General features: G+C 35.4%; 23 protein-coding genes and 1 long non-coding RNA gene across 50 annotated transcripts; 12 read left to right on the top strand and 12 right to left on the bottom strand.

The window, feature by feature from the left end:
* Positions 1-1,732: 1,732 nt before the first annotated feature.
* LOC143464679 (SH3 domain-containing kinase-binding protein 1-like) lies at positions 1,733-20,243 on the bottom strand. Of its 3 annotated transcripts, XM_076962604.1 has the most exons (18): positions 20,092-20,243; positions 19,467-19,618; positions 17,164-17,218; positions 13,638-13,735; positions 12,707-12,871; positions 11,492-11,608; positions 8,208-8,422; positions 7,838-7,907; positions 7,341-7,407; positions 6,811-6,887; positions 6,592-6,652; positions 6,406-6,515; positions 5,697-6,221; positions 5,328-5,345; positions 4,559-4,657; positions 3,996-4,180; positions 3,509-3,572; positions 1,733-3,373 (listed from the first exon to the last, which is right to left on the bottom strand). In XM_076962604.1, exons 1-18 carry the CDS (start codon positions 20,111-20,113, stop codon positions 3,338-3,340), a joined length of 2,136 nt encoding a protein of 711 aa, XP_076818719.1. In that variant the 5' UTR covers positions 20,114-20,243; the 3' UTR covers positions 1,733-3,337. The 3 variants fall into 3 exon arrangements, with proteins under 3 accessions (XP_076818719.1, XP_076818720.1, XP_076818721.1); XM_076962605.1 differs by lacking the exon at positions 5,328-5,345; XM_076962606.1 differs by lacking the exons at positions 5,328-5,345; positions 5,697-6,221.
* Positions 20,244-28,371: 8,128 nt separating this feature from the next.
* On the bottom strand, positions 28,372-31,976 carry LOC143465937 (TIP41-like protein). Its single transcript, XM_076964472.1, has 6 exons — positions 31,723-31,976; positions 31,443-31,622; positions 30,323-30,422; positions 29,660-29,791; positions 29,215-29,373; positions 28,372-29,089 (listed from the first exon to the last, which is right to left on the bottom strand). Exons 1-6 carry the CDS (start codon positions 31,839-31,841, stop codon positions 28,907-28,909), a joined length of 873 nt encoding a protein of 290 aa, XP_076820587.1. The 5' UTR covers positions 31,842-31,976; the 3' UTR covers positions 28,372-28,906.
* Positions 31,977-36,497: 4,521 nt separating this feature from the next.
* LOC143465919 (uncharacterized) lies at positions 36,498-45,568 on the top strand. The gene is made up of 15 exons (XM_076964444.1): positions 36,498-36,782; positions 36,910-37,082; positions 37,186-37,296; positions 37,368-37,943; positions 38,094-38,283; positions 38,419-38,499; positions 38,624-38,770; positions 38,913-39,050; positions 39,511-39,574; positions 39,707-39,887; positions 40,138-40,294; positions 40,423-40,496; positions 40,796-40,989; positions 41,126-41,266; positions 44,693-45,568. The coding sequence occupies exons 1-15, from the start codon at positions 36,575-36,577 to the stop codon at positions 44,907-44,909; spliced, it is 2,652 nt and encodes an 883-aa protein (XP_076820559.1). The 5' UTR covers positions 36,498-36,574; the 3' UTR covers positions 44,910-45,568.
* A 1,557-nt stretch (positions 45,569-47,125) lies between these two features.
* Positions 47,126-52,202, top strand: LOC143464510 (arylsulfatase G-like). The gene is made up of 10 exons (XM_076962306.1): positions 47,126-47,737; positions 48,038-48,199; positions 48,815-48,945; positions 49,029-49,216; positions 49,487-49,645; positions 49,974-50,166; positions 50,409-50,576; positions 50,719-50,998; positions 51,099-51,320; positions 51,539-52,202. Exons 2-10 carry the CDS (start codon positions 48,068-48,070, stop codon positions 51,689-51,691), a joined length of 1,626 nt encoding a protein of 541 aa, XP_076818421.1. The 5' UTR covers positions 47,126-47,737; positions 48,038-48,067; the 3' UTR covers positions 51,692-52,202.
* A 1,377-nt stretch (positions 52,203-53,579) lies between these two features.
* LOC143464511 (transmembrane protein 87A-like) lies at positions 53,580-66,581 on the top strand. 6 transcript variants are annotated; one of them, XM_076962312.1, is made up of 6 exons: positions 57,355-57,449; positions 58,897-59,026; positions 59,459-59,575; positions 61,149-61,237; positions 61,665-61,767; positions 61,890-62,279. In XM_076962312.1, exons 1-6 carry the CDS (start codon positions 57,439-57,441, stop codon positions 61,938-61,940), a joined length of 501 nt encoding a protein of 166 aa, XP_076818427.1. In that variant the 5' UTR covers positions 57,355-57,438; the 3' UTR covers positions 61,941-62,279. The 6 variants fall into 6 exon arrangements, with proteins under 6 accessions (XP_076818426.1, XP_076818424.1, XP_076818427.1 ...); XM_076962310.1 differs by lacking the exons at positions 58,897-59,026; positions 59,459-59,575; positions 61,665-61,767; positions 61,890-62,279 and adding exons at positions 64,234-64,526; positions 64,741-66,581 and having other exon boundaries at positions 57,378-57,449; XM_076962308.1 differs by lacking the exons at positions 57,355-57,449; positions 61,665-61,767; positions 61,890-62,279 and adding exons at positions 64,234-64,526; positions 64,741-66,581 and having other exon boundaries at positions 58,400-59,575.
* A 3,742-nt stretch (positions 66,582-70,323) lies between these two features.
* Positions 70,324-73,540, top strand: LOC143466069 (transmembrane protein 87A-like). The gene is made up of 2 exons (XM_076964671.1): positions 70,324-71,453; positions 71,795-73,540. The coding sequence occupies exons 1-2, from the start codon at positions 71,218-71,220 to the stop codon at positions 72,915-72,917; spliced, it is 1,359 nt and encodes a 452-aa protein (XP_076820786.1). The 5' UTR covers positions 70,324-71,217; the 3' UTR covers positions 72,918-73,540.
* An 8,266-nt stretch (positions 73,541-81,806) lies between these two features.
* Positions 81,807-92,728, top strand: LOC143465665 (frizzled-4-like). Its single transcript, XM_076964072.1, has 9 exons — positions 81,807-82,569; positions 82,657-82,848; positions 83,440-83,575; positions 83,962-84,073; positions 89,223-89,329; positions 89,507-89,655; positions 91,082-91,219; positions 91,319-91,410; positions 91,583-92,728. The coding sequence occupies exons 1-9, from the start codon at positions 81,956-81,958 to the stop codon at positions 91,990-91,992; spliced, it is 1,950 nt and encodes a 649-aa protein (XP_076820187.1). The 5' UTR covers positions 81,807-81,955; the 3' UTR covers positions 91,993-92,728.
* A 15,172-nt stretch (positions 92,729-107,900) lies between these two features.
* Positions 107,901-118,001, top strand: LOC143464446 (baculoviral IAP repeat-containing protein 7-like). 3 transcript variants are annotated; one of them, XM_076962213.1, is made up of 12 exons: positions 107,901-108,250; positions 108,402-110,108; positions 110,690-110,856; positions 111,914-111,942; positions 112,190-112,479; positions 112,596-112,651; positions 112,842-113,095; positions 113,365-113,539; positions 114,805-114,911; positions 115,178-115,266; positions 115,363-115,464; positions 115,657-118,001. In XM_076962213.1, exons 2-12 carry the CDS (start codon positions 109,655-109,657, stop codon positions 115,854-115,856), a joined length of 1,923 nt encoding a protein of 640 aa, XP_076818328.1. In that variant the 5' UTR covers positions 107,901-108,250; positions 108,402-109,654; the 3' UTR covers positions 115,857-118,001. The 3 variants fall into 3 exon arrangements, with proteins under 3 accessions (XP_076818328.1, XP_076818326.1, XP_076818329.1); XM_076962211.1 differs by having other exon boundaries at positions 107,901-108,557; positions 108,627-110,108; XM_076962214.1 differs by lacking the exons at positions 107,901-108,250; positions 115,363-115,464 and having other exon boundaries at positions 108,618-110,108.
* A 423-nt stretch (positions 118,002-118,424) lies between these two features.
* On the bottom strand, positions 118,425-126,706 carry LOC143464449 (transmembrane protein 181-like). Of its 4 annotated transcripts, XM_076962219.1 has the most exons (16): positions 126,480-126,706; positions 123,642-123,745; positions 123,329-123,402; positions 123,069-123,159; positions 122,571-122,815; positions 122,266-122,346; positions 122,028-122,127; positions 121,848-121,915; positions 121,599-121,756; positions 121,292-121,349; positions 120,895-121,049; positions 120,470-120,552; positions 120,130-120,219; positions 119,721-119,746; positions 119,310-119,376; positions 118,425-119,124 (listed from the first exon to the last, which is right to left on the bottom strand). In XM_076962219.1, exons 1-15 carry the CDS (start codon positions 126,686-126,688, stop codon positions 119,338-119,340), a joined length of 1,581 nt encoding a protein of 526 aa, XP_076818334.1. In that variant the 5' UTR covers positions 126,689-126,706; the 3' UTR covers positions 118,425-119,124; positions 119,310-119,337. The 4 variants fall into 4 exon arrangements, with proteins under 4 accessions (XP_076818334.1, XP_076818333.1, XP_076818336.1 ...); XM_076962218.1 differs by lacking the exon at positions 119,721-119,746; XM_076962221.1 differs by lacking the exons at positions 119,721-119,746; positions 126,480-126,706 and adding an exon at positions 125,507-125,766.
* Positions 126,707-131,457: 4,751 nt separating this feature from the next.
* LOC143464467 (uncharacterized) lies at positions 131,458-132,711 on the top strand. Its single transcript, XM_076962247.1, has 3 exons — positions 131,458-131,595; positions 131,762-131,856; positions 132,402-132,711. The coding sequence occupies exons 1-3, from the start codon at positions 131,496-131,498 to the stop codon at positions 132,618-132,620; spliced, it is 414 nt and encodes a 137-aa protein (XP_076818362.1). The 5' UTR covers positions 131,458-131,495; the 3' UTR covers positions 132,621-132,711.
* On the bottom strand, positions 132,696-138,662 carry LOC143464447 (uncharacterized). Of its 2 annotated transcripts, XM_076962215.1 has the most exons (5): positions 138,147-138,662; positions 137,924-138,033; positions 134,897-135,078; positions 134,642-134,796; positions 132,696-134,321 (listed from the first exon to the last, which is right to left on the bottom strand). In XM_076962215.1, the coding sequence occupies exons 1-5, from the start codon at positions 138,292-138,294 to the stop codon at positions 133,078-133,080; spliced, it is 1,839 nt and encodes a 612-aa protein (XP_076818330.1). In that variant the 5' UTR covers positions 138,295-138,662; the 3' UTR covers positions 132,696-133,077. The 2 variants fall into 2 exon arrangements, with proteins under 2 accessions (XP_076818330.1, XP_076818331.1); XM_076962216.1 differs by lacking the exons at positions 137,924-138,033; positions 138,147-138,662 and adding an exon at positions 137,415-137,889.
* Positions 138,663-139,158: 496 nt separating this feature from the next.
* LOC143464465 (large ribosomal subunit protein eL24-like) lies at positions 139,159-142,963 on the top strand. Its single transcript, XM_076962246.1, has 4 exons — positions 139,159-139,296; positions 139,554-139,740; positions 141,696-141,832; positions 142,806-142,963. The coding sequence occupies exons 1-4, from the start codon at positions 139,292-139,294 to the stop codon at positions 142,933-142,935; spliced, it is 459 nt and encodes a 152-aa protein (XP_076818361.1). The 5' UTR covers positions 139,159-139,291; the 3' UTR covers positions 142,936-142,963.
* Positions 142,964-143,729: 766 nt separating this feature from the next.
* On the bottom strand, positions 143,730-148,863 carry LOC143464439 (RAD50-interacting protein 1-like). 2 transcript variants are annotated; one of them, XM_076962196.1, is made up of 17 exons: positions 148,721-148,863; positions 148,337-148,578; positions 148,049-148,228; positions 147,746-147,922; positions 147,209-147,285; positions 146,897-147,033; positions 146,593-146,685; positions 146,372-146,476; positions 146,062-146,191; positions 145,827-145,974; positions 145,587-145,677; positions 145,240-145,344; positions 144,999-145,100; positions 144,699-144,856; positions 144,346-144,526; positions 144,114-144,232; positions 143,730-144,052 (listed from the first exon to the last, which is right to left on the bottom strand). In XM_076962196.1, the coding sequence occupies exons 1-17, from the start codon at positions 148,847-148,849 to the stop codon at positions 143,839-143,841; spliced, it is 2,388 nt and encodes a 795-aa protein (XP_076818311.1). In that variant the 5' UTR covers positions 148,850-148,863; the 3' UTR covers positions 143,730-143,838. The 2 variants fall into 2 exon arrangements, with proteins under 2 accessions (XP_076818311.1, XP_076818312.1); XM_076962197.1 differs by having other exon boundaries at positions 144,699-144,853.
* A 15-nt stretch (positions 148,864-148,878) lies between these two features.
* Positions 148,879-150,941, bottom strand: LOC143464452 (mitochondrial inner membrane protein OXA1L-like). Its single transcript, XM_076962223.1, has 5 exons — positions 150,471-150,941; positions 150,222-150,336; positions 149,900-150,134; positions 149,596-149,761; positions 148,879-149,403 (listed from the first exon to the last, which is right to left on the bottom strand). Exons 1-5 carry the CDS (start codon positions 150,939-150,941, stop codon positions 149,149-149,151), a joined length of 1,242 nt encoding a protein of 413 aa, XP_076818338.1. The 3' UTR covers positions 148,879-149,148.
* Positions 150,942-150,981: 40 nt separating this feature from the next.
* On the bottom strand, positions 150,982-153,455 carry LOC143464453 (uncharacterized). The gene is made up of 7 exons (XM_076962224.1): positions 152,961-153,455; positions 152,757-152,837; positions 152,531-152,623; positions 152,267-152,442; positions 152,094-152,206; positions 151,891-152,004; positions 150,982-151,792 (listed from the first exon to the last, which is right to left on the bottom strand). The coding sequence occupies exons 1-7, from the start codon at positions 153,364-153,366 to the stop codon at positions 151,663-151,665; spliced, it is 1,113 nt and encodes a 370-aa protein (XP_076818339.1). The 5' UTR covers positions 153,367-153,455; the 3' UTR covers positions 150,982-151,662.
* LOC143464451 (microspherule protein 1-like) lies at positions 153,405-155,915 on the bottom strand. The gene is made up of 2 exons (XM_076962222.1): positions 155,520-155,915; positions 153,405-155,126 (listed from the first exon to the last, which is right to left on the bottom strand). Exon 2 carries the CDS (start codon positions 155,115-155,117, stop codon positions 153,780-153,782), a length of 1,338 nt encoding a protein of 445 aa, XP_076818337.1. The 5' UTR covers positions 155,118-155,126; positions 155,520-155,915; the 3' UTR covers positions 153,405-153,779.
* A 4,924-nt stretch (positions 155,916-160,839) lies between these two features.
* Positions 160,840-166,773, bottom strand: LOC143464448 (mRNA-capping enzyme-like). Its single transcript, XM_076962217.1, has 14 exons — positions 166,218-166,773; positions 165,908-165,970; positions 165,071-165,235; positions 164,693-164,847; positions 164,345-164,403; positions 164,080-164,195; positions 163,805-163,973; positions 163,506-163,646; positions 163,213-163,391; positions 162,964-163,033; positions 162,730-162,897; positions 161,810-161,933; positions 161,204-161,293; positions 160,840-161,109 (listed from the first exon to the last, which is right to left on the bottom strand). Exons 1-14 carry the CDS (start codon positions 166,421-166,423, stop codon positions 161,015-161,017), a joined length of 1,800 nt encoding a protein of 599 aa, XP_076818332.1. The 5' UTR covers positions 166,424-166,773; the 3' UTR covers positions 160,840-161,014.
* Positions 166,774-171,250: 4,477 nt separating this feature from the next.
* On the bottom strand, positions 171,251-185,280 carry LOC143464455 (uncharacterized). 4 transcript variants are annotated; one of them, XM_076962228.1, is made up of 6 exons: positions 183,162-185,280; positions 177,717-177,843; positions 176,439-176,491; positions 174,632-174,749; positions 171,870-172,521; positions 171,251-171,687 (listed from the first exon to the last, which is right to left on the bottom strand). In XM_076962228.1, exons 5-6 carry the CDS (start codon positions 172,517-172,519, stop codon positions 171,492-171,494), a joined length of 846 nt encoding a protein of 281 aa, XP_076818343.1. In that variant the 5' UTR covers positions 172,520-172,521; positions 174,632-174,749; positions 176,439-176,491; positions 177,717-177,843; positions 183,162-185,280; the 3' UTR covers positions 171,251-171,491. The 4 variants fall into 4 exon arrangements, with proteins under 4 accessions (XP_076818343.1, XP_076818342.1, XP_076818344.1 ...); XM_076962227.1 differs by lacking the exon at positions 174,632-174,749 and having other exon boundaries at positions 171,252-171,687; XM_076962229.1 differs by lacking the exons at positions 174,632-174,749; positions 177,717-177,843 and having other exon boundaries at positions 171,252-171,687.
* On the top strand, positions 179,436-181,440 carry LOC143464454 (epidermal retinol dehydrogenase 2-like). Its single transcript, XM_076962226.1, has 7 exons — positions 179,436-179,652; positions 179,753-179,931; positions 180,101-180,232; positions 180,390-180,502; positions 180,640-180,771; positions 180,926-181,042; positions 181,172-181,440. Exons 1-7 carry the CDS (start codon positions 179,451-179,453, stop codon positions 181,263-181,265), a joined length of 969 nt encoding a protein of 322 aa, XP_076818341.1. The 5' UTR covers positions 179,436-179,450; the 3' UTR covers positions 181,266-181,440.
* Positions 185,281-185,421: 141 nt separating the features above from the next.
* Positions 185,422-209,851, bottom strand: LOC143464437 (baculoviral IAP repeat-containing protein 2-like). Of its 2 annotated transcripts, none has more exons than XM_076962189.1 (20): positions 209,530-209,851; positions 206,762-206,974; positions 206,038-206,203; positions 204,082-204,598; positions 203,636-203,805; positions 197,071-197,111; positions 196,676-196,965; positions 195,035-195,117; positions 194,813-194,906; positions 194,629-194,699; positions 194,354-194,436; positions 192,689-192,874; positions 192,496-192,610; positions 192,091-192,344; positions 189,771-189,942; positions 188,685-188,797; positions 188,429-188,580; positions 188,285-188,350; positions 187,859-187,921; positions 185,422-187,096 (listed from the first exon to the last, which is right to left on the bottom strand). In XM_076962189.1, exons 2-20 carry the CDS (start codon positions 206,824-206,826, stop codon positions 186,897-186,899), a joined length of 2,901 nt encoding a protein of 966 aa, XP_076818304.1. In that variant the 5' UTR covers positions 206,827-206,974; positions 209,530-209,851; the 3' UTR covers positions 185,422-186,896. The 2 variants fall into 2 exon arrangements, with proteins under 2 accessions (XP_076818304.1, XP_076818305.1); XM_076962190.1 differs by lacking the exon at positions 209,530-209,851 and adding an exon at positions 207,776-208,022.
* Positions 209,852-221,004: 11,153 nt separating this feature from the next.
* Positions 221,005-235,686, top strand: LOC143464468 (uncharacterized). 7 transcript variants are annotated; one of them, XR_013118508.1, is made up of 6 exons: positions 223,108-223,314; positions 230,878-231,075; positions 231,243-231,288; positions 231,513-231,588; positions 231,812-233,705; positions 233,845-235,686. It is a non-coding gene; the product is annotated as an uncharacterized LOC143464468 (long non-coding RNA). The 7 variants fall into 7 exon arrangements; XR_013118506.1 differs by having other exon boundaries at positions 231,483-231,588; XR_013118505.1 differs by having other exon boundaries at positions 230,878-231,288; positions 231,483-231,588; positions 231,812-231,933; positions 232,005-233,705.
* A 75-nt stretch (positions 235,687-235,761) lies between these two features.
* On the bottom strand, positions 235,762-254,140 carry LOC143464445 (E3 ubiquitin-protein ligase XIAP-like). Of its 3 annotated transcripts, none has more exons than XM_076962208.1 (14): positions 253,999-254,140; positions 250,447-250,999; positions 249,693-249,862; positions 248,175-248,215; positions 247,779-248,068; positions 246,296-246,366; positions 246,083-246,179; positions 245,877-245,947; positions 245,503-245,585; positions 243,141-243,326; positions 242,939-243,053; positions 242,080-242,192; positions 241,823-241,971; positions 235,762-237,531 (listed from the first exon to the last, which is right to left on the bottom strand). In XM_076962208.1, exons 2-14 carry the CDS (start codon positions 250,946-250,948, stop codon positions 237,254-237,256), a joined length of 2,166 nt encoding a protein of 721 aa, XP_076818323.1. In that variant the 5' UTR covers positions 250,949-250,999; positions 253,999-254,140; the 3' UTR covers positions 235,762-237,253. The 3 variants fall into 3 exon arrangements, with proteins under 3 accessions (XP_076818323.1, XP_076818324.1, XP_076818325.1); XM_076962209.1 differs by having other exon boundaries at positions 241,823-241,956; XM_076962210.1 differs by lacking the exon at positions 241,823-241,971 and having other exon boundaries at positions 236,801-237,531.
* Positions 254,141-262,524: 8,384 nt separating this feature from the next.
* On the top strand, positions 262,525-263,246 carry LOC143466179 (protein FAM200C-like). The gene is made up of 2 exons (XM_076964816.1): positions 262,525-262,619; positions 262,748-263,246. The coding sequence occupies exons 1-2, from the start codon at positions 262,525-262,527 to the stop codon at positions 263,244-263,246; spliced, it is 594 nt and encodes a 197-aa protein (XP_076820931.1).
* Positions 263,247-263,285: 39 nt separating this feature from the next.
* Positions 263,286-264,124, top strand: LOC143466178 (zinc finger BED domain-containing protein 5-like). The gene is made up of 3 exons (XM_076964815.1): positions 263,286-263,434; positions 263,546-263,812; positions 263,872-264,124. Exons 1-3 carry the CDS (start codon positions 263,286-263,288, stop codon positions 264,122-264,124), a joined length of 669 nt encoding a protein of 222 aa, XP_076820930.1.
* Positions 264,125-283,259: the final 19,135 nt, after the last annotated feature.

The raw sequence follows: 283,259 nt of genomic DNA, 5'->3' as shown, positions 1-283,259 counted from the left end.
CGATGCTACAGTTTTAGCGTATCTGCGAAAATAGTGGCACGTACGCTTGTGAGCCAGTGGCGCGTGATTTTCTTAACAAATAGTACATGATTAGGGCCGAAAGTGATTTAACTTTCTTGCTGGAACTATAAAACGCAGACAACAACTAACAACAATAATTTCACACATAAATGCATTTGTTTGCTCTATTTTGGTCTCTAAATGTTTCATGGGTTTCTTGAATTTAAAATTGCCAAAGGAACTTCGATTTTATTGTAACAACCGCTACTTCTTCAAAAGGTATCACAAATGCAAAGTCTACGTCATCCAATGGTATATCAAAAATCAAAGCTTTATACTTCCGTTAAGATGCAAGATAACTGCATCTCCTTGGTTGTAGTTAGCGAGTGACAGGAGCGTCCAGTCACTATAACAGGTGCTTTATTGCGAAGCAGGAAGTGAAGAGCAATGGTGAAACTTCATTCCGACGTCTGTATAACGTTTTTCCTCATTTCTTTTTGTGCCCGATGCATTGTATGCTTTATGTACATTGTGCACTATTGTCTGGGTGGTGGGTGCAGCGCACAATGTGCTGTTAACGCATTTTGCACATAGATCACAAAATGCATAAAGAGCACATAGACAGCATTGTAGGCTTCATAGCGCAAAACTTTAATGCACCCTTCATTTAATCAATATAAAAATCTAAAATACCCTTCACATCAAACTCATTCTGAAAACCTTTTAAAAAATTTTTTAGCCCTTCGAGCTTAAACTATGAGCAAATGTAAATGGTGTGAACCAAGTAGCAACTCTCCACGTCCACGCGGCTTACGTATTTTTTTTCAAGTTCTTATATCACAAATTCATCGGTTTATTCGGGAATATTGCTGCTTAAGTTTGAGCGGACTTCGTTTTTTTATGCAACCATCCGGTTTCCACTTGGATGAGCTTGTAGGCCTACTAGGCGTTAACATTGTTTACGAAACGTCTGATGATCATGCTGCAGTCAACTGTATTGGCTGTTTTATTCATGCGACGATTCAAAATACAATGTACCATTGCACTGAATAGTGATTGTAGCAAAAGAAAAAACTAATTACGTTAAATTCCTTTACTGGAAAGTGTACTAGCTTTCTACTGATTCGGATGTCAAACAAATTTTCGGGTTCAGGTTAAATATTTAAGGCTCGTTATGACTGAGACCGATTGCAAACCATTGCTTTTATCGCATTTGCATTCTGCTACGGTATTAGAAATTACTTACCAGTTACCACTGGTAGAGGTATCAGTGTTGGCTAATTGCTAAACATCTAGCTATTCTATAAACTTTGAAATGATTCTTATTCGGTGCTAAGATTTGATTGCACACTTAGCTTCCGGCTTGCCAATCTTCGATTTGAAATATAAGTTAAGTCGCTCAACAAAATTGTTTGTTTAATAGCTTGTTGTTTAATTGCGGTTGTAGTGTAATGCTAGGTTGGATAGCGAACTGCTAGCATGAGGGAGTTTACACTTTCACCCACGTCAGGTGCTTTGTCACTCAGTTTATTCTCGCATTTAGCATTACCTGCAATGGAAGTCAAAAGCTTACAACAGACTTGGAAAACGCACCTTCGAAAGGGTGGTCAATTATCGATTTATCGCACTAATGTAACTTATCATTAGATCGAAAAATGTACAACATATTTCCAACAGAAGACCTACAATAGTCTACATCAATACATAACAACCCGCCGAATAAAACATCCAGTTTTCGAGCCGAACCTTCAATGTAATGCCCAGCATCTGCATGCAAAGAAATATGATATTGTGCTTAAGAGATATATTAAGTAGCGTATACGTGTTCAGCAATGATTCTTTGCCATTGAGACAGCGGTATGCTGCAGAATACAAAAATACAAGCACGAAGCTAAAAATCACAATAAATCATAATGGATATCTCTGCATAAACGCAATTGATCACAATGCCGCTATAATGAAATGTATGCGCGCAACGTTACCCATTACAAACGATAACAAGACTATTTATAGATTAATTATTGAAAAAACACTCAATACTAGAAACTCATTTTTGCTAACATTGTTAAAAAGGGCCATCAAACCAACCAGCGGCGTGAGAAGAATTACATCAATCTGTCTATCAGAATAGACAAGGCAATTTTCAACAAAAAATAACATAACTGTACAAAAGTGTAGCGAAGAGTGAGTTACTGTTCTACGTTTGAATACTTCAGTACAATTAGTGGAAAAATATTAAAAGCAGCAAACTAAAACCAACACTTCCCAAATACACGGCCGTACATTCTCACCTTACATATGAACGCGCGAATGGTCGTATATTACTGCTATAATAATAATTAATAAGGTATTTTTTATCAAGTCAAGCAACACATGTAAGTGCAGGCCGTTGGCCAGCAAACCACTTTCTTTCAATTATAAGATATTTATTCTTTTCGAAGCTTTAGTTATAAAAGGCTACGACGCCGATGCAAAAAATGTTTTGAGTTTGCTACCAATGGTATATTACTAACGTAGATTAAAGCCTTAATGATTCACATACATTACATCAAACCATTTTAAGATAGCAGTAATACGACAACTATCATAGTGTCATTCATACAAAACACATCAGTAAAAAGAAACTGGTTAACATAAACCAAAATGGTTAGTAAATTAGAAAAGCAACAGATTAATTGTACTAAATGGAGTAAATGAACTGATTTTATCTTAACTGTGATTACAGTGTATGACTATTTTAGGAATGTATTAAGGTCACTGCATACCAGAGATATTCAATATACCATGACCTTGTATATATTCGCTGACAGAATGTGAAAAACGTAGTCAAGATCTAAGTAAATGAGAGCGTATTAATCGTGCGAGTAAATGCATAGGAAACCTATCGGCATGTAGAGATAAACGGTTTGAAACTCAAGCCTTATGGTACAACAACATGAACGCATCCTTTTTCATCAAACCGCGAATTACAATTAATTATCAAAAGTAAAAGCAAACTGGACAAACGCTGAAGTTTAAGACAATGAACACAAGAGAATGGTAAAGGACCATTATGCGTAAATGTCGTGTGCTTAAATTGCGCATTTAAAAGTGATGCTCGGGCCTCTGCGGGAAAGCTAACCAAAAAAGCAAACAAAATGTTCGCAAAAAATGCGTAAAAACGAAACTATCGTTAAGTGCTACACTGTACTGGTTCATTTCCGAATACTGCTGTTAAACTAGGTCCATCAAAATCAAGGCATGCGCTTCTCACTAAAGTTGCTGCGTAAAATGTTCAAAGACGTCGCGGTTTGTAAAACTAGTTGTTGTTTTCGTGTCGCCTATCTTCGTACATTCGTTAACCGACTTGTTTACGCAGCTGGGCCACTTCATCCTGCAATTAAACATAATTAGAATAGCAAAATCAAAGCTGTTCCCAAACCGGTACCACCCAGTTTTGGTCAACGATGCCGGTATTCTAAAGTAGCAATTTATGGTGAATGGTTGAAGTTTGAAAAGCACAGCTTGCCTGCAGGAAAAATCTTTGCTTTCGTTCTTCTTCCAGTTCCTTGGTGAGACGATTTATCTCTTTTCTGTAAAAAAAAATTAATATAAAATGTAAATGAAAAAAAATGTATGCATCGTTGAGTGGTTAACAGAGACAAGTGATCCAAAACGGTGGTTCGTTTAATGATCCCAGGGGAGTTACGATGTTCTAACACATTTTCCTGATTGTGCTTTTAAAGTAGCCTACCCCACAAAAAAAGTATATAACTCCTTCAAGTACACGTCACGAACCATACAATATGTTTCTGTCCAATAGTTTATAAATCATCACTTGTTGTAATTACAGTAACTCTATGAAAGAACTGTGATTTGCATTAAATTGTTGTTGAAAATACGTCATATAATTCTGGAAACAGGATTAATGTGTCGCTAGTTTAAAAAGTTTAGGAACCACTGGGTTAAAAAATAACATATCGCTTATAATCAGTAACATAGGTTTGAATCCTTGCCTGTGTTCGTCTTGTACATTAGTTATCAGATCTTTCAAAGCTTTCAGTTCATCTTTCATCGCGTCTGGATGGGGATGTGGAATGGGTTTTGCTCCGGGCAAAGCTGGTTTTGCCTTGGGAGGTGGTGGTTTTGGTTTTACTGCAGCCATTGGCTTCCTGACTGTAGGTTCGGCAGGTTTAGGAGGCTGAAACAAAAAAAAATAGTACAGAAAAGAATGGTAAACTGAAAAGGAAGATGGAAAATTCCTATATAGCGAGGCTGTATAGGAGAAACACAAGCTGATGCAAATTAATGCCAGGAGTAACATCATATCATAGACATGTAGTATCCATTACAAAGTTAAAATCTGGCACATTAGAACCACCACATGGACACTGTAACTCGTTTTAGGTAAGTGACATTAAATTAAAACTATGCTCAATGTTATATATTATATGTTATATTTTTGAAGCTTGGTTATCCTGCCTTATAGTCGCTTATTAAGTAACTTGACAAAGTTAGAAGAACACTGATGTCCTCATATGTGTGGACAGTAATAGGCAATCTTTAATCATTACTTTACCTGTAAAGCGACCGCAGGTCTGGTTGGAACCTTCTTAGGTTCAGAGGCAACATGTGGTTCAGTTTTAACTTCGTTAACGGGTTCAGCTGCAGCACTTGCCTGAAGGTTAATGTTGATAACTTAAGTTAATACATGTTACTTATAGAAAAAAATAAGAAGTACCGATAATTTTTCTAAGTTTCTAAATGGTAAACTCAATGGTAAATTTCAAATGAGAAAAACTAAAAAAGCAACAGATGTTTAAGTTATGCAACATAAAGTGTTTAAGCTCATAAAAGGATAATCTATCATCAAACCTGACCAACAAGAAGGAAACATGCTGGTATTTACAATAAACATTAAAGGTTTATTGTTCAACATTACAAGCTGCGCTTGTTACATGAAGATTATTAAAAAAATATAAACCTGTTCAATTGGTAAAGACAATTATAGTCCCGAAAACTTTAACAAAACAGTAAATCTTCATCAATTTGTAAATTGCAAAACATAATCAAACATAGATAACACATGAACACCCAAAAAATTACTCACTGCTGCTCATACTTGCAGAATAACCAACCAATTTCATTCCTAATTAGTCTAAATTATTCATCATCAAACATTATACACTTCACAAACATATCCAACCATGCAATAACATCTACTTCATAACCAGCTAGTCAGTACTTAAATGTAAGAGTAATGCACAAATTAAATGGAGTTCGGTATTTTTAAATTCAACACAAAAACTGTTGTTCATGCATAATTTGTTTATAACTTATCTACTTACAAATTTACGGACTGATCTCTGGAACAGTAAAGTGTATATTATAGTCTATAACTTCTGCAGTTAAACTTCCCTTTCATTTGTTTTCATAAAATAATTTTTTTCTTTAATACAATTCATTTACTGTGAAATTTTATAATGTGTATTGATTGGTTGATGATTGTGTATTTGTTTTGATCTACCATCTAAAAAGATTTGATTAAATAATTACTTTGTTTAGATATATTCATAACTAATGGTCTAAAACTTCAATTAGATGATACGTAATGTGAAATCAACAGCATTGATGTGCTCAGGCAGTGATATTCTTACTCAGAATGACTACCACCTACCCCTCAATGGTGAAACAGTTATTTTATTAGTGCACCTTACCAGAACATCAGATTCACTCTTGCTTTTCATGGATTTTTTCAAAACCCAAGGCTTGTCTTCAACGGGTTTGTCTGGACTGGGAGGCCTAGGAGGAGTGAAATTAGCGGCAAGTTGAGTGCTTGGCTTTGGTGATGTAATCTGAAGAGCAGGCTTTGCTGCAGCAAACGGTGCAGACTTTTCTCCTGTTGGGGAGGATTTTTTGGTACTACGAAGATTTGACAACCAAGGAGGAGTTTCGTTTACATTTGTTGGATTTTCATCCTTATTTGGGGAAAGAGCAAGAGGAGCACTCCCTGGCTTCTTAAGAGAGTTTCGATTTTTCAAATTCTTCAACCAGCTGGGAGGTTGGCCACCCTCAGAACCTGCAGTTGGAGAAGGCATGACCTGGATGCCAGGTCGTTTAGGTTCCTTTTTAGGAGCAGGCTCTTTATCAGGTTCAACTGAAGGAGGTGATTCTGATTCTTGTTCTTCTTCTGCATCAGCAGGATCAGGAACACTGGTGACTTCCTCCGAAGCTTCTTTTGCCTAGTTATAACGTTGTAGTAACAAGCACTTGCAAAACTAAATAATAAACCATTAAAACAATGAAAATTAAGACGAAATCGCATAAGCCGTAACTTGACTTGCAAGCATAAGTCTTAAACAAAAAGTATGAAGTTAAGCAAAAACTCGGCAATCCAACATGCGCAGGCACATCATAAGCTCTCACTCTTTCTCTTCGTCCAGCACTATCTGGTTTTCGTCTATTCTTTGGTCCACTTGCACGCTTGTAATGTGTCAGTTTAGAATCAGTGGCTGAGTCGGAGGTAGAGAGCAAACCTACAGTACAGAAAATTATGATGCAGTACAAATTTAATCGAAATAGCACATTGTGAAAGAATTCAAGTCCTAATACCTGTATCGTTTATTACTGGCACACTGCTTTCGGCTGAAGGTTTACTGACTGCTGGAGGGATCTTAAACAAAATAAACATTATAACTTGTGAAAAACTTAAAAGGTCTTTAACAACGTCTGTCTTTACAATAAAATACACATATACATATACAGTATATTTTCCCAATTTGGCGTTCAGTTTTCAACTCAAATGTAATTACAAGCTATTCTTGTACTTACTTGCGGTGCAGGTCTTTTGAGTGAATGAGCTAATTTAATAGCTGGAGTAGTAGCAACTTTGTCTTTTGTGTTTGCCTCTAAACAAATTTAAAATATACTACTTAATTTACATTACTAACATTATCCAACATCATTGATGTCTGGCTCTTTTAATCAATATTCTAAATTTCTATATCAAATCAGGTGAGGTGTCAGTTGCGATAACATTGTTTACCAGTATGAATTTTTTATCACTTTATACTGAATTGTTAGGTTTAATTAATCTAGTTTACCCAATATTTGAGATTTACTCTATTACCACTACAAAATTCCATCCTAGAAATTTTTAATTCCAAACATAACTCTAAACTGATTGAATAGGTTTTAACTGGCAGATAATACAATTAAGTTTTCACAAATCTATCAGCCATTATTAGGCGTACTGTTAATAAAAACTGCGTCTGTGCAAGCAGAATCATCAATTTCCTATGCACTTTAGTTTAAACTGACTAATAGTAACTAATCAATTTTCAATAACATCACCAACCAACCTCCTTCAGTTTTTGTAACTGGTTTGATAGACGGCTTTGCCTGCTTAGACTCTTTGTGTTGGGGTTTCTAGCAAAAAGAATAACTTGCAAGCATTTCACAGTTTGCTTCATGTAAATATTTGAAATAAGATGCATAATAAATCTACGTCTTGAAACCTTTGAAAAATTTCTCACTTTTGAAACAGCTTCACAATTTCCTACAGCAATCCTTAACTATGCTTTATATTGTAAGAGCCGGTCTTACACAACAAAGTATGCATCAATTGTTAAGAAATGTTGGCGCTGATAAAATGAGTGCTTAAAATTGAACAGCCCTATAACAACCTACAGAAGCACTTAAGCCTCTTCACACCAGTGAAAAGTGCATTATTTCAACACAAGGCACTCACACGTAACTTCACACTCTTCTTCCACCGAGCAATTTTATATGTAAACAATACCACAATAACATACAAACTTACTTTAACATTAAACTATACTTGTTTTAATCAAAATACCTCTTCTGTTTCATCATCCACATTTGGAAGCATGGCAACAAAATTATCAGGAAACATACCATGGCGTTTCCTGCAAATAAGCCAGTTCATGAAAATATGTGTGTTATTTGACCAAGTAGTTCACAGCAATATTTGCACTCTCATAAAATGCTTATTCTTTTTAAAATAAAATTACATGATGAGTAGCTAACAGTTGGGTGTATGGAACCAATAGCCAATATTTACAAAAAGTAATAAACGTTTTCAAAGTGTCCTTTTTTAGACATACCATTAGCGGTGTGGACAATACTTAAATTAACAGACATGATGCTTAACTGAACATGGACAGCGACTGTTATGTTAGTGATAAGGAATAGTTGCAAACATTTACCTGCCATTGTCATCAACTACCTCCCCCTCCCACCAGCCAGCATCTTCACAGCTCTTGTTAGTCACAACTATGATGTCGCCTTTGACCAGTGAAAGTTCATCTTCGGTTTGGGCTTCATAGTCAAATGTGGCACGGCAACGTTCAATTACAAGTTTTGGCTTTTTCTGTGAAGCCGGTGGTGGAGGTGGTTTCTCGATCTTCTCTTTAGCACCCGCCTGAAAACGCAAGTAGTGATGACTACTTGATATTGTATCAAGATTCTAAATTTTGTGGAATTTGAACTTTCTGTGAATTTTGCAACCAATTACTACAATTCACGGCCTTTTGCAGAGACAGCACCATCTATTAATGAGCAATTTCAATTAAAAAAAAAAAAAAATGTGATACATTGAAGATCATAATTTTGTTTCTTACGTAGAGCAGTCACAATAAATTTTTCATGTTTTATACATGTAACCCGGAGTATATAAATGCACAAGTAAACAGATTATCAAATCTAAACTTATAAGGTGACAAAGCCAACAAGTCAAGTAAAGTAAGGATGCTTCATTTTAAGTAATTGATTTATTCCGAAAATTAGTCTCAAGTGTTTTCAAAGTACATACTTAAACATTATCAGTTTCATGGAGACAGCATAACAATGTTTTACATCATAGATTTTCAGTGCTTCATTTGGCATTAATGGGACATGAAAATGATAGTCAGCACACATGTTATGTTAGTACAGGATATGTGGTTAGCTGCAAAAGAGTTTTATGTACTGGTACACCACTATACATCATTAAATACCATGTGCAAAGTGAAACAGAAAGTCCCAGTGTCCCCAATGACCTAAACCACTCCGCAGTGTTATAAACTTGAAACTTTAGGACCAACCACAAAACCATACTTTGATAAAAGGTTGGATGTTTGCACATACAGATGCTGTATGGTACGTCTAATTGCTTATCCCTGAAAGATGCAATGTCATGGCCTATCTGCAACAGTGTTGCTTTTTAAAGATCTATTAAGAATAATACATAACACGACAAAATGATAACTAGTGAAAAAATTAACAGTTGTGAGAAAAAGAAACAAGAAGCTGCGGCATGGTAAACTAGGAAGTGCTGAAAAGTCCACTGGAAGTTTAAAAAATCAAGCCCGCTTATAATACATTCCGCCAATAATCACTACATTGTCACATGTCATGGCAAAACCTTTCAAGCGTTTGTTAAAATTGTGATGTAACAACAGAAGAATTGTTCAATTGCAAAGAGCAAGACATCGGGTTCAGCTATGTCTTATCTCCTTACGATATGTCCCAGTATAGTGAAGTTCTACACACTTAGCATGCTCTGTTTTATAAAAACAAACAGGCTTTAATTTAGCTTTGAAATTTTGGCTACACTAGTATAATAGTTTGAACAAGCTTTTCATGAGTCACAAAATGGTATTTAACAACCCATCTGAGGTCAGAACGGGTGCTGCAATAAACATGACAAAATTAGTTTTATCGTGAACCGCTTTATAAGGTGAACTCAATATGGTGCCAAAGGCGGCAAGTTACGAACTTCTGGACTAATGAAACGAGTATGTAAAATGTGTATGCCTTTTGGCTTGTTTCATGAAGAGGAATCTAGAGGAGAAACAATGGGTTCCAAATGGAATTGCAACCTTTTTGTATTTGAACTGAATTTCACCAAAATCTGTCACAAAGGTAAGGTATCCACTATTTAACCTTAAAAGAACTTTAAAATATTTGCTTTTGTGTTATAATATTTCAGCCTTCTTTATTGCCCATAAAAAACAATTTCACAAACTAGCATTGGGCTCACTGGTTGAAAAACTCACTGGTCAAAGGTTACTGTTCTTTTTATGACATTTTCCAGTAACAGTTAATTGGAAACTCTAACACAACTACTTTCTAATAAGGGTGCTAGCCCTAGCCGGTGTCTTTAAGCTTTTGGGCCATGCATATTATAAGGCAACAAGTAACTACAGCATTCTGGCTATCCAAGTAACCCCTGTCAAACCCAACCATTTAAATAAATCAACCTGTAAACCTTACTAAACAAAAATATGAACCTAAATCCTAATTTAATTCTAAGCACATGTTAGTACTAGAATTTTGAGAGGTCCTGTGTGGATATAAATATTTACAATAGTTACAATGATGTTTGCTTATTTATCTTAAGTTCCTTATTGATTGGGAAATTCCTAATCAATTACATACATATGATACTGTCTAGATCCCAACTCCAAGCAACCACTGTTTTCTTATCATAGGCAGAAATCAATAATAATATGTATAATGGCATATTCTACGAAATGAACAAATAAGAACTTCAATTAATCACTAATATCCAAACAGACTAATGGAACCAGCTTAAAAACTCAATTTAGCTTCACACATGTATAACAGGCATTTGGAAAATAAACATTAAATGGATGTTACAATCAATAGACAATGCTAATGGCCAAAGGAAATCATCAATTGAGTTTTAGACAAAGACATAGTTATTCAAATGCTTGCGCTGAATATTGTTGCATTAATTATAGTTGAGCAACACTCAAATGACTGATATTACTGCACTGGACAAAAATTAGGCTGGTGTTGGAAGGTATATAAACCATCTGCACAAAATTGCTGGTTTACACAGAATTAATTTTTAAAGAACCTCATGAACCTCACCTCAACAACACACATACAGAGCAATAATATCAACATTTATATAGTACCCTTTTTCCGATAAAAAACAACTCTAAGGCGCTTTAGAAACACCAACAAAATGGCAAATGCAGCTTTGTTATGGCAAAGCTTTATCATTTATAAAGTGTATGCCTATACCGTGCAAACTCATATGCACGAAATCTTGAAACTCGTAAGTTAGATACCTTTAGAACTAAATGGTCCTGACTATAAGCCTATATATTAAAAGTAATCATATCAACTAGCTGGATGACTCAAACTTTGAACAAGTCAAAGTATTTAACTAAGGTCCATTCAAGCTCAAGTTTATGAGCTTCCAGTTTATATTGTACAGTGCCATATTATTTCATGGTACCGGTATAAACAGTATATCATTCATTCAGTTGCTTTGTATGATGATTTCCTTGTTTGAAAATTAACGCTTCACACATTAAAATGAATCTCTCTCATGGTCCTACCAATATGATTAAAACTAATATTTACCAGAATGGAATCTCTGCTACATTTACTGCTAATACACATATACATTTCAGGACAGCTACAAATACAGGGGCACAAACGACACAAAACTAAAGCACATACTATGGGAACATACGTGAGGTTTTGTAGGTTGGTTCTTGTCCATTTTTGAATCATCAGGCTCGTTAAATGATGATGGTTTTAGTTTTATTGGGCCTTCAGTGAAAATATTGCCGAAACCAACACCTTTTACCTATGTAAAAAATAAAAAAATATTTGAGCCCAGTGTTTTATTAATGGAGGCCGTCACTTTTTAATGGAGGTCATTTTTAAGAATTACAGATGGTATCCTAAGTAAGTTACTAAAAGCACGTATGCTATTTCATTTATCACGTTTCATCACATCCTCGATTGTTTTTCCTAAATCATTTGATTAAATAAACAAATGAGTTTAGTTTGAAGACCTGGACTAAACAATAATTAACTGATTGCCTTCAAAAAGTAATTGTTGGAAAATCTGTTATCAGAAACTAACCATATGAAAACAGCCAACCGTTACCTAATTATAATTTCAGCTTAATTTACCACTACAAAACATTCCTTTTCAAGATACAACAGAAAGCCTACACATAAACAGTTGCTTTATCAACTAAAATTTGATGAAGAGTCACACCATTAAAAATTAAATTAACAATGTTAAATTACTTGCAACTTACTAACAATGTCATCAGTAATAAAACTGCCTTGTTAGAATTGATTATGCTTTATTGAGCTAGTATGTAAGATTTTTAAGAAACACATAATTAATACAAATTAAAATATACAACGTAAATGCATATTACATATACCTACCAATGTTTCATGTTACCATACCTATGCCATTAGTAATTACATAGGCCAATATATAATTGCATATAACCTATGTCATCACTTGGTTATACTATTGCCTAGTAAGATTAGGCTAAGCTATATATAGACTACATGTTACAATAACCCAGTTGCTACAACATAATGCCACCCACAGTTCTGGAATTACAGTATAACATATCCAATACTTGACTACAATTGGTAGAAATAACCAAGAAAAAATTATAAACTTTCTACAATCTTTAAACAATTTTTATAAGACAATATCCAAGCCATCTCTACTTTTAGTTATGTGTATACATATCTATTATATATATAAATATAAAAATAACTTGTCATTTGCTGCATGGTTGAATTTGAAATATTAGGAAATAATGCAAAGAATATTCTACTACAATAACTACTGGTTGCAACTTGGTAGATAACCTAGCTACAAGCATAAGATTTTGTTATTATTTTCTATTTAAGTACATCAGCCATTTACTTTTTTAGAACCAGTTTCCTTGACAGGCTCCTCATTTCTGTCAGGGTCATCAGCGGTGTCATGATTCATGGCAGAAGAAGTGTCACCGGTATAAAGTTCAGCAAAGTTAGTAGGAAACACACCCTCGCGTCCTTTAAGAGAGCCCGTTGCCCAGCCCTTCTCTTCCTATTGGAATAAAAAACAATTTGAAGGCGCTTTGATGCAAGTTGCTCTTTAGTAGAACAGCAACAGTGAGTGTCATTACTAGAGCAAAAATCAATTATTAGCATGTCATTAAGCAAGTAATGCCAATAAACAAATATGTACATAAACCAAATAAGTAACTCCAAAGTGAACACAAGTGCACATTAGAAAAATTGGTTACAAAACATCTTGTATAACATTGAAACACCATCACACCTGTAACTTGCAATCATTTAGTTTTAAAATCAATGGATATTTAAAAAAAAAACTAATATCACATAATGTACATAACAGTATGATCAGTATTCACAAATAGTACAAACAATATGCCGGAACGTGCCGAGAAAAACTGTTTTCAAAATTAAACTAACGGTTCTTGGGTATCAAACATTCCAATATTGATAAATCCTGAATCCTTTTCCCTTTATACTACTAAATTAAATGACAATACCAGCATGTTATCAATATGTTGTTCCATTTGGACATTAAAAAAAACACAATGACTTAAAAACTTGATTTTTAATGAATGTGTATATCAGAGGTGGCCAAATCGCAAGGTCTTTTATTGGTGGCTATTGAAGCAGACAAATGTAAAAACCAAGCACAACACGTGTTGGTCGGTACTTGCTACGGATTGAAGGTTTCATACCATGTCAAACGAACAACTGCCATCTTACTTGAACTATTAAAAACTTTGTAAAAACAAAGAAGCGCAGCCCATGCCAACACTTAAGTTACCAAAACTTACATCATGCAAGACGTCAATGATATCTCCAACTGCCAGGTCCAATTCATCGTCATTTTGTCGTTCATAGGGAAAGCTTGCTCTCATTTGACGTAATATATCTACAATTCATTAAAGAAAACATCTAAGATATTCATCACATTTCATAACCCCAGAAGTTTCTGTAACGATCGTGAAGAAGAACATTACCCAAGCAATTCATACAAAAATAACAATTACATACTAGATTAATAGTATAACCATATATTTTTAGCTCATAAGGGAAATTACAATACACCTTTCTAGGGTACGGTATATACCTACAGTACATTACATTACTTTTGATTTACACTTTGTATTTTTTATATACATATACTGTGTTTATAAATATACTAAAATCTTTCAGAAGTTTACTATTTCTATACAATTACGAAATTCTTCTCTTTATATAGAACAGCAACATACGATACTCATAAGGTTGGCACTCAAAAGTAAAAAACATAAAGCATATTTACTGTATATATATATATTACTAAGTTAAGCCATAAGTGTTTAAGATTGCTTAGTATAATAACAGCTATCTAAAATCACAGTCCGCTTACTTTTTGTCTCATTTCTGCCTTTTATAGACTATTCACTGAATTAATGGTATTACCGTAGTCTTTACAAATTCTTGATTTGATTTTAATCAAACCATCGTAGGTTAAACTTACTGCTGCATTAATCTCATGCAAGCAAACCTGGTTATCAACACTTGACATAACAATGAATGTGTTAAGGGGCTGTAGGCCCATCCAAAGCCCTACCTAAAACAATGCAAAGTACCATTTTTCAATTTGAATTTGCTTCTAAACAAGCCCGGTCACCTCGCTGAGTTTTTGTATCCGCCGAGATGTAGGACAAAAGGACTTAATGCAGTATTTTGAGAAAATTCTCGTATCTGGAATTCTCACACCAAATGCTTCAACTTTTTAACAACTTTTTTCCTTGTATTTTTCCAAAAAATCAGCCAAAAAGCCTTAACTTTGAACCAACACAAAACGTCAACTTTAGCCTGAATCTACACTCCGCACAAGCCATAACAACAGCAAACCTTCACAATTTAAGGTCACGTGCGCACTGGACCGGAACCATTGATACTTTTTCTATAGTGACGTCTTGCATGCGACCTTCGTCACAATCGCCGTGTTGCCGTTTTAAAACTGCTCAAAATGGTACTACAGGCCCTTCAGCATATGTACAGGTACAGGTTATATGTGAAAATTTTTTGTGAAGTCTGTATTGCCTTACCATACCAAAGTTACTTTATGGATGATATATATATCTACACAGGCATCCAGGCAGGATAGCGACTGTCAAAACAGCGACTGTCATAATGGCGACTTCATAATAGCGACGTAATCAAGTGAGCGACATTCCAAACAGCGATTGTTTAATGCCGACCGCATTAAAACAGCGACTGTTATGATAGCGACTTAACTAGGCTTTCCATTTTTCCAAATTTTTTTGTTGTTTATCATGTGACTATGGATAGTCCAAATAAAATGTTGTTTTAAAGTCCCTTTTGGTTTCAATCTTTCACTACGCAGTATTTGCCTGTTTCTGCGTGCATACGTGTGTAGAGAGGTGTGGGGGGTGGAAGTGCGTGTGCGCGTAAGCCTTGGATTTAATAAAAGAAGTGAGGTCGCTGTTGTGGCAGTCACTGTTTTAAATGAATCGCTGTCGTGTAGTCGCTCTATTGACAGTCGCTGTTTTAAATGAATCGCTGTCGTGTGGTCGCTTTATTGATAGTCGCTGTTCTGACAGTCGCTATTTGGAACCCGAGCCATCTACACACCACCAACAAAGTAAGAGACAAGTGCAAACACAAGCTTACTTTACAACCAAAGAAGAGTTGTCAGTAAGTATACCAGACAGTATATACCAAAGAAAGAATTTTTTAATAGTATGTTGTGAACTTGTGATTGAGCAATTATTGCCAAAATGTGTTTGCAAAAAATTCCAAAATGAAAAATCGATGTGTATAATGTGTATAAATGTAAAGTACCAATAGGATGTTCTATGTAAAAGACAAAAAAGGTATCAGTAGTATAGCTTGGTTTCAGCTAACTTATAGTGATATATACCGGTGAAGGCGGATAAAAAGCTACAACTCATTCATTTCAGCCTTAGATGTTGTTGCTATCATTAGACTAGTAGCCTAGTGGCCAGTACGAAACTATTTTTTGCTGATGGGTACTAATACTTCACTAGTATGTGTACTGTCACCTGTGACATTTCAATGCTGTAAATAAGCACCAACTGCAACTAATAGCCTTCCTGCGTGGTCGTATTCCATCCAAAATAGGTTACCTATCATATCACTCACTACTACTGGTAGTTCAGTACCATACTTGATGCAACACCAGAAATCAAGCATGTTTATTTCATATTGCAAAGTCCTAATCGTTGCCACCTCTGACCTCCAACGATGATATTACATTTATAACTGTTGTTTTGTCAAAAGCTAAGATTGTGATAGGCTAATGGCCCACAGCCAGCTAGAATGACTACTACTGCGTGCCTAATTTGGCATTTATACATTCACCTATAAGTTTAAATATCGTAAATATCCATCGATATTTGTGGCAATTGCCAGGACAAGTAAAGAGTTTAAAAATTTTGTGCTATTAAGGATAGCAATGGATATTTCAGTTGTCATTAGTGGTGGATCCAGAGAATGATAGCAGGATTTCATGACACCCTATTCTGAGCTAACCATACTTTTCCATTTAAGAAATCAAAGATATGATATAAATATATACAACTTGCCAAACCATGTTCTCCACAGATCTAGTGCAAAGACGCATACTTAGACAAAATTTCAGCATCAGCTTGGAATGTGACTTACCGGTAATCGCATATTTAGGCCATAGCAACGAGCACATACAAATCTCACAAAAACAGATAAAACAGCTCCAAATACGTTAATTATTCTCATCAAACTGAATGATGTTTCTAATAAATCAATTATATTAAACGGAAATGTTATCAATAACTGGTATTACATGAACAATTAACACATCTCCTTTGACTTATTATTGAACAAACTCCTATTTGCTAATTCACAATGCTTTTATTTTATGGGTTTGTTTGAAAATGCCTTTAATTATTACGACTTTCATGAGTTTGGCCAGGTATACATTAAAGCAAGTTTTTGGTTTACCAATCAACCCTTTAATTGAGGAGTAGAATTGCTGTCGTGAATTAATGCATCTATGTCTATGCAAGTGTCGCAAGCATAGTTTGCTTACACATAGCAAAATAGGGTGCAACTTACACTAAACTGGAAGTTGAGAATTTACAATAGAGCAAAGAAAAAAAATATTGATATCGAAAAATTCAAAATCTTTTCCTTGAAACAACTAACTACAAAAAGAAACTTGTCAAAACTTTATGTATGCATTTCTTTTTAAAGTTATATATACTTAGCAAATTTAACAAAAAATAGTTGATTTTGCCTACCAGAGCATAGTGCAAAGTTTAATATCATAAGCTTATAAAAACTAACCTTTCTTTCTCTTACTTTGAGTTGGTTTTGCAGCGGCTGAAGTATCATCAATTAACTATGATCAAAAATAAATTATATGAAGAAGATTGGCACTATAGTCTTCTAAACAAGTGAAATCTAATCTGTCAAAGATTACACTGGTCAACAAATTTTTTTTTATTTTTTGTTGCATGAGATTTTTTAACTGATTCTACACAATCTTGGGATGCTGATTTCAAATCTGCAATCAGTTTTTTTATGCATGCTCTAGTTTTCATGCAATCGAAAATTCAAATTTTTTCGTTTCTGGCTCATATTTAGTGTGCGCTGTCTGTATGGTACAATACCAGTGTTTCAGATAGAAGCTTTCAGCTCTTTTAAGTTGTAGCCTACTGCTGTTTAAGGGCGTTTGAAGAAGCTAAGCAGTTTGATTATAGTGAGGTATTGCGGACAGATGCTGTAGGATAGGTTATAAGCTCTATTTTACACTCGTAAATGCAAAAATAAACCTGATTCATTTTGTTATATCAGTATTCTGTACACGCTTTTTTCGTCAAAGATGAAATATAACATCGCTCGTGAAGCCTGCCTACTGAGCTTACTTTGGCATCCATCTTGGCGATCAAGATAAGAAATGCCATAACTGCGAACAAATGCTCAGAGACTGAACAAAAGGAAAGCGGAAGAGTCTGCCTTTTTGCATTCCAATGGTGTGGCGTGAACCCCAAGATCACATGACTGACTGCTACTTTTGCATGGTAAATATAAAAGGTGTTGGCAGGAAGAGCCGACAAATGCTTTCTTATCCAGGCATACCATCAGCTATAACTTACGACCTGTTCCGCACTCTGATAGATTCCCTCCTCCAGTCTTTAGTGGTTTTACATTTTCTGAAGATGAGGAAACTGAATCGGAAAGGGAACAGGTTATGGAAATGGAGTATAAAAGAACAGATACAGAATCTAAACACTCTTCTGGTCAAACCAGAGTAGCTGTTCAGCAGTTTAATCAATCAGAACTGAATGACTTAGTACGTGATTTAGATTTGTCCAAGCAAGAAGCTCAGCTCTTAGCCTCCAGACTCAAGGAAAAGCAGGTTCTAGATTAATCTGTAAAGGTTTCCTTTTTTCGAAAAAGAGAAGAACTCTTTCTTCCCTATTTTTCAGAGGAAAATATGCTGGTATATTGCAACGATATACCTGGTCTTCTCGAACAACTGGGTATCTCCTCGTATGATCCAGAACAATGGCGATTGTTTTTGGACAGTTCCAAGCGCAGCATCAAGTGTGTCCTTTTACACAATGGAAATGTTTATGAAGCTGTTCCAGTTGGTCACTCCACTGTCTTAAAGAAACGGCATGATGACATCAGAATTGTTATGGATTTGCTCAGATAACATGAGCACAACTGGATCATTTGTGTTAACCTCAAAATGGTTAGTTTTCTGCTAGGTCAGCAAAAAGGATACACTAAATTTCTATGTTATCTATGCATGTGGGACAGCAGAGCACGTGAAAAACATTGGACACAGAAGGAGCGGCCCTTACGTGAAACATTTCAAGTTGGCATGCCAAATGTAAGACACAACCCAATCGTAAGCAGAGATAAAATTGTTTTTCCGCCCCTGCACATCAAACTAGGTCTCATAACACAGTTTGTTAGAGTTCTAAATCCTGACAACGAGTCCGTTCCTTTCATCATCTTCTTTACACTTTCCCTGCTTTATCAAATGATAAAATTAAAGCAGCAAACTCAAAAAACGTACAAACGCAGAAGTTATTGGATTGCCATCATTCTTTTCAATGTCATTTTGCAAAAAAAAATCGCTTATTACATGTATTTTACCAGCAAAAGTGTTCTTTGTTACATTTTTTCAAACATTTGGTGCCTAATTGTCTGTAAATACAAAGTGGTAACACAGTAATTTCTATTACCTATTTTACCTATTTTTGTTTTGAGGTTGGTTATTCGACTATAAGCAAGAACGTCATTTGACAAATCATGTAATTTTCAGAAAATTTGAATTGAGTAAATAAAAAATCTCAATTTTCAAAAAATCTAGACCTTGCAGAAAAAAACTAAGGTCAGATTCGGATTCAGCGCCCCCAAATTAGGTAAGAACAAGTGTTGGTAGCAATGCAACAAAAATTTTGTTGACCAGTGTTATTGTACAAAAAATTTCTACACACAGTATCACCAAAAGGAAGTCATGGTAATTTACAAATTTTGGTTTCATTTTCATTATTACTTAAACAACACCCAGTGACATAAAGCATTTATTAATGTCTGAAAGTCAATAGCAAAACCATAAGCTAGGGAAGCACCTTAACAAAATTATCAGGAAAAACTCCAGTTTTTCCATTTAGCGATCCCTCACACCAGCCTTCTTCAACAAGTCTAAGATTTGCCAAAACATCACCAACTCGAAGGGTCAATTCATCCTTTGCTTCAGCATCATAGTCAAAGGACACAACAGCTGTATTAATGGAAGTCCAATTATAGTGGTATTGCATACATAACGGAAGTATTGAATCCTTATCAGATACACTGTCAATTCAATTTATCAATTATCATACTATTAATTCAATTGGCAAATTATATCAACTTACATAATTGCACAGTTATCAAATTTTGAACTGCAATTGAACTTTTATAAAATAGAAAACAGTCTCCAAGACACTAGAGTCTATACAGATCAAACAAATAAACCAAATAAGAAAATTTGCTGGTGCATAGTGATTCTTAAAACGACATTACAAATAATGTTACATGAGTGTAGAATTCCAAAAATAAAGTAAACAAATAGAAAATTTAATGCTTGCAAAACGTTACAACTCAATACAACTCAAATTAAATTCTGTAGGTCAGGTCTACATTCATTAGCAGATGCACAGTTGCCAGGGTACACAGTAGTGTAACAGATGTAAAGTAATGAAAATATTAACCCACCCTTTTTCTTTGATATGTCCATCTGCAGCAGCCTTACATCCACTAATTAATAGCCAGTTGTGTTGTGGCGGTTGTATCGATATGCATTACAATTCTAACAAACACACAATATGATATCGACACCCTTAACCTTGGAAAAATGAAATGTTTGGCAAGGCCGTTCATGGTCACAAACTACTAAACTATCACAAAATCAAACGTCTAGTGGTGAATGTTTCTGAGGAGCCATAGTGGAAAGTGTAGCATCTGCGTGTGCGAGGTTCATGAACATGCACGCCAAACTTTGTATCTTCATGCCAATTTACGATTAACAAACAGAAAAAGAAAATTTTATTTTCACTATTCAAATAAAAAGAAATCACACAAATTAACAGTTGCTTGGCATGGGGTAGCGAAAGACCTTGTGGCCATTGAAGTCTGCCACCCCAAATTCTATGACAAATCGACCAAAAAAAGGTTATCCTATGTGCAAAAAATGAATGGAATAATATAAATACATAAAACAAATGTTAAAAGAACATTCACTTCAGCAGCACTTCCCTGCAGCAATTCAGAGCTCAAATGCTTAGAGAAGCATTTGTTTGATTTATTTTTTTCAACTTATTTGATAATTCATTTTCAAAATTGGCAACTCTAAACATTAGGCTCTATTTTCCTTTTCCTGTATTAGTACGGGGCAAAAATAGGTGTCTAGTGCAGAAGTGCACAACCAAATGACGTCACAATTTGAGTAGCTGGGGTCTAGTAGATAAGCCTACAAATGTATCCTGTGGTTGTGCACTTGTATAATAGCAGAGGTGGGCAGTCGGTACTTTGAAAGTACCGTCGGTAACGGTACTTGGCAACAAATATACCGACCGTTCCGGTATTCAGTACTATTTTTAAAAAGTAGTTCGGTACTTTTTCGGTACTCGGTGCCGGTACTTTTTGTGCAAAAGATGCTGCTGCAATGTTTGCCGCAATTATGCCCCCGGTAAAGGTTACTCCAGGTCAAAACATATGTGACGTTAATCGCTTGCAATTTTAGTTGACATTTTTAGATTAAAAACGATCAACAGATGCTAAAATTAGTATTAAGGATTAATTAACATGTATTTTTGAAAAGATACCAAACTTACTTAAATGCTAAAACTTCCTTGCTAAAACTAAAACTGCTAAAAAAAACTGCTAAAACTTACTTGATTGGTACTTGCTAATATTTTGAAATTATCACGTGAAAAGTACCGAGTACCGGCACCAACCGAAATTTCTTGAAAAAGTAATTCGGTGCAGTGTTTCGGTACTTTTCGGTGATAATTCGGTATCGTTATCGGTACTGAAAAAGTATCGCGGTACAGTAATCCGGTACCGGTACTATAGGCTAGTATTGCCCACCTATGTATACTAGTCTAGACCAATAATTCAATACGCTGGTACATACTGACATGCCGTCACCAAACGGGTATAGCTGTATAGTGATACTAATAGGCTTATTTACTGTATATCGGTAGACCTGTATCGTATGCTTTTTCAACAGTGGTTTACTGGTTTGGCCGTTTCGGTAGCCTATAGCCTGGGCCTATACAACGGCTACAAGACTTACTTTTTTCTCCAATTTAATGTGATGTTTATAACATAACAGCCTATGACACAAACATAAGTTTGATAATAAGCATTTTTCAAGAATGAAAATTCGCGCCGTTCTTATCATTATCACAATTCACAATACGCAATAAGAAATCGATCGCCTCAAATCTCCAGGAAATTTCAGCCTCAGAGGTTAAGTTCCGTTCTCATTTTGTCAAAATCCAAGAAGTTGATTGTTTGTAAAAACATAGATATCTCATTAATACTGTAATATGTAATGTCTACAACAACTGCAATATATATACTGTAAAGATGTATACCTTTTAAATTATTCCATTCCAATTGATTTATAATAAATCCTAGACAGGGCCGCAATGGATTGTATATGCCAACTTATTGCAAATAGCACAAAACGAGCAAATATTTTCATGGTTTATTTTCAAAACCTGACATGCTTGAGACTTTTGCATTAGTATATCGTCAAAGAAAATTGGAATATACATTAGGCAAGAATTACAGAATATTAAAAAGATAAAGTGTTAACAATCAAGCTTAAGTTTGCCAAGAATACATGCATTTTAAGTTTTAACAAAATGGATATACTAGGCCTACTCCTTGCTCCTTACGCCAGTGCAATCATATCGTTGGTGCAATGATGTAGTAAAGTGCAACGAAAGAATTTACGCTATAAGTATGTGTTGATGAGCTGTTCCTGATCCACGAATGTGGCTAACTTGGTATTATTTTGTTGGCAAATAGCATGTGCCGAAACATAGACATCACTTGACGCAGAGAAACGTCTCAAAAGAGCATCTGTACTCTGTACGCCTCCTGTCTAAAAGACGACTGGATCGAAATACTGTACAAACAGGGAACTGTAGTGTCTGTACGATGTTTATATTAGCGTCACCATGTGTTATGTTGGAAACACTGCGATCATGTTGCGAGTTGACATTGGCAAATAAAGTCATTCTTTTGATCGTGTAAACGAGGGAATGTTACACTGGCGACGAGGATAATATCTTAAGATAGGCTAAAAGGAAAGAGTAGCCTGCCCAAAGAGATAGAGTTAAATAAGTTCGATCTGACTACATTCGATTGTGAGAGTCCTAGTGCTAGTTCTCGCTGGCCTAAATGGAAAAGGTCGTTTGAAGTGTACGCGGAAGCCAAAGGTTACCGGTCTTGAAATTGGCGGGGTGAAAGTTGAACTGATTATTGATTCAGGAGCATCTTGCAATGTGATCAATCATACTGTAGCGGCCGTTGGGTGTTTTGTTTTTTTTTGTCGCTGGATGGCGCTCTCACAATGCTCCCAGCACTTCGCCATATATTCTGGTGACCCCGACGTGATATACGTGAATATATGGCGAAGTCTAACGTCTGGTGCGTTGTTGTTGTTGATCTGTTGCTGACTGCTGTTTCAGAAGGCTGCTACTCAGTTGTCTGTTACCTTCGCTCATATATTAAAGGAAAACAAGCACGACCTTCTTACTTCAAGTCTTTAATCGAACTGATGTCCTGCGCTCAGACAGTGCAAAACGAAAAAGGGGTTGGTAAAACGAACTAACAGTGCTTAATAAACATGTGCTGGGAGCATTGTGAGAGCGCCATCCAGCGACAAAACAAACAAAACACCCAACGGCCGCTACAATACATTGTGGAAACATTTGAAATCGAGATCTATAAAATGTAAGAGCTTCTTTACTGACAGAAAAATTTACGCTTATGGCAGTGATAAACCCTTTAAGGTGATTTGTGCTTTTCAAGCTGGTGTGAACATTCCTGGAAAAACTCTACCTGCTGTAGAATTCCTGGTAATTGAAGGAAACGGAGAAACTCTTCTTGGAAAGCATACTGCAACAGATCTCAGCATTCTCTCAATTAAAGCAGATATTAACTGTATCTCAACTGAGCAGTTACTACAGAAGTATGATTCCTGTTTTGAAGGGATTGGAAAGCTGAGAGATTTCCAGTAAAAGATTCCCATTGACAAAAATGTCACTCCTGTCTGTCAACCTCTACGTCGTGTCCCTTACCACATTTGTGACCGTTTAACGAAGAAGCAGGAGGAACTGAAATCCCTTGATATCATTGAAAAGTTTAGTGGATTTACACTCTGGTTTCACCAGTAATTGTTGTGCCAAAATCATATGAAGACATTAACCTTTGTGTGGATATGCAGCAAGCGAATGAAGCTGTAAAACGGGAAAGGCACCCAATACCAACCATTGATGAAGTCTTACAAGACATGAACCAATGTCAAATGTTTAGTAAACTGGATATCAAATGGGCTTATCATCAAATCAAATAGGGAAATAACAACATTTGTCACTCATTAAGGCTTATTTCGCCATAAAAGGCTCATTTTTGGTGTGAGTTGTGCACCTGAAATGTATCAATGTGTGATGCAACAGACTCTGCAAGGATACAGAGGAGTGCAAAATATCCTGGGTGACATCATTGTGTACGGAAGATGTAAAGAGGAGCATGATGAAAGACTGAAGGAGGTCCTGGCGGGATTACAAGAAGGTGGACTTACCCTGATTCGAAAGAAGTGCCAGTTCAACATGTCAGAACTTACCTTTATGGGACATGTGCTGTCAACCAAAGGAATTTGTCCAGACAACGTCAAGGTAAAGGCTGTGGCTGATGCGAGACCACCGAAGAATGCAAACAAGGTGAGGAGCTTCTTGGGTCTTGTTAATTACAACGGACAATTTATACCAAATTTTGCCTCTATAGCAGAACCATTACGCAGGCTAACTCGAAAAGGAGCTAGATTTGTGTGGGGAGTTGCACAAGACAAATCATTTAATGAGCTTAAAAATAAACTTTGTAATGCAAAGGTCTTGGCATATTTTGACAAAAACTGTAAAACACAAGTAATGGCAGATGCCAGCCCTTTTGGACTTGCTAGAGTGCATATACAAGAGCAACAGGGACAAAATCGTATGATAAGTTATGCTAATTGAACACTGTCCCAAATAGAACAGAAATATTCACAGACCGAGAAGGAAGCTTTGGCTTTGGTATGAGCATGTTAAAGGTTCCATGCGTACCTATATGTTTCGGACTTTCAATTGGTAATGGACCATAAACCGCTTGAATTTTTATTCTCTCCACGTTCTAAACCCAGTGCGAGAATAGAACAATGCGTTCTCAGGCTGCAATCTTATACATACCACGTACGTCACATACCTGGTGTGAAGAATATTGCTGATGCACTATCTCGATTGCTAGATGAGGACAATAGTAGCAACGGGGGACTAGAGATCAACGAATATCTCAAGTTTCTTGCTGTCGAATCAACTCCTATCTCATTGAGAACAAGGGAGATTGAACAAGCCTCAGGAGCTGACCCAGAAATGCAGTCACTGACTGAAGCAGTTCTTGGAAATGACTGGACCAGGGAGGAATGCAAGCTGTGCCTACCTATTCGGAATGAGCTGACAAATATTGGACATGTCATTCTTTGTGGAACAAGAATATACCAAAAAGTTTGCGTAAACGTTTGCTGGAACTTGCACATGAAGGACACCCAGGCATAGTCGTTATGAAACGTCGACTACGAGAGAAGGTATGGTGGCCTGGTATTGATAAAGAAAGTGAGAGGTTTTGTAAATCGTGTTACGGTTGCCAACTTGTTTCAAAACCAGCTAGTCCTGCACCAATAAGTAGTACTAAATCACCATCAGGCCCCTCGCAACACTTAGCAGTTGATTTAATGGGACCATTACCTTCGGGAGATTGTATTTTTGTAGTTGTTGATAATTATTATAGTCGGTATTTTTAAGTGGATGTTATGAAATCAATTACTTCGGCAAAAATAATTGCTAGTCTTGAAAAAATGTTTACTACCCATGGTTTACCCCTGTCAATTATGTCTGACAATGGCCCTCAGTTTATTATAAGTGGTCAGTTTAAAAGTTATCTTAATGAGCAGGGCATTCAACATCGTAAAGTCACGCCAATATAGCCCCAAGCAAATGGGGAAGTTAAACGCCACAATAGATCATTACTTAAATGCCTAAAGATTGCCTAGGCCGAAGGTAAGGACTGGAAAAATGAGATTAATACTTATTTATTGATGTATCGTTCTACTGCTCATAGTATTACTGGAGCTAGTCCAGCTGAATTGTTGTTTAAGTGTAAAATACATACCAAGTTACTTGAATTTGATTTATCGTGTTTTGAGGATTTACGATTTGCTCGTGATCATGATGCAGAATTTAAGCAAAAGGGGAGGACCATGCAGATTTAAGACGGTCTGCTGGGCATAGTGATGTTAATAAACCTGGGGACATTGTGTTACTTAAACAAAATGTGCATGATAAATTAATTATCTACTACATTCCATAAAGAACCTTTTGTTGCGGTAGAAAAACATGGAAACAGTGTTGTAGTTGATAATGTTGGAGTGCAGTATAAACGTAATGTGTCGCATGTAAAGAAATTTAATGCTGATAATGATGCAATTGATTGTGATAAGGTGGAAACGCCGGAAACTCAAACCAGTGGTAAAATTACAAGTCGTGAAGTTACTAAACCCTCAAGAAACCGGGGTGTTATGATGATTTTGTACAATGTGTTTTTTCAATACGACTTGGGTATGAAAATCCTTAATGATCCTGTTTTATGCACAGTGAATGTTATATTGCAGTATGCAGTACGATGTTTACATTGGCGCCACCATGTGTTTATTGATGTGTTATGTTGGAAACACTGCGATCATGTTGCGAGTTGACATTGGCAAATAAAGTCATTCTTTTGGAGCGTGTAAACGAGGGAATGTTACAGGAATAAAGAGCAAAAACACAATAATTCTTTGGGCAAATAAACGTGGTGTCCTGTCATTATCTAGCGGAGCGGACTGGGTAGTGAACCTTGCAGTAGATAGGTTGGCCTCGTTGGTTGTGTCAAAGGTCTACCAGCTTACCCATTGTGCATTACAAGGGTTTGGTTGGATGTTTCTTGATTTTGCTTCATTGCTTGCTCAATAACATTGTTAAAGTTTGTCGTTCGAGTATGCTCAGTTTTGATTAAATATTTTGGTGAGTAGTACTGTATTGAACTACTAACGTTTGGTACGGAGTTGTCTTCATCTTAGTGGTCTTCTACCTACTTGCTTAAGTTGATATTTTACAAATAAGATAAGGACCCGTTTGGTTTGGGGCGGAATGCGCCACGTTTTGGACATTTTCTTTTCAAGTTTTCGTTTTCCTCAATTTACATTCTTGCATTGATTACTTGTCTTTATATACCCTTGTGTTTCCAACTTTGTTGACTGCCGAATACCTTACTCTGCAATAGGTTTGTAAATTTTGATTTATTCATTCATTTAATTTTTTATCTTTTATATGGGGGGATGAATAACTGTGCTGACACAAGTGGTCGCAAACATATTAGTAGTTACGACAATAATATCTACAAATTTGACGGGCAAAAATGTGCATTACGGACCAATAAGAGAATGTATAAAACTTATTAGCGTCAGCACGGCCACCAAACCCAAATTACAAAACACATAACTTAAACGCATTTAGTATAAAACAAAAGTTACGCTAATAGTTTGGCGGGACATAAGCGTGGTGTCACCGTCAAGATGGAACCGACCTGTGTGTCTGGATGGAAGAAGAAAATTCTAATTATAATGAACTCCATCTATGGGACCGGAGACCAGTTCAGATGGCCTTACTCCGTAAGAATCTTTTACACAGGTCAGTTGTGAGAGGAAGTAGAAGATGGTCAGCTATGTCACTCATGTTCAGCCAGATGGTTTGATCAGTTTGTTTGAATATACATCTACAGGAATGTAAGTGCCAGGAAAAGATGAACACATCTGATGCCCGGTTTAATCTTGAAAATCCATTTTTCATGGTTGGGTCTTCTTTGCCAGGGTGTGGATGAGTCACTTTTTTCAATCCAAAATCTTTCTGTTTGTGTTCTAAAAAACTATGTTTACAACACAGTAGATAGTACTAGACTTTGACTTATCAGTTTTTCATTTGTTGACTGTTCTGCTGAGCATGTGCAATGCCCAGATGAACTTGTAACCTTCAACAATATGTGGAGTCAGATATAGCCTTCGTTATTTATGGCATCTTCATCTTTCAGCAACGCAGACGGTCGCAGGCTTAGACGCTACTAGCTTTGGTGTTTTAAAGTATAGAGGAATTTCGAACAAATCTTCAGGAACTTTTTTCACAATACCATAGACCTAAGTTCAATTTGTAAGGGCCGACGCATTGTCTGTCTACTCTCAGATTTCAACTTTTCATGAAATCAGACCACATAACTTTGTGAGAGTCGAAATAGATTTGTTAATCCTATGAGATTAATAGAAAAGTAACCATACGGCGATATTTATAACTATATAAATTGGAGATATTGACAATGGTTGTAGTATGGATGAAAACATCGGATTAATAAATATGTTTTCTACTGTCTTGTTTTCTTAATTATTAGCTTTACCTTCAGTATGGTACAGTACATCATCTAGCTCTAACATTACGTGTTTAATCCAAGTTTTCCTTAAATAATGCGTTGCTTAGAAACAATTTCATTACCGTTTCCGTCGCTGACATCATAAAACCAAAATTGCTGATGTATTACTTCGTGTCAACTGACATAGGCGTCGTGTACCACTGGCTAAGAACCATGCGTGTAAAAACTAACAACTTTAAAGTCACGATCAAGTAAAATGCGTACACTGTACACCCGTACATCAAATTTATTTGCCTCCCAACACATAAGAAATATGTCGGTTTGTTATAAATTATGTAAAAAAATAGAATAGAAGAAACAGTTGCTTCGCTTGCAACGATTAAAGTTATTAGTGTGATCGATGGGAAGCAAACATGAATGCTCTAAATCAGTGGTTCCCAACTGGGGGTACTCGTACCCCTTGGGAGTACGAGATTGAACATCAAGGGGTACGAAGATCCTTGAGCTATATACGAATTGAGCCATAAAAGCAATTTAATTTAGCAATATATATATATGAAAAATTCCATCAGAATTTTTTTGGGGGTACGAAGAATGCTCTGACCTGACAAAGGGGTACGAGCAGCAAAAAAGGTTGGGAACCACTGCTCTAAATAAACGGAAGAATAACACAAACGGCTTCAATAACCAGCAGCTTAAAAATAGCTCAATGGCACAGGTTGCAGCATGTCAGGAATTACTTTTTGGGGTGCAGTCAATCATAAGCGCACTTTGTGCAGTGGGCAGAATTATCATGCTGTTGAAACTAACTGCCGCTTGCTGAAGTATCTGTTGGTAAAGCAGTATGCATATACTTAGAGTTGGATTCTCTAGAATCTAACGATTGTTTATCTGTATTTCCAAACACAACTTTCTCGAATATTTCTTGCTTGAGGTCTAAAATTTGATCCATTGCATTTGCATCTGTCAATACTGCAGGCGATATGTGCTAAAATGTATGGAAAAGAGTATTGATGCAGAATGCAGGTTATGATACATTGTATGGTTAGGATACAATGAATATCTTTCTGACACAATAAAAAAGGTTTACATAAGAAATAACGATGTTTTTACCCTCATTTCTTTAATGACCTTTTCTTTTTCAGTATATTCCCTAATTAAATGATTAGTTCCAAATTCGTGATACCATCTTGTGTCATGTATTCTTGATAGAACCCCATCCACACGAAGATAAAATCGCATCAGCAAGAAGAAGCAAGATGGCATTACCCTCTGTGAATTAACAAATATATTTTGCAACGCTGCAAAGAAAAGAGGCTGCAAATAATTAAAACATACTATTACCTGGAATCTAGAAAATAGACAATGGGTTTAAACCTGATCGATCATTTTATGAGCATTTTATGATGGTTGATATTTGAAGCATTATAAGCACTTGCATCATGATCATGAAGTTAACTTTGGTAACTTGAACTATTGCCGAGTTTAGCTTGCAGAAACACTTTCCTGGTAATGCATCAAATGTTTCACGTACCAATAACTCTATACATTGACTTACTATTTTGACTGTCAGTTGGGCGCAACCATTATCGGCTAATTCATCTTCAAATAGGGTCATTTCTTCAAAGTATAAAATTTTTTCTTTCATTTTCAATCGCTGAACATTAATGCGTTCAGTGGTTTCTAGCACCTGCAGGAAAAAATTAAATCAAATAACTGATCAAAATATTGAGTTTTTCAGAAGCATTCCGTTGTAGCAAAATGTTTTAATCTTGGTCTGCTCTAGTAGGTCTTCTCCAACTATGGGTTGCAAGCCTGCATTTGGGGTCGTGAAACAAATTCAACTTCTACAAATTGAATTGTTTTTTTTCATAATTTTTGTTAATTTTATATTTGCTTAACTGTTTCCATTACGCAGTTCTTTTATTACTTACTGTTACTTTTTTGTGGATTGTGTGCATTTGTATGATTTGGCCATAGACAAAAATGCCACTTGAGATTTGTGATAGAACGATTATTGCTTTAATATCATTAACCTATAAGCTACCCACCAAAGATTTGCATTAAAATTTCTTTTCTAAAATGAGGTCACAGAACAAAAAAGTTTGACAAGCCCTGTAATACAGGAATTCCCTAAGCTTTCACAGAATACTGCATGGATATGTTAAGTCAAACAAAAATCATTTTATGATACAATAAGTATAGTTTATACTGTACTTACCTTGACGATATTTTGTGGATCATTCACAGTACCTTTATAATCAGTGGTGAAAGTCCAGTCAAATGGTTTTACTGTTTCCTTGATAAATTCATTATTTTTTCTATAACAGAATAGACTAGCTTTAATATTTTCCACACAAACTAAGGCAGCTAAAATTTTTAATATTAATATTTTCCACAAGCTAAAACAGTGCTCCACAGCCTTCTTTCACTTGTGATACACTAATCAACTTTCAAAATGTGGTGGCACACCTCAGTTAAAAAAGTATCCCTAATCATATAGGGCAGGGGTCGGCAGCCACCAGGCCATGGCCTAGTGCCTATTCATGAGAAAGTTTTACTGGGCCGCGCAGAAAAAATGCATTAGTAGCACAGAAAGAATGTTTTATAAGCATGGGGCCCGTTGCCAACAAGATTCAAGTGAACAACCTTAATCATCCTAATTGGTTCTGTAGTCGTAACAATGGATATTGTTTTTCGATAATGTGTTGTCTAGTTTTGTAATAGCAGCTTTTTGAGACAGTGAGGATTCATGTCATGGGACTGTTGAATTGTAATAAATTTGTATGTCCCAAACATTTGTTATTTTATTGAAAACCGATCCACAAAATAATGCCTGATGTAAGCCGGTCCGTAGTGCGAAAAAGGGTACCGACCCCTGATATAAGGAATACAAAAAACACATTGTTTTTTGTTTCAATGAGATATTTGTGCTTACTTTAATGAGCAAAATCTCCAAATGTTTGGCCTAGCGCTCAAAAGATATAAGTTATTGTTTGTAACTATTTTGAGTTGTTATCGATCACACCATGTGCTGGCTTACTCCGCTAAAGAAAGAAATAGCTTTACCAACAGGAGATATGCAGGTTGTGCAAGAAAAGTTACTCAAATCAAGATGTGAGTTTTCACTGAAAGGCGTGTTTTATCCAGATTTGTCAATCACACCGTTTTGCATTGAAGGTGATAAAATACCTTCTTTATTAAAAAGTAAGCTACAACCAGTTATACTTTGACACACCTGGCATCGTCTTGTTACACACTGGTTGTGGAGCACTATCCTAGAATAAACACACATAAAATAACTCTTTGATATTCATCTTGTTGTCATATAAATACTGAACCTGCTTTCATTCCATTCCTTGGCTACAGCAACTTTCATGAGGTCATGCTTATTGTCAACTCTTTGAAGGGAATCTGTAGCATTAAATTCTATCTGGAAGCCTTGGGCATGTGTAATCTGAAGTTTATTGTGGCCAAAAGTCATTTCTGGTATTTGTGGTATCTCAAGGTTTTTGCACAATCTGTAAATAACATAAAGTGACTTAAGGTTCCGAGGTATATGTCGTTAAACAAAAAAATGATATATCTTTGAAGTTTTCAAAAAAATGCCCTTTAACTCACGCTTCCACTTCTTGAGAATTAAGTATATGATTTTTGTGAGCAATAAACTTCCATTGACCCAAAGTAAACGGTTCACATATTTCACCAACATGGGCTGCAGTACTTGCCAATAAGGCCATTTGGTTCAAACAACGATAATTTAATCAGCAGAAGTATGCAGATTTATCACTAAAATTTTCAAAATATTGCAATTTCTGAATAAGCAGACTGTCAATCAAATATTTTACAATAAAAATATTTGGCCCAAAAGTAGAACATACTCCAATACCATCGGTAGTACATATATAAACGATGTGTCCGTATAATGTACAGCTACAATTCGTAATTAAAACGAACTCCCTATTACTAATCATTAAACATTCTATTAAACATTAATAACTCTTCACAAGCTAAACACTATCCATAACCAAGATAAAGTTCTGGTCTCTACTGATGCCTGAAAACACACAAGCCCATTTACCCTACAGAACACAATTGGAGCATGAGTGTGTTTCCCACGTATCATAAACATGAGAGATTTCCCAATTTGCACGTTTTTGGAAAAAAGCTACTCTCTGCTATAAGGATACTGCAACAAAATACCATTACCACAACATATCTCAAGCAGCTTTGTTAACTTTTCACAGAAGTCAAAAGCAGGATGTTTTTCTAACTTTTTTATTTAGGAGGAAGGCTATAAAGTCACTAGGTATTTAACACTGGTCGCATTATTTCAAGCACAGCGCTCTATCCACTCGGCTACCAAGCTGACAAAATATATGAACTAAAGCTGACTAAACCCTAGACTAGAGCTCTCCGCTTGCTTGGCTCAAGCATACATATCTTTTCCATTGCATGTCGATGTCACGTTTGCTGGTTTGTGTTAGGGAATGCCCCGTAACCTCTGACAACGCAAACGCAGGATGTCTTTCTAAGGGGTTGCGAACTTTCAGCAACTTGTTAGCTTACAGCTAGTGAGCTATACAGCTATATATTATACGTTAAGAACGTTTTATTTTGTTCAGCTTTTAACCTAGTTAGCCTGATTTTTATCATTTTACTAAGCTCAATCTTACCGTAAGGGTAAACTATAAAATAACAGCAGTATAAACGAAATCTGTAAAAACTTGAAAGGTTCCGGTACCATAGCAGCCTACATTAACGGGTTGTAACAAGATTGACATAATTCGTAATTTTTTATGCTCTACACAGTAAATAAAAAAATGTAAACGGTACAATAGCATTGGCCTTTTAAAAATTTTAGCAGCCGTTTTGTCTGCAGATGCAAGCATGAAAATAATAGCAGCCTAAAATCAGTGATTTAATTCAACCAACTCTCAACTTGGCACAATCTTTGGTACGGCTTAATTAGGGGCGCCGGAAGAGGGGGCTGGGCAAAGGCGTGCATTGCCCCTTGCATTTTTTACAACCACAAAGGCACAGGGAGGCATAATGTACAATTTATGATTTGAAAACAGCAATAAAACAGGCTGTTGGTAATACAATTACACAGTAATTGTGCAATACAATTACTGTGTAATCATAAAAAAGATGAAGTTTCTACATCACTCGATCTTGTAGCTTGGTATTTTGTGTGAAATTTCTGCCTATTCATTATTTGTGCCCCTAAAAACTAATGATTTGTCTATGCATTGATACATAGCCTACATATATTGATATGTGCAAAAACACTGATAAAAAAATCAATCATATTTCTTTTGTAATAGAATGCCATGAATCCGAGACGTTACAATTTGCAACTAAAATAACATTCGAATTGTGCCTTGTTTGGAATTTGGCCCCCATCCTGTCAAAAATAATTCTGGCGCCTGTAAGTTTGATAGATTTTCATTAACATTTTATCAGTATAATATCAAAATGTTTTAGTTTGAAAAATGTTTTGAATGTATTTTGAGAAGCAATCTAACGATGCTGTTTTTGTGCTTTAAAACAAACTGTTTTTTTGATTTTCGGTCCTACTTGAAAAGAGATTGAAATTGTATAAACATGATTAAATTTTTATTTATAAATTCAAAAATTAAAAAGTCATAAAAATTTTCAAAAAAACCATATTTTGTGATATCTTCACTGATGAATAACAATCATAATTGTGATACAAGCTTTAGTTTTAAACCATCAGCTTATTTTAAAATTCTTCCACTGTAATAGTGAAAAAATGGGGTCGATTTATTTTAAATAGAAAGATTTTTCATAGCATTGTCTTCCAGTTTGCATTGAAGTTAATGCACTTCCAGAGAATGCTATGTAATAAAGAAAATTATATGTAGCTTTTACACATAACCAGAGCTTAATGATATGATAAATGGTGTAATTGAGGCTGGGTTCCTATTGGATCGATAGAAAGCATTGTAGGCATGAAAAGCTGGGATTTTATTTATGTTAATGTGTAATGTTGAGTGAATCGTGGCTTTTGTATGTTTCTTTCTATAATGAAAGCAATGAGCGGTTTAACCTCCATGATGAGTGTTAGTTTGAAGTTTGTTGTGCAAGCATCTGTGCATGTTTTACCTTATGAAGCAGCTCTTATTTGTTTGACAGAATGTCGGCTTGGTGGCCGAGTGATTAGAGCACTGGTTTTCCAAAGTTCCGTGTTTGATACCCAGTGGTGACACCGTTGTAATGAACTTGGACCAGGTATTCACGATGTTTGCTCATGTTCAGTGAACCTGGTAAACAGTTCAAAATTTGGACAATTCAATACAAAAAATCAAAAAACAAATAAAAAGTATGGGGCAATCAAAATTTGCACAAAGAAAAGCTCGATATCCAGGTCTTGAGCGATAGGGAATCTTCGCCGGATTTAGGTGGTGCAAAGAGTCCTTTGCACGACTTTCCTCATAGAGGATATAGATTAACATATTACACCATACTCTATATACCACATACAGTATACAAAGGAAATCTCTAAATACTGCAAGAGGACTAAGAGAATTAGGGGAACTTGAAATGTCTATGGTATACGGCTTGCTTAGTTGTCTTAATTCTTGTAGTCCTCTCGCGGTATTGCAGTTCATATATAAGTGGTGGTGCAAATGCCACAGTCAATCAGTCATGGTACTTAAGTACTCATTTCAAAGTAATTAGAATATTACCAGGAGATGGTATTCCTGTTACCATGTTGAGGTGTTTGCCATGGTGACCTTACAAGGAAAACTTCCTGCATGGATTTATATGTCTGATGCTTTATTAGTTTAATGTGATCCATGAGCCAGTATGTGGTAGTGTATCAATATCAATATTTTTTTATTCAGATCAAGTATACTAGTGAAGGTGTTAGCTAATTATGTAACCCTTATCATCTGCCCTTTTTAACATTCCTTATGTCATGTAATTTTTATTAGTATGTCACATACCTGCAGAAATGGATGATGTCATTTCTGACTAAATATACAGTATTTGTGTATCTAAATATACTTTTCTGTAACATTTGTTTGACCGATTCAATAATTGTTACTACCTTTATTTTAATAAATATATTTATTTAGTTTTAAAATTATAATTTCTAGTCAGCGACAATACTTTCTGAAGTTAAGAATCAACAAAATACAACAATACATTTATTTGTAGGACGTCGTTTTCCCCAAAATTAGGGTTTGATTACCCTTTTAAAATAATTCAATTGCTTTCTCCAATTCTCTAAAACCTTGCTGTCTTCCTTTTTTGCTTCCAGTTATGCAGTTTGTGCTTGATTATCTGGTTCGAAGACATTTGAATTTGAGGTCTTCCTTTTGAGCTGCTGACTTTCCTTTCCAACTTCTTCAACCATAATAAATATCCCTTTTTCTCCACTTTAGTTGGTTTCGCCTCTATGAAATTTCCACAGTTTCCGTCTCCTTTTAAATTTATTTTTAACCCACAATTCATCTTAACTTTTCCATTTTCTTTACCTTATTTTTTCCTCCAGTTTCAATGTCAAGACTTCAAACTCATAGGCAAATATTGTGACTAGTCAGATGCATGTCTTATAAAAACAAGACCTTTCAGCTGATCGTGCATGTTATTTGCAAGCAACACATCCTATAACTCTCTAAACTTAGTCCATCCTGCTTCACACCCATGACTCACTTAAATAAGAATCAACAAATAAAACTTAATATTTGTAATATGATTTGTGCCTAATAAGTCTTAAAGTTTCTGCCTAAAATGAGTGCATATATATAAGGTTTCCTTATTTGAATCATTAGCAATAATTTAATGAAGAAAGTATATTCAGTACAAAGCATAGGTTCTTATTTAACAATTCTGAACGCATTTTTTGCTTTCAACTAAAATTTTATATTTGATGAATATTTATATGAAAAAAGCTTAGGTTGAAATAGATTTCTCAGTTACAACAACCAAAATGTATGCATTATAATTCTGAATATGTCTCATAATTACTTCTGTTGTTTAGCATGTAAACAAAAATTGATTATTCCTTTTCTTGGACATGGAATGTTAAGTGAAGTAACAACGTGCCAATTGAAAAGACATATACTTTAATGAGTGTCAAGTTACAGCTTTACTAGGTGACCCTAACTTGAATTGGGTTCTTTAGCATGTACTACTGTACTGAAATGTTTGCTTTCTTTATTGAAATATACTGTACCTCTTTACACTCAAATAATAATAGAATTGAATTGGTAATTGAACAAAATTGTAAACAATTTCTGCATCTGCATTTTAGAACATTTGGAAATTGTAGTTTCAATGAAAATTATTACTCATGAGACATAATTGAACTAGTTAAATGTTCCTAAGTTAATATGTATATAATTTATAATTAGGACCTTATTTTTAGTACATAGGACTGGTAGTAGATATGCGCCTTATTTTATAATACATATGCGATAACTGCTGCAAAGCTGCCAGAATGGACATCGAATTTGATGATGATGGATGGACTGCCATTCACCACTGTGTTGCTGCTGATCGAGAGCTTTTGATGTCCATTGAAAAGTATGTTACTACCAATGAGGAATATCTTGAAGTTGAAACCAAAGATAAGTTTATGCGAACGCCTCTGCTGCTCGCAGTTGAAAAGAATAAAACAAAAAGTGTTGAAAAACTTATACAGTTAGGTATGTGATGAAATTAAATTTATTTGTTGTTTGTCCAGGCAGCTTAGATTATGAATATTGTCATCGACAACTTGCAGTTCGCAATTATAATAAGTAATTCACCAGTAATTTTGTTTTAATTATCCAGGTGCCAGAGTGAATGCAATCGATAATTTGAATCATGGAATTGTTGAAATATGTGCCATGACTGAGAATCTTGAGTTGCTGCACCATTTTATAGAAATGAATCATGCAGATTTAGACGTTTGGAAGCGTATTATAAAATTTTTATCAGCAGATACAGACAATGAGGCAGAAAAGGTAAAAATTGGAATGGGTTTATGGGTGAAATAAATTATGTATTACCAGAAAAATATTTTGAAAATGTTCAAGTCAAAAACTTTTTTTCTGTTGAAACCTGCAGGCAGCTTTAATCCTAGGCCGGCTGACAAAAGATTCTGAAAGTGAAATCAAATGTGATAATCCACACTGGGAACCCTTTGTAAAAACTGGAGGAATATCTGCCATTGTCAAAGTACGGTAGCACTGATCCATCATACAAGCTATTTCTATTTTTATCACAATCGCATAACTTTTGTCTTATAGGTTTGTAAATCATCATGCGGTGACAATGTCAAATCTTTAAACGTTGGTATATTGAACAACATCATTCCTTACACTTCTGTGCCTGATCAATTTTCAAAGGCTGGTGGTATAAAAGTGTTGTTGTCATTAATTAATCGTGGGCTAAAAGGTGCCTATACCCCAGCATTGAATACCATCAGAGAAATAACAGCATCATCGGGTGAACTGGCGGCACAGGTCAACGATGCTGGCTTTGCACAGATTTGTGTAAAAATTTTGAACAAGCCTGACAAAGTGCCAGTGGATGCTCTTGCAAATGCCGTTCTCACTGCTGGAAACATAGCATCAGTTTCTAAGTCTTTGCAGAATGCTCTCAGTGGTACACCAGGGATGTTTGAAGCTTTGCACAGCCTGTTTGAACACCCTCAATTTCAAACTTGTGTACAACTGCTGATGGCTCTCACAAAAACTATTGGCAAAATTGTGGAAAATAATGCTGAAAATCAAACTATGTGCATTGACGCTGGTGGTGCTTCTCCACTGATAATGGTGTCAAGGGCAAATAAATACAGAGATTTGCAAACAACTGCCATAAATGTAGGAATCCCAAGTATTAATTGAATATTTTGATTTGTAATGTAGTGTTGTGTAGAATTTTCTTTGTCTTTATGTTTTGTACATTAAACTATTAACTTTCCTTGTAATTTTTCTCATAGTTTTAATGTTACTCTATAATTTTATTGTTAGGCTCTCTATCTTTTGTCTCTTAACAATGTTCATGCCACCAAAAGGATTTTGGATGAAGGGGCTGTTATGCCATTAATGCAAATACTCAAGAAAAGCAGAGCCTTATCTCTTCAGGAAGCAATATCACTTACTCTTTGGTCATTGGCTGGCAACGATATTAACGAGAAAAGATTCATGGCTTCCCAAATGGGTACAGCATAAAGTAAACGTTCAATGGCCTGTGGTTTTTAGCATAATGTGAAGTACATGTGAGAGAACTTTTGTTATTTTTATCTTCAAATTTTACCACTAATGATTCAAAGAAAATAATCAACATTTCTTTCAGGGGTAAATATGCTTATTGAGTTCCTCGGAGTTGCAGGTTCATCAGCAGACAATTTAAATTCTATTGGCGCAGCTGGACTGGGTACACTTCTTTGCAATTCTTTATAATTAAACTAAAATTTTGTCAAAACAGTATTTTGTTGATTTCTAGGAAAAGGCGTTTAAAGGTGTGAATATTTCTTAAATATTAAGATTTTATGTTATAGGTGTGTTAGCCCAAGGAGCCCATAACAAACAAAAAGAAATTGCTGATTCAAACGGAATTCAGCCATTAGTGCGTCAACTTAGATCGTCCAATACGAATGTGGTTACATCGGTCATACAAACTTTACGACATCTCTGTATTGGAATTGGTACAAATTTATTCAACATGTTGTAAAGAAATTAATCGTTCATGTTTATTAATTAGTAAATCCCTTTATTTAACTGTGTTTGCATTAATATTTATTCTTATAATCACAAGACAGACCTCACATATGTTCCTTTATTGTTTAGGTTTTGTGACTAATACCCAAAATCAAACTGTCATTGCTCAATCACGAGGTCTGAAATTTCTTGTGGCATTAATGGCACATTCTAAAGCTGAGCTGATCCAGGTTGAATCAGCTATCACACTTGGTGCTATTGCATTAGGTACGCAATCAGTGCTTAAGTAAAGTTGTTTTTTTACCATGAGTAAATACAGATGTACCATAATTCAGACCATATATCAATAGTTTTATACCAGTAGAAAAGGAACGTAGTTAGCAATTCTTTGTTTTTAAGCAATACAGGCCAGTTTAACCGTTATTTTAGTTTTAACTTTCTTCAATTTATTGGCTGAATTAACCAAGCCAGAGTATTGCACGTATTTCGCAGGAAAATTTAGACTGACAGTACATGAGGTTTGTTACACCAATGGAAGTTTGTGAAGAATAAAAGTGAAAGGTTTAGGTCAGAAGCATAATGACTTGAGGTTATAACAGCAATCGAATTTAAAGCACCGAAACCTATTTACATTTTTTTAGTTTTTACTGGCATTAAGCATGTGTTTCCCGTAATTTTGTTTATAGTGTATTGCTTTAATATTGTATTTACTTGCATTTTTATCCAGGGCATCAAGAAAACATTGCAAGCCTTCGTGAAAACCCTGACTTTAGCTTTCTTCACATGATAAAGTGCGCATTGCGATCAAACCATTACCTTTGCCGTTATAGTTGTAATCGTCAAACATAAAATGTACATGTAATTCATCTGACTTTGACATGTTGTCGTAAGAAATCTAATCAACTTTTGCCAAATTTTTACAGACTACTCTACTCCAATAATGACAAAGTTAAAGTACTAGCCAGTACAGCATTGGCAATCTTCTCATTCAACAGTGTTCCACAACAGAAAGAAATTGCAGACTGTGGAAGTGTCAGATGGTATAACTTTGCTCCCTTTTTAGAATCTAAAGATGACATAGCAGCAATTAATACAGCTTTTCAGGTCGGTAATGTACATTGGGACTGAAAATTTTAATTATATTTACCAACAATGATTTGAAAATTTTTTATCTTCAAACCGATCAAATTCTTTTCATGACTTAAACTCAAAATACTTTTTTACCACTTCACTTATGGTTACCAGCTACCATTCACTTCCCAATAGATGGATATTTTTGTTGCTTCTGTGATTGTTCTGATATTTGGAACCAAAACTTCTGTTTTGACTAAATAAAATTATGATTTATTATCAGGTAGTTGTTTTGTCACGTGTGATACCCGACAAAGAACCAGCAATTTCGTCAGCAGAAGGTATAAAGGTGCTCGTTGATCGTTTGGAAAAAACAACTAACGATGCTACAAGAGCCTTAGCAGCTGATTGCATTGCAAGACTTGCGCATACTAGAGCAGGTTCTGGCCCATAGAATCAATTTTTTTGATTAAGTGTACTTAGTACTGTACAGTAAAAGTTTGGGTAATGATCATTTTTTTATTTAATTTAAGTAAATACATTATTGAAAATCAATTTTTCTTGAAAGGAGTTCCATCAGCTATGGTATCAATTAAGGTTGTTCAACACTTATGCAATCTTCTCAAACTTCAGAATGAACAGGTTAGTACTTTCCAGTTTCATTGCCACTTTTTGCCATTAAAGAATGTATTACAGAAGTATGAAAGGTTTTTCATATTTTTTTGCTAAATTGGATGAAAAAGGAAATAAATAACTAGCACATAGAACTAGAACAATACGAACTTCTTTATGTAAAAGGATTCAAAAGAGGTTGTTTTTCTTAAACACAAAAAGAATATGTGTACCCTTTTAAAAGTTCTTCTTAACTAAGAAATATATTACCTGCAGATAAAGTGTTAAATAACTTAGTATATAAAATACACTACATGTTTTTGGAGCAGGTTCGAGGAACAGCTGCTATAGCCTTAGGTTACCTAAGTTTTGACCACGCTGCAGAGAGGGAATTGCTGCATATATGCAGAGATGAGCCTCAACTGATACATGCAATAAAATATTACACAAAGAACCACAAGCTATCGCCAGCTTTTCTGGAGGGATGGAAACATTGTATGCATGTTGGCTTACCAGGAAAGATGTTAGTATTTTTACACCATTTACCATCAATATTTGCAAACTCATTTTATTTACTTACATTTTATGCTATAGATCAGAAGAAAATTTTAGGTTTTATAGATTTTTGTTTCAATAATAATTATAATTAATTCAAACAGAGAGGGAGTTTCAGAGTATGTACATGGGTTAAGTCAAAAGATAGCAAATACTTTCATGAAACCTCCCAAGGAGCTAAATACAGCTCTTCAAACGCTGACTGAAGAACCTGGAACTTCAAGATCGCACAGTCATCATCAAAGGTGATGATCATACTTCTAAGTCCTGAGTACCGGTGTAGCGGCCGTTGGGGGGCTTTTTAGTTTGTCGCTGGTTAGCGCCCTCGGGATGCTCCCGGCACGTGTTGATTTCCGCACTGTACGTTCGTTTACAAATATTTCCGACTACAACTTTGAAGAAATGTCCTACCTACAACCCATGCAAGGTAACTTTTCTACTTTACAGCATATTCAGGGCCGTGCCCAGGTTTCTTCTTCGCCGCACGCCCCGTCCTGCAGCAATGTTCCTTGCGATTTAGCTTTTGGCGTGTCTGAGCCACCTCAGTCGGAAAGTGTTGATAATACTTTAATTGACTTCTGAGTTGATTCCCTGCTCGATTTGCCGCGAAATTTAACTCACCGTCCGACACCATGTCGCTCTGTCCAGTTTTCAGCAACCAACCCGTTTCTTCCAGACGTTCAATCGACACCACTTAGCCATTCTTTGGAAACCAAAGCCGTAAAACTCCCGCCTTTCTGGCCAAGCCGCGCTAACCTATGGTTTGAGTTGGTAGAAACTCAACTTAGAAGGGCTAACATTTCATCCAATAACGATAAATTTGATCACGTGGTTTTAGCACTTCCAGCACACGCTGGACGTGTCGCCAGCGTCCTTTGCAGTCCATCATCATCTTACGATGACTTAAAAGCCGCATTGCTCAATAAGTTTGGACCGAGTTTGAATGAACGTTTGAGCGCTCTTTTGGACAGCAAGACCTTTCAAGGCAAAAAGCCGAGTGACACTTTAGAACACATGAAATCACTCTTAGTCTCGTACAGTTTAGACGATGAGATGGCGTATAATCTCTTGCGCAAGTTGTTCTTGGACAGTTTGGATTATCAAGCGCAAATAATATTAAAAATCGATCCAGAAAGCCAGAAACAAACTTGCGCTTAAGGCGGACGAGATCATGGCTATTACAAAACCAGTCGCCAAAGTGTCATCAATGAACTATTCGAAACAAAATTGGATGAGCTTACCAAGCAACTACACAAACTAGAACAGCATGTGCGACCTTCAGCCTCAACCACGCCCATTCAGCGCCACAATTCTCCAAAGCACCACGAGGTTCGCACATGGAAGATAACCAACGTGACAGTTTTCATGGTCCTCGACAACCTGGCCCAGTCAGTTTCGGTCGCCGTTTCAACAGGGAATACTCTGGTCACGAGCAGGACTCCGATTTTCATGGGTTGTGTTTCTACCATTCTAGGTTTGGTCATCGAGCCTTTAACTGCAAGCCACCTTGCAACTGGAATAGCCGTCAAAATGCTACAAAAAATGCCTAGGCCGGTGTTGTTGCGTCGTCCACAATCACGGCGGATCCATCAGTACAACAAGACTTGACCACAATTCAACCAATAGTAATCTGTTTTTTGCCACCGATCCCACTTCCAAAGTCGAGTATTTAATCGACACAGGTTGTCAGTTTACTTTGTTCCCTTTATCTTTTACCTGTTATGCTAATGCGCAACAAACTGGTTTTCTTTCCACCTTGAATAATTAAATAGCCGCATCCAGAATTATGGTTACAAATCCATTGACGTCTGTCTTCATGAGTTCACTTGCAAGTTTCAATTTACTTTCGCTTTAGCGGACATCCCTTATCCGATTCTCGGTGCGGATTTCTTGAAACGTTTTAACTTGTTGGTTGACGTCGGCGGCAAGCGTCTGGTTAAACTTGACGAGGCCAGGCAAAGTACTTTCGACGCCAAAGAAGGTTCACCTTTTTCAGCGCACCATCTGATGAGATTTTGGCTAAATTTCGCAGCGTCTACCCAGAGGTATTTGATGCGTCTTTACGGTCACGTGTAATCAAACACAACGTGCAGCATAAAATCGAGACGACCGGACCCCCGGTCCATTCCCCTGCGAGGCGCTTATCTCCCGAGAAACTTCGCGTAGCTAAAGAGGAGCTTGTTAAAATGATCAATCAAGGCATCATTGAACCCAGCAACTCCACATGGTCTAGTCTCATGCACCTGGTTAAAAAAACAAACGGTGGTGTGAGAATTTTAGGTGATTTTCGTAATCTCAACCTTGTCACCAAGTTTGACCGTTACAAAATACCGAACCTGCGAGATTTCACAAGTGAGTTACACGATGCAACAATCTTCTCTAAGTGTGACTTATTAAAGGCATTCTTTCAAATCCCCATTGCCCCCGAAGATAAAGAAAAGACAGCTTTCCTTTGTCCTTTTGATTTATACCAGTATACAAGAATGCCACTGGGTCTCAAATGTTCTGCTCAAAGCTTTCAACGATTTATGGATTCAATTGCAAGAGATCTAAAATTTTGTTTCGTTTACCTTGATGACGTCTTAGTGTTTTCTCGTAATCACGAGGAACATTTGCAACATCTACACATATTATTTAAACGTTTATCTGCTCATGGCGTTGCTGTTAATCCCGAAAAGTGTCAGTTGGCTGTCGACTCGCTCTCATTTCTGGGTCACAGTGTGAGCGCAGAAGGAATTCTCCCACTAGAGTCAAAAGTTCAAGCAATTATTGAATTTGAAAAACCGACTGTCGTTCGCCAGTTAAAGCGTTTCCTTGGTATGGTCACGTTCTACAGACGTTTCTTAAAAAATAGCGCCGAAACGTTACGCCCTTTGAACAAATTGTTGGTACCGACGAGCAATAGCACCAGATCGATCGTTTGGTCCAAGTCCACGACAGAGGCGTTCAACAAAATCAAAGGGCAGTTAACACAAGTCGTTGCCTTGGCACATCCGGTTCCGGATGCACCTACCCAGATTGCTTCCGACGCCTCTGCTGTCGCTTGTGGCGTGGTTCTGCAGCAGGAGATTGAAGGTTGTTGGAAACCGTTGGCATTTTTTTCCAAACCGTTCACAGACGCACAAATCAAATACAGTGTGTTTGACAAAGAGTTGTGCGCATGTTATCTCGCGGTGCAACATTTTCGATATTTCATCGAAGGACGTGAGTTTTCGTTATTAATTGACCACAGGCCAATTGTTGACGCAATCAAGACTCGCACAACCGAAGCCTCACCTCGGCAAGAACGATACTTCTCTTACATCTCAGAATTCACCAATGATATACGTTATATACCAGGCTCGAAAAGAACACGACCTTCTTAATTCAAGGCTTTACTCGAACTGATGTCCTGCGCGCAGACAGTGCAAAAACGAATGGGCGGTTAACGAACGTACAGTGCGGAAATCAACACGTGCTGGGAGCATCCCGAGGGCGCCAACCAGCGACAAACTAAAAAGCCCCCCCACGGCCGCTACACCGGTACAATTATCACTGTAAAACTTAAATTTGAATTACGACTAAGTGATAGGTTTTCATAACATGGTTTAAATTGAAATATCAAAGCAATAATCTCGTTTAGCCTATATAAAAAATATGTTAAAGACTCATGCTCATGATTTGTATTGTAGTTCACGAGCCTCTCAGCTATTGGCAACAATACACGATGATATGTCTCAAATTCAGGCTCGTTCTATGCATTCATCGAGAATAACCCGCCATTCAAGAAATACCATACCAAGTTCACAAAACCTAATAGGGTCTCGATCACCTTTGTCTCAAGACCCTGGCCCTAGTATCAGTCAACAGTCTCTTGTATCTTCTGTAGAAATTACAACTGCCCCTTGAAAAGTATTGCTGAATGGAACATTTGAAATTAAGAGAAAAAACATTTTTGTAAATAAAAACATCAGAATGTGTTCCGTTATTATGAAGACTTGTTAAACTGACGTATATGATAATTAGGTATCATGTAAAATAGGAGATTTATAAAAATACTGCTTTTCGTTGAACTTTATGTTGTCGTAGCCTATCTACAGACATTGATAAAGTTATTTTAACGGTCCCTGAAAATGTATTGTACTAAGCGAATATTTTTGTGTTAAATGTTTTGCATGTAGGTTTACTGTGATACCGGTATATATTTTTTAAATTTTAAACACTTTTTGATATGTTTAAGTGTAAATAACTACGATTTTTAGTTCTCTGTTTTTGCTTTTTTTAACTTTACTTAGATTGGGAACTTTTTGCTAACCATTGCCTTTGTTATAGTACTGTTACCTACCATGTGTTTTCTGGGTGAATCCCTGAAAGACCTGCACTTTAATAAGATAAACTTCCTGTAAGTTTTATTTACATTCTGCCTTCATTTAAAATTCATTGCCAAATTTCATGTAACCAAATTGCTTTTTTGTTGGTTATTTCATTATTACCTTCCATAAATAGGCTACAATTACCAACACCTGTTGCTGTGATTTTATGCTATGCATAAAAATTTTTTGACTGGTTTTTATGTTTCTTTTGGTTCTAAAGAAAACAAATGCCACAGAGCTTATTTTGTTTTAGTGAAGAGCAGTTAGAGATCATAGTACTATACACAGCTTTACTGGTTAGTACAGGAAAACACGTCATAAAGAAATAAACGTAAAAGCGATATGTAGCGCAGCCGTTGTAGCGTAGAAAACGTTTGACAAAAAATTGTTTGCAGGCAGTTAAGAGAAGCGAGATGTTACGACATTTGACAGGAAATTTATATTTTTCCAATAAATGCAAACATATGGTTACTGAAGTCACATAATTCTATTCAATATTTTGTTTCACTGTTGATTTGCAATTCTTTATATCTCTGTGGCGGCAAGCACCACGCTTTGCACATTTTCCTTTAAGTTTCCTTTTTCTTTATTTTACATTCTTTCATTGATTATATTTCTATACATACGCTTGCCTTTCAGCTTTGTTCAGTACATTACTTGAAATTACGTTTATGAGTTTGCAAATAAAATTTTATCAGTTTTTATTTGTAAGCCAACATGCTTCTGTGAGAAGTAACTTAGTTGTACTTCCCGAGAAGAACATGAAACTTAATAAGAAGTCAGATGAAGCCTCATCGACATCCAGTTTGGCCACACCTTTATTCGTCATACCTTTATGAATTCTAATTTAAACTCAAATAAAAATCGATGGAGTTCTTGGCCCTGGTTTTATATTTTTCCACCCAGTAGTCTCCCAAAAAGTACATTTTAATTGTCTGTTAAATTGAACAAATAATTGAAATAAATTAAAAGTTGTAACTTAAGAGCTGACTGGAGGCAAACTACAGATAAGAGTTGCCACTAAAGATAACTTGGAAGAACCAAAAGTTAATGTTACTAAACGATATAGATTTGGAAGGTTATATTACGTTGTTGTGCGTTGGCTTCAGCCTACTACTAAAAGGGCTGTTTCGGAATTAAGTGACATTTTTGTGGCAAACTTTTTCACGTATTCTTTAAACTAAATATTAATCTTAGAGTAGGGTTGCCATACCGTCCGGAAAATTCCGGACATGTCCGGAATGTAGGGTTAAATTTTGCGTCCGGGAGGAATTTTAAAAAATGCTCAAATGTCCGGAATTTTATGATGGGCGTTTTGGGGGAATTAGAATTGCGGGAATAATCCTGTAAATCAGGGGTGTCCAACACGTGGCACGCGACGTGTCTGACCTAGACCCTAGCCTAGAGATCACCATAGCCTAACCCTAGCCTAGAGATCACCAGAGGTCAAATCAGAAATAGCCCAATAGCCTATTGAATTCACGACACTATGTTCAAAAATCCACTCCGGTATACAATGGATAGGCAAAGCATTGCTACTGTGACGTCATATTGACAGACAATGTGTTCATACCTCATTTTTAAAACCCGCTAGTGGGCACTAAAGAGTGTCCGGATTTTAGGCCACGAAAATATGGTAACCCTATTAGAGTGTATTGATTTTGTATAGGGGTATTCCCCTAATTACCACCAACAAACACAGCACTCGAGCAAAACATCTTTTCTTCCGTTTTCTGAGTGGGGTGTTGTGGTTATCGTATCGTTTATTTTTCGCCACTGACTGTGGAGATGAAAAAGATGGTGTTAACCTAGAGCAGGGGTTGGCAACCCCTGGCACGTGATGATGAGGTGGTTTTCGTGAAACCTTTTATTTTCATAAAAACTTTTGATGAATTAATGACTGTCACATTGTAGGCTATCTGTATTTTACAATGGATTGACACAGTTTGACTATTTATCATTTTTGCAAATTACAAAATGTTTAACAGACAATTTGCAATTTGTTTTACTCAGTGTATAGCATGGTGATTTTTGAAAACGAAAAAGCACAGTACCTCTTACCTAGGCTTACCATAATTTTGTGGCTTAAAAGCGGGACGCTTTCGACATATGACGTCACAATAACATTTTTATCGAATACAATGAAATAAATAACAAACAAGATCCTGAATTCTTCTTCAAGAAGTACCGGTACGCTACACAGCATAAACAATAATAAGAACATGCTAATGTTCGTGTATGGCTTCTATGCGGTAGGCCTATGCTGGCTGACTGAATGCCAAACCGGGACGTTTGGCTAATAAATCGGGACGCCGGGACAAGACGTTAAAAAGGGGGACAGTCCCGGCTAAAACGGGACGTATGGTAAGCCTACTCTTACCGTTGTTTTTAATATTAGGCTATAGTTTTGTTACCTATTTAATTGTAGATTAATTTTAATGTAATTAAATTAATTGGAAATTATTTTGTTTCTAATTAATTGCAAAATACAGGAAAAATTTGTGTGCCTGTTGTAGTAGTACTTTTCCTGCATTACCATACTAATTTAACAACCTTAACAAATATCACATGACAACTTTGTTGTACTTGAACCCTGACTGTCCGTAATGCCTATCATTTATGTGCTGGAAATAAATAAAAAAATTAATATGTTTTGTTTGTCAGCTGTACTTCTGCAGAGCTATTTACATATGAATGCGTACAATGACATACAAAGTAACATATTTGTTGATCACAATGTCTGTTTTGATTGCTTTTCCCTTGCTGCATATGTGTGGTTTTGTTTCATTGGATCCATGGAGTGAAGTCATTCCATTTTTCTTTGGGGTAAGTGCTATCAATCATTTAGTAATTAATTTTGATTTAACACTATTTGATATCAGGAATTGTCTAGCAAAGTGTTACTGTACTGCAGATAATTTGACAGATTGTGCTAAGTATGGTCATTTACGATATGGGTCATCAAACTAGTGGGCCTGGCACCTGGGTTGTATCTGGCCTGTGGTCTCGATATTTATCTAATCACACTGCAGGCTGCAGCATAGTTTTGTGTCATGTAAAAGTGTACCGGTAATTTGGCTACGTTTTTATTCTGCTAGCAGAGGCAATATGATAATGATTAAAAGAGAAAACACAGTCACTCTTCAATTAAAAACAAATCACTTCACATATTTTACTTTTGAACCTTACATAGAAAACTGTTGCTCACCCTTGATTTATTGTAGGACCCTTGATTTATGATGGGAATGCCTCATGCAAAGTTAGGGAGTATTATAATATTTCTGTTAGTTTTTGTATGTAATTCTAATATCTAATATCTCTAATTTTTTGTGTCTTTATTTTAATCAGACAGTGTAGGCTAACTGATTTTGAGTGATAAACGGAGTAATTTTAGTGCCTATCAGTATATACTCATTAACAATTTACTTTCTGGGCATTTAGAAATCCAACCATCGCCCCAACTTTGTTGTATTTTTTGCGGATGACATTGGCTGGGGTGATTTTGGAGCAAACTGGACACCAAACAAAGATGCTACTCCAAATCTAAATCAAATGGCCAGAGAAGGTTTAAGGTGGTAAAATTGTGTAAAACTCATAAATACGTTCATAAATATCAATCATTATACATGAACGTTTTTGTGCATGACTTCTGCAGATTGACCGACTTCCATGCTGGTGCATCTGTATGCACACCTTCTCGTGCATCATTACTAACAGGAAGGCTAGGTTTACGCACAGGAGTAATTCATAACTTTGACCCAGAATCCTTAGGGGGATTACCTTTGAATGAAACTACACTTGCTGAAGTTTTGAAAGGAAATGGTTATACCACAGGAATGATAGGTATTTGACAGATGATAGATGATTTCTCAGCCCTAATTAGTATCACTTTCGTATTTGACACTGGTTGTATAATGCACATGATTATGCTATGCTGCAGCATGTACTGGTACTGTCTTTCTCTCTGTTTTTTCTTGCACATCAGTTAATGAAAAGTCGATTTGAAACTAATTTTATTTAAACTTTATCTAGAGACTTGAAACAAATCATTTCATGCACCAAGAAAATTTCTAAAAAATAAGACATTTTATTGTAACAACGGAATTTATGTAGGTAAATGGCACCTAGGTATAACTGAGAAATATCACCCACGGTCTAGAGGATTTGATTACTACTATGGGTTGCCATACAGCAATGATATGGGTTGTGTTGATGTTTTTACCTACAATCTTCCTCCAAGTATAAATTGTCCAAAGAATACATCTACTGATGGTATTGTGGCATTATAAATTGTGCATTTGTAAATTTAGCATTATTAATTGTACATACTCCAATAAATAAACTAATATCAAACATGTAACAGAAGAATCTATTGGCATCTTAGTCATGCGTAGAGTGTTACTTTATAGTAGAATTCTATTCGCTAAGCTGCATTGTTGGTCAGTTTGATTTGTGCCATGTAATTAATGCTAAATCAGAAGAATAAATGGCTAGAGGCAATGCAAGTGTTAACTTGCAGTAAAAGTAATATAACTATTTGTAAAGAATTTCTCCAGTAAATGTTATCATATATGAATGTTAAAAGAATTTTATTTTTTAGCTTATTTTAAAGCTGCACTCCCTCTTTATGAAAACTACGACATTGTAGAACAGCCAGCAGATCTTATTCAGCTTGGTGATCACTATGCAGCAAAGGCAACTGAGTTTGTTGACAAAGCAGCTAAGTCAGGCAAACCTTTTTTACTGTATGTTGCATTTGCCCACATGCATTGCCCATTGTCTCATGCTGAAAGGTACAGTTTACCAACTTTGATTGTCGTTGTTTGCCTTATTACAGTTATTGGCTGTTGGTATCTAAATTAAATTTGGCATCTTAATTTGGCAAAAGTAACATGGACTCAGTTTTTTTGGAGTGTAATAATTTTATCATTTCCTACTATTTTTTAATTTTGCTTTTGTTTTCATATTTTCATAATATCTTGTTGTGTAAAAGTATATCCTGTTCTTTCAAAACAGTTTTGTTCCTGCTTGACAGGTTCACCAATGCAACCAGCTTACAGACTGTGTATGCAGACACGCTCTATGAAATGGACAATGTTATTGGAAGAGTATTGAAATCATTAAAAACCAACAACCTCTATGACAATACCTTAACTTGGTTTACAGGAGATAATGGTCCTTGGAGTGAAAAGTGTCAGTACAGGTCAGCAGGACAAAATATTTTTACTTTGCAGTTTGTGGACAGTGTATACTTTGTGTATATTACACAGAGTTCTACTGCAATGAATGTCTGTTGTTCGGCAAGGTTTTCATTCTGTTATTTCTTTACCAATATTGTATTCCAGTGGGAGTCAAGGTCCATTTTCAGGTACATGGCAATTTGAAAAATATGGGGGAGGTTCTACAGCCAAGGCAACGACCTGGGAGGCAGGTCACAGGGAACCTACTGTAGTTGTTTGGCCAAATAAAATTGCTCCCAATCAAACAAGCAGTGCATTGACATCAAACCTCGACATATTTCCGACACTTCTATCACTTGCTGGTGCTACACTACCAAACTATCGACATTTTGATGGAATGGATCTGACATTACTCTTTGAAGGAAAAACTGATAAGGCACATGAGGTGATCCTACCTATTGTGAAACAATATAATTACCTTGCTTTGCCTATCCTTTCAAATTCTGACCATAAGATTGTCTTCTATTTGACTGAAACTTGTTCAGGTATTATTTCATCCAAACAGCGGCGATACTTTTCCATTTGGAGAAATAGACACTGTAAGACTGGGAAATTACAAAGTTTTATGGAAGACTGGAGGGTCTTTTGCTAACTGTGGAGGAGTTCGAGCTCCTCAGGTTGCACACAATCCTCCCATTGTGTTTGATTTAGAGGAAGATCCTGCTGAAAGCACTCCACTCAATGATAGTTTTTCCAAGTTGCAACAAGTACAAGTTTTTTTAGTTACAACTAACGTATGATGTGGATTGTGCAATTTTAATTATTGATGGTGACATTACCATAGTATGATGAAGTTAAAGTTAGGTTATGTAAAGAAGCTTTTGTAAATAAGTTAATATCAGTACCAGTAACTAAGAGTCATAATGGTAGTCGTGAAGGACCTAAAAATATCTGTGGGCTTGAACTGCTTAAACAATTTTTCTAGATAATTACTGATGCTGCTCTTGCTCGTGAAAAGCTATTAGATGATATAAAAAATGATAATACATCCATTCCTGATTACTCAAAATCCAAATCAGCTGTTCCATGTTGTGATCGTTCTGTATTCTACTGCAGATGCAAAAAAGATGAAGCATAAAATTTTATATTAAGTAAAAATTATTTTCATTCATTAAAAGTTTTTATCGGTGTAACTCCCAGGAAACTAGTATGCAATGATGAACAATGAGCCTATATTTAAGTATATTATATAGATAGTGTCATAAATAATGCAATGTTATATTTTGTGATTGTACATATTTTATTACATTTTAATAAACAAGGCACATGTCACGGACATACACAATTCCTTTTTTGTGCAAATGAATCTTTGTGGTAACTTGACATATTTTGCTTCATAAAATAAAGAGTGTCCAGTGATGTTTCGTTTGAAGCATAGCAAACTTACATACGCGTAAATTTCAATTTTTCATAGTATATTGACAAATGCCAGCGAATAACTTTCTGTTTATAGAGTACCACTTCATATGTAACTTTGTAATGTTTGTGCAATTAATGCGGCAATTAATTAATTAGGTCGTTTATGTATGTTTTGTGTGTGTAAAATACATGCTATGCAAAAGCAATTACAGTTTAATTTGTCATTTTAATTTGATAGTGAGACTTTTGAACCTGCTAGCCCAGTAGCGTGGAACTTTTCTGAATATGTAAATATGCTGTGAATTTTCTCATTGAAACTGCTAGGTTTATTCAGGTTTTGTAGAAACTTAACTAACTGCTGGAATGCCATAAATCTTGTTTCATTGTGAAATACGACTACATCTAAAACTTTGAATTTTTCGTGTTTAAGCAAGTATATTCATAAGCGCAATGACAACAAATTTATCTTTGACGCCTGGCAAAATGGAAGTGATCAGACCAAAGATATACCAGTTAGAAAATCCGCTGGTATTTTTTCTCATATCTTTTCCTTGAATGTCTGATCAATTTTGAAACAATGTGAGCAGAAATCAAAAAACAAGCTCGATCCCATTGCAGTTGTGGGATTCAGCTGGCTCGTGAGAACTGGTTGTTAACAAACGTATGTATAGGCCTATGTCAATGTATATATCGGCCCCGGGTCTATATGGCACGCTGCTAGTGAGAGAACCAGATATTAAAATATTTGAATCCCACCACTGAGACCAATACATAATTCATATACGAAATAGAGCTTGATAATAGAAAATTTTGTGTTGGTTTAAAAGACGTGCAAACTAATGGTGACATTTAATGTTTTTCAAAGAAGTGAGTACAGTAGCATGTTTCAGAATCTCACGCCAACAATTTTTACAGATGTTTGTGTAGTTTTTTGTCTACAACACGGTAAGAGAAGATTGATACTGCCTCTAGTGTCAATTGAATAAATATTGTTATTACCTTTAATAAATGTTAGAAAATATAGGGGGTAGAAGATTACTCAAGTGTTTGTGCATAACCAAATTGGTTTCCAGAGACTTTAAGTTATTTATTGTCCACATGTTCAAATCAACAGTCGAGAGTGAATTTGGTTGGAAGAGATATGCTTGCCTAAGCTAGGATTACCATATTTGATACTGCACGATCCCTGACAAATTTACCTCAGTTGCATTGACCAACTTTAGAATACCATATTACGTATTACCAAAGTACATTACCGCCATTGCTTTTTTTGTGAAAGAAGGATAAATACGAAACAGCAAAGAAATACACTACTCTCCCTCATACCAATCGTACTTTTCCAAAGATCTGATTATTTTCAACAAACTTTTGTTGAACTTCCAAAACACATAAAATTCTCAACAAGACATGCTTTGTACTGAAGTGTTACAATTCCTTTCATTCTCTCATCTTATCTTCTTATCATCGTTGGTCATCTTATCTCTTTCTTAAAAATCTTAAGTCTTATCTTAAAAGGCAGTAAACAACTTACGTCATAAACGAGTTGAAGACAGATTTAAAGCAGACAGTTTTGACGATCTGAGAATGTTAACGACCTACAAAAAGTTGGAAAAAAGGTGGCAACCTAGAAAAACTTGGACTAAAATACAATTTTAAAAAATCCCGAACTTTTAAGTACAATTCAGCATTTCTCCCTGACGCAGATTTAAACATTAAATTCCCTGGCCTGTCAGGGAAAATCCTGACGTATGGCAACCCTAGCCTAAGCTCATTCTGTTGAATGTATCGCATACCTTTTGTCTACAATTTATTAAAGTAATTTGCCCATGATACTACACAGAAATGCAGTATCGTAAATGTGATTCTATCTGGGGTAGCAGACTTCGATGACCGAAAGGTTTTTTGCCGACCCACGCTAAGCAACTGTTAATTTTTGTAAAGCTATGTTATTCATTTATTTATTTGAATGGAGAATTAAATTCTTTCTCTCAGACTATGATACAAACTAAGTAGACTATTTTTATTTAAGTATCGCTTGGTTTTCATCACTGCACCTGTATTTCTTTTGATTTTCTGCAGCACAGTTGCAATATGATATTTCCAACCCAGGTTATCGTATGTATTCCGAGAAATTTTACTCAAGCTACATGTTCGATTTCTTGTATATTTACTGTTAAAGCATGTGAAGGCATTGGATTGGATTGTTTGGGCTTGGTTTAAAAAATCATACGCTGTGATTTTTTAATATTTAGAGTTGATTTGTTGTCAATTAGCCCGTTGTTTACTTCTGAGCTCTGACATTTCAGAGTTTGCAATTTTAGTCAATTCGTTAAGGCATTTGCCATGTATATATGATGCTATAGTGCCATCTGCATGTACATAATGGTCTCCATATGATTCGGGCATCTAGTAAAATCATTAACACAGATAAAAAAGTAACGGGCCTAAGATGGAGCCTTGTGGAACAACGTGTTGCAGGTTGCATATATTAGATGACAAGGTGTGGTCGAATTGAACAATTTGTTTTCGATTGTATAAGTAGCTTTTGAAACACTTGAGCACTGGTCCTCTTACAACGTATTGTTCTTGCTTAAAAAGTAAAATATTATGATCGATAGTATCAAATGCTTCAGATAAATCCAAAAATATTCCAAGTGTGCAGGGTAATTTTTTTAAATGCGTTTGTGATTTTAGTGGTAAGTAAAGTTATGGCCAAAGATGTTGTATAGTTTTTTCTAAACCCAAATTGAAAATCGTAGAAAAAGTTTTAATATTAAAAAAGTTAGTCATACATTATTTTTTCCAGAATTTTAGACAAAGAAGAAAATAGATTAACTGATCTATAAAATGTTTGCCTTGTTGGCTTTTGCATTCTTAAATAGGAGAAGTACGTTAGAAGTCTTGCATGTATTCATGAATTTATCTTTTGACAATGATAAGTATAAAACATTGGCTATAGCATGAGCAGAACATTGTCAGGACGCTGTTTTGAGACTTTTAATGATACTGTATTTCGTTCAACCCAGCACTTGATTTTAGTTTCATTTTTTCAATAATAATAGGTTTGATTTCCAGGGGCAATTGTGGTTGATACTAGAGATATACCGATTCCAATATTAAACATCGGAAAACCGATATATCGGCCGCTTTACCAAAGCATCGGCATCGATTCTTTTTGCCGATGCATAGGTTGATGTTTTATATAACCTTTGACTTTTTTAAGGAACTGCGTTTCCACCTTTTATTAGCTTTCTTAACAAAGAACGTAACTCGTATCAAAATGAAATTTCTTAAACTTCAAACGAAAAAGTATTACCGTATAAACCGCTTTATAAGATAACCTTGAACTAGATAACCATGTGTCAAATAACGAATTATAACAACCGGTCTTATTTTGTCTTTCTAACTTGGCTTTTTAAGACGTGGTAATTTAAAAAGGTTTTAAGTCTTTATGCTACGCAGTGTCATCGCTTTAGTCTGGTAGTTTTATACATGTCACAGTGTTCCATTACCGCTATTCATTACATTGTGTTCGCCTTTTTCCTGAAGTCTTTCGTGAAATGACAATGCAGCACGCTTTGTTGCCAATACGAGCAGCTGAGACGCTTTGTTTGGTGAAAATTGCCTCCGAGACATTGTTTATATTAAAGCGATCGTTTAGATACGCCAATTTTACAAGACTAAGTAACAGGTAGGTGATCCGAAACACCATCATTGTTGATGGCCCGAACGTGTGAAATTGCGTGTGGTTGCATTCCTGTGTGAGTGTGTGTTTGCAATTCCATGTGGGTGCAATCCCGTTTGGGTGCAATCATTATGGAACCATCAACCAGTATTCCGTTCTTCACTTGTATGTTGTATCAGTTAATCCAGACATTCTACCAGAGTAGGAGCATAGCGGAGTAGGCTACTATGACAGTATGAATATGATTGTACCAAAGATCATAAAAATTTCTTGAAAAAGATGTAGGTTTATTTTTGTTATGTGGGTCATGTACAATTGTGCAATAAGGTAATTGACTTAAATGTAACCCTAGTCAATACATTTAACTAACTACGCGCTAAGCCTACTTCACTGTCTTTCCTAATTTAGTATAGGCTGTAGCCTATATTTTTTGCTATACAGCCAGATATGCTTTTTTCTTTGGGTGATTTTCAGACTAATTTTGCATCAATGCAGTGGAAATCTGCATGGATAACATTAATTTTAGGAAATTGACACTAAAAGTAGAAAATCAGGAAACCTTGGACATATTTCCAACTCTAATTTCAGGAAATCAAGGAAACCCAATAATGCACACAAAACCTATGAGATCGAGGAAACATGTCAGCTAGAAACCTATAATGTAAGAAATCGCTTTTAACTTGCAAAGGAAGCTAGGAAATTTAGAAAACGTGTCAGCTAGGAAAATACAACATAGAAAATTGTTTTACCTTGCGAGGAAACGTAGGAGACCTCACAGGAGATCATTTTTATCTTGCAAGGAAACATAGGAAATCGAGGTAACGTGTCAGCTAGGAACCTATAATGTAAGAAATATTATAATTACTTCGTATATATGTGGAATAACATACAGAATGAAAGGGTTTTACCAATTGATGCTTCTGTAGTTTCGAAAGCAATGTCTACTCATTTTAAAAATATGACATGTTCATAGCTATATATGGCTGTTTAGTTGACTCCGCAAAGTAAGGTTTCCTATATTATAGGACTAGCTGACACGTTTCATTGATTTCCTATGTTTCCTTGCAAGTAAAAACGATCTCCTATATTATAAGATCGTAGCTGATGCGTTTCTTCGATTTCTTACATTTTTTGCAAGTTAAAAACAATTTTCTATATTATAGTTTCCTAGCTGACACGTTTTGCTGATTTCCTAAGTTTTGTTCACACTATTATTGGGTTTCCTTGATTTCATGAAATTACTGTAGAGTTGGAAATATTTCCTAGGTTTCCTGATTTCCTCTTTTCTAAAATTAGTGTTACCCGTGAAAATCTAACAATTTTGCCACACTTTTCGCTATAGGGTTATCTTCATGCGTTTTCTAATTTCTCAAATAATGTCACTGTATAATGTATGATTTGATTATTTTATGAAAAAATTTAATTTTTATATTATTTGTTATAAGAATTGAACAACAAAGCCAAGTTTCAAACCAGAACCACTTAGTTGCACCATGACAAGCTAAATAAAATTTTATTTGATATACTTATTAGATACCTAGTGCATTTAGTTAGATAGGCCAACTAAAGTTAGTTGTATACTTTCGTTATATGATGTAAGCTTCTAGGCTTTGCTGCTTCTCGTTTGCTGTTTTGTGAACATAATTTGTTATGTTTTTGCTATAACAAGGTTGGTACAAATTTTTCATTTTATAGGGAAGTTGCAAAGTTTTTTAGGGTTATCCTAAGTCTGAGGTGTTTTGTCTTAATATTTTATTTTATATCAGGGCTGCAAAGCGATAATGGATGATTGGTAAGGGATTCGTAATGTGTACTAAATTATTTGTTTGTATAGACAGTTTGTAGATCTTGCTGAAACATCATTATGCTCAAAGTAATGTTTTTTTATGGAACACATAACTTACACAATCTTCAAACCAAAATTTATGGTTTTTTTAACCTAACTCTAACCCTAATTGCACTCTAAATAGTTTTATATCACTATTTGTACATCCTTTATGATAACCTAACTGCATAATTTCCTATCTCTAACAACAGGTTGTTGAGCTGTGTGTTCTACCAGCATTTCTGGTGAAACAGTCTCTTTATTATGTGTACATATACAGATCAGACTAGGGTTGGGATTTCGAGACCAAATTAAACAATTCCAATCAAGATTTTTACTCCACCATCCCAAGATTTTTTGGGATTAAAACAGTTGAAAAAAGTAAACACATAATCGGCAATTGTTTATTTGTTTCTCGTAATAATTATTGACGCATAAGCAGAAGCGCATCAAGAGTGTTATCATTGAGGCAACTTACATTTTGATCTTTTGTGTATTTTTGCTGTTCAAAAAGTATTTCCAAACTCCATATTATCTCTTGGAACTGTGATCTACGAAATTTGTCATTTTGAGCTAAAATTTTGTTTTTTGGTAAGAGTTTCCACTAATTTCTATTTTAGAAAAGCAGTACGAATAGCATAAAATAGGTTTGACTACAAGGCCAATTAATGTACTGTACATTGCACGAATACTGCTCAGTGGATACATGTTGTGATTGTTCAAAGCATTGTTACGCGACATTTGTTAATTGATAATAATACAACACTGTAATGTCATTGTTAAAAGGCAGCAAGTAGGCTTTTATTTTAAAATAGATCCACAAAGTGAGCACAATTGCCCTGCCTTGAAATTCATAAAACACTCTTGAAATCCTGGGATTATAATAAAATTGATAAAAAAAGGTTTAAAAACCCAAGATTTCGAGAGAGGGATTTTCTGGGCGCACAACTCTAGATCAGACTGCATTTTTGTAAATTTGGTTAACTGTGCTTCAACTGGGCAAAACTATTAATTCATTCTGATTTTTAAACACCTTGTCTGTGCAACGCACAAAGGGTAAAGTATGATACAAAATTCAGCTATAGTGTTATCCAGACTTGGTTTGTTAAGCATCAGCATTGATAATAATAATTAACCAGTCATATGTTAACGATGCATGTGATATAGCTGTGTGCCGTTTTGCATAAGTTTTGTAAAATTTTCATGTGACCCTGTTGTAATTAGCCTCGAAGCGTCATTGTACTGATCTCAAAATCTGCTTTTTACCAAGTTTTTAATTTTGTATGTGCTCAAGCAATAAATTAATAATTATAAACTTTATATATGCCAACGCTTTGTTGAATCCTTGATAGTTTCTGTTGTGATTAAGAATGTTTTGATTGCTTAAATGATGAAACTGCAATATTTCTTAAAGGGATGTTACACCTATATTAAAAGAAGTGGAAGAAGTGATTTTAGAAAGAAGAAAGCAGAAAAGAAAAGCCAAGCAAAAAATTTTCTCCTATGTCCACAGCAGCATGAAAACACTTCATTTCTCAAACAAGGTTGTGAGATAAAAAGCAAGAATAGTAAAAATATTGTTAGCATCGTATATTTGGTAGCAGCAGTGTTGAAAGCAGTTTTGGCCACTATAATGTAAACTTGAAGTAGATAAATTCAGCCAAACTGTTTGCTTAAACCAAGTATTTCAGTTGTCAAAAGCCAAACTTATAATCTGCTCATTTATGTTGCTTTGAAATATTATGGCCAAAGTGTCAGTAAGCTCTTTTTTATTTGCAACATAGAAGTCGATGAGTATAGTGAAGGTTGTGGAGGAATATACTGGGGAAATAGCCACTCAGTTATTGTTAAAATGTTTATTATAATATAATGAATTAACACACAGTTTGTAAGCTTTTGCTATAATGTAAACGATTTAAACATAGCATATCTGGTGAGCTGAAGAAACTTAGAGGTGACTAAATTTTCAAGCTTAGGTTGATATCGAAGACAGAAAAAAAGTTCGTGGAATATTTCATGAAAAATTCAGCCAAATTACCAGTGCTTGGCAAAGTGAATTGCAAAAGCTGCAAAACTGTGCAAAGTTGCTTCAGGTGCTTTAGTTGATCAGTTTTCAAATAAATCTAATCAATCATAGGCGCTGGCTTCTGGAAACTGTTGGGGGTGCGGTAAGGTAGAAAGTCATCAAGTTGACAGCGCCATTGCAATAACTTATGTTGCTCTTGCCCAGGGCCGGATTTACCAATAGGCTAGGCAGGCTGAAGCCTAGGGCCTCGAAATTCAATTTCGAAGTTTGGAATTGATGCTGATTTAATTGCTTTAGAGCAGGGGTCGGCAACCTATTGCTAGTCACGGGCCAAATGTCGAGTGTACAACTCTTTGGCGGGCCGGAATTTTCATTAATACTATAATTCATACTCACTTCAGTATATTACGCTACATTGCTGCAATCTCAATCATACCAATCACAAAAAGAGCAAAATATATGTTTTCACACTTCAACAACACAGCATTATAAAAAAGTTTAGGTTAAAGCTTGTCTGCATCTCTCTTTGTATCTATAACGACTAGTCTACTCTACAGACAATCTCGTACTTAGTACGAGATACTAGTCTACTGCCTTCGCACCAGTTTTATGGTGTAACAATAGACTAGTACGACATACTTATGGCGTAACAATACCACAATTTTTTCAAACAGTGCTAACACTGCAGTTTGAAACTCAATAAGAAACGGCGGGCCGTTATCTTGTGATAACTAATTAATATGCCTTGGGCCAGACGATTTTGCATGGCGGGCCGTGGGTTGCCGACCCTTGCTTTAGAGAATCCATTTTCTATTCATAACTACTTAGAGCATTTTGACACCTTTAGTATACCATTTTCTACCGAAGAGATACCAAAATTAAGAACATGCAGATAGTATTGGTTGCTTTCTCCTATTGTGCACTGTTTAAGGTGGTATTCGTCTTTCGTTTCCTAGTCGTCCTTATTTTTGAGTTGAGACCGATGGCAACCCTGGGTATAGGCCTCACAAATGGAATAGGCTAGGGCCTCTCATGGTCTAAATTCGGCCCTGCTCTTGCCACATTTTGTTTATACAGTATTTTTATGTTAATATTTTATACCCTGGCCAAGACATGGATAAGATATGTTATAAGTGTGACATAAAGTACAGTAACTGCTTTTAGACCTGTGCCTTAATTTCCCTAAAAGTGGAATATGGAGATCTGTCCTGTTCGTTTTATGTTTAAGCATACTTCCGTTTTGGCAAAGGCTGCCGCACCTTCCAAGCCCAAAATTAATGGTGCAGCACACCTCCGCACCCCCACTTTTGGCGCCTGTGTAATGAATATTTATAGATCTGTGTGAAATTGTAGTATTGGTCGAAGATGTTGAAATTGCAGTTATCCTTCCATATTGATATAAAACTTGAGCTGTTCTTTAGTATGCTGACTCATTGTATATGTAAATACTGATACTAACATATAAAAAGTAAATAGATTTTTCTATTAGTTATTATAGTTCACTGTAAATAGACAAAAGTCGATTCTAATCTATGTGTGGCTGAATAGACGTTTTTACTTCATTTATTGGGCAGCAGAAATGTTGTGTATAAAATGTTATAATGCCACTTTATGATGTATGGTACTACCTATATCTTTAGGATGAAGCCAATAATCTACACTCTGATAAGCCTACCCATTTGAAAAGGAAGTCTAAGGTTTCGAAACTTAACCAGTGTTTTCAGGCAAGGTAATCTTAGAGTTTTCTTTTCCGGCACTATCCTGATTTACAAACATTTATTAATAGAAACAGTATTTGTTCCAGTTTTTAAATATTTGCGGCGCATGAATGCATGGCATTTGCATAATAACACTTTACGAAACTCATCAAAATTATAGCGAAAGCAGATTTGTTATTTGACGGTTTTTAAAGAAAAAAATATCTTGTTGGTATAACCTGTGGGTGATACACTGCAAAAGACATTTGAATTATAGACTTACAAACAATTTGAGAGAAATAAACAAACAATCTTTTTAACGAATATTCTTTATAAGTTTCACAGTGCTTGTATTCCTACAATTGAATAACATACTGCAGTAATGTACAGTACATGTATATTAGGACAAGCTTAATCCAATTGCTATTTTAACATCCAGTTAAACGTTGTTGAGTACAGTGTTGCCACAGTTGAAAAGCTCCATTTACAGCAAGTGAAGGACAGCAAATCAATTCACAACAAGACAGTAAAGAAATTGTCTCAAAAATATTTGGAAAATGTTGTGAGTTAAAAGATACTGCAGTGGCTAAATCCGTACTTCTAAGGTGTACAATCACATTCCAAAATTTAAAAAAAAAATCTTTATATAAACAGATTAGCTTAGCATTATTTCTTATATTGCAGCAAGAGAGAGAAATGGCCAGAATGAAAGTATGTCTGAGAAGCCTGCTTTAATGACAGTTTGTAGATGCCTGGTACATCCGTAACTGTTATAGTTACTTGCATATTCTGAAGTTATATTGCAAATGTTTAAAAGTGACTAAGAGAAAGTTATTTATCATATAATGCAGTTCTAAACGGTTTTCACTATTTTATTGTTGTAAAAATGTATACAAAATAAAAACTTGGGATGGCCAACTGTTTATTAGCAAATTACAATACTTTACGAGCTATTAATTAATCGCAACATTTGTGCCTACCTTTGCACATAATAGTGATCACAGAACTTTTTGTTTTTCCCGCAGTTGCATGTTCAGTTGTTTTGGAAATTAAATACAAATTCAGTTTTTTTAAGTTTGAATGTTGCAGCATATCTTGCGCTAAATCTTCAGATATTTGTTGACTGTTATTTATGGGTTTCATTATGCAGAATCATTTGTCAAGGTAAAGTGCAACTTTAAGTTGATCTAGTGCTGGTAGGTTCCAGCCATAACATTTGTTTCATGTGGCAGTTGATGTTTGTGAAGTAAATAATTAAGGTTTTATAAGTTAACCTTGCCTAGATTTTGAGTACCGTATTTAATCACTTTACTTTGGATATATGCAAACGTACTAAGCCAGAACGAGACGGGCTCAATCTAGATTGGGTTAGGGTTTGGTCGATAACGTAATGCAATAGCGGCAACTTTAATCCATTTTTTCGTTCTTGATCAAAAATCGTTTTCAAACACAATCTAAACCACAATAACTGCAATACAAATTGAGGAAGAAAAGAAGTTATCGAACAACGATTTCCTTTTGCTCAATCTTTCTAAATTGGTCTGGTATGTGGCAACCACTTTGGAGCAGCAAACTTCTTTCGCAAAAGCAGTGCACTCGTTAACATGCTGGCCATACATTACAACTTGGTATTTATGGGTAACGAAACGAGCACATAACCATTAACTTGGTAGATATGGTGTGTCAAAGAACCTTTCTTCAATATTATTCCCGTATAGGAATTAGGAACAAGTTGAAAGCAAAAATCGTTTGATTTGTAACGATGGCTCGCAAATTTAGATAATGTACACTGCACAGTAATTAAAGACGTTTTTGTTGTACGAGATGCATTGAAGTTTGAATCTCGGCAGTGCAGTAGCAGTTTAAGCTGAGAACTGATGCATACACCTTCTGAAATTGAGACAACTTGGTCTGTCTCAATTTCAGAAGACCACCTGAAATTGAAAAACTGAGAATTTCCTTGTTTTTCAAATATCCTATAAATGTTGAGGGGATTATAACTAATTTGTACAAAAGTATGGGAATAAACATGTTTTTATTATAGTCACTCCTCCTTGTATCAGTGTCAGACATTCCATTCAACATATTATGCACTGCAGAGTGCAGAAATAACCTGACTTTTGTACAAGTTGTGAAATTTTGAGTTAAACAAATTTATCTGAAAAAGACAAAGGAAATTTAACCTCAAACTACCTAAATTGATTAGAGGACCTGATTACGTTTGCTATTTTCTGTTGACTTTGTTTCACTTTGTCAAGCTTCATGCGTAAAAGCCAAAGTTTTTTGACACGCTTAGACTACATAGCATCTTGACAATTTGCTGAAAAGGTTTCAAACTCAAAACGCTTCATTAAACGATAGCGGGTTACCGTTCGTATATGTATTAAGGCATCGTGGTCATATAAAGGTACATTGAGCGTCCTCATGCCCACTTTCTTTAGGCTAATCTTCTAATTAGACTACGCGAGATATTTAATAATTTACACAAGCAAAGTTTGGAAAAAGGTGATCTTCCTGACGAGTCGTCTCTGTCAGTGACTCAGTATCAACATAAACTGCTGGATATTAAAAGTTTTGTTCCGTTTTGAAACAAGGATGCCTTTCCCTTTCGATTTTGTTTATTGTCTTACCACTCGGGTTACAACCACGATTTCTTTGTTTTTTTTAATGCAACAGCTTGGTGCATGGCGTCTTGGCAAGAATGAGAAAACCCGCTGGCACATTTTAATGCGCGTCATGATAATCTGGACAGGTGTTCGCTTGGCGTCTGGGGCCAGATAGGTGAATTAGGTCTTGACAGTCAACGTGTTAAGACGACGTTTACATGAAAAAATGATGAATGCGAAATAATAAATGGATTAAATGTCAACACTCATCAACGTAGCTGGAATTTAGCTAGTTTAAAATCGTTTTGTATCACTATATACTCCGGAAACTGCAAGCCTTTTCTAAAATACTTTAAGCTTGTAAACTTCGATACTATTTCATATACGACGACCCCGCAGTGAACGTATTTCTATTAACACAGATGGTAAGGAACTAAAGGCTAATGATGGACTGCAAAGGTTAATGGACCCATTTCCCCATGGATTTTATGATTATATTTATAAACCTATTGGTTGCTATGGTGACTGCTGTACGGGTACCACAACCTGGTATAATCCACGACCGCGTCAGCTCGGAAGATGCGCTTTATTTCATTAAGCCCCTTTATGCTGGCACAGCGTTTCGACTTAAAGTAGCCAACCACCAGCCATGCGAAGTGAGAAATTCGTCGTTTACGTTTAGATGGGAAATCAAAGGGTCGTCTTGCTTTGGACAGTAAGTTTCCATTTGTTGTTACAGTTATGTTGAACTCTTAAAACGGATATAGAAGGCTATACGTAACGTTTTCCTTTTGGGTTTTACTTGCATACAAGAAAAGGCCACCTGCATATTTGTTTGTAGACTAACATGCATTTTACAACTATAGTAAAGTTGCTCTTTAGAATTTTTGTTTTGTAATCAATCATCTTTTTATCCTAATGTTTTATAGACTGCATTGGCTTAACTCGGATGCAGGACGTCAAGACGTATTCAATTACTGGAAAGATGAATCTATGTTTTCAATCGCCAATTACAATGATTCCCATCAAGGCGACGTCATATCCTGCGGAGAGTCTGTGAGCCTGCACTTTCAGGATTCATGGAAACATAGCGCGAACAGCGACAACTGGCAGCATGGCGACGGTCTGATGCCCGAAGATCATATCAAAAATAATGAAGATGGTGGACAACTGATCGCTGTTGCTCCCAGTTATGGCGCCTATTTCATTCTAATAACTGTTCGTCAGAGCTACCCATCGGATATCGACGTTGTATTGTCAATGAAAGGAAAATATGGGTATTTGTCAACGGAAGCGGTACCAGCATTGTACTTACATGCAGTTATGATTGCATTTTATGCGATATGCTTGTTGTGGGCGATAGCGGATGTTTCAAGAAAACTGACCAATGAAGTACACCATTACTTAGTCGTAATGACCGTCCTTTTAATTACTTACAACGCTCTGTGTTACGCCAATTATAGTTACGTGCGAGACGTTGGTTTTAGCAGCGCAAGTCTCAATTTGATATCACTCATGTTACAGTCCGCCAGTTATGGTTTCATGCGATTATTCATTTTGTTTCTTTGCGGGGGATTTGGAGAAACGTTGCTTGAAGTTCATCCTAATCCTAAAACAAAACCATTTCTCTTTGCTTTTGCATTTTTTGTTTTATACTTCACATATTCGTGTGCTCAGCTTTACAATGGCACGATTTATTTGGTGCAAATTTTTGTGATACTGCTTTGTGTAGCAGATGCTGTCATTTTGTATCATGCAGGTGTATTTTATATGCAAACTAAACAACGCCTCAAAAGTCAGAATGTATCATCGTTCAATGCCAAATTCTATAAATTTACAAATCTGCTTAAATTTCTTTTCATTCTTTGCATCGTTACTATTACAGTTGTTGTCTGGTCCACTGCCACTGACTGTTCATACGACTGGTACTTCACAAGTGTTTTCGCCTACCACTGGGCTCTTTTTCAGTTGATCTTTGTTGTTGGTATCAGCATAATATACAGATCAAAACGTGTTGCTTTCTTCAAACTTGTAGAGCCATTTTTTGAGTAAATCGTCCAATGTTGTTTTTGTGTTTATCGTATAAGTAAATATCTCGTAATACGGGATCGGTTTATATAGAGAAAACCTTTCATTAGAGCAGTTTTGGCTAATGTACAGTAAATGAAAATTAAAAGGCCATAAAATCGAAACCTGTATAATATTTCTTTTACACACCCACCTTTGTGGTCAAAACAGCGCTCATCGTTTAAGGGGGAAATTCATTTTCGAGGGTGCTCTATTAAGCGGTATCTACCGTATTTGAACGTGTTACATATATTTGTTTAAAAGACTTGTTTACTATTTATTGAACGTTTCTTTTTCGTTTACCGTGTTTATGCAGTAGCCTACGGTACTGTTAAAATCCTTCATGCAGTTTTCAAGTGTGTTTTGGTATGAACATTATTCTGTTTAAGTTATTCGTTGTTTCATGTTTTACTACATTGGACTTCGCTTGGAGAGATTTCACGCTGCTAGTGTTATGTTATAGATGTCACAGTTTGTCTTATAAAATATATACAGCATAAAAAATTGGTATTTGCCAGGTATAAGTTGTATACTTTGAAGCTTAATCTTTTGAACTTTATCGCAGCGCTTGTCACTATCCGCCATATAATACATATTACAAAACATCTTTAATTGCATGTTAAAGTTTATTGAAATCTAATTGCCAATTTTGTTGTTACTTTATAACGTTTGGATGCTGCAATAAAGGTAGATTTTTCAGATAGATGTAATTTGTCGTTGGCATTATACCGAAACATCCGTATAACTTAAAGGAAACCTGAAATTTAAAGCTGACTTCAAATTGTTGTAAAAATGTAAATTAGGAGAGATTTTGAATGTATTTTCCATTAGCAAAGGCTTTGCGTTCCATTGAAAGGTTGCTTGAGAGTTAATATCTCATCAGGCGCACAGACGTTGTTAAGACACCCGTTTATCTACGTCCGAGCGACTTGTTTTTGCAACCGTTGGTACTTGGGGTTGGTCCGCCAAAAAGTTGTTTTAAACTTTTTATCCTTCAGTTGTAAATTGTTTAGACTTTAGAAAAGTTTAGAGCAATCTCGTAACAAAATAAGTTTCAACGTATTTAGTTACTGACATGGGCAACGTGCAAATTAATAGAAGTCAGGGGCTTTACACCGAAATAAGTATAAATACTTGATGAATATTAAAATGCTATAGTACACACTACACAGTGCTGTATTTGGATGTCGCAATCAAAATAGGAACCTAGGATGCTATATGTCATGTTAAATGCCCTTAAACATAAAAAAGTAAAAATTTCAAATAACGGTTTGCTTGGTGCATAAAAGTCCAACCCTAAAGTCTCTCAAGCGTTCCAAACCAGTATAATCCAATGCAGAGACGGAGATGTGAGATAGTTTCATGAGTCCTGAAAGCACTTTGACAGGGTTTCTCAAAACTCTGAAGTGAGGTATCATACCACCGACAAAGTTTTGTCAAAAAACAACGGACAGATCTAGATTATATTATTATTTATATCCACATAGCCTACAGTATATAATATACAACATATATTTATAAATGAAGAGCCCAATTCTAAAACCTTTTAGAGGCCTGGCTGTTTGGCGGATGATTACTCTCGCTTCAATTATTTATTTTCGCCGAGCGATTAATCGTTCCCCTTAAGCCAGGGGTATCAAACTCAATCGCACCAGGGGTCAAAACTCCAAACTTATTTAACGCCGCGGGCCGTAAGGATAAAACTTAATTGAATGTTTTGTGACACGAGTACATGAATTGCAACAGGCAGCAAAACAACACCAAATTTTTGAGGTTTTTGACGATTTTTGACTGGGCTATTTTTAATTATTGTTCTCTTTCGTCATTATGTTTCATTCATCTCCTTGCAAAAGCATTAAAAAATTAACAAACAATAAAGAAAAAAGCATCCCAGATTACAAGCGTTAGAATAAACGTATTTATTCTATCGCATGGCGGGGTAACTGCTGTGCTGCTGTATTGTACGATTTATTATAATCTTGTTTCTTGCTTGAAAAAAGTAAGTTATACTGTACAATGATCTCGCGGGCCGGAAATAGTTCAATGTATAAAATAACATTGCGGGCTAAGTTTTATTGTAAAGCGGGCCAGGAGTTTGACACGTATGCCTTAAGGCTTAAGCGGACGTGGTCGATAGCTTCAAGAGAGCGATATGAAAATACTAGTGTGCTTATTTTTGTCTTATTTTTAGGGCAGAGGTTCCTACTTTAGTATACCATTTTGTACCAAAGAGATACCAAAACGAAACGATACACACTTGACAAAGTTGCTCACCAGACGCCGAATATGAGGGAGATTCACCACCTGTCTGCCAAAATTTTCACGGCCAGGCCTGCCTTTGCAGAACATCTCTGTCAAGCTTATTTTTTGCGTTTTTTGAGTAGGGCTTTATCTAGGTCTAGGCTACAAACTAATTCGTTTTTTGAGTAATGACTGTTATACAGAGTTCGTCGGAATATGTTAGGTGCTATACAGTATACAACATTCAAAGGTCGAAGCGCATTAAATGATTCATAGGCCGTCATGGTTAGCAAAAGTGAAAACGTCCGAACCACTTTCGTTTGGTTCCAAACGAACTCTTTAATAGGAATTTTCTTAGTGAATCTCAAAATGGTTATACCAACTATAGCCAAACTAAAACCTGTAATTTCACCTCAAACCATAAAAACGTTGACGTATTTGTAACCTAAATTTTTCAATTCAATTCACTTTAAAGTTTTTCGTATCAAAAAAACAAAGTTTTAACAAAATCTTGGAAATTCTTTATAAACAACTTAATTTTCGCGGTTTAACTTATATTTTAACTCTTTAGCTGCAGCAATTAACAGCCTCATATGTCATTTGGATGACAAATGGTTTATTTACCTTAATTCTAGATGCTTAGCCGTTAATAGCTTATAATATGTCATTCGGATGATATATGATTTACTTACCAAAACAATTGGATTCATACGTTCTTGCTTCTAAATAAATAGCTCATTTCATTCAAATTCACGTCCCCAACAACATGATGACGAACCAGTTTTACTGTTTTAGGGCTAGTAATTAATCACAACATTTTGGCATTAATAAAACCTCGTGTCAAGTTGGAAAAAAAATAGATTCGTGCGAGAATACCGGTAGTAATACCAGGTTTTGAATATATCTGTAAATCCGAATCTGCCTCATTTTCAACTTAAAAAATAACTAATGACGAGCAAACGAACTATACGTTGACCCATTGTTAATCACGTTCTTGGTGAATTAAAGAAATCTGCTTTTTGCTTGTCTATACAAAATCACTAAAAGTATTTGCAAACATTCCACTCCCTAAATATTAATCGATCGGTTAAACTGATGTAAGACTAAATGTTTTGGGAAGAATACGTTGTTTTTGGGTCAATTTGAGACGCAAAGCATTTATAAACATCTGGTATCATTAATTACCTGATCAGAGATTGCCGGTTAAACTTTAAGTACGTATAACGCAATATCAAGTCAATTAATACTACAGGTTATATTCCTTACTGACCGATTTGCCAATGGGGCCCCCTGATTCAATTTTAATCTTAATTCGCCTCTGCTTTGGACAATTTATCAGTTGCAAGACTGAAAAGACAATTTAGCAAAAATGTTTTTCTCAATAAACTTTTATTTTCTGCAAGTGCCATCGTGGGTTTATACTTATTTTATACATCGTATTTTAGGAATGAAAGTGGATTCGTAGTTGTCTATATTGTCTCCCCTTATATTTCGTTAAATAAATTTTTTGTAAAAATGATGTCAATTTTCTATGTTTTATTGGTCAACAAAGAGCCGTTCTACTCATAAAAGAAGCTCAACGTGTTTATGTAAATCAAAGAAAATAATTACATAGAAATGCAGAGAAATGTAGTAGGCCTGTACGATGTCACGTACTATTACGCTAACACAGATGAGTGCGAAGTGGGCCATATCAAATTCTGAAGCTAACATCCATGGAGTATCTTTGCAAAGCTACTACTGTACAAGCTAATATGCAAATGCATATATACCATCATGCAAAGAAATACATTACTTATTTCAAGCACTACTTCACTTTTTGTATTTACCGTACTATACTTTTATTGTTAGTAGTGCAGGTTTACATCTTTTATTGAACATAGTTTTATTGATAATGGTAGGAGTTTTTTGTATTTTGCACATCAAAAATTGAGGACAATATTAGCAGTTTTTCGCCTACACCGGTAAAACTGCTAAAATTTAACAGTAAGCATATAAATAAAGCTTAAAGCCGAGCAAAATGCCTACTAAGTAAACATAGCATTGGGAGCGTAAAAACGTTTAACGGTTCAATAGGTTTGTAAAACATTTCATTGTGATTTCATAAAGTTAAATTTCAAATTTAACATGGATTTAGAACACGAGGGATTTTAGAACATTTTTGGACTTGCGCAGTACTGTGCTGTTTCGTTGTGGAAAGGAAAAAATTATGTGTGCACGCACAGTTGGTAAGTTATCAGTAGATGGTAGCCATATTCGTCACTGTACTTCGGGAGTGTGAGTGACAAGCACTTCCGAAAGGTGCAGCAGGTCAAAGAGAGACGGGTAAGATTTTCCGGTACCGGTACTGTGGATCGGCCAATGGATTTGGTCAGTATCGTATAACGTATAGTCGTATACATAGCACAGGTACGTACGGTACCATACCATAACTCCCAACGAAAGAAAGCTTCAAACATAGGACTCTTTCAGTGAATTCAGAACAGTCGTTTGTTGAACTCTTTTTAGCTCGGCCAACTAAGATCTTTGCAGAGAGCGAAAACGCCTGTAGGTTTCATTTGCAGTAGATGTGGCCGAGCCCAGTGCGACACAACTATTGCTTTCAAGTAACCTCGATATAATTCGGTAGTACTATAGTAGGTTATCCTTCACGTTGGCATGTTGGTATTTCTGAAAGATGAAGAATGCAGAAGCATAATTTAGCTTAAGTTGAATCGGTTTTAACACAAAAAATGTAGCAGTTTATAAGATGATGTTTACCAATGCAGTACATAATTAAATGAAAAATAATGAGTGGATTAATCATTAAACTGTCAACGAGTTATTGGAAATTTTGACGGGTTATAAAATCGTTTTGCTAACATGCTAAACTTGTGGTACTGTGGTGAATTGCAGTGTAGCCTATTTATGGCACGAAAGCACGTCTTGAGCTAACTAACTAAAAACTTCCAAACTTTTCTAAAATATTGTTAAGTAAACTATGGTACTGGTATTATTTTATAAAATTACGCGATGCACAGCGAACATATTCCAGCACTTAATTTATCGCAGGTGATAGGGAACTGACGTACTGCAAACAGTGAAACACTCATAGCGTCATGGATTTTATGGTTATATTTATTAGCCTATTGATTGCTATGGTGACTGCTGTACGGGTACCACAACCTGGTATAATCCAAGACCGCGTCAGCTCGGAAGATGCGCTTTATTTCATTAAGCCCCTTTATGCTGGCACAGCGTTTCGACTTAAAGTAACCAACCACCAGCCATGCGAAGTGAGAAATTCGTCGTTTACGTTTCGATGGGAAATCAAAGGGTCGTCTTGCTTTGGACGGTAGGTTTCCAATTTTTATCCCATTTGAATTAAACTCTTGAAGTATAAAATAACTTTCTTGCTTCCGGATTTGTTAAAACATTCACAAAAATGAAAAACCCTGTCTGCTATTCCTTGCATACCTGTAAACTAACATTCAATTTAGGACCACTGTAAAGTCGTACTGTAATAAAATCAACGGGGATATTGGTCCAGGAATAAAATTAATATCGTTAATATTTTAGTCAAACCGGTAGCAATTCAAAAACACATTTCACTAATAGATGTTTTCATCCTATTTTGACTATGTTCTGCTTTGATGTTCAAAATGTCGTCTGATATTTTTACTCTTTTGTTTATAGACTGCATTGGCTTAACTCGGATGCAGGACGCCAAGACGTATTCAATTACTGGAAAGATGAATCTATGTTTTCAATCGCCAATTACAATGATTCCCATCAAGGCGACGTCATATCCTGCGGAGAGTCTGTGAGCCTGCACTTTCAGGATTCATGGAAACATAGCGCGAACAGCGACAACTGGCAGCATGGCGACGGTCTGATGCCCGAAGATCATATGGAAAATAATGAAGATGGTGGACAACTGATCGCTGTTGCTCCCAGTTATGGCGCCTATTTCATTCTAATAACTGTTCGTCAGAGCTACCCATCGGATATCGACGTTGTATTGTCAATGAAAGGAAAATATGGGTATTTGTCAACGGAAGCGGTACCAGCATTGTACTTACATGCAGTTATGATTGCATTTTATGCGATATGCTTGTTGTGGGCGATAGCGGATGTTTCAAGAAAACTGACCAATGAAGTACACCATTACTTAGTCGTAATGACCGTCCTTTTAATTACTTATAACGCTCTGTGTTACGCCAATTATAGTTATGTGCGATACGTTGGTTTTAGCAGCACAAGTCTCAATTTGATATCACTCATGTTACAGTCCGCCAGTTATGGTTTCATGCGATTATTCATTTTGTTTCTTTGCGGGGGGTTTGGAGAAACATTTCTTGAAGTTCATCCTAATCCTAAAACAAAACCATTTCTCTTAGCTTTTGCATTTTTTGTTTTCTACCTCTCTTATTCGTGTGCTCAGCTTTACAATGGCACGATTTATTTGGTGCAAATTTTTGTGATACTGCTTTGTGTAGCAGATGCTGTCATTTTGTATCATGCAGGTGTATTTTATATGCAAACTAAACAACGCCTCAAAAGTCAGAATGTACCATCGTTCAAGGCCAAATTCTATAAATTTACAAATCTGCTTAAATTTCTTTTCATCCTTTGCATCGTTATTATTACAGTTGTTATCTGGTCCACTGCCACTGACTGTTCATACGACTGGTACTTCACAAGTGTTTTCGCCTGCCACTGGGCTCTTTTTCAGTTGATATTTGTAGTTGGCATCGGTATAATATACAGATCAAAAAGTGGTGTGTCCCCCAAACGTTTAGAGTTATTTTTTAAGTAAGTCGTCTAATGTTGTTTTTATATTTCTTGTGTATTCGAACATGTTAGTTTGGAAGACTTGTTTACTGTTTGTTTTCTTATATTACATGGTACTCTCTTTATAATATTTCGTGCAGTTTTGAAGTGTTTTTTGAACACTTTGTGCGTAATTCACATTTTGTTTCATTGAATTTTGTTTGGTCGTATTTGAGTCTGCTAATGTGAATTGTGATGTTAGATCGTAGATAACATGACTTTCTTTCTTGTAAACGAATATTCTGAATAGAATTTTGGTCTTGCCATGTATGGTTTGGACTTTGATGTTTGATCTTTGCACATTTAAAAACTAAATCACAACATTTGTCACAAGGGTCTGTAATACATATCACAGACCTTTTTGTACCCACAATTGCTTGTTTATATTTATTGGAATACAAATTAGAAAGGAATTGAATTAAATTAAATTTGAATTAAAGTTTGAAGACGCCTACTACAGTGAGCCTATATTTCAAGTTAATTAACTTTTCTGTTGTCGTATAGTTAATTAGTTGTGCATTGGGCGTATCTTCGAGTGCTGTTCATTGATTTGTTAGTACGTTTTGTTTGCCGTATTTTCGATTACCATCACGATAATTAAAACCTAATTTGGACTGTTGCAATGTGCTTCTTAGAAAATGGTCCATATAGCTTTGTAAAGAATATGTTGTAAGGGTTCATGACCCAAGAAAGGTTAAACAATGCGTTAACTCACTCGGGTTAGCCTCATCAATGCAATGATGCTTGCTTGCCCTGATGAAGTTAACCCGAATGGGTTAACGAAACATTGTCTGAAATAAATTTCTGTGTCTCACCAGTTTGTGCCTTATATTTAATAGCCTACTGTAATCCCTGGTGGCAAACACAGTATTTTTAAAACATTGTACGTTTTGGATGTGATGTGGACAATTTGTACCACTTTTGGACTTGACACTCATACTCATAAAAACTTTAAAAATGCACGAAAAGTATTAGTTTTTCAAAATTTTAGACGTATTAAACAGAGAAGCGTAATTTTTGACATGATATTATTTTTACTTAATTTAGTCTTGCTAATTGAAAACCAAGAAATATTGCATTAGCTTATAAATATGACCGTTTAGGCGCATGCAGTAAATATAAATCTAAAGTTAGTTAGTTTGTAAACGACGTGATCGTTTTAACTAGATCCTGTTGAAAGTACCGTAAAAGCGAAGCAAACTTGAGAACAGCAATTGTGTAAATTGTTCAAATAAAACTATTCCTTTACATGACTCTAACTTATGAATGATGGCGTAACCTTGTAGACTAACTTTTTATGATTCAAAAGTAGCAACAAATCAGCCTACTTTCTAGGTATAATTATTGAAAACAGTAGTCCTATATTCTTTACTATAATACACTACCTCCCTAATGCTTTAGCTTGCTTTGTCAGGTGTAATTAATAACTAACAAGTTGGCAAAAATACATTTCAAAATAATTAAGCTTAAAGATGTGCTAGGTCATGCAATAATACTGCAAATTAAGAAATGCTTCGCCACCGAAATTCCATCTTCAAAAAAACTATATTGCACGACATGACGTAACAAAAAGTAAAACATATTTTACCCAAAGTTACTGTACAGTACTGGTAAACCGAATAAGAGATGAATAGCAGAAATACAGGTAAAAAAATAAATGTACAGTAGTATACGTATATAGTAAATTTGAAACTAAGTACAGGTAGTAAGTTCTTTGAGGCGTCCAATAAAGCCAGCATATACTTTTTGAGGCCGTTTCGAGCAAATATGCGAGCTATACCACGTTTTTTCTCAATTTGCAATATAAGCGGTTGTTGTAAATTAATTTACGGATAACCAGATAATATACGTATAGTCTATTAACTCTAAATCATTCATGCTATCTCTCGATAAGCTAAAATTTTCCGCTATAAATTTATGGCTTTTCACAAGACAAATATCATTTCTGCGGCCGATAAAACCCTATTATAGCGTACCGCTGGGGGTTGACCCGGTTTCGCCCACGAAAACTGCTTTGGGGCAACGCTGACAGCTTTAAGGCATATATAGCGCTGTTGAAGTAAAACCTTTTTTGATAAAATGTGTGAAATCTTTGGTGGCTTGGGCCTGATTACCAGGTCAGTGGTGTAAATACGGATACTGGAATGCCAATAAAAACAAGAGCCGAATTTGCTGCAGAACATCAGTCAAGAATGCAGCCAAGCGACACAAGTCAGATCTATAGTATATAATTTAAATAACGACTTACGATGTAACATTACCTTAACAAGAGAATGCTTGGAAAAGAACATTGAAGTAAAGTAATAGTAACACGTAAAATCTTACAACGAATGAAAGCAGATAAGCGAACCTGGCAACTGAGGCAAATATAAGTCTTACAGACTTACACAAGACGTTTATTATAATTATGTGGCCACCTCGTTTGTGAACTAAACACACTTTTGGCAATTGATTGCTTTATGATAGCGTGTGTGTCCTAATATCTGCTTCACAAACAAGATTACGTCTGTCGGGGTATAAGTTTCAATCATGTTGTCTAGAAATCAATATTTCTTTCGGACAACTTCTCACTTATAGATCAGTGCAATGTCTCCTTGTATGAAGTTACGCTACCGATCCGGCCATTTTTGTCAACGAGCAATAGTCGGCAGGATCTCCAGGGTTCATCTTATGACTTTCCATACCACTTTCTCTAGAACTCGTCTGAAAGGAGAGAACGTTAGCAACGACGGCGTTCCTTGTATGGTCTTTGTTATAGAACGGGGATCTCGGCTCAAATGGCGGATCTCGATCCGGATCCGGATCTTTTCAACTTTTTGTTTATATCTTCCAATGTAGTTGCAGCTGTAGCACACTTCACTTTTGACTTTTACAAAGTTATTAATATGTTGTAGGCCCTACAATGTAGGGTACATTCACATAAATTAAAGCACCACAAAAATTAAATCATGTCCTATATGTTTACTATTCGTATTTAGTTGATCATCATGTTGTCAGGTTTGGCTGTGGTGGATCATGGCAGAAAACATTTGAACACCATTGGTATAGAATTCATTAAAAGCAAATGGCATAGAAGGCAATTGTAAAAGTAGATGGTCTGGCGCCGTCCGTGGACTGCATCCTTACTTGTCTGGGACTGAGAATTTTTCCTACTTTAGCCAGCAATATTCTTATTATTTCATCAGAGAGGTTTGAAAATTTGTACAGTATGTTAGGCTTATTTAGAAATTGCCTAATCGAACATATATAGTAAATGGTTTGGCTTCAATGGTCTTTCGATAAATCTACGCAAGGTGTTAATGAATGTGATTATGAACAGCTGAGTCTTAGATCAGTTTATTGTGCACCCACCGTTTATAACGTTAAACTGGTAAATAATAAAGATAACCCCATACCCATACTTCACGGTTGGTCAAATTATGACCAAATAAACCATCACAAGCATGTTGCTATGGAGGCAAATGGCGGCTCATGCTCGCTAAAAGTCTTGCAGTGGAGAGATCAACCATTACTTACACTGTTGTACACCAGCAGACAGCGGTTGATGCGTTCCGTTTGTAGCATGAAATGCATTTGTTCAGTATTTAGCGTGCGACAGCTCGCCTGAAAACATCTATAACCATTCATAATCGTCCATCGTACTATAGCCATGCCCAAATGATCAACTTCTTGGTGATAATTATGAATGCTTAAGGACGTTACAAGATGATAAAATGGAAAATTGCAGAATGCTTTGCTTTAAAAAGAATCAAAACAGTTATCAGTTTGAATTCTTTCAACATTTAGAGTTCTATTAAGTGGTTGTGGATCAGGTTTTAGTATAGCCTAATGTACCGTATTTTCAAAATAATCTTTCGTGCAGTTTAACCGTTTTTTTAGCCTATTCTGAGTGCTATAGTGTGCGTACTGTATTGGATTGGATTTCTCCTAATGGTGGTATTTTGCGGAAAATAGTATGCTATATAACTTTACCACGTAGAAGTGTTGAATGCAAACAGACATGTAAGATGTTGAAGTAAGTTTCCCTGTTAGCCAGGAGGCCGTTTAATTAAAATTCTCCATAGAATTAAACAAACAAAACCGCTCAGAACACCAATTTTAATATTATTGCCTATTTAAAGCAAGAATAAAATAAAATGGAAAACAAATATATGTTAAAAAAATCATTTTTTATAATTCCACTGCAGTTCACTAGTACGCTCACGTAACGTGATCAATAATCTTCCAACAAATTAAACCAAGATCCAAAATTAGTCTAAATTCCGCGCCCTAGCTTAAGAGCTTTATACCTTGAAAATGTCACGTGTGAATCATAAATATCACAATGTAAATATGCTTGGTATTGTTTCGATGCCTTCGTGCGCTATTGTTCGTCGCAGTAAAAAGAATTCATCAGATATTGGTTGGAGAGAGAGAACAAATAAAGAATCATTTTGCGAATAATTTGATCAGGAAAACAGCGGTTATAAAGTTATTTTAAAAATTAACTCAGTTCATTGTAACCGGCTCTCGTTGGACATGAGTTTTAGGAACATTACAGGAAACAGATTGTGTTTTCAGAAGAGAAGTAGTTATCCGCTAAATGGCAGTATCATGACAGCATAACAAAATATTAAATGTTTTTGAACAGTGTCTCGACGAATGAATATATTACAACATTTATTATAAATCGTAATGACAGTTGGGCAACAATGTCGAGATAACATTTGTTCCTTATCGTTGACGTCACAATTACTTGTTAATTTATCAAGCAGCGAAGGTCGGAAATTAGTTTTCTGTTTCTTCTTCTGTGTGCCCAGAGCAAATAATGGCCAGTGATCTGTGTTTGCTTTCCTTTAGGTTTGAGTAGCTATTACCCATTAGGTTATGCTGCCAGGGTCAGATAATCCGCGGTAAATATACAGACTAATTTCACGAGCGTATATTTTTGTGGTATCTTATAGGAGGGGAGAATAATTTTGTACTTTTGTAAGAGCTTTTAGTTATTTACGTAAAACGGTGAGAGACAGATGTTGGCAATAAGAAAATTTGGGGATGAAAAGGCTTAAAATATTTCTTCTTGCAGCAAGAACAAGAAGGGATTCCAGCCAATTGCCAAATCTACGTGGAACTGGTTAAAGACGCTGTTTGTATGTTGGCCTTTTTTTCGCCTTACGTTAAGTACGCTGCATGTATTTAATATAAGGGCTTTCAAACTTAATTTATAAATTTACAGTAAAGAAATCCAGCTTGCGGTTTTGAGGCAAAACCTATATTTGACTTCCAGAGCGAGTTTTCTGGTTGGATTATGAAATGGGCGATGTAAGTTATTATTCAACGTCTGAAATTTCGCTGGGATACGTAGAGCACTATCTTTATTTATACATCCATTGCTCAGCGTTCGGAAGTCGGGGTTACGAAGTTAACTCCTCCGTTTTATGACATCATAAGATTGACAGGTGCTTATGATGTGTACACAAGTAAAAGTTAGCCTGAAAATATAACTGACTATATAACATTCGCTATAGTTTCCACTATCTCTTGGCCATAGTTTTTAAGATTGTTCGAGTGGACTATAACAACTGTTCCAAAGTTGTCTTGAAGATGTGCGCGATGATTATAATGATGCTTAAAACAAGAGAGGACTTAAAAATTCTTATCGCGGTAGTTGGTGGATCTGATAATTTTACTGAAATGTTATAAATCAAATGCTAAAGATTTTTTAAAAATTTGCTCGTAATCACGAATTGTTGTTAATTTGGATGTTGTATATCGGCATCGTAAGTGCTTGGGTTAGAGAAAGCTGGTGTGGTATTTATTACCGAAAAGAACGTCTGAACAGTTTTGAAGTTTTGTTAAGAACGTTAACAATATGACTTCTAATAAAGTCTGCTGGTGTTTTTTTTTGCATGCTGAGTAAAAGGATGTCGTAGCAACAGTACCGAGTTTTCGTGCTGAAGTTCAGGCTGCTTTTGGGCTCATGAACTGTGGTATGCTTGGATTACCCTAATGTAAAATATTTTGCGCTTCGTTTCGCCTCTCTGTAATTTCTGCCTGCACGAAGCACACACATTCGCCAAAAAAGAAACCAAAGCCTGGATTTTCTCAAGTAAAAATTATCTACATAATAAGTGCCTGTGACCAGTGAGCTGTGTCTATGTCAGAATCGCCTGACCACTGTGCTGGAATCATTAAGGATGACTTATTTGAGCAATAGGGGGTTAAACTTTAAAGTCAGTCAATGTGACTAATATTCACACAGTGAATAAAGTTAAAATTTCTCAGCCCATAGTTCAATAAATATTACTCCCATTACCATCTGAGAACCTGTTAGTATTCGAATAACTATTGTTAATGTAGGCTATAAGGAACTGTTGGTTAGAAGAAGAGGTATCGGTATACCCACAGCCAATTATAATTATATATCTTGGTTAAAAACTGAATTTAACGATGGAAAAACTCGCCAAAGACCGTTTCACACAATCCACAAAGTCTTATGCTGTTGACGTATGTTATTGTCGCTAACCTTGAGGTTAATAGTAAACATTTCTTCACTTGTTTTACAAGACGCAAATGCGATAGTGGCAATAAGCGGTTCGTTTCATCTGGGTTTTGTCTTTGGAATTCCTTCCGTCACCTTTAATTCCTATTGCCTCACACTTAAGGTCGCTTAGCTTGCATATGGACTTAAAAGCGGTACTTTCTGGCATATTCTTTCATCTTGCATGCTAATACGTAGACCAGGATTTTCTTTGATCTCTCTGGCCAGTCGAGTGGAAATACTAAGCTAAAAACGTGTGTTGCTTGTTAAAAGGCATTCATTGTTGGTGAAAGTGCAGTGGACTATGTTTTTTGTGGCTACAGGTTACCGGGTTACATCCACTTAGTATTTTCGGAAGGAAATTCGACGCTCAATGCGACCTGATGGAATTAATTATAAAAGGCGGTAATTGTTGCCAGCATGCTAAAATGCGTAATGTTGTTTGCTATGACATAATAATGGTAGTCATCGACTTGTGGAAGTCTCTGTTTACAAGACATTTGCTGTAGAGGCACAGCTATATAAATGATAGTTTATGAAAGCTGTTCACATTTTTTAGTCTTTTGTGTCAGGTCGGAGTATAGCTTTAGTTAGTTAGGTTGTTACCGGCACAGCAAAATATTTTAAACATTTTAATGGTGTTTGTGGTGACACACGGAGCCACATGTATCCTGCGTGCTAAACCTTCGCTTGTACCTGCATGGTGAGTAAACATGAAGACACTATAATGACTCTCGTTGTAATATATGTGTCGTCACACTTGAATAGAAGAATGACAATTGCCCTGCTGCATCATGAACGCTTAAATGATTTTGATATCTCTTGGGAGACCCAGGTGGTGCTTTCTATTTTCCTGTTATTGTGAAAAAGCTGGGAGATTTTGACGTCCTTTTTGATGACAAAAGCAAAATACTTATTTCTAATAGCGCGGATTTGCAGTGTGACACGGTTGAACACGACGGGTGTTCGACGGATCGTTGCTGGAATAGCGCTGGTGTGTTTCCCTAAAACGTTTTGTTTTTGTTGTGGAAAAAGCATGAGAAATTTTTTCTTCCAAACCCTTGCCTTTTCTGCTAATGGCATTAAACGTTTTTCCCGTAATCTCGTTTGCTATTTTGTTGGCGACATCAGTGCAGTTCTGATTTGATTAAAGCATGAAAGTTTCGCAGCGCCGCGCGTTTGGCTGCTATTAAAGTCGTTAAATTTCGCAGTCCAGGTATCGTACAATAAGGGTTTTGCTACAAATGGCTATATAGTCTTTTATCTTTATTTTATTAGCGAACCAGACTCTCAGCAGGATTATGATGAGTATTAAGGCAACCTTTATTATTTTTTATCAAGTAAAGATGAAAACGAACCGTGCAATGCTCTAAAAAGTTTAATTGATAGACCAAGTTAATCTCTTTAACAGAAAGCCGCTTACTAGCTGTGTCGATCATAAGTAACTTTATTTCGCAAATGTTTACGGAAATTATATTTCCAGAAAGTTTTTCCTTAATATCGCTATAAGAAAAACTGTTTTCAACGGGATAATTATGTTGTGGTTTGTTCTGTAGTTATTGCATGTTGAGAATGGAAGAATGGTGTAACTCGCGTATGCTGTGAGTTTGTATGGTAAAGTATCCAGAAAGTGGATAAGGCTCGTGAACATACAAAGACATACACGTGTTTACGCTTATGGTGGCATATTTGTCGCACGCATGGCATGCACTTGTGCCATGCTTTTGGCCAAAAGCCCCACTTAGAAAACGGCTATTCTGAAAAGTGCTTGTTGACTTTTTGTCCTTATCAGTTGGCCTTCTTCACAGTCTGAGGTCTGGAGGTATAGGCCATTTCTGTCTGGAACTATGAAATCCCACTCCTTTGTCTTGAGCAGTAACTCTACGCAATGCAATATGCCGCACCGATGAGGCATTGTTCGCGGTAATTACCTGCTGCCACGGATAAACAATGTTATTGTTTTGGTCAGGTGCATGATAAGGTGACCCGACAAATGGCGACAGTTTTTCTTTTTGTTTTGCGTCGTCAAAAAAAGATTGCGAAGAACTAGACGTTTCTGTATAACTTATCAGACGACTGATTGCAAGCGAGTACACAGACCGACTTTTGTTTTGAACATTGTACTCTGGTACTTATCCATTAAGGTTTAGTCTGTCCGAGATGGAGGCTATAACTAAATAGCTTTTTACTATAACAAAATTCTCGTTACTGTGAAGAAGTATAAAGAGCAGTCGCCAAAAAAGAAATGAAGCCTGTACGTTGCAAGGAAGAAGGTAGATTAATTATTTGCTGAGGTTATTACATTTTGAGGAAACGAAGTAGTACAGCTTTTATTATTTAATGTGATTTACAGATATGATGTACAGTATTTTAACACTTACGAATATTTGAATGCTTCTGAAAAGTTGTAGTTTGCACGTTCGTTTGGTATCCAAGTAGAGCATTCATTTGGAATACAAAAAAAAGACATTACAATCAGTGTGGCCCGTTGACTTGCTGAAACAATGTCTTACATTTTAAACACCAATATGTTTACTTCGGGGTTGTATCGAAAAATGTGCCAGATTTATGTCTTCCTAATCGCCGCGCAATTAACATTTGGAACTCGAGGTTTTGATTATGGGCAGTCTAACTTGCCTGGAAAGAGACATGTGTCCAGTTTTTCTCCGTCCCAGCCTATGTTTGGAGGCAGTCGCCGTTGTGAGAAATTAAAAATCAAACAGTGCTACGGAACTGGCTACAATTATACACAAGTGTCACCGGAGTATGAAAGACAAATTGACGCCGAATTGGACCTGAATTCGTATCAGCCATTGATACAGTACAATTGCTCTTCCCAACTGTTGTTTTTCTTGTGTGTCGTTCACGCCCCGATGTGTAATGAGACTGTGTCTGAGCCCATTGGGCCCTGTGAAACCATGTGCCGTGCAGTGGAAAAAAGCTGTCGACCTTTCATGGAATCGTTTGGTCTTTCCTGGCCCAAAGCCTTAAACTGTTCCAAGTTTCCACCTCATAATACTCCAGAAACCATGTGCATGGAAGGGGAAAAGGAAGACACCCCCGCCGTTATTCGACCACCGAAACCGCCGTTAGAACCTCCCTCCTACAGCCATTGCGCGTAAGTAATAAATCTTTGTGATAAGAGTTGTCATGCAACCCACAGTTATGCTTTACACTTTTGACTGACCACATTGTTTGATTTCAGGGAACCACAAATAACATTGAAGCAAGCAGAACAAAAAGAATCTTGCGCTTGGAAGTGTGGTTACCAGCAAGGAATGTTTTCCCCTGGGGACAAAGATTTTGCGGATTTGTGGATGGCGGTTTGGTCAGGACTTTGCTTCCTCAGCACCACTTTCACAGTCCTTACTTTTTTGATCGATGCATCAAGGTTTAGGTAAGTGGATAACAGTAATTGTCAACCTTTAGCCTGTGGTTTTTGAAGCATACAGGGTCCGTTTATATTCTCAGTTTTATAGAAATAAAACGAAGTAATATTGACGGATTGTTCCTTGTTTGGAAACTCGAGTCACAATAAACATGAAAAAAATGCTCTTGTGTTGCAACCAAGTGATTTTAATCAAACCTATACTTGGTATTTTTATTCTGTTTATGGATTCTTCATACGCATTTTAAAATACAAAATACTAGCAAAAGTATAGTTGGTGTCCAACTTCCTTTGACAATGGAGTGCATTGTTCATTCCTTTGTTATCTATAGCAAAAATGAATCGTCACGTTTTGCGCGTTTTGCTTCTTCTCCATACGTAATCCGCTTCAATCCTGAGTGAATTGAGTTGTAATTGGATTGTTTGAAGGATTTTGTCGCCAACCCAAAGCCTGTTTGAACTAATTTAAATCTCCATTTTCTGAAATACAAGTAGGCTAAAAAGAATTTTGAAAAGCGATTTTCCACAAAACAGACTCATAAATGTAAAAACATGTTCAGGAAGTATATTATAGTATATTACAAACCGAATTTTTTGCAGGTACCCTGAGAGACCGATCATATTCTTAGCAATGTGCTATAACATCTATTGCATATCCTACATCCTTCGTCTGTTGGTGGGCAGGGATAATATTTCCTGCGAAAGGAACGACGAAGGAGACATGTTTCTTATCCAGGTTAGAAGTTGATTTTATTTTAAAAGTCTCGGCACTTTTGATCAGCATGGCAAAGAATGCCAATAGTATTGAAAGTATTTTTAAAGACACGGTAAATGTTGACTTTCTTTACGCATATGCATCATACAATGACAACCAATGTATGTATTTCGCAAGCAATGTAACAGCAGAAACAAAACAGTTTACAACATTTCGTCATTTCAAGATATTATTGAGAGTTTAGCTAATATAGTTTCATGATATTAAATTTATAAATATGGGTGAATTCCAACTATTTTTGTGGAAATTGCATGAATACGATTCTTATACTATGTAATGCCCGGAATTATTTCGGTTTTCAATAAAAGCAGAAAATTCTTGAAAATATTAAAATGGTCATTTTCTAGAACGGTCTCTCCAATACAGGATGTGCCATCATCTTCCTTCTTTCATATTTCTTCGGAATGGCGAGCTGCTTGTGGTGGGTCATTCTCACCCTCACCTGGTTTCTGGCGGCAGGTGAGTTTTATTTGAATCTCTACGCAGTTTGATAATTTCTTGTGACACGTTATTACTAATGTGCAAGTGGAAGAAAATTTTTGTTACGTGTTCATATGGTCAACGCAAACTTAGCCGGGATTTGCTTTGTTTTAGCAAAGCTTTCCTTACTCATAAATAATACGCCATGGTGGATGAATCTGATTCATATGGTGGACATTCTTCTCTGTAGGGAGCTGAGCGCTTTTGTTTGTGCGCTAAAGATTTTCTTTTTACTCCTCGGTGGGTGGGTGTGCAACTGTGCACTTAAAGCTGCTTAAAAAGCGTGAAGAATCTCAGCTTTCTTAACAGTTTACTTGCGGCTTTCAATCGTTTGTTTTTGTGGCGGTTTTTTATTCGTTCATTACAGATTGGATAATTTTCCTGGTTTGCTTCCCATTTTCGTTTGAGTCCTTATGACACTTTGTGAATTGGAATCAAATAGGGCATTGGTATCTGCTGCCAAATTCAAATAGTGTTTTGTTTTGAAAAGAAACAATCGCGAATGATTCTCAAATGACGTAATAAAATATCTCCTACTAGAAATATAGCACAACAAAATATGACAACAAGCAGTCATCCGTATCTATGCTAGACTCTGCCAAGAAATATTTGGGTCCGTAAAAAGTTTGATTAGATCCCTTCTGATTCATAACAGGCTATTTCATCTCGTTACTGGTAATCTCCAAAAACTCTCTTTCCCCCATTTCCTGTCTATTACATCATGCTTACGTCTTTTCAGTTGCCAGATTGAGGCTTCTGCTTTGATCTTTTCCTTTGGTCACGTGATTTAGATTTAACCAATTTATCGCAAACGCTCATTGGGAAAGCCTGGAATGGCCTAAGCGTTTTTAAAGTGATCTCATATGCCTTTCATCTGCGGTTTATAATGTGGGTCTTATTCCCCGGCAATTTTGCTTGTTATTTTTTTAAGACGCCTTATTCCTTCGTGCTGCCGCGTTGCAATAACCAGATGCCAAGGTCCTCCTCAAAGCGTTGCTTGCTCGTGAAAACCGAAGCTTAATACGGGTTCAACTGAGTTTATCTGCTGGAAGAGAATTTAGAAATTTAATTTGTGCTATTTCATTGTAATCGTGATGAGAGAGAATTGCTCTTTGTCGAGGAAAGTAAATTCATGAAATACGCGGTGGGATCAAAGCGGATTTTTTACTTAAACAAGGTAATGAAGGTCGTAATATTTTCTGATCAACAGTTCATAATAGAGGTGGGAGAAATTTTCTGAGTGATTGGAATATGATTATGTAGTCGCGATGATTACGTAGTCTGCCACTTTTAGTGGCCTTTATATTCGGATGCTTTCCCTTCACTGTGCCATGAGAAAATGCAATAATTTGGGGCATTTTTCAGAAGTACTATTTTTAATGTCCGTCTGAGGTGTTTGATTTAAATCTAAACAAACAAACGATGACGTGTCAAGAGGTACTTTAAATTTCTGGCGACGTTTTAGCCTACATTGAGATCCTTTTATCTTCTATTTTCATATATTAAAAGGAATTTGCATTAAATGACTGGAATTTGAAACCTCCATTTTGAGGCACAGTCGACTTGTAGTCTCCCTTGTCAAAATATCAAAAGATTATACCTAAGTTGTTTACAGAAACAAAGATTGATCGCAGTTGTAGAAAATGTAATTGTTTGCTGGACATTCTTTCAAGAGATTCATTTTGGTCGGTTTATTCGTATGATCGATAAAAGTAGTAAAAACACCCACAAAAGATGTTTTAAACTGAAAAAGGTCTTAACATGGGCGTTTTTGAGGAAAAAGCGGTTGTTTTTGAACTGTTAAGAACGATGACTCCTGCATGGCGGCGAGTCTGACTCGTATTTCGGGTCATCGTTAATCCAACGCGTGCTCAAGCATCCGCAGAATGCCTTCGACCGCTAAAAGCCAAGTGCTCTCGGGCCGTCTCGAATCCCGCTGAAGAATTCCTTGCGAGCTCTTGATCTAATTTTAAAGCCTTTCAAGTAAACTTATACCAGACCATGATAAGCAGGTTGATCTTCGTGATAAACTTTGGGGATCTATTTTTAAACTTATTTCGGCGGAATTGTGATAGGCTAGCTAGCCGCAAAGAAAATGAAACGGAAGGGTATGTTGCGAACCAAATGACCATATAGGGCTAAACAAAGCCTTTGAAATTGTTTACCTATACTAACAGCATGTACATTATACATGTATGACAGCTAACTATAGCTATGTTGTACAGGTAAAAACTTTTAAGTTTATTTTAACCGTCGCCAGTGATTGGACCCTGAATAAACCTTGCTATCGGAAGGTGTCAGGGCTTGGTTTCATTATGATAAGGGCGGAACATGTTTCTTTATCTTAACTAGTAAAAACGGCCCCAACATATTCCCTTGTTTGCTCGCTTGAATCGTGTGTGCTAACATGTCATAGTTGTTTGATCACGTCGTAACGAACCCGCAACACTGATCATGAATCACCTCGCAAACGGCTCCGCACTTTGTACCGTTAGGCGCTCAACAGCCTGACATTGTTCTGTTAATTTGCCATCGCCCCCAAACTTTGTTTAGCATATCAGCGTACTAAGTTTTTCAGAGAGCTTTTCGCTTTGTTTGTAACGGTCAGCCAACCACGTTAACTTTTTGCTTCAGCGTTCCCTCCATGTAGGAAAAATATTCGTGGGTCGCCAAAAAGTTGGATTGAGGTATTTGTTTGGCAACCAAACATTCCCCATCTGAGACTCTAAATTGCTAAAATAAATAGTATAACTGGAAAGTATGTTTAGAAACGAAACCGTAATGCCTTTATGTGTTTAACGAACGTTATCAACATCATTTATCAAAAAAATGGTAAAAACATATCTTAACTCGGCTGCGCATAAAAGTACTATAACTTAAATGGGGGTATTTTTCTTTAAGAAAGGGCAACGTTTACAGATGACCATATATAAGTGTGCTTTTTACCTAAGCCCTTAGGTATTTCCTAATGCCCAGTTTTGCCATGCCACCCTCAATGCTATACTTAAAAGCAAATCAAGCGTTATCAAAGTTTAGTCGAAAACAAGTGGCATTAGGATATCGATTTCGGCGATTTTGACAGAGTGCTTCACCTTGTCAAACTTGGAAATGGACGCTGGTGTATAATGCTTTCATTTCGAAGCCGTCTTCATTTCCTGATACGAATGGTAAATCGGCCATACACGTTTGCAGTTTATTGTAGTCATCATGCCATATTGTTTCATGTTAAACGAAGGGTGAAAGGTTGGTTTACAGGAGTTGTTTCTTTTAAGTATTTTTCGAGGGTTTAGAATGAAAGCGGAAACACCAGATTAGACGAAGTCCGTGTCCAATGCCATGAAGAATTTCACGTTTTTCCCGCGTTCGCCATTTTAGAACTTTTGACGTTTGCTTAAAATTTTTCACCATGACGGTGGAAATTACCCTCTTGCAAAGTAAATGATTCGCAAATAAGATAGATTAATTATGTTAATAAGGCACATATTTAGCCTATATTCCGGCTGCTGCTGATCTTACGGTTGATTCTTTTAACAAATCTGTCACAGTGATTTATTTAATTGTCTTCGCTTCGGACAGGTTGAGGCACAACATGCAAATACGACGTCTTCGAGTGGCTTGCTGTAACGGACCGTTTACGTTTGGTCTTTGTCCAAGTAATTGGTCCTTCTGCTTTTTGGTTTTATTTGGAAACAGATTGACAACTCGTTGCGGTGGCAATGAGCTGAAGGGATATCTCATGTTTTCTTGGTGTATTTCGGTTTGTTAAAGCTTGAACGTCAACAACCTTGGTATCACTTTACAACACATCGATTTAAATATTGTGCTTCATTGCGTCCAGCAATTTGTTTTGCAGAATTCTAGACACTGCCCAAGACTATAGTTGCAATCGCAGTCAAGTACCGTAGCATTTGGTCTTTATTGTCAACATTATTGTAATGCAAAACAAGATTTTGCAAAATGTTATTTTTTTCACTTATGAGTATATACACAAATTCTGTTTGTTTTACCTTTCCCGTATTCTTGCTTTTGTTTGTTACATCATTCTGCTCAGCGTTAGAGCGACAAATGTTTTTTCTTCTTAATAGCGTCCATTTGGTGCTGGTTAATAAATGTTTGTGAAGACGCTTTTCTTGTTTCGTTTGCTTAACTAAATGGCGAGCAAATATGTCATAAATTTACCGTTCGATGAACGTAGGTTATCCTGTTGAAATTTAGCAATGGTGTCTATGGGATCGTGCGTGCTCCAATGTGTTGCAGTCCGTATGATTTATGATCGCAAACTCACTCTACAAGGACGCTCCTTTGCTTCGCACTTAATCTTCCTTACACTCACAAATATCGACGCAGAGCCTGATAATCTCGCTAAATAAATGAAACGAATCGTTATGATATGAATCCAACCGCTCTGTTTACTCCGCCTAACCCCGCTATCAATTGGTCTCTGTTATCAAAATCGGAAAGTGGATAATTTATGCTTGGCCTGCTCCGAATGATTTTTTATGCTTGATCTCTGATCGGCGTTAATTGTAAATGTGACGTGAAGGTTAAATCATTAAACTTTAGACCCCTCTTCTTTACACATTAACTTGTTGAATAAACAGACAATGTGGCCCCAAAAAAACAGGTGCAAGGCAATGCTATGTTTTTCCTTCATTTATCACACTTCATTTGCAATAAATTATGTTTGAATACGCTTAAAAACTGTCTTTACTAAAATACTTTTGTGGCATTCAGGTTATTAACACGTTTTTTCTTGGACAGGTTCTGCTGGTTTTGACTTCGTTACTGATACTTGATAACCGTAATTCAGCCAGACTTGCATTTTCAATTCTCAGATATTTGATACTTGGCCCTGTCACACTTTAGTGCTGCCATTTTTCAATGTAATGCATCCTTACATCCCCCGCACTTTAGTTTGCAGAATAACGGGTGTATTGTGTGTCATTAATGCAGGTGTTGTTTTGGTGGTGACGTGAAACCGAATGTCCCTGAGACACGCGCTGTTTTTGTGTGATTTTGTTTCTTGAAATTTAAGCTACGTTTATGCAACATAATTTTCTAGATCATCTTGCATCATTTGCAAAGACGGCAAAATATTTCTAACAAGTTTTTTAAAAATTTATTTTAGGCATGAAATGGTCTCACGAAGCTATAGAAATGCACAGTTCATATTTTCACTTGGTGGCGTGGTCAATTCCTTCTATCAAAATAGTGATCATCCTTATAATGCGACAGGTAATAAAATCTATGCTAATTCCTAATAAGAAAAGTTAGAACTACTTGCAGCCTAAGTTTCATTATTTTCTGTGAGTCATGACTTTAACCCACTTTACTGGAATTATTTTCACGCTTGCATGCAAAGGGCGTTGGTTAAGCCGTGCAGGCATAATTTAAACTGATAATATCTTCCAGGTCGACGGCGATGAGTTAACCGGATTGTGCTACGTGGGCAACCAAGATACCAACGCATTGACTGGCTTCGTCCTTGCCCCATTATTCACCTATTTAGTCATCGGAACGTCTTTTCTATTTGCTGGGTTTGTCAGCCTTTTCAGAATCAAGTAAGCTTTCTTTTTTTCACAAAATCGAAGCGTTTATCATACTTATAGCCAAAGTAACATTTACGCGGAAAGAATTTCTTTGACGTAATGCTGTCAAAATGTTGCGGCCGGTTTGCTTAACTGCGGTTTTGGATCTTTTGGAAACATTTTAGTTTCTTCTGGGGTATAGTGGGTAGTAGTTTCTTAATGTATTCAGGCAGGAAACGGTACGTCATCGAAGAGCATTAGTCTTAACCTTCAAAACCAAGGAATTTTACGGGTTAGTAACAGAGGAATAACAACAATGTCTTGCCAAAGCACCAGAACAACAAATGATCGACCCAAATTTCAGCTTGACTGATAACAAAATTGGAACAATGTTACCGCACCTAAACCATTACACCCCACTCGAGTTGTTGAACCCAAGCTTGTAGGTTGTTGCTTTTTGTGCGGTAGGTAAGGATACGCTTGACTAAACAATCTAAAAGGTCAAAACAAGAATGCAGGTTGTCGACATTTTAGAGTCATGTTTTCTTTCTAAACCATTTAATGTAGGTCCTCTGGAGACCTTTCGAACATTCCTGTCTTGTTTGGAAAATAAGCAAAATATCGACTGATTTGCAACTTTGGCAAGGCTGGGTCCCTTAAAGTACAAGTACAGTGGAACGAACTGATCTCGCAACTTATCTACGAACTCTCGCAATATTCGATTTGCGCAATTAGTAAAAGCAAAATAAATAGCACCTCATGAGGTTAACTTTGAGTTAATTAAAGTCATTTGTATGTTATAGTTGTAGGGATTGTTAGGCACAACAAATATACTCTTAAACATAATGGAATTTCCCAAAACACCATTTCCCGATTTCCATTGAATTGAAGTAGTATTCAACCTTGCTTAGCATATAGTGGGTGCATGTTCTAATCATACTTGTATATACATTTGCTGAAGTTTGGGTACAGTGTAGGGAGAAATCATGCTACGCGTCACCTGTGAAATAGAAACTTGGGCTTTTAAACGCTATTGCACTTGGCCAAATTAAGGTTAACTATACATTATTTTTTGCAGCAAGTTAGGAAAAGGTCGCATACTTGGGGTAACTTAATGCTTGACTAAACCCGGTATGTCATCACCTTCCTTAAGAATTACGTAAGATGGGGTGTATCATAGCGTGTTAGCAGTAAAAACATATTTACACCACACGACGAACCTATGTGGAAAAGGAAAAAGTTTCTACTTGTTCAAATGCACTTTAAACGATTGTGCTCATTAATCTTTTAAAAAGCGTATTCTGTTTAACTATGCCAGGTTCAGTTTTGTTTGATTTAAAACTTATGTTGACCATAATTTAAGCTCTATATAAATGTATTGATCATGTAAAAAATGTGTTACATTTAACGTTAGCGTTTATAAACATAAAAAACCTTTTAATGTGTATTATTTATAAAGGACGTACATGAAGAGGGAAGGAAGTAAGACGGACAAATTGCAACGACTTATGTTGAAAATTGGAATATTTTCTGTCCTCTACATCGTGCCTGCCTCCATAGTGATTGGTTGCTATTTTTACGAGCACTCGAACAGGAGGTAAGCGGTCCGCTATTGGTCAAACTGCGATATTCACCAGTTGCTGTCAAAATATTAGCATTGTAGGGCGGCATGCTTTTAACTTCTGTTTTATTGCAGACTGTGGTCTACCAACGCTACGAGAGTGCATCCCAGCACGTCAATATACTTGTTGCGTATTTTGATGCAGCTTATTATCGGAGTTTTTACAGGTAACAACGTTTTATCCAAACCCAGTTAACTCAAATTAAATGCTGGTTATTTCAGCTTCTACCATTTAATATTATTAAACTCGACCTTTATATTACATAGTTGTTGCAAGTTTTAATTTGGAGTAAAGAAGGTTCCAGATCGCTGGTGATAGTTGATTGTTTGTTTTTTCAGGATGTTGGGTGTGGTCGAAGAAGACAATGCAGACCTGGAAAACGTGTTCGCAATCGATGCTTGTTCTTACACCGTCGTCAGAGTATTCCAAAAAGATTTATGAAGAGCACCATCAGAAGGACATCAACAGACAAAATCGTGCCTTGGTTAAGCAAGGGCCACAACGCAATGTGAAACGAAGCAGTAACAAACACGAGGAAGTGATTCACGTTCCACAAGCGCTAATGCCAGTGTTTACGAGGGCACACGCCAGCAACAACGTAACTGTTTATCCTGCTCATTACAGCACAATGACAGGTCGGAGTCAAGGACTAAACGATGGATTCCAGGTGCCTAAAACGGGTGAGATTCTGCATCAGCCCCTTCTAAACGGCGAACACAGTCGCATCGAGGGATACGTCATTTCTTAAATGCTGGTTTTTCCTGAATATCTTGGTATCGGCGCCACATTTTCCAGACGTCGCCCTCTTTTATTTCACGCCTGGGTTGGATGCGAAAGGTAGTAGCCCTTCCCGGCAGGCACTTGGCTAGTCGTTGATCGAAAGACAGCCCACAATTTTTCAATACACATCTTCACCAACTAATTTTTATATTAACTGTCCAGCAGTCTTGTGACAGTATATTTGTCGCAAGCTTGCAACGTTATACCACCTCTTTTTTATACCATATATGCTTGACACTAAACTGCAAAAGTTCAATGCATCGGCCAACCTGGGTCTTTTGGCAAAGCGTAATCGATATTTATGAATCGATATATCCATGACCCAAGCATTATGTATGCAGTATAACTTCAATTACATCGCGTCCGTAATTATTTTTATAACATTTGATTTCATCGTATTTTTAGCTAAAATGCGTCTTTTTTGGCTAATTTTATGTTAGTGCTTTCCCATTTTCTTCATTTTACTTTTATCGCGTTTCATTTGCGTTTTAAATCCTTTTGATTTATGTTTCTATGCAAGATTTTGAGTTTTTTCAAAATAAGAGATATATAATTGCATAATTGTGTTTTAATCGCTAACCACGGTATTGCACCCATATGGGCATAATTTGCTATGTGGTCACTCTTTTTTAATCGATTTAGTCGTCATAACCTTATAGGACTGATTACAATTTATTATCAAAAATAAAAGCCTTTGGAGTGACCATGTACATGTAAATTTCACATAGATGCGATTTCGCACGTGTGCAATTCCCAGGGAAGCGTTTTAAGAAACGTAGTCAATTATGGTTACTTACATTAATTTGGGCATCTTCATTGTTATATAAATAAAAGTGTCGTTTGTTTGTGAAGAGTTTCTTGAGTAGGTTAATTTACATAAGTATGCTGTTGCCTACCTATAAAGGGAAAACGACAAAACTTGTTTCTATGTGTTATAAATTAAGAGTATAATGGTGTATAATTTACTCTTATATACTATATAACTTCCGCGTCCAACTGCTATATAAGCTAATCACATACCTGTAATTTGTTATAGAAACCTACTGGAGTATAGTCATAACTTTCATCTATTAATAATAAGAGTATATTTAAGTAGGTGTTTGCCACGTTCCTGAGACCAGCTTAGGTAATGTCCTGACCAATAGCAAAAACTGATGCAATATTGTTTTGTGTTACATATCTCACTTTGTGCTCTTCCACTTTATCTATCAAAGTTTGCTCTATACATGTCATTTACCACTGAGTTTTAGGGATAACCAAAGTTCCATTGAACCGCAGGTCTAATCAATCTAGCATTTCCTAATTAAGTTATAGGCCTGATGAACATTACCTATATGGATACCTATATTCACATCAAAAAAGATATTGCGTGCGGTTAAATAAGCACGTCAGTATTTGTACCGACTTATGGAATTTTATTAAACCATTTCATATAAAGTATACTTATGCATATTTTACCACTTCGATGAAATCTTGAAAAGCAAACACACTTGCCTATGAACCATTTGGGTTTAAAAGTCTTTCCCAAGTTGTTGGCCTTCCTTAAACTAACCTACAGGTATATAACTTACTTGCTACTATAGTAATTAGGTTCATGATAGGAAGTTTGACCTTTAATCGCTTATATTTAATTGTTTGTTTATTTATATATTATTTAATATATTAACATGCAGAATTGTTTTATGATCTTACTTTGCAGTCTATCGTAAATATGATCGTGCTTTCTCAGAAAATGGCAGACAAAGCAGGAAGAAATCTAACAAAAGATAAAGTTCCGCTGGCTCAAAACGCTTGTTGTCTTTACAGCTTCTTTAGAAGACCGGTGATGGTTAAGTAACAAGCACGTGTTTTGTTACTTGCGAGACATCTTGATTTCAATTGTTTTTTTGGTTTTTATGTTAAATATGTATTTATGTTTGTAATTTGTAGATTGTTGGCGGTAACTGATTTGTTGTTTGGTGTTTCTGTCGTCACGTGTTTTGATTTTATCCATTTTTGTGTATTGTTCTGCATTGCACGCACTGTACATTTTTAGCACTCCCTGTAGCACATGCTTTAGTAAGTTTAATTGCTTCGCCTTTGGCCGCATAGCGTAATCCTTAATTACCGTATAGGAATTCCACACCGTTTAATTACTTACGTCACTAATTTTATTACGCACGTTCCTTTACCCTAAATATCATGACATTTGGCAGTATCGGTGGTGAGTATTGGCGAAACAATAGCGTTAATTCATGAAGATTTTTTCCGTTGCGAAATTTGTCGCAGTAACTTCATAAGTACTTTTTTACTTAGATTTGTGATTTTATTTAATCTTGTATCTCAGCACCCCATTCGTGTGTTTTTATATCTTTCATAATACCAACACTCACGTATCACTGACTTTGGTGTGACGGTTTGCAGTAAGCGAGGCTAAAAACCTGGCTTAAACACCTGTATTTTATGTAAGGGTTACAAATGTGTAACTGCAAGCTCCACGCCTTTGGAGCTTTTTTAAGTTTGCCTTTACTCGCTAAATTTTCATTCGTTTTGTTAATTGCTATATCTTGTTATTATTTTTGCATTTCAAATTATTATTATGATTACTATTACGTTTAAGTTCAGTATCAGTCTTAGTTTGTAGAGCCGTAAATAATGTTTTTACTTCTTGATATTGGATGGTAGATGTCCGAAGAAAGTATGTTTTCGCCGAAACGGTAAACGTCGGAGTCGTCGAAAGCAGTGCGAGACTCTCGTGCACTCTTTCCCACAACTATATGATCGCCGTGATGCCTGTTACTGTTAGTAGTTAGAGTTATAGCTGTCTGCCAAGACCCCTCCCAGAAAGCTCCCCACGCTTTACAGGAGCATATGCCTGAGAAGTCCCGACGCTAAATTCGCAAACGTCTACAACCACAGGTGCTTACGTTCTTTATTTTTCCTTTCCAATATTTATTCTATTTGGCTGAATAGAATTTTATTCCCTGCAAGTCCACTGTGCAAACGTCGCACCGTTCAGAAAACGGAAATTGCGTTGTCGTACTAAAACTGCTTATACGCGTGCACGTCGCGAAACACTTTGCAAAAAGAGCGATATTGTGATTAAATCAAAGGTGGTAGAGTTCATTTTTTGCGTGTAAATTCAAATCGTAACGGGGAAATGTAAAAAATTGAAATAACGCCGCGTAGATTACATGTCATTAGGTGAGCTACATCTCCCTTTTTGTAAAAATTATTGAGGCATGCTAGAAAGCTAATAAAAAATAATTATGCATGTGCAAAGTGATTGTAGACTATACTAAACGCGGCGTTTTAAAACACCTTGGATCTTGAATATAGTCTTGCAAGATATTTGATCAAAAGTTGCATAAGGCATTCTAAACAACAAATTACCAGCATTTTAACTGTACTAATTACCAAATCATAATGTTGTCAAGTACAGTGACCTTTCTACAGAAAAACGATTAAGATGTTTTCTGCTTTCTCATTGGCTAACGGCAAGATGTTGCGATCTAGTCGCAAGACCACTCTTGCTCCAATTTCTGCTGCGCGCGTCTCTAATTGTTGTACTGTATTTATTAGTTTCTTTATTTTCACTCCCGCACCTCAATACATAAGTATGTTTACGGTTCGGTGATCGTCTATGAGGTTGTAACATAATCTCTATCAGGTATTCTAAGACAGGGCTTCTCAAACTATGGGTCGCGACCCCAAATGGGGTCGCGTAATGAAATTTTGGGGTCGTAATTTTAGTCTAGTGCCGGTAGGTTGTAGTCTTGCCATGATGTCAATCTGAAGTGGCCAAGTTTTTCAAAAAATCACATGGAAATGACTGCATTTTAGGGCCGTTATGTAAGCGGTCTTTGATGACTTTACAACCAGCCCGGTCTGTGCACATGGAAAAAGGCTATTAAATATTTTTATTGTCATGTTAATAGGCTATCCATTTCCAAGAAATGTGTTTTTGACGGATTGACCGCAACCGTTGGTGTGAAATGTCGAACGATAAAATATAACCAATCGTAACAATTGATGCATTGTTACGCTATCATTGCTGTAACGTGCTGACCAAAAGTAACCTTACCGCTCGCATTACGATTTCAGAGTAGCCTAGTATAGTATAGTATATAGTAGTATAGTAGTATATAGTATAGTATAGTATAGTATAGTAACTAGTTTCTGAAGGAACCTAGGCTAAAGTTTAAAGCAGTTACAAGATTAATTTCGTATGGATCAGTGGTTAGGCTTCGTAGATTCATGTGGAAACAATGGAAGCACAAAGAAAACAATAGATAAGTCAAAAAGAAAAAGAAAATATAATGACTCATTTTTGCAATAATGGATTTACTTGTAGTTATGAAGATGGAATAGATATATTAATATATAATATACAGGGGTGCTCAAAATAATATTTATATTTATTCCACTTTTTCTTTTCTCGAAATAGATTATTTCCATTGAAGCTTTTATTGAAATAAATAATTTACATCGAAGCTTTCAAAGAATAAATAATTCGTTCAGTGTTTGACAATAAATTATTCTTCACTAAACAAATTATTTTCTGCAACATGATTTATTCATCGTCGTCATTACCAACTACATTCATTATCTTGTTGACCTCACTGACTCCCCACAGTTGTTTGTTTGCATGTAGAAACAATGGCGACTCAAAGTTAGAAGGAGTGAGTCGTTTTGATGACATGGTTAACTTAAATTAACTTAATACCGTAACTTAAGTAAAATGAATTATTTTGAAGCTAGCCGAATAAATAATTCTGAAAGAAAAGAATGAAAAATAAATAATTCTGATCGAAAAAACAGAAAAATAAATTATTCTCGAGGAATTATTTAAATATATTTAAATAAAATATATTTTTGAGCAGGTCTGTATAATATATATTATATTAATAAATTATTGATATCCTAATTAACCCTAGTCTTAATAGACAAAAGAACTAACCCCGTTTTAATGTCATTAACGTGAATGTCCCCATAATGGGGTCGCATAGAAATATCTTTTTCAAAATGGGGTCGCAGAACAAAAAAGTTTGAGAAGCCCTGTTCTAAGAGACATTGCGGAGAGAATACGTAGAGTTAATTATAAGTGATATTTATCTTTAACTGATAAGATTGAGGTGTTTCTAAACTGGACAAGCGTCACGCAACCTTTTCTGAAAACTATAACATTGGAGTCAGTTTTGATTAGATAAGAGCTAACTGAATATAGTGCCTGTACTAAATGATTCCGTTATGCTTAGCTTTATTAAACGTAAAATCATTCATCTGAAATAATAGAATAAGGATAAGCAAAACAACACAACCTTACAGCTCAAAAGATGTTCGTTTGTCACAGTGCAAACCGTGAAGTAGTTGTAGTCTACAACGAAGAAATGCCCGAAGCAGAAACAAAACACAAGAAATAATTAAGATAAAACGAGGCGAGTTAACAAAGGAATTTTCCTTACAGTGCCAGTATAAGTTCAGCTAATATTTCACAGTACTATAGTGACAGATCCGCAATCTCACTTACTACTGTCACTTACCCGGTGGTTGCAGTACTTACATGACAACGGCTCGGTAGCCGAGTTGTTCGAGCGCTGGCATGTGGTACATGGCATGTGTACAGCAAACATGTCTTGTGTTCCGTGCTCAATATCCGGTGGCGTCAAACCGTTGTAATGCCCTAGCCCTTGGACAAGGTATTAACGACTCAGTTTGAGAATGAAGATTCCGATATCATTACTGGGATTTCATTGGCAGTCATTGGGTTTGCTTTCCAATGGAGACAGCAATGTAGCAGTTTGTTTCCATATTGAAAAGCAGACCCTGTGAATGTGCAATATACGTCAATCTTCCCTTTTTCGTTAACGTAGCTTATTTGCAGTTGGAATGTAAAATTACTACATAAAACTTTTTTTCCGAGTGGAAAGTAAACAAGGCAATAATTGATTTGACGAGATTGATTGTCAGACAACAAGACAAACAAACTTAATATTTGTTACATTTTTCGCTTTCAGACCCAAACTTTATATAACTATGTGTAGATTTTAGCAAACTGAGTAGTTGTCGAGCGTTCAGCTAGCGATCTTCAACTAATCTACAGCGTTACATGCAGAACTCCTTGCACTTCAATATATGCTTATTAGGTTCTAGCGGTCTAGCCTATACAATTGTAAAAGGTAGGGAAATGTTTACCTGATGAAACAGAAAATGCAGCGTGCTTTGCAAACTCAGTTCAATGAAGCAAAGGCTAAAACTATGGCTAAAACTGCTGTGAAAATGGAGTTAGAGCGGCACATAAAGTGATTCAACGTTTGGTAAAGATGTAGACTGATATATCTCGTGGCAAGCAGTATTATCTACCACGTAGCGGTATCTGAAGGAATCTGTATAATTTGCGTGATTTTTATGTTAATGCAGGAGGTTTGAAAACAGAATCGGGATGAATGAATGATATGGAAAATCTAACTGATGATCTTACTAACTTTCCGTTATCTGATCTGATCATTCTGACTTTGATAAAAAAAAGGCAGAAATACTGAAAGAAATCTTACAGTACAACGTTGTGGTTTTTAACGTTGGAAACGCAACGTTTAACGTTGGCTTCCTGGAATTATAACCTTGCACAGTTTTGCATGCCGCAATTATTACTAATCTGCTACATAATATATACTGTATTTGCTTTATTTACAATCAAAGTTGTTTTCGTATTAAAAAAACTTTACCCTCGGACATGTAATTGAAATTTGCCATCCAAAAAAACCTGCTCCGCTTAAATGAATGAATAAATGAATCCATTTTGCCGTTTGCATTAGCTTAACTGTCACACTTACATACAGACTATCGAAAAATATTAAGTCATTACTCATTAGGTGTACATTCATTCATTTGTGACTATACTAGCCTAGCTAACACCTATAAACAACACGTTTTTGAATTTATCTAAAAAATCGCCCATAAAGAGTCTCTTATCAGTTATCGCCAATTAACCGGTTCTTCCACATGCCGACTGCTGTATTTTTTGTTACTGAGCGAAATGACAATAGAATTTCGTTGACGTGTAGGACTATGCTTCGATGCTATAAATCTTATCTCAAGGGGTGATAAATTGCCAGTTATTTACTCTACCATCAAAGACTTGCTTATTGCCAGATAAATAGGCTACATAATAATTTTTAAGTTGCTTTATTAGAACACTATACGACAGACTATAACTGTCCGACATAATGGCGTGGCCAATGCAACACTACATGCTGCCCTTAAATTGGTACAATAAGAAGAGTGTGTAATACCACGATGTATAGCTTTAATCGCAAAATTCGGTTTTATTTTACACGAATTGCCCCGAGTTTTGTTTAGTTTAGTTCAATGTAACGGTCAAGAACTTTGGATGCTGGTCGGCCATGATAGAGAACTCCTTATTTCACGACTGGATTATCGGCAGCTAATAAAAACATGTCCCTTTGGGCTTTGACCTAAGCCAGAACTAAAAATTACGTAAATTTTCTTTGATCGTTCAGTGACCAAAATGCCAAATGCTAATACTTTGGCTCAAACCAAAAATGAGCAATGACTTTTACAAAACAATGCAATTTTGAAATTTTTTGGTTTATTTTTACTTTTGTAAAACTTCAAAATAAAGTTATAGTCTCTAATCTAAGACTGTGGTAACCTACGCTAAAGCTTATAAAAATCTGTTCTAAAAATTATAAAAATCTGTTCAACTCACGGACGATTCAAACCAGGATCAGAGTTTTATGTACGTCGGTACTTTAAGCGGTTCTTAGGTTAAAATGTCTTGTGTTTGATAATTGTCTATTGGTTGTATTGTCTTGGGTTAGTGGAGTTTAACCGTCTTGGTTAAACTCCACTAACCCAAGGTGGAACCGTACGCCACTGATTCACCAAGTGTTAAATATAGGCTAGGTTGGTTGAAGTAACGATTACCGTGAAGCATGTTTCATTAAAGCTGATTTCATAAATAATAGGCTACTATTTCTTGTTTTGCAGTTATGGGGATGGCGATGTGGATTGTTTTAGGTACGCCTAAAGCCAAAGGCTTCAGTCTTTCTTTTAAAACTCTTTGACTATTTTATTTTTTGACTCCGTTGTTTATGCTATCTCGGATTGTTTCTTTAAGTCAGCACAACGTTTATAAAGTCTAAATTCTTATATCTTTCCAAATATAGTCGTAATCACATCTGAAATAATTTCATATCCATTTAAAAATCCGAATAGAGATAATTACTTGAATTGAATGATCAATAAGTGAGAAAGGAAAAGAGAGAGAGGTCCTTTGAACAAAGCCTTAGTTTTTATATCGCTATTCTCAACTAATCAGGGAAAGAGACATCGTTATTCACGTCATGCTACGTGTACATCGTATTGTATAGTAATAACTAAAATGTAACATATTCTACATCACCGAAATTCTTTACCACAAGTACCATCTAACTTCATACACTCTAAATATCTGACGCTACTTAAAAACACTCACGTACTGTGTCAAATTTGTCGGTTTAGGAATTAAATGTTTGAATGACATGATTAGCCAAGGCTAGTACAGCTTTCTAAATATTACATTTCATCTAACTGGAGAACACACAATGGCTTCTTAAAATGCCAATTATATAAATTATTACAATTCACTATTACAATCGCCATAAAGTACTGTATTCAGTTAACAAAATGGACAGCAAATTCAGGTTTTACCACCCTGGCCAACTTAACTGAAACTGAGGTTAACTGACAATATAATCTTGTCATAGATTTTGACGAGCCGTTTTGGAAGCTGTTCATCTCTTGGTTCTTGTAGTAGTTTAGTTTTCAAAACTTGTACATTTCCTCTGATCTGCTTTGGAGATCGTTGCACACGAACGAGCGGCGCATTGTACCTGTAGCGGCATTGGCGGTATTTTTTAATACCATTACACCATTTCTTGCAAATGTGTTTTCTAGTTATTGATTTAAGTTTATGAATTTGTTTTTTGATAAACATTTCAACTGTCGTTTAATATTTGGAAACTTGCTCTGAATAACTTCGTGTGAACACTCCTTTTAGTACGTTCCCAGGTTGTTTTCCAGCATCTATGCTAATGAGAAGTCTTTATTGGAAATGCCCGCTTCTTAACCTTAACACTGATTAATTATTATTTGCCAATGTCTCAATGTGTCAGCTTTAGCTATACATATTTTACACTCTCAAAACATTGTGTCGCTCGCTGCACCTACTACGACTTGCTGCATTTTTCATATCGAACATTTTAACTCCCCATCGCTTTCACGTTATATAAGCTCGCACTTCTACCAGCGAGCAGAGAGAGAGATAACTGAGTGAACCATCGAAATCAACAGATGAATTGTCAAAGCTAGTCATGGTGATTGCAACTCAACAGACTTCTTATAAGCAGTAGTATTACTTATGTTTTTGGTTATTTTTATTATTGAGAAAGTTTACAGCACCTATAATAAAAAGCTTTTGTTGTACGGCAAGCTATTTCTGTTGTAGCCTAATATTAAAACTTTTCGACTGACAAAAGGTTAGAGTATTCTAACCGCACGCAACAATAGAGTCAGATAATTCAAAAGGTAATTTAAGTTAAAATAGGTCAAAAGCAGTTCTTCATAACTACAAGAAAGCGCATTTGGGTGCTCGCAATATCGACTTGCCAAGATGACATATTCTTCCAACAAATATCATCAAAAAACTAAAACTTGTAAAAAAAATAACTTGTGAATATAGACAAATTTATGGTTTATCAATTGAACTCTGATGTCCAAAGTGTCTCTCAAAGCAGTCCTGATTGATAGGACCTAAGCAAACAAACTTCATGTCAGTGTGGTTTAGCAAATAAGTAACTAAACCGATCATAGAAGAGACAAGTATTTCAATGCCAGTATATTTTGGGTTAGCAATATTTTTTTGGCATCTCCAGCAGCTTTCCATTGATGAAAATATTCGAAAAAGTTTGATTACCATGTGAGCCTTGCATCATTTATATCTTTAAATGGAAGGTAGTCATCATTTTTTCGACCCTGATTGCCACTGCGGCCATTACAGATAACAAAAAATTTATTTCACAAGCTAATATACTTTACTGTTGCTAGCATACTTTACTATTATGTCTTTATAGTTGAATTGTCCGTGGGTTGAATTTATAGACTACTGTTAAAATCAGGTCTTTTTTTTACAACTATAACAATTCCCCCTTCAAAGTGTAATAAATGTGACCTGAGAATATTTTAAAATTAGTAGACCATAACGTGATTCTTAGTCCGCCCAAAATTGTTCTGTCGTTGGCTCTTGCGTAATGTAGCCTAACGACTTGGTACTCTCGTAAGATGGTCTGGTAGGATTGTGGAAAAGTTCTGATCCTGCTAATTGGTGGAAAATGACGTTACAATAAGTTTGCGTCAAACGCAGTGCGAAAATGATCAATATATTTATGACGTTGTTCTGCTTTCAAGTCAAACTTTGCCTGAGGACACCGGTAGCTTAATACAGGTCTAGGCCTAGTATACAAGTGCACAACCACAGGATGCCTTTGTATACTAGACCCCAGCAGCTCAAATTTAAACTTAATTTAAATTCAAATTTAAATTTAAACCATTTGTTTAGATGCATCAGTTTGTGGTGTTTTGTATTGTAGCACCAACATTACCTTAAACTATACAAACAAATACGTAATCCGAACGGTGAAGTGACCCCAGTCTTACACATCATGAGGTTTTCAAAGTTCAAGAGAGAGTCAATCACAATGGGCTGGTGACGAGATTTAGCAAACATGCAAAAACAGAATTGAAAATAACGAAGTAAGATTTACTAACATTTCAGTGAAGTCAAAAATGGCAAACAGTAATTTGGTAGGGTGGGGTGTTACGTACAATTTGCTATTGATGTGATTTTAGAGTCGTACCCCGCTCATTCAAATTAGTAGGCGCTCAGCCTCGTGTTCATATGGAAAATTATGGTATTTATATAGACTTGGGCATGATGGAGAAACTTTCGTTAATGGTTTAATATTGGTTTTATATTGGTATTTTACCTACTTGAATAAGGTTTTCTATGGTTTGGTCTGATTATTTTGTGCGACATTAAAGGTTTAACCAGATATCATACCGTGTGCTGGTCTGTCGTTCAGGTAGTCTGATCTTTATCTGTTTATCCCGTCATCCAAGCTTTGTCGTACCTGTCAGCCTAGAAGAACCGCCATTTGACGAAGATCCAGCGAGTATTGCCCAAATCATTAATTTTTGGGAAGGTTGTTAGACTTCCCTAGTAGTGCTGTAAGTTCTTTGCTACATGGGGTGGGGTGAAATGAGTTGTGTGGGAAAACAAGTATATTTTGAGAAAAAGACTGTTTGTCATATTGTTCTAAATTCAACACTGGTTTTAGGGTAAATCTATGTTTTCTTAAATTCTACAACATCAACTCCACATCTGTTGTAGCAAGTGAAACAGCTGTTAAAACATGCCCTCAATAACTCCTAAAAAATACATTTCAAAACCTTCAAAAATTTGTTAGTGCTAATTTTTTTGTTTAAACTGAAACTTCTTCCTATTTTTCCTTTATGATTGCTGTATGAATAGAAGTTTTAATTATTTTTCTTTAAAAACTGTACCATGAAAAAAATGTGTTTTTCTAAAATGTGGTGAAATGAATGTATTTTGAAAATGGTGTGGGGTGAAATAGGCATTTTTAATAAACCTTACCAGTGAGCTGGGATAAGTTTGATAAACTATTTTTGTCAAAGACACAACAATAGTAGTCAATGAGGGTGGTGACCAAGGATCTGTTAGATGCAAAGACAAAGCACCAACCTTTCATGCAATAATACCAACATAATCAACTGTATTAGTAAATCAGCTACTGGTACTCACAGGATAATCTTCCCTACTTACTGCAGTTAGCGACGCCTTGCCTGTTAGATTGCTTATTACCCAATTTTTTAATCATTTAGATTTTGATTATATAAAGGCTTCCTTACTAGGTAAACTTTGTGTTCTATTAGACTTTTTAGTTACATTAGTATGTCGTGTCACTATGTGAGGAAGACTAAAACCAAATACACAAGAGAAGAACTAGAAGTAACAGCAGCAAGAGTAAAAGCTGGTGAATCGTACTATTTAGTGACAAAAACCAGCAATGTTCCTTATGAAACTTTGAGGCGAAATGTAACAAGAGTTCCTAAGCGCCATGGCTCTGGAGGGCAGCATGTGTTGTCTGCAAGTGAGAAAGAATTTATTGTTGTCACAATAATTGCTGTCGCTCAAGGTGATTTTCTAATGGACAGATGTGATATAAAACAGTTGATAAAGGAATGTTTAGACGAAAAGGAAGTTGAAACCAGATTTACAAACAACATGCCAGGAAGAGAGTGGATGTTAAGTTACAAGAAAAGGCATAGCAAAAAGTTGTCTAGAAACAAGCCAAAAATTCTAAGAAAAGCAAGACGAAAAGGATTAACAGCAGAAGTTGTCACCTTGTTTTTTGAACTTTTTACACGAGTCCTGAAAGAATATGGAACTGATGATGTAAGTAGAATATTTAACTTAAATGACTCAGGTTTAAACACTGACCCAAGAAGTCACAAAACGTTTTTTTAAAAAGGAGTCTAGAATTAAACACCAATGTGTGGCAAGATGACATTTACTGTCTTGTTTGCGCTTCTGCAACTGGTCAATACTTTCCACCTTCCATTCTGCACAAAGGGAAAAATCTCTATGGCAAGTGGATGCTAGGCGGTCCACCTAATACTTGCTTGGTGGATAGTAACGTGTTCGAAAGTTGGCTGAAAAATATTTTTGTCAATGGATCGAGCAACATGGCATTAAGAAACATGTGTCTTGCTATTAGGTGGTCACAACAGCCACATTACCTTTCAGGCATCTAGAATATGCATTGAAAATGGTATTATCTTGATATGCATTCCACCACACACAAGCCATGCGTTACAGCCATTAGATGTTGTTTGTTTCGACCATTGAAAGCTGCTTGGAAAGAAGTGTTCAAAAGATAGTTTCAAGAATCAAAATTGCAAAGTGTAACAAAAACTGAATTTCATACATTGCTTGGTTTACTTTATGAAAATTTACAACCAAGCTGGGCACTAGGTGAATTTCGTGATAGTGGATTACACCCAATAGATAAAGGGAAGGTTCTTCCAAAGTGAGTAGGGTCTTTATCAGACATGGAAGCTGGCACTGCATCACATATAAGATGCCTCACTGCTGCAGTGAAAACTGTGATTATGCCAGAGGTTTCACCTTCTACTTCACATGCTATGAATAACAGCAAATTAAAGAGAAGGCATGTTTAGGCCAAAATAGGTGAAGTGCTCACAAGTGAAGAAAGTATGGAAAGACTGAGGAAGGAATGTGAAGAAAGAAACTGCAATTTAAAAGCCAAAAGAGAAAAGACTTTAATTTGCCATGAAATCTCGTGTGTAGGTGATAGGTCACACCTGTGTATTAGTTTCTCCCTGCTTTTTTGCTTGAAAAATTTAAACTAAACTAATTTCTTCCATATTTGAACTTGTCCAACAAATAAAGCAAACATATTTATGCGCTAACATGTATTAAAATGCCTGTGGTTAACAGTAAAAACTGCTTCAAGTAACTGAAACATTTTTTTTGGATAACTGACACAATAACTATAAATACCTTCACAGCAAACAGCGACCTTCACAGCAAAGGAGTAGGAAAAACCAGTGCTTTTTGGTGAATGTAGGATTGCAAGAACCAAAGATGGTGTTTTCTTTCTCTTTGCTCGAAAGCGGGCCTTCTTTGTAAAAGTGAACGATTTTTTGTCACATGGGGTCGTATTGATGGTTTATGTAAGGGAAGATTGCTAACTCAGAATTAAAAATGTTTATTAATGTAGAAAAAACTTTTTTATTATATATTTGACCAAAATCTTTTTAATTGTAATGATAAACATTACAATGATAAACATGACATTTGCACACAGCTTTTTCATATAAAAGCAAGTGACAATCAAATGCACCATATAAGTAGGTTTATATTCAATGGAAAATTGTGTTGATTGTCTGTGTGATATTCTTTACTAATGTTTCAGTTTCATGTACTTGATTTGAAACGTACCTTACACAGGTAGAAATAATCAACATTATCTGAAGATGTTTACCTGTTTTATTTTTAGATTTGTGACACTCTTTAGCTATGAGCCATGAATATGTTGCACCCCAAGCTTGGTGCTCAAAATTTTGTATAAAAAAATACCGTATACATGAGGTTTTGGGATACTTACTAATCGAAAAATATGGTCTCCATAAAAGCCCAATCCTGAAAGTTGTTGCTGTAGAAACATAATGAAGCTAAAGCTAAGCTCCTAAAAAAGCTTTGAAATTAACGGCTTAAAATTTGTTTTCCGTTCTTTAGTTACTTATTCAATGATTTTTATAACTAGGAATAAGTAAAAGCATAGGTAACTACATAACAGGTTGTTAACTTCATACATGAATGAGTACTGTTAATACATGAATATAATCAAGGAACTTGTAACCAATTTCATCCCGGTTCCAAATTAAAAATCAAAGATTTTCCTCTCCTCTTCCTTTGCTTTTGTTTTCTGATTCTTTCTTATTCCTTCAGCGATTTCTTTATTTTCATGGATAGTTAACGAGATGATGATATAAATTATGCAAAATGGCGGACTTATGCCAAGGTGATGTTAGCTACACTGTAACACCAGACGTTTGGATAATTAGGCCTTGAAGTAAGAATAGACTCTAGGACACTGTAAGAAACGAGGTGATGAAAGGCGAGTGTATAGAAATATGCTTTCACTTTATTAATATTACATTAGCAGATTTTTCAGTGTTTAATTCTTTTTCTTTTACAAGAGCACGTTGCAAGTTGTCATCGCAAGATGTCCTTTTGAGATAACACAACTTCATTGTTTTACGATTGTATCGCATAATGTTAGAATGAAATTGTCATGTTTTACCAATATTCTGGTTGGCCGCCAATAAAAACAAAGACATACACATCATGCGAGAAGAAAAAAACTGTGGCATTAGTGGGCGCTAGACACCTACACCATACATAGAAATGTCAGAATGCCACTACGATTTTTATTATTTGTACGCTTTTTATTGGTTACTGTAACCGAAGGTCGTGTGACCGCAAGGTCACTCACTAACCATGCTGTTTTTCTAGCCTTCTGAGCCATTCCACTGTTGACATTTCACAGACAGCCATGTGTGTATTGAGCAAGTTCAGTCGTCAAATACATGCTCTAGAGCAGTGATGACGAACATGCAGCCCGCAAAACAATTTTTGCGGCCCCCAAATCGGTTTGACAATCGCTCTTGCTTGGCGAAGCATTCCAGCGAGACCAGCAGTCTTGAACTTTCTTTGTCCTGCTTCTAATCTTTGCACAATGCGATGTGAAAAGAAAATTGGTTCGTCACTGCTCTGGAATCTAACCTACTATTATGAGTTTGACAGTTTTGAGGCAATTAAATACTGCTGCCTGTGAAGAATAGCTTTTGACAAATAAGTGATAGCCTGTTATTAGAAGTAGTTTATTAAACTTCTATTATACTGTAAACAACCAAGAAACCCTCAAAACGAACAAGATAGCATTTTATATTAAAAACAATGGTAACCTTGTGAATGTACCATTCCCAGGCTGTCATTGGACAAAGATGTTTTGGAACTGTATATTGCGTGTTACATGTGCTAGGTTATAGATCGCATCAATTTTTGCTTCTGCATGACTTCATGTTTCCTCAAATTCCAGAGTTTGTGCGCACACCCAGGTTTGGCAGCAGTGAGTGCTTAATGTAGTTGTGCACATTTGCACTAGACACCAAATTTGTTGTGGATTTAGAGATGGGCAAAATTTTACTGCAATTTTTTCAAAATCGTTCTAGATTAAATCAAATCTAAAATTCCAAATTCTGCTCTAAATTATGTTTTCTCGTAATATAACAAAAACTAGCAATGAAACAACCTTACTGGATGTGAATAAAAAATGCTACCACACATTTAAAGTTTTCCACTTCTCATGCAAATTTGAAACGTAACAAACTTGGTAGCTTATCTGGTATATCTATATCTTCTCATCTGATATATGGCTAGTTAGCTAATACATCAGTTATAATAGAATCTGAATGACACAATTTTACAAATGACGGAGAAAAATGCATGGTGGAGGGTTACAACAGCTGTGTGTGCGTGCACAAAATCGAAATCAGTTATAATTGTTCTTGGTGATAAGGTAGGCTCTAAAACTTTTAATTCTGACAAAAGTTTGTTGTAACTGTCTTCAGTTTTTTTGGCCATTAAAACATAAACAAGTGGTAAAATGTCACCATTCATGATACCATGAGTGTATAGTTGACTAAATAAAGGGGGTACTGTTTTGAAAGGCCCATCTGCATACCAGTTACTTGCACTGGATAAGACATGCAGATTTCTCCGAGACGAAAATAAAATAATCCTGTCTGATCCACCGTCACTGTTGAACAGAAGAAAGGATTGATTGGAATGATTTACCCTATATGCAGGAGGGATGCTTAACTCAAGTAAGCACACTGGATTTGCAGGAACTTTTTCTGCTACATTTCTAGCATTTCGTGTATATTCCTTTTTAGGTACTGAGGTGTTGGTAGCTGACAAGCAAGTGCTTAGGATACTCCAATGTACACATTTGTTGCAATACAATGTGTTGATTTTTGAGTTGTGATTGCTTTTTTCTTTAGTTACTCTAATCACTTTAGCAACTTCAATATGAGCAATATCGTCTGCATGCTTGTATTCTCCAACACGTTTCGTAATAGTCTTCATTTGTATGAAGTTTTGCATGGCACTTTCTTGTATAAAGCTGGTCACCTTTCCAAGTAGTTTCTTTGTTACCTGTTCGCTCTCTCACAAATAGATGGCTATTATAAATAAGATTTTTGTTATTTTTATGCTTAAAACGTACTGCAGAGGCATCTTGAAGAGTTTGAAGAAGAAGAAATTTCTATTCCTATATAGGGAATATCAACAAGCCGGCTATTTATGAGATACTTATGCTAAGCAGGTCAATTCAACGATGAAATTACCGACGATGTGATAGATTGCGATGTAATTACAATCCATGAAAATGAACGAGATGTAATTACTATACAATAAAATTACCGGACACCATTTTCTTGCTAATTATGCAACGTAACAGTGATAATTGTGCCACATATTATATACTCCGTTCACCTACTGACATTGACTTTAATGTTAATCAAATCAATGATAATGAATTCAATTTTTTTGTCATTCTGTGTCTAACTGTATCAATACTGGTGTGGTTAAACGGTACTGTAGCGGCTTGGATTATTGTGACCATTCAGATATTATGACCAAAATGGTCTGGTCTCCAGATGTTCATAATAAGTTACTAATGACGTCATTTGAACAGGCTATTATAAAATGACAAAATGTGAGTGCAACCTTGGACACCCTTAAATTGTTATTGAAGTTTGGCTTGTGTACTTCTGATAGTGCTTACTGTACTAGTTTTTGTGATGAAAACTTTCTTTTTTTATTTATTTAACAACATGTATCATTTATTTCGCTGTTTAGGGATATCTTTACAGTTTACACCTTTATTTCACTGTAGAGAAGTTTTTACATTTATATTGTCATGTCAGCTAACATAGCTTACACTGCAGTTGTGAAAGAGATAGTTCATCCTGTCACGTTTGCCATAGATAATGCCGGTGTTTGGCTACGAGAACTACTTGAAGTTTTGATTAGCGACAATTGCTCCTTCGCTTGCATCACTGACAGACTCCTAGACTTTCAGAAAAATATTCATTTCCAATGCAAAAGCTGTTTTAAGGAGTCTAACATTTCTGATGAAACTGATGTAATGGTACTTACAAAAGTCGGGATTTACCTGGCTTACTTCACATCAATTGCTACAACCAACAAAATTGTGGGCAATCTTCAAAATATTAAACTATTGGCTTGTGTGAGCGTGTTTTTGAGCCCTCGAAATCGTACAATTTGCAAGCTTTTATGCACAGATAGAGGTTTAGATTGGTTTGCAACAAAAACTAACATTGTAAAGGGTGCTGTGAAACGTCTTTCTAGAGGTGAGTTAATATTAGGACTGGGAAAATCTGGCCTTAGCAACTAATGATTTTGTTAGCCATTAGCTGAAACACGGAGAGAATAAGGAAGGAGCAAAATTTTTGATTATCCATTGACTCACGGAAATTTGCTTCTCTGTTAATCATTTTAATGTTTGAATACTTTGTTTTCCTGTTTGTGGTCTGGCACCACATAAGTTTCTAATACAACTCTTTTCATCACATGTCTTAATAATGAGTAGTAGTTCTGCCCGCGATTAATATAATGTAACATGACAATTAGCAAGTATGGCAGCTAACCGCTAACAAAATTGGCTAGTTTCCCAGCTCTGGTTAATATTATTGGATATAGCTGTTTAATAAAACTTATTTTATTTATGTGTTTCTTTAGTATAATAATTAACTTTTCATATCATTTAACATTAATAATTTATCGCATAGATTTGCAACTAATCTTTCAATATAGTGCTGTTAATAAAATAACAACTGCTTATGTTCAGGTATCATTAACAGCAACAACTTATTTGAGTTTCCATAAATTTTTCGTTGCTTTGTTGTTTTTACTATCTTTAAATATGGTGTAGAAAATCCAAAAGAGATGAAGCATATCTATTTGATGCTTTGCGCTCTAGAACTTGAAGATGTTCGACTTCAAAAAGCAGTTGAAAGGTGTCTTTTTTCTTCTCTGCCTGTTTTTGCAAATATTTGTCATTATGTAGAAGAAGCATATTGGAACACAATGCCTTGTCAGGTATGAAGGTCTACACGACTTTTTACATTGTAAGTTTTTTTATATAAACTGAGATGTTTTTTGAACTTAAAGTCTTTTTTGTAACCTTAATCATATCACACCATAACTTAAATTAACTGATTACACAGTGCAAGTGGTAACTCCAAATTTATTCAAGCCTCGCTGTTAGAGAAGTCGGAAGGTTGACCTAGATAGGCATTGAATTGATTATTTGTAAGCTTCATTGTATAAATGTATATATTGTAGTAAGACAAGTAAACTATAGAGTAAGAGAAATTTTTGTGTATCAGTTGATTCACATAAAGTGAAATTTTAAGCTGTTGTTAGATGAATTTAGTGTCTCTGTGTTGAAATAGCTTAAGTCAGCTTATAATAAGATAGTCTTGTAATCTACAAATTTCAAGTTAAAGAAACTTGTTTTCATTTCAAATTTTTTCACTGTTATTTATCCTTTATTGCTTGCGCTTACTTTCATTTTGTTAGTTCTACTTCTACTATATATGTTCGCATTGTCCGGTATATAAAGTGAACTGTAGTTCAAGATCTCTTAGATATTAGTTTCAAGTAGATAACGCAGTGGACATTGCATGATTAACCAAGGACAAGTTTACTTATTAGACCACAACTTCAAGTATCTGAGGATCGAGAATCAGAGCAAACTGTCATGTCTGTGAAACTGCTACAAAATAGAACCAGATGAGGGCACTAGTCAAAAGAATTGAATTGCACGTCAAATTTTAATTTGTTGGATGATTAAAAATGCAGGTTTATTTAGATGTGTAATTACTCAAGGGTGAATGTTGATGTTTTTGCACCAAACAACATAATTATATATATGTAGTTAATTTCAAGGCTACCAATTGTTGAGAAGGAATAGTTAGAGATATAAGAGTCAAAATTTAAACAGACTTATAGTTAATTTCTAGTTTAAATTGTATTATGCCTTGGTAAAAAATGCATGTATCGGTGAGTATCGTAAGCCACTTTGCAGCTTGGCCATTTTCAGTTTTGGTTAACTATTTAGTTTTGTGTTTCTAATAGCTAACTTTTTTGATAGAATACTGCTGGGACGGGAGCTAACCAGAGGTAATTTTTTATTAAAACTATTGCAATTTCTTACAAATGATGCATAACATTAGATTGTCCTAACGTAACAGTGAACATAAATACAATCAGTTATAAAAATAATGTGTACTGAGCTACTGGTTGCTATTAGGCAACTCTGGTTTAATACAGAATTATTTATTTCTGCCAACGTTTTAGGAACCTTTACAGTCCAACTTCATCATTGCTTTAATTATGTTTATTTAAGTAAACAATGTTTGTAATGTAGGACACGTGATCCACCAGGACAATGCAGTGTTTACATTCCACCTGGAAATCCTATGAAAGAATCATACAGATTGGCCACTTTTATACAGTTTCCACGCACATCAGCAGCAAATCCCCATGACCTTGCTAAAATTGGCTTCTATTACACTGGATACAAGGATAGAGTGAAGTGCTTTAGTTGTGGTTTGTGTGTGGAGAACTGGATGCATGGAGATGATGTCCAATCACCGAGGTGGCACAAAGATGATTGCCAGAGGATGAGAGGAGAAGAGTGTGGAAATATTCCTATTGGTATATTGATAGTAGTGAAGTTACCTTTCCGTGAATTTAATTATTAAATTTTCATGTCTTACACAACTGTTTCCTGCAATAATGGTTGTTTCATTGCTCTCATGGTATTTTTCCAGCTGATGTTATGGCTCAGTTTGCCAGTCAAGGTGGACAAACAGAAGGGACTCGAATTGTGAGGAATTACAAAATTTATTCTTTAAAGTTTAATTACATTTTCCACCTTTCACACATTATCTGCAATCCATGTAATTTATATTATCGGTTGACTTGAAAAACTGGTATCAAAGTATGTAGTAATCATTCAGAGCGAGACAAAGTATATTTTCCCCAGTCAGTTATTATACTTGTTTATATTTTGACAGGTAGAATTGCAGAATTCTTTTCCATGTCTTTGTCCTGTCAGTCCACACATGAGAAATGAAGATTCTAGATTTGAAACATTTGATCACCGATGGCCACAAAGCCGAGTGAGAGCAACACCAAGACAAATAGCTAAGGCAGGATTTTTCTTTCTTGGAGAACGAGACAGAGTGAAATGCTGGTACTGCAATGGAGGTCTGCAAAACTGGGACCCAGATGATGAGCCATGGTCTGAACATGCCAAGTGGTTTCCAACGTGAGGATGAATTAATAGCTTAACTTTTTTATCGAAACCATGAGGTCTATAGCAGTTTGAAGCTTTTATACATATATATATTGTCATAGTCGTGTACTAGTAGTAGTATAATATTTGATATGATATCTTATTTTTCACTTATCAATATAATAAATGTAGAGTGATTTACATTTAAAAGTAAAACATTCATATGGAAAATTGGGTAGTTGCAGTTAGATTGAATGAGAATGTAATGGTGTTAGGAAATTGTACATTTCAGTTATTCTCAGATGTGAATTTTTGCTGCAACGTAAAGGACCAGATTTTGTGCATCGAATGGTGTCCTTGTTTCCAAACCTTCCACGACCTGTTTTACGTGGACCATTTGATGTACCACCATCTCGTCCATCTGACAGCAGAGGCCGTGATGAACTACAATGTTTGTCGTCAGTCATAGATCCACAAGTCAGTTTCTGTTAGTTCATTACTCACTCCATCTATTATTTTTGTCATATCCATTAATCCATACAATCAGATGTTTTTATTGTATTAACAAGCAAAACAAGCTTTGTTGTGCAAAATGTAGTCATTCGGTCATTTTTGTTATCATACAAATGATACAATACGTCTTCAGCATGTGCTCTCAAAATTTTCCTTTTTTAGGCACATTGTTTTGAAAAATGCAACACATTTGCTTTGTTAGCAAGTGCAACACATTATACTTGCATCCGCAACTGTATGCTTACAAAACTTGAAATTCACTAAACTCTGCTTCAAAAATGATACAAAATTTTGATTCACAAATTTACATTTAGCTGCTTGCTTGCCATTTTTCAGCCAATCTGGTCACTTTCAGCTAAAAATCAGCGCTGTATGATATCTGCTTTACTTTAGTTAAAGGCGTTGCAAATTTAATAAATATAATAAAAACAAGTTAATAACGACAATCAGCTTCAAAACTTTCGTTTATTAAATAAAATTTCAAGCAATCAAAGAGATTTAATGCATCAAGTCACCTTTTTTCCGATAGACCACCTTTCCAAGAGTGGAGTGAGCATTAGTACTCTCAATTTAGTCTTTCTAAAAGTTTGTCATTCCATCAGCTTTTTTAAGTTTTGCTCATACTAGTTGCACCCTATACTTTTTGGTAAATATTTTGAACAAACTAATGCAACTTATGGTTGAATATGGTGTTTAGGTACAGACACAGTAATTTCCGGTTAAGTACACAACTTAAATTCGTGCAGCTTGTGTAAACATATCTTATAGATGTGTACTTGGCAATTTTGTACACAATTATTTGGTCTGTTGTATTTAATGACAGTACTTGAAAATTAAAATGTTTTCATAACAATTACACTGACCGTATGTTGATTTACATACTATAGTACATTTCAGATAAGAAAGATTTTGGTGTACAGTTTTTTGTTTGAATGACGTCAGGTAAAGTCAAAGCAAAAGGGATTTCAGTCGTCTTTAATTACCGTTTGGTGTGTTTTGATGCTCATAACTAGTAAATTCTTGGTAAAGTTGAATCCATAATTTTTGTGTTTTTTCCATGGATGCAAACTTAACCGAGTGTATACTTAAGGTTACTGTAAGGTTAATACACTAGTGTCAAAACTTATTAATATGTAAGTACAGTAGTTCTGTATTGTAGGTTATTTTTTATTTCTGCCTGCAAGCTTATCCATTTCATCAACCATTGTTCACTGTATTTGCAACGTCAGGTTAAGTCTGTATGTAGTCAGTTAAATGAAGCAATGAAATCTACTACGGTTGAAAATGCAAAAGTAATGGGATTTGATTACCGTAAGATTCGTCGTTTGATCAAAAGGTATCAAAATGTTGCATAGTTAAAGCTAAACTTGCTTTTGATAGTCATTTAAATCTAACAAAAATTTCAAACCAATGCTTTCCATAAAGAAGCATTGGAACCTATGTAGTTAAAACTTACAAAATTGATGGAAATACATAAACACTTACATTTAAGTTTTGTGGGAGGCGTTCAAAGTTGTGTTGTTCAATTTCTTAGCATTTAATTTTTGAAACTTGATTTTATAAACTTGACTATTTGACCACACATTCACTGCAATTTTTCAGGCGATTAGAAAACCACATTGGGTTGTATTCTTCAGTGGAAAGTTTGGTTGAAGATCTCATCCAATATCCACCATGTCATCATTCTGGAAGTAATAATACTCTACCGAATGACAACACATCAAATTACTTAATCTAGTTTTATTATATTTATTAGCAATTATGCTAGTGGCATGAAAATTTTACAGGCAATGCCAAAACAATACAAAATAACCATAAAGTGCAATCTCTTAAACTGAACGGGGCAAGGAACAAACTGGATGAGAAAGAAAACGCTGCAACTTTGCTAGGTATGTTACTACCTAATTTTTTTACACTCCACAGTCATGATAATACATTTCTGTGTTGACCTGGTCTACTTAACGTTTTAATGTATTGGTAATGCAGCTGAACTGTACTGACCTTGCATTACAGTGTCACTCATCTGCGATCATAAGGTGTGGTCATTATTATGTTTTACGTTTTCTGTATATTCTTTACAGGTACCACTGTATCAGTGGAAGCTCATATTCAACAATTGCAAGAAGAAAGAAAATGCAAGATTTGCTTGGATCAAATTGCTGATGTGGTTTTTGTTCCATGCGGTCATCTTTGTAGTTGCACTGAATGCACCAAAGCTCTCAGAAAATGTCCAATATGCAGAATGAAGATTGAAAAATATATCCACACTTACTTTTCGTAAGATTTAGATGTGCATATTTTCTTCCCTTGTAAATTTCCCTCAATGCAAGGCTTTTCAAACTTTTTTAACACGATGCATTTTTTTAATTTTGGATGCTCACGACCCAACTTTTTGCTAAACTGTCACAAATTATGATGGACTGTAATTAACTGCAATTGCTCAAACACTCAGAAAATGTAACTTAGTCCTCAGCTCTATATAACTTGAAATGACAATACACAACACCATAATATGTTGCAAATAAAAACCGACCGTTAATGCGTAATCTAACGACATATCCTACCAGCTTGCTGAAGCTAAACCTTTTTTAAATGCACCATTCTTCAAGGAAGTGCATATTATTCCTTTGGTGTTTCGTGATGAAATGTAATATGACACAAGAAACGCTCAAATGTCACAGATTGTTTAACAATAGTTATGCCTTTGCTGGTTGATGACTGCAGACTACAAAACGTTTATGTGCAATTTCAAGCAAGCTACTTCAAAAACAAAACCAATTAGTCATGCAAGAAATGCCTGGTGACCCAAATTTTCTGTTTAAATCAATGAAAAAATTTGGTTAATAGTCATGATGAAACCATATGGTGTAATTAGGCAATTTTTCCATTTAAGTCTAAAACATTGTACAATGTACATATATGTTGTTTAAGACGGTCCTATAAGCTTGAACGTTAAACATCCACTAATAATAATTAACACAGTTATCTTTAACCTGTATAGTTAGTATATGTGCTATAGGTTTGTTGCAGTTATGTGAAATCACTATTTTGTAAATATTTTTTTGGGGGGACATGGTAGAAGTTATTCTGCATAAATGCGTTTTTAAAGATATTTCGACACTGTGTGTGCTACACTGGCAGCAGTAATACAGCATGCAGTTTACAGCAGTATTGGTTTCTTACCATATCATCACCTGAATCGGAGTACAGTAATTACACAATTTATGTCATGGACTTGCCTCATTTTAGAGTATTGCTATTGTTTGTAAAAGTGTTGTTATGGTGCACCATTGATAGTGACTATGTTTAGGGCCATATTCCATGATTGGTATCGTAATCTTTATCCATAGTTTTTTATTTGTACTTATTCTCAGCGATGATTTCTCACCTCTAACTCAAAGTATCATGTTAATCTGCACACTGCCTAGATGTAGCTCGCAATCTCTTGTTCATGAGTATATATATTTATCTACTCTACATGATGAGCTGCCGGTGCAAAATCGTTAAATCAATCTTTTTTTTTATAATTGGCCACAATTACATATTATGCAGAATTAGGTTACTCATGAAATAGACCTGACTAAAGTGGTATGTATATTTTCAAAATATGTCTTTATCTCAGTTGTTAAAAAATGGTGCCTCAGTTAAACTACCTGTTGAGTTTTGAGCGTTAGTGTTGTCTCTTTAGTAATTCCTTGTATTTCTTTTGAGTCTGAGTATTAAATCGTTTTAGTATTACCTTACTCTATTGCCTTTACCCCTGTATAGCACACATAGTGTCTCCACCGGGATATGGGACAATTGTGTTAAATTAAATGAAAGTAAGATCACACATTGTGAATTTTTCTAACTGGGAACTGTTTCACTAATAACATAAAGTTTTTCTCCCTTATACTACCCTTGTAACCAATGTTTTTGTATGTCTATTGTATATACTTGCTTCATGCTTGATGGATTCATGATATTTATCATCAAACTGAAGAACGTCTTCACACCTTAAACTTGGCGCTGATTCCTCGTTTCCAAGCCCTTTTTAACTAGCTTGTGCGGAATTGTATGTTGTAGTTTTTAGTGCCTGTTGGTTCTGTGAAGTATTTGCCTGTCACAAATTGTATTCGAAACGTTTTTGCTCTCTTCATTATCAAAGATGTTGTGCATTGGTTACTGTTGTCATTACTGAAGATGATTTTCTGTCTTTTGATACTGTGTGTTTTTTGAAGTTTTTTACAGATAAACCTTGTTTCTTCAATTTTTAACACAAGGAATATACTGCCTTAAATTTTTGCTGCTAAGTTTTTATCGTAAACTGCATAGGTACTAATTTTGTTTATAACTGAAAAGTTTTGCCAATAATTTAATGCTTCCTTTAACTTTGCAGTATGATGTGATCTTACTTGATATTGTAAATACAACAGGCTGTACAGTTGCTTTTGATTATTTTATATTCATTGATTTACTGTTGTTCTTTAAGTACCACTGTTAAAACAGTATGATCTGCAAAACATAAGAAAACTACTATTTACATTGAATGCATGCAATTAAAAGTAATGGTTCTTCCATAATGGTTTTGGAATATTTATTCTCAAAAAGAAGAGTATCAATAGCGTGATTGCGAATGCCAAAAAACTTCCATATTTTATACGGGATCAAGACTGGTCGTTTTACGTAGCTAAGTGCTGAAAAATAGCATCTGCTATTGTAACGTTCACCATACTGACCACTAGATAAGGAGTTATATAACCAACCTTTAATACCTTACAAGATCTTTTCCTTCACACATCTTTGCTTTTTTCAATTACATCTACTGTATGTTCCTAAATAATTTTTGAAAAAAGACGACACAAAAATGTCATGCCATTGCACCTCTATTAATCAAACATTGCTTCCAATTCATTGGGAACATATTCAGAAGAAAGGATGACTGAAAATATGCAAGTGCAAACATTTTACATACAAGTACACAAAAAATGTAGCGTCACAAACATAGAACCTGTGCAATTTATGATAAACTGATTTCTTTTAAGTGCTAGAAATGTTTGCTTCAATTCAACACAAATACCCAAGTGGTTAAAATACAATAAAACCAATACCTTGAATGATAGAACAACCCTGAAGCATAGAAATACGAAGCAGTCACAAAAACTACTCTGGCAACAATTGCACTGGATAAGTATCACATTTCATACAACAAAAAGCAATTTTGCATTGTCACCACAACAAAGTAGTTCAGTTCAAAAAGTCATGATCTTTTTACACATAGCAAATGTATTGGCTTTAAAAAAAGTATATTTGCACCAGCTACACATTTAATCCATCAATGTATATTGCACAATATTTACATGGGAAACAAACATGATCTTCAAATCTACCTACGTTGGCAAATAAATTAACATGAAATAGAAGTACACTAACCCTCCACAAAGCTACGCCCCACACTGCTATGGTTAAACCAAATAAGCTCTAGCTAGAACACTCCACTACCACTGTTTTAGTCGGAGTCAAAATGAGCTTTCCCACTGCCAGCAAAAGGTGTCTCTTCAGTGTCACTTCTAAAAAAAGAATGATATGATATGTAAACTACATAAAAATGCTAGGCAACCTAACCAAGACACCGTTAGGTATTGAAATTCAGGTAGACAATAGTTAAGGTATTCACAACTACAATTCAACGTATGTCATCAAATTAGATAAACTAATTTTCCTATAAATGTAAGAGTTATGACTAGTAACTTACCCATAGATCACCTCCTCATCAGATTCATTCAACAAGGTGAATCCTGTGTCGGCTCGGAAGACAGGGTCTAAGAAACATTAACATTTGTCAAAGGTCAATGAAATTACTGTCAACTATGACTTCGATCACTGAAACCGAAATACCAACTACTACGTCCTATATTCAAAGGCCACAAAATTCTATAGTATTTGCAGGGGTAAACTACACCATACAGAGCTATCAGGCACAATATGTTATAAACATGCAAGAAAAATAAAAAATCATCAGGTAGTGTTAATTCACCATTTGTAAATCATTTTATTTTAGTTGTTTGACAAGTTAGCTGATTTCATATGACTATACTGTATATCTATTGCAGTGTTTTGCTGTATATTACACCGATAGCCAAAAAGCCCATAGATGCCAACTTACTCCTAAAATGGCAGTCTGTTCGTTTTCTAAAAATATTTTCACATGATTTGTTACGCTTTATTGCAAAACATAGCTGGCACAGTATATAAAAGAAAAAAACTATCATTTAGGGTAAGATAAGTAATCTAGAATAACTGCTCAAAAGCTATTAAAACAGTTCAAGACGCACTACATCCTGGCATGCTCAAAATAAGCTCAGATATTACACATAAAAACGTTGCATAACTGACATAAATGTTAATCAAAATTTTTTTGTTGTAAAACATTTTTGAAACTTTCGGCAATAAATGATTTTTACGAAAAGTGAATAAGCAATACATGTCTCAAGCAGATTATTTCATATGCATATGTAATGTATATTAAGCTAGTTGTGTAAAATTCACTTAGGAAGCAAAATCAATTTACTTACCAATTATAACGTTATTGGAAGGAGAGTAAACAAACGCCATGGTGTATATATAGAAGTTAAGAAGGGAATAAAAGCATACAAATTCTGAAGGTAAACTGGAGTTAAGGAATCCAGAAGAACAAAATTATAAATGTTGTTATCAAAAAATAGAAAGAAATATAGTCTCATGTTTATAATAGATTTATGGCATTGCTTTCATATATTCAGGTTTAGTTTTTTGTTTAGTTTCTTTCTATGCGAAGTGTTTAATTAGAAAACATACCCAATTTTACAGCTTCCTAAAGCAACATAAAATACGGTATATTTTAGTCATAAAAATGTTTGTCCTTGAAAAGGATATAGTTTTGATATTTTGTTGAGATATCAGCTACAAAGTTGTCCTGTAGAACACTTGTTCCAAACCTCAGAAACACAAAGGCAATACTGAAATCAGAAATATATTGTTAAGACCATCACAACCACAAAAACTGAAAACAAAATAAGATAATAAATCTACTAATTTCCATAGAGACCAATAGCTTACACAATATGAATTTTCAATTCTACCTTCGGTATTTATTTATCCTGCCTATAAGCATTTACTTTGTATCTAAACACTGAATGGAAACCTAGGCTATTGATTTAATTAATCAACTGATAGTTACACATAATTTATTATGTAATGTGATGTTCTGATACACAGCTTTTGTACTAAAATGTCGATGAACACTAACAATTGCACAGTATCATAATTCTTGATTATTACTGCAATATGAGAAAACCAACCTGACAGCAAGGACACAAACAGTGATTGCCGTGAGAAATTTTAGCCTCAAATTAGCATAAGGTTTAGCATGCAGCTCAGTGCAAGCTCTAATGACCAAAAAGCCCAGGTAGAGAAGGTAAACTCCGCCCATGATAAAGAAAAACACCTTCATTCCCTTGAAAACAATCAACAAATATTTAGCAGAGATGCAATTCTGACAATATACTACCAACTGAACCCTAGCAATGGCAACCATTTTTATAGCAATGAAGCACTACACAGTACTGATGCTTACTTCAGAACAATTAATTATGGTATAATGGCAAAGTGAAATCTTAACAATGCATAAAATTGCCTATTCAACAAACTCTAGATGTTCTTAAATGCCTATCATTCTATAAGGAACATATGACTCACGGTAAAATTTTTTGTGTCTGCTTTATATTGGTATGAGGGATCAAGCAATTCATTGTACCTAAACATAAATATGTATATATTTAATCAGACTAAAAAACACACATTGAAGAAAATATTGAAAACATTATAACAAAACATCGTGAGTATATAAAACAGCCGTCATGACAAATCATATGAATTTGTGGTTATTTACATAATGTTGGAGTATTGAGCATGTTCATTTGCAGCCACATAATAATACCATTATCATATTTTATTATACTATCAGTAGTATGGTATAAATACGTATCTCAGACATAATACTTACTGCTGCCATGACCCAAGTGTTACAGCTGCCAACCACAATAAACCACAAATAAGTAACTTTGGAAGATAAAAGGAAAATAACGGGCGCTTCTCCGATGTATTCTGAATACCATGATAAACGCATAACCAGAACATCAACAAAGCGCAGAGAAAAGTTGCCTAGATGGAAAACGTTTTTATCCGTTAAACAAATTTTAGCTAGGCTTACAAATTATATACATCACTGTCAGACTCATACAATGCAAAATACCTGAAAAATTGCATCAACCATGCCTGGTATCCAACTGTTAACAAGAAAACTCAAAGGGAAAATAGGATCTAAAAAACGTAAAAATGTATGTTAATTCCTATATATGTTGTTAATCCTTTACAAATATATATATAAATGTCTGAAATACCATTTAAGCATGTTTGATGTAATTCGCCTTACCATTATACAAAAGCAGCAAAGGTAAAAGTATTGACAACCATTTTTGTTCAATTGTCCAATTTCTCAGGTGATAGTGCCTCAAGAAATGAGCAAATATACACTAAAGTTTTTGCAATGGTGTTAATAGTTTTTCGTATTTATAGCATTCTAACCTTTACATACTACACATCTTCAAAACATCAACTAAATTAAAGCCAAAAGGTCACAATATGATAGAAAATTTGAATAAACTGCATACCGTGACCAAAAAGGTTGCCACCAAAAATGAAAATCGGAACCAAATTTCAATTTGAGTAAAAACAGGATTATAGGATTTTATCTGTAAAAATTTAAAAATTTTAAAAACTTAACAAACGTTTATAAAAATGTTGCAAGCAAATAAGCAACTAGTACACCAGTCATTACTGTACGCAACCGACCTTATTCTATCTAATCTTCCTAATACCATTATGCAGCATTTTGTAAAAAAAATAGCTAGAACTTAACAAAAGTGATCTTTAATAAACAATATTATCAACTACACAACAAGTTAAGATTTCTTACATCAAACGATACGTCATCAATAGGATAATTTGAGGTGTCCAAGCCAATAAAAATGATCTTCACTCGAAAACGAGAGTATTCTGGATAACCAAGATGCAAAACAACAACAGGATCACACCAGCCATCTCCTTGACATGATAAAGTTCTCGTGTGGGTGTGGTTACTCAAGCCAGCATCACTTGAACCATCATCTCCCAAACCAAATAGTAGAACTTCCATCTGGAAGACTTGGACATAGCTTGCACCTACATAAAATAAATACAAATATCATCACATGAGTTACATTGAAAACATTTTTTTAAACACATTAGGGCATTGCAAAAACACCTTCCATTCCAACGCTTCCAGTTTTTGCATTTGGTGTTAGAAAGGTCTGCAACCACAAAATTTGGCTGGAACCAGAAGGTCAAAGGAAGTTGTTGATTACATACATATTCCAATATTTGTTTTTTAAATGAACCTATAACCAAAATGCATCATAACATTGGGCCCCTTTACCTGATGGATTCTTGATGTGAATATTTCCAAAAAGCCATATCTGTTGATGGTACTTCGTAACCGCCGGTGAAGCAAAATCAAAAGGTCCTTTCTGCATGTAGAAAACAGTGACACAAATATTTAATACAAGAACTGCAATATATATATATATATATATTCAAGTGACGCAAGCTCCTATAAATGACTACTCTATGAAATATAAACATACACAAATACATCTTTGATATTATTATTATTTTAAATATAAAGCATGCACTTACTGAAATGGAATATGATGAATCAAGCTGATCAAATTTGGAAGAGTTCACAGTAGTGGTAATAATAATGGCAGGACCTGGAAACGCAAAAACAATAATAAAGTGTGTTAGAGTATGTAATAACTGTTCAGTCAAAAAACTTAAAGTTTATGACAGCTGCCGAAATCTCATTTTGTTATAAGATACTCCAACAACATAGGTTGTTTTTTACAAGCACACTGAAAATAAGAAGAGATATCAACAAAATATAAGGGTCTGAACCAGACCGCAGTAACAAACGTATGACACTTTGCATAACAATTAACTGTAAAAGTACCTGCTAATCCAGCTAAGGTTGTCAGAAGAAAGGAAACAATAAAAGAAATGAAAACCAGAGCAAAATGCCTCTTGGATAGAGAATATAATCGCATTTGTATCAACCTAAAATATAACAGTTTTATATATATGTTGTATTTAATTTCAAATGCTTGTATTACTATTAAAAGCATCAAACTCCTTAAGTTAACAACAAAAAATGTAAAATAACCCTGAGTGGGATTGTCTAACAGCAAAAATGAAACTTACGATTCCATGGTAACTTCTCCTTTTGTGTTTTGACACACAAATTGAGTAAATTATAAACAGATTTAAACTTTAAAGTAAATTTTACATTAAAAAGTCATATTACACCTATGTGTGTTGTACCCAAAATCAAACACATATATCTGGAAAAGTAATAATCTAAAAAAATCAAAAAATCTTATATATATACTATGAAAGAACAGTAAATATAGTAACTTAAAAGTAAGTAGTAAGAGCTAAAACAACTTGACCTAAAACTAAGCATGAGTTGCCAGTAAATATACTGGACAAACAATTTTTTAATAATATTTAGTGTTTAAGCAATAATTGCTAAACCTTTGAAATTAATTACAACATGGGTCTTGGCAATTATAATGTAACCACGTGAAATCAATGTGTCTGGTCCTGGTATTTGGATCAAGGATGATAGGACATGTGAGAAGCAAGAAGTTTTTTACATTATAATAGTACAGTTTTTAACGGACTTCAGTGTATAACAGGAATATCTTGCATTGGCTACGTCTAACCTACTGACTACAGTACAGTTTGTGCATATATAGTGGAGAAGGTAAATTCTAAGCTACAACTCACTGATCTTCGTGTTGGCTGCTAGTGCAAAACTACAGTAGTAATACTGTTTTTGTCTTATGTTTCACTCACAAAAATACTGTACGCTAACAGAAAAAAATCAATCAACCAACGAAAATGTGTTAGCTAGCCTGCCATTGTTTAAATTCAAACGCCAGTCATAATGCAAGTTGATTTCAGATCGTGACTTTATAATTGGCACCACTTCATAATCCATATATAGTGCATATCCACTGTGCATATCTACAAAATTTTATTAAAAAGTTCTTTGTCGGATATACTTTCTGACGACTTGCCCCTCACGTTAGAGTCAATGCAGTTTTGGTATGGTATGATAATGTTTATCCTCGAACTGAGGAAAGTCTTTGCATGACATAAGCACGGTGATGATTCCTCATCAATCAAGCCCTGATTACCAAGCTAGCCTTTGTGCAAGTTCCGATTATCACACATTTTCAATTTTTATTTTTTGATTTTCTTTATAGCATTGCCCAAATTTAGAACTGCCCACTACGTCCACTGAGCAGGAGTAAGTATCATTAATGCCTTGCCCAATGGCACTACACTGACAAGGCGCCACTGGGTATCGAGCACAGAACCGGAGTCGCATTTAATGCAGTGCTTGAGCCACTTAGCTACCGAGCCGATATATTAGAATAAAAGCTTTGGCAAGCTTCACATTTCTTTTTAGACTATCACAGTCATTTGTAAAAGTAAAAATCCATAAAAAATGATCAACTTGGCAGTTCTTGCTAGCTAACACATTGTTTTAATTGACAATTCATGTCCATGCTTCTGTGCTCCCCCTATGACCTACCTACCAAAATGCAGGAAAAGGCAGTTTTTAAGAAGACATTGTACTTGCAAACCAATCAAAATAAATATTATGGCAACTGCGCACAAGATTTATCAGGAGTGAGTAGTAAAAGGAACTTTAAATGCAGTACCTTCATTTATTAAAAATGAAATAGAGATAAACGGTTATGTTTCTTTCTGAAGCTGCGTTTAACGTTTATATGTGAATCAACTTACCTTCCAATACAACTGACAACTGCCAATCTGGCCAGGCCCAACTTGAGTAATAATATTTAAGTTGCTTGCATCTGTCTTTGAGTTTTGAAGACCGCGTTAAGCTTAAGCATGTATTTTTGATACATTTATTTTCTTTTTTAAGTAACACATAAATTCTACGGGGGTTTAATACACAAGTGCACAACCACAGGATGTTTTTGTATACCAGACCCCAGTTACTGAAACGTTGACATCATCTGGTTATGAATTTCTACTGCATACTAGACCCCATAAACCGACATATAGCAGGTGCAGCAGTACTTATACTGCGAATTTATTTGCAACTAAACAGCTGGTACTCTACGTCTTCTGGTCTAAACATCGGGAATTCCCCATTCTCACAACTACAGTAGATAATATAATAATTATTATTTTTGGAAAAATATTCAAATTTGTAATAATGTAAAATTATTTAAAAGTTCTGGAACTATAAAAAAAATAACATTCTAAACCTGATACTTTTTGTGTAATAGGATTATTCCAGAGCAGGTGTATTACTGGTTTCTCTTGGCATCTAGTTATAGTACAATGCTTTGAAATGTCAAGCTAAATTTGCCATCCACCGCAATACTTCATTTAGGTGAAATAAGACATAGGCCTATTACATTTGAATTGCGATTGTTTATTTAGAGCAGATAAGTATTGATGGTGTAGCATAGGCATCACTTTTATGAACATTTTTTAATGGTATCTATCGAGGCTATCGTTTTACCTAAACAATGTCTATCTAATCAATTGCGTTGCTACCTATTTTTTGTATCCTTACTAAAGTGAGACGAAATCACGCAATTAAGCAACGGCGATTGATTTTTTTTTTTGGAAATGTGCGATGTCTATAATCACAAAGCTAGCATATTAAATAAATAATTTTCAGACAAATGAATAGGCCTAACATCTATAGAGTCTAGACGAACTTTTAATAATCGGATCTCACCTTCCTTTTGGTCTGTGACCAAGTCGATCCATCACCGCACTTTCGGGAACCAAGTAATCTTGAAAATACTGGAAAACTTTTTTGAGCAATGTGTTCACTTCGAGCAAGGTATGTTTGTAATCCACAAGCCTTTCATATAACGAAGGAAGCGCAAGGTAAATTTCGTCGTCGCTACAATCCAGGTTACCATTTTCTATTACCACCGACATTGATTGTGAACAACTCAACTAGCTAACTATAACACAAAGCGATTGATTTGTTCAGCTTCATGGGTAAGAAAATAGTCTGCAAGGTTAGAGGCTACACTAAAATTGCTATCTAAGCAGGCCTACTGTCTATCTATATTTGGCATAGGCTACATAAACGAAAGTATTCGTATGTGCTTCGCCCAGCCTAATCCATGTCTCAGAATGATGTATACGCTTTGATTTACGTTTTAATTGCATTGCAAGTAAGTTACGTACTTTCATCTTTGATGTGGAAAAACCTCCAGTAAGCCTACTCAATATAAAAGATGGAATTAGTCGATTTTCACTGAAAACATAGTAACCTTCTGTGGTTGTATTTGCACTTTATTGATTGTTCGGTGTGACGCAGCCGATCAATTATTTATTACACATGGACCTACTCACTACAAAACAGAGCTCAAGAATTGATGGTTTTGACGTATTGTTCACGAGATTTTAAATTGGCAATTTCTACCAAAATTTTCCGCTTTTGAATATTTCTTTAAAGCACTACGCAACAAAGCTTGACATTTTTCGTTGCCAAGCTATGTTTGATAAAGTTTAAATTTATGTAATCGTGGAAAGTTACAAGGGTTTAACCCAAGACTATTACAGAGTTTCTGCTATTACAACTATTACACGGAATTTTGATTGACTTTGACCAGTTCGTCTCGTTTAAACGACTTTTTTTTCGGACTCAATTTTTTCTGCTTATTTATATTGATGTAGCCTAAGTCCCAGTGTCATGCCAAATTTGACTTGGGCATTGTGCGGTAAAGATATCGCATGATTCAGCATAAGTTTAGCATTCAAGAAATCTTGTTTTCCTTGTAATTCTTAAGTTTTGTTGTTTTTTTTCTTCTAAGTTAAATTTGTAAATTTTGCAAGTTTCCCTTGAACCCTACGCAATCTCTAACTTTTTTGAGCGGAAAACTTGGGCTGGTTTGTGATGACATCTTTACGTCATTTGGCATGACACTTGTGAAGCGAACAGTTGGGTTTGCGGACCCGGCCGATTGTTTTTCAGTGACAAATGTTGGCTTGTCAATGTCTTGGCAATAGCTTAGCTAACGAGAACAATAATTTTACTTTTAAGTTATGCTTCATGTTGCTGCGGAGCTAAAGGCTCATTGGGATGCTGATGAAAACAAAAACGGTTCGGTTTTAAAACCGAACGATCAACTTGTTGAGCTGACAGTTGAATTTTATCTAATAAGGATTTTATCCTTGCTACTGGAATTCAATTTTTAAACTTGAAATTGCGAAATCGGCTAGCATTAGTACCGTTGCTTTGTTCTTCCTTTTATGAATCTGCTCACAACTGAAAACTTGTGCTTTCGGTGAAGAAACGTTTGTCTGTCATCGGTAATCTGCTTAGTGAAAAAGTTTTCAAAGTGACTATTTTACAGTATAGGTAGGTCACGCAGCTTGTTGTTAAAGAAGAGCAGTTAGGTCCTAACCGTTAGAAGAATGGGTATGCAATAGTTGATCTTAGATATTGGTTTTATTTGAGTTAGATTTACGCAAATCGACTATCAATACACAAAAATGTGATGAATGCGGGATAGGAGACGGCCAACTGTGTGGCGTTTGCTGTCACAGTATACGTTCGTTTTCATAGACAAACAAATTCAACTACCCAGAAAATTCAGCATTCTACATTTCACATTTTCTGGACTCAAAAAAGGTAATAGGCTTATTGCATTAGGCCTAACTACAAGCATAACTATATTGCAGTTTTATAAACCCACTATAACTTTCACCAACAAAAATGTTCTTTGGGCATAGCAACAAAAGCATTATAATGCCTGTTATTTTGCCATGGTAACATTATACAAGCTTATTGTTTTAGATTTATTGAGCCTTTGATATTTGTACATGGAATTGTGTTCTTGGGAACGTTGAGGTATGCCATTTTAAAATATGATATTTATTGTCATGCGTTATGTGCACCTGACGGCCCTGACACCGTGCCCTCACGCTGGCCACAGACAAGGGATACTGATCCCTAGGATGGTGTTTCTTTTGGTGGGTTTCTATTTTAGCCAATCATGTGCACTTCCGCAAGTATGTCCTCTTTATTCCCCCTTTTTTCGTTCTTATTATTGATTTTCTGTGGTTTTGTTATGGTGTGTGTATGTTTTTTTTGTTTTGTTTCAGTTAAAAATCATTTTTGTCAATGTAAGCATTTATTGGGTTTAGTGGCCATCGTAATAGCACCACTGTACACTGTATAATTAACACCTGGCGCGCTTTAAGCTTCCGGGCTTTGCCATTTTTTTCAGTTTGTTGATTGTCCGCCATATGGCGCATTGCAGTGGCCAAAGTGTAAATTTAGGCCACTAAAAAAATTGTAACTTATATGCTTGTAATTACCAAATACTAATTCATAAACAGCTAGTTGTTAAATTTACAAACTATGCAGATATTGTTCATGCACAACGCATTTATCCTATAGCGTAAGTTAAATTGTGTGAAAAATTAAATACCTAAATGTTTCCTAGTTGAACACTAAACTTGTTTGGCTATATGTTAATACTGTAAATTTTTCCCAACATTTTGTTACAAGAACCTTCTTATAACGTGTCAGTATTATCAAAATATATACGGTATATATCTACTGTAGATTGACAGTTTAGAAATTTAGATGGATACAAGAACACATGCCTAGTGCCCACATGGGCACAAACAGATGCTTAGCAATGCCGTTGTTGGAATGTAATCGATAAAAGCACAAAAAATCAGATTTTTTGTGGAATACCTTTTAACCTTTGTATTAATTCTACTTGCTCCCTTTATCAAAAAGTGAGTCGATAAGTGTGATTTGCAAACAATAGACTTCATTAAAAGTCGTAGGCCCGGGCCAATTGGTACGCCTGACCCCTCCTCCACACTGGCTTGCAAATGCTAATTACAACTGGCTTGAGTATTTTTGTCCCCACTGTGCTTTTGACAAAAAAAAGCAAACAGAGTAACTATTTCAACGGAAGTAGGTCCCGCAGCCTGCTGTTAAAGAGAGGCAGTTAGGCTACTGTAGTTTAGGAGAAAGGGCATGCCAAAAGTTGAATTTAATTATTTCAGGTTTTAATGGTGTTAGATTTAGAACAGAAGGTACATTTAGGTTACTATGTTAAAACGTCTCAGTTAGGTTAACAAGAAACTGTGAAAAATGGCTTCAAACGCATAAATATTTCCAGTGAAATAGTGGCAGCCCAGGGTTGTCATACCGTCCTTATTTCTGTGATTTGTCCTTATTTTCAAGGTTCACCCGTTACGATTCAACCCGCGGACGATTCAACCCACTGACCTTTCACGTACTTTCACATGGCTTAGGCTTTTACCAAGTTACTTTGTAGCCAATTGTAAGCTTAATATTGGACAGTCTAGAGCAGGGGTGGCCAAACTGCGGCTCTCGAGCCGCATGCGGCTCTTTGAGCCTTTGATTGCGGCTCTTTAATGAATTAGCATTGTTGAATTAGACATGCATTTTCCCGGTCTAGAAGAGTTGTTTGATCAGATTATGAAACAATGCGTTCTATCACACGTAGTAACAATGGACTCATCGTTAGTAATAATCAAATTACACTCCAAAAAGTACATTATTGTACAGAAGTGTGCGAACTTGTACACTGTAGTTAAGTAAACTGTCAGATTGAATCTGTACGTCAGGGCTGACCTAGTTTTAAGTCTTGGTTACTGTTATACTAATAATTGCAACAAGAGTTAGTTGGTGAAGCCCAGGTGGAGACTCATAGTATCACCACACAGCACTAGTGGTTATCAATGGTTACACTTCGTTGTGAGTGAACAAATTCGTGTTTTTTATTGTGTTTGTGTTGTGGCCCTTTTAAAACTGGAATTTGTTATATGCGGCTCGAGCATGAAGCAGGTCTGGCCACCCCTGGTCTAGAGTCTAGACTGTAGGGCGTCTAGGCCATCCTGAATAGGCCTGTACATCGTGGTTAACGGTTATGGTACCTTTGCAATCGTACCGTATTAACCTAAGCCATAAGTACGTGAAAGGTCCGTGGGTTGAATCGTCCGTGGGTTGAAAGGTCCGTGGGTTGAATCGTCCGCGGGTTGAATCGTCCGCGGGTTGAATCGTCCGGGGGTTGAATCATCCGCGGGTTGAATCATCCGGGGTTGAATCGTCCTAGGTTGAATGGTCCTAGGTTGAATCGTCCGCAGGTTGAATCATCCGGGGTTGAATCGTCCGTGGGTTGAATCGTTCGACCACCCTTTGTCTTAGAAAATATTTGTTGTCCGTATTTCTAAGAAACGTCCTTATTTTCACTTGCGTCCTTATTTTTGTCTTACTTTTAGGGCAGAGATTCCGATTTTGGGCATTTCGATCCCTTAATTAGTACGCCATTTTGGACCAAAGAGAGACCAAACTTAAGAACATGCAAATATCGTATTCTTTTTTTCAAAAACTTTGATCGCTTTCTCCTGGTTTGCAGTATTGTTTCGACTAAAAATACAAACACAACGTAGTATTCTTCTTTTGTTTCCTGGTCGTTCTTATTTTCATGTCCAGACCTCATTTGTTATATGTGTATCTCACTTTGACCAGTCCTGGTTTATTAGTTTCAAGGGACGCTTTGGTAGACAAGTTTAGGTGCAAGTTATATTTTAAAACTAAAGGGAATCCTAGAAATAAAAAAACAAAGAAATATTTGTGATGTCATAACTGATCGAAAGCGACGTTGTTATTGCATATGACCGTTTAGTCCTAGCGGTTAAATATATAGATGCAATTCTAAAATATTTCTTATTTTGTAAGCAAACAATGAGTTCCACGATGGGAAGTGTTAATAACGTAGGCAGAAAGCGCAAGAAGGGTGCGGAAACTTGTTATGGGACCACCAATCTCCAACTGCGCCAGATGGGTAACTTATAAGCCAAGACTTATAAAGCTAGCCTAGAGAAAGTAAAGAGTTAATACTGCGCGTCACTAACTTTTGTAACTTGTTGCCTATAGGCCTAGTTTTTACAAGTAGTCGTTAATACTATTAACGTTAATTTATTCTGACTCTGTCAAAAACGCCTGTGTAGGTGAAACGCTAAAATCTAGGATTGGCTACGAAGTTCGGGCGTTCTGCCTCAATATCGAAAACCTTGTCCAAAACCAGGAGAGGGGATTTTATGAGGTAAGAACAGGAACAGTGTTATTGTTTGATAAGACCGGCATGTATTGTGTGCGATTGCATTTGCTCTCTGCAAAAACTGCAATCATTGGAGTTTTTATTTTCTACAAACACTCTTTTTTTCTCACAAGTGGTACAAATTTATGTATAGCTTATTTAACAGCGTAACAGGTGTGGCATTCATTCATTGTACTGTAATCATTTCTATATTATGTTCCCTGCTATTCCTCTTTCTTCATGGAATTAATATGAGCACTCGACTCTCACTGTCAGCAGAAGTAGTTTACGGATCTGGTAACTGATTTATTATAATTGGATCCTAGACATGTAGGCCTATTTCGCCTTAGCGGCATTTTCAGTATCGCGAGCATGTGTAGCAACACATTGGATGGTCAAGAAGAGAAGCTCCTGACTTAGGCGATTTTAGTTACGTTATGCTGCTATAATTTGCAAGCTAGGCTATTAATGCTAGTTATTATGTGTAGTTTTAAAGTTTATAGTCGACTTACTGGATAATTCGCGTCGGTAACACTACAAAACGTTAACAGATTTGTGGCGCCTCACCACCCCAAACAGTACCACAGCAAGCAGGTACATCAAAGCCGGAATTTGAAAGAGCTACTTACAGCAACTTTCCTGATAGCATTGATGCTACAGAGGAGTTCTCGTCAATCCCCGATGAAACACAAATCGATTTGTTGCTGCATAAGTTAATGCACTTGACATTGACCATAAACAACTGTCTTATTGTTAGAGGATACATCTAAGAACTCTGCAATACCATCTCGGTCTACTAGGGACACTGGTAGACAAACCTTGCTGATTTTCAGTAGCAGGCATCATTTTATCATAAAAATTTATTCTTCACCATTGCATTTTCATCAGTTATTAAAGAAAATCAAACGAATGAAATGAAAGGGTTTGAAATTTTTGTAAGTTTAACATTGCTGTTTATGAAGTGACATAATTACTGCTTTTCAGACAGCTCAAGTTTATAAAAACAGACTGAATAATGTATGTAACTTTGAACATTGGAAAACAGACCTTCCTTGCTTGAAAATAGGTGAAAGGTATTTAAAAACGATCATTTAAAACAAGGTTGGCAGCCATAAAGATTTCGACCTGACCAACGTTACAAGATTACATACATATTCAACCACTAGTAATTGTGAAATCTGTAGAGATCTTGCTAATGTACACTAAAGATGCCATTACTCAAAGTTTTTACTCCAATTTTTCAATTAATGCATTTTCTTCAATCCCATTTTGCGAATTCACTCCCAAAGAGTGATTATTATTCAAGATATCACCAGCACAAGATTTAGACGCTGGTTCACTAGTAGCTGGTGTTTGCAACATAACTTGTGTAGTTAACGTTGCATTTGATTTGCTGTCGAGCTCTTGCCGTGAAGAGCATGTATGCTGAACATTACCTCCATTCCAATCTATGGATACTGCAGATTGCTTTGTTGATGGCATTGTACCAGGTCTGTGAGGTTTTTCATCTGGCATTGAGAGAGACTCCGCAGGGGCATTATTGCAATAATCAGACAACACTTGGGCCTTTGGTGCTTGCATACCATCTAAGGGACTAGTTTGATTGGCGGTCACTTGCTCATTGATCAAATTGAAGACATTTTGGTTCAACTCTTTAGAAGAATCAGATGTTGGTGATATGACTATAGCGGCAGTCTTCGTATTACAACTTTTCTTTGAGGTATAAGCCAATATTTCCCCATCTAGATCACCATCATCTTCTGTAGTATCATTTCTGTGGTTGTTATGAACTGGATTAACTACAGATATATGGGCTTTGATGTTATCACTATCCTCTTCGGAGTCCGAGTGAATGGATACGACCTCTTGCTGCTCTTCTTCCACTTCAACTGCCTCTTCGCTACCAGATTCTGTGTAGTCCAGGTTAGTCCTATCATCCCATGCGTCACAAGAAGTTTGGTCTTTATTCCAAGAGCCTGTATCGTCGTCCATGTAATCTAATTTCTCTTCAGTTGGAGTCCCTGGGGAACGATCGGTGACGTACTCAGGCTGAAGGGAGTCTGCTACAGGTGTGCCCGGAGAGCTTACCAAATTTTCTGTAATATCTGAGTACTCGTTAGGTTGTAAATCAATGACATCATCATTGCTGGCATAACCTTCCTGGTGTTGAAGAGAATAACTACTCTCATGACCTCTTCTATTTTCATCATCTTTGATATCGTAATCCTCTTCAGAGTCACTCCTACTTGGACTAGCAGTTTCGTGCATATCATAATCTGCTTCGCGTTTCAAGTGAGGCTCAATTTTATCATGACCCTTTTGGTCATACAACATTCTTTCATATCTGACAGTGAGCTGTTTGTAATCCTCACATTCACGCTTTGTGGCAGCAAGCTGCTGCTGGAGAACCTGGATGGTGCTCTCCATTCCTTCAACTTCCTCGTCCAGTTGAATGACAAATTCATTTAACTCTAAAAACGAAATTACATGAAACGAATACACTATAATAGAAATAGATTTATGTGTTTCAAAGCTTCCAAAATTTCCAATAACAAAGGCCTATTCTCTTGAAGGTCAGGAATTATGTTTTAAACAGATGAATGTAATTATATTTCAATTTAGTAAAAAAACCATTTACTTTTAAATTTTGAATTAAGTTTCGAAATTTGAAGAAATTGGGCTGTGGGATTTTCATTCATGATGATAAGTACAATAATATTAGTTAAAAATCAATCAGCACAATCACTTTGCTTTTGTTGTATCACATCATTTTAAAAGTTTAATACATTACCATCCTGGCTGGTTTTAAGTTCCTCACTATACTTTTTTTGCAAAGCGAGTTCTGCCTCCAGCTTAGCTGTTTTACCCTGTGAAAGTTGTCTGCCCAGATCTTGATTTTCAGCAATCAAAGTCCGGCATCGTGAGATAAGCTTTTTGCCATTTTGGCTAAGTTTTACATGCACAGTAAAAATTATTTCGTTAGACTTTAACTTAAGAGTCTTTTCAAAAATAAATCTTCATTTATCCTAAAAAATATGTTGCATACCTGTCTGGTGTAAACTTCCAAGCACTGAGCTCACTCTGTGCTTGTTCCAGCTTGTCTTTGGTTTGCTGCAGCTCTTCTCGCATCTTTCCAAAAATTAGGTTAACACCAGGATCAAGGTTAGCTTGTCTAAGACTGATAATGGCTGCATCCTCTTGAGCTTTTCTAATGTGGCTGATCTGTGCCTGTGATGTTACAAAAAACACATTACAAGCCGCATTTAATACCATGAAGGGTTTGCCAAAAGTTTGTGGTCTTCGCAATTTGAGGAAATATCTTTTTGGTACGAGCTATAGGTCGATTCTAAAATTTATACCGACTTTGAAACAAACAAAAAATGTGATTCTGATACAGTTCAAATATTAAAAAATATAACATTCTAATGACAGATAAGATGGGTTTAATGCACTTTTTCCCCTATAAACTAATTCATAGGAAAGGTGACTAAGAAAAAATAATGATGTATTTTGGTCTTATAACAATTCCCAGCTGCAATTGAGAAGTTAAGACAAAGGTATACTTAAACAAGTATGAAAAAAAGAACTGTTTCAAGAAATCGAAAACCTCATAACAATCCTAAAAATGCCCAAACCTCGAGTAATCGAACCATGACAGTAGTATTGTACCGATAGGGATATACAACATACAATATATTAAACTCAAGGGCAAATGCAATTCTGAAGTATTGTAACCTTAATATAAAAATGTCATATATGGTTACTTTATTCAATCATATTTCAACGAAAAACTCATGTAATAGCCAGAAAAACTTTGTTAAACAATTAACAAATTAAAAAATTTTTGTTTCCCTAAAGTTTTTAAATGTTAGAACATGCCATTATTTCCTGGATATTTCCAATAAAACATAGTAACTACTGTATAATTTGTGTGGAGAAGTACAATATAGCAGAAGCTTTTGATGTCAAAATGATCTTTTAGGAAGTAAAAAATTCCATGTTAACAATGTCTTTCTGTTAAGTGTGTTGGTTAAAGCATGGGTGGACAATGATAACTCTGTTTATTTTATACATTAAGACATACTTCATACAACTATTACATTTAAATTTTAATGTTGATGCTTTGTGTTTATGGCATTTCCCAATAGAAAATAAAAACTTTGGTACTGAAATATACAACACTGAGTTTAAAACTTGACTTTAACTAATTAGCATCATTTCCTTGGTAGAAGGTCTTAGTATAACAACCCTGGTTTGTACAAGGAATAAACCAATTCAACCAAATTCCTTTAATTGTTACTTATTCATTATTGATATAGAATATACTGTATATTATTAATTTTAGGCAAAACAACTTTTTGTTCTTAAGAATAGGATAGAAATTTAGCAGCTGGTAACCAGACACAATCTTCCAGTTGTACAGTAGTATATACAGTACCACATTTTTTTTGGAACAAAATGACAATAACATTATTCAAAGACAAATCATCGATCACCACAAGCATATTTCCATACATTAAGTCAGCAGTTCACAATTTGAACGCGACCCAAATCTGAGTTAAGTGAACATCTCACGAAACAATGCCTAAAACTGCGTACTTTAACATGAAAAAATAATGATTGTATGGATGATTTTGGCTAAGTTCTAAGTTCACTAAGTTAATTATTCATCAAGTTGCTAAGTTCATTTTCAAGACAGCAATCTACTCTTTTTTAAAGTATCTATGCTACAGACACAGACAAGCAGTGGTAGTGTGGTTCACTCACCACTCACGGTTTGTATCGCCTCCGTGCGACCAATATTTTGACCCTTAGTTGGGTTGTGGCATTTAAATACATATAAATTAACTAACAGTTAATCATTATATTACAATACTTTCAAATATGCAGTATGTATCGGTAAATATAAATACAAAAAATTACTTAATCAGTAATAATTTAAAAAGCATAAAGCAGTTAAACATAAATATCCTACATGGTGATCCTACAATCAATATAAATATATGGCACACAATCTATATATACATATTTTTATTATACATATATACATATTATCTATATATATATTCAACGCAAATTGTTATATACAACGATGTAAAAAACTACTACACCAAAGACAAGTTACATGAACTTTTATCATATTATGCCAGTCTATAACGATCCATACATTAATTATACATAAACATAATTTTATGTAGTCCATAATGGTTCCCATTCTACTGGTTCCGCACTCCAGGTCAGGAAACTTGTTCAATGGAAATTTATGTTTATGATATTAAACAATCTGACATCATGCTCCTAGGTAAACTGAATTGTTATTCTCTTTCCAAAAAAAATGGAGCTGCTCGAGCCCACTTTAGAGAAACTGTAGCTGGCAACCACTGTTGCCACTATCACATCCAAAAATATCATTTGAAGTTGAACATTTTTTTCATTTTACCCATTTTGGCCTAAGGATCACTAATTTTATTTAGTGTTAAAACAAAAGTAGGTAACTTCACACCTGTAGTTTGCTTTAAAACAGGGGTAGGTATGTCAACTAAAAACAAGCAATAACAGCTTACCAATAATAAGTGGTTTGCTGGTCATCTGTTTCAGTTGTAATATACAAACTTAAGCATTCAAATTTAGATAGGTATAAATTATCCATATTACAGAACAGTTTGGATAAAATACTAACAGAGTTTTGTGACAAGATTGCAGACATCCATCAAATATAAATAACATTTTCCGCAAAATCCCCTGACAAAATTTCAACCAACATGAGATGGTTTATCAATAAAAGTTAAAAATCATTTATTTTTAATGCATCGTATATACAAATACTGAAACAAGGTTTATTGTGACAATGTTCCTCAACATTTCATAAACCGCAAGTAACCGCATCATAAACAATTTCTCTATTTATAATTCATCTGAGTTTTGCAAATACAATACAATAGTCATTTTCATTCACATTTACCAATCGATTCAGACAAGCACAGTGTACTTTCATATTCCTCGACCATTTAACACGTGCTTCAATGCAGTTGCAGTCAAGAAAATGCTACGGGAAGTGAAGGTCCACACTTACCACATATTCGTGCACTTCTTGTTCTTTATTGGCAAGACGCATCACTAAAATATTTTCACGACGACTGGATTCTGAAACATGGTTTTTGTCCTTTTCTTCAGTATCTTCATCTGTAATTAAGTAGACAGCTTAATTATTGACAAAATGCTTGAAAGATGACTGCCATGAATCCCAATCAAAGGCCAAGTCGCGAGGCGAGTCAACCAATAAGAGAATGGAATACCTCCTTGGCATGATACTTTAGCCTCTAGTTGCTCTATGTATTCTTGCTGCTTCCGAAAACTCACGACCAACTCATCCTTGCTTAGATCTGCTAATTCATTTTGGGAAAATCTAGTTCTCTTTGAAGGTGGAGGACTATGTTCGCCCATTTTTTGGGCAAGTTGTACTTTTTCAGTAACTAGGAATTGCTCTTACAAAAACAGAGTCTAAAATAATATGAAAGGTGTTTTGCTCATCTTTCTTAGATGTTTAAGATAAAGAAGTTAAAGTTGAGAGCATGGAAAGAGTTTTAGGCAAATACAGAATGCAAACAACTTTCAACTTTAAAAATTTCAGATGGAATCGGAATCAGATCGAAAGCTTCATCCAAACCGCCAGGTTAACATACAAATAAAAACATATCTATAGGCCTATATATATAAGATTCTCAGTAAAATGTAATTATAAACAGAATGACCCTATCCTTTAACTCAACAAAGCTTTTAAGCTTGGTAAACCTAATTAGCCTAGCTGAAAAATACAAAATAAGTTGTAAAAATAAGTGCGAAAACTTATCCAAAAATTAATCGAATCGAAAAATTAAAATTAACTTCTTGTGTATACCAGCAAATATACAACTTCGAAGTAGCCTAATCCTTTCCCCGCGATTCAGCCTATATCGTTTGTAACCACACAATGCTTCGTTGGAAAATTATTCATCACTAATGGGCAGTATTTTGTCGCGCCCAGTATAATGACGTCATAATTGCTTTGAAATGCAAAAATTTTCTTTAATCGTCATTTTTTGTAAAGCATTGTATAAATATTTTTACAATGTTTTAAATCTAGTAATAAAAACTGGTAAGACTGTAATTTGTTAAAGTTCTTTAAACTTGTTTTGTTAAACACAAAACAATGATCCTCCAAAGTAAAATTTTAAATACAAAATTTATTTATTTTAAAAAAGTTGGTTTTAAAGTTGAAATTTAATTAAATTTTGTTTTTACCTAATACTTTTCTTGATTTTTAGTGGTGTAATGAAAATAGAAAACCAAAGAATCATTCTGACCTAAATTCTTCAACAACCAACACAAACACAACATTTCGCTTTGGGATCCTATGTTTAGACTCAGAACAGTCAGTTCTTTTTGACGCAGCTCTAGGAGGATGAGGTAGGAGCTAATATGGGAAATGACTATATAGATTAAAAATCGAAATAAATCGGCAAAAGTTTTCCAAATACATTTGCTCTATGTATTTTTGTGACAAGGTTGGAAATCTTTTTGACCGAGTTAATTTAATTTGTGTTTTTAAACAATACAGTATGGTGAAAAATGTCCTTGAAAAATAGCCTATACCGGGCAATAGTTTTAAGCTGTACGTTAACTCAGTGTTAATGGAATAGCTAAAATTTCAATTTTTTTTGTAGAACGGAATTGTGCCAGTTTAGTGGGTTAAAAATATACCCAGGACATGGGAAAAGGTACGCCAGAATAGATGGCAAATGCTTCAACCTTCTATCAGCAAAATGCGAAGCCCTTCTTCTGGCCAAGAAAAATCCCAGGAAAATCTGTTGGACCGTTCTTTACAGACGAAAATATAAAAAAGGCATACAGGCAAGTGAAACTATCAATTCTGGATAGCGATTTTCATTTCGCCAAACTGTAAAGTATTGCAGATTTCGACAAAACATCATGCTTGCAAAGACGCAGATTTTGGTGTAGTGGCGTCCACCGTAGCATTAATTCTTTATTTATTATAAATTGGCTTTCCAACAACCAAATTCTTTGATTGTTTATTGTAAATTAGCATGCACGTTAATGAATCTTGTGTGTGCTGCTGCCACACCTTCCACTATGGTCATTTTGTAATAAATCCATTAGCCTGATTATTTTGAGTAAATAGGCCTAGGCTACTACCAACTACTGTCGGTTTCGTTAAAAAATCGAGATTGAATTTCTTTGGTTTCTCCTACACTTTCTTCATGCGGGAATGTAAAAGCAAAAGAGACGCTGTTCTTGTTTTCCTGACAGGAAAGTACGGCAGTTTTCAACAAGATATTGTTTCTGCAAAGACGTAAATTTTATTTGATGGCTTGCACTGTAGCCCCAATATATTTATTACAATTTAGCTTTCAATCAACCAGTTTTCTTTATTATAAATCAGTGTAAAGATGAAAAAGTTTGGCCTGCACATTCAGGTTCCTTGTGCATAAAGGTGCCCTACTTTCCACTAAGGATTTTTAACCCAAATTGGCTTAATGGCAGTGCTAGTTATCAATAAATAATTAACAATTTATCACCGTCATTATTTCCAAGCATGTTTTAAGCCATCTAGCTTTTGGCGATTTTGTCTTGCATTAGCACATGTTGTTAACAATAATAACTAATTTGCACTGATTTGTTGTCACCGCGCCAATGATAATAATAAAATGGTTGAATGGTCAATTGAAACTCAGAAGTTTTCACACAACATTGTTTCATTCTTGATTACAAAAACTTTGCAACTTCACATTAGGGCACATGGTGAAGCCCAATGCATTATGTCATCTGTGTGATGCGTATGCTGAAGTGTGGCAAAGCCAATTCACGTCTGGCGTAATTATGGCAATTGTAAGTTCACTTTGCACGTGTAGACAAAAAAAACGTACACTGTCAGCGTAACTCACCGTGGTGCTGAAGGCTCGATTACATTGTGTGTGGCACGTTAGTTTTATCAAGTCCAGTGCACAACCATGTCATATTTAATCCTTGTTACCCAAATTGTGACATATTTTCTATGATATCAACTTAGCTATAAATGTTGAAATGTGCAAAATACAAAATTGTATTTTTGGTAATAAGTTTTATGTTTTGTACTGGGCTGTAAAGTTTAGCCTTTATGGGGAACGCATTCTTACATAAAAAAAATTAGCAAGCAAATTCATCTAGGTAAAGTCTGCTGCTTTTTAGCAAATAGAGTAAGTTTATTTGAATCCAAATTCAGTGCAGGTGTTTTATTACTTAACTTTGATGTTTTATTGTGAATACTACTCATATTTATGAAAATTAATCTTGAATTTTATGTGCAAAATTGAAACTTTGCAGTTGGTGAATTTTCTACTATTTAAAAAAAATCTGATACATACTGTGCAATTGAAAATTATTTTGGAACATCAAAAATATAATGTTTTCAAACTCTAATCTGATTGAATGGTACATGACAAATAATGATTTACCGTGAGCTTGTATCCTTAGAAAAAAAACTTGCAAGCCTCTGTATATAATTTGTTAAGGTTTGTTCAAGTGTGCATTAAGTATATTAATTATGCCTTCTAAAACTATATAATAGTATACATATATAATTATGTATACTAGTTTTAATGGTAGTGACAAAAGTGTTGTTGTGACTTTGAACAATTTTCTATATTACTCCTACACATTTCATGATTAAAGGCATTGTTTATGTTTAGCATTACAGCAAGGATAATGCAAATTATATGATAAGTATAGAATAACAAGCATTGCACTAGTAATAGGTTTACAAGACATAACTTAAAAGTGAACTAACTAACATAAATAACTACTTGCAGGAGGAAGTTGCCAAAAAACGAACTCGCAGAAATATAAAATTTCAGCGAGCCATTCAAGGGGCCTCTTGGGGTGAAATTCTCGCCAAGCGAAACCAAAAGCCGGAGGTGCGAAAGGCTCAACGTGAACAGGCTATAAAGTAGGTACTACAGTAAACATGACCATATAGCATTAGGGTCAACAAGCTGGCTCATGGCGAAATCTGTCCCGCCATGACAAATTAAATTTGCAAAATAAAGAGCTAATCTTAAGAAGTTAAAGAGAATAATACACCTCCATGTAATGAATGATCGTGTAGCTTATACTGTAGGGAATGAATGATAGCAGCTTGTTATTTGCGATATAGTTTTTCCCAGTTACTTAAGGAAAAAGCACTTTGTATTTGAAAATCTTAAATTAACACTGTTGTAGATAATGTACTAATTTTGATTCGATTCCATTCTAGTTCCCAGTTTATTTTGGCGGCCCCCACTGAATTATCAAATTGTGCATGTCATGTGTTTATTTCCCTTTCCTCAGTGTTTTTTCCATCCACTGCATAGAATGAGCATGGGCAATAAGCCAATATCAAAAAGAAGTGGAGACACTGCTTTCCTCTCATACACTGATTAGTACTTTGAAAACCTAATTGAACAGTCTTTTTGCTTAAGGGATTTTGGTAGTATTTAGTTTGATACACAAGCATTGTGCCAAAGAAAAACAGTGACTGATGTAATGTAGATACATTCCATTTACTGATCCATCAGTGTTTGTAGACTTCATACAACTTTAATTTGGTTGTATGAAAAAGAGCAATTTTGCAACAACCGGGGTGCTGCGGACCCTAGGGTGTCATTTGCGTTTCGCAAGGGTGCCACAAGTTATTGCGCACTAATCACAAGTCCAGAAAAAACGGTTGCGAAAAGTATTTTTATTAATGCAGAAACTTTATGTGACCCACTCTAAGTTTGGTTATTCCCTGCCTCCTGGTATAGAATATAAAATGAAACATCCTAATATATACTCATCATGATAATCAACTGGCAATTGTTTTGGCCATTTTCACTTACTTTCTTTAATGTTTGATTTTTTATTTCTGGGGGTGTATGATATTAATGCATTTTATTATACAGGGCGGCTAAGGAAAAGAAAAAAGCCACTGAACAAGCCAAGAAGGTTCAAAAAGTAAAGCCTTCAGCGCAAAAGATGAAGGCAGCAAAGAACATTCGTGCCCCGGCACCAAGAGTTGGTGGAAAGCGATAAGTTGGAGAAAATAAAATGTTGCTTTCTACTATTCTTGTTATGCATATGGCAACACAACAGTGTTCGTCATACGTGGTGCATGAAGCACCAGGTATAGGTCGATACGAACTTGATCCCCAGGAGATATGAGATTGAGGCAGAAACGAATTCCGTTTGTACTTCATACGAAAAAGTAGTGACAGTCAGTAGGGTAGAGCTGTTACTTGAAATAAGACGTTGAATATTTATAGATTCTTTATGAAGTAATTTTTAATTTATTTAGTGATCAAGTCCCGCAATCCAAATCGGTATATTGGATAGTTCAATTTCTTGGTCGTCCTTGACTCTGTTGGATTCTTTTTCTGCGGGGGTTTTATAAAATATATCAATCACCAGTCCAAGACAGCAATTGCTACCAATACTGTAGCAAGAAATTGAACATCCTACGTGCGACTGATGGTGCACACGTACAAAATCTTTCAACCTGAAACAAACTATCAGTAAAACTTTCTAAATACATAATGAAGTAGTACCGATAATTTCTGGACACCCTGTACTTTTTTTATTCATTCTAAACGTTATGAATTCGGTGGGAATCCCGCACCCCATAGCAATAAGATAACGTTCTCCTTTAAGCTTGGGAAATTACGCGTGAAAGGAGGATCACACGCAGATGTCTCTTGAGGTTTATGCATTTAACTGTCGGAAGAAGTTCATTACACCAATGCAAACCCAGAGTATGCTAATTTTTCCAGGAATCGTTTTCACGCACTAAGTGTCTGAAGTTCCTGACTATTATATGCAAGCAAAACCAATACTTGTGCCACCCAACAGGATATTTATTGTACCATATTGCACTAAAACGAGATTGCTAATGTAACCGTTATTAAATGCTTTATAAACAAAAAAACATTAATTTCAATGCTAGTTGCTCGTCCAATCAACCCTTCGATTTAAAATATTTCTTGCATTACTTGGCGTTAATAAGTGTATTCCCATTTCGGCTAAAACTGCTACAGGGTCAGAACGCGTCTTAACATCATAATCATCTGATTGATTTCTCATTTCCTCAAACACTTCTTCAAGCAAAAGTGCATTCCCGAGATGTAAATTTAACAAGTGACAAGTCTCCTTCAACCTAAAACGCAGTTAAAGTTATTCATGACATTTAAAACACTCTGAAACGTGAAGATTTTCACCTTTTGAAGTAATTCTCTGGTTTACCGGTATAGGGACCAAACAACGGGAACAAATTTCTTGTGATGTCAAATTGCAGTTGCAGGGCGCCGCCTTCATTAAAGTGATTTTCAAGCACCATCTGCAAGATTCATAAAACGGTATGAAGTACAGCTGATGCAGATAAATCTTACCTTGAAGGACAAACCCAAGTTAAACACAGACACAAGATAAGGAATAATGGCGAGGACAAACCTCACTGAATAAATATATATCAACAGCCTCGGCAACCCAACGCCACAGTTGAGTAAACAACATTGTGCAAAGTCTTTGTTGAAAGAGATAAAGCCGATCCTGCAACACTTCCAACATACCGCAAGCCGATCGAGATACAATTAACGTCACCTGCTCTTCAGCTGGTGGGAGGGCCAACCACCTACAGCAGTATACAACAGGAAAGCTTTTCACGTGCAAGTTTAAGGTGGTCATCATTCAAATACGCTGAAATAGTATTTTTAAATAATACATTTGACAGATGTTATTTATATAGCATTTAAGAACTGTTTTACACAAATAGCAAAGCTAACAAAAATACACAGATTTCATACTGATCATTTAAATATGGTCGACTTCTTGCTTTGAACTCAGCCAAGATAAGCTGTCCAATTCTTTCCACTCCTTCATTATATATTCTCTCATATAGCACTACCATAGGTTCGAAAACTGTATCGTCTGTTGAATGTTCAGAAGTAGAGGCAGTCGCCTGCTAAACAGGATAGGATAAGGGGAGATAAAGAATTAAAGCAGCAACCAAAATTACAGTAATTTTAAGTGTCATTTATTGTAGCAAAAGTTGATAATTTCTATTTTACATTTTCTGATTTGTTTCTAAAGAATCCATAACGTACCTTGCTACTCTCTCCGAGGTTTAAAAGGGAATTTGGCACAACACTACTTGTTGTTGACAGGTTATTATTTTTATCCTTCTGGTACTTTAGCTCCAGAAAAAACTTCAAAAAGGAAAATGTTATAAATACAAGTTTTTTCTGAGCACATTTCATTTCAAACCATATTCGAAATAAATGCAACTGCATTTTTATCAAAATGATCTGCAATAAACTTAGAAATGACGTAAGTGACTATGCTTACTATATTATCGGCCCACTCTTGCAGTACAACAGTAACATAATATGCGGCATTCAATATAGACGTGATTGTATCATCGCAATGGTTGTTTGCAAAGCTTCGAAACACCTATCAGTTAAGGCTAAAATTACTAAATTTTAATAATTCTACCAATGGACAAGGATCAGAGACAAAAGGGTAACTTAAGACCAGTCAAAATTTTGCCAACATTTATTTAGAAATTAATGCTTGTACCGTATGTAAAATTAACAATTACAATCTAACTACAAAAACCAATCTAAAAATTCAAATTTCAAACTTAAATGCAGGTAAACGGTAATGTTGGAATCAAATTGAAATATACAACATACCTGAGTAAGCCTAATACGAAAGTCATCCAACAACAACAACTGTAAATCAAGAAACTGTATTTGCTCTTGCATTGAGGGAAGATTTTTGTATCTGCAAAAAATCAACAAAAAAAATTGAAAAGTCCTACTTTAACAGTAACCAACCTAAGTAGCAGTCGCTACTTAAAATTGAATATGCTAAATTAAATTGAATATGCCATGGTACTTTGCAATCAAAACATTCTACAGTCTAACTCTAACCTATCTGTGATAGCTAGAAGCATTGACACAAATGATTCAGCACATTCTGGTGTCTTCATTTCGTCAACATCATCAATGTCACTTAATTCAAATTTAGATTTCCAAGCATCATCAGAAGACAGTAATGCATCAAGTCTTTCCACAGCAACTTTTTGTGCAAACAGAAGTAAAATTACAAGTCTAAACTCAGCCCAACTGACTCCCGGTATTTTACTTCTAGGGTAGTACCACTTACACAGTCTTTCTATGGTCAACCATTTCTTCATACATGTAGGCTGGCTGAAAACTATCAATGGACCATAAATTTTCAGCACCATATCTGGAATATTGTAAGCAGATCGAAGCTCACGATCAAACATAAGGACCTGAAACACACAGAAAGAATGACCTGCATTCAATAAAAGCTCATTAACTCAACTCCCTTATGAAAAATATTTGTTGTAAACAAGTTTCCACCATACAGACGTGATGTGAATGACACCGACAAAATACATCACAATGCTTAAGATTACTTCAATGGCGAGTTGCAAAAATCGGTTACTTACCTCATCAACAACATGTGAAAAAACATCATCATAGTAGATAATTTCTTCCATGTCATTGGCCAGCTTACTCACGACAAGTTGCAACAACCCTTGAGTGAAAATCACCTGTGTACATTGGATGGCATTGTCAATAAGTTGATAAAGCTAAGCTTACCAACCTAGCTAACAGAACATTTTAAAATCTACTTGTGTAATAGGGTATATGCAATTACTCATCATACCAGTGCATCAATATGGCCATGTTCATGCTTATCTAGTATTGGTTGAATGGTATGTTCTAAAAATCCTGAATGATGGCCAATCCAATTTAATATCTACATGAGGAGTATTTGGTAAATTTAAAAAAGTATCATAAACATAAACAAACATTTTAATGTATTAATAAACGCTAACTTGTAAATTAGTACAGTTTCATTTATAAGGATAAAGAGTATAAATAATATAAAACTTAATAACAAAATGGCACCAATAAGAATGATAATTTAATCGGGGCAAGACTTCCTACAAACCTGTAAACCTATTTACCTGGGCTAGGTACCATTCCGGTTTTCTTATATCATTTGTTTGCTTACTTCCACTGAAATGATATCGGAAACGTTTTTTGAGTGGCCGCAGCAGATGTTGAAATGGCAATAAAAGCTGATCATACTCATCTTTAGCACCTTAAAGCATCGATAAACAGTAACAAATAATCAATTAAGTGCCCAGGGGTTTATGTTTAAAGCATACAATTAGAAATGTATTAGGATAAAGTTTATACCATATGTACAGTATTACGTAGGAAAATAAAAGATATTAAATGGTACGAAAATTTATACTGTATGTTGAAAAAAATACCATTTGATGATGGAGCTCTGTTGTCAGAACAGCTACCACCAGTTGCTTCATCTGAGTTTTCTTGTAACAAGATTTTTCTGGACATGTCAAATATTTATGTTAAGAAAAATCAGTAAACAAAACACTGTATGAGTAATTTGAGTATGAACGAATGCAATGCAGCAAACAGTGTTTTAAGATGCACAAGTTATGAGTTTATAATTTTTCCTATGACATTGGACGATGATCCAATCAAAGAAAGGACCCAGTAAATTATTTTTGAGTTATTTGAAGTTGGTGAAATTGTATTGAGTCAAGCAAAATTTTGAGTCAGCAAAATCCTTGTTGGGGATGAAAGAAAGGTGCCAAATTACTGTAATCGAATTGCACTAAGCCAAATTAAACAAACTAAATAAAATTCAAATGTACACGATTCTGTCAGAACCGAAAAAAAATGTGACAAATTAGGCAAATTCACAAGTTAAATGAAGTCGGACTGTATAACGTATGCTACTTTTGCTATCAGATATAGGGCATTAAAAATAATTCAAAGGATACGGTAGTTGGATGTTTAGTAAATTGCCAATGATGCTTTCTAGTGTGCACGCAGGGTCTGGAGCAGTAAATGGACTTGGCATCTGTTTATCCTGGCCGTTAGCACTTTTTGATATTGTGTGAGGTCCTGGAGCTGATATAAATGGCCAATTTATAAGCTTCAAAATTGCGTCCAGCTCTCTGGATTAAAAAGAGATAAAAATAAAAGTCATAACCTTGGTAAAACTGTCATAGAACAATTCTTTTCAATATACAAGATAATCCAAACTTCAAAGAAAATTTTAGACGATAAGATAAAGCACATACTTGCTCAACTTGTCTTTCAGTATGTCATACCAAAACAAAATCATTTTCTTTAAAAATCCAGTGAGGTTGCAACAATTCGTACCGTGATTCACTAACTCTGTGTGATAGTTAACAAGTTCTTTGAAAATAATACAAGCATCTTTCATGCTGTCGCTCAAAATAGATTGCTGGATTTCGCCACTGGAACCATAAAATGTTAAAGAGTGCAAGTGTAAATGTTAAAGAGTAAAATAGTAACAGGAATGCATACAACAATATTAACTACAAATATTAGACTTTCTGTTTTACCTTGTCTCTTCGATTTTAGTAATCCACTTCATATAAGAAATGTATTTTTCAATCTCATTCACACGACTAACTGATTGTTGAAACCGCTCCACAGGTGGAGCGCATTTTTCCAAACATTCTGACGCTTGTATTGTCAGACTGTCTTTAGATTTTTGCACTTCAATCACTTTTTCCAAAGAGGATTTGGCTGAAGACAATGCTTCTTCGATTTTCGTTGGAACTTCAGTTGTGACAACAGACAGCTGAAAGCAAACATCTTTTACTTAACACTTGGCATAGTATTTTTATATGAATTTAAATTAAACTGCGATTGTAAGAGAAACTGATTCTTACCACTGCAGCGGTGCAAATCAGAATCTTGTACAAATAGAATGTTTGTATTACCTGTTGTTCAAGTGTTTGCTTCTTTTTCAAAGTCTCTTCATAGATTTTTTTTATATTTTTCAGGCTCTTAATATCTGATCCAAAAGTGGATTCAATGTATTGGTGTACATCACTGTGCTTAGTGGTCATATTTTACTACCGATAGCAATATCCTTGCACTAAAAGACAAGAAAAAAATTGGAAGCTGATCTCTTCAAAGATATACACTTTTACCTGCACGAAAAAATACAATATCACACAATATGTTTATCAAATTCAACAGTTCCCACAATCACCATTTACACAGCAGCCAGTAATGCACTGATTAAATGCTATCGTTTGAAAGATTGCATTTATTGAAAATGTCTCTAAAAATTGAATACAGTACTGTTAAAATTCAAAGAACAGCAAATTGTAACTCTAATCGAAATAGAATGAGCTAAAGTCAGTCAATCATAAATGTTCACTCTAGGAGGCCTCCAATCTTTTTTGAAGTCTGGAATGTCAATTTTTAACTTTGCCTGGGTTCCAATTTCATAGAGTGCAGGTGGAGAACCCTTTAACTCCTTTTTACGCTCCTTTGTTAAAGCTTTAGCCAATTTTTTTATTTCTCTATCTTCTAGTTTTAGTTCAGTTTGTCTTCTACTCTTGTCTAACGTAGTTTTCAATACACTTTTAAATCCAGTAGATTCATGTTGGACCATCTGATAAAATAATATTAACATCAAAGTCAGATTGCATTTATCTCATGTTGATTTTATGCAATCTATGGCAAGAGGCAAATAATGAGCACTTCCTAAGCAAGAATAACTAACCAAACACAAAGCCCCACATATAAATAAACATAAATTACTAACTGATTAACTAAATAAAATAGGTAACTAAAAGGGACCAACCTCAGGAAAATTCAGCTTCTGTTTTACTGTTTCACTGAGCAAAAGTAGTGTCACTCCAAATGTAGCCAAGCTGTTTGTCAGAACGTACAATCCAATTGCACTGGACCAATGACCAAACAGCAATGGCACAAGTATTGGAGGCAATAAACAGATGTATTTAAGATTTCTATAGACAATTAAAATAGGTTTTCAGATTTACAATTTCAAAGTTGACTTGTCAAATAAACCGTTTAAATATTCAAGCCCAGTGAATCTATTAAAAATGTTTGCAAATAATTCTGTTATACCTGAAGAATATCCTAACCTGTTGATAGCCGGTGATACTGGTACCGACCCAAGCTTTAAAGATGTAAAAATACTAATACTGAACACAGTTCCTGCCAGTGCTGGTAAAATTCTGTACGGGTCAGGAGCAGTTAAGCTGGAAATCCAAAAAAATTCTGCAGCTTCCAACGAAGGAACAGGAGCACCACACATGCCTCTTAAAGCAATCATGCATGACAAAAAAATCATTGGCATAGGCAAGTTGTTCATAAGCACTGTAACAAAATGATGTGATATATGGTAAAATCAGTCATAAGACCTATGCCTTTCATCGATTATATTATCATCAAATGACAACTTACAGTGTCTACCCCCGATTTTGTGCTCATTGCTATACGACTTAAGTTTTGATCTCGCTCTTCTACTTGTTTCCAAATCGTTTCGCCTGATAGCTGACGAGAATTTTTCTCGTATACTCTGCAAAACAAGCGTAGCATTTTCAATCCAAAACTGCTTCTTTTCGAGCCTATTTTATATTTAGCTACTACATCTCCTTGATATAAACAGTAACATCAAGAACACAACTCCAGCAATATAAAGCAAATATTTACCATAAGTTTTGGTGAGTGGTTTCTATAATTTATCATTCCTTTCCGGGTCTTTACAAAAACAGGTAAGAGAATTAATCTAAGCGCAAAAGTTCCAACAATAAGCGTTGTCGACCAAGACATATCTGTGGTTAAATGAACTGTCTCCAAGAAACTTTGTATCCAGTGTGATGGAGCCCAACCAGTTGCTAAACCCAACTCTGTGAAAGGAGGGTCAACAATTTTGGTCACAACGTCACTAAACTGTGTCACATCTGCATTAATGGGTGTAGTTGCGGGAATAGAAGGTAATTCCACATTTACATTTTGTGCGGCATTAAAGCATGATGTTACACTAAACAGTCTATGTAGTGATGCGTTTTTCCATGGCTTGGAAGCTTGCAATATACTTTGCCTATAATTGGCAATATATACGTTTTGACACACATGTCTTGAAAGCAGGCATGATGCTTTTATCATACGTAACTGGAGCATCGTTCAGTAGCTTAAGTTACTCTTAACGCTACCTATTGCATCTGAAAAACAGACATTTTATGTTTAAAACGTATGCAGTGATTCACTTCGAGGGCTTATAATAACAGGCAGTTAAAACAAAGTTTGCTCGGCCTTGTAAAAGAGTTTAAACATTATTTGGAAACTGTAAATGAATGTGTAAAAGACCTATAAACCACTCATTTGACAACAGATAGAGATGCAAGGGCTATTAACTAATCAAATGATAAAAAATAACCACGTTCCAAGCAAAAGGGTTTGGTTTCCAACAACCGTAAACCAATACAACACTTTTGATATTTGAACATCTGTCAGAAAGTTGTCGAAGTATATGAAGGGCAATCCAATAAACAACTACGCCATTTTCAGGACTATGGACATTACTAAAGAGAAAAAACAATTTATTATAAATTGTGCATTTTGAATACAAATATTGCTAATGCATGTTTTCATAAATTGGACAGGGCAATGGTAACAAAGTGCAATAACAGCAGAGCATGTGTTTTTTTGCAAATATCCTCATTCCTCATAGTAGTCAATCCATACGTTGGTTGCTCAGAGGAATGCAGTAGTAATTCATTCCCTACAAGCTGATGTACCAAATCGTTTCAGCTCTAAATAAATCTCCATTCTTGACTTGAAAACAAGCCACAAAATAAGGGAAAGGCGTCAGGCTGAATTTTTCATTGGGAATGTTGTCGGTTCAGTCCTCTTCATCTTCAGCTCCACTTTCATCATCCACTACACTCGTGTCACTTTTGTCATGCAGAAGCACATACTCTCTTGAACTGAACCCAAACTTTAAGACATCTTGCTCTTTCAGTTCAACGTACCTGCAGCAAATAGATGATGATGTTTCACATGTATCGATGAAATCGCACTGTGTGATCTTAAGTGTTTACAATGTTTTCATTAGTTAACACTAGTTTACCTTTGTGCTTCAATTTTTTCGTTGTTGACATATGTCCCATTAGCAGCAGCTAGATCAATGATGTATGGTTTCACCTTTCGACGCAAAACACCATCAGTTTCTTCTTCAATCATGCTGAATAAATGTGACTTGGGATTTCATAAAAAGATCAAAATTTCACATTAACATACACTGATAAGCAAAAGGCTTTTATATAAATATACCGAAATTGCAGAACAGCATGCTGCTTGGAACAGGATGGGTGGTCTACAGGAATGTCTGCAATCCTTCGCTGCCTTCCAAGCAAGAACGCACTTTGTCGATGAAGGTGTAGAGTCTATCAACAATATCACAACAATAAACACTAGATCCAAAAGTTTTATGATGAAGCAACGACCTTCAAAGCTTCAGTCCCCTTAAATGGGTAAAGTCTCCACTTCTTTTTAGGTATCCTAGCTTCAGGAGGTTCGTTGTACTTAATAACAACGCCACGGAATGTGTTGGTGTCTTCGGTCAAAGCTCCTGACAAACCAAGGTTTGGTTTTTCCTTTTCCGTTGGCTTTTCCTCGTCATCTATCATGAAATCAAGTAAGAAAAAACAATGTCACAAAACAGACCAATCACAGTATATAATGCTTTTGTGAAAAACAAAATATTTTACTTTTAAATGCTTTTTCTGTTTCTCCTGTCCTTTGACGTCTTTCCCATTCTTCCCTTCTCTGGTCATCATGCCTTCCACGTTCATTTCTGTCAGCTAAAATGACGAATAAAAGGTCAACAGCATAAAAAGTAAAATTTTAATGTTTCTGATGATTTTTGAGCATTTCTTCAGATATGCTAGCCTATATATAAGAGACTAGTTTACAAAAAAGCTTGTTTATACACACCATTTCTAGATCGACTATAACCGCGATCATGTCGCTCTTGTTTAACATGAATATCAGGTCTGTGTTGTCGATAAGGTCTGTCTAAAAAACGCTGTGTTTTAGCACTGTTAATGTTATAATTCAATATTATTTCCAAAACTTTTCAAAAAGTATTACCCCAAAATCTATTTGGAATCATGTAAAAAATATTGCTTTTATATTTACCTCTCCTTCGTCTACTTAGTTCTTCCTGCCTTCGATCAAAGTCTTCTTCCTTTTTAATATCAATGTCACGATGTCTATCTCGATTATCATCCCTGTATAATCTTTTCCGGCTTCTTTCATCTGGTGATCTGCTTGTTTTTCTTGCTTCACTTTTGTGCGCATTTCTATAATTGTGTCTTCTTTTCATTTCTGGAGATATATCACATCTTCGTCTTTCTTCTTTTGGATCATGTTGTTTTGAATGCTTACAAACATCTGGGCTTGAATCATTTAAGTCGGAAGCATATTGCTTAGGTTTTCTTTTTGTTTTTTCAGAGTCATGTATCTCCTTCTCTTTTTTATGCTTCTTGTGTTTTCCTGAATATTCCTCTGAATCACTAATGTTTTGCCTGACTTGTTTTGGCATTTTACTATAGACAGTTACCAAGCTAGTTTGATTACAAATTGCTGTAAAAACATATTTGAAAAATATTGCAAAGTTAAAACATAAATACAACAGAGGGTCCAAAGAAATGCTATGACTTTGTGATCAATTCAACAACTACTTTTCACAGACCACCGGTTTCAACCTAATTAAAGAATAAAATGGTGAAAAAATTGTTTAACTACATAGAATTCAGCAAGTGGTTGCTCCTAGAAGTGCAAGCTGAAAATGTTTAGCTCATTACGCAATACCAAAATAATGTTTAACCGGTATGCGATAATATGTACCATGTTGATTCCAAAGTATAAACACAACAAAATAGTGAATAGTCACTTCAACTTCGATTAGGGTAAATGTTTTTTGCATGAAAAAATATTTGCAAATAGTACATTTCATTACCCCAGACCTGTGTTGACCAGTTGTTTGTTGAATAAAAACACGAATCGTAACAAAGCAATTTCAATAACGGCCTCATGATTCAACCTTGCTTTACTTCCTTTCATTATTGGTTTTCCGTCAACATAGATTGGCCTTTTGCCTTCATTTGTTAATATAAATTCACCATTCTTTTTCATCTTAATGGTCCCTTGCTTTCTTGAGACTTTGTGTGCTGGTCCTTCCAAAGACAAATCAATGTCAACTGCGGAATATTCAGTGCACCGACCAAAGGTAATTTCTCGTGACCTCATTAGGTAACGAACAAGTCTACCACGTAAGACAGCAATTGTATGCTGATCCAATTCTGGAAGTGGAGCACCAGTTACACTGCTAACCAATACTTCCCAACGTGGAACTTCTTCCTCCAGTTTTTTAATTTCGTGCTTTTGCTTCCTATCTGTGATCTGCATTTCGTGATCAACAAGATCATCTTTATGAGAAAGAAGTTCTTTATCATCCAACATGTCTTCCGCATCCGAAAAACTCATAATCTGATCACCCTGGGACAAAGGTTGAACAGACTGGTCTGCAATTAAATTGTTTTCCTTCATCAGATACCAGTGTTTCTCTAGCGAAGCAGCTGAGCGTAAACGATAAAATACTGAAGTATTGTTTTCCAGTAATTCCTGAAAGATGTCTCTTGTTGGCTTTGATGCCATTAAGACTTTGGACAAAAGACCTTCCTCTTCCTTGCTGAAGAGTGCACGTGCATGGGTTTCCTCAGCAATTTCATATGGCAGTGACTTCATGGCCTGTTTTGCAAGAGCACAGATAACAGGATCATAAAGCAAGGCATACCATCTTTCTTGCACCTCTTCTAACGTAAAGTGACACGAAAATTTGACAGCCATATGCACAAGATTTAAATCCTGAACTTGTTCTACGGCATCAATGAGTAAAATATCATCTGTAGGCTTCCATCGGCCCATGTCCTTGACCGCTGCAAAAGCTTGTCTTGTCTTTTTAATCTTCTTCCGTTTTGCTAATTTACGTTCATTTGATGAAGTTCCAGGAATTGATGGTACTTTTTTAACATTTTCAACACCAGTACGGGTTAATCTTTTTTCGGACAAGTCAAGTTTCATAATGCTTACACTGGGCCTTTCGCATGTTACGCTAAGTATATCAGAACTTCCTGATAGAACTTCATCAGTACCGTCAGTACTTTTACGCTGTGTTTTGGATGGCAAACTACTTTCAACAAGTTCGTCGTCAAACTTTCTTCGCTTTATTGATCTTGAAGAATGACGACGATGCCCACCAATGGATGCAGCTTCACTTTGATGAACAGACATCAATCCAGTCTAGTGAAAGCAATATGCAAGTGTGTTTAGGCTAGTAGGCTTCAACCAATTAACAAACCCATACAAAATTGATTATGTATTAATAAACAATCCTTAAATATGAAAAACAAATTCAAAGTAATATTAGGCCTAGACAGTTAGACTAGTTTTTTGGCAGTAAGCCTTATATGCAAATATAATCAATCAATCACTTAATTGTTTGTCAAGTAAGTCAATTATATTCATTTCGAAAAAGAGGTGTAACCATGCAAGTAAGCACCCATATTCTCTTTTCTTTAGGTGCCATTTACATTTACTAAAATTGCTATTATTATTACATTGATATGTATTAATACGGTGTATTGTACCATAATGTATTAATATGTATTAATGATATGCATCAACAATATTTACCAGATAAGAATAGTTTTGTCCTGCCACGAAAACTGTAAATGATAAATACAGAGCGTGGTCTGATTTACCTACATTAGCAAACCTTAAGGTTATACCTTATACCAACATAGTTTCTTATCCATATCCTTTATCCTGAACAATAGTATGATAACTATTGGACTATAATATAGGTCTAAGCAATGCTAAATATGATGTGAGCCTGCTGTCATATAGCCTACTCTTCTTAAACTTAAAGTGCAATACTGTGCAGTGTACAAGAAAGATCAACTAAATCAGTGTTCAACCCTGTCAGTGATTTTAAAACTTTTTTTTATAGATGGCCACTTTGCTCTCAAAAAATATCTCTAGTGCCCCTTAAAGCACAAGCAGGTATAGTCTAGAGCAGGGGTGGGCAACATACGGCCCGCGACGAGATTTTGAGCTGCCTGCAGGCAGTTTCCGATCTTACATGATAATGTGGCCCGCGGACACAGTCTGCCCCAATCGACGTTATAACGTTAATAAATTCATTAAATGCTGTTTATGGTCTTTATGCTTTTAAACTTAAAGTTTACATTAAATACGATTTATTCCTTGTATAGGTGGATAAATACGCGATTAATGTATCATCTCAGGAATCCGGCCCGCCAAGTACTTCATTTTCCCATATCGGGCCCGCCAACTGGGTAAGTTGCCCGCCCCTGGTCTAGAGTCTATACAGGGATGTCCAACCTTTTATTATAGTGGGCCGCATTGTCACTTGAAATAATTCAATGGGCCGCAGAACCTATTAAATTACCCAAGTACTAAATGCGTGCTTTACTTCTTCGAGTCTTATAGTTATATATAATCATGTTGCTCCCATACTATACTAATACTGCGCCCCTAAAAGCTGACTAGTACATTTTAATTAGGCTAAGATTCATAGTTCAAAATAATACTTTTAGAATGAAAATGACTAGCGGGCCGCACAAAAATCTCAGGCAGGCCGCAGGTTGGACATCCCTGGTCTAGACAGTACATGCAAGTTCAGAGTTGGGCATAAGTGCGCTTTTTTAAGGAGCGACTCTTTTTTTTTTTAAAGTAGGAGCGGAATCACTAGCGCCTTTTTAGGAGTTATTCGCTCATCGCTCTGTTGATGTACAAACAACACTGCAAATGGAAATGCAAATAGATACAAATGGTTAGATTAAAAAAATTTAAGCTCCAGGACTGCTATAAAACTATAATTTCATGTAGTGAATAAAAATTAAGTGCTTTGAGCCTATTGTCACGCACAACTTTTGCTCCGCTCAATTAATGGCACAAAGTAATCAATACAATACACACCACTAAGTACATCAGAACCATGTGATGGTGGTTCGACATAAGCACTTTAATTTTAAGCTGATAACAACGGACATTGTCAAAGAGTCTGGTGACTGATGAGATGAGAGATAGACTTACACAGGTGAGTTATGAGCATAGAGTCATAATTTGCTTCACACTGTCATTATTTTTACAACTTAACTGATATATGCTTTTAAAGTGAAGAATAGTAAATTATTGAATATCGGTATCTACAATTCCAGAAGATTCTTAATACTCTACTCTTCTATTAATCATTTGCGACAGGTATGACCAAAAGAAAGCTCTCCAATGTGGGATTCCATGAAATTTCCTAACATTTACAACAAATAATTGTAAGCAATTACAGCTGCAGTTACACACATGTTTTACAATAAAAAGTTGCAACATACGGATGCAATTGGTTTTTAAACATGTACCAGAGTGAAATTATTTTTTAATTACTAAAAAGAGTGGGAGTATGAGAATGCACAGCAAAATGAGTTCTCTCTTTTCTTTGTAGAAGAGCGAAAATATGGGCGACATGCTTTTTTCATTGAAGAGAAAGAGTGACGCTCTTTTTGAAAGAGCAGTTGTCCAGCTATGCATGTAAAATCAAAGAACACTATTATGTTATGAAAATGTCCATAAAAAGTTTGAAATTATGCGGTAATTAGTCAATTGCCATTAAATCTGTGCAAACTTTTACTTTCGTCTTTGACTGTGGACAGCTAACGGTATTGTGCAAACCATATTGTTATAGCAAAACAAAACTAGAAATATAGTCACATACAATCAATAAACGAGGGAAAAACGGCAAATCTCCTAGAGTTTGTGCAAGCTGTGCTGAAAATTAAGCATGGCTAACAAACCAAGAATATGTTTACGTTGACAGTCCCTGACTGGAAAGCATGGCTCTTTCCAACGAGATCTCGGGGATGCACTAGGTACATTTTGCAGAACTTTTGCAATGAACACTAGCCTAAAGACATAGGCTAGCTGCGGGCTTCTTTTTTGGTGGTAAATGTGTGATCTGTAAAAAAAGACACATTGTGCTTATTTGTTTTAGAGGAAGATAAAAATAGAAGAGCAAAAGTAAATGTCTCTTGTTTTTGGAGATCGCACCATTGCTTAAACTTAGCATTCAGTTTCAGTTTCAGTTTCACCAAGCACAGTCTTGAAAAATCTCGAGGGTAGAGTTGCCATGCTTTCCACTATAGGCTAGTGAAAAGATCAGTAAAAAGCTATAAACAAAGAGCACATAGAAGACGTTCGACAGGATCAATAGGCCTATAGGCCTAAATGTACCAAAATACACGCAGAGAAACGTGTAAGCTACACAAAATTATGATTTATGTGCCAATTTTCTGGCGCAGGATTGCCGTTTTGCCATATAGGCCTATTCCATATTATACGTATAAACAAACAAACAAAAGCACAAATTTTGGCATTTCATTTATTTTCGCATTTATCCGAAGAACTGAAAGTAAACTTTCCAATAGGTCCTGCTGGGCCCATTAAACACGACCTTTGATCCCTTTGTCCAAGACCACTTGCACTACAGTACCGGTAGCACACTACTACAGTGTGCTAGATACCAACACGGACCACAAAATCTCCTGGTGAACAATTTTATATTTAAGCGATAGGCCTAGGATAAAGGCTAAAAAAAATTAAAACAATAAATAAAAAATGTGTAGGCATATCAACTGCAACTTGCACAACTACAACTACGATAGGCTAGGGCTTCTAAACAAAAGTAAAAATCGACATGAACAAAAAGTTGTCTTTCTTATACTGTATTCGCCAAGGTCTCACTCATATTTGTTTTTTACAATTCCTAAATTATCTAAATAACGAAAGTAGTAATTCGATTGTACCTTGGCTGTGAAATTATTATCATGACCGAAAAATCGTTTTTGATCAGTGTTAGTTTATATTTAAATATTATTTAGCTTTTTTTCTTCTTCTAGTCTTCCACAAAAAAATAACGATCCAATACCTTGCGTAACACGAAAAATAGGGTAGTTCAGAACAAATATCTTGTGATTAATGGCTGAAATAAGTTCTAAAATATTTTAAGTTTGATAAAAATTTAAGCACATTTAGTCATCATGCATGTCTGTATAAAGACAAACTGATAACAACCGCTGTGCGTTTGCACCTCTCTAAATACCGCTTGAGGACTAATAAGACTAAGAGAACGACTAATAGAATTACTAAGGTCTGAGGAAAAGCGAACAAGCCAACCAAAGCAATTTACCCATAAACATCTTAGTTTCTCTTAATCCTTATAGTTCTCTCAATTTTCTTAGTTCTCTTAGCCCACTGACAGTATTGAAATATCCGGTAGGTGGCGGCACTCGGTGAACACTAAGCATTTTCTAAACACGGGAAACATGTCATTGCGACCAGTCTGGTCGGACCAGACCACAATTAAGAAGGAACAAACTAGGTTTTTAACAGAAAGACCTAAATTACGTATCGAGAAAAGATAGCTGATAGGGTGTAGGGGTCTCCTTCACTTTTACACTCCGGTAACCGGTGTCGTGCCAAATATTGACCCCCCTTTGTGAGGTAATAAATTCATTAATTCAATACGCAATAAGCACTAACACAAGTATCCTACAGAACTTACAGACAGAATTAGGGCAACACTTGTCATCTGCATACGGTATTTTGTTTGCCATTTATTCGCAAAAGTTACGATATCATACTATTCAGCCAATGAATTGTCGCACGTTTTCTGCTGATTCAAATCCTTTATCAGACAATGAATGTATTATATCACAGACAGGGGTCAATATTTGGCACTACACCGGACTAGAGTATTGAGAAATCATTAGGTTACCTCATTATTTCTTTTCTATTACCTCATAAGTCACGTGTCGTGTCCCACATTTTCCACTGATGTTTTCATGTCAGTATGTTATTGTTGGCATAAATCGGTTGCTTACTAAGCAAACAAAAAGTTTATAGATTTTTGCTACAACATTACTATAAAATTTGGAATGGTATGATAAATCTTTATCCTTGGACTAAAGGAAGTTTTTGAACAACTTAAACCCAGCAATGATTCCTCATCACTCGAGCCCCAATGGCACTATTCAATACCGGTAGGTTTACTGAACAGGAGCAAGCATCTTGATGCCTTACCCGAATGGGCATTAGAATGGCAACATCATTGGGTTTTGAACAATAGCTCCATTAGCCGATGTAGTAGTAGTAGAGTAGTCTTGGCAAAGGGTCCTTTCCACTATTTCTCATTTCATTGCCAGTTACGTGATCACCAGGTCGTCCGTGTAAGCATAGTTGGACATGATCAAGTCTGATATGTCATAGTTATAAATGTTATTTCATAGATTAGAGCTGTTGTCTGTTCTTATTTTGTCAGACTAGGACCAACTTATAAAAAGTTTTTTCATTTTATCTTCATAGCAAGGTTTTAAGTGTGGAATAAAGGCTTATCTGCAGGAATTCTTAATTGTTTTACTTTGCTTTTTTTCTTTATGTGCAGCAAAACCATGTAGCTTTATGTATGAGACTGTGCTGCCATATACTCACATTGATTAAAAAGGTTGGCCAATCCTTTTTCAGTTATCATCAAGTACAGATGAGTTCACTTCAATTATAACAACAATGTATTGCTTACAATGGATGCTACCCGTTTTGTTATTGCCATTTCCAGCAAATTCAGTTTTACATTGGAATCATTTCATGTTCATTGGACTTTATTTGACATCGTTCTACGTTAAGCACCGACCTTGTATCATATGCACTTCAGTTTTTGTATTCGCTGTGATCCTGCTATGGTGGAACAGTTGTCTCACAGAAACATGCAACTTGTGATCGCACCACAATGTAATCTTCTATGTATTGCATTTGTATGTGCAGGTATGTCAGCTTCCACTGGCAATTTTGTTTAATTATTTTCTTGTACCTTGCTGTAACCCATGTTGACATAGTCCTTAAAACAAGGTCTTACAAGAAGTTTTGATATGAAGTATTGCTATTGTTTGTTGATTTCATGTACGTTTTATTTTTGCATGGTAAGCAGAATGAACACATGAAATACAACAAAATGTAAAGAAACTGGAAAAAAGGAGTTGAAAATTGGTAAAAGTGATGTCCGCCTATCCAGAAGGGTCACCAATAAAAGTTTTGTAGCAATAGATAGCAGGCATCTCAAACTAAAAGGACTTCCTAGGAGGTGGTGCATCAGGAGCCAAGAATTCTCCAGCTCGATTTCTTTTCCTCGATGCATTGTTTTGACTTGAGTTGGCCGCTACAGTAAAATTATCAAAGCAATTAAGCATCAACTGAATAGAGACCAAATTGGAAAGGCTTCAACGTCTTATACTGTATTATAATTAACTCACCATGCCTCATTTGAACACCATATGAATGCCTTTCAATTACATCAAAAAGCATTTCTTTAGTCACTGGATGTTGAATACTTTCACATACAGCTAAAACATAGAGAGAGAAAATTCAATTAATATAAACAAGTATAAGCCTTATTACATCCAAATTGTTTTGGAGGGAATTTTCCATTTCATTCCACATTATACAAACCCTGATTAATATATCAGACCACCACCATCAGTACAATTACTTTCAATTCCCCATACAGGCAAATTGTTCTTTACTGAAATCAAACAATGGCCTATTTTAAACAAAAATGTAAATGAACAGGTAGTTTACATTCTCAACAAACTTTGTTGCACAAATTCTTCTGTGTTGGGTAAAGACATTACAATACATTGACTTTATATTTACCCCTAGGCCTAATAAGTTCAGCATTGTTTTAAAAAATCGGTAACAGCCACTTATTACATTTAAAACTGGCTGACCCGGAGGTGGATGCTTGAATTAACAAAGTTCTACTGAAACTGAATAAACACCCCACCAGCCATCAATACATGCATATTTCCAATTATAGATAAAGGAATTCTTTTTGCAATTGCAGGTAAAACAATACAAACCGACGGCAGTTGTATAGGAATTAGGAAAGCTTTTGTCAGTACGTTCCCGCATAAACTTCCATTGACCACCGGTATTTGTGCACTCAATGATTTTGTTATTGTATTGTTTTAGTTCTCTTGTCACCTAAACACAACTGTCAATGTTTTTCACTCATACATTTAATGCTAAATTAAACTTTTCAACAAACCAAACGTTTAAACCTATCCTAAGATGCCAGTTACTGAAAGCATCAGTAAAAGCAACATGTTCAAGAGTAGAGGTGGGCAGTCACTATGCATGATACCAGTAAGTCCGAAAAGTAGTTCGGTACTTTGTCAGCCCTCTGGACCAGTACTTTTTGTAGAACCGATATGCAGCAAGTGCAAATTTATCCAGGCCTACCTACAGGCTAATCCAGATTAAAACATGTGTTAACCCGATTCCTTTTGACTTTATTAGACATTTGTAGATTTAAAAAAAAACATTAGCTAATGCTAAAAGTTAGAACAATGTTTTATTAAAATGAACTTTTAAAAACATACTTCTGAAAACCTTCTAATAATCACTTCGAAAGTACTGAGACCGACTAAAATTCCTTTAAAAAAATAATTTGGTCCAAGGACTCGGTAATTTTCTCCAATATCACTGATAGTATCAATACTGAAAAAGTATCGTGGTACAATAACACCTCAATATAACCCACCTATACCCAAGAGCAATTTTAAGTTTCTGACGTTCTTCCTCATTTTGGTTCCAACAATGATTTGATTTTCATTTCTATGCCATAGCTTGTACATTTTTTTAAATGTTTTGCTTTAATTACTTAAGTCATTTGAAACTACTATTCTTAGACTGAGTTTGTGTTGACAGCTAATTGTTATTATTTTGTCATGCATTTAAAAAGGATGTGCTTTTATGTTTAATGTGAAATTTGCTTCACCTTCATTTCAGAAAAAGGTTTGTCTAACTGGCCAACATACAGCAGCCCTTGTGGTTTTGGTACAATGCCAACACCTTGCATAGTTTGGATTTTGAGTCTAAAATCGACACTGTTGTGAGTGGCCGGTTTCCATTTTAACACTTCATCACAACGTCCAGGTTTGTATGCCTGAGAAACATACAAATTCAGCAATAAGTGGAATTGGATTGAGCAAAGATGATTTAATGCACTTACATCAATAGGATTTGTGCCAGCTGGTTGGAAAATTAAACCATCCACTTCATGTGAAACCATACTACTGAATCTGTGAATTATTGACGAAATACATTTATTTTTTATGAACTTTACTAATTCATGATAATTTAATATCCTTAGTGGATGACAATCATAACTTCTACTAGACCAGGAATTGGTTATCCTGCCAACTTAGGTATAAAAATTGGGAATTTTTCTTACTCATGCGTATATATTAATCATACCTACTTTCCATCCAAGATCTGTCTTGCTTGCTGTATATCCCAAAACTCTTTCTTTCGGACACTGAAAGGCTCCCTCCGCTTATCAATTAATCCTTGGCGCATTTTTTCATGACGTGGACCAACAATTTCTTTGTCAATGCATTGCAAACGACGCTGAAAATCACAGTCACCAACTGGTTGACCCTAGAAGAAAACTCCGTACTATTTACCACCACAAAAACTGTAGATGTTGCTAGAATTTTGCCAATTATAATTATAACAATAACTTGCAAGGCACTATAATCAAAAAATACTTACAGCATACTTGATTATATCATAAATGAGAAACCGGGGAACTTTTTCACCATTAACCATGTCAATAATCATTTCACCATCAAGAAGAGTATCTCCCAGTGAGTTATTTAAATCTTTTCGATGAGGAAACTCTAAATTTGGCACCTAAAAGAAATTAAAGGAAAATGAACAATGGGAGTGAGAGCAACGAAGCAGCTTTTTAACAAATAAATTTAAACTGTGCAAGAAAAATATTATTTCCGCACTACAGCGACACTAAAACGCAGAAAACAGTTAAACCAAAGTTTAAAAATCCAAAAAACCTTGAAAACAGCATTGTCTCTATCCACCATATATACTTGATCCTTTCCATTTAAGAGCATCAGATACCTGCCTCCATCAGCCTTCCAGCTTACCATATATGGCTTCTGGGCTAACAGCTGCAAATTTTTTCTATCCATGGACACAGGTTGTGAGCCTGGAAAGCCTTTCCTGAAATATACAGGACATTTTATGCAAGCGGCTTGCAATTAGGTGGTGTAAAACAGAGTTTCCACATGTAAACAACTCTTAATCTATTGAAAGGTGGTACACATACTTTTTCCATCCACACATCCTTTGAACAATTTGTTGGACTTGGTGTAATGTTGGTTGCGTTGCAACTTGATCTATTCCAGGAATTTCAAAATCCTCCATAAACGTTTTGCGTTTGACCTTTTAAATAAACACAATTCACAGCAGTTATGAATGGAAAAAAGATATAACAAGATATTACAAATTTTTGCTTAGTAAAATTATGCTGTAATTAAAGAAAAAATTCATGTGTAAAAATAAACACAAGCAACACTAAAAACTGAACTAACATTGGCAGCAACTTCTCTTTGCTGATTGCAGTTGACATCATTGCCATCATCATCAATATCTGCAACAAAAATGTTTCATAAGTTGATATGGTAGGTTATAATATGAGATGATTTCCACAAGATCATAATCTGTTTTAAATCTAAACTTAAAGTGAACAAGACTATTATTAGCCAGAATGTCTGAAAAAGCAAGAGGTTAGTATAAAAGCAGCAGAAAAGTTACCAACGATATAACAAAATATAATAGTTTGAAAACCTGCAGAATTTTTACTCAAACAACTACTACCATAAATAAAAAATGTCAATTGAAACAGATAGGTGGTAAATAAATAAATATGAAATAATTACTTGAATCGTCGCATTCAGTGTGCCAGGTTGGCAGGGGTGGAGGAGGTGGTGCATCCTCTCGATTCCCATAACGGGTAAAAAGTTCTTCTATGTAATGGCCCTTAATTATGCCTGGGGGACGTGCTTGTGAGAATGCTGAAAATGCTGCCTCGACGCTGAAAAGTGGAAGATTAAATTAGGTCATCTAAAATAATTTTTACAAATTTGGACCACATCTGTTTTATAGAAATGGTGCTGTATTTACTGCCATTAAAGTTAATTACAATTAAAATGAAATATTACACATACTATAAAATTCTTAACAAAATAAGGAATGCATAATTTTCTTGCGTAAACATTATTTCATGAAGTATCAAGAATTTTATGCCTAAAACACACCTCCAGTCAAGCTTTTCAATAAGGTATGAGCATATAAGAAAGCCCGTTCTGTTATAACCATGGGTGCAGTGGACCCCAATTACTGATAGTGGGTCCTGACGGATCATTCTGTCACACAAATCTACAAAAAGCTTTGTTGACTGAGGATCAGGACATTCTCCATGTCTGTGAAATATGTACCAGCAGTATTATTATTACTGAGGTTTTACTACACTCAGCAGATTGATCAAATGTTTACACTACCAAGTGATGGGACAAATACACAACATTGAGAATTGAAAGATATGTTCAGTTGATAAGTACCATCATCAGAATCAAAATAATTTTTATTATATTTACAATTCAAAAAAAATTATATTTTCGAACAGTGCCCGACAAAACTAAAAACATATTTTACAAGAGCTAAACACACATTCTGATAATAGCACACCACAGAAATAGTTAGTGTGAGAAAAATTCTATGTTTAGGCAAACTAGCAATATGCTCATATTTTATAACTATATGTATAACTTATTGCAAAGAATTAGCGACACTAATATAATCTTTATAAGTACCAGCACCGCAATCATTAGCTGTGTAAATTTATTTCGCCAATCACTTGTTAAACTTCTTTTACACTATTAGTAACGAGTAGATTCCGTTATACAGTAATGTTTATGTTACAGTTAAAATGCAACTATAACACACCCCCAATTATAACTAATTTAAATGCTAGTACGTACTAGTTATATACTACATATATTTACTTATACCGATGCTGCTCAAATTTGACATGATTCACAGGTTCAAGTTAGAGATAACACTTAAAGACGATCAAAACATAAGATAAAACTTACCCTCGGCATGAAATTTTTTGATGTATTATGCCTTGATCTGCAAATACGTTCTTATCATAAAACCTGCAAAAAATTAATAATAAAAATATAATAAAACTATAATTTATACCAATAATAATAATCAATGAATGAATGATAGAGTATGATTTAACATACAGCTATGATGCAGAATGACTTAGAGATAGAGGTACATAGCAGTACTAATACATACAAAAAATTTAATTCAAAAATTATAAAAATGTTTGCAAACAATAAGAACAATTTCAGACAAAGAATTTAACTTAAAAAACAGAGTTTTATTAAACTTTACCTAGTTGTGTTGGTTAAATCAATAATAACTGACATCTTTACACGTAACCCCGTTAAATACATTAGAAGCATCTCTGGGTTAAATCTGCATTCTTCCGGAACATCTTTGTCATATCTACTTCCTAAAGGTGTTTTAAAAGGCAAAAATTTTCCTCCAACAAGGCTCCCTTTACGTGGACAATGAAGCCATCTTGGCGGCACACTCATTTTTGAATCAAACGTTTTCCAAGTTGAAATGCTAATGACTAATTGTCTGATGAAGTATTCATGTGACAGAAGATCAGACAGTCAGTAGGCCTATGATGGCACAGTATGGCAATAAATTTGTTGGATATTGATGTAGCCTACATGTGAAGCATTTAACTCTTCTCTAGAATTCTATCACGGTGTCAGGTCTGTAGTATAAGCATACAACACAATAGCAAAACTACTCCACAGTTTGCAAGCAAATATAAGACCACTCGACTGGTAACTGTTGAGGATACAACATATTGATGTGATAAATATCCTTGATGATCAGCACATAAAAACTAGATTTCTGGATTTAAAACAAGAACATAAATTAAGCAAATTAGTTCCGACTACATACAACTTGACCTATGGCCTGAAGATAAAAAATAAGGTATAAATGAGTAGTATAAATGAATTATAAATGAACACTGATACTGACAGAGTCCTGCAGTCAGTGAATTAATTGCCATATATGGTACATGACATATACAGTACGGTATCATCAGCAACATGTGGTCCATGGAAGACTGTAATTGACGTTACACATAATATCTAGTCTTTGTCCATAATACCTTCTGCACAAAAACAATGAAAGCAATAGACATTGTAGCCAAACTTTACCCATTAATGAAAGCAACAAACAATGAAGTTTCATCCCAAAAAGCAAAAAACAGATTATCCGATTTAATTGTCGGATTTTGCCCACAAATATTTGGCTGCTCCCTTAACTTTTTTCAACCATGTAGTATCAGCTTTTACAATATCATGAAACTGGTCGTACGTAACATGATTGAAATTGTATACCACTGCTAATATACTTGCAACTGACTCAAACAGAAATCTTTCGACCATTGTAGTTGCATTAAGGAAAAAATACGTTCCACATTAGCGTTGTGAGCTATAATGCTGAAGTAAAATTGGGCAATTTTTTACAGTTCACTGAAAAATTCAATGGTGTTGCAAGTTTTAAAATATTCTGTCCATATTTCAGGTGCCATCATTTCACAATGCAGCGTTGCATTTGTTTCAAGCTGCTTTTCCACAAATTTGCACAGGTTTTGGTATCGGTCAAACAATTTAGTTTCATTAAGATCAACATTTTTCTGATGCAAATGCATGGTTCAATCTTTTCCCACTTAGCTGTTTGCATCAGGATCATCCAATCAAAGCATTCAGATTCAGCAAACAATGTGGTCCATTTATCAGGATAATCAAGATTCGTACAACACAGACATGTCTGAGATTAACAGGTTTCAGTCATGATGTTTACCTTCTTCTCTGAGTTTACTCAACTTTGCCTTGATTTGATTTGGGTTGCTATGAACACATGTTTTTGTCTTTCTTTTATTGTTGATTTTAAAGCATCAAGACAAGATCTAACTTCAATATATAATTGATGCTTTTGACCTTTCAATATTCTGAACTTGTGCATGAAAAACAGAAACAAACGATTGCAAATGTTTTAAATAGAGTTTACTCACGTAAGTTTCATAAAATTGTTCCAAAACAATTGGTAGCTTGTCAACGGACATGAAATATGACTGCAAAGCAGAGTACATTTGAAGCATTCTTGACAAGCTAGGAAAAAGTGATAGCCACCTGGTAACGCTGTAAGAAACAAGTTTTTGGTACTCTGTAACCACGAAGTCGCAATAATCCTTCAACTCCTCTGTGTGCACGGTTTAAATGCAAAAATACTGATGGGTCTTGTAAATGATACTCTCAATATCAATACTCATCTGATTTGTACCATGATGCAAACAGTTGTTCAAAATATGCAGGGCAACCAGTGCCAACCAATTTTAGCAAGTCGTTCTTCAATCGAGAAAAAACGTTCTTACCATTTCCACAGGCCAAACCACCAAATTTAGTATTAAATTATCACCAGTAAATGAAACACATTTTTCAAATAAGCCCATCTTTGACAAGGTTTCTTTCACTTCATTTGCAATTGTTAAAGATGTTTCGTTTGTAGTACTTTTGATTTCAAGTAAATATTATATCACAGTCGGGAAAAGTTTGGTTGATTTGTGATTACTACCATCTGTTGCTACTCCGAGAGTCATGTCATGTCATGTCCTCGTATATCGTTCAACACATACTGGACAGTCATAGGGGCAAGAATATTATAAACAATAGCTTTGAATTTATTCCGAGCACAAGAATATATTCTTGAAACGTTTGAATCGAGAAATAAGTTCCTCATCAGATTAGAAGTACAATCGTTGGATTTGTAGCTCTGATGATGTTTTACAGTGTGAAATGCCATGGTGGCTTCAGCAGCCACAACATTATCTTCAGTTTGCGATGGAGGACATTTGAGCATTTTTGAGGGTCCTCGAAGGACAAATAACTTTTCATCAAAAAGGAGGACATGTCATCCAAAAAGAGGATGTATGGTAACCCTAGCATGCACAATTTCAAAATTTCTTGCCAACTATAATGGAATTTGCTTAATTTCCACATTTGTTCACCCAGTCGCCTGTCCTAAAAGTGCGAAGCACAAATCATGAAATTAATTCTCACATTTATTTGTAAAAGCTGGCAATTTCTGGTGTACAATTTGGCAACGCCGTAAATGATAATTTTGAGACAGTGTAACCATAGATATAAAAAATATTCATAAACACGATTTATGAATGATGTAGTGTTCATATCTATGCATGTAACCCACGGCTGTTAGGCTAAATATGTTGTAATAAATTCTTTAACTGTTATCAATGGTACGTACGTAACATGTTTCCATATGTATTAAGGTACTTGTTTCAACGTGTGATGCAATCCCTTTCCGGTGCAATTCCTTATGGATGCAATCCCGTGTCGGTGCAATTCCGTTTGGGTGCAGTCCCGTGTGGATGCAATTCTGTGTGGTATAATCCAGTGGAGGCAGGGAAATGATTTATTTATGACCTGTAAGCCAGGTTTCAAATGCAAAAGTCAGGGTCGAAATATGTGAAGTCATGACTAGTATAAAGTGAAGCATGGGTCGATGTTATAGAGGTCATGGGTTCTGTAAAGTAGTGTTCACCAAAGAAGACCATAAAATGTAGTGCGACATCATACGGGCCCAAACAAACGCTAGCATACACTACGCCATACCGTATTTCGTTTTTCTCCCCTCGTCCAAAATGAGACTGATAAACATAATAGCGGAATTCTGACAGTCACGTTCACAGTACAACTTACCTAAACGGACACCGTTGAAATAGTAACTTTGTTAGTCATATCAATTCATTATTCAGCCTGCCGGTGCAGGCCGCAGGGTATAAAAACTGAAAGAGGCTTAGCGTACCTTGTGATACCGCAAATTGTCACTCAAGGATCAGAGAGCCCAAACTCCCAATGGTTCACAACCTATGAGCGCAACAATCAGCATCTACGAATCAAGTGAGACCAGTAATACATACTCTGTGGGACACAAGTTGGTAAATTACAGAAAATGATAAATGAAATGTTTATTTGGCAATATTAGGTCGCATTGTGATTTGAGATATTTGCCCATTTCACTTGAAAAACTTTCAGGTTGTCACCGTGATGGTTTCAGAGGCATATTTGTTGCCACTGACTGATTAGATACGTCACTCGTAATTGCCTACGTTTGTATCACACGTAGGTTACTTTTTTCCGTTTAATTGATTTATTCTGGCTCACCTAAGCAAGCAATCTAAGAAATCAACAGGGTTTTTTTTTGCGTAATAATACTTAATAACTAAAACGCATTGCCCTTAAACAAAATTAGACTACTTTTTTCTTCTTGTTAAATAATGCAAAAAAAATACAAGAACCAACCATAATTATGTTGCGTCGTTAACCAGCGATCACTTAACACTTGTGCAGTAAGTGAGATACGTTGTTGATATAAAAGCTAGAAATTTAATAAAGCAAATGCTTTTTTACAAGCAAAATGCAACACTGGAACGGACACTCTGTTCATGAAAAAATATGGTCGATTCTGGCAAAAATAAAATGACGTGTAATATGGCGTTACAATATTGTTGTATATGGCATTTTGAAATCGTCTAATGGCTAAGATTATCATAGTACGTTAAAACATATTGTCTCGACTTGGGGAACTGGCGTTATTTTTATGGTGTTCAGACTGACTTATATATATTTTTATAGCTTATGAAGTTATGACTTAGGCCTACTTTGGATCAAATGTTTGTATTTCTAACAGGTATAATGCAAATTTTTCAAAATTTATTACAATACCACCGAAAAAAATACAAAAAGCGTATGGTTATAGAACAAATTTAACATGACGTTCCGTCTGCTATGGAAAATGTTAAATGGAGAATTTATAATTTATGTTTATTTACTAAGCCTCACACATCAACAAGCTTACCTACCATAAATTGCCAAGAAAAGCAAATTACATCATCTGGTTAACAACGATAAACGCAGAAAAATGACCACGCAAATGCTAAGAAAATCATGTTTCGTTGTTTTTTCGATCAATCAATTTGCTCGTCCCTTAGATATTTAAACGTTGCAAAAAACAATTGAAATTTTGTTTTCAGTTAGGCAATTTCATTTTAAACACATATTTTCTAAGAATAGCCTACTGCTTAGTTAAAGCAAGGTTTTACCGTTAAGGATTTATACGTATACTATCTCATCTTAGTTTACCATGGTTATCCAAGATAGGACAAAAAACGTTTTATTTTGTAAGTCCCTCAAATCCTCAATAAGTAATAAACATTTATTAAAACTCACGCGCCTAATTTTAAGCAACGCCAAATCTAACATAATCCATAAAAAGATTAGCCATATCGTTTTTCAGAGTGAGAGTAGATTTTCTAAAAGTGTTCCCCGGTTCTAAGTCTTGAATATAATGGTTGCTATTGAAACTGTTTGATTTGCTAGAAAATAGGAATAAACCGAATACTTGAAAGCACACGGTATTGGAGCCTTCTCTGATTAAACAGTGGGCTTGCTGTTTTTTTTGTAACCAGCCAGCACTGGGACGAAAAAGTATAGCTTTGTTACAAAGAATGTCAATAGTTAACCCTCATTGACAATATTTAAAAAATAAATTTTTTTATTAGCCTTGCGCTGCTTTAACAGACACATTTTGCGATGGAACAGTATGCATATTTTCTTCAAAAATATTGATTTGATCTTGATTACTGTCGCCATCGTCGTATAAGCTTATCGCAGCCTGAACTGGAAAAGCGTCTAGAAGTTGCTGACCTTCACGGTACATGTAATCATAAGCTTTGCTTTTCGGCCACATTAACCTAAAAGTAGATAGCAAAATAGTTGGTTATGAGCATAATATCTCCCATAATTAAAAAGAACGAATGTTAATGAGCATTTGTACCTTTTAATAGTACATTGGCAAATATGTAATTTATCATGTTTGTTAATAGGCGTTGATCTTTATTTTAAAGGCAAGTCAAACTTGTGAAAAACAACTTACTTTACGGGGTGTTTGAATAGTTCAAAACCTGTCGAAACTTGAACAGCTGAATTACGACCTGTTTGCTTATTCAATTGGTTCAGGTATAACCATGGATTATCAGAATATAATTGATGTTTATGGTATTCTGGTAATTCCAAAGTTGAACTCGAAGTACCGCGACCTTGCGTCGTCGTGACATGCGGATACGGTACTTTCTTGTAATTACTATTTAAAATCGGTTTGTTCAGATAACTTGCACAATTCAAAACAGCCTTTAAACTGTTTTGCTGCTGGGTGGCTTGCGGCTGGAAAGTGCGACACCGCTTCACATCGCTAGCAATTGGAAGCCACGGTCTCCAGACTCGTTCTGAATTTCCTGCTGGCTTGAGGGTTGTGGTGATAACTGGTAGTGTGTTTATAAAAGACGCATTTTTAAAGTCAATGGTTGAGTGATCTATAAATCCTTGCGCTGAGATATCGCAGTTGAAACCTGATGTCCTAAGCGGTGACGACAAAGTCTGTACATCAGTCGTATCTGGATAAGGCGTAGGAAGTTTGCTGATGTTGATATCATGCTTCGCTTTCTTATTGTTGGTCTCCTTTCCGCTTCGCTCAGTTTTGCGCTTTCGAGAAGACTGTTTTCTCGATTTAGGTTGTTTAATTGCCATTTCTTTAAATTAATAAGATAACTTGGTAAAAATTGCAGAAAATTATTAAGATGCTAATGTCGTCTTGGTGTAAATCTGTAACCAAAAGCACATTTAGACTATAAACATCAGAATATAGTTTGTTATAAACTTAAACAACATCAAATTACTTAAAGTACCTACACAATATTATTTAGTTCCCTGGTTGAAACCGATATTAACGGCAAGAAACAGTTTACATGATTGTTAAAGAGTAATCACTTTTATAGTAAACTTTCGTTTCGATAAGTCACAGACGAATTTCATGTTTTCACTGAAAACATTGCACATAAATTTTGTCATTGTCTTTTAATAAAACCAGCAATGCAAAAATATCATACATCCATCATACGTCTTCATACATTCTATATAATTGCGTATCTACGTCTAAACTTATGCTGAATCTAGATTGTTTTGAGCCTTACATTACGACGTGAAAGACTGACCGCATCGCTATTGCAGAAGACTTGTCATTTTCTCTTTCATTTAGGGCTCGAAAGCCACCTCTGAGCGCTGGAGCTCAGCGGGAATTCTTATCGCAATTATTTGAGATGTTTCCGCGAGCTTTCAAGAGATTTGTTGGTTAATTCGCAGATCACATGATAGAGCAACCTTTGATGTTTTCCGGAAATTATTTGTCCCATGATATTTTCATGTTAATTTTTTATGAATTTCAAACATCGGTTGTTAGATGATCCGAAATGAAAAGATCTAACCACCTATTAATTAGAGCAAAGTTTTAAAAAATTCCGCAAAAACGGTTGAGTATTTATGTAGAAAAATCCTTTTAAACAAAAACACCAGTCCATTGGTAAATAACATTTACAAGACAAGATAATCGTGTCAACGATTTGTCAAGACGCGTTTGATGTTCAACATTTTATCATCTGCCATATGAAGATGATACCAATGTCGAAAACAGGTGCATAGGTCGGAGCAATGTAGTATAACATGAGCAATTACACAAGTATTTAAATCATGCTTGCAGTTAATTAAAAATTCTACATCACAAATTTTTAACGATATAACTTTTTGTAATCTGTTATATCTCACACTTGGGGTTTTGGGTGTTGTTTAAATCCTTGATTATACATATTCACGTATACAGCATAGTTCTACATCTCTAACTAAATGTGCACAACATAAATGTCGTACAAAAAAAGCTGGAAATTTTATCAAAACTCTATGTATTCGAAAATCGCTTTCCTTCATGTTGATACAAGTAGACCTACAGTATAGATGACGCGTATAACGCGGCGCCAGTTCTCAGTCCCTTATTCTTGGACTCGCAGCTTTTTGCGCAATGAACCCCACAGTACATGGTTAAGTCTTCTGGTGGCAATGCGTTTGCTCTCTTTACGTTACCTTCTCGATGCTGAACCCCAAGCAAAAGCCGCGAGTACATTTTTTAAAAGCTTGGCTACAAACTGTCTCCAGAATCAAATCAAAGTCTCTCGTACAGAAGACAGAGACATTAACAAATTGGCCTTTAATCGTTCAGGTTTACATACGAAAATCCTATATAGCTTATATATATCAAAAGCAACGCTACCTCTGCAGCGTAAAATACTTCATATGCGCTTCCACGGTTTCGGGGCACCAGTAATTCACATTAAATATTCATACTGCTAAAATGTTTTGCCAACAGCCACTCCTTATCACAGTTAGACAAGACCGTTTTTGCAGCTCCCTGCCGTTCAATACAATCTGTTTGTATTACACGATAAGAGCTTATAGGCATAGCAAATCACCAGTGTGCTGATACTTAAAAAAATCCGTGAAACTTAGCACGATCTACACATATCACGCTTTAAAACTACGCTTCTCCGTTCAGGAAAATGAATGGCCAGCTGCGAACAGCGGTTTCAGTTAGCTTAACGCAGTTTTGTGAAAGGCTTTTTGGCTCTATCTCTATCTCTATTTCCCAATTCTTTTGTTAACAAGTAAATGAAGGTATCAGGACACAAAAGCATTTTAGATCGAATTCTCACTAGTATTTTGCTAAATATAGCTCACTTTTAACTGATGCGTCTTTATCGTATGTTTCTAAATAAATTTTAAGTCACTGACATTGACAGCAAGTTTGAAACTTACCTATTATGAGCTCCGGTCCAGCGTAAAAATTATATTACCACACCTTAATTTTTTCCTTCCTGTCAGTGTATAGGAGTCGTATATGGTTCCGTCGACACAGTGAAAAACATGTCTGTACCTATACAAGTCAAACGTCTTGCTACAGCGCTGTACAAATCTGATATCAAATTAATGAAATTTGTTTCTGGTATAAGAACTATTTCTTGACTAATGTTACCAACATAAAACGAAATAGGTCCTTCAACTCTCGATTATATGCTCAGAAAATTATTTTTGTCAACAACCTTGGAATATCCGATAAATATGGTCATGACAGCATCGGAAACCGGCCGACTTACAACAAAGTTACGTGTGAACGCTATCGGATTTTTAAATCGGTTGTTGCTGTGAAGACGTTTGTCGATTCTACCCAATTTAGCAGGTGCAAATGTTTTTCAAATAATGCACAACCTTCAGCTCTTTTCTCTTTATATGTGTGGTTTAAATCGCGTTTTTTTGCTGACAAATTTGACGAAAAACGTTGTTAGTTTCTTTGCACTAAAACTAAGGTGCTCGTCGACCTACAAGGATTTGTCATATCGCAGAGCCGGTGTTATGTCTGCTATAATACAATAGTTAATGATAATTAATAGTTTGCACATAAATATCGGTTGCTAGTGGCGTTATACTTTCTTATGCCACTATTATTCATAATTGATCTTTGGGTAAAGATATGCTGTAGATTATGAAGAAGTATGGTATCATTTGTTATAGTATATATAGGGTTGCCCATCAAAACCGAGTAAGATTTTTGTCGATGAACTCGTTCTCGAATTTGATGATATTTAGTAGGCATGCAATCTGCAATGCTGTGCATCATGTCGATTTTTATTCGACTTTGGCGTCGCAGCTAAAAATGAGGTGTTAACTTTGTTGTAAATGCAATATTAATAAAACGAGAAAGATGCTCATCAACAATCCAAAAAACGAAGCCCCGAGGGCTTGAAACGTGTATGGTGTTTATTAGGGATGGGCCGATACGAACCCAATTCCGAGTAGATTCACCGAATATCGCCTTTATGGAAGATTCGGGCGAACACGAATACCAACAACGGCGAACCCCAATACAATATTACTTATAGATTTGCTGACTTTTTTTAAAAATGATGATTTAGTTTTCGACAAAGCTAAACTAGAGTCAGCAGTACTTACAATGAAGGTCGTTTTCCTAACGATTTTGCTTTTTCAATCGTTTTTCAAACACAGTTTTTTGAAAGAAAGCAACTTGTTATCGATTACATCATGTTACAAGCAAGACTTGACAACTTTTGGAGGAAATCTTATTGTTCGGTTCTAGTACGAATAGATTCGGGATTCGTTCGTGTCGTCCTTCATGATATTCGGGTTCGCATGAACCCGAATAATCTTCCTCGCGGCACATCCCTAGTGTTTATCCTATATAGTGGTGCTTATAGTTTAAAAAATTTAGCACCGCTCAAAAATCCAGATTGTGTTTATGTTAACATTAAATAATATCTAAGTAAGTTATAAATGAAAAGAACCAAAAACCGATAGAACTATAAAGTAACCTGCGGGACTATGTTCATGACAAAATGTACAAAGGGAAACATGAACATGCTTGCTATACCCTTCAAATTGAGACTTGGTAGGCCATGATGAAAATAAATCCATCTTAAATAACTCAGGTGGCATGGGTTGAAGTGGCATGGCATTAACGTGCACGTATAGACTTGTAAGATATTTGCAACCCCCCACAGCAAGGCTGAGACTTTATTTTACTTTACAGTAAAACAGCATATAAGCCTACCTTCGTATTTCCCGGCCTTGATTGGTCTCTTCGATTTTTGATTGATTTCCTAACTGCTCCAGAAACATACAAAAAAAAACAATATTGACACTGAAGCAAACAACAGTATATATATATGCGTTCAAAGAGAGCATGCCAATTTGTTGTTTATTTGCTTTGTCGTACAAATATAAATATAATGTATATAAAAAATATTCAAATAAGCTTATACATGTAAATATAGTATATAAATAAGTTATACAGCAAATATGTCTATAGTTTATAAACAAACAATCGATAAATATTTCGTGCAAGAGACACTAAGCTAAATAAAACATGCATTTAAAACTTATTTGTTATTTGCTTTTTAAAGAAAGTGACTATTTCACCGTGAGTCACTCAGCCGGTTGTTAATGATAGGCGATTGCAGATTAGGATAGATTTAGGTATGATTTAGGGTTTAATTGAAGTAAGATTTAGATTAATTTAGAAGTTAGGTTTAGATTACTATTTCATAAAATTTCGTATGGTATGGTAAGATAATCCTCATCCTTCGATTGCGGAAAGTCGTTTTATGACTTAAACCCGGCGATGACTCTGTGATAAATATATCAATTAATGTAATATAAAATTGTGTACTACATAGAATTCTCATCTATGGAATCAGTGAAGCATAACACTGCGTGACGTAATCAACTGCTTCCCCTGTGCGTGCATTTTGATTTATTCAGTCTTTTTTGGCTATTACGCTCAACGCCGCAACATGTCTTTATGCTGTTGCTGTAACAATGTTTTATCTTGATTTATTCGTTCAATGAAGCTTCAATATAATCAGATTGTACAGTTGTCGAGGTGTACAATTAATTCCAAGATTAAGAAAAGCGAAACAACGACCTGAGACTCATTTATCATCGGGGACAACAATTCTACAGACAAACTTTGTAATTGAAGTGGTCGTCCTTACAGGCTAAGGAACGATTAACCACCATTTCATTACAACTCCTTGTCGCACGAGCTCCAGTTGCAGAACTAGCTTTCGTGCAAGTTCCGATTGTCACATTTGTTTTTATTTGGCTTGTCATATCGTATAACGTAAATTTGGAACTGTTCACCAGGTCCACTGTGTAAGAGTTAGGTTAGGGCTACAGCCTATGCCCTATAGGTTAACTACAAACTGAAAAATAGCTTTTTTCCAGGCAAAATAGCGGCAACAGCCCTTTCAAAACACATGCAATTTTGAGAAGAACAATTTAGTATGCTAGAACCTCTCATGCTTATTGATTAGATGTTTGATGTTACCTTTGAATCATTCATTTCAGCAAATCATTTTTTGCAGATGTAAAAAGCAGCGGCCTCAGCAAGCAAGTCTCATTTTCGTTTGAAGACAAAGGCAAAGGCCAATATCTTTTTGTTCAATACATTTACCCTGCAAATGACGCAAATTAGTGTTCTCTACATACATAATATTTGTACTACATACGTCGCCGAAACAAACACTTTCTATAAGATTGACTTTGTTTTCACCATTGCTCGCATTCATGTGGAGAAAGAAGAGAGAGAAAAGCATGCAACGTACAGACAGTAGCGGCAGAATTTAGAATCTGTCAAGTAACATTTTTTACAGATTCATGTTTGAACACAAGCAACCAGTATTTCATACGCACCACTGCAATTCGGCGTTCCTGAAAAGCCAGGCGCTCTAATCACTACAGCTACGATACTGAGTTAATAGCAATAAATAAATTGCAATGAACAACTGAACATAGATTGTTGCATTTGTAGCGAAAATGATATCAATGCCATAGTATACGTTATATGCTTTTTATATTAATGATAAAATAATATCAAATGGCCTGATTAATTCCATCAAACCATTAAGTTGAAATTGAATGAAATGAAAAAATGAGAACACGATCTCGTGTCTTTTCCATACTTGTAAAACTAAATTAAGTATTGGCTTTTTTCATCAACGTTGGTTTTATTCCAAAACTTTTAAATTTATTCCTATGATAAAATGTTGTCAAGATAAAATATCAGGAATGTTTTAAATAACTTGAGATCTTCGTTTCATAGCCTGTACTTCATTATGCTCCTTACGGAAAAGGAAACAATGCCTTTTGCAAATATGCTGACGCGTTATAAAGCCTGTGTGTGCTGAGACACGCTTCATTGATCAGCAGCCATCTCGGTTACTTGGTGGCTTCGATATAACGTACAAATTGGTTTTGTATGGCTAATGGAACGAAGTACGAAGTTCCTGTAGGTTTAGTTTGCTTATAAAGTATAACTGATATAAAAAACCTATGCTGTGCCAACTAGGTTTTACTTGAATTACTTGACAGGTGTAGATTAAAAAAGAAAGTAACCTGATAAAGTAATTCTGTAATATGTTTTGTATCGCTACAGAAATATTTTCTGTTTTATTTCAATCATTTTGCCTTCACGCTTAGCTCGAGTTGCACGAAGTCAGAAAACAAGTAGATGTCGTTTATTGATTTGTCTTTTGTGTAAGCAATCAAGCAATCTTTAAAGGTGGTAGGAACGAGGTTATCCGCAAACTTTTTGATAGCGATAACTTGATAACTAGTCAGTAGCGAAAAATAAACGATACGATACGACTTGATGCTTCGAATATTTTGAAATATGTGCATGAGAAAACCAACAGCTTTTCTTCATCTTTACTGTGACTGATTGTATGCTATTTTTAGCTACCACATCCGGTGTATATTGTCAGGCAAGTCAGCCATTGTTCATTTCCAAAGTATCAGCTTGGTTGCTTCAAAACTTGGGCATAAATTTAGGTTTTGTCACTTTTCCCGTGCATTAACGCATGCTATTATAACCAATATACTGTATAATGTTGATATTTGTAGCTACCGCGCCAAAGACGAAAAAATAAAATGATTCATTTAAATTGGGCATGAGGCAGTTTTCTAAAAATATCGTTGTGCTGCTGCGCAGTTTGGTCTACAATGCTACCAATTTACAATTTGACTTTGAAACTTTGCTACAATTGGCATTTTTGCCATTTATATGTGTTGTGTTTTATGCCCAGTGTTTAGCGATAAATTAAAAGACGCTGTAATGGATTTCAAAGAGTTTGGCTTTTTAATACTCTCACACTTCATTGCCATTTATTACTGGTTGGAAGCCATTTTTCGTTTTTTCGTCCCTCGTGCAAGGAAAGACGTCAGGGGAGATATCGTACTAGTAACCGGAGCTGGAAGTGGAATAGGCAAGTTTTTTAAGTTGTTGCGCAAATTGTTGATTTGTATGTTACGCTTTGTCGTGGTTGTTATGTTTACGGTCATGACCCTTGTTTGTATGTTTAACAGGCCAAAGGTTGTGCATCGAGTTCGGAAAGCTTGGGTGTGAAGTTGTAGGATGGGATATTTCCGAAGTCGGGCTGGAACGAACCAAAAAAATAATGGCCGATGAAAATTTGGAATCGCATTTTTTCTGCTACAAATGCGATCTAAGTGACAGGCATCAGGTTTACGATTCCGCTAGAAAGGTATATTTTTGTTTAAAGTGGACGTAAAGAATTTTGGCTACTACAGAAATTGTACTCAAGAACCAAAAAAATGTCGCTGCACCAACAGCGTATACGGTACTTTATAAACAAAAAGCATGATAAATAAATCTTTCCAAAATACATTCTACAAATGAAGCTTGCTGCATAGGTGAAGTCTGACGTTGGAGATGTGACGATATTGATCAACAACGCTGGGATTGTAACTGGGAAGAAAATAATGGACTGCCACGACGAGCTAATGATAAAAACCATGGAAATCAATGCCATTTCGCATTTCTGGGTAAGTTTTTGTAAAGTTCTTGGCAGTTAAACCACTTTAATTCCGTTTTTATAAAAACATCGATGCATTGTATAACCTGTTGCATAACTTATAGACTAAATTTGTTTTACCTAATGTGAAATTGTTGTTTAAACTTATTATGTTGGTTGCACTTAAGACTATAAAGGCTTTTCTTCCAAGCATGTTGGAAAAGGACTGTGGCCATATTGTAACGGTAGCGAGTGGTGCCGGTTTGTTTGGAGTTCCAGGACAGGTCGACTATGCAGCAAGGTTTAAGTCTCAGCCTTGCTTCAAACAGATTCATTACAAATTACGGTTTCTAGACATTGCTGTGTCCGTTATCTGTCAACTAATTTTTTACTGCGGTTTTTCAATCTTGTTTCTGAAATAAGCTTCATATTTTGCAGTAAATTCGCGGCGGTTGGCTTGACAGACGCTCTCAATATGGAACTTGTCCACATGAAAAAAAATGGAGTAAAGACAACAACCGTATGCCCCTACTACATCGACACTGGCATGTTTGATGGGGTTGACACGTCGTATGTCGAATATTGTCTTCTGTTAGCAGTAGCCTATAGCATTGTTAATGGCATTGTCAATGCACAATAATTTCAGTTGTTTGCATTCTAACCAAGTTTGAAATTGTCATGGTATGGACTCCAGGTTTTCTTAATCTAATGCTTTGTTTTGCAGAATACTTCCAATTATCAAACTTGATGCTGCCGTAGAGCTAATTGTTGATGCTATCTTACGTGAGAAAGTCTACTTGCTCATGCCGAGGTTGCTCTACTTCATTTACGGGTTGCGAGGGTGCGTCTTCTATGAAACTTTATTATCGTTTAGGCTTTTTTTATATTTGTGGTTGGTGTGACTGAATTGTGTCAAGTCATTGTTGTTTCCTTCAAGCATTTATTTTTCTCAATAACGTACTCTTTTTAGGTTGCTTCCGGCGAAATCCATGCTAATAATGGGGAAAGCTACCGGCGTCCTTCGAAGTATGGACAGCTTTGTTGGAAGAAACAAATCAAAATAATAATTTGCGCTAATTTACTGCATGGTTTAAATAATCACATATATTGAATTTTTCACAATTGCAGTGTAATTTGGTATGGGTCACTCATACATTGTTTTTGCTATGAGTAGGCTACGTTTTGTTAAGCAGCACGTTGAAACGTAGTTTAATCTCATTAAATATTTCTGAGAAAGCATGCTGGTATCTATCTTTTGAAACTTTTTTGTCAGAAGTAGGTTTATCCAAAATCAGGATTACACAGGAATTTGTTTCTGATTTCACTTTGAAATTTTTGACAGACATTTCTGAATAAGAGGACACTTCGAAAAATGAATGTCTGCATTTCATTTATATTCAAAATATTTATGCTGAAAACATGCTGACCTTTAATAAAAGGAACAAAGCGAAAAGGTTTTATTCATTCTGAAAATCTCCACACATTAAACACTGAAAAAAAACCTTTGCGAACTACTGAAAAAAGCGTGAAGACCCATTTACACGAGGTGAAACCGGTTTACTTTACATAGAAAAAGCGTTTAAGTTACCAAATGTAGTAGGTTAGCAAATCAGAACAAGACTAGTGCTCGTGTCATTATTGTAGATCAATATTTTGTTTTTAAAGCACTAGCGTTTTAGGGAACATTAGTCCATAGTCCCTCTCATGAACCCAAATTTTTGAGCTATGTACCGTTTCACATCTTCATCCTGTTTCGTTCCAAGCAAGCGTCTTTTTCATTCTACATTTTGCAAATGCAAGCTTTCTTATCGAATGGCGCCAGTGAAAAATAAGCCTATGCTAGAAGCTACTGGAGTCATAAAACCAAACATTTTTGCAATGCTATATATTTTTATAAGGTGCACTCTGCGTTGTAAGCAATTCTGCTAAACTTTCATGTTAATGAAAATTCTAAGCTTTCTAAACCTTCTTCATTAGACAGGACCACCGAATACCACAGCAACACATAAAGCAATTTTAAAAATGAACCATCGCAAAAGTATCTCACAATGTGAACTATATGGTGCAAAATTTGTAATTCACATTCCCAAAAGTTCTAACGCGTCTCAAAATGTTTATTAGAGTCTAATAAGTAAATAATAAAAGTATAACAGTTAACCAATAAAAGGTTTGTCTGTTATCGTTAAAAGAACTTAACTACAAAATTTGCACTATACATTGGTTATATAGGACCTAAAAAGTGCCTTGTGAACTATATGGTGCAAAATGTGTAATTCACATTCCCAAAAGTTCTAACGCATCACAAAATGTTTATTAGAGCCTAATAAGTAAATAATAAAAGTATAACAGTTAACCAATAAAAGATTTGTCTGTTATCGTTAAAAGAACTTAACTACAAAATTTGCACTATACATTGGTTAGGCTATATAGGACCTAAAAAGTGCTTTGTGAACTATATGGTGCAAAATGTGTAATTAACATTCCCAAAAGTTCTAACGTGTCTCAAAATGTTTATTAGAGTCTAATACAGGGGTTCCCAACCGGTACGCGTACCACTAGTGGTACGCGGGAGCTTTTCAGGTGGTACGCGAGCAACTCTCCGTTGCATGCGATATACGGTATAGTAGTATAACAATTTAATTTTGAGTTGCTAAAATATGCGAACAACACTTTTATTTCTTTCCGTACTTTAATTCTTTAATTCTCTGCACTCAGTAAGCTACTTTTGTCGATCTTGCTCCCTGCTGTCATTGTTATTAATACAATGCTGCTGTGCGAATATTGGATCAAATTAGTTGTTTTGAAAATAGTGGTACGTGTTGACAATCCGTGGTGGCTAAGTGGTACGAGAACATAAAAAGGTTGGGAGCCCCTGGTCTAATAAGTAAATAATAAAAGTATAACAGTCAACCAATAAAAGGTTTGTCTGTTATCGTTTAAAGAACTTAACTACAACATACATTTTTATCATACATACGGGTTAAATCGCCCGTGGGTTGAATCGTCTGTGGGTTGAATGGTCCGCGGGTTGAATCGTCCGTGGGTTGAATGTTCCGCGGGTTGAATGATCTTGGGTTGAATGGTCCTGGGTTGAATCGTCCGTGGGTTGAATCGTCCGGGGTTGAATCGTCCGTGGGTTGAATCGTCCGACCACCAAAAAATAGAATTGGACAACGTAATGAAATTCTTAAGCTGAAAGAGAGTATTTTTGACGATTTTTAGGGATTACCTAAAGAAGTAGATCTTACAATACTACGCGTTCTCTTAACATTAAAACCGAGCAAATTTCAACACTGTCTGTCAAAACACGAAAAAGCTATCAGGGGTGATAAAAACATAGCCTAGAACCAATGTTTCCTCTAAGCTGCGCGCGTACGCAAATGCGCACTGCTGACACGGTCTCCGCGCACAGAAAATCTGTGCTGCGCACAAGAAAAAAATCCAACCTGCATTGAAAATAAAATAAACGCATAATAATGGCCACAGTGCGCACGTGGCTCGTCTGATGTTGCTCACAGTGGTCCAAGGGACCGCTCAGGGAGTCTGTGTGTTTGCCCAGACTCGTGAAAAATTAGAGGGAACATTGCCTACAACAGGGGTTCTTAAACTTTTTGGCACACGCCCCCCTTGACGGTACCTAAAAATTTCGCGCCCCCCTCATTGCAAAATAATAAAGCATTAAACAAAAAAACAATTTATTTTCAATTAACTTTCAGTGATGTGAAGGATGTAGTTGTTTTTTGGAAACCAAACGTTTAATTCGAGGCTTTGTAGAAGATAATGCACATCTTAGGTCGGCTTCACAGTCAAGTTTGTTCCTAGGTTTTGTCTTTATATTCATGAAGATGACGCTGCAAACGACTTGGTCTCAAAACGTCGTTGCTTAGCTTTTCTAAGCATGTCACACATTGCGGTACGACTTTTTCGTTCACTGTGGTATCTATAAAGCCATACTTCAGATAATTTTGGTCATACTTTCTCTTTTTTCCACTCATTTTGTCTCAATACAATTAGTTTAATTACTAAAATACCAGGCTATTAAATCAATACTAAAATTAAATTTTACTTCATTTTACGGTTTTAATATTGGCTGACGTTGGTTTTACCCTATTTAAATCGGGTGCGCGACATTACTATTTTTATTATGTGTGGCCGACACTGCACACAAATTTTCAATCGTTAATGACTCGAAAATTATACGTCGTAAACTGATCGGATATTTACAGGTTAGTAGCAAAAACATCTGGCTTCCTGTATACATCATAATTGTAAAACTAAAGAAAATGCATTTAGTGTTAATTAAGTATTTCTACAAGTGATACATTTGTAAAAGTTTTTCTTGTTACACCGCGCCATCGTCATCTCTCGCGCCCCCCTTACGAATGTTACACGCCCCCCAGTTTAAGAACCACTGGCCTACAAGAATAAAAGCTTAAACAAAGAAAAGTTGAGACAAAAACAAATTGAACAGAAATCCTGATCTGTTTTGTATAAATAGTAGACCTAATCATAACGTCGCATTTGCTTAGCCTAAGTTAGAAGTCAGGAGCAAATAAGCCAATTCTAAATAAAGCATGTTAAAAACGATATAAAGGCTTACGTGAAAAAAAGGTATTTTTTTTATTAATGATGGGTACAATTCTTTCTCAATCGTTGAAGGATAGGTTCGGTAACATTGTCTATAAAGAACCCTAACGTGTTTTTTATAAGTTATACTTGGTGAAAAACTGGTTTGTTATTAAATTAAGTTCGGCAAAAACCGGTTTTAAAAGTTACAACTAATTACACAGGAATCCTAATTTCCAGTGAATGTTGCTAATTAAGTAGATCAATCATTGCGCAACATTTGCAAATCATGGGACTTTTATTCTACAGTAGAATCTATATCGTTAAAAAAGCTTGCATGAAAGTAAAGAGAACCTCTGATTCTGTAACTTGGGTACTGATTGCTAGTCGTGGCTCGCAACGTCAACGGCATCTTCAAACTGCTACAATCCGTCACATTGTCTCTGTAATGCTGGGAAAGATTAAACAAGAAACGCGAATGTGTAGTGGAAATTGCACGAAAGCAAGCCAGGTAACCTGGGTTCGAGTAGCAAAGATTCGTTGCCGAGTTTTAAGCAGGGCTACAGAATTCCAAACCATATAAAACCCCTGCTGTTGCATAAGCAAACAGTAGTTGCGTAACAGCAAAACAATCACTACAGCACAATGAGCACATAACCTAAAAACTTTTATTGAGCTCACAATATACGCTCAAAGATTAGTAACAGAATGGCCCTTTATGCAGAGATAGTACTTTATATACCTTCAATGTGCTTCCAAGTTTGAGTTTCACATTCGGGAAAAGTTGCTGACTTCATATTTACAGGATTCTGGATACAACATTTAAACAATTTTCGAAACACAGATCACGAACTGTGCTTAAAAATATATGTAAAAAATTTGAAATGAATCTGAACGAACATTTCAAAATAAAAACAACGCAAGCGGCCTGAAAAGCTTCATTACGAGACATCGTGGTCGGCATTTCGATAACTGAACACATGAAAACAATCAATAGCGAACGAAAATAATCTACATCTCTGAACATCTAACTCCCTTTGGAGTTCGTTTGACATCAGGTGGATGTTTAATTCACCCAATATACTTTGTTGTGATAAGTCATGCCCACTATGACATTATCTATACATATGGTACATTTAGTTTTTTTATGTATTTTTGCTTTTTTAATTTTTTTAAACTTTTGTTTTGTTATTATTTTTTTGAAATATTTTGTATGGAAAACAGCAAAAATGACTTACACTCATTTACGAAGCAATGGTTATTGAAAACCCTTAAAATTGAATAGGCCATCTACAAGAATAAATCAGTACAAAACGGGAAATTAAATACTTAAACAAATATTAATGCCGCAACCTATAAAGTTATGGTTCGATCAAACATCTATAAAAACAGTAGCAAGAGACTTTGAAGCATTTATTCAAAGTAGAAATTGATTTGGTCACCGAGATTGAAACCCACATTATGAAGCACATTGAAGGTATATTGTCTAAACAGTCGGTGTGCACACATGTCACGCCAACAAAAATACCTGGTCAATAACCTGGTCACGCCAACAAAAAATTGGGAGGTTAAACATAGTTACAAACTCAATAAACGATCAGCGTACAATCGGATAACCTGGTATTTCTGTTAGAAAACAGAGGTAATTTTAATTATTACTTATATGTATGATCCGAATTTGGCCAGCTACAGAAGAAACATGTAACACAGCTAAGTTCTGTGGATTATCGTTACTTGGTCAATGATTAGCGCAGAGCTTAAATTAGAAAACAAAATCAAATTTTTACACTAACCTATGAAAATATTTCCGAAAAAAACCCGTAGTAATTGCCTGTTACTACATGTTGGAACGAAGATAATAAATTCAGCGCGAACGCAACGTGGCAGCACTAGGTAAACGAATCTACAAAGATTTTGTGAAAGATGGCAAAGGGTACTTCCCTGACGACTTCCTAGCCACTGCATATCGAAATTGTCACCGAGATGTGTTACTAAAAACCAAATGTTAACGATCGCGCTAATTTAGTTTAGACCCAGAGTAGTAGAAACTCAGTCCGCAAGCCCCCTAACTACGTCAAAGTATAGCACACTAGGGGGTCACCAGGAGATCACGTATGCGCACCGATATTTTATGACATGTAAGTCCGAATAGATTTTTCAATCTTCATTCTGCATATTGGGCACTTTCTGAGAGCTTGTGCACATTCAGTGCAACTACAAAGATGACCGCATGGAACAAAAACCACATCGGCCATTCGATCCAAACATATTTTGCATTTTCTTTCTTCTTGCAATTCTCGAATACGAGCTTCCATTGACGGAGTGGCGCCTAAAAAGTTAATTTTAAAACTTCTCTGAAAACTCAGAATAATCTTTCTAGTAAAGTGATTTGTTAAATTGTTACAATTTTAAAATGAAAAAGTTTGAGATAAACTAAAAGTCAATAATTAATTCAATGCTTCACTCCATTTAGATTTAAGACGAAAACTTAAATAAATATTTTCTGCATGTAGCACTATTTGTGCAACCTTACATTTCATCTAAATGCACAATTTTCCTATTAAATTTGTGTCTCCAAACTTTCCTAATAGACAAATGAGAGATAAGATAAACACATCAAAATATGTATCATACGGTATACAATAAATTATTGCAAAATGATATAACGTATTCCGCATTAATTAAGGCTCGCTTACTGCCAGCTACTGGCGCGTTAACATAATGTTTCAGACATAAAGTTTTACAGTAATGTGTTATTGTTATGTATAATGTAGAGAGCGAATGAAAATTGTAACACGCATTGAAAATATCTAATATATTCCATAATTCAATAACAGTTTTAAGGATATTGTGTACATATATTCATACAATGGAAAATATGTGTTCAAATTTCATTAAGTTTTTAATAGGAACACGGATGTTATTTGCAATTTTTGATGGCTAGTTAAATACACCAGATACATATCAGCAAATGTTGCATACATATCATTTAGGCAAATTAAACATGGAGTAAGAACTTTGAAACTTCCGATTTCTAATCTTATATTTTTCATACTCTATACAGTCTATAGTCTATACTATGATTTATCACCTTCTGGCATTGATATTTCAGCATCCATTGGTTCTTCAGTTTCCTGAGCAGTGTCTTGCTGGCCTTTATACCCGAGAAACAAAATGTACATATTTCTAAAATCATGAGCTTGCCATCTTGGCTACCAGTGTACTTCACGCAATTCATTCAGCACCACAATATGTTTTTATAGCATCACAATAGTAAACAATATATGAATGTGTGTGTGTGGAAGCATAAGAAATGAAAATTTTGCATTAGCCGTGCAATAATCTTTTTGTAGTAAACGTTGTTTTATAAATGAGCATCCACACACATTTTACATATTAAAATGAAAGCCAGGATACAATCAAAAAAGTATATATCAATTACAAAAATACTTTAAGTTGTGAAGCAAACACATTGTCAAATGAAGTATTACTGTAAAGTTAACAAGAAAAATCTTACCAGTACTAACAAGGGATACAGGTTCTCCAGTAGCTTCACCATTTTGCTCTCTGGTCTCTGATCCACCTGAAGTAAAACATGCACTTTTAAAGTAAATAGTTACGTTAATCTTGCAAGACCATACATTTCTGAAATTAAAATTACCAGGTCTCTTGATATTGGTTGGCACAGAAGGCGTTCGTTCAGTGTCGCTGCAATCTTCATCAGTGTCAGAATGATCAGATGGTGGAGAGTGAGTGAGATCTTCAATCAGATTATTTACCGAATGATACATCTCATTTCTATTTTCAAATCTCCTGCAAAGATGAGAAAAACAAACAATAAAAATAAACAAGTTAAAAAATTTCCTTCTTAAAAATAATTCTACTTGTTACTAGACACAATTGTACCCGGTTAATACCTTTTAATGAGTCGACGAATCACTTGGCGATCAAATCCCATTTCCACCGCATTTCTAACTATGCTGGATTCCATTGCATCACTGAGCTGACTTCGTACACGCTGCATTTCCACCTGATTTAAGTAATATGAAAAAATTAATTTAGTCTTTCCATATACTTTGTATTAAGTGATAATAGAAAACCGTAACATAAAGTCAGAGGCAAAAAGTCAGTGAAGAGTAGAGTAAGTGCAAATAGTAGGGTTTCAGCAGCAATGAATAAATATTGAGCCAAGTGCAAAGAATTGCATACAAAGTTGTGGCAGAGTATGGCATGTAACACAAAGTAAATGAGAGAAAATAAACTCAGACGACCTAATGTTACTAACAGATAGAAAAAGGTTATATTACTGATACATTTTTAACTATTACCATTCGATAAAAAGTGGTTTGATTAAAGTAAGTAAATTTGTATTACTGTATTGCAGTTTGCACATCAGCAGTAACAGTGAGTTAATATATTAAAGTTTTTCCGATTGCCTTTGTATGAGAATCTGCATCCTTGGACTGATGAAAGCCTTTGCATGATCTAACCTTGGCAATGATTCTTCACCTCTAAATCCCTTATTATTATTCAAACTGTTTTTGTGCAATGTTTTTTATTTGATGCTTTTGGTTTTTGTAGTTTTGCCCCAATTTGGAACTATTCACCATGACCATGGAACAGTAAAAAGCATCGTTAATGTCTTGTCAAACACACTATGACAGTGGTAGCACTGGATGTCAAACTCCAGTTCGCATCAAAGCAAGCCCAGCACATTAACTGTTCTGCTACCGAGCAAACAAGTAAACAATATAAAAAACTTTTAGGTAGCGCAATGCGAAAAATATGTCTACTTCCTTTTGGGTTCATATAGAACTGCTTAAAGTGCATGCCCTACAATACATCTCTAAGTGATTTCATGTGAGATGTACATGATTTTTACCAACCATTTACAAAATTTCAAATACTTAGTGTCTTATCAAAACAGTTTGCAATGCGTTTATCCCGTAATGGAAACATTATCACACAACACATTTATATCTCTGCAAACAAATTTTATTTACCTGCGGATCAATTATAGGTGGTGGTGGTGAAGGTTGTCGCTGACCACGACCTCTACTGCCAGATGGTGGTACATCAAATGGTCCACGTAAAACAGGTCGTGGAAGGTTTGGAAACAAGGACACCATTCGATGCACAAAATCTGGTCCTTTACGTTGTAGCAGAAATTCACATCTGCAAATATTATGGCAACGCACTTTTATTAATACAGACTTTTCATTTATTTAATATGTTTACAACTGTTAACTGTTAATAGCATAGGCACCTTAAATAGAAGGACTGGTAACTAACACTCTCGGGTTACTAAACTTGGGTCCCAGTCATAGACACCTTAAATAGATATGGTCCCAATATTTTATGTTATTATCTCATATGAACGTCGCCAATAACATGGACAGACTACTCGCATTATGCTGTTAACGAATGGTTACGTGACACAGGGAGGGTTAAAATCTGACTTCTACAATGCCTAATTAACTATACTAATTAGAACCTCGTTTATATGAGTGAAAGTAAATAAATAAATGATTAAATATTATAATTTTATCTGTTCTTTCGATTCGAGCTTATCACTTAATTTTGGCTATAATTATATATACTTTTTAGTTCTCGATTTACCTAAGTGATCATTATCAAAGTCGAGCTCAATACGACATGCCTAAATAATGACCATAATCAAATAGAACTAAATCTCTAGATTGGAACTGTTTGGTAAGTGCAACTTGCATTGCTGCCGAGCTCATCTCAGCCATGCTTTGCGTCGTATTAATAGTCCAATGGTTGTAATTCAAGGAGCATGTCTTACTTTATCAAACATTCTTTTGAAAGCATTTGTGCTTGACAACAGTGACAAAGAAAGACAACTGCGCTGTTTGAGAAGAAAAGAAAAACTCTCTACTAAAAACTGAACAAGTATCTTTAGTATGTCAACAAGTAGTTTGATTACTCATTTCTACAAATTTCATTGCGATAAGTCCCTTGAAATAACATTGTTCTAGCAATTTTTACCTAAAATGTTAAATATATATTGTAGAAAAATTAACTTTCAATTATCTTATTTCAAGAATAACTAAATTTTTCGTCTTAGACATGTTTCTGTTGAACTATCCAGGCTAAACTGTCCATGTATAGATTTTAATTCAGTCACAGGGGAACATACTGTGTGTTTCAGTTGTTTAAGTGAGAAAATATGCAATATTTTGAGTGATTTTGCGCTCTTTTTATGTGATTTGACCTTTAAATGACCTTGTAGAAGGTTAAAAGTATGAAAAAGTAATTCCTTACTCTTCAAAACCCCCCAAGAGACACCAGAATGAAGGTTTTACCATGTATTTGACACAAATTATTAAACTTGGGACCTCAAACCCCAACTCGGGACCCAAGTTCCAGATACCGAGTATAGAGGATACCAGTCCTTCTATTTAAGGTGTCTATGGTTAATAGTAGAATGAACACAGTTGATAATTATTAAAATTAAACAGACTCTGTTAAATTCAGGCGCCCATATCAATTTCATGAAAAGAGTAAGACCAACTTGAAAGCAACTTCAAAAATATATAGGAATAAAGCCACTATCGGGTAGAAATAAGACTAACAGCGAAAATAGTTATGCATGAAAAGGACATAAGAATAGACTGCTTTGATGAAAAATTTAAAATAAATTTAAGTCATTTTTAATTTATTCTGGCGATGTTTAGGGATGTGCCAGATCAAACATCAATCTAAATATTTCGTAAATATATTGACTGATTATGTTGTTCTCATGAATCCAAACCTTTGGAGCAGATCCGGGATAAATCTTTTGTTTTGTATATATCAAAAAACAACGTCTAAGATCCAACTTGTTTGGTTTACAATAATGAGAATAAAATGTTTACAATTGTTACTATCATGCATCAATAAAGTGACAACTTTAAAAATGCTTTCCTTGCTCATGATAAACTTTGATTACCGTATTTTCTTGAATAGAAACCGCGGCTACTATTTTTTATTTTTGAACGTTTTGTGCGGCTTCTATTCGAGTGCGGCTTGTATTCGAAGGCGGCTTCTATTTTTATTACATAAAGTACCGGTAGTGTTGATTAGGTGACAATAAAATTCTGCGTTCTCTTTTGACAAAAAGGTTCTATTCTATTACTATCCGATCACTACTGTAATGTGACAACTGCTGTTTTTTGCATGTGCAAGCTCTCAATGACAGCCTTTATATTACACCGAAGCGATTTCAGCATTGTCTCCTGCTGCTTCTATGCAAGGGCGGCTTCTATTGTTTATTTTATATAATAAAATAAAATAAAATTATAAGATTTTATTGCGACATACGTTGGAAACCACTTGGCGTGTTCAGACCATGGCTCATCATCAGGGTCCCAGTTTTGTAGACCTCCATTGCAGTACCAGCATTTCACTCTGTCTCGTTCCCCAAGAAAGAAAAATCCTGCCTTAGCTATTTGTCTTGGTGTTGCTCTCACTCGGCTTTGTGGCCATCGATGATCAAATGTTTCAAATCTAGAATCTTCATTCCTCATGTGTGGACTGACAGGATAAAGGCATGGAAAATTACTTTGCAGTTCTCTCTGTTGGCAAACATATAAAACAAACAACAAGTTAGCTACCTACCTCTTCATACCCAAAATAAATTAGTGAACCGTTGCTTGAAAAATATAGACTAAAATTTTCAACCTAAAACACATATGAGATGATAAATTCCAAAATAGCAAAGCAAACCTGTTCAGTTTCTGAAGGATCAGGTGGTTCACGAAACACAGCTGGTCGATCGGGAGGCGCCAACCTATCCCCAGGTGGGATTGAGATGTTTCTACCATCTGTCCCTTGAACCATTCTATAAACAAAAGCAATGCAACAAACAATGATCTTTTGACGTTAAGTGCATTATAAATTTGCCTTTTAAATAATATACCTGCAATTAGGAAAGTGCCTTCTGTGTTCAGCATGAACATTGTCTCCATAATTCCAATTTCTTAGGACACCACCACATGAAAAACACTGAACTCTGTCCAAGTTGCCAAGATAGAAAAACCCTGATCGAGCCAAATCACTTGGATAGACTGTTCTTGTTTCCAAGGCCCAATTAGAGAATGATCTCCTGCAAACGTACTAAGTATATTAAAGCAGTTACCTGATTATTATTTGCATTCAGAAAAGTTTACATTAGCATTGTCTACCAGGGTGTTAATGGAAATTTGTTGAAGTGGTCATTTCAATAACAGTTTCTTTTTTTGAGTTAATGCTTTGCAGCTCTAGACCCCGACAAATTGTAAAATAAATCAGGTATATATCTATGTAGAGTGTAGACTATTGGGCCAGTTATCCAGTATTGTCTTTAAACCAACCTAGTTTTGTTTCCATAATACAGTAGTATTTCTTGCAAATTGTTATATCACTTCATACTACACAATGTAAGCAAACAAAAAAATGGTTGGATTAAGAGATATGATAATTCTTCCTATTTAAAAGTTCTTGTTATTATGTGATGACACAATTGTACTATGCTTTCTCACAAACTATTTTTATATTGTCAGTTGTCCGAGTCAGCCCATTTGGTTAATGTCTGACCTAATGCATGGCAAAACCTAACACAAACAGTGGAAAAATGTAAAACTAATTGAATTTATGCTCAAAGCTGTTTCTTGTACAATGCTATTCTAGAATCCAAGACTAGAGCACGTATATATGTATTCCTGAAATCACTTTACATCAAGTTCCAACTATATATTGACCTCATTAACCCATCATTGTTTATTGAATATGTTAAGTTTCTTGAAATTAATCCAAACACATGCTGTACCTACCATCAACTAAACCCCATTATTACTGTAAATAGATTTTATTTTTCACAAGCATTATAAAAATAAAGTCGAATGTTGTGTCCATTTAAGTGAAAGTGGTCGAGCTTAACCGAGAGCGAGTTTTTGGAATGCAAAAATAAAGTTATACTATATGTATAATATAACTTATAACTAGTTATACTATATGTATACATATATGTATATTTAAGTTATACTAAATGCATGCACTAAATTCAGGTATATTACCAACAACTCCACATCAGGCCTTCTGCCACCTGACTTTACAAACTCAGAAGAAAACACTGCATTATCACCTTCAACACGACAATTCTTGCCGCACTGCTTTATGCATGAGAGTTTATAAATGAGTTCAGAGATTGCTGAAGCAAATACTAAAGTGATTATCTATTAGAGTTCAATAAGAAGTATTTCTCTGTATTACAAACGTTTCAATCATCGCAATAAACGAAACTTATCTAAAAAAAATCATGACAATTTAACAACTTTCTGCCCATTTTTTATGGTTTTGCCCCATGTCTGCATGTTTTTTCAGCTAATTTCTCTTGAAAAACTAGGCAAAAACAAAGGGTCTTGATCGCTTTTTCACCACTGACCAAACATCCTTGGGGTTAATTAAAAACTGACGGGCATTATAAAAGGTGTAGTAACTGGTGCCAATTTCAATGAAAGTGCCAATTTCAAATAGATAGATCAAGACACACTCATATCATCAGCCAAACACTAACACTACCTTACTTCCAATAGCTTCCACTTACATTCTGTCAGCTTCCCTTCTGAGATCCAAACTTCTTACCAACTGCTCATGATGAACTGATGGAATCGTAGCAAGCTCCACTCTCTATAAGTATAATAAACAACATTTACTGAAACGAGTGAAATAAAATATCAGGTAAACAATAACACTAGGACAATCTAAAATCAAATCAGCTCTAAGTTATGGAATATATGTATTATGCAAGCTTGGCCATTTGCCTTTTCCACTGAAACAAAAACAAGCACATTTACACATTTTTGAAGATAGTGAAAATACCTGATAATTAGTGCTAGGTGGTGGTTGACGTATGGGCCGTGCTGTTTGAGCAGGTTCGCGCCTTCTTGGACCTAAAACCCATTCAAATATTATTGTAACTAACTTAACAATAAAGTAGCCTTTGTCCAAGATGTTCAGATATGTGCTTTCCACGAATAGTCCAATATTACAAAAGTGTTTGAACCTGAATTAAGAACTTCTCCAGCTGGTCTGGCTGTTGATCCGACTGGCAGATTGGCATGAGATTCTGAGACATTGCTTTTTGATGCACCTGAAGCCTAACAAGTTCAAATCAGCATTATGGTATGAATCATAGGATAAATTGAATAAAAACCCGTAACGGAAAATCGTATTCCTGAGACATCCATAAATTTGTCTTTTCACTTAAATATATGTTTTCACTTACCTGTCTGCTTTCAGTTGCCAGGTTACCTGCTGGCGCTACAGCATGTTGTCCTCCCTGATTGACAAATCGGGCAAATATCCCCCCTTCAAATACACAATGATTGTGAAATACAACTGTAATAACGAAGTAATAAAGATCCTGCTCTCAAAAAATTAGCACAATAACCAGTGTTTGAGGACAAAAGGCAATTCCAAGTGGTCAACACAGAAAAGTTGTGAAAAGAAGACATCCGTTACAATTTTAAATCTTAGTTTACTAATATTTATATCTTGCACGGTGTTAATTTATTTCCTTGTTAATATCAGGTTTATTGCAAGACTATTGGCTAAAAATGTGCTGAATACTGACCATCATTGGTGGTTTCTTACACTGGTTTTTCAATTTTTAAAAGAGGCCTCCCAAGCAATTTCCAGTTCGAAAAAGTGTTCAAGGACAAAATTTTCTGATTCCAATATTTATAGAGGGTGTGTTCAAAAACAAAATGGCAAACAACGTGTTCATGGTTGGTATTTTCATTATTTCTGCATAAGTGTGGAAAGTATCAGGCTAATCGGTGGCAACCTTTTGTCTCTTTGGATTCAGATGTGTGGTGTGATCTTGTTGGATTTTTGTTTTTGCATAAAATGACAGAACTCATCAAACAGAGATATTGAATCAAGTTCAGCCCGAAGCTTGGTGGCCGTAAAGCTGAAGTAACCAAAACAATGTAACAAAACTTTGTGAAAATTCTTTGAAGTCGTGTTATGAATTAGTTTCAATCCCTGAAAGCAAGTTACGGCCATCCCAATGAATGCATCTGGCATTAACAAGGCTCAAAAGAGCACAAAAGTTTCTCAGCAATGGGAACATGACAATGACCTGCTTCTTTGGCCCACATGGTTTTGTGCACCATGAGTATGCAGCACCAAGCCAAAAAAATAAAGCTGAAATAATATTCGAAGGTTCGACATTTGAAAAGCTTGGTACAAAATTGTCTTGGTGTGAAGTTGCAAGTACTCAAATGTGTGATTGAAGAAGCAAAGAAGTGGTAAGTTTACCACAACAATGTGCTCACAGATCTTGCCAAGGTAATCCAAACTTTCCTGGTCTAGCTGTTTATTCTCTGAACTTGACTTCTGGTTCTTCCCTCCATATATAAATGGATGTGATTTCAGTCTTGAGTGGAAGTTATGGGAAAAATCATAAAAAAATTCAAGAAATGGTGTTCCAGAGGTGTTTCTATGGTAGTTGCTAAAAGTGTGTTAAAATTTCTACTATACTGTACCACCATCAATTTATAAGCAAAGGTTATGGAAAAGGAGCAATACAAGATGTGTGCTAAAAGTACCCAGCCTTGGGAAATTAAAATCATAATATTATTATCAACTAGTTAGAAGATACTTGAGTAAATAATGCACTGCAGTTGACAGTTTAAAATTGAGCCTCCACTGACTACTTTCAAAGTCATATCTCATAGCAGGATAGATTTCACAAAGATAGAGTGTTGACTTCAGATGATAGCTAGTATGTCTGAATCTTTTCATCAAAAGCTCCCCATCGATTTCAGAAAGTTCGCAATGCCATTTTAAACAAACATACCAGCTACCATCTATATTATACAACAATGGTTGAGGTTTATGGAACATGATCTTGACATCATACCAATGGGAACATTTCCACATTCTTCCCCTTTCATCATCTGGCAATCATTCCTATGCCATCTTGATGACTTCACATCATCTCCAAGTGTCCAGTCTTCCACACACAGGCCACAACTAAAGCATTTCACTCTATCCTTGTAGCCAGTGTAATAAAAGCCAACTTTAGCAAGATTGCTGGGGTTAACAGGAGTTTCTTGAGGGAACTTGATGAACGTGCTTAATCTGTACGATTCTTTCACTGGATCCCCGGGTGGAATGTAAACACTGCGCTGTCCTGGTGGATCACGTGCCCTACAAAAAATTGATTCAAAACCATCGTTTATCTTGATATCAACTTAAAATTTTAGTCATTTAAAACAAATGTTAATAGAATATATGCTTCAATAAACAACATACCTGTCATAAACACGACCATCTTCCACAGTATTTGTACAACTCTGCAAGCCAAATATCACAAAATTAATTCAATCTGCAGCTATAGCAATAGGATCACTCTATGTCTAATACAGACATGAAACCCACCCAGTGAGATTTCCACTATTTTTGCATATATATATATAATTATATATGTTGTTTTAAATTAAATTCCACATTTGGAAATGCAAAAATTATTGAAATTGGGCCACCAGTTTCAGAGTTGGTTGAAAAACCAACTTTTCTAAAACTGCTCAAGTATGAATGAAGTTTGTACATACTGTAGATAATAGTGGTTATATATCGTGTATTTTTTTGATAAAACTTCAAAATTTAAAAAGCATTCTCTTACTCATTCGTCACTCTATTACATGTGTTAATTTCAACTTACATTTTACACAGTTTACCATTCAGTCAGTATCTCATAACCTTCCCCTCCAATTTTACTAAAGTCAATTTCTACAGAGAGAAAATGACTTTTAGTTTCTATTCACAGTTCAAGTACATAAATTGATAAGCTGCCTAATGCTAGTCTGAACTGTGTAAATGCTTAAAAGTTAGATATTTTATTGCCATCCATCATTTTACTCAGTCAAGACAAGCCATTTGGCCAGTACATGTATGCCAACCTTGTTAATTATTCCATTGAACAATTTTGACATGGAATGTTAAATACTTTTCTATAATCTGTTTGTGTAGCTATAATTGCTATGAGTAATGATATAGGCAAATAACTTACATTACTAAAACCGAAAGCAGCTAAAATTGTTACTGCATCAGTATTTTATATTCAGAAATTTACATTATGGGCTCAAACAACAACAAAGGCACCGATTGCAGATACAATCAAAGGAACGTAAGAAAACAAACACCAAAAAAGTGCAAAAAGATCGTGATCATGAAAAATTCTAACCAATCGATGAAAAATGACACCAAATTGAAATCAACTGTAAGGTAAGACAAGCTGGGCCACTTGGCAGCAGGAAGTCAAACCGTAATTCTTCTGTTTTCACATCAGCATCCGTGACACAACCAATATACCAATTTTGGTTAAATTTCACGGCAACAAACTAACTGGTAACGTTAGTGCTCATGATTTGGGTTGGTGAATCATCATCACGTTAAGACCAGAGATCTTCATATTTTATTGAGTATTAACATGTTTCGGATATTAAACTAGTCCTTCCTCAGAGTATAACATTACTAAATGCACAAAATAAGATTAACTAGAAAATACAACACGGAACAAACAGTGAACGGTAACAAACAAATGTTTAACTTCGGCTGAACGAAAATTTTTGATAGGTGAAATTGATGATGATGCATGCTGATTAAAGCTTGAAATAAAAGAGTTAACGGTCTTAATATCTGGCTAAACAGAAAAATTTCCAATACTGGGTCTGTTGTATCATAGTTTGTTCTTGGTTATCCTATTCTTATTTTTGAGAGCTATCTTGCAATTGATGCACAACTTCTTTTCTGGTATTAAAAAGATGCTTCTGGCTAGAACAAATCAGTTAAATGTTTCTTTCCTTCTTCCAAAGGAATTGATTGTGAAAATCTTACTCTTTTTTGTTTCTTAAATGGATCACAACAGTGTTTTTCTTTGTAAGTGAACATATGTATATACTGACGTCCGTGCTTGAAACAGAGGCTTTTATTTTGGCCTTTCAGCCATAAACCATTTCTCAATATAACAATTTCCTGCCTTTCTCTGATTGACTCAACTCACACTTGTTCAAGCAACAAGCAATGCTACACTCATATAAAATTTTATTGCTTTTCATTTCTTTAGTTCTAGTACCTTCACCTTGCCAATGACTTTCAAAGGCTATTAGAAACATTTTATGTGAAATTTGATTATGTACGAGACAGTAAGGTGCAAAACAAAATACGAACGTTAAAACAAATTACTAAAAAAAAACAATAACAAATATCATGACATTCTTCCCCAGTTTAATAATTAATTATTTAAGATACTCGCTGGGACGGGATAACTTCAAATAGAAACTACGAAGTCCAGTTATTATCTTTGTGAAGATCTTCTCTCTCAATTTGAGTGCGAAGACTCTGAGTTTGTGAACCAGCATTCTCGTAAAGCGCTTGCGGATTTTCATCCCTTTGAGTATCAGTTCCGCTTTTTGACTTGTCACTAACGCCTGTAGACAAACTTGTTGTGAGTTGACACAACGAAGAAATGGCATAGGGAATTGCAGCTCGCTCAATTTGATCACCAGCGGGGATTACTTGTCGATACAGGGCAAGGTCGGAAGTTGCTACTGTACTCTCTCTTCCATAAGGATATCTAACTCGACCGAAAGTGGGGTTCACCATCAGTAATTCAACAAGATCACAGACTAGATTGCCCTTGTTTTGAACAAATCAACGTTACAGTATGGTTCCTTGATTTGGTAACAATGTACACATTGAGCTTCCAAGAGTTGCCCGCCTTGAAAAAGAAAACATTTTAACAGAGTTTTGTGGCCATGCACAACAGCGACCTAATTTCTTAGTTAGGCCGGGCAACTCATAAATTAACGCACAAATTTGACCAGTAGTTTATCAGGCGGCCATATTTGTTTTATTTACATTTCGTCATGTGGTGGGGATACTTCGGAAAATGTGTATAAGGTATCCTCGGGTAAATCAAAGCTTCCTTTAATATGTTTACAGGTTGCAGAGGATATATTTTACAAAAATCTTAGGACATAATGGTCAGGACATATAAACAAAAAAAATTTTGATTATGCTTTTTCTGACAGAATGAGGTTCGCTGTTTTGGCAGTGGTTGGAAAAGGATACTCTTACAGAAAGAGTGTCAATCAGTACGGAATAAATAAGTCCACTCTTTCTGACTACGTGCAACACAATAGAAAAAATGGTGGCTTGGCATACTATTCTCCGAACTTTAGGCAGTAACAAGTCTATTCAGTGGAGATGGAAACAACTTTTTTACGTTCGAATTGGTACCTGATGGAAGGCCGACCATATATCAAGTTAACTGTTGTGTTATACTTTCCAACCTTGTTGACATTATCTTCTATTCGCAAAAGTTGGTAAGCATCAAGCGAAGTGTAGCGATTGACAGTTTTGAGTAGTCAATCAATTAACAACATTTTTATTGGTTTCGCACCACAAGTACTTGGGCTTTCCAAGGGGATTTTGATGGCTCAATGATGTCTTTGGAATGTAATCTCCTAATTTCGGTTTTCATAAAAGCAAACTCTTCCTTCGAGTAAAAACGATTTCGAGAAGCGACTGGATATATTTCTTTTGCAAAAATTTGAACAAGTGAGTTGGATCAACATCGGCTGGCAGCTGACACAACATGGGGATTTTCATTTCCACCGAATTCAAAGGTTAGCGCCTAGTGTCTTTGTAGAAAGTTATGCTCCAAGATAATATCGTCGCAAAAATTATGCAATACATCCAAGACAACGTTAGAGTAGACTTGGCCAAGCAGCAGAAGGGTTGCTTTGACATGACCTTGTGTTTCTAACTGCAGTTCAGTTGAAACCATGGTTACATCACACGGTTTTAACTTGATGTTTTTGGCTTAAGAGCTGTCGATAAAATTTTTGGAAGAGCCAAAGTCTAATAGGGCTTTAACAGGTCAGTCTTCAATGACAGCGTTGACGACTATACGCTGGAGGACGGACGGAAGCTCCAGCAAGAAATTAATTTCCACATGTTTTACCAACCAAAGGCCATGGCAGAATACCGTTCCGTTATTTTACCCGACTCTTCGTCACTAAAGAAGACCTCAGGTAGGAATGACTATTGCGGCAAACTTTTGAAAATTGGCCTCTTTTTCCGCAATTATGGCATTATCAATCACAGAATTATAACCATGAAGCGCACTGCCACAGTACAAACAAGTCTTCTCAGTCCTCATTTTATGGACTTAAGGAGCAAAAGCTAGTGATATTCCAATTTGTAGTGTAGTTTTTTTTGGTGCCACATCGGGCATCACAGATTGGGCTGAAGCCACCAGGTAAGAGCCTCTACCACCAGCGTCCATAGAGCCTGACTGCAATTGAGCTTGCTATAAGGTGTTGACTAAATTGGGCGCTCAGTATAAGGTAACATAGTCTATCTCTTTACTCCATTATTAAAAGAGCCCTGTATAAGTTCGTTGCGGTACTTGCTCACTGTTATTGCTTTGAAAGTACAATCCTGAGCAAGTACCTTAAGGGCAAGCAGGTACTGCAGAACATTTTCCACGTGACTTTGTTGTCAACTAACATGTATACGCTTTGGGTAGACATTATTTTTAGGTCTTATGTACAACTATTTCAAAACAGTCACAATACTCTCGTAACTATCGCCTTCTTCCACATAGGAAATGTTTTGGGAAAAGGCAGCTTCGAATAACTCTTGCCTTGTTTATGGCAGGCGATTGTGCAGAGCATAGCTCTTACAGTGTAGCAATGTTGTCTTCAAACGTCTGTAACCAATATTTGAAAACTTTAAGAGCCTCGACGGTTTTTGGGTAAAAGGTAAATAATAATAAACATTACCACACAACCAACCAATCATCAGTATACTCACACCTGTAAAAGTAAATAATGGATTATGATTACAAATGTGTAATGATACACAACATTTAGTGAGATAACATGTTTCCTAGTTATCTCTGTATAATCAAAATAGGCCTGAGATAGATATTTTACAGACATTTTTGTTAAACGATAAATCTCTTTCTAACATACACTAATGGTTATTGAATTATTACCAACATATTTAACGCATATTATAGCATTCATACATTTTCAAGTTTCATAGCAGATGCATTATTAACGGCAATTGTAACATGAAATATATAAAATGATTATTTAGTTATGTAAACTTACATTTTCTTTGTTATATTGACATTGTGTAACAAAATATCTATTTGACTTGATCTCTAAATAAAAACTAGAGGTCATTTGTTCTCTGTAGGAATTGGTTTGAGCAAAACTGGAGGGAGAGTTTGAGATATTTGAAGTTAAAGCTACATAACTGAGAAGTGTTAGACATGACTGATTTTACTCTCAAGTGGTTAAACTGTGTAAACTATAAGTTGGATAACAACACATTAATTACTTTTATCTAAACTTTATACCTGAGCGGTTTCAAAAAATCCAAGATGTTGGTTCTTGAGCCTTCATAATCCTGGAACCATTGGGCCGATACCAACCCAAACCTGAATAGACTGGCCAAATATTGCCGGTGTGGAAAATTTGGGCGAACACAAATACTAGCAATGGCAAACCCGAATACAATATATATTACTTAAATTTACAGTAAATTTATCGACTTTGGAAAAAATGATGATCTATTTTCCGGTTAAGCTAAACTAGAGTCAATATTTCTTACTGAAGGTCAATTACATAAGGATTTTGCTTCTCAAATCACTATTTAACCATTAACTTTTAGCAATTACATCACGTTACACGCAAGATTTGGCAAACTTTTGATGAAATTTTATCATTTAGTGCTGATGCAAATAAATTCGGGGATGGTTTGTGTCAACCTTTATGATATTCGGATTCGCACAAACCAGAATAATTGTCCTTGTGGCACACCCATACCGGGCCGAATTCAATAATTTTTACGTTCCTGTATGAATTTACACTGGAACAACATATATATACAAAAATAGTGGAAATCTTAGAGGGTAGGTTTCATGTCTGTATTACTAGCCATGGAATGACCCAATAACATAAAGCTAGTAACTGCAAATTATCGCAAACCTATTTACCCCATAAAAAACTACAAGCGCTTTGCATACAAGTGACACAAAATCTGAAGCAGTTTTAGTAAATGCTTTTTAAAACTTTTTAAAACTAGGTACACTGCTAAAGCAAAAATGATTTCAAGCTATTATCCTAATTTTCAATTTTTTTCGACATTAAAGCGCTTTTCTGACATATTGGCCATCAAATCCAGCTCATACATCTACTGTTGAATATTTCAACAACAACCTTTTTAAATATTTTTTGTGTAATATTACGACGAAATCACAAAGAAATAACTTTAGGAATTTAGGCAAGTCAATTTAAATAGACAAAAACAGTGGAAATTCATCAACTATAAAGACTAATAAAATGACTTTGAATTATTTGATAAAATCAGCTGCAAACTGTGTCAAAATGACACTTTCAAATAAAAGCTGCATAGTAGAAATCATTTTTTAGCCTAAGTGACACATTCTCAAATACCATTATCCAACAAAAAATATATAAAGCATTATATACAATTGCGTGCATTTCTCGATGCAACCAGACACAAATTTTCATCAGATAAGGGGGTTATAAATTATTTTTCTAACTTCACAGTAAAAAGTGGTATAATCATGACACTAAACCAGTGGTCGGTAAACTTTTATCAAGATGGCTCAAATTCTGTTTTCAGTACAATATTTGTTGAAGGCTCTAGACTTAAAGTAACTTCCACTGAATCTCCTTTGGATGATTTTGCATCCTCATTTTATACCATTTTTCTTATAATGCAACTGCAGGAATGCATGCCACACAGTGTGCGTGCTCTGATCAAAGTACTGTACCTCAATTGAATTTGATTCCTTTCCATAGACAACTTTTATTTTATGCGCAAGGCTTGAAAAGCCAGATATCGATTGTGTAAGATGCTTTTCAACTCCTTTTTGAAGCCGTTCATCTTTCATTTCAAGTGAACAAACCAGCAAGTATGCATACTTGATGTCTTTTGGATTTTCTGAAACAAAGTCAATATTTAGACTGGTTATACACCGGTGAATTACTCTGATCTGATTCTAATACATCAAACAAGCAATACCACCAAAATGTACGAAACAGCTGATAAACCAGAAAAACATTAAGTTGTATTACCTTTATAAGTTTTAAGCAATTAACTAGTACTGTTTTCATCGCTTTAAATGTAAAAATCAATGATATTATGCGTATTTAGTTATATGTCTTAGTACAAAGTTCAGTTCACTCTAAATTAACAACATTATATACAGTAACTTACCTTTTGCTAGTTTCTTAATAGCTTTTTTCAATAGCTTAATTTTTATTATATACCACTTGATGTCATTGTCTCTTCCTAACAAGTTGCGCAGTGCAAAATTATCATACTCCAAGAGTAAGCTCAAATAAACTAGTAGCTTAACATTACGAAATTTTGATTTAAGTAAAATATTTTCCGTTTCTGCTATGGATGCATAAAATCCAACATAAACAGCAGTTTCGATAAGTGTTGAAACATCGTTTTCCTTAAATATTTCAAATCTTGCATCATGTCCATTGCCCTTAATTGAACATTCATCTGTGAAAACATGCAGCTTTTCCGCAAAAGCTTCAATGCTTGTTGCTATCCACGATCCCATGTTTTTCAAAAAAGATTCTTTTAGCTGTATAATCTCATGAAATATTTCATTGATAGATAATTTCTGGACATTGTCTAGTTCATCACCTACAGGAGAATGCACATGTAGTGAGTATGAAACATTTCCATCGTACAAGCTTTCCACTTGTTTTCCAGTGATCTGCGAAAAATGTAACAGTAACAGAAGCAGTCAATGACATTGAAATGTTTTTTAGCAGACATTCGACTTCAATTTAGTTCAGTAAATATCACTTGACTCATATTCTTTGTTTTATATCCTAATCAAATACAGTATAATGTGTGACCAAAGCTACCATGTGAGCAATCTTTTTATGCATAAATCAATTGTGATTTGTATGCTGCAAAATTGAGCTTTCTGTAAGTTAAGCATGGAAACATTTAAGGAGGCGTATGGATCAAAAAATAAGATTTCTATGATTCTGTTAGACTCTTACGTAGGGTTTTAAAAAAATTGTTTAGACCAATCAGAAGGCAGCATGGTTGGTGTTGTCTTCTAGCCTGGGAATTTCCCTAGCAGTTGGCGCATTTTAAAGTTCCAGGTTGCTTGGACAAGGTAGAGAGAAATTGGCATGAAAAAGTGGGTATCAGTGTAACCAAAGTTTTTCTCAGCCAGGAACTTCCCGCTCGACAGCTAGTCAAATAGCTCTGTTTGCCCTAATAACTTTTAATGGCATTTTCTTAAGTAAAAACAATCATCTTCTCGCTCTAAAACCCAAACGTAGACTGACTTAACACTCGTCTACCACCTCTCAGCCGGGCGCAACATTACCAACACAACAAATTCCACGCCGCGAAGGAGTCCGTGCGGGACGCTAATTACAGTACTAAGTGGGCCTTTGGGGTAATGTCACAAGAGATAGAATAAAAACATGTGGACCCATGAACAAGTAAAACACGGCAGCACGTGGACATACACAAAAACAATACAATGCAAATAAAAACGGTGTATAATGTGATGGATATAAAAACGGTGTATAACGTGATGGATATAAAAACGATGTATAAAATTAATCTCGTGACATCAGTATCAGGGAAGCATAGTTCACATGCAAATTTCAGGGATCGATTTTTGAGTAATTACATACATTTTTAATAATTTCACTACATAAAGAAATTGACCCTTTTTTGAAACCTATATGCCTCCTACAAGTGTTTTTCAAAGCCTAACCATGTATGGTTTACAACTTAACTTATACTGAACTTTTTAACTAAAATTTTGAGCATAAAACTCAAAGTGAGAATACGACACAATTGTCACCAAAGCAAGAGAAATTTGGCCACAGCCCACATATGACATACCTTAATTATTTTCAAACCAAACAAAAACCACTTTCACAAATTACGTTTCTCTTACCCTATAATACCCAAATCTAGACTACTTATATGTGAAAATTCATATCATGCATGTGTAAATACCAGGGCAATCTTGCCCATCCAAGCCCTGGTCTCTAGTAGTACGTAAAACAAAGTTTGAGGGTGCAGAAGGAAGTTTCTCACATTGCTGTTTTGCTGATTAATGATAATAAATAACAAAATCAAAATTCATTAAATTGTTAAGTGTCAACAAACTGCTTTTACCTGTTTGATTTCATTGTTTTTTATATTTTCATTTTGGTGGTTCAAATGAGTTCCAGAAGAACACACAGAAACCTTTGATACACAATCTTGTGCCAATTTTTCTTCTGTGTCACATCTGATGCTGGTCTGCCCAGAAGGTTCGTCATCATCAGCCCAAGTTTGGCAACTAAAATATAGGAACATAAAATAGCAACTAGTTGATAATACAATGTCCGAAGAGCCAAAGTCGAATTTAAGACCTACTCGGTCGCAGTTAATGCAAAAAATGCAGGAAAAATTTGATTAACGTAATATAACTGAAAAGGTTTTGGACATAAATATTTTTTCCTATTCAGAGTAAATACAAACTAATTAATGGTCAAGTATTTACTTGTACTTCATACAGAAATAACCACACAAAAAATGTTGTTTAATAATTTCACGAGTTAAGACGTTAAGAATTTACCCTAACTTTTTATTATAAACATAGAGGGCGTATGCCGTTCAAAAAACATGTTTACAAAGTAACCTCTCCAGAAGAGCACTCAGAATGTTCTCTTTCTGTCCGTCTTCCTAAACTGAACACTAAACTGCAATCTAGGGATGTGCAAATCCAACACAAATTTGAATATTACACACAAATATCAATAATAATTTTTGTTTTCTCAGGAATCCAAATCTTGCACATCCCCACTGCATTTGTATATAAACTGGAGAGGATGGTGATCAAATTATGGTAACTTACATCACATCACTTGATCTCTCCAATTCGGCTGAGTCCCAATTGCAGCCATCTGCAGATTTATCCATTTTTGCATTAAAACTTAGCTTTAGATTTCAATGATGGCAGTTGCCTGAACTGATTAGTTGAAATTTGTTTTTTTTCCAGGTTGATAAGTCAAGAGTGAAAGTAAGAGTAAATGTCCGTGGTAGTGCCTTGAAATCCTGTCCTGTAATTCTAAACAAACAAGCAAATAAAATGAGATTTGATGGTTATTACTACTACAGTCTACAGATAAGTTAAACATAAAACTATTTGAACTTGAGTACAAGTAATTAAAGTCACTACCCTAGTAAATCTCAAGCATCAAATCACAAGTGTGACATGACATCACAACCGAACAAAGTCGCCAGTGATGCCTCTAACTCGAAATTCATTACATAATTGAAGTACAACCTAGCTGTAAGCAATTAAAACATTTTGGATTTACTACTATGCACATTGTTTTATGGTAAGATGTGGTATGACTGTTGTCTATTGGCAAAGTATAATCATGTAAATATTTAATATTGAGTTTAAATATTTTGAAATTTATCTAATGAAATGAAATTTATATTTTCCAGTTTCTAATTCCAAATTTCTCCCGAAAAAATCAACTTTTCTAATGATGCAGTTTTCAATTCCAACTGTTATTCTTGTTTTGTGTTATAAAAGCAAGATAAAAAGTATATAAATGTTCCATAAAAACAAGGTGGCTTTGTTCTCGAGGAAAGTAGCACAATGAGCACATCGCCAATTATCTCCAGTACCAGAAAATTAATAACAATTTGCTGCAGTGATAAAATTGTTTCCCTTAGTAGTGTATCATGTTTATTGAAAATTCTCACTGACGCATGGAAAAACAATCTAATTTTACATATGTTACTTCAATGCCGTCTAATACCCCTTTTGGTCAAAAGACATGAAACTTCACAGTGTCTACAGGCACATAGTCCACATGATTATGGAACTCGTACAAAACCGTAATTTCACCCTCACCACCGGCAGCGGCCCACGAAGTAGACTACGCCGACTCAGAAACGGCGTCCCACAGGGCTCCGTCTTGGCTCCCCTCCTGCTCAACATATACACTTACGACCTGCCCACCACCACCTCCAGGAAATATGCCTATGCAGATGACCTGGCACTCCTGCATTCTGCCGGAGACTGGCAGTCGTTGGAGAGGTATCTTAGCCAAGACATGCAAACACTAACTGCATATCTCCAGAAATGGAAGCTGTAGCTCAGCAAGGCAAAGACAGTGTCGGCGGCCTTCCACCTTAACAACAAGGAAGCACAGCGTGAGATAAGCATCAGTATTGATGGGGAACACCTGCCCTACAGCGCCGAGCCTACCTACCTCGGCATGACCTTGGACAAGGCACTCACGTATTGTCGACACTTTGAGTCACTGCGCAATAAACTATCTGTTCGCGTCGCACTCCTAAGGCGGCTGGCTGGTTTAGGCTGGGGGGCCAGCGCAAAAACCCTTCGCACGGCCACCCTGGCACTTGTCCACTCCACCGCCGAGTACTGCGCAGGGTGGTGTCGTAGCTCTCATAACCGCCACATCAACACCGCCATCAACGACGCGCTGCGTATTGTGACTGGTTGCCTGCGTCCCACTCCAACATACTATTTACCAATCCTTGCAGGCATCCAACCTGCTGAGCTACGCCGCAAAGAAGCCATGATTTCTCTCGCTCGCCGCGCTTTGGACACTGAACACCTTCTCCATACCACACTCCAGCGACCACCAACTGGAAAGCAGCGACTGAAATCAAGACACCTCTTTGTGCCAGCCGCACAACAGCTACTCAGTAGCGCAGAAGACCTTGGACTAAGTGCGGCGCACTGGACGAACAACATGTGGAGCACGGAGTGGCAAAACAACACCTCCAGACTCTGTGACTTCATAGCCGACGCCGACCCAAACCCATCGGGAATGTCCATCGCAAGACCTGCTTGGGTCAGGCTCAACCGCCTGCGCACCGGCGTCGGACATTTTCGCTCAGATATGCACAAATGGGGGACTGGCACCCTCATCAGGATGTGAGTGTGGTGCCACAGAGCAGACAGCAGACCACGTCATCAATGACTGCCCAATCCATCGGCCTCCACATGGTGTGCGTGGTCTGAAAAGATTGGACGAAGACAAAATCACATGGCTAATGACCTCATGCCCGGAAATCTAGTCTGCAAGTGGAAAGAAGAAATGCTCAAACGACGAAGAAGAAGCACAAATATACATGACAAGCAATACTATTCCTCACAAAAAATGAAGAAATTTGGGACTTTTTAGTTGACAAACATACTTAATTAATATCGGCATGGAATGATAATCTTTATCCTTGGACTGACTGCATGACTTAAACCCAGCGATGATTCCACACCGCCTGAGTCCCATTTACCGAGTTAGCCTTTGTGCTAGTTCCAACTATTAGTGGTATTACACATTTCTTATATTTGTTTCTTTTAAATTTTTGTATAGTATTGGCTGAATTTGGATTTGTTCACCAGGTCCACTGAAAAGGAGCAAGTGACGTTAATGTCTTACAAAAGGGAATTACAATGGAAGCACCACTGGGTATCGATCGCGGTTTTGATTATTGTGAGCCCACCACTTTTATTTATGAAACATACACTAACCAATTCACCTATTTAAACTATTATATTAAATATTTTTGTATGAGCATAATGAATGTAAAGTACAATTCATTCAGTTTAAATAAATAATCTTAAATATCACTCACCTGAGTCCAAAATAGCGTTGAAGCGGTAAAATGCTTTTGTTTCTCTGCCGTAATTAATGTAAATTATAGATGGTAGCATAACAGGACAACTTGTTTATTTAAAGGTAAAACTGAAATGCATATAATATTGCGATAAAACTTCAGATTTAGGTGGTAATGTAATTTGACAATAGCATAGTTGTTGATATGCATTGTTTTCACACAACCATTAAAATTGCAACTTTAAAAATGTTCACACTTTCAACCTTTAATTTATAAGCATAGTAGTAACAGTATAATCATTAACATAACAATTACCGTAGAAAATATCAAATACTATAGTACTTTAGCAATTCACAAGCATCATCATATCATATGCAGTTCATGAAGATGCTTAATACAAACCAAGTCTTTCACATAATTAGAAAAAATGTATATTTAACTTCTATATAAAAACATTTTCTTAAACTTAGTTCCCAGTATTGTGTTTAGTACATGAATCGATTTCCATGAAAACCCGAGAAAAAGCTTGCCAACTTTTTAACAAATGGGTTTCGTTGCTCCAGCAAAGTATATGATGGTTGGCATTAACTGGGTTGGATGTTGGAGCATGGTAGGATTTCTTGATCTTTAGCAAACATAAATGTTTCCATGATCAAAGCAATTGCAGCTATTAGCAGAAAAATTTTCAAGCTAATATGAAAAAATATTTTTCCTATAAATTGTTTTTACATTCAAAAATGAAATGAGAATCCATGTTCAAGAAAAATAAATAGGAATGTTAAATTGAACTATTTAACTTTATCTGAAATGATCAGTGGTAGTATTAAAATGTAACAAACTTTTAGGTCCACGAAAAAGAAGTTATTTATGGAATGCTGACCTTACTGATAGGCTAAATGCTCGTAATCTTGTCCATGTGATTACGATTTTAATATTCAAATAAAATCTTGAGGAAAAATCAACTTGAATTTCTTCATGCAGTCATGATGGTAGCAAGATCTCCATAACCTACTTATATCAGGATTGTGGTCTGGACCTGCATTTTGTTGACTTTCAGTTATCTTGGCTGATTTAGTTTCCTCACACTTCAAAAACAGGTGCATTATCATTATTAACAGTTTGAAATAAAAATTTCTTCTGATGGCCTTTAACAATCCTTGACAAAATCAAAAAAGATATACTTGAGTGAAATCCAATAAACAAGAATTTCTTGCAGAAACTGAAACTCCAAAATAAATACTTCTCTATCTTAGTTTGCAATTATTATCTGCCAATTATGGTGTTTTAATGCTGTAGTTGTTTCTTTATTTGTAATTTTTGGCGTAAACTTGTTAAACTTAGGAACTCTTTTGCGGGTTTGATGGTTAGGCTATGCTAACCTAGTATCTTATAGCGCAGCTATTATTGAGCAATAAGAGCAAAAATTATTGCAAGATAGCACTATCTTACATGTTTTATGCCGTTGGGTTTTGCCACTTTTTTCCTGCTCGTAAATTGTTCGTGAGCATGTGTATTATTGTTATATAACTACAACGGTTAGCATCATAGTTTTCGCTCCCTACAGTTAATGACGAAAAATAAACAATACAATAAAATACCAACAGCAACCTGTCAGTCACTTAGCAGCAAGCAATAGCAGTGTGGTATTGGAAAACAGAAGGTGGCTGCTATGGGCTATTCAACAATGAAACCCGCCCTTTTGGCCTCCATTTCATCCAAATCAGTATTTAATGGTTAAGCTCGAGTGATTTTGAACCATAGAGGCATAGAGCATAGGCCAGCAAGCATGGTGGAGCCTTTTTTCCATGATTCGAAGATTGACTTTCTCGCTGTAAAAATAAAACTACCACCATATGGCGCTAAAAGGCAATTGTCGTCTGATGTCCTTGACGCAATCTTGTTAGTACGCTGCAGACTTGTTAATCGGAACACGGTTGCCGAATGGTGCTTTGCGACAAATAAAAGAGAGCAGTGTAGTGTGGCCTACAAGAACGTTATTCTGCTCAGATTTATGTGGTCATCAGAAAATTATATGCAGCCAGAGGAGTAATAGCATTTTTAATATAATATCGTACAGTGGAATATGAGTGATCAAAGATTTCCCTTTGTTCCAGATCTAATAAGAAGTCAGGCACTGGCTTATAGCGATTTAGCAAGGTGAGTTTGCGTTGCTCAAGACGAACCACTTCAACGATAAAGTCAAGGGAGTGACTATTTCGCGGTAAGTAAGTCACGCAGTCAGATGTTAAAGACTGATAGGTTAGGAGAATTGGTTTGCAAAGGGTTGATTTTACTTATTTTGGGTTTAATCAAAGTTAGGTTCAGATTAGAAGATAGATTTAAATACGGTTTAGATTGCTATGTTATAACCATTAAGTTATGCTAAGAAAACTGCGAAAACTAGCTTTCAACAGATGATTTTTTTCTGGTGAAATAGTGGCAGCCTAAAGTTAAGGATATGGAAATGCAATTGGGCTAATAAAGTGTAGTTGATCATTTTAATTTGTCTGTTAAGCGTAATGATTTCCAATAATTACTTGCAATTATCCTCAGCATGAACACATTCTTTGTGTATCGGAATGGCCTGCAGTGTAAAATGTAGGCTAAGTCTAATGTAATCTCAATTTAACTACATTTAAACCCTAATTAAGTAATTAGCTAAAACCAACATTTTGCATACCCATTTTCCTAACCTTAACGTCTATCTTTATCAACGGGCTGCGTGATCAACATACAGTGAAATAAATCATTTTAAAAACTAAAACGTCCTCAAAAACTGCAGTCAAAGTAATTCAAAAAGTACAGTGTTTACTTATAAATCTATCTTTTTTTGCCTATAGTTTGGAATTATTAATGCAAGAATTGCAATGCAAATGAGACGCCGTTTTTTACAGCATAAGCTATACATAGATCATTACAAAACGTGGAAACACAAAACTATTAAATGTTTGTACTGTTTATGCAAAAATTTGTCCATCATTTCAATTAGCTTCTAAGCGACAAGTCGACAAATTCACACCCTGGCATGTGAAACAGTTTATACTGTATTTTAACTTTCTTGACTTGAACATGCTGTAACTAACTAACTTTATGGCGGAATAAAATTGATATAAACATTTTCAGTGGCAAACATTACAGAAATGAATTAACATTTTTTAACAAAAGTGCAATTTTAGCTAAGCTACTGTCCATACAAACCGGGACCCCGGCCAAGCTAATTATTAAAAATTGAGTGTAAAATATGATTCTGTGGGTCTCGCCCGCAGCTCGAGATTATTACACTCATTTAAACAGCTATCGGTGGTTTGACTTAAAAAAATTGTATGAAATGGACTTGAAAAAATTATTTGCATAAATGACCGATCACACTTTTGCTATTGACAATTACCCGACCAGTACGCATATGTGATAGACTAAGTTATACTATGTTACAACGACTCGTGTTATGTTGCATGTCCGTTTTCCGTGCGACTAGAAACAAAATCGTTTGTTTAACAGGTTTAATGAAAATTATCCGCCGCAATATATTACAAGTATATGCGCGAGGTGAAAGGAATCAGGCAACCATGCATTTTAAGTTTAAGTAGTACGATACGAGCTCAGTTGTGTAGAAGAGCGACAACATTTCAAAAAAAATTTAGTTTAGTCTGAATACTTTAAGTTGTCACATCTTGAATTGTTGTTTATTTAATTATACCTGCAGTTTATCGTTTTGTGTGTTTCTTTGCTACACGAACTCGATTTGTTAATGTGTTTTGTGGCTTACATTTTTTTCTGCACCTTTGTATTGTAGCGATTGGGCTCCGAAGGTGGTCTCGCCGGCTTCCCTTGCTGATTGCTAAATTCCTGTTGCTTTTCTTGCTTACACGTTCAGCAAAAATTGGGAGCAGCCTTAAAATTCGCGTAGTTCTTTTATCTGTGAAATTCCTCGATTCGATCATTGTAGTTCGCTTGTGGTGAATTTGGGTGATTTATAGTATTTTTTAACTTAGATTTGTCATTTTATTGAATCAAGTATCGCACCTTATTCGTGTGTTTTTATATCTTTCATAATACCAACACTCACGTATAGTGACTTTAGTGTGACGGTTTGCCGTAAGAGAGGCTAAAAACCTGGCTAAGACATAAACAAATCACGTAATAGTTGTAATTTTAGTGGCAACTTAACGCTTCGTCTTGCACAATATCCTTTCTTAGGTTGTGACGGTGTTAATGTACCCGTGTTTAGGCCAAAACTGAAGCATCGAATAAAATTCGCCCTGCATAGTCTCTCTACAGCGGGGCGCCAACTTGGGAAGTGAGGTAGTGTGCTGCATGCCCTGACCTACACAAGGTCTCGGGATTTTTGGAATCCTAAAACACTTTAAATTTTTAAGTTTCTTTAAATTAAATTGCTAAAGTTTTAACAATCTCTTACCCGCTTCTTAAGGTGTTAACGTAAGCAAAAAACCCATTTTATGGAAATAGTTTTGTAGCCTGGGCTGTAAAGTCTAACTTATTTACTTTATAAGTTATAGAGTTGTTTAAGCATATACTGTTTGTATTTTTTTACCTAATAAAATCGTGTTGGAAATGTCCTTTAAGGGTAACAAAAATGATTGATTCATGATGATTCAAAGCTATATTAAACCAATAAATGAAAATTCTGGATTTATAATTTATGGTATAGATAATCAAAATATCAAGTCTATCTGTAGTTTTCGTTCGTGTCCAGAATTTATGACAACATTAAATGTCTGAGATGTTTAAACATTTCCCGTTGGCGGTAGGTGAGTGCCTGATGATGTTGCTATTTTTTATGCTTACTATTTATGTAAAATTCCTATCGCCTATGGTGTGAAGATCTGTGTTTTTTTCTGATTTGAACCATTGCGTAGTAACAAAAATGTCATACGTTTACAATAACCTTGGTCATCGATATTGATATAATGTGCTATACAAACCTTTTAAGTGCGATAAATGATTAAATACAACCTGTTTATGGGCCTGAGCGATGAAGTTTCAACGATGACGAAACAAACGCTAGTCTAGAAACTCTAGATGATTCATCACGGACAACTCGCAACAATGAATAAGCGGACAAAATATGTGGTCAGTCTTGTGACTTGTGAAAGCCAGATTGCGTAAAATAGAGACAGATTGCGTAAGTAAAGCTCATTTAAAGCTGTATGATACCATAGATTAAAACAATTACATGTTTCAAATTTGATTTTGCTTTACTTGGATTGACCAAAGCACAATTTCAAACATTCTTTCAATAAACGAGTTTCAGAAAAATGTTTCACAATCAAGCGCATTTAAACTCGCAATATAATAACGGCGATTTCACACCATATCCACATATCATTGTTTTTTAGTCTGGCAGACGAACATTAAATTGTAAAAGATTTAACATCTCTAACGTTACCAACCTTATAATTTGTGATTGATCGATGACCTTGCGGGATTTAATTACCAACCAGTGTTAACAAATAACCTACTTACAACCAATTACACTGACACAAACAAAAACGCCCCTAACGCTCAAGTTTTATCGGTGTTAACTGATGTTACATAAACAAAGAAATGAACTACAAATTAATTTCCTTTTGTCCCTTTTAATTTCTATAAAGCATGGATAAAAAAATTACAATTTTTCAACTCACGTATAATGCCAGATCTTTTTTAGATCAAGTCAAGAATCTGAATGGATCTATGAACATTAAATTTTTCTTTAATTTCCATTTATCCAAAGCTGTCTTATACTATTCTAAAAAGCAATTCAATTTTTCCGTCTTGATACTTGTCGAGTTGCTGGACTCAGCTAGTTTTATACCAAGTTTTATACCATCTACTCTGTGTTCACTACTCACGTATGCCACGTGAGCGGTGATCATCAATGACACCAATCACGTTTGGCTGCCATTGTTTCACCGGAAAAAATCGTGCGTTCAAAGCTATTTTATCACAGTTTCTTCTTCTTAACTTAACTCTACCTCTTAATCTAACTTTAACCCCAATAAAACCTACAATAACTAAAATTAACTTTTTGCATACACATTCTCCTAACCTAACCGCCTATCTTTAACAGCAGGCTGCGTGACTTACTTGCGGTGAAATAGTTACTCTCATCACGTTTATGTGCCATTAATGTGCGCTTTATGATCTATATACTTTAAGCACAAAACAAATAGAGCATAATGAGATCATGTAGGTTACATCACGTTAATGTAACTATACTGGACACATAAAGATATAATTTGGCGCACATCAAACAAAAGCTCAAATTAGAGGCATCTATCTTACTTTGCCATCATACTTCTTGAACACTACTTTACACTTACATTCTGCCTCGAAAAGTAACAAGATATTTATAGTCTAGCTTTGTGGTCATGAATGAGTGACTACGGGTGATTACTGATTGTAATTTTTGAATTACGTCATACATTGTTAGCACATTGCATGAAAAAAAAATCTTGTGACACAACATAGTTTTAATCAATTCGTTTAGTTCAAAGTGTTCATCGAAGTGTGTTAACAGTAAACACACGATAACAATTGCGGTGGATCGCGTGTGTGTATACTAACTGCAGACAGCGAGCGGACTAATGTATTTACAAGGAATGACAGATCCGTTATAGTTTCTATTCTTTACATGAAGGTGAACCTGAATCATTGAGAACAGGTCTGCCCGCAAGATGTGGTAATCGAATGTTAACATAGGAAAAGGTCTTTGGAATACTGTATTGTTTCTTAAAATAGTGTCAGTAGAATGCCTATTGTGGCTTGTGTACCAAACTCCAGAGGTGGGCAGTCGGTACTTTGAAAGTACCGTCGTTAACGGTCCCGGTACTTGGCAAAAAATGTACCGACCGTTCCGGTATTCGGTACTATTTAAACAAGCAGTTCGGTACTTTATCGGTACCGGTACTTTTTGTATAAAAGATGCTGCTGCAAATGCAATGTTTGCCGTTATTATGCCCCCGGTAAAGGTAACTTCAGGTCAAAACATATGTGACGCTTGCAATTTTATTTGACATTTCTAGATTAAAAAAGATCAACAGATGCTAAAATTAGTATTAAGGATTAATTAACTTTTTAATTCGTTACAGAGATTTAGTACTTTTTTCAAAAGTACCAACGGTACCGGTATCGCTACTGAAAAAGTACCGCGGTACAGTAATTTGGTAGTATAGTGCCGGGGTACTGCCCACCTATGTCAAACTCTAACAAAAACAAGTTCACGCTGTCTAGTGGTAGTACAACTTCTTGAACAAGATGAATCGATAACGCGTTATTTAAGAATTTTGTGCAAAAGGCTTGTAAGCCTATTTGAAATTGCGCTTTTGGACTTATGCCAGGAATTATTGTCACCGTAAAGTTTTTATAATCAATTAAATTCATCTTCATACTGCACAAGCATTTTGTAGTTTTGTCAAGTAGCCTACTTTTGCAGAAACGCACTTGGCAGCTTTAGGCGACTTACGAAAGGTAAGTTTACTGACAAGGGCAAAACAAATGTATAATTTTTTAAATGTGTAGATCAGTGGTTCTCAACCCGTAGGTAATCACCTCCAAAACGGTAATTTAGTATCGCCTGTCACTATTTCATCGGAAAAATCGTGCGTTTCACGCTCTTTTTCACAGCTTTTTGTTAACTTAACTTAAACGTTATAACATAGTAACCTAAGCCTAATCTAAATCTACCTACTAATCTAAATCTAACTTTAATTAAATCCTAAATAACTAAAATCAAGTTTTAACATATCAATTCTCATAACCTAACCACTTATCTTTAACTATGGGCTGCATGACCTACTTTCGGTGAAATACTCACTCTCATTATCATTTTAGCGGGTAAATTTGGACGGAGTTGGAAAGCGCGATTTCCGCTTCTCAGCTTGCAAAAACTTCTAAATTAATAAAAAGGGTTAAATTTCTGTTAGGTTGGATTGTAGGCATTGGAGATTCAGTCTTAACCGGAGGTTAGTAATAAGGAAAGAAGATCTTAAGAATAAGAACCACTGACCTAGATCTATATAGATACAGTATAGGCACTGTGGTGATGCGTAAATTTTTGTACCTGATGGCAACAAAATCCGCAGGAACACACGAAACACAGGAAGCCTATCTGAAAACGTCTTTACTTACTGTGAGCCGTACTAAGTATCGGTTCCTCTTTAATACGCATATAAAGGGCGCGCAGCGAAGGGTTTTTGGTCAGTTCCTGCAGCCACAAAGCTATAGCAAGATAGACTTCCAGCTCAGATAGCTTAACATAGGGCCGATATTGGCAGTTCAAAAGGTGCGACACAATAAAGCGTTACCAGTTACTTCAATTACTCTGCAGCAACCACATAAAATGATTACAAAGTTTACTTAAAAAAAAATATGGCCAATGTTTACAAGCAAAAGGAAAGCATTGGAATTCCTTTTATCATAAATCTGCTTTAAATTCTTATGTCAGTTTATCTGTAAATAAAAGCAAACAACCACAAATCATAAATCAGAACTGCCTCCAAATAAGTTTTTCCAAAAAAAAAACGGTTAGACATTGCAAAGAGTTAAATTTTGTATGGAATAGGTGTAGATAGGTTGATGTAAGCTAGATTATATTCTCTCGTACTGTCGATTGTGGGTTATATCAGTTGGTAATACTGATGTGTCAACAGTAAAACTTGTAAAAGCATAAGGAAAACTAAAGCAAATCACAACATCAGAGAGATATATTCCGTCAGTTATTCACGCCTATACTAATCTTCCGGACACCTACCTTATACGCATAACAATAAAACTTTGGTTCGGTCGCCCGCTGCTTATGAACGCTTCTGTAATTCAGTTGCATGGACGGAATAAATTTTGCATAACTGATAATTTTTAGAACAGTGCCTAGAAACATTATGCTCAACTTTAAGAGGACACTGTAAAGATGTATTTCCGGAAAACTCAGAAACCCTTGTTTTATTATTAAATATTGCAAGACTATACTCTAACCTTAATTGAGGTGGGCCACAGAGCTTTTATCAAATTTCGGTCTGTTCCTTTATTTCAGATGTTATATTTCAGAACTTAGCCGTGTTTTAGCATTTAAGCTGAGAAAGATCGTAAATTAGAAAGTAAGGGCTTTACTTATATAAACAACAGAGTTGGTGTCTACTGTAAAGTTTCAAACAAAACCTTGCAGTTTTGTCAAATCGCACTTGAAACCAGCAAAAAAAAGTTAAAGATGATAAAAGATGAAAAGTTTTTAACTTTGCGTTCGACCAATACCATAGTAAAATGTCTTATGAAGGGTTTCTTATAAAAAAATAGGGTTTGGTGACACTTAATCACGCGACAATTAATCACGCGACGCTTAATCACCGACACATAATCACTAGGACATTTAATCACGCGACATTTAATCACGTGACACATAATCACTAGGACATTTAATCACGCGACATTTAATCACACATTTACGACACAGTCGTTATAGATACAAAGAGATGTGGCGGTCGTGATAGTAAATTGTAATAATTCATTCATTGGCATTGTTCCAGAGTTCCAAAACCGACGCTCTGACACAGTTTCAAGTAGCATTGTATTTTACGGTGTAACGTTTTGATGGTACTTTGGTCAAGAGCTTCGGTGACAATACAGTAGAATAATGTTAGATATTACATAGGTTATACTTTCGGACAATATAACAATTAGACTTTATGAAGCTGGTGTTGATTTAAAGAAACATTATAGAGAAAGCCGGCGCAACGGAGTCGAAACAATTGTCGGGGAGTTCTAAAAGAAAAACCAAGGAAGCCTTTGGCAGTCGCATCCAAGTGATTATGTGTCGCGTGATTAAATGTCGCGTGATTACGTATCCAAGTCGCGTGATTAAATGTCCTAGTGATTATGTGTCGCGTGATTAAATGTCCTAGTGATTATGTGTCGGTGATTAAATGTCGCGTGATTAAGTGTCGCGTGATTAAGTGTCGGTACACCAAAAAATAGTGCAGTCGGTGATGACATAAAAGTAATGGTTGTCGGGTTGAAATAGCTGTTTAAAAACCAGGTTCTCAGAAATCAAAACGCTTGAAAAGACACTGTATTTTGCGGAAACATTGCAAGCTGAAAATTATTGTGATTCAAAAAATTCTGATCTTTGCAATTTCAAATGAAACTGATGAAAATTCAAACAATTATAATTTATGCGTCAAAAAGATGCAAGGTTAACTCTACACTGTAGTTAATTTATACGGTTTTAACTTCCATTTGCTTGTGAAATACTGATTTTATTATACTCTTAGTTGTGTTCAACTCTTAGATAATATAATAAGTTAGTAGATAAAGAACGTCTTGAAACCAATCGGAAAAATTATTATACAAACTAGCCTCACGAAAAGTGATTTTAATAATTTTATCGAAGGAATGAGATTAACTCGGCAATAAAATCAAAAATATTGCAATAAAACCTTTAAGGGGTGGAACAAGACCAAGACTGTGTTTGGTTAAGTATGGAAAATATACCAGAAATTATTACTTTCATGAAATTATTACGCTTTCTCTGAACTTTTTTCAATGATGATATTGTTGTTGATATTAAAACGCTTTCGAAACTCATCCGTCGCGCACAGCGGCTTTTTAAGTGCATAGCCGCAGAACTTGCGTATCATGTTTTAGTTATTTTTAACGACTTATTCTGGCGACTATTAACTTAGTGTATATTTATGAACTGCAGTTCTAAATCTGTGGTTTTTCACAATGATCTCTAGATTTAAGTTGACAGTTAAGTTAATATTGTGCAAACAAAACATTTTTTGGGTAGGCTAATTTTAAGTTCGACAAGTTGATTTTATAAGTTTTGTAACATTTGGTTTACTGCAAATTCGTACATACAAACATTAACCTAACTTAGGCATGACAGTATTAGAAATACAACTTGTTCACTATTTCAACGCTCAGAACGAACAATTTTCTCTTCCTTAATGACTGCACGAAATGTCAATCGTTATTAAGGAGCAGCATAGAAACCGTAGCGAAACTTCTTTCTGACAGCCAAAAAAAACGAACTCTCCCGAGTCTAGACAAAACTTCGAATGTGATGGTAAAATCTTGCAGCGATATATATTGTAGTCTTTTACAATAGCCGAACTACTGTCGCATAATAAGTATCTAGCAATGAAAGACTGAAGTACAAGTGATGTACTTGTATTTTCAAGGTACATAATGCTAAACTAAGAGAAACACAGTTAGACTGTATGTCACTTGACGGTGTTAAACACGGCTAATGATTAGAACTCTTTTCCCCAAATACGTCGTTCTTGTTTTCGTATCGAATCTAAACTCAACCCAAAATCAGTGACACACATTTTAACCTCTTTTGGTAAAGCAAACACTAACATAAGCTCCGCAGTCCACACGTAGTGTTTTTCACAGCGTCAAAGGCAGTTAACGATATCAGCACTATGCTTCCTTCACTTTGTAGAGTTCTGCTTTTTAGTTTCACTTCCCTTCGTTTTAGAAACGAAATGAAACTAAAAAGTGCATAAGGTCACACAATTTACAACGGTCATGTTCTCTCAAAAAACGAAAACCGGTATGTTTACATTGACGCCATACGATACAAAAGCAACCATTTTGGTTCAACGGGGCAGCTGCGAAAAGACTTCCTCACTTGGCGATCGAAAACAAAGTGGAATGTTATAAAGGTAGGCATTTTTATTTCAGAGTGATCAACTATTTTACAATAAATTTGTCACGCAGTTACGCTTGGAGAATAGGTAGGTAAAAAGTCGATTTAAGCTATTTACGGTTTAATTGAAGCTAGATTTAAATTAGAAGGTAGATTTAAGTTAGGTCTAGGTTTATATATTATAAAATTTTATTTAGGGTAACAAGAAATCATGAAAAATAGCTTTGAACGTACAATTTTTCCGTTTTTCTCCCTTTTTATTTTATACCTGGAAGGAGTATTACATTGTTTGGTTTGTGTTAAATTTATAACGACAAGCAAAATACGGTATCTGTCAGCTATACTGGCCCACCGTCGTAGAAGAAGCTGTAAAGTCGAGAAAAATGGGATTGGTTTGAGCAGTGGCCAAGACTAAGTGTGCGAAAGAACTGGAAAGCAAAAAAGATTTTCGTTATTGTCATACTGAAACTTGACTTAAGTTGAAGTGTACATGTAATAATGATTATGATCTGATACATTTTGGACTGGAATGAATTTGACTGTCACTATAATATCGAAAAAATCCCTACGTTTTAAGGCTATTGGTCAGCGTCTCTTGTTAATGTAATTTAAATGTTAAAAGATGGTTACCTAGATATATATCTACTTTATCTAAATTTTATCCAAATTAAGGTAAAAATTGCTAAAATCAACTTTTTTGTATACCAATTATCCTAATCTAACCGCCTATTTCTAACCACGGGTTGCGTGACCTATATACTTACGGTGAAATAGTCACTTTCATTAAATTTACCGTGTTTGAATATTTCAAGTAAAAACAACGCAGCAGCAGCAGCGTTACAGAGTTTGCAAATTCCGACATCCTTGCATTCAAAACAGTTTTATAGATTATTACTCTGTTTTTACTCGGTTTCATAGAACAACTGAATCCAGAAAAATGAAGAAGTTTTTCGAAGCGTTACGAAAGCGATTTTTAGTGAACTTAATTTGAATTTAGCTTCGATATGGTCTATATACGATCTGTTTTATGGCAGGTTGAGAACGTGTCGTCAAGTGTACAAACAAGGGTATAAACTACTGACCATGTAGTTAGGTTTCCAATACCCAATTTTACGGAAATATACCGTACATCTAAGAGTGTCAATTAGCGCGTTCTGGTGGCACATACATGAACATTTTCAGTTATTATCGCTTGTGTGGCTGGCAGCTTTCTGTCAGAAGAATTTCCTCACCAAAAAAAAATTTCGCAGAAAAATTTTGCTACGGACAATTTACACAGTTTTAACTGTCACAAATTCTTCTGGTTCTTACTGGCTGGCAAATACTTTTACAAAATTTAATCAAGTCCATCACGTTCCTTCTCAAATGCAAAAAGCTTCCAATGTGTTGAAAAAGGACAATTACCCATTGGAATTCTAAAGCCTTTACAGTTTATACAAATAGGCCTAGTATACCGTATATTTATTATTAAAGAGTGAATCCATTTCTAACATATTTTAATTGTGTCAAAATAATTTTTTCCGGAGTTAATTAACAAAATGTGGTGGTTTGGTGAAATCGTGGGAAACTGATCTTAGACGATATAGTATGACAAAAGCGTTGGACTGAAGCACGAGTCTATGTTCTATTATCTTGCACCGGCGTTTTGCAAGCATTCAAGATTTTATAGACAGAAGATATAGGCAGGACATAGATAAAGATAGAAGATATAGACAGGCAGGCTTTTATAGGCAGAAAGACGTAATTCCTCTTGACAAATATATCTTCAAACTACATAATTTCTCCAAAAACTAATAACTGTAATAACTTAAAAACTGTAACGGTGTAGATAATCGTCAAATAAGTTGCTGTACACTCCGTTAGGTTGTTTAATTAATATAGATGTATCTCATATCACATGTACAAGATCTTAATACTTGCTATCGCTTTTCGACACACAGGCGACTTGCGTTTGAACTGGTATAAGCTATAATTTAATAGATGAGCAAAAACGAGATGATCGTGGCTAACATGAAAACATACGTAGGAGCTTATAGCTATATTAATGCTGTAGTACTGAGGAACAACGAGCAATTTTTTTAACAAGTACGATGACCATTTATGACGGGCAACAACAACGAGCTCGTGCGGACGCTAGAAAACATTTTTATGTTGTAAGTAATATGAATACAATACGTACTCGTTGTTGATTACTACACGACTTTATTAGTTAGGTACTAGTAGCCTAAATAGTACGATAGTTGTATGTTTTTAAGACATTAGGAGTTGCTTTGCTGAAAGATTTATTCAATAACCTTTTATTTGAGAAGTTTCGTTAATTTTTGGGAATAACAGTTTATATGGTATCAGCTTTATAAAAAGAAATTTTTGTTTGAAAGATAAACATAAAGCCAAGGGTGCATAACATATTTTATGATATTTAATTCAAGTATTGGTCGTTACCGTAAAATTAATGCAAACTCACGTCGTGTTATCATTGTGTGTAGAAGAAACGTTTGTGATTGTGTGGTAACAAGCATTACAAAAAAATAGGCTACGTTGCTAAACGATTTTGCGGTACATTTAAGTGTTGTGTTGAAGCCCGGACAAAACCTTCGATAAAATTAATCTGAACACTTATCAGTCGCTTTCGAAATGCGTAGTTTGCTGAACGGCGTTACACGCGAATGAAATATTGTCTGTTTCTTGCCATTAGGTGTCCACATAGGGCTCACCCGCTTTATTGGTATTATTAAATGGCTTAGAGCTCGAGCGACAAGTTGAAAGCATGTATAGTCTGTTTCTTTGAAAGCATTGGTAAATTGGTCAATTATAGACATGGTTACTAGTTAGTCTACGAAGCATATTGTTGTTGTAAGCAGAGCCTATAATTGGCTTAAATAATATAAAAACAGATGACGGTTTCATAGCACGAAATGGACCATCGTAAATACCAAAATGTAGCTGTTCTAACCAATGAAATAAATACTGTATAATGAAGCAACAAAATGCAAGGCAACGTAAAAAAAAACCCTCGGGAATTCCCCGCGGGTTTTCTCTGAAAAAAGCGCGTATCTTCCAATGTTGAAACCCTGCTGCTCGTACATGCTCGCGTTTAATACAAAATTGTTATCGGCTAACAGCACAGCCATTGTGACAGATTCGGTCTACTTTGAAAAGTTGCGGAAAACATCATCACTACTACAAGGCAAAACAATGTTGAAATAATTTGTGAAGACTCCAAAACTGATTCTACTGATATCGCATTGCGAAACCACCATAATGCCTTTACATTACAAGGCGTACTTGTTTAGTTTCAAGTAGATGTGCGTGGTGTTAACATATTGCTAAATAGTGTAGAACGTCAAACAATTCGTTATCAGCATAACTAAAGATGCGCCAAACAATTTTCGTTTACGGTGTTTTTGCTTAAATGTTTGATATCGCTAGAAATGAACAGTGTTTTATAAAACAGCTTTTTCTTAAATATACTGTAGCTTTGTGCGATAAGTCTTGCATGGTTATCAAAATCTACCATCTTTGCATCGAGTATGCTGGTTTAAGATATACGGCAAGAATGTCATAGGATATTAAAAAAACTCATTCGCAAATAGTTCAAATTCTAACATCTAAATAACCTCGGTTGATGTTTTTCCATATTTTAAACTAACCTTCGGGTTAAGGATTTTCCAATTTCCAAGAATATAAAATGGCTGTCATATGGCTATAAATATTTACCAATGGGCGTGGCAACTGGTAGTTTCATGTGTTTGGTCTTTTTCAATCATCTTACTTTTATCTTTAAACAGTATTTTATCAATAGGATATGGACTGCAACTCTAAACTACCTTTCGCACTGGTCTGGTTTTGAACGTTTTTTTGGTGTCAGATAATGACGTATTTTGAAATTGAAATTTTGAATAAAGATCATATATAGCCGAGCCGAATATGGTACTTGTGCTTATATGAGGCTATATGCTGGGTTTAGTAAACATCTAAATATGACCTAAAATTACGACATGTTTTATTTTCCTCTCCATACCAATTGATAGTGAAGATGAGTTTTCCAATAGGAATCGTTGGCTTACTTTGAGTGATTGTTTTTGATGGCGCGTTTTGACTTTTGAGATTTTTGTAGCTTATCCCGGAGACTATGAAATTTCTGCTGTTCCACAACACTGCAGCTGTCTCTACCGAGAAACTTTTGGCTAAATATGTTGATAGCAAACCTTTCACTGCCGGTATAAAAGCAAGGACTGCAGGCACATCACCCTGCTGAACTTTGCCATCCTATACTTGCTTTCCGATAAAATAACTTCGGCTAATTAAGGTATATCAACGAACGGTTTGCATGTGAGCCAACAGCTGTTTTGTTTTGTAACTGTCAGGTTACTATGTCAATCTAATCAGCAAGTTTTACGTTGGCTATAATCTGTGCTTAAAATACTGCGCGTTGAATAGATTTTTGGTTAAAATGCAAAATGTTCAATCGATAAGACGTGATAAAGTAGGGACCGAGAATTAACTACTACTTGCGACACGAAATTCCTAAAACGGGAGAACTCAAGAAGTCACGATACAGAAGACACCAGGGGAAACAAAAAGGTTATCTTCTTATATATCTTTCGTTTATCCCGTTCAAAAACCTAATTCGCCCGCTCTTTCCTGGTGAGCACGTTGGTTTTCAACGTAGGAAATCGACCGTTGTTCAGGTCAATCTTATGACTTAAGATATCGAGGATAAGGCCGTCGCCGTACATTTACTCCTTACAGCTGCCTACCACAAAGTTGTTTGTTTGGCACCGTAGCCCTACATGTAAACTGTTCCAAGTAGGCTACATGTTTTAAGTTTAACGTCGTGTAATAAAGCTCCTAAAGACCTAAACCAAAGAAATTTTTTTTTAACTCTGTTGCTTTAGCAAACACTAGTTACGTGACAAGTCGTTGTGCTGCGTGACATACGAACGGACAAAATTCACCAGAACACAATTGCATCTTTATTAAATACATGCATAAACATAAAAACAAGAAAAGTAGGCTAAATGCGAACAGACCATAGCTCGCAAACTGTGGTTGAGAATTAGAAAAGAAGCCAAACGAACACTTCCCAACAGAAACAACGCAAGCAGTTTGAAAAGCTGTAGGCCACACCACGCGACGACATCTTCGGTCGAAATTTTAATGACTGAACAAGTCACCAAAGAATAACGAATGACAACATTCTATAATGTCTCTTAAATATCTTACTCTACAGGACTTTGTTTGACGTCGGGTGAACTTACGATGTTCAGTTTCGCACAAAAAGGCACCTCTGTACGTAAAATTTATGCATTTCATTTACAAGGCGACTTCATTGTCATTTATTTTTTGGAGGGATATTTGTTTGTAGTAAATCGTTGTATATACAATAAAAACTTTACAAATGATTTATAGCTTATACATTGTAATAAAAAGTTTCTTAAAACACTTCCAAAAACAATAGGCCTATACTGTACAATACAAATACACAAAAATAAACCCAGCATAAAGCAGATAGAAAACTATGGACAAGAAATTATGGTGCAATCTAACTTAAGATTTTATAATACGCCATTCAGAGTTAAGACTATATTAACCTAGCAGTTTTGAAAAAAGTTACTAGCTTTTTAGTCGCTAACCATATATTTAGTATGCAGCCGGAATTTTCTGCTCGAAAAGCAATGGTTAACCTTCAATTAATACACAAGTGCAACACGTAAGATAAGCATGTTACATGAAACACCCGCTATGACCATGAGACAAAATCAAACTTTTACTTACACATATGCATTAAAATCGAGCATTGCCCAGCCATTGATTATGACTTCAGTTCTGACGCAACGCCGCAGAATTGGGTAAATGAAGCTCTTGTGGAAGAAGGTACAGGGTACTCTGCTGTTAACTTTCCTGTCTTTGCATGTCGAACTTGTGCCAGACAATAAAAACGTAATGATGCTATTGCGCCGTTTTGGTTTTGATCAGAAGTTGTTTATGAGTGTCTGATAATAATTAGTCTTAACAAACCTACAATTCAGATCGTAAGCCCCCTAACTAACGTCAAAGTACGGCACACCAGGGGGTATCCACAAGTGGATCCTATACGTACGCACATGGCAGGCCAGACTGGACAAGACAAAATCATCACGTGGTAAGGTATTGGTTTGGCCAAGTGGGACAAAAACGCGAAATCGTCAGCAATTATGCATTAACAAAAATTCGAGCGGTGGGTTGGGATCTTTGTTGGCCAAAGTAAACGAAAACGTTTTAGTATGTGTAAGATGGCGGCTGCACGCACGAGCTTTATCAACGTGCACGCCGAACCTTTTTATTCCTATTTCCTATATGTAATGTTTCCACCTACTTTGGCCGACAACAATCCCAACCCACCACTATACTCTATGCTTGTCCCACGATTACGCAATTTTGTCCCACTTGGCCAACCCCATACCTTACCACGTGATGATTTTGATTTTTGTCCAATTTGTTTTGCCATAGGCCTACACACAGACTTCTTACGACATAAAAGTACGAATAGATTTTTCAATCTTCATTCTGCATATTGGGCACTTTCTGAGAGCTTGTGCACATTCAGTGCAGCTACAAAGATGACCGTATGGAACAAAAACCACATCAGCAATTCGATCCAAGCATATTTTGCATTTTCTTTCTTCTTGCAATTCTCGAATACGAGCTTCCATTGACAAAGTGGCGCCTAAAAATCAATTTAAAAACCCTCTGAAAAGTAAAAACATTTTGTCATTCCAGAAAGATTTGCCAAATCGTCATAATATTAAAATGAAAAAGTTTGAGATGAACTTCAACTCATCATTTAATGCTTCACTTCATTTACACCACATTTAGGAAAAAACATAAACAAATTCTTTTCCATATCTTGAACTATTTTTAAGCGCACCCTTTCATTTTATCTAAATACAGTTTTTCGTCGAAAACTTTCATCTCAAGACAATGGTAATATATACAGCTGTAAAATATATAAACTATTGCTAAAGTTGATATCAGGTATAATGCACTTAGCTTTAGCTTTGCCAGCTGTTTACAAGTTTTAATACGCTTTAAGTCAAAGGTTTTACAGCGTTGTGTTACTGTTGTGAACACGGTAGGTGATAAGCAACTAGGCATAGAAAATTAGTTAATATAATCCATATTCCAATAACGAAGTTAACAGAAGTACGTGGGCCTACATTATGTCCTTTCTTATATGGCAAAATGAAATAAATTGTTTAGTTTTCAATTTCGCATCGATTTTGCTTATTCAAAAAAAATACTACTTGAAGACATTCTTTATTGCAACTCAAGAACGCGTCAAAACAACTGCATGTTATTAAAATTAAAATTAAAAATTGTAAAATTCCGCCATTCAAGTCCAGAAACAGTGGTGCATATGACAACGCAAGCATGCGACATTACGTCCAAAGACAAAAAACTTGTTATGGCAAGTTATATAGTGATTAATCTAACCGGCAAAAAACATTTTTAAAAGTTGTAATTGATTACATAGCAATCCTAATTTCCAGTGAAGGTGGCTAATGAAGTAGATCAGATCATTGCGCAACATTTGCAAATCATCCGACTTCATTCTAGAATCTATAACTTGCATGAAAGCTCTGAGAACGTCTGATTCTGTAACTCAGTTACTGAATGCTAGTCGTGGCTCGCAATGTCAACGGCATCTTCAAACTGCGACAATCAGTCACAAAGTAGAGGTGTTAGTAACTCGAATATGGACATGACTATTCCAGCTAATTTTTGCAATTCGGTACGTATCAACAGAGTATGTCAAAATGTAAGAATCAACAATCCATTTCCGATACGTGTGAACAGAGAACGTCAAAACGTAGGAGTCATCCAACCTAATTGTGACAACTCGGATTGAATTCGTAGAGTGCATTTTCAAAACACCTTATCCTGTTCTAGTCCAGATCATTTGATGGATGACGCGTTTGAAGATGGTGTCACAGATGAAGAACTCGTAGCTGCAGTTGAAAAATATAAAGCTTTTGAAATAAGAAAGTCCTTTAGAGATCTACTGGATGAATAATCCTATTAACTATTACTTGACATTTCAAAAGAATTCTCGAATGGTTTATAATCGGATTTGTAGTGTTTATACACCTTTCTGTTGAATAATTGTGAGAACACTGATCAGTGTCCTGTTGTTATTCCGTTATCTTCGCCTTGGTGGTGTTTGTAATCCAAAAACAATGTTCATTAAAATAATACCAAAGAAACATTTAATGAACGTAACTTACTCTTTTAATACAGACAAGGACAACATATGTTTGGACTTCAAACATGTCTTATGGAGATAGTAATTACAAGTTGGGGCATTATCATCCTTCACAGCATCAGTGACCGAAAGCGAGTCCATCTTCTTTGGGAGGTCGACAGTATTCGACTTCTCTTCTGCTGGGTGGTCTTCATCAATTGTTTGCAAATTTCAATTATGCATTACTTGCAGAGTGCGTTGAAGTGTTTTCCATTTTCTTGAGTTTGTGCTTGCGAGATGAAGTCGCAAGCCTATTTAGCCTATGTCCAATTAGGCGTCGTGAAAAGAAATTAGCAACGTGAAGCTCCGTAATTGAATAAATTAAGATTATAATAAACATTAAAAATCCGAAAGCCCAATCTCTGATCGATCGTGAATATAAGTTTACTTTTCATGCTTTTCGTTGATTGGCGCATTTCTTCACTTATCTAGCACTTGTTGCCTTCAAGAGCTTCTACAGGCATAGTGCATACTGTAGGCTATAACCATCTCACATGATCCGACTTAAAGAGGATCTTTGGGAAATTCCAGCAAAATAGCACTACACAAGTTTTTTACACGAAATTTACCAAAATGGAAATAATCAAAAACAAAAAACTACCGCATAGCAAACAACCAGCAGCGAATGTAGCCTCTCAATAAGACCTTCCTTTAAAAATTCGGTTTTGCTATTTATTAGTTTGAAATTCCAAATAGAATGTTTGGCGCTGGAAGTTTCATGGTTGCCGTGATGAAAAATACCTTTTGTAACATTTCATCGAAATCTGTCGCAAAAACATCCACTCGATTCCTCCAATCTTGTGGAGGTTTTAACAATGTTTCTTGCTGAAACCAAGAAAGTAATCCTGCGACAGACATGCATTAATGTATAATAGGCTACTGAAAAAGTTTGGCATGAATGATCTTTATCAAACTGTTCGTAAAATGTAATAAGCATGGCCAGAAATCCATGACATAGGACTTTAGTCTTGTTTTTTTTATCTTTTTATCTTCTAAAAGTAAACTTTATATTCACGATCGATCAGCATTATTATTGTCTTGAAATATACATTAGTTTTTATTGGAATTATACCAACAAATATATCAAATTGAAACGTTTAAGAGGTCTGCAAATGCACAAATCCAGTACTCTTGTGCTTTTTAGCAGGTTCAGTGATAATTCAACACTATGAGGGATTAAATTAACTTAGTAGCTCATAAAAGCGCGTTACAAACTTCGTGGATCAGCAAAACAAAAATTCCAACTCTTAAATGACATGCTTTTAAACACAGTTTCTTGAAGGAATTTTGTAAAATCACGCTGCAATAGCGTGCAGAAGTTTCGCAAGACAACGCCTTATTTTTAGGCTCATTTGACTGATATAATAATCGCAGTTTCTACACCGTCTTATTGCTACATTCAAACGTTAATGATGTAATACGGTTGTCGCAGGTGAAGCGGACTCAAGTGATTTTCGTCTGCAGCGGAATGGCCGCTTGCTTGTACTTCATTTGGTATCGGGACTAAAATGAAGTAGGGAAGAGTGGAGTTGGTCGACTGAAGTGACACTTTTTTCCTCGCCACGTCCACAAATTCTTGTGTATGAAAATAACACCGGGCAACACTTTGGTTTGAAGTCATGACCAATAGGTGAGATGTACCGTAACTTTACGGGCGCAAGAGATTGGGCTTTCGGATTTTTAATGTTTATAACAATCTTAATTTATTCAATTACGGAGCTTCACGTTGCTAATTTCTTTTCATGACGCCTAATTGGACAAAAACTAAACTCCTATGACCTACACTTCTGACTTTAGTTGGCTAAGGCGCAACGAAAACAACAGCAGCAGAATGTTATTACCGGCAAGTAATTTGACTATAATGTATGACATAACAATAACCTTGATCTAGATCACAATGAAGGCCAAATGACTTTTGGTGATTTTCGTATGCGGATAACCAAATTTGTAGAATTGCAATAAGCCTGTCGATTTTTTGTTAGGTTGTGTTACAATTTTATAATTTTATGAAGAAATTTATGGTTATTTAAATTACAGATAAACATAAGACTTGTGTTTTTTAACAAGAAACGGACAAGCTTAAGATTGTAACGGAAAAGGAAACAAAGAACTGAACAAAAAGTCCATCCAAAACGTTTTCAAAGTAAAAAAAGTTTATTATTTTTAAGCAATTTGAAATCAATAACATGCAATAGACTCAACATGATATTATATTGCTGATATCGTATTGTATAACTGATTTCTTTGAATATCGTGAGTTCGTTCTTGCTGTATTTAATTAGTATTTATTCAACCACCAGTAAATTGTCATAAATAATGTTGGAATTTTTTTGGTCAATGACGTTTATGTAAATATTTAATTTTAGTGCCTCGTTCAAGAGGAACAATCCAGAAGAAATGAATGCCATAAATAAAATGGCCGAAGTATACAAAAGAATGTTTTAAAGTTAACAGTTTTCATTTTCAACATTTTGCATTCGTTGTGAAAGTCAGTGTTTGCAGGATACTGTACATGCAATTAATAGAAAGAAACGATAAAATTTGTTTAAATTTTTGAAGGTAACGATCATGTGAAATTTTATTTTATCCGAACTTCTGCTTATTTGGATTGATTTAGCATCTGTTTTCTGAGGACATTGTTGGCTGTGGTGACCTTAACACGTCCTGTGAGTTTATTGATGAGATTCCCATCTTGTAGCATGAGGAAAAGCGTCATTCTGTTGATCGTTAGATTTCACAAGATATTGGAACGTATGATAATTAATAAATTATAATTCTTTAAACTATGATATGCTTTTATTTTTGCATTAGCTCCCGAATCCAGAACCTTGTATCAATTGGCTTTGTCAAAATTAAGCCTTCGTAGAATGGTGTGTTGATAAACGTACAATTACTAACCAAGATGTGTTCGGCTGGTGTAATTCATCAACATTTTAAGTAGGAGGCACTTGTATAGCATATGAAAATATTTGTCTGAAGGGTTGTTCCGCATTGAAAATTGTTCAGGTTTGTGAAAACAGAAGTATCATGTTGATTGACACAATGAATCTCAAACATATTCATATGAGCTTCAAATAATAAATTTTCATCTATCTTTTGCTCTAGAAAAGATCAATACAACATAATGCAATTTCCTTATGATTTGTTTGAAAAATATATAATTGAACGGTAATTTTGAACCTAAATGTTTAATAGCCTTTATTATGAGGAATTTTGTCTCTGCTTTAGATAAACCATCTAGGTTACTATCCTAGGTGTTACTAGCTAAACCACCTAGGTCACCTAGCTAGGTTACTATGTCACATCAAGGTTGTTAAATTTATATATTTTTAGTCTTCAAGTTTGACAGTGTTAGTATTTGCATTTGCTCTTATCTTTCACTCAGGTATTATGATTCTGCAAAGCTATTCTGACTTGCTTTGTATCGGTCCACTTCTAATGGTGTGTTTTTTTTTCATTGTTGACAAAGCTCAGTTGTGCAGTTTTATGTCTTAGTAGAGAAGGGTAATTGTTTTTGTCAAGTTAAATTGCTAACTTTTTGTGTGATATTAGCAACAACGTAATACACTGTAACCTCTGTCTTCAATTTGTAAATTGGTAATTATAAACTGTCTTGTGTGTTTTGTCCTTTTGGATGTGTAGAAAGTAGTTTGTAACATTGTATGAGTTCTGTTGATGGTTGATATAGAAAGTTGTTTGCTTTGTTTAACTATCTTTTAGATTCACTGAAAATAAATTAATGACCATACGTGTTGCAGTCCATGGTAGTATTAAAGAGTTGACCTTTCAAGAAATCTTTATATATTCTTTAATCTCTGTCATGCTGTGACGTACTTACCATATAAATGTGGTTGATTTCACTCATTCATCTCGCAATCAAACACTCAAGAAAATGGAAAACACTTCAACGCACTCTGCAAGTAGTGCATAATTTAAATTTGCAAACAATTGATGAAGACCACCCAGCAGAAGAGAAGTCAAATACTGTCGACCTCCCAAAGAAGATGGACTCGCTTTCGGTCACTGATGCTGTGAAGGATGATAATGCCCCAACTTGTAATTACTATCTCCATAAGACATGTTTGAAGTCCAAACATATGTTGTCCTTGTCTGTATTAAAAGAGTAAGTTACGTTCATTAAATGTTTCTTTGGTATTATTTTAATGAACATTGTTTTTGGATTACAAACACCACCAAGGCGAAGATAACGGAATAACAACAGGACACTGATCAGTGTTCTCACAATTATTCAACAGAAAGGTGTATAAACACTACATATCCGATTATAAACCAATCGAGAGTTCTTTTGAAATGTCAAGTAATAGTTAATAGGATTATTCATCCAGTAGATCTCTAAAGCACTTTCTTATTTCTAAAGCTTTATATTTTTCAACGGCAGCTACGAGTTCTTCATCTGTGACACCATCTTCAAACGCACCATCCATCAAATGATCTGGGCTAGAACAGGATAAGGTGTTTTGAAAATGCACTCTACGAATTCAATCCGAGTTGTGACAATTAGGTTGGATGACTCCTACGTTTTGACGTTCTCTGTTCACACGTATCGGAAATGGATTGTTGACTCTTACATTTTGACATTCTCTGTTGACACGTACCGAATTGCGAAAATTAGCTGGAATGTTCATATCCATATTCGAGTTACTAACACCTCTACTTGTTGATGGTATTTCAGCGTTGTAAAACAGCGGTCAGATTCGTACTTGAACGTTCGATTCAGTACTTCTACCTGACGATAGGCGTTCAGTGTTTCTGTTATCACGACTGTATTCATTCTCAGGTGTGACTTTCATCGGTGGAGGAGTATTAAGTGGTTCGTATTCGGTTTTAATTCTTTTCTATTTTTTAGCAGTAGACATATTCACGCTTACACAATGGTTCTTAACAGAAGACCTATTAACGTTTAAAACAATAATCGTCTCAGCTTTCAACTTAGCACGATTCTAACTGAGGTAAAGTACCACAAGAGTCATCTAACTTTACTATAACTTTCTTATACTTGAATTTGTTGCGATCAACACACTCCGCTATAACCAGCTATGGAAAGGAATTCCTTGTACCGGTATATAAAGACCAACTTGTTATTATTCTTTATGCACTGGTTTGACATTAGCAAACTATTATTTTTTCATGCTGTGTTTCAGCACTGACTGAAATGCAATAATCCTTTCAAACCGTTTTGGCTATAGCTATTGCTCTTTTCTTTTCAAAAAGGCTAGTCTAATTGTCTTCCCTTCATCCCTCTAGATTCTGAAAACAAACCACAACTGACGCGAATTGATTGATTGCAACGCATTCGAATGACCTTCATTATAACGCGAAATGTTTTGTTTATTTGAAAGTCCAGCTTTCCACTGTTCTTCTCTGACCCGAATGAAATGCAGCATCGGCTTGAACCGCCATAATCTTTTCAAAGCATCGTGGCAATAGCTATCGTTTTGTTTTTCACAAAACGTTATTGGAATGGTTAATCTTTTCTTTCTTATTAGGCCTACAATCATATGCAAACTATGCATAAGATGTTTAGTTTCTTTATACAAAGCGGTGTTGGAATAGTCAACCTTTTCTACAATCTAATTGCAATAAGACATTTAATCTTATTGCAAACTACCTAGGCTATTTTCAATTCACTACCACGTGTTGACGCTCGCGAAAATGGGATCTGGTGGTAAACTTAAGGGGGCGTCAAAGACCAAAAAACGCCATAAAGTCTTTGTTTGTTTTATTATACAGTAAATTTACTAAAAGACTGTTTACTCGAAAAATCTTCTATGGGGCTCTCTGAAATTTTGCGTGTCAATTTGGTATGCTGTGAACTACCATTCCATAATATGCCATCAAAAAACCATGATTCAAACTTTTTTAAGAGGCCCAAAATAAACACTAGAATTTTTGGTCTAAAAACCCAATTTTAGCTACTTACATGCTAGTTTATAGCATAATTCTGGATGCGACCTGGGACATTGAAGCACGCCAACTGCTAGGGTAATTCCCAGGCTAAGAAACAACACCAACCATGCTGCCTTCTGATTGGTCTAAACATGTTTTTTAAAGCCCTATGTAGGACGTCCAACAAAATCATAGAGATCTTAGTTTTAAGTCTTTGATGCTCCTTAAGGGCCTGCAGGCAACCATATGGTGGGATTCTTAGGGTGGCAACTCTATACTACTATTCATATACGTTGTGACATTATCTACAGGTATGGAACACATATTTTTAATTAGTTTTGCGTTTATTATTTTTTTGAGTTTCTGTTTTGTTATTTTTTCTGAAATTATTTGTATGGAAAACAGCACAAATGATTTACAAAGCAATGGTTAATGAAAATAATAACAAATCAATAAAACAGTAGCAAAGAAACTTTGAAGTAGAGTATTTATACAAAGTAGAACTTGATTTGGTCACCGAAATGGAAACCAATATTATGAAGCACATTGAAGGTATATTGTCTAAACTCTAAACAGTCGGTGCGTACATATGAGCCACTGGTGAACGAAATATTGGATTTGTAGTGGCCTGGGAGCCACTTTCAATACCAATATATCATTCGTGGGAACGTATTCGCCATTTACTTATTGAAATATTGTTTATTGGTAAAACTGCAATTGTCATTTAATATTTGGAAACTTGCTCTAAATAACTTTATGTGAAAACGCCGTTTAGTACGTTACCAGGTGATTACATAACATCCTAGTTTTAACTGAATGTAATTCCCATTGCCAACGCTTTGTGTTTATCGTTCGCACATTTTGAAATGTTCGTGTATTTTGTGTCAAATATTTCCGTTCACATCGCTCCACGCTGTTATAAGCTCAAACTTCTGTGCGAGTAAACGCTCAGACAGAGAGATACAGAATCGTACGAACGTACTACGTTATTCGCGTAAATTGTAATTCGTTAGACTTGTTTTAAATGGTGAATGCTAATTTTGTGATTGTGTAATAATCGGAATCTGTACAGTTCCTACAATAAAGGATTGTTTCTGATAAACGGTATCTGTTAATCGTAAGAGTTTGCGGTTAGTAGACGTAAGGTTCGAGAATTCTAACCGCACGCAACCACGGAGTCAGATCATTAATTCGGCAGGTAAATTAAGTCCAAATAACATAAGTTAAGACTGACAAACAGTGCAAACCCTCTGCAGATTGAAACCAAAACGAACTTGGATGAAAATTTCAATGTGCTTACTGTGAAGACGACAAGAAAATAACCTGGTCACGCCAACAAGAAACTGGGAGGTTAAACTAAGTTCAGCGCACAGTCCGATGACCAGGTATTTCTGTTAGAAAACAGAGGTAATTTTAATTATTAGGCTACTTACATGCATTATCTAACTTTGGCTAGTTACAGAAGAAAAATGCGACACAGCTAAGTTCTGTGGATTATCGTTACTTGGTCAATGATTAGCGCAGAGCTTAAATTAGAAAACAAAATCAAATTTTACACTAACTTATGAAAACATTTCCGAAAGAAAAACCGTAGTAATTGCCTGTTACTGCATGTTGGACCGAAGATAATAAATCCAGCGCGAACCTAACGTGGCAGCACTAGGTAAATGAATCTACAAAGATTTCGTGAAAGATGGCAAAGGGTACTTCCATGACGATTTCCTAGCCATTGCATATCGAAATTGTCACCGAGATGTGCTACTAAAAACCAAATGTTAACGATCATGCTAATTTAGTTTAAACCTGGAGTGTTTGAAACTCAGTCCGCAAGCCCCTAACTTCGTCAAAGTAACGCACACTAGGGGGTGGTCACAAGTAGACCACGTAGACGCGCCGACTTCTTACGACATGTAAGTACGAATAGATTTTTCAATCTTCATTCTGCATATTGGGCATTTTCTGAGAGCTTGTGCACATTCAGTGCAACTACAAAGATGACCGCATGGAACAAAAACCACATCAGCCATTTGATCCAAGCAAATTTTGCATTTTTTTTCTTCTTCCGTTTTCTTTTTTTCTTCTTCCATTTTCTTTTTTTCTTCTTCCATTTTCTTTCTTTCTTCTTCCATTTTCTTTCTTTCTTCTTCTCGAATACGAGCTTCCAATGATGGAGTGGCGTCTAAATAGATCATTTTAAAAGCTTACTGAAACTTTAATATATTGACAAAAGATCAAAAGTGATATTAGGTGATACACATTTAGTTTTACGTGCGTTTACTCCCAGTTGTTTTCCTGCATAAAATATTGCTTTAGAAGCGAAATTTTGTAATATAACTAGATATTGAAAAAAATTAATATAATCCATAACCCATTAAAAAACTTAATGAAGTTGCGTACACATATTCTATTTTATATGGCACATTGAAACAAATGCTTTGGTTTTCAATTTAGGCATTGACTTCGACAAAAAAATTACTCAAGCGCATCCTTCGTAGCAATAACTCTTGCAAAACAAACAGAGATAACTGCACGCTATGATGTGTGAAAATCCATCATTTAATTGTGCAAATGGTATCGTTTATGGAAAGGCAAACATGCAACACTACATTCCGAAAGAAATAAAAGTAGCCATGCCATACTAAAGACGACGAGCCAATACACTTAAAACGTTTCATTTTGCTGTAATTTCTTTCAGTCACAAGATAGCACTAAATTGATTTTTGTTTTAAGAGCATTACATTGCCACCTTCTTTTTGACATATTAGGCTGAACAAAAGACTGGATTACTTTGTGTTCTGTTTTATTTCAATTGAAAAAAAAAGGACCCAAAACTAGAAATTTTTCCAGGATTTTGCTGCTTCATAACTAGGTTTTAATTTGATTTTACATTTGATCTCCTTTTGTTATACTAACAATCAACATACATGAGTAAATAAAGGACAACTTAAATTGGCAGACAGAGCGGTTCGGATTGTCATTCAGAAACGGTTTATTGACAATGTTATAGTTACCCAAAGACGTGACACATGAAACGGCAATGAATATTTTAAGTGCACAACAAATGGATGTTTAAAGAAAATTGCAAAAAAGAAACTCCATCCTAAGGACCGAAATCCCGTTTCTGTGGAAAATCATCTTACAGAACGCAGAAAAATCAATTAAAAAGGCTGCCTACAACGCCACTGAAAACCTCTTTGGTAGCGTCATCAACAAACACTTTTAGTTAAACAAAATTAGTTGGTCAACTATTGTGGCTACACTTGGAATGGAAACAAAAATACTTTAAGATTAACTGGCCTAAGATACTATGCCAAGCTTGCCTACCATAATTTTGCCAAAAACAAATTACAATTTTTGTTGAACAACAATAAACGCAAGAAAAAAGGACGCCATTTTAGAAGATCACCTTTTGCTGTTTGTTCGGTCAGTCAATTTACTCGTCCCTTTGATATTTAAACCTTGCAAATATCAATTCAAATTTTGTTTTAAGATGAGCACTTAAATTTCCAAGGAAATTTTTCTAAGATTACTGCTTAATTAATGCACTGTTAAGGATTTATACGTACTGTTCGATCTAGGTCTTCGTAGTTATCCAAAATGGGACAAAAAAGTCATTTTTATTTTGCAAATTGCTCAATAAACAACAAGAAAATTTACGAAAACTAATTGGCTTAATTTCAAGCAATGCCATATCCAACATATTTCATAAAAAAATTAGCCAGAAGATTCTCCTTTTGTCGAGGATTTTTAGTTAACTTAATAAACACAACTAGTACCTAAGAGAAAAATATGCAAGTTTTTTTCAAATCTCAGTGACTTTTTTATTGATGGCATGGAACAAAAGATAGATTTCTTTGCAAAAGCTGAATGAGTTCAGTGGAAGAATATCGTTACAACAAAAAGAACAAGGGATACTGCAACATGTGCAGAATTTATTGGGCCAGATTTATGACTTATTTTTTATTGCCTAGGTCTGATGCACAAATGGCTGGGCAAAGTAGTGACAGAATGAGATTCTTTCATATCCGTTCGTCTAGTCTACCGTAGGTAATCTTTTGTTTGCCTGGTGCAAGTTGTGATCGACGCTGCAGAAAGAGAAATAAGCTAATAACTGGCCAACCTAGCCAAATGTATTAACTAAAAATCCTCGACAAAGAGAAGAATTTTCTACAAGCTGTAGAGGAACTGAGACGAAAGTTTCAAGTAATTGTGTAAGCAAGCTGCTACCTTGTGAAAATAATTTGTACGAAATTTTTACCTTTAGATGTTAGAAAGAAAACATAAGATGATTAGCTTGATTCAGGCTCCTAGCACAGTATATAATATCTATGCATTGTTTTATACAGTGAAAATGAAATATATTCGGTATAAATATCCAAAATTTAAAAAAATTTATCTCTGTATTTTAAGAAATAGAAAAAAAGACAAATAAAATGTGAAAAGGTGGTATTGAGAGAAGCGCGAGAAAATGAAATAGTGTTTCAGAGTTTGATGAGCATTTGCGAACTTTTTGCAAAAGTTAGCATATCATCCATCAGAAGGTCAAAATCAATTAGTAAATTCCGCTTTGCCATTTCCAAAGAGTCAAGATTTGTTTGCAAACGCCATTTTGTGCCAATATTAGGTCAAAATTACTCTTGGTTTGTAAAGTCGTTGCAGTATAAAATATGTCAGACATCACTCTCAGTTAGTAAAATCAACAATATCTACTGGTAAAAATATTTTTTCCATTTGAGAAAGTTGAAGGTCGTTTGAAACAGTGGTGTGGCTGCTTTGCTGTTTTTTGTATATATGAAAGAACTCTAGGCAAATTGAAGTAGCTATGGGTATTTTATAGACTAACTTTTTTGTGTATTAAGCTTCAAGTTTTCGCTCGTATTCGAATGACATTCACAGTCCCAATTTAACTAGCGTAAGCCAGCATTACAAAGCGCAGAATTCTTGCGAAAAATGAGCTAATTTTCTGTATACACACGTTTATATCTGATTTAATCATTTTAGTCTCAATTTTTTTAATGTGAAAATGACAAGAGCCACTCTGGCATTTTTAAATTCCTGGGCTGGTTCAGTTTGCTAATCCGCCCCTGCGTGACGCGACACCTAATCGAAAGACACTTTATCGAACGACACTTAATCGAACGACAGCTGATCGAAACGACAGATGATCGAACCGACAGTTGATCGAACGACACTTTATCGAACCGACAGTTGATCAAAGCGACAGTTGATCGAATCGACTGTTGCTTCTCCCGCACACAGTCATAGCAAAACGTGGCGTACAGTTGCATTGTTTGCTGTAGAAAATTAAAATTTGGTGACTTTTCATAAAAAATGTTCAGCTATCTGTCCATGTTTGTTTGATAAAGTTGGATTTTGTAATTTTTGAGATATTGTGATATTTATATAATTTTGCTCTCTCCGCATTGAAGCGTAACGTTTTCGTTTACTCATTTACGCACCAATAACTTGACTAACTATTCTCTTTCGTTCTCTTTTCACAGCGGGGGCGCGGTGTAACAAGAAGAATTTCTAGAAATGTGTCACTTTTAGAAATACCTAATTTACACTAAATTCACTTTCTTTAGTTTTACAATTATGATGTATACAGGAAGCCAGATGATGTTTCTACTAACCTGTAAAAATCTCATCAGTCTACGACGCATAGTTTTCTAGTAATTAACGATTGCAAATGTGTGTGCGGGGTCGGCCACACCTAGTTTTTTTAGTAAACTCGCGAGCCTGGTTAGGATAGGGTTAAAAGATCCACAATTTATCGAAACAACTGACGATATGCACTGTTAAAAGAACGACAATTTATTAAAAGAACCACAATTTATCGAAACAACTGACGATATGCACTGTTAAAAGCACGACAACTGACGAAGTGCACATTTCAATCGCATTCATTTAATTACAAGTTGTGTGCAATTGCTCGAAGATAACTTTTTATGTCAATATTCGTTGAGTCATAATTTTCGACTATGCTCTTCAGCCGTTGGTTGACAGCGTCGTAGCGCTTCTTCCGAGGTGGGCCATCAATTCCAGCACTCAATTGCTCAATAAACATTTCGTTGGAACCTTGTTCCCGCTTAATTTTTTTGACGAGTCTGCGAAGCGTCGGATGGGATATTGTCGGTTTGATCAACTGTCGGTTCGATAAAGTGTCGTTCGATCAACTGTCGGTTCGATTAACTGTCGTTCGATCATCTGTCGGTTCGATTAACTGTCGTTCGATAAAGTGTCGTTCGATAAAGTGTCTTTCGATAAAGTGTCATAGTACCCCGCCCCTGTGTATAAGCACTGTTTTGCTTATTTTTGTGATACGAATAACTACAATACTAGATGGCAGGATTTGGCCAACTATTTTTCCAAAAAACACGATTCGGTACAGGCTTACTCAAAACCTTGAAAGTGTAATTGAAAATCTGTAATTTTCATTTTGTGTCATACTGTATATTATGGTCAATCACCATTTGGCATTGAATATTGCCATTCCATTGGCTCTTCAGTTGCCTGAGCAGTGATGCCTGAGTCAGAATGATCAGATGGTGGAGAGGGAGTGAGATCTTCAATCAGACTTTCCACCAAATGATACATCTCATTTCTATTTTCAAGTCGCATGCAAAAAGATGAGAAAAACAAACAATAAAAATACACACGTTAAAAAATTTCCCTCTTAAAAATAATTCTATTTGTTACTAGACATACGTTTGTACACGGTTAATACCTCGTAATGAGTTGACAAATCACTTGGTGTTCAAATCCCATTTCCACCGCAAATCTAACTATGCTGGATTCCATTGCATCACTGTGCTGACTTCGTACACGCTGCATTTCCACCTGAATTAAATAATATGAAAAAAGTAATTTAGCCTTTCCATATAGTGAGGAGTAAAATATGTGCAAATAGTAGGGTTTCAGCAGCAATGAATAAATATTGAGCCAAGTGCAAAGAATTGCATATAAAGTTGTGGCAGAGTGTGGCATGTAACATAAAGTAAATGAGAGAAAATAAACTCAGACGACCTAATGTTACTAACAGACAGAAAAAGGTTATACGACTGATAAATTTTTAACTATTAGCATTCGATAAAAAGTGGTTTGATTGAAGTGAGTAAATTTGTATTACTGTATTGCAGTTTGCACATCAGCAGTAACAGTGAGTTAACATATTAGAGTTGTTCCGGTTGCCTTTGTATGAGAATCTGCATCCTTGGACTGATGAAAGCCTTTGCATGATCTAAACTTGGCCATGATTCCTCACCTCTAAATCCCTTATTATTCAAACTGTCTTTGTGCAATGTTTTTTATTTAATGCGTTTGGTTTTTTTAGTTTTGCCCCAATCTGGAAATATTCACCGTGACCATGGAACAGTAGAAAGCATCGTTAATGCCTTGTCAAAACACACTATGACAGTGGTAGTACCGGCTGTAAAACTCCAGTTTGCAACAAAGCAAGCCCAGGACCGAGCAAACAAGTAAAACAATTTACAAAACTTTTAGGTAGCGCACTACGAAAATTATGCCTACTTCCTAAACACATATGAACTAATAAATCATAAAACATGCAAAATAGCAAAGCAAACCTGTTCAGTTTCTGAAGGATCAGGAGGTTCACGAAACACAGCTGGTCGATCGGGAGGTGCCAACCTATCCCCAGGTGGGATTGAGATGTTTCTACTATCTGTCCCTTGAACCATTCTATAAACAAAAGCAATGCAACAAACAATGATCTTTTGACGTTAAATGCATTACATAATGTGTGTAACTGTGTATACAATAAGCTACCTGCAATTAGGAAAGTGCCTTCTGTGTTCAGCATGAACATTGTCTCCATAATTCCAATTTCTTAGGACACCACCACATGAAAAACACTGAACTCTGTCCAAGTTGCCAAGATAGAAAAACCCTGATCGAGCCAAATCACTTGGATAGACTGTTCTTGTTTCCAACGCCCAATTAGAGAATGATCTCCTGCAAATGTACTGAGTATATTAAAGCAGTAACCCGATGGTTATTTGCATTTAGAAAAGTTTACATAAGTATTGTCTACCAGGGTGTTAATCGAAATGCGTTAAAGTAGTCATTTCAATAACAGTTTCTATTTTGATTTAATGCTTTGCAGCTCTAGACCCCGACAAATTGTAAAATAAATTAGGCATATATCTATGTAGACTATTTGGCCAGTTATTCAGTATTGTCTTTAAAACAACCCAGTTTTTCTTCCATAATACAGTAATATTTCTTGCTAATTGTTATATCACTACATACTGCGCAATGTAAGCAAACAAAAAAATGATTGGATTAAGAGATACGATAATTCTTCCTACTTAAAAGTTCTTGTTATTATGTGATGACACAATTGTACTTTCCTTTCCCACAAACTATTTTTATGTTGTCAGAGTCACCTGTTCAATACTCTCAGTGTATTGTTTAGTAAGAACTGCAAGCATGCAAGATGGTTTTCATTTATTACTATTCCCAAAAACTAACGCAAACAGTGGAAAAAAATGTGAAACTAATTGGATTTGAGCTCAAAGCCGTTTCTTGTATAATGCTATTCTAGAATCCTAGACTAGAACACATGTATATGTATTCCTGAAATAACTTTACATCAAGTTCCAACTTTATATTGACTCCATTAACCCATCATTGTTTATTGAATTTGTTAAGTTTCCTGAAATTAATCCAAACACATACTGTACCTACCATCACTTTAACCACACTATTACTAGAAACAGATTTTACTTTTCACAAACTTTATAAAAATAAAGGCGAATGTTGTGTCCATTTAAGCGAAAGTGTTCGAGCTTAACTGAGAGTGATTTTTTGGAACGCAAAAATAAAGTGCAGTAAATGCATGAGCAAGCAAGTTGTCTCAATCCAAGTTAATCACAATGGGCCTATCTTTGTTAAAAAGTGTTATCACATATAACTTAAGCTCAATTTAAAATTAACTCTACGTAGCAAATGCAATTAACATACTTCGTTGAAATAGGTTAGTCTTACTAAGTTCTTTATAACATTTTAAATGTCTACAAGTCACCATCCTCTCAAATGTAACCTTTGTCGATGGCCTTGTTCCTTTCTTCCAGTTTATACGCTGGTGACTTCAACTGCCAATATGCTGATTGGGAATATAACAACATCAATATCGACGGATAATGTTTGGCTTTCTGGGCAGCCACAACAATCTGGCTCTTCTCTTTAGCATAATAGACTTTTTAATAGACATAATAGACTTTTCTTCAACTTTTTCCTTAGAAACAGAAACTAACCCTGACCTGGCGTTCTCGAGCATTGATGTTGACAAAAAACTACTGAACAGATGAGTGCTTGAGAAGTTCTCGCAGTTCCAATATCAACACTTGCTTATCACTACTTGCAAACTCATAACATCTGTCCCAAGCACCCCAATGAAGCATTGGAACTTTAAAAAGGTCAACTGGAAATGCTTCAGATATATTATAAACTACTCCACATCAAGTCTTCTGCCACCTGATTTTAGAGACCAGGCAGCTTACCAAAACTTTTGCAGACTCAGATTTTTTAATACGTTACCCTTTGCAAATCACAGTTTTTACTGAATTTTTAAAACACTGCATTATTACAAGACAACACGACAATGCTTGCTGCACTGCGCTTTACGCATAAGAGTTTATAAATGCTTCATTTCTTGAGATATTGCTGAAGCAAATGCCAAATTGATATCACAGTTCAATAAGAAGTATTTTGCAGTATTACAAACATTTCAATCATCACAATAGACCAAACTTATTTCAAAAAGTCAACACAGTTCAACAACTTTCTCTCCACTTTTTACACTTTCGCCAGGATTTCTAATTTCTTTTGAAAAACTAGGTGAAAACAAATGGTCTTGATCACTTTTTCACCACTGACCAAACATCCTTGGGGTTAATTGAAAACTGACGGGCATTATAATAGGCGTAGTAACTGGTTCCAATTCCAATGAAAGTTTGACATCTCTAGATCCCACCAAAGAAAAATTTTGATTTGTGTCTCACACACACTGACCGAGTAAATCGCACATATGCTCGAATGAATAGAATACATAAATAGATAGATCAAAGCACACTCATAACATCAGCCAAACACTAACACTATCTTACTAACAATAGCTTCCACTTACATTCTGTCTGCTTCCCTTCTGAGATCCAAACTTCTTACCAACTGCTTGTGATGAACTGATGGTATTGTAGCAAGTTCCTCTCTCTATAAGTATAATAAAAAACATTTACTGAAACATAAGAACAAAATAGAACAACTAGCAGGAAATATGTTGTCATTACGTTATTCAAACATTCTACGAGATATAAAAGCTTAAATGCTAGTTTGAAGTCTGTCTGAGAAAACACATAACAAATTCAGCTGGTGAAAATGACACATGAATCAAATTGATTTAGCCGTGAGTTTCAAATTATACGCAAGCATAGCTATTAGTGTTCTTTCCAAATAAACTGGCACTAAAATATTCATCTAATTTGTGAAACATAATAGCAATACCTGATAATTAGTGCTCGGTGGTGGTTGACGTACTGGCCGCGCTGTTTGAGCAGATTCATGCCTTCTTGAACCTAAAAAAATAGACATAAGCTTTGCAACATATTTTTACTGGTATCATAGTCAACTAGCTAATGTTCTAAGTATTTAATTACCCTCTGATCTTGCAAACTGTCAAATTTCACAAATAGGTAACTTTCGCTAAAAACCTGTTTGATTAATAACTTCTCCAGCTGGTTTTACTGTTGATACAACTGGCAGATTGGCATGAGATTCTGACACATTGCTTTTTGATTCACCTGAAGCCTGAAATTTTGAAGAAACATGAGAATGTAACGTGACAATGTCAAAATAACAGTAACCCTCAATAAAAGTTTTGTTATTCTCGTTACAGAATGGGATGAACATTCCCATTTACTTACTTGTCTGCTTTCAGTAGCCAAATTATCTCTCATCTGTACACCCTGACTTACAAATCGAGCAAATATGCCTCCTTCAAAAAAGAACAAAAACTATCTATTGGCAAAAAGAAGATGACATTTCTTTATAAAATTAACAGTTGTATTTTCATCATATGAAAATGAACTTTAACAATTTTAACTCAATGTTATGCTGTCGATCCCATCCCAGTGTTTACAACTTTGTTTCAGTAGTGATTTTATTTTGTTGAATAAATAAATATAGGTGCCTACCTAATTACTGAATACTATTTCATGTCAGCAGACTATCTGGCACATTGAAAATCGATCGGCACATTGCATTTTCTACGAATTATTGATGTTGCATGCAGAGGTGGGCAGTCGGTACTTTGGAAGTACCGTCGGGAACGGTACCGGTACTTGGTAAAAAATGTACCGACGATTCCGGTATTCGATACTAGTTTAAAAAGTAGTTTGATACTTTGTCAGTACTCTATACCGGTACTTTCTGTGTAAAAGATGCTGCTGCAAATGCAATGTTTGCTGCAATTATGCCCTTGATAAAGGTTACTCCATGTCAAAACATATGTGACGTTAATCGCTTGCAATTTTACTTGATATTCCTAGATTAACGAAAATCAACAGATGCTAAAATTAGTAGTAAGGATTAATTAACATATAATTTTGAAAACATACTTGTTACAATTATGAAATTATCTTGTGAAAAGTACCGAGAACCGACTGAAATTGAAATTGAATTGAACTGAAAAAAGTAGGGATGGGCCGATACGAACCCGCATAGATTCGCCGAATATCGCCTTTATGAAAGATTCAGGCGAACACAAATACCAACAATGGCGAATCCGAATACAATATTACTTATAAATTTACTGACTTTTGTTAAAAATGATGATCTAGTTTACCGACAAAGCTGAACTAGAGTCAATAGTATTTATAATGACAGTCGTTTTCCTAACGATTTTGCTTTTTCAATCGTTTTTAAACACTATTTTTCGAAACAAAGCGATTTGTTTAACGATTACATCATGTTACAAGCAAGACTTGACAGCTTTTGGATGAAATTTTATTGTTTGGTTCTAATACGAATAGATTCGGGATTCGTTCGTGTCGACCTTCATGATATTCGGGTTCGCACGAACCCAAATAATCTTTCTCGCGGCACATCCCTAGAAAAAAGTAATTCGGTACTTTTTTTCAAAAATACTGATGGAACCAGTACTGAAAAAGTTCCGCGGTACAGTCATTCGGTACTATAGTACCGCAGTACTGCCCCGCCTATGGTTGCATGTTCAAGTATTTTATTCACGCGATCTGTGTGTTTTGTGAAAAGTTCATCTCTACAAGAACCCAAGTTTGTCACATTGGAATTGCTAATTTTCACAAAACTGTACTTTTCAGTATGATAGAATAAAAGAAAAGAAAGAAAAATGTAAATCAAACGTGAAAACTATGTTTTCATGAATACCAATGGGAACATTTCCACATTCTTCTCCTTTCATCATCTGGCAATCATTCCTATGCCATCTTGATGACTTCACATCATCTCCAAGTGTCCAGTGTTCCACACACAGGCCACAACTAAAGCACTTCACTCTATCCTTGTAGCCAGTGTAATAAAAGCCAACTTTAGCAAGATTGCTGGGGTTAACAGGAGATTTTTGAGGGAACTTGATGAATGTGCTTAATCTGTATGATTCTTTCACTGGATCGCCAGGTGGAATGTAAAGACTGCGTTGTCCTGGTGGATCACGTGCCCTACAAAAAATTGATTTAGAACCATTTGAAATATTTAATGAAGTCTAGCGCTATTGTTCCATGAATTAAACCAAAAATTATCATGATCTGATAAAGTAACGTTTACCTGTCATAGACTCTTCCGTCAGCTAAGATCACCGAATCTTCCTGTAAGTACAACAACACCAACATTATTATCATGTTAAAACTAGAGACAGCAAAATTATGTTAGTTAACTTCTTTTTTTAACAATCACGCTAATGTATTGTTATTCAGAACACAAAGCAGCTCAGATCATGCAAACTTAATAGGTTGAATAAAGCACCAGAGTGAGTGCAAACTTGCAGTTTATGTTATGCTTGTAAAAATTATTTTATATTTCTTTGGCCATTGTATCCACATAAGCTCCCTTTGCTTCACAAATCCTCAACATGTGGCAAGCTTAGCTTTCCTATATGCTTTCATCTGCAGCTATCATCCCTGCTCAGTACCACAGAGCTTTTACTCTTCTCTATTCCTAATTTTCTAAAGTTTTATTAATTGTTTACTCTTACTAAATTAATTTTAATACTATAATTATCCATTTTTCTTTTTGTTATGATACTTAACCTAAAGCTGTGAAGCTTCTCAGTGCTGCTTTAATATAATTTAATGAAAAAATCTGCTAACAATATACATTCCATTTACATATTTAAATGTGTTTTAATTATTGTTTTTAACTTTGCCTAAATTGCTATCATCATACATCTAGGAACTTACACAATGCCATCTCCCTGGGCTCTTGCTTTACAACCTTTAGTATCACAGGCAACTTTATCTATCAAAATAAAGTCAACCTTATTCATCATTCTTTCCTTCAGTCAATGTGACAATAGGAGGTCTGAATATGGCAAAAATGTGTGTTAGCAATAACTAGAAATGCGTATTCTGGCAGTATTCTCTAGTAACCTTAAGCCTATCTAGTTAGCTTGACTCTGAACTCGACTCCTTTTCCCTATGAATCAACTAACCAGCTAACCGCACCTTTATCCTCAAAATTTATGAAGCATTTCCATTTAATGGTCCCTTCACTACACTAAACAGTTACACTCAAAAATACCTTAGAAAACGTCAAATTTATTTACATGTCCTGGTATATGTCATTTAATTTCCCGATACTCCACTAGTTCTACGTCAAGATTTAGCAAATCACATAGCCCTGTGCCAATGCGTTTTGGCATGTTGAATGTCTGCCTTTAATGAAAGTTCTTCTCATTACAATGCAGTACAGTACTAAAATGCTAGTCTACAGTACTTAACATTTTTTTCTGTTTACATGATTAATTTTTGTCATGCTCTTTTTACCAATACTGTAAGGAATACGCTGTGATACTCCATACTTTCCAATGTAAAGCCGCCTGGTATTTTCATTTTTACAATAAATAGTAATTATTATTATTGTCAATAACAGTTTAAATATAAACTTAAAATTAGATCATTAAACAGTATTGATTTAGAGTTTGATCAAATATCCTATTTCTATTTCTAAGAGCTTCTATTATTTCCTTCCTTTATTTCTTTCCTTCTTCTATTTCCTATTTCTAAGTGCTACAACTACAAGACAAAACTACAGTATTTCTATACATTTACATCACGTTTTTCCCACCTGAACAACAGAAGAAACAAATTTGTAAGTTTGCATTATCTTGTTACAAACACTGGAAAAATCAGACCAGCATTTGATAAGATGTTTTTGAACACCTTTCTGCAGATGAAAATCATCCAGTTCAAGAGCACAAGGCAACAAATAAGCATACTCAATGTCATTTGAGGTATCTGCAAATTATTACAACAAAACTAGTCAACTTGTAAGTAGCTACAGCAGCCAGTATCAAAAATATCTGGGTTAGCTTGGCAGTCGAGTATTGGCCTCGCAAAAAATGTGGCTGGTGTTCAATATCTAGGACACTACAGCGTTGTAATGTCATTGGGCAAGGCATCAACGACACTTGCTCCTGTTCTCAAACTCAGGCAATACTATATAAAAAATCAAAAAACAAAAATAAAAAGATGACAATTAGAACTTGCTTTAAGGGCTAGCTTGGTAACGGTAACTTACAGAGATAAGGAATCATCGCCGGATTTAAGTCGTGCAAAGACTTTCTACAATCCGAAGATAAAGATTATCATACTATACCATAGTTATAAATAACTTCAACTTGGCTAAGTGCAAAAGTTTACAATAGCTTGCAAAAAAAGCCTCGACAGTTTCTCATAAAAAATTAGTATGAATTTAATGTAAAAAAGAGAGCATGCTAGCCTTGTATTCAAAAAGAAACGATCACTCTTTTTAATATTAACTTGAAAAACACACTATACTTCAGTAATGGTTAGATTTCTTGTAATAACAAATAACTTACTCTTTGCTAATCGCTTGATAACTTGCTTAACAACATCAGTTTTTGTAGCAAACCATATATTATCCTTTTCAGAACCTAGCAGATTCCGATACCGAATGTTGTTGTAATTTAGGAAAAAGCTTAATGTTGTCAGCAGCTTAATGTTATGAAAGTCTGGATCATTTAAAATGTGTGTGAAATCCGCCATAGATACATGAAATACAAGATAAACTGTATTTTTGACAAGAGTTAGTACATGGCTTTCACAAAAACTGTCAGCTTCAAAATAACTGGTCTTGCATTGGGATTTTATTTCATGTTGAAAGGTAGACAAACTCTGTTTGGTATCTTCAGTTGAAAATAAATGATTTGCAAAAATTTCACAAAGTTCCGTTAACCAGATATCCAAATTTTTCAAAATGTTTGATCTGAATTGGAAGATTTCTTCAGAAATCCTATGAATATCCCACTGTCCGGCATGAACATCCTCAGGATAAAATACTCTTTCTTCACTAACTGACATTGTAAGAAAAACATACTGTGCCTACTTGGATTTATGGCAATGTTCCGATATCTACATAAAGTAAAAAATAAAAGAATAATATATATACATTTCAATATTCAACAGTAAATCACTGATGTCAGAAAGACTGGTTTCGAAAAAATAGGGTCTAATGCAGAAATGCACAACCAGATGACCACACAATTTGAGTAGCGGGGTCTAGGCATCCCTTGGTAGTTCTCTTTTGCACTAGAGTACTTGGCCCAAAAAATATATATGAAGTAAAATATTAAAAATATACTTTTATCATCTTATCTAATGCATTTACCTTTAAATATAGTACTTGGGTAAATATGATGCATTTCATGCATGTAGCCTACTGTATAAAATTTTATTAATTTATCTGATGGTATTAAACTATTAACAACTAGCACGACCACTAATTCCACTATACCCAATAACAGAAATAGAAAAAAAATATTAAACGAAGTGACTAATTCAGTATTTCACCGTTATGTAGGTCAGTTAGCCTATCAAAGATCTTAAGCGATTTGGTGTTCCGTTAAAATTGCTATTGAGGCTCTCAACTGAAAATCTCTATATTTTGGGATTCCCGTATGCTAAACACATTGACTTTGCACCATTGGATAATTGCCACTGAAAGAGGAACAAACTTGCCCTAGAAAAATCTAAGATCGGTACAGTATGGAACGCCAACGCCGCAAAAATAATTATATTGCAACTTTGGAAATTATGTTTTGTTTTCATTCTTTGATTGGAGGGTTATCAAACGTAATTTGATAGATTCCAATCACGAAACAACAAGCCAAACTTCAAAACCGGAATTCAAACGGGCTTTTCTGTTGCACGATTCATATGCCAATTTTTAAAATGGCTTTGCAACATTTACAATTACACTACAGTTTTATAAACTTGATTTTTTTAAATCAAACCACGACATTTTAAGTCAGATATAACAATTGCAAAGCAAACTGGCTGTTGGCAAGTTACAATGCCTAATGGCAAATGGTGTTTCCTTTAATCAGGTTGCAGTTTTGTTAATCAAATGTCCGTTTTTTTAATCATGTAACTTATACCATGAACTGTAAAATGGCCAAATGATTGGAAAATAGTGTTCGTAAATTAAACATAGGCAAACCAATTTGCAAAATACATGCGTGATTAGACAAACATACACAAATTGCTGAATTAACATCATTTCAAAAACACTAAATGATTCTATAAAAGTACGCATGAATCGTATAATGTCTTCATGAATTGCCAAGTATACTTAGATCATCAAACGTATAGATGATTTACCAAAAATGCATGAATCGCCAAATGTACATGATTCTGTGAATGTAAGCATGATTTGAAAAATGTACATGATTTGCCAAATGTACATGATTCGATAAATGTACGTGAGTTACCGAATGTACATGATTCGGTAACTGTACACATGATTTGCCAAAAGTACATGATTGATCAAATGTAGGCCTACATGGGTAAAGCAAAAATCGCGCAATGAAAGGTACATTTAGGCTGAAAAAAGAAGTAGCCTACAAAGTGCACAAGGCTGGCACAGTAGTTTGGGGCAGCGTACACTTAAAATCAACATGAAATTGGTTTACCTAATATACCAGGTAACTTTTGACAGCTCTTTGAAAAGGTGAATTCCCTTATCCGTTGTGTTTTTTCACTCATTTATTTATTTGCAAGTAAAGTAGAAGTAGATTACCAGCTTATGCTGGTTAATGATTTAGTTTCATTTTTCATACGTAGATGAATACATAACTACTGTGTATGATCATGCAGTTCAGTTATACTTAAATTAACTGATTTTCACAAAACTAAAGTGAAATAGGGTTGGGGTATAATAATGAACTACTGCCCACGGTTAATAATAACAAAAAGTTTGAGAACAAACGCTTTACAGATTGCTTCGTATGTATAGTCTTATGTTGTGCAATTTAGTACAATATAAAACACCTCAGTAGAAAAAGTAATAGAGAAACATGATCGCAAGAAATAACATTCTAATAAAGCAATAACTCATACATACGTTCTATATTTTCTATAAACTAAAAAACAACCGAACGTTAATGCAATTTGCAAAAGAATTAAGTGTATTTAGAAAAACAGGTTTTGTTTTTAGGTTTTTCTTTGCGACACTGACGTTACTAAATACTATAGGGTGTAGAAAAATTAAAAACCTCGGGCTCGTGCGAAGACGACTTTTGAATTTTAAACTTATTGGGACTCGAACCTCTGACGACATAATAAAACAAACAAAAAACTGATTCGTGAAAAAAGAAAGGTATCGATATACTTTTAGCTATACATTCAACGCCTTTGTCAACGTTATTCGCACTTGTTTTGATTTAATGAGAGTAGCTATTGCACAAAGAGATTTTTTCTAAATCATAGACTATTTTGTGAATAAAGCTTAACTTTTTAATGAAAAAAGGAACAAGGAACGTTGCAGTGACAATTAAGGCGTATGCTTGTGATGTATTTTATGCAGTAATTTTTTTAACGTAATGACGGGCACAGCAAGATTAGAAACTATAGGCCTGCTAGAAAATATTGGTAAAATGATTACTTTTTGTTTTTTTTTTGGTTGAAAAGCAAACGTTCGGTTAAAACTAAGAGTTAAGCTCAGGGTTTGTGAGAACACTTCAAAATGGTGACTTTCGTGCCCAGCTTTCGGGCTGGAGTTCGACACATCCCTACTATATGCGGACGCTAGATCTTTTACAGTTGACATCAACATTCTAATTAGCCTTCTCCTCCCAGTCCAAATACATACTCATTCTGTTTTTCAGTTTCATTGCCAATTGCAATTCTATAGTATATCGGAGCCTCTATTCTTGGGGTCAAACCCATGATCGTAAACATTTATTGAAACGAGTGAAATAAAACATCAGGTAAAACATACCGACAATAGGACAATATAAAATCAATTCAGCTCTAAGTTATGAAATATATGCATTATGCAAGCTTGGCCATTTGTCTTTTCCACTGAGACAAGAACAAGCACATTTACAAATTTTTAAAGATAGTGAAAATACCTGATAATTAGTGCTCGGTGGTGGTTGACATATGGGTTGTGCTGTTTGAGCAGGTTTGCGCATTTTTGGACCTAAAACCTCATTTCCACATTCTTCACCTCTCATCATCTGGCATTCACTCCAATGCACTGACTTCACATCATCTCCAAGTGTCCAGTCTTGCACAAACCAACCGCAACTAAAGCATTTCACTCTATCCTTGTACCCAGTGTAATAAAAGCCAACTTTAGCAAGAATGCAAGGGTTGACAGGAGATTCTTGAGGGAATTTGACGAATGTGCTTAATCTGTATGATTCTTTCACTGGATCGCCAGGTTGAATGTAAACACTGCGCTGTCCTGGTAGATCAAGTGCCCTATACAAAACCATCGTTTATCTTGATATCAACTTCAAATATAAGTCATAGGAAATGTATGTTGATAGAATATATGTTTCAATAAATAACATACCTGTCATAAACACAACCATCATCTTCCATAGTGTTTGTACAACTCTGCAAGCCAAATATCACAAAATTAAGTCAATCTGCTGTTACAGCAATAGGGTCATTCTATGGCTAGTGATACAGACATGAAACCCACCCACTCAGATTTCCACTAGTTTTGCTTATTTATATATATATAATTATATATGTTGTTCTGGATTAAATTCTGCATTTAGGAATGCAAAAATTATTGAAATTGGGCCAGCAGCTTTACAATTCATTGAAAAACCACCTTTTCTAAAACTGCTCCTTTCTTTGAAACTGCTCAAGTGTGAAGTTTATACTGTAGTGGTTATATATTGTGCATTTCTTGACATAGCTTAAATATTTAAAAAGCATTCTCTTACTCATTTATCACTCTATTTCATGTTTTATTATCCAACTTACATTTTACACAGTTTAACCACTTGAGCAAAAACAGCCATGCATAACAACCCTACGGAACTTTAAATATCTCAAAACCCTCCCCTCCAATTTTGATCAAGTAAATTTCTACAGAGAGCAAATGGCCTCTTGTTTCTATTTAAAGTTCGAGTCAAATATCTATTTTATTGATAAGCTGTTTAACGTTAGTGTGAACTGTGCAAATTCTTAAAACTTAGATATTTTATTGCCATCCATTGTTTTACGCAGCTGAGCATATCCATTTGACATGTAAAGTTATGCTAATCTTGTAAATTATTCAACTGAACAATTTTGACATGGAATATTAATTACTTTTCTATTGTCTATGTTTGTAGTTATATTGCTATGAGTAATGGTATACGCAAATAACTTACATAATTCAAAACAAAACCAGCTAAAATTTTTACCGCATCAGTATTTTATATTCAGAAATTTACATTATGGGCTCAAACAACAACAAAGGCACTGATCCTAGATAAAATCAAATGAACGTAAAAAAAACAAACAAATTACAAAAAAAGAGCATAAAGAATGTGATCATGAAAATTTTTAGCTAATCGATAAAAAATCACGCAAACTTTAACTCCAACTGTAAAGTCATTAGGAAAATATGTTTAGCTGCGCTTAAAATATTGCCTTTTCCTGCCTATCAAAGTTTCATCAGCTTTTGCAATGGGGTATTGATCTCTGGATGTTAGAAACAATGGAAACTTTATACAGCATACAATATCATAATGTTAAAACCACCATAAATAGCACCCCAGGAGCCAATGATAAGGCAAAGCTGGTCCACTTGGAAATATGAAGTCAAACTTCTGTTTTCGTATCAGCATCCGTGACACAACCAATATACGAATGTTGGTGAAACTTTACAGCAACATACTGAATGGTGGTGTTTGTGCGCTTGATTTGGGTTGGTAAATCATCATCGACTTGATAGAGTATTCTTTGTTGGAGATCAAGCACTTTGCACCAATGCTTTGCTTTCAAATCGGACTACGAAAATTATACGTCAGTCTGTTTATTAATTAAGTAACTTGTAAATTTACAACACACATTACACATTTATTTCGGATATTTACTGCAATTACTGCAGATCACTTTTACATATTTTCAAGTTAAAAGACTGGAACCAGTTACTGAATTGAAACGTCACCATAAGCGCCACTCAAGTCTTCAGCTCTGGATTAAGAAGAGTTGTTCTTTCAGCACTACCATCTATTGGACAGCATTGGCATCTTTTTCTATACATCATTGTCGATGTACCAGAGAAAATTCCATCTTGCAACAAGCAGTATTTTCATCACATCTTCCAAAGATTATTTATCATAGGTGTGCATTCTTGCTGTACAAACTCGGGCTAACCAACAACGCTCTTCTTTACTGCTATGGCCACAAGAAACCGGGCTCTTGCCCGGGATGGGGTTTCTTTTACGGTGGGTTTCTTTTCCCATCCACTGATGTACAGCATTGAAGCAATTTTCATTTATCAGTTGCTTAAACACACCACCTGCTCGTCTGCTTAATTTTTCACTTTTTCACTTAAGTTTTATGTATTTAACTAAGTATAGGTTTAGTGGCCGTGCTAGTTGTTACCAGTAATTATTAACGTTATTTTTCTTGAGCAAATTTTAAGCCTTTTCGGCTTTGTAACTTTTTCCTGTTCATTGGCGCAAGTTAGTAATAACTGGCTTGATTTTTCGTCCCCACCGCACTTTCGACAAAAAAAATAAAATAAATGAATGAATGACCTGACTAAACAGAGGCTGAAAGAAATGAACTGAACGAGTTCCTTTTTAAGTTGATCCCAATTGAAAACGGTTTTCTAAAATAGTTGAGACACATGCAATGTTGTTAGTAGCAAAAAGTTCAAAGCAAATGTTAGGAAACACCATCAATCCATCATACAAAAATTTAACATATCTTGAACATCTGTTATTTGGTTTTTGTCCTATCTGCGCATGCTTTCATTTGCAGTTCTAAGCTTGTTTGATTGCAGCCTCTATTCCGTCACAAGCTACCTTGTCATGACTAGTGGTCTGAAATGACCACGATCCAGGAACTCCAAACTCCTTAACTCATGAAAAAGCAAGTTTAAAAACATTTATAATTTTTGTACTCACCAGCAAGCCAACATATGGTGGTGGGTTTTTAAATATGACACACCATCAGGATCTTCAAACAAAGATTTTAGATAGTCACTTATTAGGGAGGAAGATGGACATCGACTAAATTTTTCAAGCATGCAGTTTTAAACCATCATAGCCATTATATCTTTGTAAGTTTAATTTAATCCAGCAGCATCAATTCATAATTTTTAATTTTGATGGGTAATACACACACTACAACATGTGTTCCAGAAAAACTTGCTACCACATACCACTTTGGGCAGACTTTTGACACTTTATTTTTAATTCTGGAGACTTCTTTCTAAATTCCACATGCAATTCTTTCAGACAAAGCAAATTAAGGTGCTTTTACTTTCTTAGATATGGAAAGTTTGTCTTTTTGACCAGAAATAAGTCTAGTGTACTCATGCTTTGCAAACTTCCAAGTAGACCGATGGCTTTGGCAAACAAATCAGGAAGGATGACATCAGAAAATTTCATTAATGTTTTAACATTTTTTGTCAAATTTACCAGATGCTCGCAAGACAACAAGGTGCTACTCATCACGGACAACCATGAGTCGCATTTGAGCATTAAAGGAGTTGACTATGCCACAAACAATGGGATAGTTTTGCTAACACTGCCTCTGCATACCTCCAACAAATTTCAACCACTTGACAAAACAATATTTGGCCTATTTAAAACCTTTGTAAATCAAGGCATTGATGATTGGATGATTGCTCACCCAGGTCAACTCATCTCAACATTATTACTATCTTCCACGAATACCCATGCAAGTTTGGGACCAAGCCGCGACACCCGTGAATACCAAGTCGGGCTTTCTTTCCACTGGCATCTTTCCTTTTTATCAGAACATAGTTTCGGACATAGTTCATAACGTCTTGTGCTCTTTTGTCTCCGACCGTCCTGACTCTCAATCTTCAGCACCAGCAGAAAATTTGTTTCTTGAAGAAGCTGCTGCAGTTCAAAAAGAGACTTCTATTAGTTCCAGCCAAGAACAGAAGTTTGATACAAACCCAAATAGTGAGCAGCTTTCAGGACCATCCAACGTCTCCTGTTCTAATACCAAAATTACACCGGAATGCATAAGACCATGTATCCTAAAGCTCCACCACGAAAAAAAGATTCTAGAAAAGGAAGGAAAAGAGGGAAACCTTTAATTGCTAATGACACGCCTAAGAAAACCATTTTGGAAGAGGAAAAGAAAACAAAAAAGTTACTTAACAAAAAAAAAAAAAAGAGAAGGCAAGCATAACGAAAAATTTTGGCAAAATTTCATCCAGTGACGAATCATTGACCTCCGAAACAACGCTCTCAACTGATGACGTATTTGATAAAGAAGATGTTCCACCCCCTAATCTAAAAGAAAATTTGTCATTCTGTAATTTGTTAAATAAACATTTGTAAATATGTTATAAACGTTTGCAAAACATCTGTAAAACTTACTGTCCGAGATGACCCAAGACATGTACAAAGTAACCCCGGTACTGGGATGACCATAAACATAGGCGTAAGATAGATGTTTTACAGACATTTTATTTAAACAAGAAATGTCTGTAAAACATACACTAATGGTTATTGAATTACAAACATAATAAACACATATAACCTTCATACATGTTCAAGTTTCATAGCAGGTGCACTATATTAACGACAATCGTAACATGAAATATATGAAGTGATTATTTAGTGATGTAAACTTACATTTTCTTTGTTATATTGACATTTTGTAATAAAATATCTTATCAACTTGATCTTTAAATAAAAACTAGAGGTCATTTGCTCTTTGTAGAAATTAGTTTAAGCAAAACTGAAGGAGGGGTTTTGAGGTATTTGAAGTTAAAGATACATAACAGACAGGTGTTATGCATGACTGATTTTGTCCTCAAGTGGTTAAACTGTGTAAACTATAAGTTGGATAACAACACATGTAATAAGATGATGAATAAGAGAAAGCTTTTTAACGTGACAAGTTGTGTCACAAAATACACAATAACAATTTTCAATACATTCAATCAATCATTTTATTTTTCGCCAAAAGCGCGGTGGGGACGAAAAATCAAGCCAGTTGTTACTAACACGCGCCAATGAACAGGGAAAAGTGACAAAGCCGAAAAGGCTTAAACTAAACTAAACCTATATATAATTAGTTAAATCCATAAAACTTAAGTTGAAAAAGTGAAAAATTAAGCAGACAAGCAGGTGGTGTGTTCAAGCAACTGATAAATGAAAATTACTTCAATGCTGTACATCAGAGGATGAGAAAAGAAACCCACCATAAAAGAAACCCTGTCCTGGGCAAGAGCCCGGTTTCTGGTGGCCATAGCACGAAGGAAGGGCATTGTGGATTAGCCCGAGTTTGTACAGCAAAAATGCACACCAATTACTTTTATCTACAGTATAAACTTCATCCATGAGCGTTTAAAAAAAATCAAAGATGTTGGTTTTTGAGCCTTCATAACCCTGGAACTGTTAAGCCGATACCAGCCCAAACCTGAGTAGACTCGCCAAATATCGTCTCTAAGAAAAATTTGGGCGAACACAAATACTAACGAAAGCAAACCTGAATACAATACAAATTTATCGAATTTTGAAAAAAAATGATGATCTGTTTTCCTGGCTAAGCTAAACTAGATTTTCTTACTGAAGGTCATTTACTTGGAATTTTGCTTCTCAAATCACCATTTGACCATTAACTTTTAGCAATTACGTCACGTTACAAGGAAAACTTGGCAAATATTTGATGAAATTTTATCATTTAGTGCTGACACGAATAAATTTGGGATTCGTTTGTGTCAACCTTTATGATGTTCGGATTCGTACAAACCCGAATAATCATCCTTGAGGCACACTCCTACTGGGCAGATTTCAATAGTTTTTGCATTCCCGTACGCAGAATTTACTCTGGAACAACATATATATATATGCAGAAATAGTGGAAATCTGAGAAGGTGGGTTCCATGTCTCTATTACTAGCCATGGAATGACCCAATAACACAAAGCTAGAAACCCCAAATTATTGCAAACCTAATTTACCTCATAAAAACTACAAGTATTTTTTATACAAGTGACACAAAACCTGTAGCAAACCAGTTTTTGCAAAAGCCTTTTAAAACTGGGAACGCTGCTAAACCAAAAAATGATGTCAAGCCATTATCCTAATTTTCAATTTTTTCGACATTAAAGCACTTTTGTGACATATTGGCCTTTAGATCCAGAGCATACATTACTGTTGACTATATCAACAACAACTTATTTAAATATTAAATAGTAAATTTAAATAGACGAAGACAGTGGAAATTCATAAACTAAAAACTAAACAGACTAATAAATAAAATCACTTTGAATTATTTGAAGTTAATAAAATCAGCTATTAACTGCATTAAAATAAAACTTTCAAATAAAAACTGTCCAGTTGAAATTATTGTTTTAGCCTAAGTGACACATTCTAAAATAACGTTACCCAACAAAAAATGTATAAAGCATCATATACAATTGCATGCATTTCTCGATGCAACCAGACAAAAATGTTCATCAGATACGAAATCTATAAATTGTTTTTCTAACTTTGCTGTAAAAAGTGGTGTAATGATGACACTAAATTAGTGATTGGTAACTTTTATTAAGATCGCCCAAATTCTGTTTTCAGTATGGTATTAGTTGAAGGCCCCCAGACAAAGCAATTTCCACTGATTCTCCTTTGGATGATTTTCCATCCTAATTTTATAGCATTATTCTTATGAGACTACAGAAATGCATGCCACACAGTGTGTGTGGCTCTGTATTGTACTGTACCTCAACTGAAGTTGATTCCATTCCAAAAAAAACTTTTATTGCATGCACATGGCTCAAAAAGCAAGTTATAGATTGTGTAAGATGCTTTAACTACAATTCAATTACAATTAAAAGTACAATTCATTCAGTTTAAATGAATAATCTTAAATATCACCCACCTACCACCCCCAAATACCATCGAAATGGTAAAATGCTTGTTTCTCTGCCGTAACTATTTTTAATTATAGATGAGAGCAAAACAGGACAACCACTATTTAACCAATGCTAAAACTGAAATGCATATAACATTGCGATAAAACTTCAGTTTTTGGTAATAATGTAATTTGACAACACTGTAATTGTTGATATGCATTGTTTTTCACACAACCATTAAAATTGTAACTTTAAAAATGTTCACACTTTCCACCTTTGATTTATAAGCATATTAGTAACAGTATAATCGTTAACATAACAATTATCGTAGAAAATATCAAATATATACCTTACTTCCATGACACAACTTTTTAAAGAAAGATTAGAATTAGATCTTACATGTAGTTCAAACACCTTAGTTAGGTACTATGTTTCAAAACGTTATAGTTTGAAAACAACAAAAACTTTCACTTAAACACAAAACAAAACTGTACTCTGGCAATTCAAAAGCATCATCACATAATATGCAGTTCATGATGATACTCAATACAAACCAAGTATTTCACTTAATTAGAAAAATGTATATTTTACTTCTATATAAAAACAAATTCTTAAACTTGATTCCCATTATTATGTTCAGTACATGAATCAATTTCCATGAAGACCCAAGAAAAGGCTTGCCAACTTTTTAATAAATGGGTTTCCTTGCTCCAGCAAAGTAAATGATGGTTGGCATTAATTGGGTTGGATGTTGGAGCATGGTAGGATTTCTTGAACGATAGCAAACTTGAATGTTTCCATGATCAAAGCAATTGCAGCTATTAGCAGAAAATTTTAAAGCTAAAAGCTAAAAAAGCTAATATGAAAAAATATTTTTTCCTATAAATTGTTTTTACATTCAAAAATGAAATGAGAATCCATGTTCAAGAAAAATAAATAGGAATGTTAAATTGAACTGTTTAACTTTGTCTGAAATCATCAGTGGTAGTATTAGAACGTAACAAACTTTAAGGTCCAAGAAAACGAAGTTATTTACGGAATGCTGACCTTACTGATAGGCTAAATGCTCGGATTCTTGTCCATGTGATCATGATTTTAATATTCAAATAAAAAAAAAAATAACTGAGTATTTTGGCTTCAATGAATCATTGATAACAGTTTGAATTAAAAATTTCTTTCGATAGCCTTTAATAATCCTGGAAAAAAATCAAAAAGATATACTTGAGGTAAATCCAATAAAAAAGAGTTTCTTGCAGAAACTGAGACTCCAAAATAAATACCGGTACTTCTATATCCTACTATCCTATCAGCGGCCTTTTTTCATTATGTTGGTGGTTCAGTGAAATGTATTAAACACATGCAATAATGTTTTAAAACAACATCCAAAATAATCTGCAAAAATAAGAATTAAAAATTATCTATATGGTGATAGGTTAACTTCTTAACGTCTACTTTGATAAGCCGTTACACAGTGATTCCCAAACTGTGTGTCGCCACAGATTCTCAGGTGTGCCGCGAATCTTTTTAGAATTTTTGAAAAGAACTGTATAAATATTTAAAACAAGGCATGCAGACAAGCATATGCGAGTTAAAAGCGCTCTAACCGCTTCAATAGCTGATAAAAAAGCACATATTGTGACGATGAAACCAAATATGGCATTGCCGATAAAGGAAGGGTAATTGCCACGTCATAATTGGGCTGCTATGTTAGAATTAAATGTCTACCTTTCATCCTCAAAGTTCTAGTCTATAAAAATGTGAAAGGTTTGTTCACCGGGTTGTCGGAAAAAGGATTGATTGCAAGTTACAAAGTGGCTCACTTGTTGGCGAAACGTAAAAAAGCCACGGATGCAGAATCAGTAATTGGACCAGCATTAGCCATTATTGTTGAAGAAATGCTTGGTACTGCTGCGGCCGAAAAAGTTGAAGGAGTTCCGTTGTCAGATAACACAATTTCACGAAGCATAGAAGAGCTATCCTCAGATTTAAAGGATCAAGTTCGCGAACGCTTTGTTGCTACAGACAACGAGCTGTCTGTACTATGGTCTTTACAAGTAGACGAATCTACTGACAGAACTGGGAAATCTCATCTGCTGGCTTTTATTCGCTTCATTAACAATAAAACATTGGTAAATCAATGTTTGTTTTGCAAAGAATTGAAGGGCACAACCAAAGGAGAAGACATATTCAAATTGGTAGATGAAAATATTTTGCTTTCTGAGTTGAAGTGGAGTAACTGCGTGAGCGTTTGTACTGATGGTTGTCTTTCAATGCAGGGGAAAAATAAAGGATTTGTGGCATAAGTGCTTCAAAAATTTTCGAACGTGATAGTTGTACATTGCATGATCCATAGAGAAGCTCTTGTAGCTAAATCTTTGCCTGCAGATTTAAAAGAAGTTATGGATCAAGTAACCCAAGTGGTAAACTACATTAAATCTCGGCCGCTACAAAATCGACTCTTTTCTCAGTTTTGTAAAACCATGGATTTAGAGTACGAGTGCCTGATGTATCACACTGAGGTATGATGGCTTTCTAAAGGAAAAGTGTTAAAGCGCATGGTGCATTTGAAAACTCAAGTTATTTCTTTCATGGAAACTCAAAGAAAAGACTTTGCATTTTCTCTTCAAGATGAAAGTTGGTGGGTGAAAGTTCTGTTTCTTTCTGACTTGTTTGATAAACTGAACAGTTTGAATTCTAGTCTCCAAGGTCCATCTGAAAATATCATTAGAGCAACATCAAAACTACAATCATTAGACGAAAAGTTGACGTTGTGGAAAACCAAGGTCTCGAAGAAAGTCTTTGATTCGTTTCCCGCCCTTAATGAATCAACTCATAAACAAGAAATCATTCTGCAAGTCATGAGCACATTGTATGGACTTCAGCTTGCACTGCAACATTACTTCCCAGAATTTGCTGTTAACAATTTAGATGGGTAGTTAATCCATTTGGAAGCAATGAATCATGCAATCTTTCTGCAGAAGCAGAAGAACGGCTCATTGATTTACGAAACGACCCGTTATTTCAAGCACTGTTTCCACAAAAAAACTTGAATGAGTTTTTGCTGTCTGAATCCTATTCCATGATCAGTGCAAAAGCAATCAAAATTAGATTGCCATTTGCATCTTCATGGCTATGTGGACATGGCTTTTCTGCTTTGACTGAAATTAAAAGTTGTAAATGAGAGATACTGCTTGGATTGACGACGAAATGCGGGTATGTTTGGCAACAATGCAACCTCATTTCAGTCATATATGTTCATATAAACAAACACATCCATCGCATTAACTGATTAACACATGAAAATAAAGTTTTTTAAAGCAACTTTTCTTCTCTTGTAAGTGTGCCGCGAGAGTTTTATAATTTTTTTAGTGTGCCACAAGCTGAAAAAGTTTGGGAACCACTGCGTTACAGTGTGATGCAACTCGTAACAAAAATGCAGTACTGCAACAATCTCAACACCGATTCAGCTAAGCACAATCACGGAGGAATTGATTCACTCTTCTATTAACGGACTTCGCTTGCAGAATCTACAAACTACATTTACGAGACTCTCTACTTCTCTCTATAGAGCACACCAAACGAGGTAAATGAACAACAAACCCTTTGCAGACCAGCGTCAGCCAACAATGAAGACACCTACTACCTACCACTCTTTTCAAGATGTAGCTCGCCAAGCAATCCTCACCTTAACCTAATTAGGTCACATTTGCTATCAGCGACAACCACTCAGGAAAGGAGAAACACCCCACTCCATTGAAAAACAATTTATTTTTTTGTGTTTTGTTACTCCTAAATGCAATTTGTGATGATATGTGTACTGTATTGTGATGTTTTACTTCTTTCCTTGATATACCTACTACCTTAAGGGGTCATGTCCCAATTCAAAGAGATAGGCTTTTCAATGCAAAGTACATTAAATCAAGAAGCTATAATACCATCGCAAAACTACATCATAAACTTATCCTGAATTTTGGCTTGCAACGAGATCTAGGTTATGACTGCCTACAGTCTTAATTTAGACAGAATCCATGTACTCAGTTTTCTATAACAACTGCTTAAACTTGACAAGTTTTTAGCTTAAAATTTTAGGACAAATACTCCAAAATACCAAAAATTCAAACCCACACAAAATTTACAACTTAGCCTAGACCTGGAACCAGCTGGTGTACTGACACTTAATCACGCTATACTTAATCACCGACACATAATCACTTGGACATTTAATCAAGCGACACATAATCACTTGGACATTTAATCACGCGTCGCATAATCACTTGGACGCGACAGCACTTGGACAGCGCCTTTGTCTATACTATAGCCTTCCGCTGTCTGTCGAAGGTTAGCATTTTGTTCTCCAAGCGCTTTTTCAATACCACCACCCGACATTGTGGACTTTCATACAAGGAATTGAAAATGATATTAAGATGCAACGTGCAACGTTTCTGCAAGGAATTGCTGGTACTCAATCTACCATTCCAATGCGGTACAAGGCACTGAAACTGCGCGTGCAAAACACAGTTGACCGTTATCTGTCAAGCGAGATTTTAGTTTATCTACGTGCAGTTGCTCACATTTCCCATGCATGACATTGTTACCTAATGTGTACGGTAGCCTTATCTGCGCAAACAATGTTTAATAATTTTAACAAATTCTTTTCAGGTTTATAATTGTTTTTCGTGTGTAGACATGCAAATTTCGATACTGTAAATGTGTGATTAAATGTCCAATGGATTATGTGTCGCGTGATTAAATGTCCAAGTGATTATGTGTTGGTGATTAAGCGTCGCGTGATTAAGTGTCGCGAGATTAAGTGTCGCGTGATTAAGCGTCACCAAACCGAACCAGCTATCGCCAAAACAATAACAAACTAGTCGACATCGACGTCACATGCTCATTGGACCAGAAAATTTCTTACTTTTTTTAATATGACGCTTTGAAAGCTCAAAATTGTCTTTCTATTGAGAAGTGACCCCTTAACCTTCACACTATAGAATAGACCAGGGGTTGGCAACCTTTCGTATACAGTGTGCCAGTTTATGAATAATGTCAAAATATCAACAACTCGAGTGCCAAACATTTTTGTAAGGTATTTTTTACATTTTCTTAAGGTGATATAACATGCGCTTCAAATCATCTCGCGTGCCAGGGGTTGCCGAGACATCATTTTTTACAGCGTAAGCTACAAATAGATCATTACAAAGCGTGGAAACACACAACTATTAAATGTTTGTACTGTTTATGTAAAAACCTATCCATCATTTTAATTAGCTTCTAAGCGACAAGTCAGGTACAAATTCACACCCTGGCACGTGAAACAGTTCATACTGTATTTTAACTTTCTTTACTTCAAACATGCTGTAACTAACTTACTTTATTGCGGACTAAAATTGATATAAACATTTTCAGTGGCAAAAATTACAGAAATGAATTTACGTTTTTTAACAAAAGTGCAATTTTAGCTAAGCTACTGTCCATACAAACCGGGAAGTTTTGAATAGGCTTGGCTGATTATTAAAAATTGAGTGTAAAGCATGCTTCTGTGGGTCTCGCCCGCTACTCGAGATTATTACACTCATTTAAACAGCTATCGGTGGTTTGACTTAAAAAAAAATGTATGAAATGGACTTCAAAAATTTATTTGCCTAAATGACCAATCACACTTTTGCTATTGACAATTACCCGACCAGTATGCCTGTGTGATAGACTAAGTTATACTATGTTACAACGACTCATGTTATGTTGTTTTTGTTAGCTTTTGATATTTTTTTATGTCCGTTTTTCGTGCGACTAAAAATGAAATCGTTTGTTTAACAGGTTTAATGAAAATTATCTGCCGCAATATATTACAAGTATATGCGCGAGATACGGGAATCAGGCAGACATTCATTTTAGGCTTACGTAGTACGATACGAGCTCAGTTGTGTAGAAAAGTGACAACACTTCACAAAAATTTAAGTGCGATAAATGATTAAATGCAACATGTTTATGAGCCTGACCGATGAAGTTTCAAACTTTCAACGATGACGAAACAAACGCTAGTCTAGATGATTCATCACGGACAACTCGCAACGATGAATAAGCAGACAAAATATGTTGTCAGTCTTGTGACTTATTCATGGGATGGAAGCCAGATTGCGTAAAACAGAGACAGACGACGTAAGTTTAGCTCATTTAAAGCTCTATGATACCATAGATTAAAACAATTAAATGTTTCAAATTTGATTTTGCCTTACTTGGATTGACCAAAGCACAATTTCAAACATTCTTTCAATAAACGAGTTTCAGATAAATACTCAATGTTTTCCACAACCAAGCGCAATTAAACTCGCAATATAATATCAGCCATTTCACACCATATCCACATATCATTGTTTTTTTAGTTTGTGGAACCAACATTAAATTGTAGAAGATTTAACATTTCTAACGTTACCAACCTTATAGCTTGTGATTGATCGATGTTCTTGCGGGATTTAATTACCAACCAGTTTTAACAAATAACCTACTTATAACTAGGGCCCGCAAAAGTCAATAAAGTCAAAATTTTTTAAGGACCTCGTCTTCCCACGAATCAAAGAATAAAGTTGTTTTCAGCACATAGGGGATTGTTTCTAAGACGTTTATAGGTCAAAATAAAGTCAAAATTTACAATAAAGTCAAAATTTGTCAAAATATGGCTTTTTACAAAGTTTTTGTGTTTCTTGAGAGTAATTCTTGTAAAAATCCTCGTGGAAGCATTGTAAATCAGGAACTGCGACACAATTAAACCATATTAACCCATAAAAGCAGGAAATAAGTCACAATGCCCACTTGGATCAGCAGTAACTTTTATCGCAAATTGTCCATTGTTTATTCATTGTTACGTATTTAAATAATTCTTATAAAACACTTCCTCTTCATAAACGTGGTATTTTCGAAGATCAACAGTTTGGATTTTAGAAATAGCCTACTGACATTCTGTAATACAAAAATGCCCAAGCAAGCTAAATCGTCTTCAGCAAAAGTTAGACAGATTTGTCGAGATTTTTCTGATGAATTTAATGCAACTCCCGGGGGTGATTTAAGGTGCAATTTTTGCGAGGTTATAGTGAAGTGCGATAAAAAGTATTTTGTTGAAAGCCACAGGAAAAGTAAACGCCATCAAGCTGGATTGGAGCAAAAACAAGCATTCCCTGTTTAATTTGCTGTTTATTAGAATTTACCATGCGGAGAAAATCGAGGCAAAGTGCCCTTTTCACAAGGACAAAATAACACAAGCTACCTAAATCTATCGCCAAAAAACACGACGCACTTTTTATAATCCATAAAACACCTTGACTTTTCGACAAAATATTACGTTTGGGTCTAAAATCGACAAAATATTATGTTTGGGTAACTGGAGGAAGAACTGTGGCCTCTACAAATAAGCAATTACGTTAGGTCAAAATAAAGTCAAAATTTGATAAAAATAAAGTCAAAAAAAATTTTTTTTAGGTCAAAATAAAAATGGCCCTACTTATAACCAATTACACTGACACAAACAAAACATCACTAACACTCAAGTTTTATTGGTGTTAACTGATTGTATATAAACAAATAAATAAACTATAAATTAATTTCCTTTTGTCCCTTTTAATTTCTCGAAAGCATGGATTTAAAATTAAAATTTTACAACTCACATACAATCGCAGCTCTTTTTTAGATTAAATCAAGAATCTGAATGGATCTATCAACATTAAATTTTTCTTTAATTTCCATTTATCCAAACCTGTCATATACACTTCTAAAAAGCAATTCAATTGTTCCGTCCTAACACTTGTCGAGTTTCTGAATTCAGCTAGTTTTATACCAAGTTCATCTACTTTGTGTTCACTGCTAACTGTGCTCACTACATGTATGCCACGTGAGCGGTGATCATCAATGACACCAGTCATGTTTGGCTGCCATTATTTCACCAGACAAAATCGTCCGTTCAAAGCTATTTTTCACAGTTTCTTCTTCTTAAACTAACACTTACACTTCTCACAGTCTGCCTCGAAAAGTAACAAAATACCTATACTAGCCTAGCTTTGTGGTCATGAGTGAGTGACTGAGGGTGATTACCAAACAATTATTGAATTATGTCATACATTGTTCGCGCTTTGCATGAGAAAAACCTTGTAACACAACATAGTTTTAATCAGTTCGTATTCAATTTAGTTGAAAGTGTTCATCGGAGTGTGTCATTAACAGAAGACAAACGATAACAATTGCGGTGTATCGCGCGTGTGTATATTAAACTGCAGACAGCGAGCGGACTAATGTATTTACAAGGAATGACAGCTCCGTTATAGTTTCTATTCTTTACTTGAAGGTGAACTTGAAACGTTGAGAACATGTCTCACCGCAAGATTAGATAATCGAATGTTAACATAGGAAAAGGTCTTTACAATACTGTATTGTTTCTTAAAATAGTGTTAGCAGAATGCTTATTTCGGCTTATGTATCAAACTCCAGAGGTGGGCAGTCGGTACTTTGAAAAACCTGTTGGTAACGGTCCCGGTACTTGCCAAAAAATGTACCTGTAGCGGCCTGGGTGGTATTTTAAGTAGTACCGAATACCGACCGTTCCGGTATTCGGTACTATTTAAACAAGTAGTTCGGTACTTTGTCGGTATGGGTACTTTTTGTATAAAAGATGCTGCTGCAAATACAATGTTTGCCGCTATTATGCCCCTGGTAAAGGTTACTTTAGGTCAAAACATATGTGACGTTAATCGCTTGCAATTTTATTTTGACATTTCTAGATTTAAAAAAGTCAACAGATGCTAAAATTAGTATTAAGGATTAATTAACATGTATTTTTGAAAACATACTTGTCAAAATTTTGAAATTATCACTTGAAAGTACCGAGTCCCGGGACCGACTGAAATATCCTGAAAATAGTAATTCGTTACAGAGATTCGGTACTTTTTTTCAAAAGTATTGACGGTACCGGTATCGGTACTGCAAAAGTACCGCGGTACAGTAATTCGATACTATAGTACCGGGGTACTGCCCACCTATGTCAAACTCTAACAAAAACAAGTTTGCGCTGTCTATTGGTAGTACAACTTGTTGAACACGATGAATCGATAACGCATTATTTAAGAATTTTGTGCAGAAGGCTTGTAAGCCTATTTGAAATTGCGCTTTTGGACTTATGCCAGGAATTATTGTTACCGTAAAGTTTTTATAATCAATTAAATTCATCTACATACTGCACAAGCATTTTTTAGTTTTTTCCAGTAGCCTACTTTTGCAGAAACGCACTTGGCAGCTTTAGGCGACTTACCAAGGGTAAGTTTACTGACAAGGGCAAAACAAAGGTATTATTTTTTAAATGTGTAGATCAGTGGTTCTCAATCTCAACCCGTCGGTAATCACCTCAAAAACGGTAATTTAGTATCGGCTGTCACTATTTCACTGGAAAAAATCGTGCGTTTCACGCTCTTTTTCACAGCTTTTTGTTAACTTAACTTAAACGTTATAACATAGTAAACTAAGCCTAATCTAAATCTAACTTTAATTAAATCCTAAATAACTAAAATCAAGTTTTAACATAACAATTCTCATAACCTAATCACTTATCTTTAACTATGGACTGCATGACCTACTTTCGGTGAAATACTCACTCTCATTAATTATATTTATCATTTTAGCGGGTAAATTTGGACGGAGTTGGAAAGCGCGATTTCTGCTTCTCAGCTTGCAAAAACTTCTAAATTAATAAAAAGGGTTAAATTTTTGTTAGGTTGGATTGTAGGTATTGGAGATTCAGTCTCAACCGGAGGTTAGTAATAAGGAAAGAAAGTCTTAAGAATAAGAACAACCGACCTAGATCTATATATAGATACGGTATAGGCACTGTGGTGATGCGTAAATCTTTGCACCTGATGGCAACAAAATTCGCAGGAACACACGAAACACAGAAAGCATATCTGAAAACGTCTTTACTTGCTGAAAGCCGTACTAAGTATCGGTTCTTCTTTAAACGCATACAAAGGGCGCGCAGCGAAGGGTATTTGGTCAGTTCAGCCATAAAGCTATAGCAAGATAGACTTCCAGCTCAGATAGCTTAACAAGGGGCCGATATTGGCAGTTCAAAAGGTGCGACACAATAATGCGTTACCATTTACTTCAATTACTCTGCAGCAGCCACATAATATGCTTACGAAGTTTACTTTAAAAAAATATGGCCAATGTTTACAAGCAAAAGGAAAGCATTGGAATTCATTTTATCATAAGTCTGCTTTAAATTTTTATGTCAGTTTATCTGTAAATTACAAGCAAACAACCACAAATCATAAATCAGAACTGACTCCAAATATTTTTTTCCAAAAAGAACGGTTAAACATTGCAAAGAGTTTAATTTTGTATAGAGTATAGGTGTAGATAGGTTGGTGTAAGCTAGATTATATTCACTCGTACTGTCGATTGTGGATTATATCAGTTGGTAATACTGATGTCTCAACTAAAACTGTAAACTTGGACGCTTCTGTAATTCAGTTGCATGGACGAAATAAATTTTACATAACTGATAATTTTTAGAACAGTGCCTAGAAACATTTTGCTCAAATTTAAGAGGACACTGTAAAGATGTATTTCCGGAAAACTCAGATACCCTGTTTTATTATTAAATATTGCAAGACTATACTCTAAACTTAATTGAGGTGGACCACAGAGCTTTTATCAAATTTCAGTCTGTTCCTTTATTCCAGATATTATATTTCTGAATTTAGCCGTGTTTTAGCAATTAAGCCGAGAAAGATCGAATTTAGACAACAGAGCTGGTGTCTACTGCAAAGTTTCAAACAAAACCTTGCAGGTTTCTCAAAACGCACTTGAAACCAGCAAAACAAAGTTACAGATGATGAAAAATGAGAATTTTTTAACATTGCGTTCGACCAATACCATAGTAAAATGTCTTATGAAAGGTTTCTTATAAAAATTTAGTGCAGTGGGTGATGACATAAAAGTAATGGTTGTCGGGTTGAAATAACTATTTAAAAACCAGGCCCTCAGAAATTAAAACGCTTGAAAAGACACTGTATTTTGCGGAAACATTGCAAGCTGAAAATTATTGTGATTCGGAAAATTCTGATCTTTGCAATTTCAAATGAAACTGATAAAAATTCAAACAATTATAATTTATGTGTCAAAAAGATGCAAGGTTAACTCTACACTGTAGTTAATTTATACGGTTTTAACTTCCATTTGCTTGTGAAATACTGATTTTATTATACTCTTAGTTGTCTTCAACTGTTAGATAATATAATAAGTTAGTAGATAAAGAACGTCTTGAAACCAATCGGAAAAATTATTATACAAACTAGCCTCACGAAAAGTGATTTTAATAATTTTATCGAAGGAATGAGATTAACTCGGCAATAAAATCAAAAATATTGCAATAAAACCTTTAAGGGGTGGAATAAGACCAAGACTGTGTTTGGTTAAGTATGGAAAATATACCAGAAATTATTACTTTCATGAAATTATTACGCTTTCTCTGAACTTTTTTCAATGATGATATTGTTGTTGATATAAAAACGCTTTCGAAACTCATCCGTCGCGCACAGCGGCTTTTTAAGTGCATAGCCGCAGAACTTGCGTATCATGTTTTAGTTATTTTTGACGACTTATTCTGTCGACTATTAGTGTATATTTATGAACTCCAGTTCTAAATCTGTGGTTTTTCACGATGATCTCTAGATTAAAGTTGACAGTTAAGTTAATATTGTGCAAACAAAAAATTTTTTGGGTAGGCTAATTTTAAGATCGACAAGTTGATTTTTATAAGTTTTGTAACATTTGGTTTACTGCAGATTCGCACATACAAACATTTACCTAACTTAGGCATGACAGTATTACAAATATAACTTGTTCACTATTTCAACGCTCAGAACGAACAATTTTCTCTTCCTCAATGACTGCACGAAGTGTCAGTCGTTATTGAGCTGCAACGTCGAAACCGTAGCGAAACTGCTTTCTGACAGCCAAAAAAAAAACGAACTCTCCCGAGTCCAGACAAAACTTCGAATGTGACGGTAAAATCCTGCAGCGATATATATTGTAGTCTTTTACAAAAGCCGAACTACTGTCGCATAATAAGTATCTAGCAATAAAAGACTGAAGTACAAATGATGTACTTGTACTTTCAAGGTACATAATGCTAAACTAAGAAAAACACAGTTAGATTGTATGTCACTTGACGGTGTTAAACACGGCTAATGAATGGAATTCTTTTCCCCAAATTCGTCGTTCTTGTTTTCGTGTCGAATCTAAACTCAACTCAAAATCAGTGACAGTCATTTTAACCACTTTTGGTAAAGCAAACACTAACATAAGCTCCGCAGTCCACACTTTGTGTTTTTCACAGCGTCAAAGGCAGTTAACGATATCAGCACTTTGTAGGGTTCTGCTTTTTAGTTTCACTTCCCTTCGTTTTAGAAAGGAAATGAAACTAAAAAGTGCATAAGGTCACACAGTTTACAACGGTCATGTTCTCTCAAAAAACGAAAACCGGTATGTTTACAGTGACGCGATACGATACAAAAGCAACCATTTTGGTTCAACAAGGCAGCAGCGAAAAGACTTCTTCACTTGGCGATCGCAAACAAAGTGGAATGTTATAAAGGTAAGCATTTTTATTTCTGAGTGATAAACTATTTTACCGTAAGTTTTTCACGCGGTTACGCTTGGAGAATGGGTAGGTAAAAAGTCGATTTAAGCTATTTATGGTTTAATTGAAGCTAGATTTAGACTAGAAGATAGATTTAAGGTAGGTCTAGGTTTATATACTGTATTATAACATTTTATTTAGGGTAACAAGAAACCATGAAAAATAGCTTTGAACGTACAATTTTGCCGTTTTTCTCCCTTTTTATTTTATACCTGGAAGTAATATTACATTGTTTGGTTTGTGTTAAATTTATAACGACTAGCAAAATACGGTATCTGTCAGCTATAATGGCCCACCGTCGTAGAAGAAGCTGTAAGTCGAGAAAAATGGGATTGGTTTGAGCAGTGGCCAAGACTAAGTGTGCGAAAGAACTGGAAAGCAAAAAAGATTTTCGTTATTGTCATACTGAAAGTTGACTTAACTTGAAGTGTACATGTAATAATGATTATGATCTGATACATTTTGTACTGGAATGAATTTGACTCACTATAATATCGAAAAAATCCCTACGTTTTAAGGCTATTGGTCAGCGTCTCTTGTTAATGTAATTTAAATGTTAAAAGATGGTTACCTAGATATATATCTACTTTATCTAAATTTTATCCAAATTAAGGTAGAAATTGCTAAAATCAACTTTTTTGTATACCAATTATCCTAATCTAACCGCCTATTTCTAACCACAAGTTGCGTGACCTATATACTTACGGTGAAATAGTCACTTTCATTAAATTTACCGTGTTTGAATATTTCAAGTAAAAACAACGCAGCAGCAGCAGCGTTACAGAGTTTGCAAATTGCGACATCCTTGCATTCAAAACAGTTTTATAGAATATTACTCTGTTTTTACTCGGTTTCAGAGAACAACTGAATCCAGAAAAATGAAGAAGTTTTTCGAAGCGTTACGAAAGCGATTTTTAGTGAACTTAATTTGAAGTTAGCTCGATATGGTCTATATACGATCTGTTTTATGACAAATTGAGAACGTGTCGTCAAACTGATCATGTAGTTAGGTTTCCAATACCCATTTTGACGGAAATTAGCGTACATCTAAGAGTGTCAATTAGCGCGTTCTGGGGTGGCACATACATGAATATTTGAACTTATTATCGCTTGCGTGGCTGGCAGCTTTCTGTCAAAAGATTTTGCTCACCCAAAATAATTTCGCAGAAAAATTTTGCTACGGACAATTTACACAGTTTTAACTGTCACAAATTCTTCTGGTTCTTACTGGCTGACAATCGCAAATACTTTTACAAAATTTAATCAAGTCCATCACGTTCCTTCTCAAATGCAAAAAGCTTCCAATATGTTGAAAAAGGACAATTACCCATTAGAATTTCAAAGCCTTTACAGTTTATACAAATAGTATACCGTATATTTATCATTAAACAGTGAATCCATTTCTAACATATTTTAATTGTGTCAAAAAAAATTTTTCCGGGGTTAATTAACAAAACGTGGTCCTTTTGTAAAACCGTGGGAAACTGATCTTAGACGACATAGTATGACAAAAGCGTTGGACTAAAGCATGAGTTTATGTTCAATTATCCTGCCCCGACGTTTTGCAAGCATTTAAGATTTTATAGACAGAAGATATACGCAGGATATAGATAGAAGATAAAGACAGACAGGCTTTTATAGGCAGAAGGACGTAATTCCTCTTGACAAATATATATTCAAACTACATAATTCTTCCAAAAGCAGATAACTTTAATAACTTAAAAACTGTAACGGTGTAGATAATCGTCAAATAAGTTGCTGTACACTCCGTTAGGTTGTTTAATTAATATAAATGTATCACATGTACAAGATCTTAATACTTGCTATCGCTTTTTGACATACAGGGCTTGAAGTGGAGCGTGTGAGCAGCTACTTTAGACTTTGCAAATTACGTATTTGCAATGACACGTATACTGTATAACCGCTCAGTTGGCAACGTATAACTACCTTACAGTCAACGTAAAGAAAATTTGTCTTCATATTTACTGTGTAATGTGTGTAAGTAGAACGAATTTAACATTTAACAAACAGTCGGTCTGTGCCAGGGTTGTAGCCGAAGCTAAACGATTGCCTCCACCACTGCTTCACACTCGGCACAAGACTTGACCAGCTCATATCAGCAAGCAACTTATTAAGCTCAGAATTTGCGACTTGCGTTTGAACTGGTATAAGCTATAATACATGAGCAAAAACGAGTTGATCTTGGCTAACATGAAAACATACGTAATAGCTTATAGCTATATTAATGCTTTAGTACTGTATTTATTTTATGCTTGTGAGGAACAACAAGCAATTGTTTTAACAAGTATGATGACCATTTATGACGGGCAACAACAACCAACTCATGCGGACGCTAGAAAACATTTTTATGTTGTAAGTAATATGAATACAATACGTGCTCGTTGTTGATTACTATATGACTTTATTAGTTAGTTACTAGTAGCCTAAATAGTACGATAGTTGTATGTTTTTAAGACATTACAAGTTGCTTTGCTGAAAGATTTATGCAATAACCTTTTATTGGAGAAGTTTTGTTAATTTTTGGGAATAACAGTTTATATGGTATCAGCCTTATAAAAAGAAATTTTTGTTTGAAAGATAAACATAAAGCCAAGGGTGCATAACATATTTTATGATATTTAATTCAAGTATTGGTCGTTACCGTAAAATTAATGCAAACTCACGTCGTGTTATCATTGGGTATAGAACGAACGTTTGTGATTGTGTGGTAACAAGCATTACAAAAAAATAGGCTACGTTGCTAAACGATTTTGCGGTACATTCGGGTGTTGTGTTGAAGCCCGGACAAAACCTTCGATAAAATTAATCTGAACACTTATCAGTCGCTTTCGAAATGCGTAGTTTGCTGAACGGCGTTACACGCGAATGAAATATTCTTGCCATTAGGTGTCCACATACAGCTCACCGGCTTTATTGGTATTTCCATATTTTGCAATCATGTTGAAAAAAATTCTAGCGCTGCTATTTGATGATAAATGATGAGCTTAGAGCTCGAGCAACAAGTTGAAAGCATGTATAGTTTGTTTTTTTGAAAGCATCGGTAAGTTGGTCAATAATAGACATGGTTACTAGTTAGTCTACGAGCATATTGTTGTTGTAAGCATAGCCTATAATTGGCTTAAACAATATATATAAACAGATGGCGGTCGCATAGCACGAAATGGACCATCGTAAATACCAAAATGTAGCTGTTCTAACTAATGAAATTAATATAATGAAGCAACATAAATAACAAAACTATGATTTGCCACATTTCGACATCTGGAGTGGTAAGAGGAAGCAAAGCAACGTAAAAAAAACCCTCGGGTATTCCCCGCAGATTTTCACCTACAAAGCGCGTATCTTCCAATGTTGAAACCTTGCTGCTAGGACAAGCTAACGTTTAATACAAAATTGTTATCGGCTTACAGCACAGCCAAAGTGACAGATTCGCTCCACCTTGAAAAGTTGCGGAAAACATCATCACTGCTACAAGGCGAAAAATTGTTGAAATAATTCGTGAAGACTCCAAAACTGATTCTACTGATATCGCATTGCGAAACCACCATAATGCCTTTACATTACAAGGCGTACTTGTTTAGTTTCAAGTAGATGTGCGTGGTGTTAACATATTGCTAAATAGTGTAGAACGTCAAACAATTCGTTATCAGCATAACTAAAGATGCGCCAAACAATTTTCGTTTACGGTGTTTTTGCTTAAATGTTTGATATCGCTAGAAATGAACAGTGTTTTATAAAACAGCTTTTTCTTAAATATACTGTAGCTTTGTGCGATAAGTCTTGCATGGTTATCAAAATCTACCATCTTTGCATCGAGTATGCTGGTTTAAGATATACGGCAAGAATGTCATAGGATATTAAAAAAACTCATTCGCAAATAGTTCAAATTCTAACATCTAAATAACCTCGGTTGATGTTTTTCCATATTTTAAACTAACCTTCGGGTTAAGGATTTTCCAATTTGCAAGAATACATAATGGCTGTCATATGGCTATAAATATTTACCAATGGGCGGGGCAACTCGCAGTTTCATGTATTTGGTCTTTTTCAATCTTCTTACTTTTATCTTTAAACAGTATTTTATGAATAGGATATGGACTGCTATTCTAAAACACCCTTCGCTCTGCTCTGGTTTTGAACGTCTTTTTGGTTCAGGCAATGACGTATTTGTCAGGCAATGACGTATTTTGTAGGCAATGACGTATTCTACATAAAGATCATATATATATAGTCAAGCCGAATGTGGTGCTTAGATCAGGCTATATGTTGGGTTTAGTAAACATCTAAATATGACCTAAAATTAGGACCTGTTTTATTTTCCTGTCCATAGCAATTGATAGTGAAGATGAGTATTCCAATAGGAATCGTTGGTTTACTTTGAGCGAAATGTAAGGCAACTTTTGTTTAATTGCAACATTTTTCTTTATCAGCAAAACTATTATCTCGAAAGTATGGCAACTTGGCAAGGTTAGTTTTTGCTTAGTTTTCGTCAAACCAATACCGTTACAAACCGTTTTGGAAGTAGACTTCAATAATTGAAACGTTCAACAGTCAACAAATTTGCAAATAAAGTTTATTACCGTTGTTTAATTGTTCAAACTCGTTGCAATTATTCTAATTAGGTTAAATTTGATGGCGAAGATGGAACAAAAAACTCATTTTTATTTTGTGAATCGCTCAACAAATGACAAAAAATTATTAAAACTTATGTTCTTCATTTCCAGCAATGCCATATCTAACATAATTCGAAAAAAGATTAGCCAAAGCATTTCGCGTTTTTGAGTGAGAGCAGCTTTTCTAAAAGTGTCCATCATGGGCGACTTATCCTAATAAGTTTGACTTTTGTGTTTAATTTGATCGAAAAAGCAACCTATGAAAAAGGTATTATTTTTAACTATTATCATTTTATTGATCTTTATTATTGCTTATGTGCTTGTATGAATATGTCTTTGTCCGATTTAGGCTATGTTGGTTTTGTAACTATTCTATAATTAGTAATTAATCCTAATTCAAATTACAGTATTTGATTTCGAATACAGACTACCCAATAGGTATTTGCGATACCATTTGCTATAGACGTTTCCTTTGTTGATTAAACATTTTTGTGTAGGCTATAAATATTAAATAACTTACAATCTCGTGTGCGTGCATTTACGCTGGATAGAATGCCGTGGGTGCCAGTAGTCTCTGAGCCACGGCGGTGTGGCTCATGCTGGCCAACTATATACAATGTTCTTTTCCTGATACGGCGCTGAATAGGTATACGATGTTGTTTCTAAGTTGCAGCAGTGGTGAAACTTCTGATCTTGTAAGCCTACCCGCGCCTCTACCCTACCACAACTATATTGCTACTACCGCATAAACATGCATGTAGGCTAACCTGCTGCGCAAAAAGAAAACAGGGTGTATAGTACCAGAGCCACGGTTTTACGCCACTGGCTCAAAAGTTTTGGCCTCCAGATAAGCCAGACCCGTGTCTCAAACAAGCTACGGTGGTGGCTCAAAGCCAAATGAGCCACATACGTGGTTCAAATGAGACTAACCTTTGACTTTGGTTTTTTGAGTCATCGGCACAAAACCCTCTAGCTGATATCCTGCAACCCCGTTTTTTTATTTGGCGCAGCAGCCTAGTTTACACGCATGTGTATGCTGTAGATTGTAGAAGCATAGTGATAGAGGCATTTGCAAAACAGGAATATACAAACTCAAAAGCTCCGTCAGTGCTACTGTACAAGTAGCACTGTATGTTGCAACGCTTTGGCTCAAATCCAAAGGATGAACCACACGCATGGCTAAATTTTTCAGCCAATCACGCAAAACTGTGGCTTATAGACTGCAACCGCTGCTTTGTCTGGTTAGTTCGCTCTCCTTGTGCGTTGATCTTCAGGTGACATTTTAACTGGAGTAGTGATCTTGCTATTGCGCGGCTCCAACCGCCACATGCTAATGTATTTGTGAAAAATTACAAGGTCATTTTGAATGCATGAGTGCAAGTTAAAGATGCAAATGTGTATTCAAGTGCTTTGTGTTTGCTCAGCCTTTTTCTGTTTAATGTAATCAGCGTTGCTGAAGCCAACCAAATATATTCCCTAATGATAATAATTGTTATGAAATAGCTATGATGCCGTTAACTACTTTGCCACCCAGAACACTGCAAACCAGGTGCAACAAAGAAATCCTCCGAACATTAGGCTTAAATTAGGAAATCCCTACTGCAATGGAGACTTGAAGCAAATCTCTTCGCATAACTTTCAAGTCACAAATTAGTTCGAGTCTTTTGATTAATGGATTTAACACGAGTCAAGTCACCCAAGTCGGATCGGAGTCCACCTCTAACGTTCAGAGGTCGTCTATGGTGCAAGTATAGTAACCCATTTGCTTTGGCTTAATGTGTTAACCAAATAGCATGCAATGACCCATTGAGCTGAAAAAAAGGTGTCTGACTTGTGAAAGTCGAAACACTGTTACGGCGAAAACATCTCTGATTTCTTCCCAGAAGAGTTTGTGGTTTACCTTTCAAAAAACAAAGCCAGGCAGACAAATCTGCCCGAACCGTATACTTTATGTTGAAACTGTCATTGTGTTCTTATCTTCCTGTCATCTTACTTGCGACACGAAATTCCGAAATTCTTGTTGAAACTGCCATAAAGTCTTTTCTGTGTTCTTTACTTCCTTGCGACACGAAATATCTAAAACCGGAGAACTCAAGAAGCCACAATACAGAAGACACCAGGGGAAACGAAAAGGTTATCGTCCTATATATCGACAAAATCCAAATCTGCCCGCTCTTTCCTGGTGAGCACGTTGGGTTTCAACGTAGGAAATCAACCGTAGATCAGGTCAATCTTATGACTTAAGATATTGAGGATAAGGCCGGCGCCGTACTTTTACTGCTTACAGCTGCCTACCACAAAGTTGTTTGTTTGACATCGCTGCTCTATTTGTAAAACTGTTCCAAGACAAGCACATGTTTTAAGTTTTACGTCGTGCAATAAAGCTCCTAAACCAAACAAATTTTTTATAACTCTGTTGCTAAAGCAAACACTAGTTACGTCACAAGTCGTGCTGCGTGACATAAGAACAGACAAAACTCACCAGAACACATTTGCATCTTTATTAAATACAGGCATAAACGTAAAAACAAGAATAGTAGGCTAAATGCGAACAGACCATAGCTCGCAAACTGTGGTTGAGAATTAGAAAAGAACGAACACTTCCCAACAGAAACAACGCAAGCAGTTTGAAAAGCTGTAGGCCACACCACGCGACGACATCTTCGGTCGACATTTTAATGACTGAACAAGTCACCAAAGAATAACGAATGACAACATTCTATAACTTCTCTTGAATATCTTACTCCACAGGACTTTGTTTGACGTCTGGTGAACTTACGATGTTCAGTTTCGCACAAAAAGGCACCTTGTACGTAAAATTTATGCATTTCATTTACAAGGCGACTTCATTGTCATTTATATTTTGGAGTGATATTTCTTTGTAGTAAATTTCTCTATTTACAATAAAAATTTTGTGATTTGTAGCTTATAGGCCTACATAGTGAACTAAACAGACAATTATAAATAATTGTATCCTTTAATTATACAGCTTTAATAAACAAGAACTAAACTACTAAGCTGCAACACAACAAGTAAATTTAGACAAAAGCATAAAAGGAAACTGGTATTCTTAGAATGGGAACGGAGAGCATCATTGGCGTGATTGCAAGGTAGGCGATAAAGCTGCAAGGGGCGTTGATTAGGGACCGCGAGGAGCGTTGCATTTAATCATTACACATAGTAATAAAAAGTTTCTTAAAACACTTCCAAAAACAATATAGGCCTACTGTATAATACAAATAAACAAAGATAAACCCAGCACAAAGCAGATAGAAAACTATGGAAAAGAAATTATGTTGCAATCTAACTTAAAATTTTATCATACGCCATTTAGAGGTAAGACTATATTAGCCTAGCAATTTTGCAAGAAGTCACTAGCTTATTAATTACTAGCCATACATTTAGTACGCAGCCGGAAATTTCTGCTCAAAAAGCAGTGGTTAACCTTCGATTATTACACAAGTGCAACACGTAACTTAAGCACGTTACATGAAATATCCGCTATGGACAAGAGACAAAATCAAACTCTTACTTACACATTTGCATTAAAACATTTTTGGAAGCCAAAACCCAAGCGATTGCCTGTTACCATCGAGCATTGCCCAGCTATTGATTATTATGAATTCAGTGTTGACCCAACGCCGCAGAATTGGGTAAATGAATCTCTTGTGAAAGAAGGTACATGGTACCCTGCTGTTAACTTTCCTGCCTTTGCATGTCGAACTTGTGCCAGATAATAAAAACGTAATGATCGTTAGCGTTAGCGCCGTTTTGGTTTTGATCAGAAGTTGTTTATGAGTGTCTGATAGTTAGTATTACAACCTACAATTCAGATCGTAAACCCTCTAACTAACATCAAAGTACGGCACACTAGGGGGTATCTGCAAGTGGATCCTATACGTACGCATATGACAAGCCATACTGGGCAAGACAAAATCATCACGTGGTAAGGTGTTGGTTTGGCCAAGTGGGACAAAAACGCGAAATCGTCGGCGATTATGCATTAAGAAAAATTGGAGCGGTGGATTGGGATCTTTGTTGGCCAAAGTAAATGAAAACGTTTTAGTATGTGTAGGATGGCGGCTGCACCCACGAGGTTCATCAACGTGTACGCCGAACCTTTTTATCCCTATATGTAATGTTTCCATCCACTTTGGCCGACAACAATCCCATTCCCAACCCACCACTATACTCTATGCTTGTCCCACGATTACGCATTTTTGCTTCACTTGACCAACCCTATATCTTACCACGTGATGATTTTGATTTTTGTCTAGTTTGGTTTGCCATACACGCCGACATCTTACGACATGTAAGTACGAATAGATTTTTCAATCTTCATTCTGCATATTGGGCATTTTCTGAGAGCTTGTGCACATTCAGTGCAGCTACAAAGATGACCGCATGGAACAAAAACCAGATCAGCGATTCGATCCAAACAAATTTTGCATTTTCTTTCTTCTTGCAATTCTCGAATTCGAACTTCCATTGATAGAGTGGCGCCTGAAAAATCAATTTAAAACACTTCTGAAAAGTAAAAACATTTTGTCATAACAGGAAGATTTGCCAAATTATCATAATCATAAAATAAAAAAGTTTGAGATGAATTTCAACTCGATCATTTAATGCTTCACTTTATTTACACCACATTTAGGAAAAAACATAAGCAAATTCTAAGCAATTCTAATTCTAAACAATTCAAATTCAGTATGCAAATAAGAGATAGGCCTAAGATAATCATTAAAGATACCAAAACATGTAGGCTACAGTTGTAAAATATATAAACTATTGCTAAAGTTGATATTAGGTATTATGCACTAAGCATTAGCTTTGCCAGCTGTTTACATGTTTTATTAAAGCTTTAAATCAAAGGTTTTACAGCGTTGTGTTACTGTTGCGAACACGGTATGCGATAAGCAACTAGGCATAGAAAATTAGTTGATATAATCCATATTCCAATAACAAAGTTAACAAAAGTACGTACATTATATCCTTACGGACGGACC

The sequence above is a fragment of the Clavelina lepadiformis genome, chromosome 7 (genome assembly GCF_947623445.1).
Source record: "Clavelina lepadiformis chromosome 7, kaClaLepa1.1, whole genome shotgun sequence".
NCBI classification, from domain to species: Eukaryota; Metazoa; Chordata; class Ascidiacea; order Aplousobranchia; family Clavelinidae; genus Clavelina; species Clavelina lepadiformis.
The sequence above is the reverse complement of the archived record's forward strand: the minus strand, read 5'-3'. Positions and strand labels throughout refer to the sequence as shown.

Coding starts and splice junctions, on each gene's coding strand:
- LOC143464465 (XM_076962246.1), top strand. Junction 139,741..141,695: donor AATATAAAAAAGGCATACAG/GCAAGTGAAACT, acceptor AACTACTTGCAG/GAGGAAGTTGCCAAAAAACG. Junction 141,833..142,805: donor CAACGTGAACAGGCTATAAA/GTAGGTACTACA, acceptor TTTATTATACAG/GGCGGCTAAGGAAAAGAAAA.
- LOC143466178 (XM_076964815.1), top strand. CDS start 263,286: ATGATCCATAGAGAAGCTCTTGTAGCTAAATCTTTGCCTGCAGATTTA. Junction 263,435..263,545: donor TGTAAAACCATGGATTTAGA/GTACGAGTGCCT, acceptor GGAAACTCAAAG/AAAAGACTTTGCATTTTCTC. Junction 263,813..263,871: donor CTGCAAGTCATGAGCACATT/GTATGGACTTCA, acceptor TTAACAATTTAG/ATGGGTAGTTAATCCATTTG.
- LOC143466069 (XM_076964671.1), top strand. CDS start 71,218: ATGGATTTTATGGTTATATTTATTAGCCTATTGATTGCTATGGTGACT. Junction 71,454..71,794: donor GGGTCGTCTTGCTTTGGACG/GTAGGTTTCCAA, acceptor TTTTGTTTATAG/ACTGCATTGGCTTAACTCGG.
- LOC143464448 (XM_076962217.1), bottom strand. CDS start 166,423: ATGAGTGTGCCGCCAAGATGGCTTCATTGTCCACGTAAAGGGAGCCTT. Junction 164,848..165,070: donor ATTGAAAAGCTTGACTGGAG/GTGTGTTTTAGG, acceptor TCCACTTTTCAG/CGTCGAGGCAGCATTTTCAG. Junction 163,647..163,804: donor GAGACAATGCTGTTTTCAAG/GTTTTTTGGATT, acceptor AATTTCTTTTAG/GTGCCAAATTTAGAGTTTCC.
- LOC143464511 (XM_076962311.1), top strand. CDS start 64,291: ATGGATTTTATGATTATATTTATAAACCTATTGGTTGCTATGGTGACT. Junction 64,527..64,740: donor GGGTCGTCTTGCTTTGGACA/GTAAGTTTCCAT, acceptor AATGTTTTATAG/ACTGCATTGGCTTAACTCGG.
- LOC143464437 (XM_076962189.1), bottom strand. CDS start 206,826: ATGGATAAATCTGCAGATGGCTGCAATTGGGACTCAGCCGAATTGGAG. Junction 206,204..206,761: donor GAGAGATCAAGTGATGTGAT/GTAAGTTACCAT, acceptor CCTATATTTTAG/TTGCCAAACTTGGGCTGATG. Junction 196,966..197,070: donor GATGGTCGTGTTTATGACAG/GTATGTTGTTTA, acceptor AATTTTTTGTAG/GGCACGTGATCCACCAGGAC.
- LOC143464453 (XM_076962224.1), bottom strand. CDS start 153,366: ATGCCAAAACAAGTCAGGCAAAACATTAGTGATTCAGAGGAATATTCA. Junction 152,838..152,960: donor ACTAAGTAGACGAAGGAGAG/GTAAATATAAAA, acceptor AGCGTTTTTTAG/ACAGACCTTATCGACAACAC. Junction 151,793..151,890: donor GAAAAAATTGAAGCACAAAG/GTAAACTAGTGT, acceptor TATTTGCTGCAG/GTACGTTGAACTGAAAGAGC.
- LOC143465937 (XM_076964472.1), bottom strand. CDS start 31,841: ATGGCCTTATTGGCAAGTACTGCAGCCCATGTTGGTGAAATATGTGAA. Junction 31,623..31,722: donor AATTCTCAAGAAGTGGAAGC/GTGAGTTAAAGG, acceptor TGTTATTTACAG/ATTGTGCAAAAACCTTGAGA. Junction 29,374..29,659: donor CCCAACTGACAGTCAAAATA/GTAAGTCAATGT, acceptor GTTAATTCACAG/AGGGTAATGCCATCTTGCTT.
- LOC143465665 (XM_076964072.1), top strand. CDS start 81,956: ATGTCTTACATTTTAAACACCAATATGTTTACTTCGGGGTTGTATCGA. Junction 82,570..82,656: donor CCCTCCTACAGCCATTGCGC/GTAAGTAATAAA, acceptor GTTTGATTTCAG/GGAACCACAAATAACATTGA. Junction 91,220..91,318: donor TACGAGCACTCGAACAGGAG/GTAAGCGGTCCG, acceptor GTTTTATTGCAG/ACTGTGGTCTACCAACGCTA.
- LOC143464447 (XM_076962215.1), bottom strand. CDS start 138,294: ATGGGCGAACATAGTCCTCCACCTTCAAAGAGAACTAGATTTTCCCAA. Junction 135,079..137,923: donor AAGAAGTGCACGAATATGTG/GTAAGTGTGGAC, acceptor GTAACATCACAG/GCACAGATCAGCCACATTAG. Junction 134,322..134,641: donor ACTTAAAACCAGCCAGGATG/GTAATGTATTAA, acceptor TTTCGTTTTTAG/AGTTAAATGAATTTGTCATT.
- LOC143464679 (XM_076962604.1), bottom strand. CDS start 20,113: ATGGACATATCAAAGAAAAAGG. Junction 6,888..7,340: donor AGTTACAAAAACTGAAGGAG/GTTGGTTGGTGA, acceptor AAATTTGTTTAG/AGGCAAACACAAAAGACAAA. Junction 6,222..6,405: donor GTGCTGGACGAAGAGAAAGA/GTGAGAGCTTAT, acceptor CGTTATAACTAG/GCAAAAGAAGCTTCGGAGGA.
- LOC143464451 (XM_076962222.1), bottom strand. CDS start 155,117: ATGTCTGTTCATCAAAGTGAAGCTGCATCCATTGGTGGGCATCGTCGT.
- LOC143464510 (XM_076962306.1), top strand. CDS start 48,068: ATGCGTACAATGACATACAAAGTAACATATTTGTTGATCACAATGTCT. Junction 49,646..49,973: donor AAAGAATACATCTACTGATG/GTATTGTGGCAT, acceptor TTTATTTTTTAG/CTTATTTTAAAGCTGCACTC. Junction 50,167..50,408: donor CCATTGTCTCATGCTGAAAG/GTACAGTTTACC, acceptor CCTGCTTGACAG/GTTCACCAATGCAACCAGCT.
- LOC143464449 (XM_076962218.1), bottom strand. CDS start 126,688: ATGTCGGTGGTAATAGAAAATGGTAACCTGGATTGTAGCGACGACGAA. Junction 121,350..121,598: donor ACACTTGGGTCATGGCAGCA/GTAAGTATTATG, acceptor ATTTATGTTTAG/GTACAATGAATTGCTTGATC. Junction 119,377..120,129: donor TTCCAATAACGTTATAATTG/GTAAGTAAATTG, acceptor AATGTTTCTTAG/ACCCTGTCTTCCGAGCCGAC.
- LOC143464445 (XM_076962208.1), bottom strand. CDS start 250,948: ATGTCAGTTAGTGAAGAAAGAGTATTTTATCCTGAGGATGTTCATGCC. Junction 246,367..247,778: donor ATGTGGAAATGTTCCCATTG/GTATTCATGAAA, acceptor TCTTTTTTGAAG/GAGGCATATTTGCTCGATTT. Junction 245,948..246,082: donor AGAAGTTATTAATCAAACAG/GTTTTTAGCGAA, acceptor CTATTTTTTTAG/GTTCAAGAAGGCATGAATCT.
- LOC143464446 (XM_076962213.1), top strand. CDS start 109,655: ATGTCAGCTAACATAGCTTACACTGCAGTTGTGAAAGAGATAGTTCAT. Junction 110,857..111,913: donor GGAACACAATGCCTTGTCAG/GTATGAAGGTCT, acceptor CTTTTTTGATAG/AATACTGCTGGGACGGGAGC. Junction 113,096..113,364: donor CATGCCAAGTGGTTTCCAAC/GTGAGGATGAAT, acceptor AGTTATTCTCAG/ATGTGAATTTTTGCTGCAAC.
- LOC143465919 (XM_076964444.1), top strand. CDS start 36,575: ATGGACATCGAATTTGATGATGATGGATGGACTGCCATTCACCACTGT. Junction 38,284..38,418: donor ATTCATGGCTTCCCAAATGG/GTACAGCATAAA, acceptor CATTTCTTTCAG/GGGTAAATATGCTTATTGAG. Junction 39,575..39,706: donor AGCTTTCTTCACATGATAAA/GTGCGCATTGCG, acceptor AAATTTTTACAG/ACTACTCTACTCCAATAATG.
- LOC143464455 (XM_076962228.1), bottom strand. CDS start 172,519: ATGGCAATTAAACAACCTAAATCGAGAAAACAGTCTTCTCGAAAGCGC. Junction 171,688..171,869: donor CTATTCAAACACCCCGTAAA/GTAAGTTGTTTT, acceptor ATCTACTTTTAG/GTTAATGTGGCCGAAAAGCA.
- LOC143464454 (XM_076962226.1), top strand. CDS start 179,451: ATGTGTTGTGTTTTATGCCCAGTGTTTAGCGATAAATTAAAAGACGCT. Junction 180,233..180,389: donor ATGCCATTTCGCATTTCTGG/GTAAGTTTTTGT, acceptor GTTGCACTTAAG/ACTATAAAGGCTTTTCTTCC. Junction 181,043..181,171: donor TTCATTTACGGGTTGCGAGG/GTGCGTCTTCTA, acceptor TACTCTTTTTAG/GTTGCTTCCGGCGAAATCCA.
- LOC143464439 (XM_076962196.1), bottom strand. CDS start 148,849: ATGACCACTAAGCACAGTGATGTACACCAATACATTGAATCCACTTTT. Junction 146,477..146,592: donor ATGGCCATATTGATGCACTG/GTATGATGAGTA, acceptor CAATGTACACAG/GTGATTTTCACTCAAGGGTT. Junction 146,192..146,371: donor TTTCACATGTTGTTGATGAG/GTAAGTAACCGA, acceptor TGTGTGTTTCAG/GTCCTTATGTTTGATCGTGA.
- LOC143464467 (XM_076962247.1), top strand. CDS start 131,496: ATGAGTTCCACGATGGGAAGTGTTAATAACGTAGGCAGAAAGCGCAAG. Junction 131,596..131,761: donor TCTCCAACTGCGCCAGATGG/GTAACTTATAAG, acceptor ACGCCTGTGTAG/GTGAAACGCTAAAATCTAGG. Junction 131,857..132,401: donor AGGAGAGGGGATTTTATGAG/GTAAGAACAGGA, acceptor AAACGTTAACAG/ATTTGTGGCGCCTCACCACC.
- LOC143464452 (XM_076962223.1), bottom strand. CDS start 150,941: ATGCTCCAGTTACGTATGATAAAAGCATCATGCCTGCTTTCAAGACAT. Junction 150,135..150,221: donor CAAAATCGGGGGTAGACACT/GTAAGTTGTCAT, acceptor ATTTTGTTACAG/TGCTTATGAACAACTTGCCT. Junction 149,762..149,899: donor GTATCACCGGCTATCAACAG/GTTAGGATATTC, acceptor AATTGTCTATAG/AAATCTTAAATACATCTGTT.
- LOC143466179 (XM_076964816.1), top strand. CDS start 262,525: ATGCGAGTTAAAAGCGCTCTAACCGCTTCAATAGCTGATAAAAAAGCA. Junction 262,620..262,747: donor GCATTGCCGATAAAGGAAGG/GTAATTGCCACG, acceptor ATTGATTGCAAG/TTACAAAGTGGCTCACTTGT.